General features: G+C 44.3%; 4 protein-coding genes and 1 long non-coding RNA gene across 15 annotated transcripts in view; 4 read left to right on the plus strand and 1 right to left on the minus strand.

Moving 5' to 3' along the window:
* Nucleotides 1-52863, plus strand: part of MAP2K5 (mitogen-activated protein kinase kinase 5) — a 195167-nt gene extending 142304 nt beyond the window's left edge. For 3 of the 7 annotated variants that reach the window (XM_037910003.2, XM_037910004.2, XM_043523450.1), the window contains 3 exons: nt 14043-14104; nt 16754-16799; nt 51307-52863. In XM_037910003.2, the coding sequence (XP_037765931.1) occupies nt 14043-14104; nt 16754-16799; nt 51307-51411 (213 nt within the window). In that variant the 3' untranslated portion in view covers nt 51412-52863. Of the gene's footprint in view, nt 1-791; nt 850-14042; nt 14105-16753; nt 16801-51306 lie in introns of those variants that run through there. The other 4 variants (XM_037910005.2, XM_043523449.1, XR_005226960.2 and 1 more) reach the window with 3 other exon arrangements.
* Nucleotides 52864-67657: 14794 nt separating this feature from the next.
* Nucleotides 67658-78655, plus strand: SKOR1 (SKI family transcriptional corepressor 1). Its single transcript, XM_037911227.2, has 10 exons — nt 67658-67943; nt 68624-68910; nt 70884-72804; nt 73588-73684; nt 74355-74462; nt 75183-75254; nt 76560-76634; nt 76888-76962; nt 77474-77539; nt 77906-78655. The coding sequence occupies exons 3-10, from the start codon at nt 70900-70902 to the stop codon at nt 78001-78003; spliced, it is 2496 nt and encodes an 831-aa protein (XP_037767155.1). The 5' UTR covers nt 67658-67943; nt 68624-68910; nt 70884-70899; the 3' UTR covers nt 78004-78655.
* Nucleotides 78656-88916: 10261 nt separating this feature from the next.
* On the plus strand, nt 88917-94713 carry LOC122462151. Its single transcript, XR_006284530.1, has 3 exons — nt 88917-88958; nt 89596-89641; nt 94617-94713. It is a non-coding gene; the product is annotated as an uncharacterized LOC122462151 (long non-coding RNA).
* A 7494-nt stretch (nt 94714-102207) lies between these two features.
* PIAS1 (protein inhibitor of activated STAT 1) lies at nt 102208-215803 on the plus strand. 5 transcript variants are annotated; one of them, XM_043523207.1, is made up of 15 exons: nt 125091-125191; nt 164132-164576; nt 190157-190241; nt 190956-191003; nt 192408-192498; nt 193443-193577; nt 195723-195803; nt 198700-198805; nt 200801-200874; nt 206182-206342; nt 207762-207892; nt 208287-208464; nt 209931-210073; nt 210400-210437; nt 211665-215803. In XM_043523207.1, exons 1-15 carry the CDS (start codon nt 125168-125170, stop codon nt 211956-211958), a joined length of 2034 nt encoding a protein of 677 aa, XP_043379142.1. In that variant the 5' UTR covers nt 125091-125167; the 3' UTR covers nt 211959-215803. The 5 variants fall into 5 exon arrangements, with proteins under 5 accessions (XP_043379143.1, XP_043379142.1, XP_037767469.1 ...); XM_037911540.2 differs by lacking the exon at nt 125091-125191 and adding an exon at nt 154647-154685; XM_043523208.1 differs by lacking the exons at nt 125091-125191; nt 195723-195803 and adding an exon at nt 102208-102364.
* On the minus strand, nt 213203-232414 carry CALML4 (calmodulin like 4). The gene is made up of 5 exons (XM_007059500.4): nt 232130-232414; nt 231999-232029; nt 226618-226758; nt 225022-225210; nt 213203-219570 (listed from the first exon to the last, which is right to left on the minus strand). Exons 1-5 carry the CDS (start codon nt 232130-232132, stop codon nt 219473-219475), a joined length of 462 nt encoding a protein of 153 aa, XP_007059562.1. The 5' UTR covers nt 232133-232414; the 3' UTR covers nt 213203-219472.
* Nucleotides 232415-234651: the final 2237 nt, after the last annotated feature.

Raw genomic sequence — 234651 nt, forward strand, 5'->3', positions numbered from 1 at the left:
TTACATGATATGTTGACAGCTTCTTGCAGCTGTCACATTTTTTTCTCTAAGATCAGAGTTGTTGCTATCTCACCTTACGATCACTTTGGCCAGGAGTCTTGGTGTGGTCCGTAAACATCACTGGGCATTGAGAAATAGTCACTGAGGTGGTCTAGTATTTCTTGTTTTAACTTATTTTATGTTCCATAATATGCAACTGAACCATCATTCTCCTACGCCAGTGGTTAAGCATGTACTGTCCTTGTGGGAATATTAGGATTTTAGATTTCCATATGCAACTCGATTTTAAGTTTTATAAGTGCAACTGACTTTGTTTGCATCACGCTCAGTTGCTAAATGGAGGTTGCATGTCAAGAACACTTCCAGCCTGTGGGAAATAGTTCAGTGAATTGGATCTGTAGTGTTTGCTTGACAGGTTTGTATTGTTAGAGGGTCATTTAATAAGATATATAGGGTTTAGATTAGTGGTTGCATCACCTGGAGGTGCTGACTCTTACCAGGAGAGTATCTTGGTGGGCATTTATTGTAAGGGTTATTGTGTTCTAGGTCATGTATAGTATTGTCCTTAACAGATGATGTATTTCTCTTCTCTTTGTGCTTTGTTAGACATTCTAGACTCCTCCACCCCATATACTCTTGTTAATATACCCATTTTTAATCTTGTTTGTTTTATTCTTAACTTGCTTTATTTCCCCTCCTCCTATTCCCTCTCCCTCAGCTCTTTGCCCGTGTTGGGGAACAATAATGGGACCCACTTACTGTGCTAATGTGTATGACTCTTTCCACATCAGGACCTCGTGAGAGATCGTCTGTTTATTATCTGGCATTGTACAGCTGCTGCTGTTTTCAGTAAGTTCTTGCTAACATGGGTATTAGCGATTAGAAATGTTTAGTGTTGTAAGACTGATTATCTTGGGCCAAATGCTCCCCTCTGTGGTAGAGTATATAGAGGGGAAATAGGGGCTGAGAGGTCCTAAAACGCACAGGAGGGGGGAGCAGAGCTCTGCCCCTCCCCTCCAGCCTGCAGTTGCTCTGCACATGTTTCCTCAGGAACCCGTAGATATTGAGGCAGAATTCCCCACCTAGCTTAATGAGGATCATAACAGCTAGAAGTGATGATCTGTAGCTTCTCTCTCCCCCGGAACCGGTCGTGCACAGCAGTGGACCACTCGCAGCACACGGCTCCTGAATGAGTCACACTACCATGGGTATGGCGGGGAAACAGCAGAGAGCAACTGGCTTTCCATATGGGTGCCTTAGGACCTGTGAGGATAGGACCCGATTTCCACAGGAATTCTCAGACTCCAAGGAGCTGGTAGGCCGTATTTCCTCCCCACTGAGGAGAGAATGATAATGAGTCACGAGTTTAAACTCCTGGAATCTTTTTCTTGACTCTCTAACTGTGACTCTTCTAGGTGGAACAGGGTAATCTGGGTCTTTTTTCCCTATAAATATGACTATCACAGAGTTGTTTAAAGAAACTTTCCTTAATGTGGGTGTCCAGTGGCAGTGCAATGCCCAACCATCTTGCCTAGGGTGGTCAAAGCGCATGACCTTGGAGCTTCTGTTCAGTGACCTTGAACCTAACGTGGGATGAAACTGCAGTCTGACATCTCTATGTGACTCAGTCACGTAGATGGGCTCCTGAGGGAGTCATAAACCTCATGTCCCGAGTTGGCTCCAGGCTTGTCTACTGGGGAGAAGAGCTGGCTGGCATTGCTGCTGGCTGGTGGGGCTGATGTCATTCAGGGATCAGGATATTTTTTCAAAAGCCTTTGAGTAGACCAATAGTTCTTCCTGGCAGAGATGTTTTTGTTTGTAATTCCCTCCACTATATAAGGCCCATATACAGCAAAGCAATTTCAGCAAGTGCTTGAGTCCATCTTTATTTATCAAAGCACTTAAGCAATGGAACTTAAGCATGTGTTTTCACTTTAAGCACATGCTTAAGTGCTTTGCAGAATAGAGGCCTACATGCTTTTGATAGTGCCGTGTTTTACTATGACTGTAACATATTTTATAAACTTCAGGTGGATAGAGTTGAGGCTTGATGGGATTATACAGATAGGTTAGAAACAGTCATGGTGATGTCTCATGTTGTGGTCGATGAGAAGAGTATTACAGTTTTTGAAACGTATCCAGGGAAAACAGAAAACTTATCATGGTCTATTTTTAATGGAAGGTACAATGCTAAGAGATCTGGTTATCTCCTTTCAAAGTGCAATATGTTGAAATAAATGCAGTTTGATCATTTTTAACTATGGTAACGCAGAATTAGCATTAAGATCTTGACTCTTTCTAAAAGTCATTTGTTCTGTTGGCAATCATTATTCCTCTAGAACTATTACTATCCATTCCACCAAAACAGAAAGTAATCCAAAAGTTAATGTTCTGTTCATTTATAATTATGTTTAATTCATATGATGTATTGATGAGCAAACTTGTTAAGAGGTCGTTCTTGTGTTACATAGGTATTCTGGATTGTTAACAAACACTATATGTATGGTGACACCTGACATAAGAAAAACCCTTTTTTAAAAATATTTGTGGTTGTCATGAAAATGTAATCTTTGATACTGTTCGTTTTTTAACCCATGGTGAAAAATTCAGGATCATGGCTAATTCTGGAAAAGTTGTTGTAAAGTTGACTTTTTAACTGAAAATTTTTTTAATCTAGCAAGAATGAGTTATAAGACTCCTTAACTGTAGCAGATCAAGAGAAGTGGTTTCTGTTTCTTTCCATGAATTAGGATTGACATTTTCCTGCAGAAATTCCACATGTTTAGTAAGTGATTTGAGAGGTAGTTGTAAACTGTTCTGTCAGTTCTTTGTAATGTCTTTATTATTAATAGACATGTTCAGGAATTTTTCACCTTTTTTTTTTTCTGGTCAGAAAATGTCAATTCAAAACTGAAACTTTTTGTGCAAATATATCAGTTTCAACAAAACACTCTTCAGGAAGGTTTCTAAGGACCCAGGAGTGTGGGGAAGAAAGAGACACGTGTGCACACATGCACAGACCCACCCACCCCAGAATAACCAGTATCTGAGTGGTTAGCATACTCACTTGAGATGTGCGAGAGCCAGGTTCAGTTCCTACTCTGAATCAGATCGATGTAGGAGATGCAGGTTCAAATCCCTACTCTACCTGATTTGGAGCAGGGACTTGAACCTGGATCTCCCATATCTCAAGTGGATCCCATATCCCATATCCAGTTGGCTAGAGAGGTAGTCTCTCTCTGGCCCAGTCAATATTTAACTATTTATACAAAGTGGAACAGCTCCAATAAACGAAATTGAGAGAGACAAACTCTCAGAAAGAAAACAAATTTGGAAACCTTGAGATTTTTGTATGAAACAGAGTTCTTGTTTTCTAGCTAGCCCAAATTATTAATGAATTATCATTATTAGTTGGTGCAGCTTATTGAGGAGTATTGTATGAATGGGACACTTATCTGATAGGGCCATGAAATGGGACACTTGTATGATATGGCCTTGTTGTTGCAGTTATCAGTAGGACATGCTAATTTAAGCAACAGTCCTTGTCATAGCATCTTCTCCCTTCCATGATGGAACTTATGCTTGATGGTCCAAAAGTGAGGATACAATAGCGTTAACATCAGTTCATCCAACGGCACAGCCACTAATATAGGCAGACTGGTGCCATTTGAGTGCTGTGTATCATTTGATATTCTAGCAATCAACTTTGTTCATCTGCAACTCTCAGAAATGTTGAATGGGAACGCTGAGCAGTGTGGGTTAATCCCTCCTGGGAAGGATACGCCTCAGTTGCTGTGAATGCAGCCTTTCCAGCAGCATACCAACATGAATGAGCCTGGAGTTCTACTGAAAACAGACGCTCAGTGCCTGGCCTGAGAGGTGTCCTGGTTGTGGCCCTCTGTTCCACAATTGCGCAGCCACAGAATTTAACGTACAGTCCACCCCGGCCACAAAATCACGCTTCTGAATCTCTGGTTACGTTTTTTCAAAAAATCATTCCTACTCATCATGGTGGTGAATATAACTTGGAGACACACATAGCATGAGTGTAAATCAGTGCGGCGTTGCCTGCGGATGTCTGAAGCAGTAGTTCTTGGAGGTGTATTCTGCCCCAATTTATCTCAATAGGTTGACTCTTAAACCTAAAGATTACAATTTAAAAGCTACAGTTTTAACTATTTCACTGCTTTCAATACCAGACCGCCTCCCAAATTCCACAGATGTCAAAATTCCAGCTGTTCTCTGCCCAGCTGCCAAAACCTCCAGCATCCCTCCTAACAACTTTTGTGATGTGGCTGTGCATTGGCTGTATAGGAGTGTGTAGCACATTGAAAACTGTGGACAGCGTAAAATAAATTGAATGAGAATGAGTATGAAAATAAATAACACAAGGGTCACTGCACTGATTGTAATTATGCATTTTCATATTTAATTTATTAAAAACCTTCAGTTTAATATTTAAATGAGACTGCCTTGAAGTTCCAGTCTACTACCCAGTGTGCTGTGGGGTACAGAATTTAGGTTCAGTTGGTCATAGAGTACATGGGGCCGAAGTCATAGTGCATTCTTGTGTCCTCCTTGTTTGATCAAAACAAGAAATGGCATTGTTCTTAAGCTTCAAACCTATAGCTACACTCTTCTGTGTTGTGCAGCACACCTTGAATTTTACATGAGACTTCATTGTCTAGTTATTTCCTCAAACATATTCAAAATGAAATAATTTAAAAACGTTAACGCTTACGATGCTCCAGCCAGCCAGCCAGCCAAATGAATTTTAGGAAAACATACAGATGTTTTTGGATCCATATGGCAAATCCCAGGAGGCTAAACCTGACAGCTCTTGGCTTTTCAGCATGTCTGCTTTAGGGGTGTCTGTTATATGTCCAGAGGTGAATAGACGGATGAAACTTGTGCTATGGACCACATCCAGTAGGCAATCCCCTGTCTTAAACAACTGCTTTGAATTATCCCCAAGCTCTCCAGGGCTATTTGGTTTGGCTTTTATTTAGTTAAAGTATCTCTACTAGGAAACCAATTGTTGTTGGTCCCATGGGTTGTTGCTTAAACCAGATTTCATTGTACTGTACCATTTGTGGTAGCAAGTGCTGTAGTTAAGCTTGAGTTCCAGCTTCTAACCCCTTCTTTTTCAATAGCCTTCTCCAAGCGATTCTTTTTTGGCTGAAAGTTTCCATAGCTGGTCTCAACACAAAGGTGATTTTGTTTGTTTTTAAAAAATTCAGCTGTTCTGAGTTACGGTCAGGGCAGGGGGGAAGCAAATTATTTTTTCTTTCTTCTAATCAGTTTTTTTGTGTTTGCATAATGTAGAACCAGTGACATTCGAAACTTCGGACTTGCGATATTGTTTTGAAAGAGGCTATTCACAGGAGCACGGACTGCTTTTGTGAGTAAGGGATTGCAGTATTGTGATTACTGCACATTTTGCAGCTATTAGGACTTTTAAAACAGTCCGGTTTGACGAAAATAGTTTTATTAGTTTTAGTCATGAAAGCTTAAATTTGGAAGTTTACATGTGAGAGCTTTTCTATTATTTTTGGATATATGTTCGCTTCTGTTTTTTAAATCTCTTTGTTAACTCACCCCACCTCCGCAGAGAAGCTAAGCTTCACAGGACTGCAGTTTGGATCAGCTTCAAGGAGTTTACAAGCTCCACAAACTGAAGAGCTCTGGGTATCTTCTTTTTTTTCATTCATAATGCTGAGAAATTTAAAAGCAAAAATGAGCATTAATGCAATGTTAGTGTTCAGACATCGCGCATTCAAATGTCGTCAAATTCCAAAATGTAAGGCTTCCTCTGCAAAATTAACTTGCCCATAAAGCACATACTCCATGTTGTAGTTGCTTTTCCTGGTTTCCTGGTCAAATGCAACCTTTCATTTATTGCTGTGGCATATCTGTAAAAATATACAGTATGTGCAACATGATCAAATTAATGTTACAAGAGAAACGTTAACCTTTCGAGAGCTTAATTTCTCAAACTTAATGTTGCACCAATGCTCATTTTTGGATTCTTCAATCTACATTATATAGTATAGAATAACAGCTTGCATAGGATCAATATTCAGCACAGCTTGACTTTTCCTTTATGAATCTTTTTATAGACTGTTTCTATCTATGTTGTCATCAGAATATAATTACAGATTTTGCATAGATTTCTATATTTTAATCCTGAAAACTTTTATGTTATGTTTCTGAAGAGAGAAGAAAGTCAAGTATCAGAATATATGTATATAAATTATGACATATGTATGCATGATATATACATATACAAAATCCATAAATAATACGGTTCATCGTAATTTATGTCCTAGACCAATTGTACTTTTATTGAGACAGAAACTGTGACCTTACCAGTGTATGAGATTCAAAGACTTCTATAGGAACAAGGTAAAACCACAGGTAGGAATTGCTGAATAATTACCTTTAGACCAACCTGAGCAAGAACCTTCCCAAGAGGGTGAGCTCATTTAATGGTTCCTAAAACTCAATCTTGTGGATGTCAATGGTCATGCTTGATTATTTACAGCAGTGTTTTATGAAAAAGCAATAAAAATGCATTGGGAGTATACAGAGGAAAAAGGCAACAATAAATGGTTTTAGTTTTTCAAGTGAAGTCCCTTTGGTGTGAACAGGAAGAGGCTGTGTTTCATGCTGCTGTGCCTTAGCTATTTGAAAGGGGCGTGCGTATCCGTGTATCTACCTAAAACATTGCTCTGCTCTGGTAGCTTATGATCGACAAGAGACCAGCAATGAGAAGAAAAAATTCTTAAGTTTGTTTTTAGAGAGAAAGCAATTACAGTTACGGTTAAAAGATTAACCTGTTTTCCAGCTACCTATACACTTAACTGCAAGGGATTAAAAAACCTTCAGAGAGCCATATTAACAAATACAAAGCTTGGCAAAAGGTAAAAATGACATAATATACATTGTAGGTAATTCCTAAGGTTAGTTACTCTGTTCATCTTTTTTGCCTGTGCCAAATTCTGGAAAACATTTTACAGTAGCAAATGCCTCAGGAGAAAAATGACTGAGTACTTGAAATATCCAGAGTGTGATTATATGTGAGATTATATATATTTATGCACACAAGTATATATATATATGTATATAATTCCCCCACCCTACTCCTGCAAGAACTTGGGTAGTAGACAAAGCTGTCCTGGTGAACAGCTAGTTCTTGCTTGATTTGCAGTGTTGAGGGTAGTCTCAGTGTTTTGGTGGATAAAACAATGGCCTTTCAACCTTGTTTCTAGTCCAGCTGGAGAGCCTGAAATAAATGAGTTTACTGCTGACACTCCAGTCCCAGCAGACAGAATTTCACACCAAAACGCCCCCACATATAATTTGTCACAATTGGCACCTACCACTAAGAAAAGAGCAAGGACTGACCCAGTGTACAAATGTAGTCATCTTTCACCTTCCAGCTCAGGTTGGCAGTAAAATCCGGGCAGTCTAGAAATGCTATAAGTCTGGCTATCTGAATCTCCTCCAGCCTCTGTTGTATTCTGCAAACCTTGTTATTCTTAAGGATTCACGTGTAGTCAGATTTCTGGAGGAATCTTAAAACAAGTTTAGTAAGAAGTCTGTAGCATATTTTTAGGAATACAGCTGAACGTGGTCAATATTTCAGTCCATTGGTCACATTTAAGTAGCTTTCAAACTACAGTGCATTTATTACACATAATTGCACAGGGTTTGTTTTTCTGGTTAGTGTAAAATGTACACTTCTGAAAATCAGACTAAGTACTTACCCACAGCTGTCTTTCTCATAATTAAATGTTGGCTACTGTGTAAAAATAAATATGTTCTTTGAAAGCTCACTTTAAAGTTACTAAATAGTAAAAGAGAAGCAGGACACAGTAGCAGTGCCTAAAAATTCTATAACCCTGTTCAGGTTGGTCTGGTATCCCAAAACTCTGCTCACAGGAGTGATTTATTAAGCACTGTAGATGTGCCCCATTAACATACAAGAGTCTCTGTCCAGAGGAGACTGCAATCTCAGAGCCAGGGTATATTGAGAAAACTCCAAGAAGGGATCAAGTATCAGAAGGGTCGCCGTGTTAGTCTGGATCTGTAAAAGCAGCAGAGTCCTGTGGCACCTTATAGACTAACAGACATATTGGAGCATAAGCTTTCGTGGGTGAATGCCCACTTCGTCGGATGCATCCAAGAAGGCAGTAACTTGGATTTGGTTTGTTCTCTTACGTTAGCTCTCCTCTCGTGGCCATAGAGCCAGAGGGCCATGTCATCTCCTTGCGCACAAACACATGCACAGAGGAAAAACTTACATAAAATAGCAGTAGCTCTGGAGCTGTGGAAAATGTCACAGAGAGGAAGGGTTAGCAGCTGAGCAAAGCCTCCAAATAGTAGAGAGCCAGTGGACTTGCTACAAATCTGGCATCTGCCTTTCAGGTAGCAGGACACTTGGGCTTGTCTCTGCACTGCTCTACAGTTGGCCTCCTTCCTGGAGCCATCTTGGTAGCCATGCTGCCATAGCTGGTCTGTGGCACATCCCTGAAGGTGAGTAGAGGTTGTAGGTTGGAAGTTGGTCTTGAGTGTCATTAACTTGAGAATGTTTCCAAGAAGAGCATGCCACCTAGAGCAGCAGCTCCCTGAATTTGTTCCTTTCCAGGTGACCATGCCCTCCCCAAAACACACACACACACACAAAATCATGGATCCAATGTAGTGGCCTCAGCAGAGGAAGGAGGTAAGCATGCCAAATACATTTTTGCTCCCCTCTTCCTTTAACTTTTGGGGCTGGTTTGTATGACTAAGGCCTGATCCTCAGTGGTGGTTCTGTACCTGCTGAAGGTAAGGGAGTTCTGGTTGCTCAGTGCTTCTCAGACCAGAAGAAATGGGAGAGGCTCTAGGTTTGTGTAGTGAATGAGGATAAAACCCAGACCTGGTAACCTATATGCACAGATTGGAAAGGAGCATTTGAATTCTGAAGACTATGTTCATTCCTCCAAAGCCAGTCCCTCTCTCTTTAAAGAAGAGGGATTCAAAAGAGATTCTCTAAGTGTAAATATTCCCAGGTCTTCATTTAGATAATGCAACTTACCTAAATGCCATGAAAGTCGATAAGCTCTATAGCAGAGAGTTGTCACTTTATAAATTAAATATCAGGAGCAGTGTTTGAAGTTTAAAGCCCTCCCACCTCAGCTCAGATTTTCTGCTGCTGTGCTTTTTTCTTTATGCCTGAGCACCTTGCTGACAAGTGCTAATAACGATGCCAAGAGAGGGTCCAGTTGGAGTTACCACACATTAAACATTCTGAACTTGTCCTTTTGCTCATAGATTGTGCATAATTAATAATTAAACGGTTTCAGTTGTAATGGGTTGACCTTCCTGAACTGTTCATTATTCACAAGGCAAAGGCATCACTCAAACTTTTTTTTTTTCCCTCCCGCTGCCCTTCTCTGTACTCACTGTACATGCACATTTCAGTTGTTTTTGAGAATCAGGCTGACCAAGCACTTCAAAAGCTGCCGAGACTTAAACATTGTCCTTTTCTGTGTTAGGTCTCGCTTACATAAATGTTGTTTTGATACTTGGGCTAGTAGGGTGTTTTTGGAAACAAGATGCAGAGGAGAAAATGGCTTGTAAAGTTCTAAAGCTGATTGGCATCGGTCTCCCAGCAGTGTATTTATGGCTCTAGTGTTAAGGTTGTATCAACCTTCCCATTAATAAGCCATTCTATTTAGAAGCTGGTAATTTAGAAATAGAAGAACCCCTGGACTGAAGCCCTGACATATTGACCAAAGAGTGCCAAATTTTACTGGAAAAAAAAAAGAGTCCATTTTGTTATTTCTTGGAGTTTAAAAAGTATGTACCTCTTCCCCATCCTCTGCAAAATTTTACACTGCATTCTTTTGGCCTTGTATAGAATAAGACTCTGTTCTTTGGTAGAATGAAATAAAGTTGGCCATTAGATCTCATGTGGGCAATTCACTAATATTACTCCACATGCGTGACAATATTTTCTTATGCAGAATGTGCAAAAAAAAGTTAGCATGAAGACTTGGCGGGGATTTCTGAGGCTTTGTTTTATTTTATCTTATTTTCATCCCAGTGCTCCAGTCTAGTGAACTTCAGGACACAACGTAAAATATATTTATTTTGCTTAGATTTTGTTTGGCTTTTTGTTTCATATGTAACAACATATGGTTGCTCAAATTTCAGCAGGTAACAACAGCAACATTTTACATATTGGGAGTAGTTTCATGTACAGAGTATTTTTAAATTTGTAACTAAGCACATACAACAAACTCATTCTCTAAATAAAAATATTAATGTTGATATTAGTGCATGGGATGGAAATGATAATCTAATGTATGTGTTCCATCTCCGGCTACTATGATTTCAAAAATTCTGTGTATGTGAGCAAGCTCAGTGGCCAGTTTTTAACGTTTTACTATGGAAGAAGGTAGGTTGATTGTCTGCTCTTTCAGCTCTTTCCAGTGGAGGCTAAGATGTGCTTCCTCCTGGCCTATCTCTTGCATGCTTGTAGATTTCAGCAGGTATTTTCAGAAGTGAAATGAAAGTATTAATTTGATGCAATTAGCTGTCTTTGGTGCAATTATGTGCAGGTTAACAGAATAGAATATCATGTCTTAAATTCAATTCATTCTCCATGCATAGGTACCACTTTGGCTTGTTTGGTTTCCCAGGGAAGATAAAATGACAGCTTTAATCAAGTTGGCTGGTTGGCAATTCATTAAACTATTGTATATCATAGTTTGTAATGAGGCCTTAGCTCATAATAAGTTTTATGTGGGAATCTGTATTGAATCATATAGCAGAATTTTAATATTCTTAATAAACCTTGTCTCAAAAAAGTGATCTCTGACTTGCCTAAAGTAATAATTTGCAAATGTCCCTTCCTGTTTGGCCCCATTGCAAACTGGACGACTCACCATCTTTCTTCCCTGGACTCCAGGTTGTTGAGTTTTCAATACCTATGGCATACATTTTCAGAATGGTTCACAGAACATCACTACTACTTCACTTTACCAGAATGGTTTAAATTACAGTAGGTACTTGGAATATTATTCTTTCATAGTGAAATTTGCTGGCCGTCTGCCTAGGGGTGGGCATCGCTTAGTGACTTCAGTTAGGGCCTGCTCTCGCATGTTGTGGGGGCGGAGTGTTGCTCATATAATAGCAAGATAAAAAGTGATGAGCTGGACAGAAGTCAGTGTTGATAGGTGTGCTGCCATGTGGTTGCCAGGGTGTCTGCGCCCGTTAGCAGAAATGAGCCTTAAGGACTGCATCTGAAGCCCGTGGAACTCAATGGAAAGACTAGAGCTAAGCACCCAGTTTACATGCTGAGAATCATGTAGGTTATCCTCCACCTACTGCCCCCACTTCTTTTTATTCTAAACTTCTGAGAGTAGAGTATCACCTGGAAACTGCTGTGATTGATGTCCTCGCAGCCTCGCTTATAAGTGCCTAAGATAGAAGGGAGCCGGCGTGCAGTGAGTTAGAAATTTCCACTCATGGTGGATGGCTGTGCTTTGCCTTTGACCTTGCTCGCACCCAGGTGAAGCCTCCTTTCTCGCTTGGCTGGAGCACAGCAGCCTTGGGCTACTTGCTGTGCTCTGTACAGGGAGTTTCAGGACAAAGGTATTAATGATGTCGTGTTACTGAGTACCTTGCAGTTTTTTAGTGTGGTGTTTCTTATAGTTCTGTTGATTCCTGTACCAGGGAGCCCAGGAATTCTAGTTCCAGTGAAGTAGAGGGAGAGTCTCCAATTGCTTCATACAATTCAGTGGATGTTCACTCCACTTTCCATAATGTAGTTTCACTCTGGTATAGGCAGGGCTTGGGAGCTGTGTTCCGGCTCCGCTCCAGCTCCAGGCAAAAACCTGCAGCTCCACTGCTCCGGGGCTGCTCCGCGGGCTCCGCTCCAGAGCCCTGGGTATAGGCAGATCCTGTGGTGCTGCCCCCTTTGTGACTGCAGAAATTATCACCTACCAAATAGGTGTTAAGTGCTGCCTGCCCTCCTCCTCCACTCTGGCATAAATTGATCCACATTTGCAGTTCTCAGAAGATGAGCATTTTAGACTCCTCCTCACTTGTGCCCCTGGTGGGATTGGCAGTGCTCTCTTCTGATGAAGGGGTGGTCCCTGCGCAGAGCTAGCTCCCCAGAGTGGTCTGCGGAGGTAGCTCCAGCTTCCAGTTTTCAAAGAGTTGTGTGAAATATATCCAGTGAGCATTTTGTGTGTTATGTGGATTTGTTCTGTTTTAATCCCCGCATCCCACTCGGGAGCGGGGGCAGTTACCATTTCTAAACTCAGACCTGAGTATAGGTAGGACAGCAGAAAACCATGGAAATATGTACACCAGCCTGTCTCCATTCAGCACAGCCCTGAATTTTTCATCTTACATATGGGTAACTTCTGCATGTGATTCTCTGAACTAAGGGAAGTTTAAAGGCTCTGTGTTTCCTTATGTTTCTTCTACTCTCCAGTGAAAACCTTCCTATACTGATGTCTTTTTTTAAGTTTAAAAATATTAACCTTTCCCTCCTCTTGAACAAATTCAACGAGAACGAAGGTGCATGTCAAACATTCTATACATTTAATAGAACTCTTTGAAAATTGTAGAGCGATGCTGGCTTCTCCTTTTACTCTGCGTTTACTTTTGATTTAATTGTATTTTCCAGCAGTTTCCAATTGTTCGAATTGGAAATGAAACCTTAATAAGAGTTCTGGTTAATTTTCTGTCTTGTAATTACCTATCTCATTTTTCTGATAATTGGTCACAGCAATTATATGTATATTTACTAATCACATAGGAGGCTCTGCAGTTGTATCTATCTGCCACCATTGATAATGACACACACATTGCAGAGGTGCTTTTATCATCTTCTTTTTTCCACTACATCAAAGCTATTTCCTCGCATTCTCAATAATGAATACATGCATGCATTTGACACAGTTGTGTGCTAGAGAAATTGTTTGGCTCCCACCAAATGCTGCACGCTCTGAGTTTCTTGCCTGCAGCGCTGGAAGGTTGTATGTAATGATATATTGCTCATCCAAATGGCCAAAGCACTCCAAAGCACAGTGAGATTAAAATAAGTCATTCCTTTGTTAATTTAAATAGGTGCATGTATCATACTTTGCAGGGTACTTTGTGTAGGGATGTCAGGAAGGAAAAAAGCTGCCGAAAGGTATTTTTAATAGCAAATGAGAATAGATGAGAATGGAGTCATTTGCAGCTGCCTGTTTTATGTGGCTCTCTTGTTCCAACTGTAGGTCTAATGAGATGACACTGTTCAAGTACTCTGCAGTGTAATTTCATTACATCCTGAGCTGTTACACTATAAACACAGTGGAGCTCTCTGTCATTCTTGGAAAAACTCCTAAATTCGTAAAGCCCTCCTTTGCAAATGGTAATGTTGTTTGCTCTCTGTGTAATTTTTTGCTTGTGCTCTTAATTTATTTGCTTTCATAAATACTTCGTAGTTAATTTAGCTAGGCTGGCAAATCTTCCATTATAATTTCTTTTATTTCTTGTAACAATTTTTCTTTTAAATCTAGCAAGAGCTATGCGTAGTAGGACAGCTCTGAAATGAATAAGTGTAAATAAACATGAGTGTAAATAAAAAGTGAATTCAGTGAAAGAAACAAAGGTCAACACAAGAATAATTTCACAGCTCTTTGTTAATTACAAGACCATTTGTGTGTTACTTAAATAATCATTAATTTCTCATTTACACTTTCCCTACCTTCCTTTCTACCCTGTGGCTATCATTGTCCTTTTTTCACCTCTCCTCGGTGTCTTTCCACATGTTTCTACCCGTTGTGTAGTACTCATTACTTTAAATTCAGTGTTTTATAACACATGTTCAGAAGAATTTGTACCTTTTTCTCTATTTCTCTGTGTGAGATGGGGCATTGTTTCATACTGCGTTTTTAATGTTACATTGCTTCCCTTTTTAAAAATTGTCCTCACTTCTGACTCTTTCTTCCTTCCCTTCTCCCTCCCTCCCCCAAATATCAAACCAATCCCAGGAATCGCCAGTCCTTCCGGTTGGGGAGTTCTCTGAGCCATTTGTACACTTCATCACTCAATGGTAAGCTCAGTTTGCAAACATGCCATGCCCTCAATGTAAATGATACATGCCATTAACTCTGCAGCTCCATGAGACCTTATGGCTTCCCCTGCATCCTTTCTGAGGCGAGAGGGACTCGGGGGCCTTGGGCAGATGGGGCAGCAAAGCTGAGCAAACTGTTTAAATTATGTAAACGTTATTTACACGAAGGGTCGTCAAAGTACTTAAGAGGGTTTTTCCTGTTTTAATAAACGGCGATGAATCTGGGTGCATTCTTGTGCACAGAGACTAGTTTAAGAATTCAGTTGGGAGGGTTAGGGGGAAAGAGAGAATCATATTTATAACTTCATTATTCAGAGCTGCTGGTATTATTACTCATAAAACTGCCTCAATGTTTAGAAAGGTAAACAATGTCCTTGATTAATTCATTGGCTTTCCAGTAAGTAATTTTTATTCTGAGTCATATTTTAAAGTGCACCATAGGGCGTATGTTCTTTCTTCCAAACTGAATAGTTCGGTGGAAGGCACTTAAATTTCAGAGAGAGGGGAGAAAATATTGTTGAAAGAATAAATTTCCTATGCAACAAAAGGTTAAAGCTCTAAGTACAATTCATTGTAACAAAGATGAGAGAGGAAATGCTTATTGGGTTTTTTTAATGTCTCATTTAAAAAGGAAGCAGCCATTTAAGTAATAAAATGAAGGCAGAATAACTGACATTGAACTTTGTATAAATGTGATGTTTTTGACTAAGATGTTTCCGTTTATTGCAATGCACTGCCTGGGCCAGCTGGTGTAAATTGGCAGGCCAATGGAGTCAGTGTAATCAGTGGAGCTGTGCCAGTTTATGCCAGCTGAGAATCTGGCCCTGCAGCAGTGTTTAGGAGAGGAGTGATTTAGGGAAGCTTTCCCAGTGAAGCCAATGAGGTTAAAGGCACTGAGCCCCACAGAGGATCAGGCCCATAGCTGTCTGCGATGCGGTAGATTGTGCTTTAAGACATTTCAAGTTCTCTAGCACATATTAGGGCCAATGAGCCAAAAACTATGCAAATAAAATGAATATTCAGATATTTTAATATATTATGTATGAAACAATTCCAAGAAACTCTCTCTCTCAAGATTCCCATTGTGTGTGGCAAATGGTATTGAAAATGAAGAATATACAGTATGATTTATCAGTTAATTAAAATAATAAATACACAGTTTGTGTTTATATACTACAGGCCTCCTTTTCGATGGCTAAAACTTACAGCAGGCCCCAATGTTCAGTGATTTTACAGCATAACTAACTGATGTGCAGGAGACTGCACCTTCTTATCCCTTCCAAAAAAATTAATTAGATGTTGCATAAAAAATGTTATTGAGAAAGAAGGGGGGTTAACCTGTGTTAAAATTTCCACAGATGTCAAGAAACGTGAATGATGGTGGATAATAGCCTGGTTTTCCCAAGAGATACAGCTACTTTGGAATATCAGATTAGAACTGTTACCCACCCACTATTCATACAGCTTGGATTACTTGCTAATGTGTGCATTATTTGAGGTACATGTGGTTATAAGAAAGGCAAATTGTCCTTTGAATCATTAGTAGTACTATGGCCCCTATTTACTACAAGAATATTTACCTTTTTTTAGATATAGTTTAATATTAACCTGCACAGTATGCAGCTTATTTTAGTACGAGGCATTATTGTCCAAAAAAATTACTTTGTATACCATGTTAGCAGTTGACTCCGATAAGTATTAGGCCCATCAAGTGAAGAGCACATCAGACTTTGACTTTATGCCAGCTGCACCATAAACTCTGGCTGTTTGGACGTAATCCAGTTAGTCAGTAGGCAGCTCCTGATGGTCACCTCAGTGCCATGTTATAGTGCTCCTTCACGCAGCTAAACTCCGTCTACAAAAGCTAATTTCACCTGTTGCACACAAAACTAGGACTATTTGGATGAGAAACATGATCTTATAAACCGCTTAATGCTCCGTAATGAACTGTCAGCCTGCCGAGCAGTGGAAATAAGTGTGAAAAAATTAAGGGAGACACTCCAGGGCTCTGCGTGCTACCCTATAGCTGTTTAGTGTTAAAAATTAAACTTTCCACCTGTGTGTATTCTACGTCTGTCCAGCTATATCATAATGTCAAAATGAGAAAAAATTTACCATGATTTCTCAGTTGATTTGTTTATACTGATCACTATCTTTAAAGGAATCCCCAGTAACAAGGATCCCCAAATTAGTTTAGAAAATAAGTGGTTCTAGACATGGTAAGAGAACATTCTTTGGAAGTTTGTGGTAGATCTGACCACCTTCTAAAAGTGATAAAAGTGACCCATCGCATTTCAGGCTTGAAATGCTCAGACACACACAACGAGACAAGTAGAAAATCCGTCATATTCTACAGAATCTTCTCATCAGCAGTTGAATACATAGCAGTTTTATTAAGGATGCAGCAACACTGTATGGAATCAAAAGCTGAAAAAAGAAGAGAGAAATTGATTAACATTTTGGGCACTTTTAGGAGCCATGTCTTCAGTTTGTAATTGATAAAGTTAAGAAGTACATTGAAATTCTAGGCGATCTGCCTGTGTTAAAGGAAGACGTCTTCAGTATTTAAGCATGTGAAATAAATGAATAGTTGTTTATATATAACCATTTCACTTTTATGATACATAGCATGAGAAAGCAACCAAAGGAAAGGCCAGCACCTGAAGACTTAATGGTAAGTGGAACTCCGTAATGTATCTTGAAGTATATATGTTTTTCTCACCAATACTTGCAAAGTTAAATATAAACTTTGTTTCTACGTTGTGCAGCAAAAATACGTTTGCAAGGCGCACACAGAAACCAAGAGTGAAATCCTGGCTCCACTGAAGTCAATGGGAGTTTTGCCACTCTCTTGCGTGGGGCCAGGATTTCACCCCAAGGTTACCAAATTTACTGCATTTGGGGGGTGGAATCTTGGCTCCATTGACATCACTGGCAAAACTCCCATGGAATCAGGAATTCACCTGATCTTTTCTTGGGACTTTCATGCAGGTATCAATTTCAGTCAAACCGTTTTGAAACTAAATGCAAAGGTCTTTCAGTTTGCCTGTTCAGGGATTACAATTTAATGTCAGTCATTCTTTGTCATCATTTACCACTCAGAACCTTTCAAAACCTGAAGATTGAAAACAGAGGATATGTTCAATGTATTACAGTGTTAATGAAATCCTTCAGGAAATTCCTGTTGTCACTGTTTTCGTTTATATTCTAGAATGAAATTAGATTGGCTGTAGAGGATCAAGTGCATACGTATCTTTCCTCAGAAAGGCTTCCAGTGCCTTGTTTTCAGCTCAGAGGCAGTTTTCTTTGCTTGTAAATGGCATTTTTTAGTCAAGCAGTAATAGAAGGAGAGCTGTTCCCAAACAATTCCCAAGTGGTCATTTGTTTAATGCAGAATGTTGATTTGACAATGCACAAGCTGTTAGAATAATGGTAGTATCTAGCATTAGTAAACAATAATTATAGTCCACTCCTACTAATGTTTCACACACCATTCCCTGTCTTTAAAGTGATATTATGTTGCTTATCACTGCCAGATGTACTTTGTAGTTTTATATAAATGATGATGTTTTTTCATTCTTTGCATTGCATACTTAAGGATAACTTTAAGCGACAGTAACAAGATAACGAAATATACGTGTAACTTACCTCCTTTCTTTCTTACATGCTGTGAACTGGGGGCATTGCAGCTGTTCTCCAGTTAGAGACTTACCTCTAAAATTACCCTTTGAGGCAGATATCTCAGAATTCAGACTTGTCTCAGTGTAGGCCCTGCTCAACAAAGCATTTAACTGTGTACCTAATTTTTAACCATATTAACGGCAATGGATCTACTCACATGCTTAGGTTGCCAGCGGGGGAGTGAGGTGGGAGGAAGTTTTGTTTCATGGTCTCTGTGTGTATATAATGTCTTCTGCAGTTTCCACGATATGCTATGCATCCGATGAAGTGAGCTGTAGCTCACGAAAGCTCATGCTCAAATAAACTGGTTAGTCTCTAAGGTGCCACAAGTACTCCTTTTCTTTTTACGAATACAGACTAACACGGCTGTTACTCTGAAACATGCTTAAGTTAGGCGCACCCTTGCTCAATTAGGGCCTTAAAGTTCACCAAAAACCCCTCCACTTTGCATCAGTGTGTGTTTGTTACCAAGGATTTAGACAGCCTTATTTTGTCTTTTTTTTTATTAACTTTTGATGGTTGGAAAATTCTTGCAGTTAGTCACATCTGAGAAAACTTGGAACAGGTTCTAGAAATGGAGACACATTTACCTTGTGCATTATTATGCTATGGCTGGATAGCTTAGCTATTAAAACAACGGAATAGGGGTTCATAAAACCTATATCTGTTTGTAAATGCATGTTTCAATGATGCAGTAAGGCCTGCCACTTATAAATAAAACATCTGCAGATCTCACGTACACCCATAAGTATATATGTATGTATTTGTAAGCAATAACACCACTCCAGGGTGTAGAGTCATAAAAATGAGGCCAAAGGGTGAGTGCCTATCGTACTGGGGAAGTGCATATATATATCTCTACAACTACATGCCCTGGAGTACGTTGTTCCTCTTTTAAAATGGTATTTTTAAAATAATTTTAGAAGAGTAGCTACTGGGGAAAATAACTTACTATTTTAAAGAAAAAATATTTTAGTACTCAACATTTCCCCCTCGTAGTGCTTTCTGTTTAATTAGAAATGGACATACAGCTGTTAAATACACTACACACAGAGCTGGCCTGATGGTTAAATGAAAGAGCAGCACACACTCTTTCCCCCCCCCCCCCCCCCACACACACACACATGGAAAATGGTATTTGTGACTCAGCTTGATTCCCCACTCCTAGCCTGACAGGGCTGAGAGCCGCCCCACGCTGTTCTGCAGCAAACTCTGACTCCAGCTCAGGGACCGCTCTCCAGAACAAGTCACAGCCAGCCTTTGGGCTGAAAGACAGTCTAGCGCAGTGCAAAGTTTTGGAGGGCTGTTGACGGGAAAAGAGAAGTAGGAAAGATGTGGGGGGGGTACAGAGGAGAGAGAGTGAGATGGGGGAAAATAACATAAGATTTAGAGATTAAGGACCACATCCTTCTTGCCCTACACAAGAGAATAATCCCATTAAGATTAAGGAAGTGAAGTCGTTAGGACTGTTTGATTGAATAAAGTGAGTAGCATTTGACCCCAAATCTTCAGATTGCCTTCAGCATAATGGCTCTTTCCACTGGTCCTGAAGTATACAAACTGCCCACATAACTGTGAAGTATCTTGTGTTGGGTTGGTGAGAAGGTAGCTTTGTGAGAAAGGCATCAGTTTTCAGGGGGGTTTTTAAGGTTTCACCAAAAAAAAATCACATCTCTCTGGGGCAGAGTAACATGCTGCAGCCTATGGGTGTAGACAAAAAGGGTATGTCTATACTGCAGATGAAGGTGTGATTGCTGCGTGGGTAGGCTACCTACCTTTAATCTAGCTACGTGCGTAGCACTGGCAGACCCTAGCACAGGTCTGCAATCAAAATATGTTCCCAGGATCCCCACTGGGATTGTACCGGGGTGGCTAGCCCACACTGCCATGTCCTCACTGCCGCACCAGCTAAATTAAAGCCAGCATGGGTATAACTACCCAGGCTATAATCCCACCTTCATTTATGGTGTAGATGTATCCAAAGAGTGTTGGGTTCAAATGGTAGGTCAGCTGATTGTGAATCCTGTAGTACAGTGTTTCCCAAACTTGGGACGCCCCTTGTTCAGGGAAAGCCCCTGGCGGGCTGGGCCAGTTTGTTTACCTGCCGCGTCCGCAGGTTCGGCCAATCGCGGCTCCCACTGGCTGCGGTTCGCTGTGCCCGGCCAATGGGGGCTGCGGGAAGCGGCGGCCAGTACGTCCCTCGGCCCACGCCGCTTCCCGCAGCCCCCATTGGCCGAATGCATCCCTGAAGGCATCCGATGAAGTGAGCTGTAGCTCACGAAAGCTTATGCTCAAATAAATTTGTTCGTCTCTAAGGTGCCACTAGTTCTCCTTTTCTTTTAACTACCAACTGATTGCATCAACAAAGCCCAGCTGGTGCCTGTAATGATTTATGGGGGCAAACCAAAAACTGCTTCTGAAAATCAAGCTCATGGTGATAAGTAATTCTGGATGTTGTGATCATAACGTTTTATACATGTGGCTGGGAACTGCTGGCCCTGAGTCAGATTGCTTCTTTAAACCATAATCCATGTGCAAAGAAATTCTCAAAGGCAGAGCCTCTGCCAGTCCAAAGTGGTGCACTAGAGGGTTCCCTCTATGCACAACTGAATATATAGCAGTGACTCTCGAAAGTTCTCAAGTAATGCACGGACCACGGGCACCAAAACAGAGGGGGCCATGGCCCCATTGCTTTTCACCAGCCGTATGGATGAGTGATGAGGGGAGAGGGCGGAGAGGAGTGGGAGGGGGCGGGGTCTCAGGGAAGGGGACAGTGCGAGGGCCACAGTTCAGGCACCAGGCCACCCCCTTTTAGGGACCTTCCATCGCCCTGGCATGGATATCCCAAAAGAAGCCATATAATTCCATTTAATGGCATCTACCAAACACAACTGGAAGAAATTTTGCATGATCTCTCTGCTTTTTCCTCAATTTTTCTCCTATTAGGGGCACTGAGACTTTTTTTTTTTTTTTTTGGTAATTGTCTCTTCTGCCTTGTTTTGCATGGTCCATCCTCAAAATCAGTTTGAGTAGTTATTATTGCATGTGGGAACCCATGTCACCATAGCAACCAGAGAGCCTGCCAGTTGGGGGTGCTGTATGGCTGCCGCATCATGTTTCTTATCAACCAGAGGAATCAAGAGTGTCCTATAATATACTATCTATCTATCTAAGTACATAAATAGACATCGTCACTGTAGTATCAAACACTGTAAACTAGGGCTCCCCAGCTCCAGCATGCTTTTAACTCCTTGATGCTGACAGAAGAAGACTGAGGAAAGAACCACCATCACAAAGATATCATGCCAAGCAATAATGCCTGACTGGATAAATCTACACTGCAGTTAAACACCACTGCTCTCCCATGTCAGCTGACTCAGACCCGCAGACATTTGGCTGGCCCCTGGGACCCTCCCACCTTTATATACCATGTATGCAATCTTTTACCAATGCAACCTTCAAATTTTGGATCTTTTCTTGAACACAATGTTCTGTTTTCTTTCTCTTTATACTACCGTTGTTCTCCTCTTACGACTGCAGATTGTTGGATGTTCTCCATTGGAGAATGGCACTTTTTTTCCTACCTGTAAATTGGCCATCTCCTAAGAATGTACCAACAGGCTGAAGACTCCATTCCCTTTCCTGCTTTCTTGTTCTGTGTGCATTGTGATTTACAGAGCGGATGCACTTAAGCTTTGGGAGTTTGGAAAGCTATGTGGTTAACATAGCTCCTCTTGAGATGTCTTGGTGTCAATCAAGAACTTACCAGAGCAGCTGCTTCACCTTCTGTTGTGGGCCAACCCAGTCCAATAGCCTAGAACTCCAGATAGGTGGCTTAATTCTGGCAGTTCAGTGGGTGCTTTCCTAGGAGAAGATGAGTTTAGCACTAGAACAAAATAGTTCTGTCATAACTGTACTTAATAATCATGGTTCATAAAGCTACGGTTAATTCAGTTATGACTTTAAAGTGAACCCTTTTTATATGAAACCTCAATCCTAAAGTTCTGACAATATATGCTCATTAAATATCCCGTGTCAGTTTTCACTAGAGTTGAAGAGGTGTTGGTTCCTGATAGCCTCTCCAAATTCCCATTATTCTGCCTCCCTGAATTCCCATTGTAGGGTCTGTTGGTAATCTTCACTTACTTACCTAAATTGTAGTGGTGGTTTGCACTGTTCATACAGTTTTTGTGTTACACCACAGTGGTGGGGTAAGTGATATACAGAGTATGGGTGAAATTTTGACCCAGTTAACATCAGTGGGGCCAGGATTTCAACCTACAAAATGTTTTGAGGTGAAATGTACTCACCAGGATGAAAGAAGTAACATGTAATCGTCCATAGCACCAAGCAAAATATGAGCTGATATTTTGTACTATATACACATTAGTTGTGCTGGATGTCAGCATTTTGCAACCAATTTCATATAGTTAAAGGCTGAATGCAAAATGAGATCCTCTTCTGATCCCTCAATTGTTAAATGCATTTCAAAAGCCAACTAACAACATCTGGTATACCAGATCCAACCCAGTGTAACTCCGTTGAAGTCAGTGGAGTTACACCGAGGATGGATTTGACCTATCTTGTCAGGTTGCTGGAGCACTTTATTTTTCAGATTTCTTGGAAAACGTCAAGCCAAAGTAGAGGCTGCATGAAATTCCTATACAAAGTCAAACTCTTCAGTACCACGTATGCTCTTGTATAAGCGAACACTGAATTTCCCTCACAAACAACTAACGTAAATTAATGCCCTTTGGTTAGGGCCCTACCAAATTCACAGCTACAAAAAATGCGTCCCAGGCTGTGAAATCTGGTCTTCTGTGTGCTTTTACCCTATACTATACAGATTTCACAGGGGAGACCAGTGTTTCTCAAATTGGGGTCCTGACCCAAAAGGGAGTTGCAGGGGGGGGGTCACAAGGTTATTTTTGTGGGGTTGCAGTATTGCCACCCTTGATTCTGCGCTGCCTTCAGAGCTGGTGGCCAGAGAGCAGTGGCTGTTGGCCGGGTGCCCAGCTCTGAGGGCAGCGCCCCGCCGTAGCAGCACAGAAGTAAGGATGGCAATACCATACCAATGCCACCCTTACTTTTGCACTACTGCCTTCAGAGCTGGGTGGCCGGAGCGCGGTGGCTGCTGACTGAAGGCCCAGCTTTGCAGGCAGCAGCGCAGAAGTAAGGGTGGCAACACCGTACCAGGCCATCCTTCCTTCCTTCTGCACTGCTGCTGCTGCTGGCATCAGCTCTGCCTTCAGAGCTGGGCTCCCGGCCAGCAGCCGCCGCTCTCCAGCTGCCCAGCTCGGAAGGCAGCGCCACCGCCACCACCAGCAGCGCGGCAGTAAGGGTAGCAGCACCGCAACCCCCCCCCCCCCCATTAACCTTGCTCGCTCCCCCTCCCCCCCCCCCCGCAACAACTCCTTTTTGGGTCAGGACCCCGACAATTACAACACCCTGAAATTTCAGATTTAAGTAGCTGAAATCATGAAATCTACGATTTTTAAAGTCCTATGACTGTGAAATTGACCAAAATGGACTGTGAATTTGGTAGGGCCCTACCTATGGTTAAGCTCAGTCAGTGTGCCTTTTCTTTGGCCCACCCACCAAAAAAAAAACCCAGTTTTTTGCCTTGAAGTTATGGCATCAGTTTCTCAGTTTATACAGGAACATATGCAGCGATTTAATTATTTTAAAGTATTTCAAATTAACCAACTTCGCATGGAGGAAAAAAAAAGTCATTTTAGTGAGCTATGAGAAAAGTCTTCCTTCCTAGGAGAAGAATGATCTTCATAATTCACCAGTGGAGACTCTCAGCGGTATTCTTACTGTGGCTGTTCTTTTATCTCTAACATGCTCTTTCTTTGAGTGTTGTGTGAGTCCATATACAGATACAGACATGGAGTCAGATTAAATAAAACACAATATGCTGCTTGACCATAGCAGAAATCTGCACAAGATATTGGAATACCCCTAACAAACAATTATTCTGTGCAAGGGAGAAAAAGAGCCTAGTTTTAATAAAATGGTGGATTTGCTTGCTTTTTTTCATTTAAAAAATAAATCTATCCAGGGTTTCAAGGCTGACTCTGCCTGGAATGGGTACATGTTTATCTAATAAGATAGTCGGATGAGCTTATGCAGGTACAGTTTGAACCGCACACATGTACTGTACATGTGGGTATGTATTCACTCACTGATTTAGCTCAGGATGCTGTCTGTGCATTTATGGTATTTTTCAGACTCTTTCCATTTCTAAGCTCTATTTAATGGAATCTATGCATAGTAAGTAATCAGGTCAGAGAGAAGCAGCATCCCCTGTTTGAGATCAATCGCTGGCTAATACTTTATCTAGGCCACTTTATTATCTCATGCTGATTCCATTCCCATTCTCCTCCTCCTTTGTAGCATGCACTTCAGCTGTGGTAAAAGTACGTATCGCATACATATTAAAAACATATACCCATTCTATCTGTATGTAAATGTGTGAGACACAGCTGGATATTGCAGGAGTTTGATTTACTAATAGTTATTATCTGTTCTAGCTGCTCAGTGGCAAAGAGAGTTTCAAAAAACAAGCTAGCGCAGAAATTGTCTTTATGATATCCCCTATTCTGCCTTAGTGATTGTTTAAAACCCTTCTCTTCTTTGGGTGTAAGGGTGGCCTTGTGTTTTGCAGATTCCATGCACTTTTCAGAGCGTGCAAGCAGAACTGTAGAATTTCCGTGTCGGGTTTACGACTAACGCACGATGGAATTATGCTATGTCTCCTGTGATTATTTTTTAATGTAAGTGATTTACTAAATAGAATGGGATTTGAGACACCAAAAGCCATGTAGGTAGCAGTTATTTCTTTGCATTTTACTTTGGGTGCATAAAAGGGCACATCCATGGTGATGGAGTTCAGATTTCTCAAAGAAGGGTCTGGTAGATAGGTGCAGAGCTTTTGGCCAGGAACCGATCAGCCGTTGCAGCAAAATCAATGTAAACTTTTACATTGAATTAACTTTACATAAATATGTTAATTTTTGTTTTGGTCTTTTAGTTAAAATTCTCACTTGTAGCTTTTTTAAAAAAAACAGTCCAAGCAATATATATTTTAGGATCATTTCTGTTTGTTTGTTTGTTTATTTATTTATTTATTTTTGCTGATACTTTATTGCTTAGTAGAGATTAATGGTAAATTATATAGTTTGTATAAAGAAAAATATTAACTACTGAAAATCATGTTTTTCCTATCACAGTCTTAAGTTTAACAAACAGTCCCTGTATCACAATTTCAGGGTAATAACCAGAACCGGCTCTCTGGTCTCCTTAGGTGCAGTTAATAATTTTCAGGTTGATAATTTGTTTCTATATTTTATTAAGTTTTCTTAAGGTCATCGAAATGTGAACTCTCTGGAACAGATGCTGTTTTGCTTATATTTCCCCAAATACAGCAGATTGAAAATATAAGTATATAAACCATGGACCATATAAAATAGTAATAATAATAAACATATTATTCTGAACTTGGTTTCTGCTCACTGAATTTGCCTATTGCATGTGACATACAGTGAGGATTTTAACTGCACCTTAAAAATTGAGGGAGGAAATAATATAATCGTGTATGGCTTTCCTGTTAAAACATCTCCGAGTAAAAGCCAAAACAGGAACCAATTGTGTGTATTTATATACAGGAATCCACCAGCAAGTAATTTTACTTGAGCTCTTTAATTGCACAGAAATACAACAATGGAAGCATTGACTGAATGCTTGAGACAGTTGTAATTTTTTTTTATGACATTAACACTTGTGAAAGAACAGAGGGCTGTCTAACCTTGGGAAACAAGCTTTTTTTTCCACAAACATGTCTAGTAAATCTTTTTAAGAGAATATTATAGATAGATAAAATTTACCTGCCATTCCCTGATCACAGTGAGTCAAGAGTTTTCAATTCTTAACCACTTACATACAACTTATTTTACTGGGAAATCAGTCAGTACAGGAATCTCCTATCATAGAAGATTTGTCCTGTGTCAAATTGTCTATGCTTGAACTCCTGATGAATGGCTTTGTTTGCAAGCATTTAGTCTGTCCTCTGTCACAATGATCCTAGTTCAGACCATGACAAGGAGAAACTCTGGTAGACACTAAGCATATTTAAGATGTGATAGGTCTGTCTTTGGGTTTCCTAAGGAAATGAGACAGACCCAGGCATTGTAGCTGACACAAATATGAGAAACTTTCAAGCTATCAGGCTTCATCTTTTGTGGACAAGAGGTTCTGGATGAAAACCTGGCTCTTAAGTCAATGGCAAAACTTCAGGATTTCATCCTCTGTCTTTAGTGTCTTTTTTTTAACCATTCATTGTACATTAGTCATCACTTTCATTGATCAGTGTAGCTCATAGTAGTGGGGGAACTGTGTATTATTTCAGGTAGTTGTATAGGCCAACCAATTCCCTAGTCCACTTCAATAAATAAATAAATAAATCTGTCGCTATTCATGGGATATAGTTTATTTCTAATCACTTGAGAAATCACCTGTTAAAATCCAGAAATGTATTCCATGAGTGTCAGTGAATCCAGCAATTTTAGAAGAGCTAAGCTTGTGGGAAGGTTAACTTGCCAGCATTATTAGCATGACTGCATTAGATTTGTTTGGTAGCTTCCACAGTCCCATTGTTCGTATAACCAGTCACTTTTTGCAGAAAATATGAGAATCTAACTTGCTCTTTCTAACATGCCCTAGAGCTTCAGAATATCCTAGTACTTTTCAATGGAATGTGGAAAGAAATAGCTTGTATGAGACTTTAAGGTGTATAAAAATCTAAGAAACCAAGAGAAATGAATTGGCAATAAGCAAGAATGACACCGTGAATGTTTCTGGTAAAATGAATCTGACAACTCCCAACCAAGAATCTATTGGACTTGAGAGTTTATTTAATTTGAGGGGCAAGTGTCTTGTACAGGAACTTAAGAATAAGGCTATGTCTACACTACAGCAGCACAGCTGCTGCACCGTGCTATAGATGCTTCCTACATTGACGGAAGAGTTTTTCCCATCCATGTGGGTAATCCACCTCCCTGAGTGGCGATAGCTCGGTCTGCGGAAGAATTCTTCCATTGACATAGCTGTGTCTGTAGCCAGGATTATGTCATCTTAACGATGGTGTTCAGGGGTGTGAATTTTTTCAGACCTCTAAGCAACGTGGCTAGGTTCATCTAAATTTTCAAAGTAGACCAGACCTAATTGGAATTCTTACTAAGTTTTTCTGCGGTTTTTCCAGTCCCATCAAAATTATTTGAAGCCTCATATTTTGGTACTGAAATTGCAAATCTATCAATTCGGCTTCATTAAAGGTTTGTTTGTTTGTAGTGGGGTCTGTTTTTTTTTTTTTTTTATGTCAACTACTTTTTGTTTTTCCCTATGTTTAGAAGAATTTCAATTTACAGTTTACAACAACAGTCATATCTGTTGTTTTCCATGCTTTGTCTTTCCTGTATGTCAGTTCAAAATCATGTGTGCCGTGTTCTTGGAGCTGTGTTGGTCCCAGGATATTAGAGAGAGACAGTGATGAGGTAATATCTCTTATTGGCCCAATTTCTGTGGATGAGAGAGACAAGCTCTCAGGCTACGCAGGTCTCTTCTTCGGGTCTCTTTGTAAGCTCGAAAGCTTATCTCACTCACCAGTAGAAGTTGGTCCACTAAAAGATATTACCTCCCCCATCTTGTCTGTTCAAAATCATGTCATTTCTGCCAGTCCTACAGCAGGGCTGGCACACAACACTGATTTGTTAATCTGATAATTTATTTAATCCAAATAAAAATGGAATTGCAAATGGACTAAGTCACTGCATAGATTTTAAGCTTTTTAGGTTAAAAGAGTGGATCTTCGTATCTCTGTGCAGTGCTTGCCACAGTGAGGCCTGAATCGTGATTGGAGCACGTAGGTACAGCTTCAGTGTAAATATTAAATAATAACAACAGCTGCCTATCAGTGCAGTATACACAAAGCAAAAGAGAGGGCTGTGCCTCTGAAGACTTTCTGAAGACTTTTGGTGACTTGTATGCTTTGACTCCAATTTTGCAATGGGATGCATGCCAGCAGATTCTTGTGCACAAATCCAGTTGCAGGATCAGGGCCTGAAGTTGTTTAGAAAAAAAAAGAAAAAAAATCAGTTAATACTACTTTTTTAATTTGTGCAAAAATGCATATAAATAGGGGATATTTTTCTACTTAAGAGGGCTGCTCTGAAACATTTTTAATTGGATTTTCATTGTGATTGACAGCATTTGATTATGACAGTAACTTTATTTGGCTGGACTGTTATAGCCCTCTTGTTCAGATTTTTTCCATCAAAGCTCTTTTTTATCCACTGAATTCCCTGTAGAGTAGCAGTGATTGTGAAAGAGCCTTTTAGCACCTTTGTTGTAGCTATCCCTGGTGATGATTGGACCCAGCTGGTAGTAGATAAGAAAATGTTCCTTTCACAAAGAGGCTGTGTCTCCTGTCTCCACGGTTTCAATAATTTTAAGAGCCCCAGAAACCTGTTGAGGATTAGAAGTAGCTTTAGATGTGAAATGAGTGTTAAGTATTAGTAATCGGGAGATTAGGGCCCCGGGGACAATGGGAGATAAACAACTGCAATTAAGGCAAATCTGCCAGAGTAAACAAAATTTAGAAGAAACAGATGCCCTAACCATTTTGGGGGATTGATTTGAGGGCACCGAGGAATCGATTTTTGTCTTGTTTACACTTTCAAACCCCTGTGATAAACTGAGAGGCTAAATATTTCATACAGTCTGATTTTAGTTAATTTTTTTCCCAGTCCTCACAGTAGGCCTACTCTCTTCTAACAGTGACCAGGCCTGAGTTTATTCAGCATTCACAGGGAGCAGCTAATTGTCTATGAAGGGCCCCTGTGTTTAAATGGGCTTGACAGGAATTTAAATTTTGTTTCAATCAACCTCTGTGCTCACAGCCTGCTCCAGTTTCTAATTTTTAAATTAAACATGATTTTTTAAGCTGTGTGCCTCTCCTCTGGAACTCTCTGCTTTAACTCCCAATGAAGGCAGATGCTTCAGCACTGGAATGTGCAGGTTTATCCAGACAGTAATAGCAAAGTACTTCTATGGAAAAGTTCATTGTCTCATAAATGTGCATCTGCCTATTTACAATTTAATTGGCGCTGTGCAGATAAATCCTCGGCTCCTGTAAATTAGCAGAGCTCCACTGACGTCTGTTTACACCAACTGACGATCTGGCCTGCTAACTTTAAAGAGTGAGTTTCTTCTTGTGTAAGCAGCCTCATTTGAAAAGCGTGCTGCGAAAGTGCAGGGCTGAAAAGGGAAGTCGTTTTGATGACCTTGATCATTTGTTATCGCAGGAGTATCTGAATGGCCATTTCAATGGCCTTGCGTGGTTTTAAAGGAAAATTTACATTTTGTGTAGCTAGTGGTGATATTTTGTTTGTAGCATTGCTGTCTGTGTCTTCTAAAACTACACTCATTTATATGCAGTTTTACCTCAATTCATTTGAATTACACATTGTGCATATATTGTACAAGATGGATATGATTTGTCATTGTTTTCACTTTGGGTCATTTAATACTTGTTTGTATTATTTTATACCTCTCACAAATATGTATATACATTACAGAGATGGTGTCACGTTAAAGAGTGTGTCTGTTTTTATGCTCAAATAAATTGGTTAGTCTCTAAGGTGTCACAAGTCCTCCTTTTCTTTTTGCGAATACAGACTAACAAGGCTGCTACTCTGAAATCTGTTTTTAAAAACGTTCTTTCTTCTTATTAATTTTACTCTATATTATTAGAATGGAAGGACTTTGGCCTGGTCTAAAGTACACAATTAAGTTGACCTATGTTAGGTCGACTTACAGCCACTGCAGTAATGACTGTGGTGTTTCATGTCCTCACTACCGTCTTTCTGCCGGTAGTGCGCGTCCTCACCAGAAGCGCTTGTGCCGACTTAAGTGGGGCAGTGTCGGGGGCTGAGAGCCTGGGCTGTCAGCTCCGCATGGAACTCCATGCTGGGAGCCCGGCTGCATGGCGCTGAGAACTTGGGCTCTCAATGGCGGGCTCCGAACTGCTAGCTGTACACGGTGCTGACAGGTGACATAAGTAACCCAGGGTCTAAACTGCGTCACCCTAAGTACATCGACCTAAACGCTATGCCTCTCATGGAGGTGGAGATATTAGGTCAACACTTACCTCGGCGGGAGCAATGCTGTAGCATAGACGTTTACATACATGGGTGGCCAGTGATCTTGCCGTTGGGGGAGGCTAGCCCCTGGCCCCTCCCCTTGTGCTCCAGGCCCCGCCCCTCCCGTTCTGCCCCTCTCTCCCTCTCTTCTTCTGCCCTCCTCTCCTGCAGGAACCCAGAGCAGCGCCAGGCAGTGCAGCCCCAGCGTTAGCCGCTCTGAGTCCCTGCGGGAAGCAGACCAGCCAGGGCAGAGTGCTGGGAACCGCAGGAAGGGGCCTGGCCTGGGGACAGAGCATGGGCTGGGCCAGGCTAGGCTGTTTGGGGAGGCACAGCCTACTCCTGCCTGTGATACCCACCACCCATGCTTACAGAGTTAGGCCGACATAAGCTGACTTCATTGACCTGACTTATTTACTATTTGCATTACACTCACTGTGGAAGATGAAAATAGACTAATTTAACTTTTGTTTCCAGTCAGTTTTCTGATTCTCATGTTGCATTTGCTATTGCAGGGTTTGGATGGCAAAGACTGCAGAAGGAATTTTTAAATCCAGTCAAACTGTCTAATTATAAAGGGGAGGTGGGTGTTTTTCTCTTTTTCATGAAAATATATCTATTAACAGTAGACTTTGACTTTCTTTCTAAGACCTGATCCAAAGTTCACTGAAATCAGTAGAATAATATAGGCCCTCTTCAAGCCCGTACTAAAGCACATGCCTAACTTTACTTACCTAAGTAGTTCCCTTGGGGTTAGACAGATGCTTGAAGTACGATGCATGCTTCCTGAATCAGGGCCTTATATGGAATTACATGCCACTCTCCTTTTTCCTATATACTATTCTTTATAGCCTCAGCACTGGCTGCAAAGGCTCAGATCAACAGTAGGCATATTAATCTCCTTGTAGTTCTGTTGCATTAGTCTTTTAAGAAGCAATAAACCCTGGAAAAATGTCATTACCTGCAATTAACACCTGGCTTGTTAGTTAAGCACCAAAGGGGATGCTGAAGGCAGTTGATGTTTCAACAAATTATCAAAGTGCAATTGCTGTGGAAAGCCTGGTCTGCAGGTTGCCAAATAAACGTTGGGTCTCTCTAATTTATACTGTTGCTGTATCAAAAATGGCTGCCTAAATCCATTCTTAAATAAGGTGTCAACCAGGTGTAAATAATGTATATTAAGAAGCATAACAGAAGATCGACATTACTATAAAAGTTTTTCTCCTTTGTGAAAGTAACCAGATTTTCACCCATCAAAATGGATGAGGAACTCATTCTTCAAAGATACCATCAATACACAGATTTTGCTGCTGGATTTTCTGTCTTGAGAAAGTCATGCAAGAAACTCCTTTAACTCACTGTAGTTGACCCTCTGAGGCACGTATAGGTCAGCTGGAGAGCAATGTGCTTTTAGCCCTGCCTCAATCTCAGAGGCCTCTGCAGTGGCCTAATCCTGTCTCGGGTCCATATAGACTGCCAAAAAGAAGCATGCGGCAGCCAGTCTCAGAGGTTGGGTCAATTGACTTGGGCTTATGGGGTTCACGCTACGGGGCTAAAAATAGCAGTGTGAACATTCCCACTGGGGCAGGAGCCAGACTCTGAGGGCTTCTCCCCCCTGCCCCAACCCCCTCGCTGGGTTTCAGAGCTCAGGCTTCGGCCCCTGTGAGAACATCTGTGCTGCTATTTTTAGCCCCGCAGGGTGAATCTAGTCAGCTGACCCAGGCTCTGAGACTTGCTGCCGCGTGGGGTAGGTTTTGCAGTGTAGATGAGGGTCAAAAATGCTGGGAGCCAGGGGAGGTTTTCATACGATTTTCACTGGAGACATGAGACTGAGGAGCGTCCTGCATGATGAGGATCTTGTGAAAAGCAGAATTACCAAGTAAGAAGTTTTCCCTCTTAGGACCATCCATTGTGCTGATGCAGTTCCATTGTCTAAAGACGAACTCTCTAAACTGGAGCAATCTCTCTAGTTTGGAGCCCGGACAAGAGTAGGGCAGCGGAAAATTAGTGACATCTTAATCATACCATATGAAAAGTGAAACTGCCTTGCAAGAAGTTGATTCATAGATAAAGATACAAATACCAAAAAATGACCAGGGCACTTCTGAAATCCCATGTGATACCTAAACACAGATAATGGAAAACCGCTCCAAGGGCTTAAGTACTTTGCAGCATTTTTCATTTGCCAGTATTTTTTGTACCTCTTTTCAACATCTTATCTGTCACCATTGAGATAAAATCATTAGTATGGTAATCTAGATGACCATAGTTCTGACACTGACCTAGGCTAATCTGCCTTTGCAATTTCAAGGATTATGTTTGACTTCTCTGAAAGTAACCTTAAATTGTAGTCTTGTAAGAATTTCAGAGCTGTATCCTTCACTCCTTCTCCTAATGAGGTTATGACCAAATGCTCATTATAATTGCTTTAGACTCTTTTTAATTTTCAAGCTTATTAATCATAAGAAGAGTTATTTAAAATTGCATAAATTAATCTTAGATTAAAAGCCCATCAAAGCCTCGAAACAATTAAGAATAAGTAGGATTTCCCTGGGGCAGCAAGTTTTATTTGAATAGTGTAGTCAGGTGGATATCAGAACATTGAAGTATGGTAGTGATTAATGTATGCAAAATTTAAATGAGGGTTTATAAATGGCAAATCTAAATCACATATTGACCTAACTGTAGGCTTTAACTGCATTGTCTGTCATATATTTAAACCGTTTAGTAATCAACATTTTAATTACAGTGTATGTTAGGGAGGCCATGCGACAAACAAATTCAGCATTTTAACAGACACCTGGAAGTGTATCCTCACAGTGGGGCTGTTCTTTTAACTGTTCAAAATAAGCTAATGCAGAAGCAGAATGGAAACTTTAACATTTGATTTTGCTTATAGGTATGCTCACGTACCTGCTTTACCATGTGTCCAGGAAATACCACTGATCTGTGCCGTTTTATAACTCTCCCTGTACATACAAGTCTCTGAATAAAATTTAAGTCCTTATTTACTCTCCAAGCCAGCACAGGCTACAGGTACTATGGGGCAAGAAGTCTTAGGTTTTGTTTGTTTCTTTGTTTTGCAAAAGATTATTATTTTTGGTTGGTGGTAGGTGGGGGGGTGTTGTGTTTTTCTCCTGATTTTTGAACTCTCCCATTCCCCTTAATTAGTGCGTGACAATTATAGTGTTGGCAACTCTCGCACATTTATCATAACCTAACGTTGCCTTTTGCTATAGCACCCAATTGAGATTGGAGCACCATTGTGTTAATACTGTGTGAACACACAGTCCCTGCTCCAAGTCTAGCGCACAGCATGGTGCTGAGATTCTGCGGTAGGACCTGAGAAGTGGGGCACACCAAACTGATCTCGTATAGGAATCACCAAACAGCCATTACAGAGGAACCCTTTTAATCTGTACTAAACTTGGCTGGATCCAAACCGGTGACCTATAGATGAAAGGCACCGGAGCTCATTAGCGAGGCTCTAACATTGTGTCATCAGTGCTCATGTTGTTCTTTAAAGAATGAGGTTTCCTTTCTGGAAAGGGATGTCTGTTAAATCAAGTGCTGATCTTTTTGAAGCTTACACAAACTGGGGTTCATCTAGAGCAGTGGTTTTCAAACTTTTTTTTCTGACAACCCAGTTGAAGAAAGTTGTTGATGCCCGCAACCCACCGGAGCTGGGGATGAGGGGTTTGGGGTACAGGAAGGGGCTCCGGGTTTGGAGGGGGGCTCAGGGCTGGGGCAGGGGATTGGGGCGTGGGCTTACCTCAGGCAGCTCCTGGTCAGCAGCGCAGCGGGGCTGTTAAGGCAGGCTTCCTGCCTGTCCCGGCATCGCGCGGGACCAAGAAGCAGCCAGCAGCAGGTCCAGCTCCTAGGCGGAGGCACGCAAGCTGTTCCGCGTGGCTTTTGCCTGCAGGCACCACCCCTCCCTCCTGCAGCTCCCATTGGCCAGTTCCTGGCCAATGGGAGTACAGAGCCCGTGCTTGGGGCGGGAGCAGCGTGTGGAGCCCTGTGGCTCCCCCACCTAGGAGCTGGATCTGCTGCTGGCTGCTTCTGGGGCGCAGCGCGGTGTCGGAACAGGAAGAGACTATCCTGCCTTAGCCTACCAGCACCGCCGACGGGACTTTTAGCAGCCCGGTCAGCGGTGCTGACCAGAGCCACCGTGACCCAGTACTGGATCGCGACCTGCAGTTTGAAAACTACTGATCTAGATCTATAGGATATGTCTACACTGCAAGTGAATGTGTGATTGTAATATGGGTAGGCATACACGTTCGATATTAACACAACATCTAAATTCACTTCGAAGTACAAATTTTTGCAACATAAAATAATTCCAACAATTACTCCAAAGTCTTTGCACTAATTTATATACTCCATGCAGCGTTCGAACCCATGACTTTTACAGCTTTATACCACTTCAGCCACAGAAGTCATTGGTGGAGGGAAACATGCTGTTAACATCTGTGTGGACCAGCCTATCGAGGAAGACAAAATACACACTTTGCCAGTGAATTACACAGCTGTTGCGATACAACAATAGAATGTTAGACATCAGGATTCCTGGTGGCTCCTCCTGGCTGAGAGAGCAGAACACGGTCACAACCAAGTTGAACAATTTCCCTGTTTGGGTTATCCATAGGAACTGAATCTGGGGTCTCAGGATCTAACAGCCTTTACCAGTGGAGGTGGTAGCAAACTCAAAACTTCTGTATGTGGCCTTGCCACTAGAGGGTGACACAGAGCCAGGCTGTGTTAATGTGTGTTACACAGGCACCTGATTTTGCAGGTACCTTCTGAAAAGCCATGTGACCGGATAGTTGACTTGCATCTCTTATGTTAGAGATCTGAGTTCTGTTCCCAGCTGTGTCTGAAGTGCCTTGTGCAATCTCTGGTGCTCTGTCTGCAAAAGGTCTGAATGGTAGTTACCTCCCCTACGGTCCGAGGCGTTGATTAATAATGAGCGTTACAAAGGGAACAGAAATACTAACAGCAGTCAGAGGAAGAGCTGGGGCCTGGAACCCGTGGTCTTTTCGCTCAGTGCATGTTTCCTTAAGCTATAGGATGTTGCTGGAGGAGTGTCTGTCTCACTCTTCAAGCCAATTAAGGAAGGATTGTCCAGGCTTTCTTGGGATCCAGCCAAAGGGTTGTGGGGTGGCTGATCTCGTCGGCCTTTGCCTGAGGGTGGTTGTCATTGGGGTAGGATGGGCTTCATAGGTTGGAGAAAGGACTGAAAAATCCCGAGTGTCAAAGACCATTTGAAGAATATAACAGATGTCATAGTGGCTTTGTGATGTTTAAATCAAAGTGCACTTACTGATATGTGGAGAAAAAGGTGGTACTGACTGAATCCCCAGACATACCAGGTGGCAGTTTGTAAAGTGAATAAAGGATGAGCTGAAGAGGAGAGGGTTTCAGGATTTTGTTTGTGTGTTTGTTTTTAAAGATGCTATGGCTTTTTGTGTGTTCTGTTCATGGAAATCTCCCTGTTGAAGCCTCATGGGGACTTTCACTCATTGGTTTAAAGGGTTTAAATGCCATTTCTAATCCTTCTCAGGAAACGGCTGCACCGTAGTCTTTTCTTTTCCTTTTTAAAAAAAGAATGGGCTATCAAAATTGCATGCTAGGTGGGGAGTGAACTTCCTTTAAAGCAGCCTGTAGCTATCAGTAATATTTATTCTCTCTGTTTGTTTTAAGCCCTGTGAAGACAGTGTAGTTTTCTCTATACTGTCCTGATGGAGCCCTGACCAGCAAGCGTGCAATGCCCCTAGCCCTAATGTGCCATTAATGATAGGTTAATGTACAGTATAATGTTTTTTGGACTAGGGGTTCATTACACTTCTGAGCGCAAGGTCTTTCTGCAGAGCGCCCACGGTCCCATTGCATTATATCATGCAATAAAAATACCCTTTTCGATTCACACACTAATAAACTGTATTTGAAATGCTGTCTAAAGGCACTGCTGTCATCTTCGTAGTCTGTGTCCCAGTGCAACAGTTGGGATCTTTTTATGATATTTTTTTGTTATGTTGAATTCAGACTTTTAAATGAAAATACATAATTTGACAGTGTGTGTTGATAAGAAATTGAGCCCAGCCCAGTCTTGCAAGAGGGTTTTAGAGAAGTGACACTGTTGTAAACAACAGCAGCAGTGGTTATTTGCAGGGCCGTCTCTAGGTTTTTTGCCGCCCCAAGCAGAAAAATTTTTGGCCACCATCTCCCCCCTCCCCCCCCTTTTTTTGGCTTTTACACATAAATTTGCAGGTTGGTTTGTTTGGGGTTTTTTTTGACTGTTTAAAATTTTTTAAAAATGAAAACAGAGAATTTGTAGTTAGTGAAATAAAACAATTTCCTACTAGTGTACTCCTTTAATTTTAACAAAATCACAATTACAAACAATTTGGATTCAACTACACACTGTAATGAAAAACATTAGTGTCTTCCGGTGCTCCCAGTTTTTCATAAATTAAAAGAATTTATATGAACTGAATTTTTCTGGTTTTTATACTTGCATTGTCTTTTAATAATGTAGTGAAATCTAAAATTTTTGCAATGGTACTTTCAATTGAAATGAATGCGAGTCCTGACAAACGATTTTGAGACCTGGTGGACCTCAAATAATTTTTTAATAATTTCAGTTTTGAGAAACTGCGCTCACCAGAGGCCACTGATACTGGTAATGTTAAAAGAATGTGGTAATGCTATAGCAGTGTTTGGAGTGAGGTGCTCGGGGCTGTACATCCTGCCCGTGGGCCCCCAGCCCGATCTCAGACCCGGCCCCACCCCTACAGAGGGGACAGTAACTGACAGAGCGTCTGGGGGGCGGGTCAGCAGCAGGGAGGGGGGCAGACCCGGGGCGTCCTCCCAGCGCCGAGCCACCCGGGGCAGCGGGTCCTGCCCCAATCCCGGGCTCTGCTCGGGTCCGGCTCCTCTGCTGCTTGTGAGACTTGTGGCAGGGGCGGAGGAGCCGCATTGCCCCGCTCCCCCGGCAGCGGGAGGCCAGGGCAGGGACCGCCCTGGGCTGGGACCCCTGCTCTGAGCCCACTGCCCCGCCCCACGCAGGGGCTCATTGGTTCACTGAGCGGGGCCGGGGGGGAAAAAAAGGGTGGCCGGAATGCCACCCCTGGAAATGTGCCGCCCCCAAGCATGCACTTGCTGTGCTGGTGCCTAGAGCCGGTCCTGGTTATTTGCCAACAAATGCCTGGCAGAAGTGCACAGCTCCTTTGATGGCCATTTCTAATTTGTCAGGCTGTTCCTGTTCTGCTTCTTATCAGCCAGTCATGAACATAAAAGCATAATCCCCCGAATAACAGGTATTCTTTTTTTATGTATTAGGATTAGATTAATGTCTTACTTCCCATTTGTCTGTGCCTGGTACCGCTCTGAATGGAAGACTGTTTTAAAGATGTTAGCACAAGATGTCAGGATGTGCAAGGAAATGTAACTCGCATTTGTTGATAATTGGCCATCTTTTAGTTTCTCCACCCAAAGCAGTAAACTCAAATGTCTTGATCCATGCAATACTTCCCTGTCATAATTTGACCGTTCAAGGTAATACAGTAAATACTCTCTGTTATATGGTTTAAGTTCTCTGGAGTTAAAGACGTTTCACCAAACTGTTCATATCCGTGTTATGTGTTATATATCTGGACCAAGCCATGGCCCAGGACCCCTTTGTGCTAAGCGTGTGCGAACAACGAACAAAAAGGCGGTCTCTGCCCCAATGCGTGGCAGTTAAAGGAACAGTGTCTGGCTGGGCAAGACAGATTATTTACACAATAGCCATCCTTGCGTTGTATGCGTGTACTCTAGCACGTAGCAAAGTGGAGCCCTCATCCTTGACTGGGGCCTCTAGGAGCTACTTCAATACATATAACAGCAGCGATGTCTTAGCTTACGTGTTTGGAGGGGGTCCAGGGGGTGAAATTCACCCTTGTGCAGAGGGCCAGTACAAAGCCTACGCACCATTTGAGACCTGCTTGAGCCCTGTTTTGAGGGTGCAAAGGCTTCAGGCTAGACCTCTCCAAAGGGTTAATTTTATCCCCATGGAGTAGTGGTCTTGCCAGTGTCCATCCTGTGTGCTGCGAGCCTTTAACAGTGAAGCATGTAAACACCTTATGGGAAAACGCTGCATGTTTGGAAAGAACCAGTCTGTTTGTAAACCTGCTGAGGAATATAATTTAAAATCTGTTGCAATGGGCAGAGGAAGGGAGTTCGTGTTAGGAAGGATATTTTCAGACATGAGGACAACCGTGTGAAAGCAAATCTGTAATTTTCAAGATGAATACAGTTATGGAACTGTTCCCCTTGCATAATAGCTGTTTAATTGGTCAGGCTAAATTATTGACGTTTCAAGGACAATTCTCTCTAATTGTCAAGGTTCTGCATTTGGACTCTCCATGCCCTTTTGTTTTCATTTTAGATGTGTAAACCATTTACGGCACCGTCTAATAGGTAGTTACCTCTTAAAGAGTTAACCTATCTATTGGGACAGAGAAAAATGAACCCTTTATCAAGAAAATAAGATGTGACAAGTTCATTTAAAAATCCTGGTTTGTCATTGCTTATCTCATTTTCAGAGTTGACACAGAAAATTAGACTGGCTGACACTCACTCTCCGGCCAGCCCTGGCCTGCCTTGCCTGACCTTTTCCAGTGCAGAATGCTCTGTGCTCAAAAACATCCAACTTCCCATTGAATGTTTAAGTTGCTTTGCCACAGATTATATCCTATTGGGCCAGAGTCTGATCCCAATTTAAATCAGAGGCAAAAACTCCCTGGCAAATGCAAGGTCTAATTATTTTCCTTAGCTGGGGGCAAATGGGAAGGTGCTGATGGGACATGTTCTTAAGTATATATTTTGCTGCTTGTCTGTTGTGGATGTATTGATCCCGGGTTGAAAGGGGCTTACAGGAGTGGTCTATTTTATGGTTGCATATTTAAGAATTGGTGAGGAGATCGTTCTCATTTTTAACGGATGTGTATAGAAACCTAAAAATAATGAAGTGAGAACAGGATCAGACCCATTATGAAACTGTATCATGATACCTTAGGGCCACATCCTCCAAGCACCTCCTACTGGACATATCTCTTGATTAGTTCCTTCAGTGTTGCAGTAAGGTCTCGTGGTACGAGACTCCCTGCCCCATCCCCATTTTTCCTTTAGGAAAGGATTACTCTGGACAATGCCTAGTGTCACAAATGTTAGCTAATCTACCATTGACCATACATAAACAAAGTATGCTTATAAAGCATTCTCCTTGCAGGGGTGTGCAGGTGTTATATTGGTCCCTTATTTGCTGATTCCCAATGGGTGGGTAGTCTCAGACATTAGTGCAAATGAACCAGGTTCTGTTCTATGCCCATATTATCATGTTGCTGGAGAATTATAGCCTAGACCATTCTGACACAGGTTTAGACCATGACCTTGCAGGCACAACTGTTTCTCTATGTGAATCCAATTGCAGAATGGAGGCCTTGTAACTAGTGTACCAAGGCTGACTTCTTGGTGTCATAAACAGAACGGTTGTGGCAAAAGAGTTACCAAACACCCCTGTGGAGGGTTTTGTACCTCGTCAACCCCTTTGATTCCGGGGGGACAAGGTTAACCCTGCCTCCCAGCTTCTACGCCGGTTCTACCACCTCCCTGGTAGTCAGGGCTGTATGGCCCAATGGCCAGAGTCCCCCTAAATCTTCTTCCCCTGGTGGAATAGCGCGGTCTAGCGGCTGGAGTCCCTACCATGCACTCCTAAAGCAGCATGGTCCAGTGGCCTAAGTCTCCCAAAACTCTCTTCCCCGGTGGGATAGCGTGGTCTAGCGGCTGGAGTCTCTATAGTGCGCTCCTAAAGCAGTGTGGCCCGAGGGCCAGAGTCCCTCTAAGTCCTCTTCCCCTCATAGGATAGATGAACTCCGGCCACTAGGCCAAACTATCTCCTTTGAGGTAAGAGAGGGGTCGGTGAACTATGTCGTCATAAAAAAGGGGGGGTTTAGTGACCCCAGTAGAGGAGGCCGGGCCCACCGGGCTCCAACCCAGGGCCCTGTCATTGACGGCATGATCCACCCCGGGTCAGCAGGGAATCGTACCGCAACACGCTGCCCTCAGAGTGGTGGGAGATACCACTCCCTTCCCTTTCCTGGATCACTTTCTACCAGTTCTCCAAACGTAGCAGTCCCTGTGGCATCAAGGTCTTCAGCTCCCGGCGCTCCCACAGCTGCCAGTTTCTGGTCCCACTTCCTGGCCCCTCGGCTCCCTCCCTTCCGAGTCACCACTGCTCCTGGGCTGGAGCCTCCGCTGAGCGTCCTCCTTCCTCAGCCACCAGCCCTGACTGAGCAGCTCTGCAGGCTTTTATACTTGACTCCCTGTTGGAGCATGCCCAGGAGAGCCTCAGGGGCGTGGCTTCCTCTGCCAGCAGGGAATGGTTAACTCTCTCAGTCCCAGTGCGGGGCCAGTCCGCCCCATCACAGCCCCCAAGCAGATAACTCCAGGTCGCCCTGTGACTGTAAAACTGTTCACTGCAACTGAAAATACATTTCAAGCTTCTGTACATTTAATTTTCTTCAGTGTTACCTTGTAAAACAAAGTAAACCAATAACAGAATATTTAAGTACAGCAGGTTGTGTTTGTTTTTTTGGAACATATTGCTCAGTGCTAAAGTGGTTTCTGTTGATGCGGGTGGTTTTTATTTGTTGCTGAAATGCACAGTGACCAGAATTCTTTAATAGTTGGCGTCCTTTCTGTGATTGTTTTTAGTTTTTCTTGAAATGATCGTGAACAGGAACAAAGGAAACTCCTCTCTTTCTAACAGCCTGGAGCGCTCTCAGAACTACGTAGACCGCCAGCACCATAGCTACAGTTCTGAGCTAGTAGCTTTGAGTTTAACTTTATTCAACCCATTCCTAGTTTCTACCCCCAATTTAAAAAAACACGGTCTCCTGTTGAAGGCCCCAGTTCAGGACAGGGCACATGCTTAAATGCTTTCCTGAATCAGAGCCTAATTGACTCACTCGATAATCCCTGGGCCACCCATTTTGGATTATGAGAATTAGTCATCTTCGGACCCTGGATACCTAAAGACAAGGAAACAGGAGGTTAGATAGCTGAGTAGCAGCAAAATGCTGAAGATGTGTCAGGGTGGTTTTATAAAAAGGTTATTGTTAATAGTATATTAGAATGCTACCTCTGTAACCTCTGGGTTTTTTAGGAACTTTCAAATGTTTGCCCTGATGTGTCTTTGGCTGATTAGTTACATTCAGGTACCTTTACATATTTTGTATTTCACCTGCACTCCATGCATGATCCTGAGTAGGCTCTGCAGGAGGCTGTCTTTGATGGATTATTGCACTGTGTGTTGCTGTTTATATATAGTTGAATCTCTCTCAATGTCTCAGATCCATCCCTCCCTTTCTCCCCAGCCCAGCCGAGACAAAGTGGGTCTGATCAAGTTGGCAGGGCTTGCTGGCACTTCAAGTTTTGTCTCACTGGAAGGTGGCACAGCTGGGACTGACCAGCATAGAGTTTCCAGGCTGTGGACCCACTGGTGCAGAGTTTCCAAGGCTATGCTGTAAATAAAAGTGTCAGTGAGTGACATTAAAAAACGTATAAAAGCCCAAAATAGAAGAAATTCCCACACCCAATAAAATTAAGAGGGAGTTAATGGCAGAAACATCCCTACAGTTTACAGAAAATCCCTGATAGAATGTTGTAGTTTAAAAAAACCCTAAACATTGAAAGCTCGGTCATTTCAAATTAAGGTTACTCTTGGGGTGGAAAGGAGCATGAAAATATAAGGTTTGAGGGCTGATCTATATGGTGAGTTAGTGCACGGCAAGATGGGTGTCAGTCTACTGTGTTCTAGCTAGCCAACCACACGCTAAGTGTCTGTATGGACCCTACTGCGGTGCACTAAAAGTTCCGTAGAGTGCTTTGATCTACTGCAGTCGAAATACGCTGCGATCCCGCAACGTGGAACAACCTCCATGTCTCTGAAACACATCACAGCTGATATTTTAAACCCTGCCTACCATGCTGGCTTCCACTGCACAGTGAAAGTCGCTTAACTGCAAGGGTATCCCGGATTTGAGATGTCTTCCTCTGCAGGGAGCCTGTCTCTCATAAAAGAGATTCATGGGAGAAGCTGACTCTTTGCTTAATAGCTTCTTTTTTATTGCACCAATGTGTGTGCTCTTCCTTGGCTATGGGTTCTTGGTTTTTCCCCCGCTAGGTCTCACTTGTGTCCTTGACCTGTGTTTTGTTACTTTGTTTGTGGTTGGCTTGTTTAAAAGGCAGGTTAGGTGGATTTAGGTTAAATTGTGTATAATGAGACTTCACCCTTTTCTCGCACCTTCCATCCAAGGATCTCAAAGTGTTTTACAAACGTTAATGAATTCTATATCGCAGCACGCCTGTGAGATAGGGCCGAATAACTATCCCCATTTTACACATAAGGCACAGAAAGGTTAAGTGACTTTGCAAAGGTCACACAGGAGTGGACACAGCAGAGTTGGGAATGGAAGCCAGAAGCCAAGTCTCTTGCCCTTCCCTGATTAGCCTCACAATTAAAAACCAAGAAGGAAAAATTAGTTATTTTTAAATAGTTCTGAAAATGTTCAGGTCAAAGCCCAAGTATACAAGACATGTTCACTGTTTAGAAGCAGCATGTAACACAGGAAGAGGGATGCACACTCCCTTTACCTCCGTTCCGATCTTATATTGTCAAGACCAGAGCAAATGTATTTCTAACAGCTTGGGGGGTTGAAAGAAAAGATATCATCCATACGAACGGTGCCTTACGCATCTGTGTGCTTACATGTTGTCCTCTCTTTCTGTAGGCTTTCCGTAGCTTTGAACTGTGAGTACATGACCAAAAGATGTAACTGAAAGATCTAGAATCAAATCACCAAAAAAATCTAGTCACATTCTCTTCTCTCAGTGGGCCATTTTCTGACCAATTACTGTACAGAAGAACACATGCATCTGCACAGATGAAAGGTTGAGAGCTCCTTGACCAGTGTAGGTTGCTGGGTACAGTCTAGAATGGCTAGAGGTAAGCAGTTTAGGGATAATAATGGAATATTTGGGGAGAACATCTATTTGTGCAGCAATTGTGAAGAATAAACTCAGGAAGAGTGATTGAAAGGGCAGATAGCAGCTGCACACCATTTCCAAGGCCTTAAATTAAGGGCTTGCAATATGAACCCTTGTGCAAAGCACTGAAAATCTGAGGCGTGGAAAGCAAGTTATTTGAACTGATTAATTTAAATTTGAAACCTGAAATCACACAGGAGTCATGTTTAAGTCTCTGGTTTGAAGCCACTGTGGTCATTAAGGAGCAGATCCTCAACTGAGGTGTGGAATTACACCAGCTGGAGATCCGGCCTTCAGTTCCAGACAGTTACAGCAGTTCCAGTTTTAGCTGAAGGCACTCTCAATCTAAAGTCTCTGTGTAAAGGAGAACATTGACTAATAAGTAGAGAAGGCGATGGACCAGGATACCTGGGTTCTGTTTCACCTCTGCTTCACTGCAGGGGAAATGGGATTTAAGTGCTGCCTAGGCATTGTGCTTGCCCTTTGCACACGGATGAATTTCACTCTGTTTACTTTGGGCCAGTCACTGTGCTGCGGTGTCACCGCCTATGCAGAATGAGTCCCTGGTTCACAGGAAAACATTCAGTTACTTAATGTTTGTAAAGTACTTTGAGATTCTCAGAAAATGCCATAGACGTGTGAAGTATTCCCACTGTTTTATTTTCCCCAAAGTACCTTTGTAGGCTGAAATGGTGGAAGTTTAATCGCAGCTTCAGAAGTTTGAAGAAAATTCCTTCCGCCATTTTAGCCATTATCCACCCATGAGGAGCGGGCAGGAAGATGAGATTTTCGCACCTTGAGAAAGCTCTGCTCTGCTCACTTAAAAGCAATGTGGATTTAAAAGTTCTGACTTGGCCTGGATGTAGTGAACTATGCGTTCAGCAAGGAGGACTCAAACTTTGAAAAACTGGTTAAGAGAAAAAGTCCTTTACAGATGGCAGCGGTTTGGCATACAGCAGCTGCTCTTTTCCTCAGCACTTGAAACTACACACAGGTTATGGCCATCCAGCAGTAGTCACACACTTGGCTCCTACATCAACCCTCCTTAAAAATGGCATCTGCAAGAGCCCGGCGCACTTGGCTGCCTTTCTGCCAGCCCTCCAAGAACCTGCCATTTCAAATATTCCTTCCCGTCCATCTCTGAGCACCACCTCAGAGCAAGTCCAGTTTGTGTGATTTAATGATTCTTCTTCGAGTGCTTGCTCACGTCCATTCCATTGGAGGTGTGTGTGCTCGCCACGTGCCAGAAGTTTTTCCCTCAGTGGTATCCACAGGGGACCAGCTCTGGCACCATCTGGAATGGCGCATGTATGTGCCGGCACAGGGGGCGCCAGCGGCTCCCCCCTCCCTCTGTTCCTTCCTACTGCCAGTGATGGTGCTGGAACGTCTCCTTGCCTCGGCAAGCTTTCCTTCTCAGCTGTGCCTAGTTGTGAATTCTCTTGTAGATAGTTCTAGAACGTTTGAATAGTGTATTAGTTCCCTTAGCGTATGAGTTAGAAATAGTTAGTTAGTCCCCTGCGGGACAGCCTAGGGACGGGGCATGCCCCAGTCCCCAGGCTTTAAGCCTTGTGACTTCTGCAAAAAATCTATGCCAGTCAGTGATCCCCACCAAAGCTGTCTTAAGTGTTTGGGGGAGACCCACATGAGCAACAAGTGTCACATTTGTAAGAGTTTCAAGTCGCAAACCAAAGAGGAGCGGGACATTCGACTAAGAGCGCTCCTTATGGGGTCGGCCCTCGCACCTGCCTCGGAGCCGGCCAGATCGGACTCTGCTCCAAGCACCGCAGCTTCGGTGCAGAGCACACCGCCAGCGCTGGCCTCCAACCAGCGCCGGCCTCCGACCCGCGCCGATCCCCATCCCCAGTACCGGCAGAGAGAGGCCAGGAAAGGCCGTTCTCCGGGAAGGAGAGAGCCAGAGGAGAGCAAAGACCTGCATGGGGCAGCTCTTCCCCTCTGAACGGTGGCCAGGCTTCCACTCCGGTTGAGCTGTTGAGCACCCTTTGTGACCTGCCCACCACCCCAGGTGCAGAAAATGAGAAGGAAGATCTACCAGCAGGCAGGGCCACCCACTGGGAGCATCGACATTCCCATCAGGACCACAAGTGCCCACATGTCCCCAAAGTCAATGGCCAGCTTCCTGGCAGCTATGGAACCGCTGGGGTTTTCCCCAACCATCACAAGGGCACCGATCAGTGTCAGGGACATCTGCGAAACAGTCGGCAATAGTCTCCCGCCAGCCCTCAGACTAGGAAGTAGAGTCTGATCAAGGTCCTTAGGGTCAGCCAGCCCCGGCTGGGGCTCCCCTGGCAGAGGCCACGGAGGTGGCAGACCCACCATCACACAGCTCCTTATCCTCTTCACCCGATAAGGTGATAGCGGGGCCTTCCCACACGGTCCCCCAGGATGATATAAAAGCCCACCAGGAGCTTCTTAAGAGGGTGGCTTAGAACCTGGGGTTAGAGGCCGAGGAGTTGGCAGAACCTGCCGACTCCCTGTTTGATGTTTTGAGCACAGCAGCTCCCTCCATAGTGGCATTACCTGTCCATGAGGGAGTGGTAAAGCTGAGCAAAGCCTTGTGGCAAACTCCCTCTTCCCTGCCCCCCATTTCCAAGCAGGTGGAGAGAAGGGAATACGTGCCTGCTAAGGGATTTGAATACCTATATACACACCCCACTCCTAGCTCACTGGTGGTATCGGCAGCCAATGAGCGTGATAGGAAGGGCCAACCGGGATCAACCCTTAAGAATAAGAAGGTGAAGAGGCTCAATCTCTTTGGCAGAAAATTTTATTCAATGGCCAGCCTACAGTTAAGAGTGGCCAATTATCAGGCCCTCTTAGGCGGCTATGACTTTGACATCTGGCAGTCCATGGCCAAGTTTGCACACTTGCTGCCAGATGAGCCCAGGCAGGAGTTCCTGGCTATTCTGAATGAGGGCAGAGCTGTGGCCAGGGCAGCCCTCTTAGTAGCCTCAGATGTGATGGACTCCGTGGCTTGGACCATGGCTTCGACCATTTCCATGAGGCATGAGTCCTGGCTGCAGTCATCGGGCCTGTCAGTGGAGGTCCAGCAGTCCATCCAGGACCTCCCTTTTGATAGCCTGGCGCTGTTCACAGAACAGACAGACAGCAAGTTACATGGCCGGAAAGACTCTAGGGCTACCTTGCGCTCGCTGGGCCTCTACAGGCCAGTTCCCGCGAGAGAGCGGTTCAAACTGCAGCACTCCCACAGGTTCGGGGGCCAATCCTGAGCAGAGCCCTTCCACAGAAAGGGTAGGAGCTACAAGCGCCAGCAAGGCCAATAGCCAGCCGCCTCAGCTCCCTCGAGCTCTACCAGCAACCATCGGGGTAATAAGCAGGCGTTTTGAGGGTATGCTTGAGGGCGACGTTCCAGACTGCGTCCTGGATCCAGTACCCCTGTTTTTTTCCAACCGTCTGTCTCCCTTGCTCCCTGCCTGGGCCTCTATAACACCAGACCAGTGGGTCCTCAGCACGGTAGCAGGGGGGTACACCCTCCAGTTTATTTCTACCCCTTCCTCTCCCACGCGCCCCCCCCCCCGACTCCGTCCCTCTTCAGGGACCTTTCTCACAAGCATCTGCTCACTCAGGGGCTGTAGGGCCTTCTGCGAGTGGGAGCTGTGGAGGAAGTCCCTCTGCACTTGAGGCGGGAAGGATTTTACTCCTGTTATTTTTTTATCCCAAAGGCCAAAGGGGGGCTACCTGCGGAGCCTTAATAAGTATCTCAAGAAATTAAAATTCCGCATGGTCTCCCTGGCCTCCATCATTCCTTCCCTGGATCCGGGAGACTGGTACTCCGCCCTCGACCTTAAAGACACTTACCTTCAAATATCAATCTGTCATGGACACAGAAGGTTCCTACGTTTCATAGGTGGGACCACCCACTACCAATTCGCAGTGCTCCCCTTTGGCCTAGCAACGGTGCCACGGCTTGAAAGCGTAATGAAAGGTTTGAACTGATCTCCACAACCTGCAGACCTGCCATCAAGCGATAGCCAGTCTCCAAGACAAATCTGGAGGCTTTTTAACAGGCAGTATATTGTAGGCACCTGATAAATAAAGAAATACAAAAACAAGGGTGTGGACACTCCTTTCATGAACAGTTAGGTTTACAATGGTGATTCGCATTAGGAGTGCAACTTCTAGTTTATTCAAACTAAAGGACAAAATTCTTCCCTGGGATAGTTGCTGTGGAATGCAGTTAAATCATGGGGGGAAATGCCTTAGAAGGATGCACCTGGGCTGTATAATCTAGAAGAGGCATTCATTGCCTCGTAAACAGCACTGTGCTCGGCCTATGTGACATAGTCCTTGTGCTAGGAGGCTGTGTCTAAGACCTTCCTAACTACTGGTTTTTGCTAGCAGAGTTAGGCCAGCTGGTGAGTATGGGAGATAACTTAGTTGAAACCATTCATAAAGCTATCTGAGATTCAGTAGCAGCTTGGCCATGAAAAGTGACCTGAGTGGGGTTGTCAATGGTAACTACCTGCTAGGTCTGGTCTCTCTAGGTATAGGGATATAGACAAGAAGGCATAGAGTATCAGTCTGCAGAAACTGATGTTGATTCTGTTAAGTGAACAGGTAAACGTCTCTCTTAACAAAATGTGCTGCATTTTCATGCCTGCGGGGTATTGACTTTACATTTCCCTTTTGTTAATGTTCTCCTACCTCCTCATCTGATCATTGTTAGAGGGTGGGCACACTTGCTCTCTCCTGGCCCCTACTTGCTTGTCCCACTTTTGTATCCACCTGCTCCTGCTAGTCATGTCCTTTACCGATTACACCTCCATCTTCTCTTGAGGAGTTTGTGGGCCATGTTGCCTCAGCCCTCGCCATTTTAATTGTGGAAATTGGCCCTCTGAGAATGAAGGAAATGAGAGCTGGCTCCCACTGACTATTGATGAGGTTAGCTTGATTATGCAGTGTCTTTGTCTGTCTTCTTGCTCTGTTGTTTCACATTTTCCCACAGAAGCATATAGCAAAGCTCAAACTGCGAGCGCACTCTTCAGAAATTCAGGCCCAGCAGGGTGCTGGCTTCCTACCCTTTAGGAGCCTCTGTCTGGCCATGTGCAGAACTCAGGGGGATTGAGCCGTGAACTCTGTCTGTTCCCCACCACCAGCCGTGGCCTCTGTGCTCCTGATAGATTTTCCTCAGCCAGCATGTGGAGCTGGTTCAAAGGTCCCTGAGTTCAGCAGAACCTGACCTGACCCTGACTGCAAAGTGGCAGTATGCCCAAGGTGAGCCATGCTGCCCTCCTCCTGGTATGTCTCCTGCCTCCCTCCGACAGTCCCCAGAGGACTGGTACCAGCTGTGAACGGGAATATCGCACTCCGTGTAGGGAGAGCTGCTCTTCACGGTCAGAGCTTGGGTCATGCCAGCTGTTGTTCTGCCCCCTTTTTCCTAGGACCCGCCTGAGTTTCCAGAAAATATGTGGAGCTGCTGGAACGTGGCCCGTTGGCCGCGGTGTCCAGATGGCTGGTGGGTCTAACTGGAGCTGCTGTGTTTTCTTTCTCTTCTGCATCTGTCCCGAATCTGCGTCTGGCCCATGCTATATAGGATCAAAGAAGCTCCGTCTCCAGGGCTGTCAGTTGGACACCTCTCCCCAGCACTAAAAATTCACTTCAGGGAAACAAACTCTGCGTACTTCTGGGGTTAGTTGTTGACATCACCGTCCGTGTCCCCGTCCCCAAGGCCAGGTTCTGTCGTGCTCCGTGTCGTCACTCACTTTCCTGAAGTGCCCAATTCCTTGAGCAAAGAGGCTGCTTCCGTCCCATCCAAAATGGTTACATTGGGAAGGTGGTTGAGATCGGAGCGGCTGGTACGCGGGAACTGCCAGAAGGGCTCTCGGCACATTTCATTCTTTTATTAAGTTTAGCCTAGCTTCTGATCGGCTCATAGCCTTGAAACTGCTCTGACGAGCAGCAGCATATTGCTTATCCTCCGTATTGTCTGTCGAGACTGGGCATATTTTATTCTTGTAGCTTTTGACGTTGTTGGCCCTGACCTTTGGAGTGTTTTATTGCTTTTACCTGGTGCTGTTAGCATCAGCAGCATTCGGTTTATCCCAGGGCTTCCTCATGATCCATCGTAGCCCAAGTTACTCCCCGGTTTCCCCAAACACCCTATTAGACCCTTTCTTGTTCTCAGTGTGCCTCCTGCCATTAAGCAAAACTGTTCATGTCTGTGCTTGGCACTGTCCTGTGTACACTGATGCCTTCCACAAGTACTTCTCACTCCCTGCAGATTTCGTGATAGCTATCTCTGGATTAGACAGTTGTTGTTTTCAAGGTTTCTTGGATTAATATGGTGTAAAACTGAGCTGCTCTTGATTGATTCAGTGCAGAGGTTTTCATTTTGGTGGTTTTCTCTGGCAGTTATTCTCTCTTTCATTTGTGCATGTGGGATACTGGATTTCTGTGGATTTGTATTCATTTGAGAGGCACAGTAAGATTGTTAGCTGCCACCTCCAGAAATGTCACCGGATTGAGACCTGAGCAGCCTAGGCTGGCAGCTGAACCCTTAGTCCACGTTTGTCTTTCATCCTGAAGTGCTCTTGCAGTTTTTTTGCGGCTCCCCTGGATACAATTCTTCAGTGTCTGCAGCAGCTACCGACTTCACAGGTTAGACTGCACTGTGGATGTAAGTTCTTCCATCACCCCCTTCAGTAGCTTCTCATAAAGCTGGGAGTTGATATTTTAGGGTTTTCTTAGTTATACTTATATGAGCTTTTCATTCCTTTGGCAACAGGTCACTCCCCTTCATTCAACCTCCAAATGACTTGAATCCATTGTGTGTGTGTTCAGACCTCAGCTTATACATTGTGTTCTGCAAACTGTCTTCCTTTGTGTGCCAGTGGCATTTGTTCTCATGTGTGTTAGAACTTGGGACTCAATGACCAAGTCAGAATGAAAACTTACTATTTTATATTTAGATTTTATAGGGAATTTACACAGCACCCAGAGCTAATGCATGTTCCAGGGGCTAGGTCACACAGTGAGTTAAGGCACAAGCCTTCCATGTCTATAGAGCAAGGACATGTGTAAATCATAGAATCATAGGCCTGGAGGGGATCCTGAGAGGTCATCTAGTCCAGTCCCCTCCACTCAAGGCAGGACTAAGTATTCTGTAGACCATCCCTGACAGGTGTTTGTCCAACCTGCTCTTAAAAATCCCCAATGATGGAGATTCCACAACCTCCTTAGGCAATTTACTCCAGTGCTTAACCATCCTGACAGGAAGTTTTTCCTAATGTCCAACCTAAATCTCCCTTGCTGCAATTTAAGCCCATTGCTTCTTGTCCTATCCTCAGAGGTTAAGAACAATTCTTCTCCCTCCTCCTTGTAACAACTTTTATTACCCAAAAACTGTGATCATGTCCCATCTGTCTTCTCTTCTCCAGACTAAACAAACCCAATATTTTCAATCTTCCCTCATAGGTCATGTTTTCCAGACCTTTATTCATTTTTGTTGCTCTTCTCTGGACTCGCTCCAATTTGTCCACATCTTTCCTGAAGTGTGGTGCCCAGAACTGGACACAATACTCTGGTTGAGGCCTAATCAGCACGGAGTAGAGTGGAAGAATGACTTCTCGTTTCTTGCTTATGACACTCCTGCTAATACATCCCAGAATGATGTTCGCTTTTTTTGCAACAGCGTTACACTGTTGACTCATATTTAGCTTATGATCCACTGTGACCCCCAGATCCCTTTCCGCAGTACTCCTTCCTAGGCAGTCTTGTCTTTTAGATTGTAAACTCTTTGGGGCAGAGACTCATTTAACTCATGCCTAGCACAATGGGGCCCAACCTGGCTGAGGCCGCTAGGCACTCCCACAGTATAAATGTTAAAAAAATAATAAACTAAAAATCTCTCTCCCTACTACAAGAATGTATATCCTGTACCGCAGCAAGACGAGAGGCTGTAAGAGCAAAGAAAAATGATCAGGCAGTGCTTACATGCAGACCTACTGAGACACTGGGAGAAAAGATGGGACATTCATTAGCAGTGTCTCGTTATTAGATTTGACTGGAAAAAGCTGTTCCCATGGTGTGTTTATATTGTTCTAGGAACATTTCCAAAACTACGAAACTAACAAGATTCTGATTTATTTTTCGGGAAATTTAAAAGAAAAAAGTTTACTTGGAAAAGCAGAGAGACTCGACTAGTGCGGCTAAATCTGTTTCTCTCCCATTTCCCAGGGTCACCCATTCATCATGCAGTACAATGATGGGAATGCTGAAGTTGTCTCCATGTGGGTGTGCAGGATGCTGGAGGAGAGGCGGTCTCACCAGGGCCCTCAGTGAGCAGCAATGAATCACAACAGGGGTGAGGTGAAAGAGAACCGGGACTAGCAAAAGGAAAACCAGCCCCACGTCGCACTGTCAAGAGAGATGGCATATTCCACAGAAAAAATATTTTTAGAAGCATCAACAAAACCTTTCAGGATATTTGCTGCTGCTTTTTCTGACTTTAGGGCATTTTCTCCACACATTTCCTTTGTTGCTGACTGGTTTAATGTCCTCAAATTGTCTTCAATCAAACTGTACACGGCCTTAAAGCATCTATAGTGTATATATATATTTTTTGTTATTGAGTGTACTGTATATTTCTTGGCTCCAGGCTATTTTTTAACCCTTAATCTTTTGCTATTGTAAAAATGACACTTTGACTGTACAAAGAAGTTTCTACGCAAGTGTAGACTGTCTTTGGCCGCAGACATCAAGGATGTGGGGCGGGGGGGAGGCGTTTAATTGTATTTGTTTAATAAAACACGAAGCTGGCATTCACCATCCTTATGACAGGTGAAGGTGTCTCTTGGAAGAATAAAAATACCACAAGTGTATCAACAGTGGAGCCGTGAAAATGTCATGAATTTTATTTGTGGCTATTGCAGGGTAAAAACCCCGACACGGGATCAAATCCTGCCTTTGAAGGCACTTGGAACCATACTTGTATCCCTGGGCAACTTGAGCCGTTAGGGTTTTTTATACGATTAACACGCTGTATCTCTACGGTGTAGTTTCCAGTAATCGGCCCCCTCTAGTCTTAAATGTCCCAAGTCATAAGGCTTCATTCACCTCCCCTGGGAAATTGTATCCTAACCTAAAGTTTATTTCTCAGTGTAGATCCTGTTGCAAGCCATAATCCAAACACTGTCTTCTCCACATCCCAGGTCAGCTCCTTCCCCGTTTTCTGATACCCCAGCCCGCTTTGCCCCATCCCCACCAGAACAGTGTCCCCAAACCCAGCAACTGCAGTCTCTCTCCAGAAATTGAGAAGGAGTTTGCAAGGGCTAGAAGAAAGGGTCAGTGTTGCGGTCTGGGAAGGTAGGGCAGAGCCTGCTGGAGCGTGTTTTGATTGGGACAGGAAGTTTTGGCGGAGTGGGCGCCTGAAGAAGTCTTGTGCTGAGGGAGGTGGAGTCCCCTTGCAGCATTGACTCCTAGTAATGGACACCCCATCACTTGGGACATTTAACAGGACGCTGATCAAACAACTGGGAAATGTCCTGAACAATCCCGCACGGGGCCCCAGCGGGCTGGAGAAAAACCAAGGGGTTCTAAGAGCCTTGTGTCGCCCTCTTACCGAACATATGAACATGAAGTGTTTTGTTTGTATTAGACTGGTCATGGATATATTGGCATTGATCTAACAGGTTAAAAATTGGGAAACCAAAAAAAAATTGCCTTTAGTCCACTTTAATGTATTATAAGGTTCCTGGGAGACCTTTTGAATAAATAATATAAGCAAATAAACTATTTCATGAGCGTTGGTGGTGTGTAGAAATCCTGTAAGGAGAGGATAAGCTGGGAATCCTGCATAAACTCTTTGGTGTAATTGACAACACACAAGCTGCTTGCTGATAGGTGTAAACTTGAGGCATTCAGCACCATTCAGGTGCCTCCTGTCCTGCCATTTTGCTTTAAAAGCATTTCTTGGCATTCCTGAAAATGTACAGAAATGGTAATTAACTCCTCTTTTCCTTTCTTCATCCCTTTCCTAGACGGCAACATTTGAATATTGTTATTCTAGGATCCTAGTAGCTCCTAGCAGACCCAGGCTGGATCCTGCTGAGTTAGGCGCTATACAAAAAAGTGATGAAAACACAGGCCCTGCCACAGCGAGCTGACAACCTGGGTTTCTGACAAGATCCAACAGCATTGTGGGGGTTGGGTGGACAAGATATTAAAATTAGCACCTCAGAGTTTTGCATAATAATAAGTAGGCTTGGCAGAATTCTATTTTTATTTTTTATAATTTTGACACTGATCTTTTTAAGCATTTTTTTTTCTATTTAAATCTTAACATTGCAGTATATTATGAGTTGTCAGACTATGGTGGGGGTCTGACAATAGTTACTAAATGACAGTAGATGCTGAGATTCAAAACGTTGTTAAAGTTTTATAACCATTAAATCACAAATTGTCAGCATCACATGTCAAAATGTACAAAGGAAATGGCCTGAACTCACACTCCACTGACTTCTCCAGCAGCATTTTTCTTACTTTGCCTAGCGGTAAATTTCTATTATTGGTGGAAATGTATTTTCGTAGGTCTGTGCGTGTACAGTGAATTGGATGTTTGTTAACATTTACCAATGATAATCTAATCCTTCCAACCCCAATAATACGCCGTATCCTCAGATTGCCACGTGACTGTCCGTTGTCAAATGGGAAAGTTCATTGTTACATGAAATGTTCTGTAGACATCACGCAGCAGTCAGTCTTTTTATAGACCTAGTACAAATATGGTATATTATGCCCTACTTTTTCATTACTACTATTTAAAGAACAAAAGCTATCAAGCTGACTGTTACCTCAAAGGAAAGCTGAATAATTACCGTACATATAGTGTGGGCTTCTTATGACTAGGGTTCCAGTTTACATTTTCACAACAGATTGGCTCATCTTTAATCAATCTTTATATTAAAATGCTAGTTATAAAAACACACACACACTCCGTTCACATTAATGCATAGAGAAGGCTCTTAAAAGAAGGACGCGGAGTGTTTTATTATAATAAATTAAGCATGTAAGCTGGCGTTTTCTTGTGTTAAAACTAAAATGTCACTAAAGGAACTGAAGTGGATAATAATAGATGAAGCCCCTTGTAGTGAAAAATTTCTGCTGAACAATTGCAAATCCTAAATGTTACTTTGGAGGTAGTCTGGAAAATACTTTGTTTCCTTCCTTGGAGGTGTCATTTATCTTGTTTTGAAGTATAGCGATTGCAGGCATGAACTTATAGACTAAAGTTTGTCTTAATTGCTCCGGTGTCACAACCTCCCTGGCAGATAACAGCACAATGAATGAGTCAATGTGACCAATACCTTCAGGTCCCTTTTCTAAAGTGAGACAAATTCCTTTCCTTTGAGCCAACCAGCCTGTAGGCAGCTCTTTCGTTTATTTATCTCCCAACAGTTTACATGAGCTTGCTCTGGATAAAAAGTCTCTCTCAGATTTAGTTAAAAAGTCAGTAAAAACAAGGCTTTTTCTCTTGCTTTCGTCTGGGGGTGGGGAGGATTTCAACCTGCACATTCATACTTCTGATATTAACTGATGTAACTTTGAAAAGTCTCATCCTTAACCCTGACAGATAGTGTTAAGTTTCTTTGAGATTTGTCATTAGCCTTGCAGTTTTTCTGATTATACTTAATCAACCTGACAATAATTGTGGAAGTTTTGGATCATGGTCGTCTTTCCCTCTCCAGATCCTTGAATTCATTGTTTCTACAATAACATGGGGGACTGGAATCGATGCAAGGAATTGGTAAGAGTACATGAAACCACTCACTTATGAGACACTACTTCCTGTCTGACCCACTGTGGGCAGTGGCTGAAAGCTGTCCCCATCCAGTGGCTGTGGAGTGGCCTACAGGAAAGGAGTAAAGTCCTCAGAGAGACACGTCCACTTCACAAAGTACCACCACAACTGATCTCTGTAGAGATACCCAGGATTGAATAGGCATAGGGACTTGATTCCCCTCTCACCTTAATGATGGGCCCTCTAGATTACGACAGAGGAAGTATGGCCTAGTGGTTATGGTGTTAGCTAGAACTCCACTGACCTGGGTTCTATTCCCTGCTCTACCTCAGACTTTGTGAGACTGGGCAAGTACGTAAGCCATGTCCACACTACAACCTCTGTAGCTGTAGGGTTCTAATGTAGATGCTTCCTACATCGATAGAGTGGGGGGTTTCTGTTGATGTAGTTAATCGATCTCTGCGAGAGGCAGTAGCTAGATCACCAGAAGAATCCTTCCGTCAACTGAGTAGCATCTATGCCGGGTGTTAGGTCAATCTAACGATGGCGCTCAGAATGCAACATTTTTCACAGCCTTGAGCAATGTAGTTAGGCTGCTCTAAGTCTTAGGTGTAGACCAGGCCTGAGTGTCTCTGTGCCTCGGTTCCCCATCAGCAAAAAGGGGGAGAACAGTGCTTCCCTGTTCCTGTTGTGAAGATATATCCATTAACAACTGTGAGGCACTCAGGTACTGCAGCACCATGTAACTCGCCTAGACAGAAGGAACGAGGCACGTTCTCAGCACTGAGGGAAATTTGGGCTGCTGCTATATTTGTTCTATTAAACTGAGAATGAAATCCAGTCTCTGGCACTTCTCACAATACATAATTAGAAATTACTTTGATATTCCTGCTGCTAAGCAAATTAGCCCAAAGCAGCAACGCCTTCAAAACTTCTATTTAACTTCATCTCTCCCTCCACTCTTATGAAAAGGAGATGACGAACACGCAATTAGCTTTCCCTGCTCTCATCCCTGTCAGGTGGGCTCAAAATGTTGGATGTTCTAAGGCAGTGATTCTCAAACTTTTGTACTGGTGACTCCTTTCACACAGCAAGCCTCTGAGTGTGACCCACCCCCCCTTATAAATTAAAAACACTTTTTAATATATTTAACACCATTATAAATGCTGGAGGTGAAGCAGGGTTTGGGGTGGAGGCTGGCAACTCCTGACCCCCCATGTAAGAACCTCATGACCCCCTGAGGGGTCCTGAGCCCCAGTTTGAGAACCCCCATTCTAAGGGTTAAGGCTTAATGGCATTAAGCATGTAAATCTAGGAGTTCTGAGACTCCAGTTCTGCACCTTTTCATTCCTGCCATAACTTTATGAAACCTGGATTGTGACATGAGTTCCAAATTAAAAGAGATCTGTCATCTGAAAGCAGAAATGCTTGGAACAAGTTTGACACCATCACAGCCTCCAGCAGTTCATCCCTCTCCTCAGAAGATACCAAGAGAGTCCATCAGAAGTAATCTAAAGAATTAAGAGAACTCCTACGGCACGTGTGTGCACTGGTTTCTCACACAACCATAGGAAAAAAGGAAATGGCATCAAGATGCTGATCCCACAAATGACTTAATCAGGATTTCAACAGAAAACCTGCATCAGTTTCATTCAGGTATATATATCTCATATCCCTAGAATATCAACCCAAACATACCATTCCATCCATAGCTTGTCACTGTTAGAACCAGTTGAAAGCGAGAGGAAAAAATTTCACCTATATATCTAATTCCACCTATATAATATATTCCACCTATCTATCTCCAGGAAAAAAGACAGTAGAGAAATTTTTACTCTTTTTTAATCAGATTTTCAAATGTTATGTTTTTTTCATACCAGCTGCAGTCATTACCAGTCAGAGCTAATCCTCTGAGGGGAACCAGCATTAGTTTTATCTTAAATGCATTGATATTTGCAGTACAGAATTAGAAAATACTTTTGTTTCTTGTATTCCTTAACAAACTCTGTCCTGCTGTCAGTTTTCCAAAGGCAAAGTGTCATTCTTTGTTTGCTCACTAATAGCTTGCAAGGCTCTTTGTGCGTGTGTTTATTGGCAAAGAAAACAGAATTGGGGAAATACACCAAGCCATGGTTTCACAAGTGCAGGATCTCCACCTGCCAGAGAAATGCCCCTCTTCTAGTTCCTATGCTCACTTTTTCTTAAGTGACAAGTAACAACCAATAATGTGCTAGCATTAATAACCAAGCAGTCACTAAAAAAAGTCACTGCCGAGCTTTTCAGCCTTAGCATGCAGTCTCTGACATTAAGAGGTTTAAAAAACTGGAAAACTGAGTCTGGTATTAAAGTATCTATTTTCTGAACGCTGTTGCATAGCCTTCCTCCAGGGCGAGGTAACCTGTAAACCCACAAAGGAAGAGAAATTAATCTTGGGACCTTTTACTTCTTTATGATGGGAAAAGGAGACCTGGAATGTTTGAAACAAAATCTGCTTGGCTTTATACATTAGGGATTTGGGCCTTGTCTATACTCAGCAATGGCCTTGTCTCCATTGATCGTAGGCAATGGTGGAAGCACTCATGTAGTCAGGGCTCAGATAGTGTCAGAGCAGGGTTAGAAAACATGGTGACTGGAATGCCTGAGCCCTGTCTTCATGGCAGCTTTCACTATTACTCCCAAGTCTGCGCTGTACAGACCCAGTAGTTGCTAGTGTAGACGCGCCCCCTGGCTGCAGTAGTTTGAAATGACAGCATTGAGAGGCAGAAGAGTGGAAGTGGAGCCTTTGAGTGTGGGAGAGTATTTCATAGTTTGGTTTTTGTTAACACTTATTAATTTCAGTGAGTAATGAACATTTTGGAGGAGGGGTGTTTTTTGTTAATGACTCAGCATCCTTGCCCCTTCCATGGAGATGTGCGAGATCCCCATAGGTGCAATCCAAGACCTCCAGCAAGTTCTCTAGCAGAACCAAGGGAGACCAGACTTGATTTTCCTGATATTCCTATGGTTTAAAATAAACGCGGAGAGGAAATTCTAACCGAAGCCTACCACACCAGGCCTTTCTCCATCACAGCCAGACTTGGACCACCTGAGAGGGAGGGAGGAAGGGAGTCTCTTAGGATTGTACGAGGTTCCCTGCTGAGTGACCTTTCCTTGATAAAAATACCAGCAGAAACACTCAGCTGAAGTTAAGGCCCTGCTCATAGAAAGTTACGTGCCTTGGAAAGCCAACGGTGCATTGAGCCCTACATGCAGATACCTCTGTGCCCCATTCCTCCTGCATACCAACCGTCTCCTTTTCCACCCCCACTAACTTCTACCCCTAATTCCTCAAACCCCATGCATTCTGCTTGTCTCTGGTCCTTCTGCCACCCTAGGATATGCACCATTGGAAAAGGATGAAACAAAGGGATTTTTAAGCCTGCCTTAAGTGCAAATCTCAACACGTCCTTGACTGAGCCACTGCTCCTACACCCGCCTAGTATTTCATCCCTATGAGAGTACATGGCCCACACTGACCTGCCTTGGGGACATTAGTAAATGACAGCTATCCTCTAGCAGTGAGGGGGGCATTAGAGCTCTGTTAGGGAAGTCCAGGGGGAGGACGACGACGTATTTTTGCTAGAAAGTGGCACCAGAACCAACAACAAAAATACAGAGACTATGTTTCCAAGCCGAATTTGTAGGGAAATGGGACCCCTTTCTTGGAATCGCTTCAGCGATTGTAGGGCAATTCTATCTGCGCCCAGAGATGTCTCTGCAGACAGCAGGGTGGGAGCCCAAATCAGGCCTGTAATGGGAACGCAGTTACAACCTTAACTATGGACCAATTACCCCTGCCCCCTAAGAATGTGAAACTATGAGTTCATTCACCCCGGGGCCTCTTCTTCTGAGTTTAATTAGCTCAGTGTGTTGGCCTGCTGCTAAGGAAGTACAAACCAGTGGCAGTTCTTTAGTTATGACAATTATTTTTAAGGAAATCTTTGGATGGGCCAAAATAGGGTGGTGTGCTTTTAAAATGACAAACCACCCAGGTAAGCAATCCCCATCTTTATTCCTAGAAACATTCAGCTGGACTCTTGCCGTACAATTGCTGAAGATTTGTACTGACGGGGGGGGGGGGTTACCTTCAGTAAAGCGGCTAGCCATAAACTACAAGTGTGCAGGGAGGGCAGGATTTATAGATTGAGCCTTACTGGCTAGGACAGGCGCTTCTGTTTCACCTCAGCCGCTTCCTATGGCAGCTGAGCTGGCTGGGGAATCCTGCAGGGAAAGTTCAAGGTTTAGAAGTACCTGGTGAGCCCAAGAGATTTTTAATGGAAAATGGATGTTCGGGGGCTTTTAAAAGCTGTAAGGAGACAAACTTCTCAGCGGTTGAGACAAACACTCCGGGCTGAGCTGAGAGAGACCAGCTGGGCCCGTTCCAGGGGCAGGTGAGTGAAATTTTCTGGAAATTCAGAGTCCTTTTACCCTGGATGGGGGGCGGAGGTGGGGAGAGAAACCCCAGGCGTCTCTTTCAAGCCTGCCTTTCAGGCGCAGCTCAGAAGCTTTTGGAGCCCGGCTGGAGGTTTGTCTCCCTGCTCTCCGCGGCTGCTTTGAGTAGCTCGGTCGGCTTCTTTCCCTTTCAGTCTGGTCGCTTAGCCTCTCCCCTACGCCGGCGCAGAGAGGGGGCGAACCAAGGCTTCATTGCTCCTGTTAGCTTCTTTCGGCTCAGGCTGGCGGGCGAGGTCTGGAAGGCGCTGGTTTACCCTGATCAATAAAGGCTGGTCTATGGAGCGCGTAAATTTCGTTTTGCTACATGGCTTACCGCCCCCCGGCGTCTTCCAGGCTTGGAGCCGGTGGGGGGCCCCGGCGTTTAGCAGAACGCTAAGCGGGCTGCCGCCCCGTCCCGTCCCCTGCGGCCGGGCTGAAGTTTCGGGGGGAAGGAAGTGGCTGGGGCCGGCCAGCAGCTCTGTTGTGCTCCGCGAGGGCGGTAAATACATCTGGGCCCCGGGGAGCGGGTGATTAAACAGCCGCCGCGCCGCGCTGCGGTCAGTTTCTCCAGGCGTCGCCGGCTTTGGGGGAATGCAGGCTGCCGCTGGGTGGCTGCGGGGGGGTGATGGTTTATTACGTGGGGATGACTAATAAGCAGGGGAGTTAATGGACGGGGGCGGGGGGGCTGCGCTTGGCTTCCCTGGCGAGCCGGCTGTAAAATCCAGGAGCCAGCGTGGGGCGCGGCTCCTGCGGCCCGGGGGTCCGGCGGGCCAGGGGAGAGCGGGGCTCCTTCGCCCGGTCCCGGCCGGCCGGCGGGCGCTGTCTCTGAGCAGCCCCTCTGGAAAACGCCTGACCCCGGCTCGCCCGGGCCCGGAGCGTCGCTCCAGTCTATTTGCCTGAGCCGCTGACCTTTGCCAACCCCATCCAAGTTGATTAGCACATCAGGTCAGACAAAGTGTGCCAAGCCTGTAAACAGCCATTACCTGGATTCTTTTATCAATGTCCAGTAATTAAAATGTCACCGTTTAATTTTCAGGCCTCTCCGAGCAATCTTTTCCTAATAAAGAGTCTAATCGAAATGCTATTTTCCCCCGGAAAATGGCTGCAGAAGAGGATCTCAATGTAGCGAGCCGGCGCGGATCGATAGAGAGAAGCCCGGATTGATTTGCCTCTAAAATTAAATTTATGGGGGTCACGGTTTTATATGGTGCTGATACAACTGTTAAATGGGGAACATTCGTTTCCAATAGGAGGCGTTTATTAAACTTCCACTGAATTAGACCGCCTTGATTTATGGGGCAATCTGCCCCCAGCCCCTCCAGGAGAGAGGGGCCTGGGAGGCCTTTTCTTCTCTCCTCCTAGGACACGGCTCTGTAAGTTTTAACCTACAAAATTAGTCGCCAGCCTGCTTCAGAAGTAAAGGTGAGCGACTCCGGGGCAGGCGCTGGGGAATTCACACGCCACTTTGCACCAGCCGGAGAGAAGCCTTTCTCAGCCGGTGTGTGTTTGGGGGGAAGGTTAAAATAGACCCAGCCGGGTAGCGGCCCTCCCTGGTGGAGGCTGACCCCCAAACCGAGCCTTGGTACTGGCCGCCCGGCATAGTCCGTCTCCCTAAGTTCCTGCCTTGGCTTGTCCTAAGCCAGCGATCCTGGGTCCCCAACCTCTCGGGGCTTGAACCTGCGGCGGCGGGGAGAGAGAAGCCAGCCCCGGGAGCCTGGCACCAGCCCTGGCTCTGGGAGGCCAGTTTCACCCGGGTGGAAAAGCCAGCACGCAAAGGTCGGTTTGAATGGCCGCAGAGCTGTGTCTGGGTGGGACCGTGCGGCCTGCGATCTGGGGGGCGCTGGAAGCTAGGAGGATATTTCAAAACCACTCCCCCCCCTCAAAAAAAGCCCTGTTTTAAGCCCCCACCTTCCTGCTTCCCAAGCGGCATCTTTCTTTCATCCGCCCCGCTTGCACAGGCAGGGTCAGGAGCCCCTCCCCGCTGCCTGGCACCCTTGCCCCCATGCAGGAACCGAGACATTTGCCCCGCGGCGGCTGGGGACAGCCCCAGGGAGGGGCGGCTGGGCCGGGAGCTGCGCACCGTGAAGGCCAAAGGAAGCCCGCACGCCAAAATCCGACGCGTTTGTCTCCACGTCCCCTGGGCCGGCGCGTTCCCGGTCCCCCCTGCAGCCGGGCTGCCTGCGGGGGCCGCCGGCCTGTGTCAGCGAGCGGCGCGGGGCAGAGGGAAGCTCCCCAGCATCGGGACACGGGCCTCGTCTGATGTGTTTAGCGCCCGGGCTTTGCTCTCCCTTGTGCGCGCAGCTGCTGCGCTTCTTCCCCGGCCCCTCTGGGCGCGCAGAAGGGGGGGGGGATTCAGAGTCGCCGCCTTCGCACCCGGTGGAGCCCTGGGAGTTGGGACCCACTCCTGAGCTGCTTCTCCTGCCAGGGCTCTGGGCGGCCCCGCGGGGGTGGCCAGGAGGCCTGAGATGGGGGCGCAGGGTAGCGACCCCCGGAGAGTCTGGCCGGGATTGACCAGGCTGAGGGGATTCCTGCTCCTCAGGGCCAATAACCCAGTGTCCAGCTGCCTTCCTGTCGCTGCCAGGGGAAAGGCGCAGCCGGGGCCGGGCGCTCTCTGTGCGGGGGGGTCTCTGCTGCCCCCCGGAAGGGCAGTTACAGCCAGGCGCTGCCTGGTGGCAGGCACCCAGGTGTTGCAGCACACGGTGCCTTGTCCCAGTACCCCGAGAACAGTTCGGGCCGGGGGGTGAAAGGACCTGCAGCCGCGCTGGGACGTTGTGTAGCCCTTTCGGGCGGACGCCTCGTCTCCTCTGCCCCTGATGGGCCGTAGACCTGGCTCAGAGGGCCCTATGTCAGGAAACTAATTCATAAGAAGGGCAGTTCTGGGTCAGACCAATGGTCCATAGCCAGTGTCCTGTCTCTGACAGCGGCCAAGGCCAGGTGCCCCAGAGGGAAGGACCAGACCAGGCAGCGATCCAGCCCCTGTTGTCTGCCCCCAGCTTCTGGCAGTCAGAGGTTTAGGGACTCCCAGAGCATGGGGTTGTGTCTCCGACCATATTGGCTAATAGCCATTGATGGACCTATCGCCATGAACTTATCCAGTTCTTTTTTGAACCCCCTTATAGATTTGACCTTCACAACATCCCCTGGCAATGAGTTCCACAGGTTGGCTGTGGGTTGTGTGAAGAAATGCTTCCTTTTGTTTGTTTTAAACCTGCTGCCTGTTAATTTCATTGGGTGACCCCTGGTTTTTCACACTTGTATAGACCTCTAGCACATATTCCCCCCTTAGACCTCTCTTTTCCAAGATGAAAAGTCTCAGTCTTTTAAACTCTCCCCTCATATGGGAGCTGTTCCTTAATCATTTTTTGTTGCCCATCTCTGTACCTTTTCCAGTTCTAGGATAGATAGACAGATGGGGCAACCAGAACTGCAAGCAGTATTCAAGGTGTGGGCAGATCTTGGATTTATATAGAGGTCTTACCATATTTTCTGTCTCATTATCTCGCCCTTTCCTAATGATTCCCAACACTGGGTTAGCTTTTTTGGCTGCCCCTGCACACTGAATGGGTGTTTTCAGAGAACTATCCACAAGGACTCCAAGGTCTCTTTCTTGAGTGGTAACAGCTAATTTAGACCCTCATCATCTTGTATGCATTGCTGGGATTGTTTTCCACCCTGCATTACTTTGTATTTATCAACATTGAATTTCAGCTGCCATTTTGTTGCCCGGTCATCCCGGTTTGTGAAATCCGTTTGTAGCTCTTCCCAGCCTCCTTTGGATGTAACTATCCTGAGTAATTTTGTTTGGGCTGCAACGTTTGCCACCTCACTGATTACCCCCCTTCTCAGCTCATTCATCCTTGCACATACTCCGTGGTTGTCATAAAACAATCCAGCTTAGACTGGCTTGTGCAGTCCCAGGCTGTGATGGACTCGCTAGATGAAAGCCAAGAGACGGTTGTAACGGGCCCACTCCCATTAGCAGGCCCGGTGTGCAGAGGAGCCGGGCGCAGCCGCTGCTGGTGCCCTGCAGGTTACAGTCCGACGGGAGCTCGGTGCTGCAGGCTGCGGGGTTTGCCTGCCGGGCCCAGCACCTCAATCGCCAAATAGTCAGTAAAGTACAAATGGGGTTTTTAAACAGCCCCCTCAAATGTTCCAGCTCTTTGCACTGGGTGATCATTGAGCGTTAATTAGAAATTCGTTACAATTAAAACCGGCGCGCACACGCCTTAATTACATCTGATTTTTAATTCCGAATCCGTGTTTACACAGTAAGCGAGACGTACCTCCTGATTATCCCCAATACTCTTTATACTGTACTAATTATGTAAATTAAACCTAATTAACTGACAAAAACTGCAGTTAATTCAACTGTTAAAAGATGTGGGCTTGCGAGGCGCTCCTGCGAAGGAAGGAAGCGGGGACGGGCTGGGAGGCCGGGCACCTTTCCCCGGCCCCGCGGGACCGGTCCCGGCTTCCTCCGGGGTCAGGGACAAGGCCCGTGGGCCCTGGGCGGCCGCGAACCCTTTCCCCGCTGCCGGGGTGAACCGTTCCCCACCCCCCGGGGACCCCTGCACGCCCCGGGGCCAGGGTGCGGCCAGGGCTGGGGGGAGAGGGGGCCAGGGGGGAATGGACCGGGTCGGGCCCTCTCATCGAACCGGACATGGCAGCTGGACCAGGTCGGGCTCCTCTCCGACGGGTCACAGGTTCGATCCTGGCCCGGCCCCCTTGAGCCCCGACTTCCCCGGCGGCTCCCCCGGCGTTTGGGGAGGGGCTTGCTCCAGGGGAGGGCCCCTTGCCGGAATTCCCCAGCTGGGCAGGGCCTGTGGGGGGAGACCTCTGCGCCTGTAGCTCGACCCCCAGCCCAGCGCTGGGGCACAAGGAAGAGCTGAGGGGCTGGAGGCCCGGTGGCCCTGAGCAGGCGGATTCGGCCTCCTTCTCTCGCCCTGGCAGGGCTGTGTGTCTGGGGGCAGCCTCGGGAGCGATCCACCGCCTTCCCTTCTGTTCACACGGCGCCGGCGCAGGGTTTGCGCAGCAGCCCCGGGCCCGACCAGCCTGAGCCCCCCTGGGGAGCCCCGCGGAGAGTTTCCCCCAGCTGGGGGCACGTACCCAGGGCTGCTCCCCCCGCCCCCAGCACGGCCCGGGGCCGGCAAACGCAGGGGCGCGCCGTAGGGGCCAGGGCCCGTGCATCGGTTTTACCTGGGGCTGGCTGGGAAAAGCCCCCCGAGAGGGCGGGGGGGTATAGATCTATTCACCAGCCTGTGCGTGTGTCTGTGTAGATAGATACACACCACCTAGTGTGTGTACGTATTTGCACCGCTCAGAAAAGGTCTATGTATATGCACCATCCTGTGTGTGTGTGTATACACACAATCCTGTGTGTGTGTGTGTGTGTGTGTGTACACACCGCTGTTTGTGTGGCTCGTCCGGCAGTGCAAACAGCCCCTTCTCACCATCCAACCTGCACGGCGGGGGAAGGAAGGACGGGGGGAGGCTTCCCCAGCAGGGGCCGGGGCCATACGGGGCATTCGCCAGACCTGTCGCCTCTCCCGGGGGAGCCCGAACGCTGCCCCCGTGGACAGGAGCGGGCCCGGGTCCCACGGGCGAGGGGACCATGCTCCCTGGGCATGGCCTTGTCCTGGGGGTTGAGCCCGGCCCCTGGCAGGGAGCAGGGCCTGACCCGCCCAGGGGCCCCGGGCCCCACCGCCTCCCGGGGGCTATAGGGCAGGAGCCGCGGGCGGGTCCCGCCTGCCCCGGGCAGGAGAAGCGGGGCTGGTCTCGTATTCGGGGAGGCCACCTGAGCCTGGCGCGGCCTCCTGTTCCCTGGGCTGGCGGGGGCTGGGAGCCCGGGGCGAAGCCGCGCGTCCCAGACCCGCCCCCCAAACCCGCGGAGTTTGCGCGGGGGGGCGCGGGACGGGACTATTCCGGTGTCCCTAGAAACTCCGCTGAGCCCCGGCCGCTCTGACGCCAAACGCGCTGTTAAACGCGGTGCCCTGCGCTTCCCCCGGAGCAGTTACAGGGATACTTCGCCTCCTCGCCGCGCGTTTACACGGCGACCGGCAAGGGCGCCACTCAGCGCCCCTCCCAAAACCAGCCCGAACCGGGACTGCTTCGGAAGGGAGCAAATCACAAAAATAAACGTCCCGCCTAATTAATATCGAGCCCGTAACTCTTGTCATTTACAAACTCTATGAAAATAACGTCTAAAGGCTGGCGCACGGGGCGGGCGTTATCTGCCTCCAGAAACACACTTCCCTCTGGCTTAGGAAAAGGGTTTATCTTTACAAGGGCCATGCAGATCCGCCGCAGCCAGGCCGGGTGGCACCGCCTGCTTTGCTCGTGCAGTAATAATGCCTAATGAATATTTAACTACGCATTTGTTTAGAGGGCTCCGCGCCCGGGCTGCCGAGTTCACAGGCGGGCTGCGCCGCCGGCCGCCGCGGAAGCGGGCAAAGGGACCCCGCTAAAATGACGCCTGGAAAGTCGAATGAAGGCGGCAGCCAGGGTGCGCTGGGCCCCTTGCAAGGGGCCCGGGGCCCATCCCTTCCGCGGGTCGGCGAGCTCCTCGGACCCGAGAGCGCGGCGCAATCGTTGGGCGCGACGCAGCCTTCAGTGGTTGCTTTAAATAATTAAAAGGCGAGGAATAATTACCGCAGCCGAGTGTAATTATTGCGGGGAAGGCGGGTGGGGCAGGGTTACCTACAGTCTGTATAAATGTTGCATCCAACCCGCCCCCCAGCCGGGCTAGGTAACCCGGGCGGGGCGAATAGGGGGAATTTCAATCTGACGGCAGGGAGCGCTGGGGACAGGGACTTAAAGTGGCCGCCTTAACCGCACTTTTATGCGGGCAGGAGCCTGTGCCCCAAGCTCCAGGGTGGGGCACCCACCGCTTCCCAGCTCCCTGGCTTTTAAAGCCCCCCCGGAGCTGTGATTAATTCTGGTGTTTGAAAAGGACTGGTCCGGCCCCAGCCCTGAAAGGCTGGACTTGAATCGTATTCCGAGGAAGAGATTTATGGCCCTAAATCTGCTTTCAAGGGCAAATACGTTTAACGACACATTAAATCCCAGGCAGGCAATATGATTTTCATAACAATACTTGCTTTAATATGTAACACATATGTCGGCGGAGGGCAAAAGCGATTCTAGCTGAACGGGAGGCTGCTTAACAAAAGTAATAGCTGGGGGCGATTCGAGGGCCGTTATTAACTTCTGTTTGATTAGTGTAATTGCTCAAATTTGGGCCGGACAGTATGATTAATTACAGTTTAATTAACGTGGCCATTAAGAGCACTTAATGCCACAATGCTTTAGAAACAGCCCGAGGAGCGGAGCTGCAGGGAAAGGCCGGGCTGGTTTGGTTGTGGAAATGCCTTTTTAGGGTTGATCATTTTTGTAAAGGATAACGCGCGCTTTTAAAAATCTCCCCCGTCAAACCCAGCGGCCCACGCAGCGGATCAGCCGCCAGTTCCATAGCCCCGGGAGACTCGCTTCCTTTAGTTAAGATGGTTTGATTTTAAGCAGTTCCCATTTCTGCAGGAGCTGCAAAGAGGACTGAGGTTTACGGGGGAGTTTTGGACACGGAGGCTGGGGGTTTTCCTTTGGACAGGTAGCGCAGTAATGGCCTTACCTTCCCCCACCCCCCAAAAAAATCTCCCTGCCTAATTCATCACAATCCCCGAATGACCCCGGAGCCCCGTTGCGGGGAGTTTAACTAACGAATAACACGGTCCAGCTTTCCCCACTCAAGTCACGCCACCAGCCCGACTTCGTGCCTGGCCCGTGGAGCCCCCACGCGCAGGCGAGTGACCGGGTTCGTCCTGGGCGAGCAATAATGGTTCTTTCGGGGACTTTGGGGCTGATGTTCCCGGTGGCTCTCCGGGTTCAGACAGCCGAGCTCCTGGGCGGATTTAGAGACAGAGCTTCCCTGCTCCTCATCCCTGCGGCTCCTGAGCGAGGCCAGGGAGCTGCCAGGGTCCCCAAAGGGCTGAAGGATGGTTATTGATCAGCTTATAAATAGTTAATCTCACCAGGATTTCGTTACCGGCGAGTATTGCACAAATAGATCAGCGGGCTCGCAGGGAGGGGGGTTGGAGCCGAGGCAGGCGGCTCGCCTCGGGGCTCGCAGGCAGCGGGCTGGGGAGGGGACCCAGCCTGCGGCTACCTCTGAATGCAAAGTTTAAAAAACAATCAGCGCCTTCCCTTTTTACTGCGCCTTCTAATTACCCCGCCGAAGAGATCGTTAGCCAGAGGCCGGGATGACTTTCTGTCGCATTTCATGGCGTCTTTACTTTCAAACAAGAATTGATTGGCCTCTCTCGGAGGCCTCTTTGGATGCCCCCTTAACGTGATAAATAATAAATTCCTCAATTTCTCCAGCCATCGATTCCCCCCTCCCCTTTTGCTCCCGTTTGTTACAGCGCTGGGCACCGCCAGGCCCCCCAGCCAGCCAGCCCGGGCGAGGGCTTCTCGGGAGGCTTCTTGGGAGGCTGAGAAAACACCTGGCTCCGGCCCCTCCAGGTTTTCGCCGCTTCTCTCCCTCTCCCAGCGGTTCCTCTGCTGGGTAGCTGAGTGCCACATTGGCCTGCCCTTCTCGCGCCAGCTAATCGAGGTAAGGCTAACCCTGGGGGCGGCGGGGGGAAGCCCCAGCGTGCCCCCGAATGCACCCTGGGCTGCAAACTTTCCGGAACCGGTTTTGTGCTCAGGGTTTGCAGCCCCAGCCGCTCTCCCAGCGCGCCAACTTTGGACCCAGCTTGGCTAAAAAAATAAAACTCCAACCACAGCGGTTTGGTTCCTGTCCTTCTCCACACGGCAGGGGCCCCCCCTGGGACGCGGCTCCCGGAGAAGAGCCGCTCGGTGACCCCCCGGACTGACACCTCGCCCGTCGGCCAGCCTCCATCGCTGTAAGGCTGGCGGGCAGGAGAAAGAAAGACAGGCAGAAAGGTGTGTCAGGACGGGCCTCCCCCGCGGCTCCCCTTTCTCTTAGCCCCTTCCTCCCCCAGCCCGAGTTTCCCTCCGCTTGCAGCGCGGGGAGATGGCCCAGCGGCAGGTGAAAGGTGGACAAATCCAAGCGCTTACCTTTGCCAGATCGCGTGGATTTTTCTAAGCGCTTTTCCTTTCCTCCCCCCCTTTCCCCTCCCCCCAGCAATTTTTGTTCCCCCCCCCCTTAAAGCAGCCCGGGCTGCGTTTTGATTGACTGGAGCGCAACCGTGATTGACGCGCGCCCGGGTCCCGAAGGCAGTTAATGTAAATACGCGGGTGCTAAGTGGGTGTGCCTTCCTATTATTTTAGCTGTCACTGGATCAATGTGCAGCGTCTTCAGCTAAGGATCAGGATCCTCCCTTGGACCTGCCATGTGGTCACTTTTCTTGTTGCATCTCCGCGCGGGAGGACACGGGCGGAGGGCAGGAGCCCGGGCGCTCCCATGAAACTCCGCACCTTCACTGGGTTGTGGATGCCGCTGCAGCCTGGCAAGAACGGAACCTAGCGAGCTGCGGGTGGATTGGTTTTGGGGCGCTGGGCTATTTTGACAACTGCTTCCGACCTTGCCCGTCGCTCCAGGGATTGCTCCGCACAAGGTAAGCCCTTCCCCTCCCTGCAAACCTGCACCCGCACTCCGTGGCTTTCCTTGAATTTATTTTGCAACCCTGCTTCGAACCCGACACCCGAAAATCCAAGCAGACCCTGGGAGTCGTTGAAACAATACGTGGCTCAGCGACATTTCGGGCTTTCCCGTCTGCCGCCTGCCTCTCTGCTCCTTCCCTGGCTGGCGCCTCCTTCGTTTCTGTTGATCTCAAAGTAATTCCTTTTAATTCCATGACACTCGGCCACATTCTGCCTGTTTCACGTCCGATTAGGCGTTGGGATGTGAGTGCTGGTGTGAGGGGTGAATAACTTGCTCTCCTGAATTAGTCACTTAAAAATAAACAAAAAATCCCCCCCCCCCCATAAATCTAAATAAATACGTGTTCCCAATATTGGATCCCAGCTAGGAATATTTTGGCTGCAGCCAAGACAGTGAAGCCCCTTTGTCTGGAACATGGCAGCGTTTAGACAGAGGTGGGGTGAAGTTTGAGTCTGATTTCGAGGAGGACACTACTCCAGCTATTTTGTGTAATTACAATGAAAGCTGCTTAATGCGGCGATCCCTTTTAGATAAGCTAATTTGCTTGGCTCACGATTCCTTCTGCTCTCTGGGCGAGTTGGGAGCCTTATGGGGCAGGTCAGTAATCTTCCTCGCTCCTAATCCCCTGCAATGGCATTCGACAAGGGAGAATTTCCGTGCACGCTCAACTTGTTTCAAGTAGAATTGTTGGTCCAGCGCATTTAAAAATAACACGGGGCCCAAAGTGGCGGAGGAAACCCGACAGCTTTCGGCTGCAGAGCATTTCCTGAATCTTCTCTGGTTTTGTGGTACTCTTTCGGGCTGACAAATGGGAACCCTTTAAAGCATGAGCGCAGTGGTTTTGATTAAATGCATGTGGCCCCGTGTCACCGCAGGATTACTGGGAGGCTAAGAAAGACAGTGAGTTTATTTAAAACCGCGGTTCGTGTAAATCCCCTCACGGTTATCTAAAGTGGAGCAGTCAGGTTAGCTAGTTATTTACTGAGTAGCTCCTCTAATGTGTAAATACAATTGCACGCAGCGCTCATTAAAGTCTGTTTTCCTTTCCTCCAGCACTTACCTAGCCGAGGTTCTATTTAACACAAACAAACAAACAAACAGGGAATAGGTTAGAGTGAGAAACCGAGCGTCTGAAACGTGGGAGATTAAAAATAGAGGGAAAGAGGGGGAAACCCCCCCCCAAAAAATCCCAAACGCTTCACGAAGGGATGTCGGGCTGTTGCGTTTAATGCCCCCCACTTCTGCTCAGAAATGGCCAAGTGACCAGGCAGGCTTGCGATCCAAAGGCGAAATCTGACAACAAACAGGGTCGGTTTGTGTTTTCATTTCTGGCTGTGCTATTTTCATTTGTAACTAAATACCCCGAGCGATTCCTTTGCGACACACAGAGGTGCATTGTGTCGATCGTTAATATTTTATATTGGAGATTCTCTTCCTTTGCGAGTGCCCACGGAATGCAGTAATTGTGGCAGATTTAAAATGACATTTTGGCCCTCCTTCTCAGGTCTGCATGGGTCTGGAACCGCAGACAGATCCTGGAATAATAGGTGACCGGGGGAGGGAGGATAAGGGGAAGAGATCTTACTTAACACACAGCAAAACCTTTCAAGCCACAAAGAATAGCGGCAGCCTCTCCAAACGTCTCCTTGTACCATCCAGCGCCCAGGGGATTTTCTGCCTGTGCAATGCCCCTGCCGCGGTGTAGAGACGGATGCAGTGCGGCTGCTAAGACAGTTTTACCAGGTAGGGGAAGATCGGCTGCGACACAAAAGGCCAAACGGTGCCCAGGCAGGGTTCGCAGCTGGAGTTTGCCTGGCTGGCTGCTTTCCCGCAGGAGCAAGGGTTCGGTTTGCACGCCAGAGCCGCGCAGCCAGGGCCGCGGGTGCGTGGCTAATCTCTGCCTTTTGTTGTGTTTTTGTTTTGCAGGATTGTTCTGGGGGGGATGGAGGCGATTGCCAGTCAGATGGGAACGGGGAGAGACGCAAGCTCCTCCCCGAATTCAAAGCAAGAGCTGCAGCCCTACTCGGGCTCCAATCCCCTCAAGCCCAACCAAGTGGGTGAGACCTCCCTGTACGGCGTGCCCATAGTGTCCCTGGTCATCGACGGGCAGGAGCGCCTGTGCCTGGCGCAGATCTCCAACACCCTGCTCAAGAATTACAGCTACAATGAGATCCACAACCGGCGGGTGGCGCTGGGCATCACCTGCGTGCAGTGCACCCCGGTGCAGCTGGAGATCCTGCGGCGGGCCGGGGCCATGCCCATCTCGTCCCGGCGCTGCGGCATGATCACCAAGCGGGAGGCGGAGCGGCTCTGCAAGTCCTTCCTGGGCGAGCACAAGCCGCCCAAGCTGCCGGAGAACTTCGCCTTCGACGTGGTGCACGAGTGCGCCTGGGGCTCGCGGGGCAGCTTCATCCCGGCCCGCTACAACAGCTCCCGGGCCAAGTGCATCAAGTGCGGCTACTGCAGCATGTACTTCTCGCCCAACAAGTTCATCTTCCACTCCCACCGCACGCCGGACTCCAAGTACACCCAGCCCGACGCCGCCAACTTCAACTCCTGGCGCCGCCACCTCAAGCTGGGCGACAAGACGGCCACGGACGAGCTGAGCCACGCCTGGGAGGATGTCAAGGCCATGTTCAACGGCGGCACCCGCAAGCGGACCTTCTCCCTGCACGGGGCGGCCGCCGCCGGCGCCTCCCAGGCCGCCAAGGCCGCCCTGCACCCGCCGCCGCCCGGCGGAGCCGAGCTGGCCCCGGCGCACAAGAGCCTGCGCTGCAGCGGTGAGGAGGCGCCGGGGGAGCGCGGCGCGCTGAGCCTGGCCGGGGCGCACGGCGGGGCCGGCGCGGTGCGCAGCTACCCGGTCATCCCGGTGCCCAGCAAAGGCTTCGGCATGCTGCAGAAGCTGCCGCCGCCGCTCTTCCCGCACCCCTACGGCTTCCCGGCCGCCGCCTTCGGGCTCTGCCCCAAGAAGCAGGAGGACTCGCTGGGCGGAGCCGGCGGGGGCGAGCCCGGCAAGGGGGGCGCCCTGCCGCCGGGCATGTTCTGGGGCCACCCGCACCCCCACCAACCCCAGCAGCAGCCGCCGCCGCACCAGGCCGGGGCGGGCAAGGACGGCGGCGTCTACCCGCCCTTCCCCATGTTCTGGCCGGCCGCCGGCAGCCTGCCCGTGCCGCCCTACCCGGCCCAGAGCCAGGCCAAAGCGGCCGCCACCGCGGTGGTGGTGGCGGCCGCCGCCGCCGCCGCCGCGGCCGCCGCCGACCCCCCGGGCCTGGGCGGCCGCCACAGCGAGCTGGAGGGCTCGGAGCCGTCGGGCAGCGGGCGCAGCAGCGCCACCCCGCAGGAGGGCTCCGGGGCGGACGGCGAGCGCTGCTCCAGCGCCCTCTCCAGGGCGGCCGCCGAGGAGGAGCGGTCCGGGGACGAGGCGCTGCTGCCCCCGCTGCCCCTGCCCCGCAAGGGCAGCTACCTCTCCGCCTTCCGCCCCGTGGTGAAGGACGCGGAGAGCATCGCCAAGCTGTACGGCACCCGGGAGGCCTACGGCGGGGCGGGCCGGGGCGCGGCCGGCTACCTGTCCCCGGACTTCCTCAGCGAGGGCAGCTCCAGCTACCGCTCCCTCTCGCCCGGCGCCGACACGGCCGACGAGCCCGAGGTGGACGTGGAGTCCAACCGCTTCCCCGAGGACGAGGACGAGGAGGAGGAGGCGGCGGAGGAGCCGCAGCTGCTGCCCAGGGCGGAGGAGCCGCCGCCGCCTCTGGCCGAGGAGAAAGCCGGGGAGCAGGGGCCGGAGGAAGGGAACCGGCCGCCGCCCGAGGGGAGCCCGCAGAGGAGCAGCAGCAGGGGCGGCTACGAGGTGGGAGGCTCCGCCGGGCACCCAGCTCCAAGCCGGGCCCTTCCCGAGCTCGGGCGCTGAGCCCACGGGCCCCTGGAGCCCCGGGCGTGGGTGCAAGGCCCAGCCCCCGGGAGAGGCTAGGCCTGGCCGCGGTGCAGGCAGGAGCATGCCGGGTCAGGGCAGGTGATGGAGACCCGGCCCTGGGGAGGGGGGCAGACGTGGGAGGAAGCGGACACGGCTCCGATCGCCAGGGGCCTGCGTGGCTTTATCCGAGACACAGGAGCCGTGCCTGGCTCGGGGGGAAGCTGGCAGGGGACAGGCACTGTCCGCAGCCGGCAGGACATTCAACCCCGCACGCTATGAATGCCACGGCGCATCGGGGGGGGGATTTGATTCAGGCCCCCCCCCGTTATTATTTTAAAAGGGGTTATTCGGCGCACCTGTAAATTTACATGCAGCCGCATTAAACCACAGCTAATTAACCTGATTAGAAGGATTGCTTTCATGCTTAGGGGGGAAATTGCCTAAAATTAGGTGTCTGCTGGGTCTGTGGGGGCTCCAGGCTTTGAAAAGCTCTTGTACTCTGCGGTTGGATTTTAATGGGGGTAATTTTCTCCGGAGCGCTAATAATTACGCTTAATAAAAACGATCGTCGCCTTCTGCCGCGGGGAAGTCACTCTCTGGCAACCCCCCGCAGCAGTAAGTGTCCCGGACTCCGGGGCGTCAGGGGCTGGCTGGGGATCCTCGCTGGTGTGACCACCCCCCCCCAACTAATTCCGTTTAATTTTTCCCTTTATTTTGAAGGTCTACACCCAGGAAAGAGAAGACCATCTGCAGGCTCTGAAGAACGCTGCTTCACTGGGGCCTGCAGCCACTTACCTTTGCAACCCCGAGGCAAATGGTAAAATTGCCCTCTTTGCTAGCCATTGTCTCCGATGGCTTGAAATTTTAAACGGGGGAGGGGGAGAGAAAAGAGAGACAACACTCACCCCTCCGCATCACCACCTCCTTTGGAATAATTCTTATTCCAAGCCTGCTAATAGACTTTATGAATCTTTACATGTCATTTCCATTTTTGGCAGGACCTTCAAACAAATTTAGCTGTTTTAAGGGAAGGTCTTTCGTGCAAATAATCCAAACCTCGGGTGTCATTTCGGGTGACTGCTTTTTTTTTAGTCGGATTTATTTAGGGGCACATGTTTGCTGGGTGTAAACTGCCCTTAAATGGCAAGTATTTTACTCTCCCTGTATCTGGTGGAGTTACCGCTTGCAAAAGGTTTGGTAGCGAAAACTTCGAAGCAGCTGCTGCATTTGTAACGGAGAAGCCTGTGATTTTTGACTCTATTTTCAACTCGGTTCAGCCTCTCTCTTGTTTAGGAGTGCGTGTGCGCTCTAGGGGAGCTTGAATGCACCTTTCAGTAAACCTCCAGGAGAGCAAGCTCCTGTCCACTTGCAAAGCGATTAGGATTAGAAGGCTTTAATAAGGACTTTGTCCTTAATTATGTAATTAAGGATATATTAGGATAATACTTTCTTTGCTTATGGTTGAAAATCGGTTTATTAACTTTAAGAGCAAGATAAAGACGACAATCACTCGACAGCAGAGGATTTAGAGACCAGCAAATCCTATCAAGACCAAAGGAATGTCTCGCATCCAAGTCCTGTAAATACCGACAGAGGTAAGCGGCAGGCACAGGATTGCCCTTCTGCTCCAAAGGAGGCTTTTGTTTTGTAACCCGGTCTGTGACCTTTCAGACGCAAAACTGCGGTGGAAACCGGAGTGCCTGCAAAGGGCCAATAAATCACAACTCCTGCGCTCCTTATCTTCCGCCGAAATAATAGATATTTTTGACAGGACTTTTTCTCCCCTGAAAGGAGCTCATTTAAATCACCAGTAAAAAGCTGTCCCCTACAGCTTTAGGCAAATAAATATTTAAATAACTCGGTGAATTACAAGTCACTTTTCCTAGGTTGCTATGGCCTTGATTTTTTTCCCTTTCAGGGTTTTGTCACTTACACACATGAGAAGTAGGATCCGGTTTTAGCTTTAACCCCCACCCCGCTTTCTTTATTTAATACTCCACTGGTCTGAGGTGTGCCGCAGTTAGCAAGATAAGGTCGCTGCTCCAAGGAGCTTACAGTCAAGCTGTGTTTAATGCGAACAGGACTCGCTGATCTCCAGCCCAACGATTAGCGGTTGTGTCTTTCACAGCTTGAGAGTAAACTTCCTGGCCCGGGCCGGGGCACTGTTTATGGACGGTCTGGCTCTTGCACGAGTGACACAGTCCCTCGGGCCAGTACCAGAGATGAACTCAGACCGGTGCTTGCTTCTCACTGTCTCTCTGACCCTCAGGTCTCCTCTAGAAGCAATCTAACGCTATGCATGTTCTGCACTGCAGGTGAGGAAGGTCTCAGCATTGACTTTATGGGGACCCAACTAGTTGAAAAAGACATTGAAAATCTGGCAAGAGGTGAGGTTCCGGGGCTCTGGTGACCCTCGGGCAGGGGGATTTTTCCATTAGCTTCTCAGCTGCGTCCTCCCACAGTCTGTTTTGTCAGCTCAGTAACCGCAGGTCCCGACCGGTTGCGTGTGTGGTGGGGGAGGAATCTCTGGGGCTTTACTTCGAGTTTCAGTTCTTGGTATGTAATGGGCCCTGCAATCCAGTGAACTGGATTGGGACAAGTAGCCGATTTTAAGTTCTTACACAAAGACCGTGGAAGGCGGGATCAACCCAGGAGGGCTTGGAAAGCGCAGGCTCTTGCCTTCTCGCCAGGAGAAACGATGCCATCTCTGCAGCAGATGACGCGGCCCCAAGAAGTGTGTGTGAAACTCCTGACGCGGGGAAATACTCCCAGAGCAACCCAAGCACACAGTGGGCTTTGTTCGCCATTTCCTCTCCCTGTTGGGCTTTGAACAAGTGAGATAGATGGGTGGTGAGCTAGAGAGATTTGGGTAAATGGGATCTACTCCTCCGTCCTGTCCAAAGGACCGAATCCTAATCTGGAACGGAGTGGAAGCGGATCGAATCGCGCACCTATCAGAGATGCGGGGCGCGTTGAGACAGGCCGGGTAGAGACAAGCGCGCAGCGATGGTGGCCTGTCTGCCAATAAAGGGGCATAAACTCTCCGAGAAGGGCTCGTTTCTCTTCTGGCTGGCTGCAGAGCTGTCGAGGCCTGGCCAGGGGTCCCAAACTGTAACTACCCCCGTCAGCATTTAGAGAAACCGTGAAAGGGGGCCAGGCTGCTGCGAGAGAGAGTTACTTCACCTCCACCTTCCGTTGTCACTTTCCATAAATCAGTGAGGAAGCTGAAGGCTGGGGGGTGATTTGCATTGTCCTTAATGGGCAGGGGTTTGACGCGTCCCCTTGATTCAGCGCGAAGAGCTGAAATGTTCCAGACACGGGCGATCGGAAATCCCGAGGAATGATTCATGACTCGATGATGAATTCAGATTGGCCTTAAACCCACCGACCCGCCGTTCTTGCAACCTCTCTCCTATCACAGAAAGCGTCACAGGGTTTTATCCTCCTGTCTTCGAGGGTGCTTGTGGGCTCCTTAAAACGGACGCAGCTCCCAGCCCCGTCCCTTAGGATGGACCCCACCGATTTCAGGTGCCTTTCGTTCCCAGGCAGAGCGCCCCGTTTATAATTTTCTGTTGGCTGTAGGTATTTTTTTCCCCGGGAGTGATTAACTCCTGTGATTAATGTAATGCGATTAAAGCAAACGCCGATCCTTCTCCATGTGGAAAGTGTGTGTTCTCTTTCTCTTTCCACAGACGAGTTGCAAAAACTGCTCCTGGAGCAAGTGGAGCTCAGGAAGAAATTAGAACGGGAATTCCAAAGTCTAAAAGGTACCCGCGCCCCCCCCCCCCCGACGTTTCACGCATCAACGACTCCAGTTTTTATAATGACTTAAAATCCACTTTAACCTGTCCCACTGGGGCCTTGTAGCTTCCCACTATTTTGAGCAAGCCCCATCCGAAAAGGTAGGACCTGTCTCCCACCCGCAGGCCTGCTTTACACCTCCCCACTAGATGCATGCTCGGGCCGAGGGGGGAGAGCTGCGTTACCGTTCTCACTGACGGCTGCCTGCCATCCGCACAGATAATTTTCAGGATCAGATGAAGAGGGAGCTGGCGTACAGGGAAGAAATGGTTCAGCAGCTACAAATTGTCAGAGGTAAGGCCCGACTCCGGTGAGAGCCTGCGCGTAGACGCCCTGGTAGGGCGCTTGCCGTGTGAGCTCAGTCATTTACATGTAAATGGGAGGTAATTTAACAATTATTTTTTTTATTGAATATCCTTCTGTATACTCTGATTAGCCCCCGAATTGCCAGCCAGCCCAGCATACGGCTCGGAGGCATCATTACACAGGAGTGATTGAACTTCTTATCGCAGCAATTTCCAGGGCTTCTAAATTAAAAACCGAGGCGTAAAATTACCTGGGAAGTAATGCCTAAGTTTGCTTGAATTTTGACTGTATCCATCTGCCTTAAAGCGCAATTCTCAGCCGTTGCTTTCCAATACCAGACTGCGATCCTAAGCCAGCGCGCTCCTTGGTTGGTTTGGTTTTAAACCCCGAACTCCAGAGCCTGGTTTCATTCAACCTCGAAGTGGCTGTGTTGTGTGATGATTTATGCCCTTCACTCTGAAGGCATCACATCTCTGATCCGTTTCCCCCCTCTTCCCAGATACCTTGTGTAACGAACTGGACCAGGAGAGGAAAGCTCGCTACGCCATCCAGCAGAAGTTAAAAGGTATCTCTCCAAAGCAGGGGAGGAGATGGGGAAAAGCCCACCTGGAAAATCATTTTCCGCGGGGGGGGCGGGGAAGGGGTACACGGATGCGAAATAAAACGCGGGTCACTTGGGGTTGAAACCAAACGGGGAAACCAACGCGTGTCGATAAAAGGGGGAAATGTTGAACCAGGTGTGCAGGGGGGCGGCAGATCTGGAAATCGCCTCAATCCATTGTCCTTGAAGAAGGATGCACGTTAGATTGTACGGCTGTCAGGGGAAGCCTAGCTGCTTCCCCCCGGGCGATGGGGATCCGAACCGAGCCCGGTGTGAACGCATGCGGGGCACCAGGAGTAACGAGTTTGCTTTGTGTCTGTCCCTTTGCAGAGGCCCACGACGCGCTCCACCACTTCTCCTGCAAAATGCTCACGCCGCGCCACTGCACGGGGAACTGCTCCTTCAAGCCGCCCCTGCTGCCCCAATGAGCCCCCCCGCCCTCCCCGCCAAAGCCATGCGATTTCGGAGTGTAAATAGCCGGCAGCCCCTTGCGCCGCGAAAGGGAAAACGCAGCCACAAGCCATTTCTAAGGAGACACGTGTAAATACAGGACTGTGTGGAGCTCTCGGGCTCAGGGTTTCTAGGAGTGTAAATACAGCTCATAAAGTCTGGGAATCCGGGCAGCTGACCTTCAAGGTGTAAACGGACCAAAAGCGAATTAGCAAAACAAAACGCCCACAGACGAGGTCCGCTGTGAATCGAATCGATCCCAGGAATTCTGCCAGAGACTTTCTCCTTGCTCACTGTCTGCCCCGCTCCATGCCTACCTGTCTGTCCACTTCTTGAAACCCTCGTCTAGACTGGGAACAGTGGCTATGTGCAATGGATATAAATGTACTGTGATTTCTCTTGGTCCAGTATTTGTTGAATTTTTATTGATTTATGATGTATATTTATTTCCCCTCGACGATCCCTTGTAAATGATGGATGTCACAGCACTTTATCGGGCGGTTTGCGACTCACGGTACACCCAAGGAAAGGAGAAGAAATAATAATAATAATAAAAACCCTCCCCCCTGTTGGGGGGGGGGAAACCTCTGTAAGCGATTTTTGTTCTTTAATAAAAGCACCCTTTAAGCACAGCGGGGTGGCGGCTGAGTTATTGGCCAGCCTGGAGACGAGGAAGTCGGGTACCGAACTGTGTTCGAAGCGATTCGGCTCAATCGAAGTGTGAAAGGGACCGGCTCGAGCTGACTCCGAATGAGCTCAGGCCGGCGTCCAAGCAGGGGCAGCGGCCCTTACTGGCGAAAACGGGGGAAAGGGCCAAACAGCGAAGTCCGGGGGAGGCCCAGGGCAATGCCTGGAGCAGGGTGTCCACAATCCAGTTCCGAGCAGAATCCTAGAGAGCCGGGCCTGCCTCCCCGTCTGCCGGGCTAGCCAGGGCTGGGAGGGGGGCCGTCCTGCTTCCCAGCGAGAGAGCACCAGGGAAATACCCAGCCCCTCCCTCTGCCGCCTCCCCCATCTCTGGTTCTCTCCCCCGGCCTGGGCAGGGGGCAAAGGCTCTTCCCCCATGGGACCAGGAGGCTCTTACTCAATTAGCCCCCAGGGCCTGAGCGCCCCAGCTGCAGCCGGAGGAGCCGAGGCGCGGTATCGGCCCCAGCCGGCTGGGGACGGCGAAGGGACACGCAGGAGTCCCGGCAGCAGCTTAGGAGCCCGGGGCCATCTCCCCGGCAGTCAGCCGGGCGGCCTCTGGCGCGCCCTGGTTTTGGTTCATTGCCGCCGCCGCTCCCCCATCCCCAGAGCCAGCCGCGCAAAGCGGAGGCTGGAGGCGAGATCAGCTGTTCAGGCCCCATTTCCTCTGGCCGGGACCCACTGCTGCTGCCAGGGGGCCAGGAGCCGGCCCTCTTGCTCCGCAGCGCCGAGGGGTGAAGACAGCGGGCTTCCTAGAGCCCCCCCGGCCCCTGCCCCGAGACTGGCTGGCTCCTTGGCCCGCTCCCAGCCCGGAGCTGGGGCATCTCCCGCCCTTGGTGCCAAGGCCCAAACAACGCCCCGCGTTAGCCACCTGCTCGCACCTTCCCAGCCCCCCTCCCCGAATCGGAGTGAGACCCGGAGGACAGGCAGAGCGGCCCTGAGCCTGTTTCTCTCCGCATGGGCCAGCTGGGGGTGTCGCGGGCCTCACCTGGCCCCATCGCTCCGCTGCAAGGGGCATGGGGGGCGGGAGAGGTAAATGGGGGTGGGGGGGTGAAGCTTTTCTTTGCAAAGTTTCATCCTCTGTGGAGCCGCCCGGGAACTCACTAAGGCGCATTTCTAGGCTGGTGTCACCCAGGGGACTCCGGTGCTGAGTGGCTGGCGCACCCCTTCGCCCTGAATACCGGCGTTCAGCCCGGGATGCACCTAGCCAGAAACAGCTGCAGACGAAGGAGGGACGGCGGACTCCACGTGGGGGGGCGCCCCTGGCCGCCCCAGGCAGGATGGGGGAGGCTCTCCTGGCCTAGCCAGTGGGGCAGCATTGCCACATTAAATAGAAGCAACGGGGGGCTAACATGACAGGCAGGGGGTCCTCTGGTCAGCTGATCTCCAGGCCAAGCTGCCAATCTTTTGGCGAGGCCCCGGACACCCCTGCACGTGGCCGGGCTCCCAGGGAGGGAGCGGGATCTGTTCAGTGAGACACCCCAGCATCCTTTCATCAGCTGGTCAGATCTTGGGGGGTACAGCTGCGCCTCCCCGTCCCTGAACAAGAGGGCTGTAGGTTACTTACTAACTGGGTTTGTATATATGGTGTATCCATCGGTAAATAGATGCCGAATTCGCCCAGAAATTGCTCCATGAAAAGGTCCAGGCTGTTACCCTGGGAGCCATACGCAGCATTTGTTTGGTCAGTTTCTTGTTCCAAATAAGATCTCTCTGTCCCCCCGTTTATCTTCTGAAACCCCTGCTCCCAGGTCTGCCTGGCTCAGATCGCTTTAAAGTGGCCCTGCCCCGGGGGGGGGGGGGGGCAGGAGCTGACCTGGGCCGCTGCCCCCCAGAGTCGCTGCTCCATCGGGGCGCGACTGAGGGTTCGTTGATTCAGCCAAAGAGCCGAGCGGCGGAAAGCCCCTGGCCCCAGCTTTGGGATTTCTTGCCTGTTACTTGAAGCAAGAGCCGCGCACCTGACGGCGACGCGAGGCGTTTGAGCGGACCCGTCGGCGAGGCCTGGCCGCGAACCGGCGGCCACACGCCTTCTGGAGCTCGCCCGGCTTGGCGCAGTGGCATGCGTGTTAAAAACCAGCGTGAATAGCTGAATTATTGCTCTGTGCACAATTATTGATAATGATACAATTTATTGCTGATTGTGGGGAACTGGTATCTATTTTAATTAGTTTCTCAGATGCTAATTAAATTAAATGAAACATTAATAGGGGAAATATGGTGTTATTAACAACCACCCCCCCCTCCCACCACCCGAGCCTACTGGAGTTCATAAATATATTTCTTATCCTAAGGCTGCCACCGTGCGACGCTAAATAGGAACTGCAGGTAATTCTAGTCCTGTCACCCCCAGGCTCCAAATTTCAAGGCATTGAAAGTTGCTGGGAAAACCAGTTGCATACGACTTCTTTAGTCCATTTTTATTATACACAAGCGCACTTACCCTTACCTCTTCTTTGTGAGAAAGGCTTGACTGCAAAAGAAGCTCAGACTCATTTCAACGCTGCACCTTACAGCTATTGCAGTCTTCTTAGTATTGTGGAAGAAAACAACATTGGCATGTCAAAATGCAGGTGCCAGAATATTTCTTCTGGAGAAGGGGAGACTAGGCAGGGTTTTGAATGAGCTGTTACCAGCCCTACAACGTTTCCGAAGAGCACAGTTTTGGTTGAAAGCAACAAAGTGCCAGATTTGCCGCCAATGACTATTTGCATTTCAAATTAAATTTCACTGTGAGCCAAAAACACTTTAATTCCAACCCCAGAGTTTTCAGGTTTGTCCCACTACTGGTGTGATGACATCAGTGGACATAACAGAGGCACATTGCAACCCAAATGACATGTGATACCAGCCATTTAAAATCATATCGCATTTTTATATACTAAACAGTCTCTTCTTTATATTAAATGTGTTATTTTATATGCTAAAGAGTGATGTGTTATGTGATAAACACGTCTTCATTTTGACTTTTGGGGCCATCAATATCTCCACAGCCCTACAATTAAATGACAGTTTTAACAGCAATTGTGTGGCTCATAGGCTTCATTTCTGCCAACCTCTACTCCTCCAGCTCATTGTCTCTCTTTTCATAGGCCCCAGGTGATCACCGTGCCCCCCCATCGTGGCACCTTGCTCCTTGGCAGACACACCTGGCAGTTAACGTTTGGCAACTTTGGAGTTGCCGCTGAATTACCATGAGGTTGAACAGCAGATGGCCGAATGGACTTCTATTCCAGCCTCCATACGCCTATTTCCCTTTACTTCACCTTCAAGTAGAGGTACAAATTAACTGGAAGCACCACAACAATGCTGCAGGGATGCAATCCCAAATTAAGTGCCCATCTATGGAAATACACAGTTGTGACCTCTAGGCTGTGCTTTCTCATTGGCTCCTGAATAGCCAGGTAAAATCCAGAGTCTCCATTATATATGGGAGATTATGAAGGTTAAAGGAGATGCAGTTGCTGTTTCAAAATTTCTTGGGTCAGCAAAAGAAGGAGCAGTATATCAAAGGGAACTGCTTTGTCCAGGTAAACTGCAGTGTCAGGACCAGACTCTCCATTGCCTTGTACCGTGTGTATTCATTTACCTCTCTGCAAACACTTGATCTTACCTGGTCGCCTTTTACACTCATTTGTCACAGGGGTAGGTGACGCCAGGCTCAAGGTCAGGGCAACAGAGAATCAGGCCTGAAGTATTTGAAGGGATTCTCTGCCCTTGTAAGAAGGGGGACAGGTAGACATTGCTCTGGGAATAAAATGCACCAAAGCTTTCATAGCACTGCTCCTCTGAGGAGCTTGAAAGGGTGACTAGGTAGTAGTTTATATACACTGCGCACAGGTGGAGATGAGCACACAGGGTAAAAGACACTGGAGAATCAGCCCCATAATGTAGATGTGTGAGTGTGTGTGTGTGTAATACACAGAAAGGTGGCACTCTTTCTTCTTAGCGTTGAACCGTTGCCTCAGCCTGGTATTGGGAACAATGCGCTGTTAAAGGTATCAGCTTTCAGATGTGCTGTAAACCAGAGACCTTGATCACTTCTGATGGTCAAAGAGCCCATGACGGTTTTCACAGGAGTAGAGGTGTTAGCTCAAGACTCCTTATGCAAGTTCAGCTTGGAAATTATGTCCTGCCTACCTAGATTGCCCCTGAAATTTTAGCTTAATACCATCTGGCATGCATGCTTCATCTCCCTGGTTTAATGGTTTGCAATGTTTCCGTGTGCTTGCTCTGAACAAGCTATTGCACGCCACCTGAGAGGTGGCAACATTTCAGTGGCTTTTAAAGAACCTCCTGATTTGCGAAGCACTTTGGAAGCCTTCAAAATGGGTTTCGCATTTGTAAGGTGTTGTAATAGCTGGCAAAATATAATTTAAATAAAAATGCAAAATAGTGATGTTTTACTTCAAGCTCCAGTTCTAGGAGTCCAGTGACTGGATAAGAATCTCAGCTTTCATTAAAAAAAAAAAAGTTTCTCGCCCTTGTGGTTGTGGAGGGAAACTTGCAAATGTAACCGGAGTGAGGCTGAAAAGCGCAAAAACCAGAAGGGAAAGAAAAAGAACCCCAAACTTATTATTTTTTTAAAGTTCTGAGGTTCTGGGGGGTGGTGGGGGCTGAGTCATGATTTCTGAATGCTGGGGCTGGTAATATTGTGCTTTAGTGACCTGCAGGGAAACTAACGACTCCAGCTAACGACTCCATCACCAGCTCCTCTCTGAGTGGGTTTCCCATCCAAGTACTCACCAGACCCGATGCTGCTGGTGTACTACGGAGAGTTTTGTTCGGCATTCGGACAATACCATTATCTAAGCCATTTGCGCAGAAGCTGTTGGTGAACCCACCTTTCCCCACCAAGGAGGCCTTTTCTGCTTCCATGGCTTGGGGGGTGGGTGTGGAGAACCCAGCAGTGTGAACAGCTGCGTTTTTGGGGGGCAGGGGAGCGGGCAGGGCAGCAGCAGGAATTGATGGTCAGGTATCTTGCATCCGTGAAGCCACCATGTCTGTGTGAAATGCAGTGAGGCTGGCTCATTCCTGGCTGGCGCACTGTGGTGGAAGCCCCGCTCTGGCCCGTAATCCGGGCACTTCGGGCAGTGGCCCCATGAATGCTGCTGTGAGCGTGAGATGAAACTGCAGGTAGTTGTTGGTGCCTCTTACAGGGTATGCTAACCCCACACTCGGCCAATGGGGCCTGACCAATCACTGTGGGCCCAGGAGACCACGCCCTCTCACCCCTGCTGCTCATGCTCCAGGTGGAAGGGACAGATAAAAGGAGGCAGCCCAGGTCAGTCTGGGCTGGCTGAGGAGGAGGAAGGATGTGTTGCAAAGGTGCCGGCAAAGATAGACCACGCTGTGGATGACCAGGTGATCATGGAGACACTGAGTAGGATGCTGAGCTGCTACCAGCCGAGGAGATGCCCGAGATGAGCCGTGTGGTAGGAAGTGACCCAGGGAATGTATCAGAAGCTGATGCTTGAACACTTAACTGGGAATTTCCTGGCTTCATAGGGTCCTGGGTCAGAACCTGGTGGAATAGGGTGGGCCAGGGTTCCCTTAACACCCCCCCCTGGAACTTGCCACTAGATATGGCTATGGGGGGGCTACAGCCATAGACTGATTGTTTGCCCTGCCCTACCTAAAGTGTCCGAATCCCCAACTGCTATTGTCTGCCCTAGCCAGGAGGCTCAGGGGCCATGTCTGTTTGTCTGCTTTGCCCTGCCCAGGGATTGCAGACTACTTGTTGGCTTTACCCTGCCCAGAGGCTCAAAGTCCAGCTGCAATTGTTTGCCCCAGCCAGGAGGCTCCAGCCTAGACAGATGTTTATTGGGCCCTGCCAGGAGGCCTGTTCCCCTAACTGCAATTGCTTGATCCAAAAGGGAGTCCTGCTGATTGTGTGATTGGGTGTACCAACGCCGCACTGGGCCAGTGAAGGTGGCCCACTTGACATGCAGCCCCCTCATGCCCCTGTGACAGTGGCCCTCCCCACTTCCCCTACCTTCTAGAAGCAGTGGGTGGGCCTGTGTGAAGTTTCTCTGACCCCCACATGCTGGAAGGAGCCTCCCTCCAGGGCCTAAGTGCTGAAGGGAGAAGTTGCAGCATGTGATTCTCAGGGACTCCCTCCCTCACTTCCCTGCCAGCATTTCTCTTCCTGTGAGCAGGAACGGTGTGGGGAGGGGGCATGAGCATCATACCTTCAAGGTGTGGCCCTATGCACTGGGGCGCTTTGCACTGGGGGCTGTGCAGGTGTGACGCTGCCAGACCCGGTCATCAGTGGGTGGGATCGAACCTGGAACCTCTGGAGCTTAGTGCAGGAGCCTCTACTGCATGAGCTAAAAGCCAACTGGCTCTTAGCTCTGCTTTAGAGCAGACTCACTTATCCCTCTCGAAGTGGTCTTGGTGCCACTAGATGGGACAGAGCACCACACCCAGGAGGTGTGTGGGTTACCCAGGGTCGTCACTCCAACCTTGGGCCTGTAGAAATTCCTGTGGGCTTTGCCTCTCCAGTGAAGCAGTGAGCAACTGGGCTGAGTCTGGTACTGGGAAAGGCCGGGCATGGGGACAGGGAGCTCAGTCAGGTGAACTCTCATCCTGAGGGGAGAGAGGAGCAACTGGAGTTTCATCTCCTCCTTCTTCTCGTCTCTTCTCCCCCCTCTCCCCCCCCGCCTTGTAGCATCTGGATAGATCGGCTTGCTGGGCAGCCAGCATCTCAGACCTTCTGGGGCTTGCTTTGCCTGGAAGCCATTGGCTATTGTCCTCCGGACTGGCCCTTCACTAGGCAGAATGTAATTAACTGAATTGGAGCTGGGCCAGAAGGCTGGGGCTGACACCTGTACTCGGGCATGAAAAGTGCTTTGGGATGGTGAATGCCGAAAGCCTTGGCTTTTGATGCGTCTGGCGGCAGAGCACCTGCATCGGCACACTGCCCCCTCGCACCATGCCGGGGCTTTGGCTCAGCAGCACTGTACTGCGAAAATCTGCCACTGAGTCACCAGCACCGCTTCCTGTAGCACTGAGGTGTCCTTGGATGCGGTCTTCCACCCAGATACCAGCCTGCCCTGATCCTGGGGAGATGTGAGCTCTAATGCTATAGGGAGGCAGCTTAGACATGAGCTGAGGCCTAACTGATTTGAGTCTGGAGCTGGGAGAAACTGGGTCTGTTCCTACCACTGGCCTAAGGCAAGTCAGCAGATCTCTCTGAGCCTCACTTATCTCCTCTGCAAAATCAAACGTGGATGAGAATCCTTCACCACCTTTGCACAGTGTGAGATCAGTGGATGGAGAGTTCTAAATACTAATGTTTTATTAAGATCTCGCTGCCTGAAGGTTTTTTGGTCTAAGTAGGCCACGAGTGAAAGAAATGAAAAGGCAGAAACACCACGACTGTCTTGGCTGGAACTAAGCTTTCTCAAGCAACTCTACCTTCCAGCCATCAGCAATGAATCCTTCATGAACCTCTTCCACAGGACTGTGTTCTACATTCACCACAACAGGCCCTCTTGAAAGTGATATGACAGGAGAATAAACATAGTCACCTGTTTAAACTGTAGTTGTATATAGTGGTAAGACTTAACAAATATATGAGCTCAAAAATGAACTATTATGTGGTATTAATACTTTCACACCACTTAACTCTCATTAAAATGTACTTTGCTGAATTTAATATGCGACTTCAAATGACACAACATATTAAGTGCTTAATATACTAGAAATTATGAAACTATTCTAGTCTATGTAATACGAAATAATTAGAGTGAATTAAACTTTAGCAGCAGAATGAAGGAAAGGCTTCAATTTTTTTGACTCTTAAAATAGTTGAATGCAGACAATAGTCCCTGAAAATAAACAGCCAGTTAAGGTTTTGAAATAATTAAAACAGAAACAGCCTGGAGTGTCTGTATTGGACTCTGTGGCGAAGTCTAGATTGTGGAAAGCAGAAGGCCTGTTAGCTTTAGCGATGGAGTTGTTCTTTTAAGCCAATGGTGGACCGTTTCAGTGAGCTGAACACTGCACCTCCGGTCTTGCCCAGACTTCTCAAGTGCCATTTCTCTATAGCATGCATGGCTGTTGGTTTGTGGGAAGTATACGTGATTGTTCCCAGGGACAGGGCTGAGACTGCTTTGGACTTTAAAACGACTTTTTAGATTACTTCTTACTGCTGACAACATCAAATAGACACCCTCCTCTGAACGGCTTGTTGTGGGTGCAGTCAGGTCGATGGATATTTAAATGCTTTGAATTATGCCTGCAATTATTCACAGGCACCAAGGTACTGGCAAGATCAGAGGCCAGGCATATGCCCTTTAAATACCAGGACCCACCCCTCTTTCTAAGGTGCCTGTCCCCACAGCAATTCAGCACTAACACATGTGAAGATCACACTGAGCTTTGACAAGATTAGGGCTTAAACACCTCCCCTTCTCTTGTTCTGGTTTCTGTGCCAGGTGGGCTGAGTGGATGCATAGTCTTAATGCCAGAAGGGACTATTAGATCATCTAGTCTAAATTCCTGAAACTTGTATTTGGCTAAAGCATCTCTTCCATGAAGGCATCCAAGAGCTGGAGAATCCATCACCTCCCTGGGTAGCTGGCAGTGGAGCAAGTGGATTTTAACTCTTACCAGTATGGTACCAACCCTCCCCACCCCCACCCCAAAAAAGTTCTCTGACTAGAGCCCTGCATGGATACAACCGTGTATCTGAGGATGAGGATATCAGCAGATAAGAAAGATCTGCTGAGCTGAGGGCTCTCCCGGGAACTGCAGCGGTGAAAGGAGCAGAATGTGGGGCCACCAGTCCCAGGAGCCAGCATCAGCAGCTCCTCCGCCACAGCTGTACCGGCCACCCCCCGCCCTTCCACGCATCTGCATCTCCTGGCTGCGGTCTGTACAGCCCCACTGGGGGACAGGGCTGGGGGCGGCAGCCCCATGTTCTGCTCTTTACACCGCTGCAGTTCCCGGGAGAGCCCTGGGGTTCAGTGGATACAGATTTCTATTTGTGGCTGTCCGCATCCGTGGGTATAAATTTGTATTCGCGCAGGGCTCTACAATTCATTCTTGAAAATGTGCCTTTCATGTACGGCGTACCGTCAATAAATGTCGTAATGGTATGGCGTACCTCACTTGCACCGCTGGTAGCTGGTTCCAAGAACGAATCACCCTGGCTGTGAACAATTTCTGCCCTAATTTCTCATTTGAATTGGTCTGGCTTCAGCTTTGAGTAGGTGGTGGTTATGCTTTTCTCTGCTAGACTGGAGAGCCCTTTAGTACCATGTCTCCCCATGATGGTCAGTGGACACACTGAAATCAGGTCCTCTCTGTTTGCTTTTGGATGTGCTAAATGGATTGAGCTCGCTTAAGTCTCTCACTATAAGGCATTTCCTCCAGCCCTTGAATCATTTTTGTGGCTCCTTCTGCACCCCCAGATCACTCTGGTGATTTCAGGCCATTGTGTGTCTGCACAGCTGGGCCCTGGCCTGATTTCCAGTGGCAGGGAGTTCCACACCCTAGGACCTTTGGTGAGAAATTTTTGGGAGTTTAACTCAGGGGGCTCAACCACAACACTTCAGCAGCTGGTGAAAGGGAGGAAATAGTTTGGTTAGGGTCGGGGTGGCCTAATCTGGGCTGAATGTGGGGGCACCCAGTGGGCCTGCTTGTGTTTCACATGGGGTGCAGGTGGCCTGTGGAGGGGGCAGCGCACAACGCTTCGCCCAGTGTTTTCTACCTGGAATGAATGAAATGAAGAGACGAGATGGGACTAGGGCCCAGACCCACAAAACTATTTAGGCTCCAGACTTCCAATGCTCTCAGTGGAAGTTAGGGAACTAAATTCCTTTGCAGAGCTGGACCGATCTCCCTCTGCTCAGATCAAGACTTAGCTTTGCATGCCGGAGGGGTCTGTGGGCAGCAGCTCCGGATGAAGGATAAAGACCAGTGGCGATCTACTCCATTAGATGTAACCCTCAGATTCCTGGCAAATTGCCGGGTAACTTGGGTGTCCTTGTGCTAAGGCTGTGTTCTCTTCTCTTACCACAGTCTCACTAGTCCCAAGGCCTGCCTTCCCCAGAACACATCACAGGTTGGCTAGCCCTCTACGGTGAGCAGCAGCTAGGCCCGGCTGATCCTGATCTGGTGGCTCAATTACTATTAGTGACCTCAGCTGTGGGAGGCTCAGAGAGGCCTACATAGGGAGAGAAGAGAATGCCCTCAGGGAGGGGACAGGGAGTTCTCTCTCTCTCCGTCTGGGAGGAGCCTGGTGAAGGTAGGCTGAAGAGGACCTTCAGGGAGTAGGTGCTGAGATAGGGCCTGTAAGAAGCAGGGAGACCCCTGGGAGAAGCTGTTGGGGCCCTTGGGATGGGGAGGCAGTTGGGGTCCTGCTGGGAAGAAGGAATGTTGGTGTAGCCGAAGAGGGGCAGAAGACCAATTGGTTTAGATGTTTGGATTCAGTTGGACTCTGGTCACCCTGGAAAAGGATTGAATTTAGATTGTGACTTGGCCAGAGGGCAGGGCTATGGAAGACAGACAGGCCATCCCAGGCAGTGCTTAATTTGTAATGGAAGAGGGGCTGGGGCTTAAGCAAATTTTTTACTTTCATAACTGATGCGCCAAGCCTAGAGGTGTCAGGGCTATGAACTGCCAAACCTAGAGAAGCTGGGGCTAAGCCCTGGCACAAATTAAACACTGATTAGAGGGCCAAAGGAGTGAGCTACCTGGGGCACTAGAGATGTCCTGATGCCAGTGGATACTATGGCAGTGAGTAGAATGATTTACAATACTGTGACAGAGACCCCTTGGCAAGGGGTCCTTGGTTCTTTTCAAGCCACTCTGGTCTCAGGCCTGACAAACTCGCTACACCAAATGTGCCTTGCAGGGTACTTACCTCATGTTACCCATTATAGATATCTACAGAAAGCTCATGGCTTATCGAGATTCAATCATTGCAAGGTGTGTATATGGGTGATATTTAAGGAATAATGAAATTCTACTGAAAGTATGTTTTATGGTCTTGGAGTAAAAGTTAGTAACTGGGGGATAATGTCTGTGATGGCCCATTCCAGGAGGAGGGAGTTGTCACCCATCCCTAGTTAGTCGCTGTTGTGATGCAGGGCTCAATTGTCCAGCTTTGCTAGATCCCAAGACTAGCCATGGAAAATCACCAGAGACAACTGCAAACAATCAAACCCCCTTGATACATTACAGTAGACAGGGAGTCACCTTGCCTATGAATAAGGCAAAAAGACCATTTCAGTATAACACAGAGCGATGCAATGCACTCTGGATCCATTTGCTGAGGAAACATCTTGTGGTGTTTTCATGGAAGTTTAGATTCTGTTTCCTGTGAATCCAGCCAACTTTGCAACAGACTGAATTTTGGGGGGGAAACTTACTTGATCAGTTAGGAAAGTGTAGGCCCTAGTTTACATTTTTATTTTGTTGGGAAACTTTGTTTCCACCACTCTTATTTTTAGGTGAATTTCTGCTCTGTTTTAAATAACCGTTCTCCTGTTTTATTACAAGTTCTGTATGTTACACAGGGGTGGCGATTTAAGGTGAAACTGGGGTGCACTGCTCCTTTGGGGCAGGGGATCTGGGATTTCTGTGAGTAGCCAGTGTCAGGGGCAGATTATCATAGGGGACTGTTTCAAGGGGACTGGGGTGCATTGCTTCTGAATCAGCAAGGCAAAGACAAGGCTGGCATAGCCTGGAGGAGACTGCTTGAGTGCCTGAAAGGCTGCTGGTGTTGGGGACCTACCACCAGTTATCATGAGCAAAACTCCCTCCCACTGGAGGAAGGGGGGAACAAGATCACGCACAGTCCTGGGTAGCCAGAGAAGCATCACCAGTACCCCTCCTGGACACTCCTTTTGGAGGGCTCCTAGATTGCTTTTCAACTTTCTATGGTGTGTTTGTTTTGGAGGAGCTTTTGACTTGGGAACTTATGTATCAGTTTAATGCCCGGAGGTCAGGAGTTCCCAAACTCTTTCACAGCTTAATAGCAAATGTCTCAAGACTTCACCTTGCTGCTAATTTGTGATCACATGAGCCATGTCCTCAGCTGCTGGTGCTCAGACAACATCCCTGGAACTAGAGATTATTATTATTTTGGTTTGCTGGTTAGTCTGAAAAATGGGGGTGAGAGGAGAATCCATTTCAGGTCAAACCAAAACTTTTTGGAATTCCTTTGGAGAACTAAAGGCTTAAAAAAAGGGAGATAAATGGAACGTTTTTGTTTTTGATAAAATAGAAACATTTTTGTTTTGATTAGTCCATTTAAAAATGTTTATATTTTTAAAATACAATTAAAGGAAACTTGGAATGAAGAAAATCACCATGTTTTGTTTTTACAAATGGCAAACCAGCTCTTTATTGCGTGCTCGTGTGAGTTCTGCAAGCTCCAGGCTGCCTGTGGGCTGTCCAGATGTGTCTGGGCTCTGCATGGCCCCCAGCTGTGCACTCGCTGTCAGGCAGCCACTCCCAGCTGCTTTGCAGCCTGGCTGCTTGCAGTTTAGGGTCACAGCCAAGAGCAGAAGCTTTTTTGCTTCGAGAAAGTGTCCTGCATGCAGAACGCTAGGTCATGTCACAGCAAGACAGTGGGACGTCACTGGGGTCCACTCCCAAAACCCACAGACCCCGATTGTCACCCCATTTCAGATGGGCTTGAGCCAGCGGGACTTAGAAAGGGGGTCCCATTATTCTCTGACTGGGTCAATCTGTCAGGGATGATCCTCAAGGAGTCCACTTACCTTGGGCACACCAGCATTACTTGGGCCTCAGTGTCCCTCCATCTGTGGGCCTTTTCCCTATCCACCTCTGTTGGGAAAGAGTGTTTAACTGATTCCCTTTTGGGATCTGACACAGTCAGGGTTATTGACTGGACCACCAGGGCTGGTTCTGGTGTTGGGAGTGCAGGTCCCTGCCACCTGGACCTGACCTTCTAGCACGGGGCAGTGTGTTGCCTTGTGGCAATAAAAACACTGGCTATATTGGCTCCCCAGCTTCCTTGTTTGGGCCCCCTTCAGAGCCTGAGCTTCAGCCACCACTTCAACAGGCTGCCTGCACAGCTCTTTTTAGGGTGCTAGCGTGCACCCCAGCATGTCAACACGCTCTGGGTGGCTTGCTCCCGTGGACTGTATAGAGAGGTCCCCGCTGATAGCAGCTGGGGGAAGTGGGCCCTAGTGACCAGGCTCAGCTGAGACCTCCCACCCCCAGCTCTTTTTTTGGAATTCAGACTTGAGCAACTGGATGATCCCACTCTGGAAAAACCTAGGGCTGCAGCAGACCCCCTGGCAGCCCCCTGATAGGAGGGGCTTGGAGAGGTTTCTCTGGGAAAGTTGAGCCATTGGGCACATGGAGACAAGTGGTAGTACCACAAAAGTACTGTCTTAGGCTACTAAACCTGACCCCTGCTCTACCCTTCTCAGGACCCATGGGAATGTAGCGCTTACTCCAGAATTTCTACAGGCCTCAGGATTTTGAGGCCGTGAGAAAATCCTCTGATCCCTGTCAGAGGATGGGAAAGGGCTGGGACAGGGCAAGGCTGCCCCTATCCCTTTCCCATCATAGAGGAAGCCTTTCAACTTGATTATCATATACATTGTAAGGAGAGTGATCACTTTCGATAAGCTATTATGAGCAGGAGAGTGGGGTTGGGGGAGAGAAAACCTTTTGTAGTGGTAAACACCCATTTTTCATGCTTTGTGTGTATAAAAAGATCTTCTATACTTTCCACAGTATGCATCCGATGAAGTGAGCTGTAGCTCACGAAAGCTTATGCTCAAATAAATTGGTTAGTCTCTCTAAGGTGCCACAAGTACTCCTTTTCCTTTCAGAGGGTCACTGTGGACACTGGGTAACTTTGCTAAAGGACCCCACAAACAGGGACAAGTGTATTCTAGTGGTGGTAGACTACAACACACGATGCCCACAAGCAGTGGCTCCCTCTTTTATAGAGGCAGACAAGGTGGCCAGCACCTTACTAGCCTGGTCAGCTGGGTGGGGTTTTCCTGTGAGGTTTTGATTGATCAGGGGGTCAGACTCTGTCTGCTCTTCATGAGGGACTATAGGAGAAACATGGGGGTTCAACACTTCCTATTGTCTTTCTACCTCCCACCCCCCACAAATGGGCCAGTTGAGCAATTTAATAGAACCCTTAAAACAATGTTGAAAGCTTTTGGGGGCCAACACCCTAGTGACTGGGATAAACGTTTACCAGATCTGCTGTTTGCCAACTGGAAGGTTCCTTAGGAATCCACAAAGTCTCCCTTTTTGAACTGCTCTGGGGGTGGAGCACACAGGGTCACCCTGGACCTAATGCAGGAAGGGATGACCTCTCCTGAAGAAGAGTCCATAGGGGAGTGTTTGGGTAAACTCACTGAGCTCCTGGGTTTGCCTGAGAGAATTTAGCTAGAGCTCAGGGGAAACAGGAAGTCTGGTCTGATCACCCCGACATATGGTATGGGGACCGAGTGCTGGCGCTCATTCCAGTGCGAAGGAGTAAACTCCCAGCTGCCTGGGAAGGGCCCTTTCAAATCCTCAGCTTGATGAGGGGAACGATGTGGTGGAGCTGTTTAATTGCTGGACAGGCACTGAGCGTATCCTGTGAATGACTCCAGCTGGTGCAGGCACTGGGAGGATGAAGGACAGGATCCCTAGATTGATCTGACAGCAGAAACAGGGACCAGCCCTCCCGCCCTGGCCTCTGATCACTGAATCCCCACACAGCAAGCCGAGGGGCCTCAACAGGTGTTTTCCAGTAGGGCTGGATGCACCTCACTTGCTGTCCACCGGGTGGAGATGGGACCTAAAACTCCGATTAAAAGCTCACCCATCAGGGTTCCCAGGAAAACAACCAGGAGTAAGAAATTGCTGACATGCTGGAATTAGGGGTGATCCAGCAGCCAAATGGTCCATGAGCATTCCCTGTAGTACTGGTACCTAAGGAGGATGGGTCAGTTAGAGTCCGTGTGGATTACAGAAAGCTCAGTACTATTACCGGGTCAGAGCCATACCCCACGTTTAGAATGCCTGAGATACTGGCCATGTTCGGGGCGGGGCGGGGGGGCAATTACTAACCACAGCTGACCTCACTAAGGATTATTGGTAGGTAACTTTGGACTCAGGGCTGGTACACCTAAAAATTAGCTCGATCTAGCTATATCACTCAGGGCTGTGAAAATTGCATGCCCTGTGTAAGACTAGTAAGCCAATCCTAACCCATACTGACAGGTTTCAGAGTAGCAGCCGTGTTAGTCTGTATTCGCAAAAAGAAAAGGAGGACTTGTGGCACCTTAGAGACAAACCAATTTATCTGAGCATGAGCTTTTGTGAGCTACAGCTCACGGAGTTAGGTTGATGGAAGGAGTCTTCCATCAACCTAGCTACCTCCTTCGAGAGGTAGATTAACTATGTTGACAGGAAAAACCCTTTCCATCAATGTTGGATGCGTCTACACTGTGGCACTGCAATGTCACAGCAGCAACGCCGTAGCAGTGCTGTCATGTGGACATAGCCTCGGATGCCTGGCCCACATCAGTATTTACCTTCCCAGTAAGCTGCTTAGAGTTCTTGGTTCTACCTTTTGGCCCCAAGGCGGCCCTGGCTACCTCCCAAGGCTGGTAGACCAGTTGCTCAATGGGCTGGGGGAGGTTTCCCTGGCATATGTAGCTTAGTTTTGGGGCTTGCACTAACGAGAGAGAGATCTCAAATGTTTTTGGGCTTGTTAAACAATTAATTTATACTTTTGCCAATAACATCTCAGTAACTGAAGAAGCCTGATAAGTTTGCTAAGGAAACCAAACAGAACCTACCATAGTTACCCAAAGTCCCTAGAGCACTATTTATTTGACACATTTGTATATGAGGTGCATGCTAGGGAGGTATGAATAAAATATCATTTTAATAGCCTCCTTTTCTGTTACAGGAATTCTTCAGATCCCACCTGCTGTGTCGTCAAGAAACAAATTCTTTGGAAAGTCCAAGGGATTAAAGACAAAAGTGTCCCAAGAAAACTCTTCTTTTAAAAAAAAAACAAACAAAAAAAACCAAACATTTTTGTTTGGTATCTTTGCTTTTGTTGAGTCATTGAATGGATCTGTCCAGTTTGGATGCAGGTTACTGAGTCAACACTTGTCAATCACTTTAGGAATTAGATATTGGAGCAATTTTTACACTAGCTCAAGAGTCCCAAAGTCACTTAGGCTCCTAAGTTGGTTTTGAAAATGGGATTTAGGCACATAGGCGCCTCAGTGAAAGTCAATGGAAGTTAGGCACCTAAGTCACTTTGAAAGTAGATCTTGGGTTCCTAAGTCACACAGGAACTTTTGAAAATTTAACTGTTAGAATGGGATTCTGGTGACACTCCGGAAGGCAGAGGAAAGAGCAAAATTCAGTCAGCCAAAATTACACCGTGGTGTTAGCCAGAAAGAAGACTCTCCTTTGTTTGCAAAGGGCATGGAGCTGCAATGAGGATTGGTTAGGACGTGGAGCCTGGACAGTCACAAATACAGTAAATGCTAGATTAGATATTCGGGGTTTCTGTTTTAAAATAGACTTCAACACTGCTCTGATTCTTGAGCTATATGTAAGTGTCCAGGCAGGGGAATGTGATCTTGGCACCAAGCCACTGGCAGCTAAAGGCCTCAGCCTGAACATGAACTAGGATACTGGGGCTGAAGGGCTGCATTTTCCATGAGAGAATAATCCAGTTTCACTCTCCCTGAGTCTACAGGACAAAGGGACCCTGTTTCCTGGAGTGGCACTGACCGCTGAAGGCAATTGGTCACCATTCTTTGTATACGGTGCTTTACAAACACAGAGCCATGTTCCCTCCACTGACTATCTTGCACTCTGTGTAAACCAAGACTAATACTAGAAACAAAGGAAACCAGCTCAGGAAAAGGAAGTGCTGTGGGTTTTGTGACAGTTTATTCAGTTTGCAGTAGAACAGGGATGTAGTGCAGGGATTGCCCCCCCTTATCCAGCATGGCAGCAATCCTGGGCCATGTCCCATATTCTGTGCAGCAAGAGCAATCTCCTAGGCTTACATGCAGGACAAACTGCAGGACACTTAGACCCTCTTCACAGAAGACCAGAAGATAAGAGACCATGTTCCTAAGTAGGGCAGCCACATTGTGGTGGTGGGTTTGTTATTTATTTGTATGAGAGTAGCAGCTAGAAGCCCCAGCCGTCACCAGGATCCCATTGTGCTAGGTGTTGTACAAACAGAACAAAAGGATGGTCCCAACCCCAAGGAGCTTACAGCCTAAGTAGACGTTAGAAACCAGTTTAGCTGGAACCATGTCTATTTGGATTTGCATGTCTTGAATTGTGGGCCCAGTCTGTGGTGTACAGAACCACACACACGGGGTGAGTTAATGTATTTTATTGGACTAACTTCTGTTGATGAAAGAGAAAAGTTTTTTGAGCCCCACAGAGCTCTTCTTGGCTCAAAAATTTGTCTGTCTGTCTCTCTCTCTCTCCAACAGAAGTTGGTCTAATAAAAAGATTACCTCACCCATCTTCTCTCTCTAATATCCTGGGACCAACATGGCTACCACTACACTCCCCCCCCTCCTCTTTAAAGTTTCCAACTAGCTGTGCCAACTTTTGCAAATGAAAATATTTTATGCAACTCAGCCAGCTTTGGGTTTCAATGTAGAAATGAGATCAGCAGAGCATTTCTGCAGAACTTTCTGTGCAGTGTAACTACTTGCTGTCTCTCACCGGATGGAGTTGTGTGGCTTGGTTTAGTTTCCTAATGAAACTTGTAACAGCTGGTCCCATACAAGATCTTCCGGTCCCACACACTCAGGTAAAACTACTGTGATCCAGAAAGCTTGAGACTGGCTAGCTTTATTCTGAGACTCACCTTTACTTCAGTGGGTTCAAGTAAACCTGACATGGAAGAGAATAAATCCAAGGGGTGTAGAGAACAGCAATTGGCAATTTGACCAGAGCTTCCAGCTCTGACAGAGAGGTACAAGAATCTTTTGAGTTAACTGATCATTGTGTCAAGTTTTGAGGTCCTTACTCAGGCAGAAATGCCAGTGACTAGTCCCTCAGCATTTGGACCTTCCTAAGATATAACCCACCTAGGGGTCGTAGAAGACTTAGTATATGTAGGGCTAATCTATATGCAGAGTTATACTGGCTTAATTTAAGTTGTCGCTTTAAACCAGTTGAGTTAAATTTGTGTAGAAGGCCACATGGCCACCCTTGCTTCAGTTTAGCTTAAACTGATTTGGAGTAGGTTTCAACTCAACCTGCACTTAAACTGAAACAAGAGCATCCATACAGATCTTTGCATTGGGTTAGTAAAATTGGTGCAAGTCTGTGTGTGGATAGGCTCATGGCAGGTGAGGACTTGATTGCACAACTGTTCTATGTAAATGCATGTAACTGCACAGCATAGGGAATTGGGTACATTTCTGTACCCAAGCAAATCACTCGCTTTAAAAATAGCTTTTGTTTTTTGTTTTTAAAGGCTAGGGCAAGGGGTTGACTTGCTCTAACTGCTAGGCCTCCCTCCCCCTGAACAGCCACCTTGATCCTGCATTGCAAATGGATGGACACACATTAATTACCAATATTGGAAAAAAGCCATAGCCAGATAGGGTGTGAAATCAGAGCATCTCAGGGCTTTACAGTATAGCTATAAAGAGAAGCCTGATGGTTCCTGTGCTAGTGAAGACACTGGGCATAAAGAAAAGCACCAAGTTCAGACTCCCCTCAGCAAGTTTATGACAGTGGAAAGTAAATTTGTGGCATTTAAAGAAGGAGCAGCTGCTGGCCCCACGGTGGCAGGCTGTGTGTATCTTTCAGGTCAGCCACTAGATGCCTTTCCTCCCAAACCGAATGGAGGAACGCATCTTCTTTCTGCTTGTCAAACCAGACCAGGCTTGTGCTCACGCAGTCGATAAAGGATGAGTGCCATGTGGAATGTATTTCTGTTTACAGCCTATTCTGCAATCATGCATCTAACAGGCTTTGCTCATTGTCTGCAGACCTATTTCTCGCCAATCACGGGGGCCTGCAGGGGTCCCCCCAGATACGTATGGATTGAATGATGAGCGGATTGTCACTCCCCTCCTATGGGCCTGTACATTCCCACTTAGCAGTGTCTGCTGTGTGCATGAAACCAAATGGCAACGTCTGGTTCCCTGATATTTCCAAGCAGACGTGGCTCAGTGTCGGGGAGGGAGAGCAGGGTCAACAAGTTTTGAGAGGGAGGGTGAAAAGGGATTAGGTAGGTGTGAGAGTGGCAGACTTCAGGGAGGCTGAGAGGGGAATTGGGGACAGCCAGCAATAGACTGCATGACAGGGCAGAGAAGAGCAGGTGGGGAATAGCATGACTTTGCTGGGGGAGGGTGCTGCTGGGACAGGAGAGGACGGGAGGGATCACAGATTACAGGGAGGAGTAGGTTCCAGCTGGGAGCCAACCCCAAAGCAGCCTGTCAGAGTGGGGAGCCTGGAGAAGGTCCCGCACTGTCAGTTCTCACTCCAAACCCTGATTCAGCCTTGGACCAAACCGCAGCATCAAACCCTAACCTGGATCTAACCCCCCAGCTTTGGTCTATCACTGCTAAAATACAAGCAGACTCCCAGCTCCCCTGCCACAAGAAACCCGTGGAGCAATTTTTTTTTTTTTTTTTAATCGCTAGGACCTGCCCCCAGTCATACCATGTTCTAGGGGCTGCCGCTTCAAACAGGTGCTTGCCCAGATCTCGGGTGGTGAAGACAGAAGATTGCTTGAAGAGGTTAATTGGTGCGTTGTTACTTGCAGTCCAGCTCTCGGCTGTGCCTTTCTTCCAGGGGAGGTTGTCTCTGTGAGCTGAAGGTGCTTAACGTTTGTTCACCTGGTGGCACCAAGAAGGATGCTTGTGCAGCCAGCACCTTGCACCGTCTGAGGGCAGGAATGGTCTCGTTAATCCCCATCCCCCGGGTCTCTCTCTGGTGGGTGTCTCTTTAGGCTGAGGCGGTAGATGGGAAACTGGGTTTTTGTTGGCACTAGCTGGTCCCTGCAGGCTGTCAGCAGGATCCTGACCCTCAGGGTGGTCTCTCTAGGACAGGGCTGAGGTACAATGATGGGGGAGCGTGGGGAAGCTTGCACCATTTCTGCCTATGCTCTGGGATAAATGGAAGCCTTCAGTCCCTAGGACCATCAGTCCATCCCCTTTACTGAGCACTCCATTTACTGACAAGCCTGCCAAGCATTGCACATTTCCCCCATACATTCCTGGCTTATTTTAGTCTGTGACTACTCGCTACGTAGACATAAAGCCCCTGTCACTGGGTTTGCTCCCCAGTGTGGTGCCTCCTTGTAGCCACATCTTGGGATTAGCACCAGTCAGATCTGACACCCCCTTCTGACAGTCACTCAAACCACATCCCCCCTTGCTCCCTGGGACTCTCAGTGCTCTGTGACTCAGCCCTCCAGCCAGGGCACTGTACAGTCCTCCACCTCTGGGGGTATTAAAATTCCATGAGATCAGCTGCCCACACACCATTCCAGATAGCATTCTATCCAAGGCCAGGTCCTGGGCTACTTTTCCAGTGGCTGGTAGGGGAACCTAGGCCTTCCCATTACTCTGGGTTTCAGCCCAAGGACCTTATGTGCAGCAGCTATGATCTGCTTGCTTCCAGATCCCATGCTATTTCCCTAGACTCCTTCCCACTTCCTTCCCTATTTTCTGCACCCCATACTCCCTCCTCCTAGGGAGTAACTGTAGACTGGCATCCCCTCTCTCACTTCTTGGCAAATTCCCTAACCCCCACACAAACCACCTATCACCCAGCACAGGAAATAACCACACACTCTTTCCACTGTGGCTCCCTTCTGGTCTCAGCTTCATCCCTTTATGCAGACCTAATATACTCCTTCCCAGCTGAATGTCATCTTCCATCAGGCTTTATTGAGCCCTGGTTCTCCTCCAGGTGCAGCCTATAAGGTTAATTGACCTAACTTAACTTGCTCTGCCTTGGGTGGGAATGGACACCCCATCACACCCTCTTGGGAGGGTCACTAAATAGCATAAACTCCTAGACTCCCCTGAGAGGGCTGACTACCAGTTCTATGAAAAAGCATCCATTGAGAAGTTTTATTTTGATTTTTTAAGAGTGGGTGAGTACATAGCTGGTGAATTATATGGGCCCATAGTGCCTATGCTCCACCAATATTTAGGAATATGGGCCCAGCTCCACCAATGTTTGGGCTTACCATGCTTTGGGGGGGGCAGTGCTTCAGGGGGACGTGGGATCCAGGGCAGCCCAGTGCTAGTAGCAGTGATTGAGTTGGCTTGGCCCCACCCCACTCTGCCCTGCCCTGCCCTGCCCTGCTAGCTCCTGGTGTTGCTCAGGGGGCAGAAGCTGGAAAGAGGTGGGGTTGGGGTAGGGGTGGAATGAGGGCAGGAAGGGGGCAGAGCAGGGGCTGGGTTGCTCGCTGCTGCCGGTGCCAGGCCCCTGCTAACTCCTTAGGCTGTCCTGGACCCTGCATTTCTCCCTCCCCCGCAAAGTGCAGGGCTTGATGTGGTTGCCCTAGTCCGTCCTATGAATGGGACGGCTCTGCTTGGACCCATTCTGGGCACCACCAAAAATTATACAAACCTGGCACCCATGGGTGAGTACTCTGTGTCTGCGAGCAGATCCAATGTGCTCCTATTTGGTTAGTGGTTGTCTCTGTGTGTTTTAGTACTGAGACTCTTTTTGGAATAGAGCTCGGGAACTGCAATAAATGAATGTGTAAAACTATGCAAAAATATTAAAGAAAATCCAGGCGGAATGATATATGCACCACGTTAGCAAGCCCTTTGTTTGTAATCCCATGGCAACTCATCCAAAGCAAACATTATGAGTCATGCCAGACTTTGGTTGCATATTTGCCATAAACCATTGCCAGGGCATCCAGAATAGCACAGTGCTGGGAGTAGGTCTACTCCCTTGAAAAATAACCCTTGGCAATAACTCTGTCCTCCTTAATAAAAACTCATTTTCACAGCCCTAATCAAGTTTTCCAGAGCAGGGGTCCAAATTAGAAACTGCATGCAGGATATTTGACCTAAGAGAGCAAGCCTGACTTTTTCATTAGAGAAGTGCCCGGCTGGAAATTTCCAGGGATCGCAGTGGTTCACGTATAGGGGAAAGTCAGATTAAGCTTTACAGTAGAAGACTCTCATTTACTAAGATGTAATCAAATTCAAACTGTCTCCTGTTGCAAAGCAACATGGTCTCCTTTGGGAATTCTTTTCCAGCAATGGGGAGGCGGTGGGGGGAGTCACTTAAAAAACCCCAACCCCACAGACTTGTAAAGAAAAGTCCTTTGATAGGTCACTAGTTTAACTGGGGCTGGCAGGGGAAAAAAGAGCAAATGAGGGGGGAAAGAAGAGACATGTTCTATGAAACGAAACTACCTTCTCAGCTAACAAGAGCTACTTCTTATTTATAAGACAGGCCTGGGCACAATAAAGCTTGTGCCCATGTTAGTACTTCTCAAACAAGGGATTGCCAGACTTCACCAGACCAGCAGTCCATCTAGTCAGTTATCCTGTCTCTGACAGTGTCCAGTACCTGCTTTGGAGGCACAATAATATATGTGGAAGGCAGCTGTGGCATAGCCTGCCTACAAGGAAGGTTTCTTCCTGACCTCTATTAGTTAGTGGCTGGCTGATGCCTGAAGCATGAGGGTTTCTACTCCCAAAACTCTTGGTTACTTTTAATCCTTACTATTATAATTCTGGATATTTTTATTATCCATAGAAATCTCCAATCCTTTCCTCAAGTCTGTTAAGCTTTTGGCCTCAATTACATCATGTGGCAATGAGTTCCACAGGTTAATTGTTCTCTGTGGAAAAAGTTTCCTCTTATCAGTTTTCAGTTTGCCACCTCTCAATTTCATTTAATGTCCCTTTGTTTTTGCATTATAAAGGAGTGAAAATCTAACTTCATTATTTAGTGTATCTTTATCTTATTTATCTTAGAGAGGATACAAATAAGAATGGATGACTCATTTTGCAGATAATTAAAAATATATTAATCAACACTGGTTCTGGAATGGAACCTTGTGGCACTTTGCTGTTAAGTTTTTGCCATGGAAAAACAGATTGCTTATTCCTACTTTTGTTCTCTGCCTCTTAGCCAGTTTCTGATCTGTGACAGTACTTTCTCTCACCCCATGACTACTTAGTTTCCTGATTAACCTCTCGTTAAGGACTTTATCAGAGGCTTTTTGACAATCCAAATCAACCAGTTTTTACCCACTATTTTGATGACCTGTTCAAAGAATGTGACTAGATTAGTGAGGCATGATTTCTTTTTTCACAGAAGCCATGATGTCGGTTAGATCATATCTCATTATGGTTATCTAGGTATTTTATAATTCTGTTTTGTGTGCTCTTTTCAATGAGTTTACTGGGTACAGAAGCAAAGCGCAATAGTCTTACATTCCCCAGATCACTCAAGTGCCCTTTTCAAAAATATAGGTATGACCTTTGCTAACCTTCTCCCCTCTGGTAGCACAGCTGATTTTTAAAGAGCGATTGAAGTTAGCAGCTCAGCTGCTTCTTCCTGTGATGCAGGCAGACCAGGTGCCAGCTCATGCCAAGGCCCAGGCCCTCACTGAACACTGAAAATTGCATAGCTGGAAACCAGTCTGGCCTTAACAACACTAACCCACAGGTAAGATAAATATTAGAGTTGTAAGAATGTGTTTGGTGTCTAGATCTTATGAATAGTGCAGGATGCTGCATATACTGATCTCACTTAAAACTTCTGTAGCCATGGTATAAAGTTATATTCAGTGTTTGCATTGTAAACCTCTGTAATTGTGTAAGTCACCAAACAGGAGAAGAAGCATTAATTCAGACAAAGTGCCTGTCCTTTACACAAGATTCTTCATTGAAGGCAAATAAGACATTGTGTAGCATCAAAGGACAGAGACCTTGTTGGCTGCATTCCCCACTCCCTCCAGGAAGGGGCAACCTGCACATGATCTCATCCCATCATCTTGAATTCTGGGGTGGGGGGTGGGTTAAAATCCATGGCACGGAGAAACTAGGATCTTCTTGCTGTCTGGACTCTAAGGGGCAAAGATTCCTAAACATAATAAAGAGATCCTCATGTTGCTTGGCCTGGGTCAGCCCTAAATGAGGTATAGAGCTGCTTATCATAGAAGCTTATATTATCTTTTTAAATCTAAGACTGTAACTCATTTGTGTGTGTTTCCTGTTTTTAACCTTGAAAACAACTTTCATTTCTTTTCTTTAGTTAGCTGATTACAAGGTTGGCTACAACTGTTTTTTCCTTGGTTTTGAGATCTGAGTTCAGTTGACCTGGTGTAAGTGACTAACCTTTGGGACTGGGAGTAACCTGAATATTGTTGTGATTTTTGGTGTAATGTGACCGTCTATCACATAGTCCACCTTGCCTGGGTGGCAAGATAGACCAGAATGCCCCAATCTGTTTAATAGATTCCATCTAACCTAAAAGGTGAACTTTCATTGCCAAAGGCAAGGTACAGTGCATCCCAAACCCTCCATTCTACAGCATGGGTGTACCCGTCAACTGGTCTCCTGTATCATTCTTTGCTTTTCTACACTCATGCTTTGCACTGGAAGCTTCACTGAGGAGATCTCTCCATTGCTTCTGTTCTGAGCTCTCCATTCAGGTCCATGTTTTCTACAGACTCTTCCTTCATTCATGTCATTTGTTCTACATTAGTACAATGGGTGAGAATGCCCAACTTACCCTTTCACCTGGGGCATTGGAGGCAGTGTGCCATCCTGTCTCCTTGATTTGGGCTTTCGATCTCTCAGTCCGTATTACCTAATGTAGTCACAGATTAGGCCCATTTATTGTCTTTTGTTTTTGGCTTCCTTTCCGAGTTTGTCCCCTTGATCAGTGGTTGGGTTATTGATCACCACCTTTGAGCTCCAAGTCTGGCCCTCTACTCTCTTGCAAAAGGCAGAATGCTATTTTGGTCATGAAGACTAAACGGACCACATGCAAATGTAGCTCTCTTTGTCTTCATCGCAAACTAGAGCATGCGGAACTCTCCACAATCCTCCTACATGGGATTCTTTATAGACGCTGCCACTGATTCTTGGTCCAGGGGCTCCACTACTCGGAGATCTAGCCTATTTACCATAGCCCCTTCACTGCTAGGCTTTTAGAAGGATCCATATTTATCAACTTCTTCTGCCAGTCGCTATGTCAGTTCATCAGATTTGGCACCAAACTCCCACTCAGATCAGGCAGTCGTGCTCTCTGGACTGCCTCCGACTCATCAAAGCTTGTTTCCCAGATTGTAAATGTATTATTGCATTTATAAGCAAAACTTTACATATCTGCAGCTACCTCACAGGCGGGTTGTGTGGATTGACTAGTTACTGTTTGCGCAGCGTTCTGAAGATGAAAAACACTTATTATGAGAATGACCATACAACATGCTGCTACTAGTGAATGCCAACAGGAATGTTCCATTTCATTTCTGTAAAACAGGACTTGTTCATTATTTATACCAACCCTTAAATAGATTTTGAGCGCAAATATATTTTTTTCTCATAAGAGTAATATTTATAATGTTAAAATATTTCTGTAACATGAGCTCATTAGTGTACATAAAAGAGATGGTTCAATCCCATGGATAAATGTCTACTTGTGCTTGCATAGCAAAATGTTTCTTGTTCAACAGTGTGCATGATTCAAGCAATATATGGGTGTTTGTTTTTTTTAATGCAAATGCAAAAGTGATCCATGAGGCACATATCACAGTTGCACTTGGCCATTAGTAAATGACAGTCTAGTTCCTGGGGAAAAACAAGAAAACCACAGTCACAGCTCATCTTTGTATCCCAGGCTGGCTGGGCTAAAAGATGTACAAACCTGGGGCAGGCTCATGCTTGAATGTACATGTGGGCTTCTAATTGTGGAAATATGTTGAATGATGTGACACAATGCGAAGTTACGTAACACCTCTTATAAATCTGTGTGGACTAAAACAATACATAAAAATAACAGATGTGGCAAATCAGAACCACATTCTAAGATGTTTCTGGAGCTCAGTTTTAGAAAAACCAGTGGAGCTGGCTAAAATAACGTCCATAGGCAAAGGCCGCTCTGAGCAACAAGAATGGCTAAAAGCCCAGAGCCTCATAAAGAACTCTGTGAGCAGCTATTAACTCAAGAGCAGCAGAACAAAGTTCATGAAAAGGAATGTTGGGCCAGACATGTCTCATGTTACTCATACTGATAGTCCCAAGGAAGTTAATGGGACTATTGGACAAGTAGAATGTGGCCCCAAAAATGTAATAAAATCTGAAGGGCCTGGTACAGAAAGAGCATGAAGGATTGTGATTGTGAATGCTGTGTGAAATCTTGTCCCCCCTCCCCCCCCCCCCCCAAAGTCCATGAGACTTCACCCCGAATCTCCGAATGCGTCTGCAATGGTGTTGTGAGCCCAAGTAATGGCCTTTGTCATTTTCTTGTGGGACCAAGTGGCCTGCCTGAGCTCAATGGATGCCTTTTGAATCAGTTACACCCAGTTATCATTGCTGCTGGAAGACCTCCTATAAGATTTAGATAAGCAAAGAGTTACAGCTTCAATGGGATGAAATCACACGTCATCAACTCGGCAAGATGGAAGAGGTTGCAGCAGAAGGTAAATGGACTATAAAAAGATCAAATTTCAGTTTGGTGGCTGTATTTACATGATCCTGCAGTGGGACTGCTTGCTTGCATGAGTAAAACCTACTCAGTCTGAGGAAGGGTTGTGGAATCTGGTCCATAATTATTGAAAATGTAGGTGGGGATATGGACTGGATAACTGCATTGGCCTTTTCTCTTTCTAATTTTATGGATGGTTCTACCTCACTGACAGGGGAACCTCCATCTTACTAAAACACTAGAAGGAACGGACTCCTCCAAATGATGTGTGGCACAGTGGTGGCAAAAACTGAGAACTGAGCGTTGAAGAGAAGCATGGTCATGTGGCCATAATCTCCATCATTTCATCCTCCACAGATTCTTCCAGGGTACATGATATGGAGGGAGATTTGTTAATATGCCCTGTACCGTGCATGAGTCTCAGGCTTCGGGGATTATGGCTTTTACTGTGCCATAGTACAGCTCCAGTGCTGGTAACAGACTTTCACTGTTGACTGGTTCTAATAAAAGCAGAATCTGTACATAAATGTAAGTTCTGTAACTTCACAGAACTGATAAAGAACAGACTCTAATTAACCGATAACAACTCACTTCCATTTGTTGTGGAACATAGTGTGCTGAACACTGTGAGGTTAGGCATAGGGTACTTAAATCAAGACCTAAGCATTATATCATGAGACACTATTACATTAGTGTTGAACGTGGCAGGAGTAACAAAGATTTCTTCTTCTTTTTGTTTCTGTTTCCTGGTCCTTAGCTTTTCATGGTGTCAATTTTACCTAATTGTCTTCTTCCCACAGAGGGGTTCAGTAGGCAAAGGCCCAAATTCTGTCCTCAAATTCACATACCAGGCTCCCATTTATATTAACAGATATGTAATATCTATACTGGTGAGGGCAAAATTTGGTCGATAGTGTTCTCCATAGTGTCACCATTGCCACAAGAATATTTGTGTGTGTTGTTAGAGGGAGCTCAGATGGGAACACGGGACGGGATGTTCAGGAATTCCAGGAGTGCAACCGGCCAAAAAGTGCCAATTGTTTGTTGCAGGAATTTTTAATGGTGGCTTTTTTTCCCTTTCTAAACATGCTGCAAATAGTTTCCTCTGAATAACGGAGACATTTGGGGTTTTTGAAATCCATTTTTGATTGAAAAAATGTTCAGTTTTCTTTTTAAAATGTTTCTGACTTTTTTTTTTCAAACCAGAACATTTCAAACAAAATAAACCATTTTTCTTTTGATTGAAGAGATTTTTCTGGGAGGAGGGAGGAATTCACCCAACTCTTGGGGGGGTGGGGGGGGCGCTAATCCTAATTCTTCCACTGGCTCCCTTGCTTTGCCACAGGGACATCACTTCAAGGATCAGGATCTATAAGATCCACTGTAATCACATATCTTTTTGAAAACTGTGTATCTACCACAGTTAGAAGCAACACACCAGGGTTATGGTAACAGCTGAAAGAAGGTGGCGCATATATAATACTGGCTTCAAAACTGATTCTACAAAAATTGGATTCAAGCTGCCATTAGCCTGATCTACACTAGCTCCAACCAGCCTCTGGGATAGAATTTTGGGGGGAAATTTGCCCACTGCAAACAGGCTTGTTGATTCTGCAGCATTCATGAAGCCTAAAAGACCCCTCTTCCAAAGCAGTGTGTTAGAACATGGACTAGGGGGATTTTAATCAACTTGCCATCCTATAGCCATTTCCAGAACTCAAACCCTGTGGAGCTGGTTTGGCATTCGTTGAAGAACTGCCTTCCTCAGGAGCTGAAGCTGCGCATTAAGGACTAAGTTGGTGGAATCGATAAGCTGGCGGACAGGATGCTTTCTGATGGACGCTGGTGACTCGGCAGGGGCAGAAGGGTCTTCCCCATACAATGGTGGATATACCTGTAGAGTGTGAGGGGCATGCCTATTTCTACCTTTTCAAAGAAACCTGAACGTGGTCCTTCCCGTGTTGGTAGTCAAGAACACCAATGCTTGAGTGTGTTCCAGAGCTCTTTACACGGGTCTGGTCTCACATTGCCTTCGCCGCTGAGGACAGGACAAGAAGCAATGGGCTTAAATTGCAGCAAGGGTGGTTTAGGTTGGACAGGAGGAAAAACTTCCTGTCAGGGTGGTTAAGTGCTGGAATAAAGTGCCCAGGGAGGCTGTGGACAGTGTTCCCTCTCATGTTTTATGCCCATGTGTGGAATGAATTTTGTTATGTCCACCAATATGGAGGTGATGTGTGACGCATCACCTTAATTTTGGTGCACATAACAAAATTCATATAGTGGGGGTGGGGCCAAAGGGTTTGGAGTGTGGGAGGGGCTGAGGGCTGGGGCAGAGGGTTGGGGTGGACTCTGGAGCAGGGGCCAGGGATGTGGGGTTTAGGGTGCAGGCTGCCCCGAGGCTGCAGTCAGGAGAGAGGACTCTCTCACCACAGCAGCTCGGGGCCTGGGGAGAGGCACCTCACCACGGCAGCTCCGGTGGGGCTGGGCTGGGCCAAGGCAGAGGCTTCTCTCCCCTGGCTGCAGCAAATCGGGCAGGTCCGTGCCGTGCTGGCGGGGAGGGGCTCCTCTCCCCACCGCAGCCCTGAGCCCCTGCGCAGGGCTTAATAGGCAGCTGCGCGGCCGTGCAGCTTAGAGGGAACTTAGGTTGTGGAATCCCCGTCACTGGAGATTTTTAAGAGCAGGTTAGACAAACACCTGTCAGGAATGGTCTAGAACTTAGTCCTGCCTTGAGTGTAGGGGACTGGACTAGATGATCGCTCGAGGTCCCTTTCAGTCCTACGATTCTATGAGCAATCCCATTTAGTTTAATTGGAAGGCTTATGTGAGACTGCAGGAGTGGGCTTGCTTTGACTGTGTCATTTAAAAATAAGGTGATGGATTGTTGGAGTGTCAGGAGTTGCTGGTGACTTTGGATGGAGTGACAATGCTCAGCTTAACTCTCTTCCCCTCATGCCCATGATCAGTGCAGCTTGTAGACACAGATAACAGCAACATACTGTTTGGAAAGTTCCTTTTCTGCCCATTCTCCTCCTGGAATGCCGTGTCTTCACTTACACTTACATTGTCCATCCCCCAGCCCTCTCTCTGCCAGCACAGCTGGCTGACTTAGATAACATGCTGCCTGGCAGATAAGAAACTCTTTTCCCTTGCATCCCCCCATCTGGAGCACCAGTAAATGCTCAGGCTCAACTTGCGAACTCCCACAACAACTCCGGGTTCAACAGTTTGGGCAGTGATGGTGAAATGAAATCATTCACAAACGTCTGCAGTGTTTTAAAACAAGCACACAAATATTTATGAAAAGAGAGCCTCCAATATCAAAGTGAAAATTTAGCGAAGGCTACTAACTATTTGTATTTTTCTCCCTTCCTTCCACTTTGGTAGGTTGGAAGACACCAGCAGGAGATCTATACTGGTTAAACCAATCCCATGCTTTACTTTGAGCCAAGCTGCATTGTGCAGTATGGTGTGGAAAAATGGGGAAAGAAATAATCAAAGATAAGGAAGAATTTGGGCCTGGAGCCATTCCAGAATCCAACGTCCATTTCTGCTGGAAAACGAAGGGCACTCTGACAAGAGTGAGGAACAAGCTTGACTTCAGTGGAGCACAAATTTTAAGAATTTAAGCTCTGTCCCCCATGCTAGTAAGATGCTGGGTTCAAACACTTCAACTGCTAGTTTGATTCAAACAGGGCTTCCCTGACCATTGTGGATATCCCACTATAATCTACCCAGCTAGGTAGTTTGAGACATGATAGGCAATATTGTCTGGTGGCTGGAGCACTTGATTCAGGAAGCCAGGGCTCAATTAACTGGCTCTGCCCCTGGCCTGCTGGGTGACCTTGGGCAAACGACCTCCCCTCTGCCTCAGTTTCCCTCTGTGAAATGGGGACAATGACACTGTGATCACCATTGTTCAAGTGCTTTGATCTCTAACAATGGAAAGTGCAATATACAAGAGTATTCTTATTTTTACTGTAACTATGTTGATCAAGGAAACCATGCTGGGGTTGTGAGTTAGCCACTCTGAGTTTCCTGGGATGCTGCTTGCATGGTTTTAACTGTAGTGTGCATTAGCACTATTGAGTCAGTTTGAGGAACGACTGTTTTTTAAGATGGGTCAGTCTGGGATAAAATAGGTGTCGTCAAACCAGTTATCAGAGTAGCAGCCGTGTTAGTCTGTATCTGCAAAAAGAAAAGGAGGACTTGTGGCACCTTAGACTAACCAATTTATCTGAGCATAAGCTTTTGTGAGCTACAGCTCACTTCATCAGATGCATGAAGTGGAAAATACAGTGGGGAGATTTTATATACGTAGAGAACATAAAACAATGGGTGTTACCATACATACTAATGAGAGTGATCAGGTAAGGTGAGCTATTACCAGCAGGAGAGAGAGAAAACCCCCAACCTTTTGTAGTGATAATCAAGGTGGGCCATTTCCAGCAGTTGTCAAGAACGTGTGAGGAACAGTGAGGGGGGGAATAAACATGGGGAAATAATTTTACTTTGTGTAATGACCCATTATAGCTCCTCTCTTCTATTAGCTCCTCTAGGCTTTGTCTACTCTAGTAAGCTTTAGAGCTAGAGTTCACCACTGACACAGCACCAGCAGTGGTGGCAGCAGTGCCAGCGTTAGTGTAGACAAGGCTCAGGCACTCTTTGCTGCACAGCTTCCAGCATTCCTTCTGCCAATGGAATAGTGCCAGTGGTAAATCTTGGCAGCTACAGCATCTGCCAGTGATCCTAGTCATGTAACATTGGCCCGGACTGTCCTGTTTATAGCTTTCAGAGTAACAGCCGTGTTAGTCTGTATCTGCAAAAAAAAAAGGAGGACTTGTGGCACCTTAGAGACTAACCAATTTATTTGAGCATAAGCTTTCGTGAACTACAGCTCACTTCATCGGATGCATACTGTGGAAATATAGCTTGGAATCCCATCAGTCCATCTGAAAGCATATGGCCAAGAACAGACACTACTTATGTGTTTGGGGCACAGTTACAGACAAAGAGTCCTTTGTGTTAGGAGCTGAGGATTGCAAACAGAGGAACTGTGTGGAGCTAGAAGAGAGGCAGAAGATTATTCTAAGAGCACATGATGAGAGAGAGATCTCTTGGCTGTTTGTCCTGAGATCCAAGTCTGGTTTGTGCTGTTAAAATGCATTCCGATCTGAAACATTCTGTAGCAATGGCATATTTATTAACAGAAGTTTTGTCTTCAGTCCACACAATGTCTGTCCTACAAGGAATTACCCAAGTTTAAATGTGCCAGCCTTTTGGGGCTATGACAATAATGATATACAATTAATTGGGTCCTTGCCTTCCATCTAGGGATGTTGAGGATTAATTAAAGTTTGTAAAATACTTTCAGTAATAATATGTAGCATTATATATAATAACTGCAAGGTTAGTGCAACAGTGACACATGAGTATGTGATGTAAAAAACAAAAACAACCAAAAAACCTCATTCCTGCCTCCCAGTTCAACAAAAGGAGACCAAAAACTATGGTTAACAGAAGTAATAGGAGTATTTCCCAAAGGTAATATGTGATTTCTATCCGAAAACCAAACAAACACACTTGAAGCTTTGCCTGCTTGCCATTGTGCAATTGATTAACTGGGACATTTTAATCCCTGAGTCTTTGTAGAGCCTTCAGCCCATTTTGGAGAAACAACCATATGAAATTAACAAGACTAGACTACAAAATGCGTTTTCAGATGACTTTTCTTCACAGAAAGGCAGAAAAGGTTAGAGAGCAGCTTAGGTTTTGTGGGGGACACCTCTGGCAAGTTCATATTGCCAATCATTGAGAATACGCTAAAAGGAAGTATTTCTATTGAACACTGATGTGCTGCCTAAAATGACTTGCACAGTATATGGAGTAAGAAACAGATTTTATAAAAATCTGTGATAGTCCATTACATTCTGGAATGTATGTTAGGGTGCACGGTCATAGGGAATGTCATTGACATATTGTAATCTCTGTAGTAAAGATCTATAGAAATGTGTTAAACTCTCTGTGGTCATTATTTTCTTTGCTCAGAATTTTTCTGTTTTTATTTAAAGGTGGCAATTGAAATCTATGAGTAAGGAGGCTCAGACAGAGATGAAGGGCACAGCAGGGAAAATATAAGGAAACACCTTCTTTAAGTATTGGTTTAAAATTGCTGAACATACATTTTGATGGTCTAGTTTCCTATGAACTCTTCAGTAAATTTGACAGATTTTTGTTCTCCTGCAATGACAGCATATTTCATTTAGTGCCAGCTGGAATATGGAATTTCAGAAGAAAACCCCCCGCAATGTGCAGCTCTTTACAAGAATGGTTTTAATGTTAGTCTTGTGCGTTATGATTTCTTACCTCTTTTGTTCGACACTCAGACTGGGGAATTTTTAAGAATACAGTGTCTGAATGTTGGCTCTAGAATGTCTCTCATGCAGTGTTTCCTCAGCTTTCTGATTCATTATTCCATAGACACAACAAGCATATGTTTATTTACAATTTTGCTCACTGTGTCAGGCTCCTGAGAATAGCTATCTCCTCTTTGGTAGGGTCCCTGATGGAGAGAGCCAGCAGGCAAGCAGCCTTATTCCGGCACACTTCAATACAATGAAACTCTATAGTGCAGGGCACCAAGATACCAGACCACTGGGCCAGCCTGATGTTCTTTGTTTTCCTCACTGACAGCCTAATCTTGCTCTCCCTGAAGTCAATTATAAAAACTCACACTGATCTAGGTGGTTGTAGGATTGGGCCCAGTGTCCAATTATCTTAATTAAAAGTATAAACTAATAATCCTTAGTTCAAAGTAGATTTTCCATGGATGATGCCACTGGGGATTTACACTTTGATACTGGAGTTGGCATTTAGGTTTTCTTTAAATTATTTTTGCCTTGGAGGCAGATGTACTTATTTATGCTTTGGGAGAATAATTTTAATGGGTAAATATGATCTTTATTGATATTTTTCTCTTTGTTAATTCATTAACATTTGTAAAGAACTTTGAAGATGAAGGCACTAGATGCAATACATGTTGTTATTGCTATTTATTTGAATGTTGCAGGCATTCCAACTCGACCACTTTTCATCCAAGAACCTCAAAGCATTTTTCAGATGTTAATTATTGATCTCAACATGAGATAAACATGATTATCCCCATTTTACAAAAGAGTAATGTGAGGCATGTCTTGTTCAAAGTTGGATAGCGAGTCAGTGGGACAATTAGGAAAGATTCAAAGATTTGACTCCCACTTCCCTGTTCTTGCCACTGGACAACATTCCCCTCTTGGGAGCGTTGTGATGACCGTGTTTGCAGTGCTTGCTTTCATTGGTTGGTTGCTTTTACTGGCTGCTACTGAAAAATCACAGACATCAATAACACATACCTAAAATGAGAGAGAGAGAAAACAACTCTTATAAATCACAATTATTCCTGCTCTTCATGGAGGCAATAATTTTGTTGGAGGTAGGATCAGGGTCATACCAAGCAAGCTTGATCAAGATTCTTATTACTAGATATTCTGCATTGTCTAATCTTGTTTAAAATTCTTTTCTCATTGAAATTACAAGAGGGTGGTGAGACCTCTATTATCCAGAAAAATGCTGGCAAGAAAGGGGCAATTAACAGAAGAACATAATTGAAGGGTATACAAATGTATCTTCTGACAGACAGGAGTAAATCCCCATTGGGTGCTATTTCTAGAATCTAGTAGCAAAGTTACCATCTTATATAGTCTGGACTAAAATGTTTGTTAGAAATATTTTATTTGCACAAACATTTTCCAAAAGTGAGGTGCTGAGGATATGCTGAAGAGGGAAGTGAAATTAAGCACGAAAGATTTTGAATAAACCAGCACAATCTGCAACTGAACTTCGTCAGGAAATGGCTGTATTTGGGATGCTGCATGTTAATGGTGAGATTGGAAGGACATTTGGCGATAGCATGACTCCAACAATCCAGGAGAACAAAGCAAAGTTCAAAAATAGTAGTACTGACTGGTGGAAAAACAACATACATGTCCTTTTCAGGTAATTACTACAGTATAATTAGCTCTGTTTTTTATATAAACTGTTTGAAATCAACCCTTCTTGCTACTGTAACTCAGCTTCATTTGCAGTGCTCTTTAGGGTAAAGCAATTCTTTTAAAACAGGAATGTCCTAACAATTGAGAATGTCAGTGCTTTTCAAAGGTAATTCTGTAGCTGCATCATATATCTTCCACTGGCTGGCTGCTGGCACTTAAACCAGAGTGTCATCTAACTCTGCTATGAGCAGGTCTAGACAGCATGGTGGTTAAAATACTGGTGGCTGACAGCGCTGTATCTACCCTCATGCTCCTAACATTGTTTTCAGTGGATCGGTATGGATAATAGCAACAGTGGGGAATTGTAGGGGAAAAGGCTAATATAGACTCTTAAAAGAAGAAAAGACTTGTTACAGGACCTGACTCTCCGCCATCTTGTACAGTTGTTTTTCCCTGTGCAAAGTGGATATAAAATGCTGTCCTGGCAGAATAGTACTGAGTTTGCATTGGTTTAAATGACAGCACAAGGTGCTGAGCAATGATGAATCAGGACCACAGTATGACCCAGGGATCTCTTGGTGCCAGAAGGCACAGAGGTTGTATAGGGATTTTACAGGGATCCCCTTGGTCAGATAGAGTAGTTCATAGTACCTAATACATATGTGTGTATATAGTAGTTCACAAAAGGGTGGCATGTGAGGTCTCTAGGGAGAGCCAGTAGCCTGCTGGTCATCTTAAATATTATCCTTTTTGCAGTGATTATGAAGTTCTCTATCTATAATGAAAACTGTGTTCTTAAGGTCTTGGAGTTAAGGTAGGTCACCAGGAAGTGACATGTCTGGGGCAGGTTTCTTTGAGGCAGGAGCCAACAGACACTTACACATTTAACCAGACACAGAAGTATTGTCTGCCTCATCCTGGAGGGCTATTTGCAGACTGAGTCAAGTGCCAGTCAAAATGCTGATATAGCTACAAGAAATAAAATCTACAGAAAGAAACAAAACAGAATGGGGGAGTGTCCTATTTATGAATAAAGACAATGGATGAGACTTGTATATCTTGGGAGGTAAAGGAATGCACTGTGTCCTTCACCTAGGAGATAAGCTGTCAGCATGTCTGTCTCAAGTCTAGCTGCAAAACGCTGCAAGGACTTTGGGTAAGCAATACCCTACAAGCCATGAGAATATCGAGGTAATCAAGTCTAGGCTATAGAATGTTATGATTTTGTTTCATGTGTAACCATTTGTTTCCAATGCTTCTACTTGCTGTTACTTGAATCTCTGCACTTTGATAAATAGCCTTATACTTGATTTCACTATAAACCTATCTAAGTGCTGTGTGTTTTGAAGTGGAACTGATAAGTTGGACTGTGCTGTTTCTTTGGAAGCAGTGAATCTGGGAATACTGTGGTCCACTGGATACTCAGAGGTTGGATGCTACAGGGAGACTATTGGAATGGGCCTGTTGCTAACCTGTAGAGAAGAAACAGGGCCTGTGTAGACCTAATGGGGAGCGCTTACGTTTCCCTTGGCCGGTAGCAGATGTCTAGCAGGTACAGACAAGCTTCCTCACACTAAGGGCAGGTGCTAGCAAGGTGCTTCACAGACCTGGATACCCCTGGGAAGCATTACATCATACTTCCCAAACTAAGACAATTCCCTCAATGTTTCAGCTAAAATCGGAGGAAACGTCCTGCAGTTTTCCACGCTTTTCCTTGCAACTTCTTGCTTGTTCCAGGACAATTCCAGTCCTCTGAGCCATCCAGTCCCCTAGTTTGTATTGAGCTTTGAGACTCATACTCCATCTTAAACTTCATTGTAAATTGGTTATGGCCCATTGCAATTGTTTCACGTTTATCTTCCCCCTTTTTTTCTTGCATTACATCTATGGTATGAGACTCGATAATAAAGTAATGATAAAAATAACATTGAGACATTTGCAGCCCAGTGAAGCTGTATTTTGTTGACAAAAGCTGGATTCCATCCAGGCGGAGCAGAAAATGCTCTTACATGTATAGCCAAATATCTCAAGAATCAGTGCTTGTCCTTCCTGAAGAAAGCATTCCTAAAATTCTTCCTAAAAAATGACTCTTTCCTTGTCAGGGCTAATAAAAGCTTGTAGAGTTATGAACCCTGTAGAGGGCTAAATCCTTATTATATCCACCCACCAACGGGAGTTTTCTGGAATAAAATCTGAGTAAAACCTATCAAGCCTGCAGGATACAGCCCATTATTTTCTCAGCTAATGCTGGCAGGAAGTGATTTATTCATCTTCCTTGTCAATGGAGAAGGTAGTTTCCCTGTAGCCTGATGTCCATCTAGTACAAATAGTCTTTGAATTGCATGGATTATGGACCTTATACATTAAATAATTAGTCAAGACTTTCGTTTTCCTTTCCATGGAACCCCAGTTACTTGTCTACGAATAATCCTCCAATCTCTTTCCTCTTGTACCTGGGAACCTTCCTTTTAGGTGGGCAGAAGTGTGTGTGAACTTTAAAGGAATCAATCATTCAGAAGCCAAACATGAAGATAATCGCTGGGGAAGTAGGTGGTGTAGTTGACAATTATATTGGCTTTTTTTTGGGAAGACCTGTCTTCTCAACCTGCTTTTGGTCCTTACTGACCATGAATCTGGGGGCCTTATCCTGGTCTATTTTGTTCAAGACAGGCATAAAATAAAGCTATTATGGCAGGTCAGGCTGGAGGGACACTGGCAGAGCAATATGAGCGAGCTTGCAGGGCACAGACCAAGTCAAATCGGTGCTAATAGTCACTTTCATAAGCACTAAATTCATCCATGTGATATTAAGGGGAAAAAGAGGCTAAACGAATAATAGAAAATGGGCTAATTGTGCTTCATGTAACTGTTGTCCTGAAGGTGTAATAACTTGTACTTGAAGAGCTGGTTGGTTGGAATTGGAATGCCTGTAATTCAGGCAGAGAAAATACAAACACACGCACAGCATTCAAGTAACATCAAATGTGCAAAAGTTTAAATACAAAAATTGAGCTGAAAGCTTTCTCTTTTCCCATCGCACCTTGATGGAGCTCGGTTTGGAGTCTCCTCGATGTAGGTAGGTTTGGAGTCTCTGGCATTACAAAATATAGCTACTCAAAAAAACTATGTGAAAAGAACATTAAGTTGCAGGAGGAAGGCCCAAAATGAAGGTTGCCCATACGACCTTGTAATACATTCTCACAAGAGGCCAGAGTTACAATCGTCTTTAATTACATGATCAGACACTACACCCTTCTCAAGTAATGCAATATAAAACTTTTTCTACAACCTTAGATACATATATGCAGTGCCTTGTAATATTTTTCACTCTTGTATATTTACATAATTTTCATTGGCAACATGGTCCAATATATCTTAGGTTTTCTATATAACAAATTCTCTCTGTCAGGCTTTAATAATTTAGCCAGCAGCCATGGATTGAATGTTCTTTTTTTTGTGGTGGTTTTTTTTTTTTTCTTTTTTCAACTAGGAACATACCCTTCCTTAGCCCCAGTGCAAGGGATGAGACAATTAACTCATTTAGTAGTGAATTTAGGTGGTTTGTATATGCCAGCAAAACTTCACTATTAGTCCTGTGTGGTTAAACCTAAGCTGTAGCATATTGTGGAATTCCACATCTACTTTCTATAGAAAGAGTTGAATGGACTTGGTTTATCTGACACGGTGACTGGTTCACAGATCTGCTTGTGTATCAAAGCAATTTTCACCAGAATGCTCTTCTACATACTACTTCTCAATAACCCCTATTTCAATGCCAAATTTTAATGTTCTATATGCCCACACATTCCAACTGTACCACTGTTAGAAAAATAAGTTGCAATTGTTTGTTTCGAATGGGAATCAGAGTGAGTAAAACAAAAAATTCTCAAAAGTGGACTAACTGGTTTTTACTTCATCTTTGGGCAAAAATCAAGCCTGGAAAGTGAGAAAGGGGACAGTGTCAGGAACTCCTAAATTGATCCAAACAGAGTGTTAAAACAGACTGTGAGGCAACCTTACCTATAATGGTCATTCCCACTACAATATGCTGCAATTCCAAGGCTTAATATAGGGTGAGTAAAAGAGAGCAGGAGCTTTGCCTGTGACTTTGCTGCTGTTAACGGGGCTAGACGAGGATGAAACCTGGTATGTTAACTGTCTGCATAATACTCCCATCTCTCACTAGTGTGGGGGAGCAAGACTAGGGAGCTTGATTTTCCCCTCTCATAGGTTTTACCACAGTGGAAGTCTGTTAACTTCAGTGGAGTCACTACTGATTTACACTGGCATGAGTGGGAGGAGAATCAGGCCTCCAGCATAGAACAAACCTGGTGCTCACTGGGGAGAGCCCATTGGTCACCTATGCTAGCCACTGGATCTATTATATATATATACCTCTGCAGTGCTCCCACCTCCCTGAGCAGAGCACAGGGGTAAGTTACCTATGTCACTCAGCTAGCCCTATTGACCTACTGTATATACCCACAGAGCTTATCTATATTACAAAATGTTGTCTGTATATGATTTTCAACAAATGAGTCCGATGATCCCATGCAGACTACACCTTAGCGGTCAGTGTAGACCAGCACACATTTTCAGCAGCGTGTCAGCTGATTAAACCCAGGATATATTTATGATGAGTCTGTTTATGATGGCACGTGCTGAAGTTGTATTGATACTAAAAAACAGCATAACTGGTTTTCAAGAATCAACTTTTTTACTCACAAAAATGCTTACAATTAGAGCTGCTGGGAGTTTTTGTTGTTGGAAACATTCTGATGAAAGTCCTTTTTTTAAATTAAAAAGAAAAAAACCCCAACAACCTTAATTTTCATGAGAAGCTGTTTGGATTTTTTTTAAAATTTCCCAGTTCATTGAAACTAAACCTAACTTTTCAAAACTTCCTCAATGTTGGGGGGGGGAAGAGTAGAAAAGGAAAAATGAAACTAACTCTGCTACTCAACTTTTACAAAGTTGAGGAAGTTTGGAAAAGTTTCAGAGTAGCAAAATGAAAATGTTTGGGGTGGTGGTGGTAAGGGTGGACTCTGGATATTTTATTGCACTATGGCAATAAAAAAAGGAGGGGAATGAACATTCAAGATTTTTAGTATATGAAATTTCTAAAACCTGATTTTTTTTTGGAAAATTCATTTTTTAAGAAAAACAAGAGATTTGTTTCATTTCTGAACCCTGAAAAATGGAAACCATTTAAAAGTTTTTTTACTAGCTTGGTTTATGAGCCACTTGCAATATCAAATGCAGGTCTAAGTGACATGGAGGCACAAACACCGATGGCTAGTCTACACTAGTGCTCCACCATTAATACTACCAGTGGAGCTGCAGCCATGTTAGAGTACCCATGCAGGACTCTCTGAAAATCCTCAGTGTGTCGACAAAGCCTTTTCTCGCCCACTAATCCCAACCCCTACATCTGAGGGGGAAAGAGGAGCCCAAATTAGTTGCGTATAAACAGCCCTTACCCATATGTTTAAAAATGTTTTTCATTTATACTCAAGGATATATGGTATTTGTAAAACTAAAATGTAGTTCTATTAAGGCCAAACTGAGAAATAATGGATCTGTATCAGCTTTGTCTGCAGGAGGACGCAGAAGGTGTCAAAAAAGCTAAATACTTTGGTGTAAGTAGCAATGTGTTATGTTAATGGTTCAGCTGCTTGTCATTTCAGAAAGGGTTGTGCTTTTATTTAACACTGGGTACAACACAATCTCCTTCCACCAACCCCCATCGGTCAGGATGAAGTGATTGTTGCAAATTCTTTTACTGGGTATTACAAGAAGCTCTGGTTTATAAGGAGTGTGTGTGTGTGTGTGTGTGTGTGTTTTTTTTTTTTTGTTTTTTTTAAGGTCAATTGCCTTTTCATTGACAAGAGATCAACACCTAGATCTAAAAAGGTACAAAGTACACATGAATACACTGTATTCAGAGATAATCCAGTGTCTGGCATTTGAACTTTCTTTACTCTTCCATTTATACTTGCTTCCTTTCTTTCCTACAATTGAGGAAGCTCCTCATACAGGCTATAGTCAATATTAATAATAACTAATATTAAAAGCAAGGTTGCATGTCTTGAGAGGACTATAGGCAGGTTTTGGCTCCATCTCAAGCTTGATGGCATTATGCCCTAATTCAGCAAAGCACTTAAAGCACCTGCTTAAAATCCAGGGAGTTCAGTGGGAAGCTAAGTGTGTGTGTGGGAAAGGGAGAGACAAGCCTCTAAGACACAAGCCTTGAAAGAGGGATTTGCATGTTGATGTTGGACTCGGCAAATGTCTTTTGAAAGAAATAAGTGACTGGATTATATATAATTCCTACGTTAATGATTTAATTATATAATATCCCTTAAAATATGGTACTGCAAATGGGGCTGGTTTAGTCCACCGAAATAGCTAACTATGGAGAGGGGACAATGGTACATCTGGATGGACAGGACATCTCTTGAATTTGTTTTAGGGCCTTGTCTTCCGATTTTCTTCAGGGAACCACTGTTGAGTGATTTCTAATTGAGCAGGGCAGGCTGTATTTGGCTAGATAAGCTGCCTTAGGGTCTGGCTACACAGCAACTGACCCATGTGTGTGGGGCTCACGCTGCTGAGCTAAAAATAGCAGGTTAGTTGCACAGGCTCGGGCGGGCTCTGAAACCTGGCAAGGGGGGGATGGGCTTAGGGCCTGGGCTCCAGCATCTACATGCTATTTTTAGTCCTGCTGCACCAGCCCCACCAGCCTGAGTCAGTTGACCTGAGCTCTGTGACTCACTGCTGCAGGGTGTGGGTTATTTTTTTCTTCTTCTTTTCTGTGTAGATATACCCATGGAGACTAAAGTATAAGGCCAGAAGGGCCCTCCAGATCATGTAGTCTGACCTCCTGTATACCACAGGCCACCGGTTAGCACCCGCCCACTAAACCCAACAACTGAAATAAGACTAAAATATCATAGCCTACAGGAGACTCAACTGTTGTGTGCCTCATTTGCTCTAGAAGTCAGAAGGTGTGCAGAGAACAAGGCAGGAGCTGCAGCAGGAAGAGAACAGATGCTTTTGTGGCTGGCACACAGGATTCAGTTCTATCTCAGCCTCTACCACAGTCTTCCAATGTGACGCTGAGCAAGTAATTTATCCCAAAACGTTGTCAAATGACCACTAATTGTTCCTTATTTTTCTGGGAGCCTGACTCAAGACACCTGGGGGCTTGATGTGGCGAAAAGCCAAACAATCAGAACTGCAATTGAAGACAATGAGAGCTGTGGATGCTCAGAACCTCTGCAATAAGACAGTGAGGTCAGGAGAAATGCACATTTATGTTGAGAAAAACCTCTTTGAAGCGGTGAGTGTATAACTGCCTTCCATTCAGTCTAAATGAGGGAAAAATTAAAGGTCCCTTTGTTAAGATGTCTGGAACAATAGGAGTCACCACCCCAAACACAGGCCATGTGTAAGGCCACTGTGGAATCTGAACTATTTGGGCAGAGGGACTTCACTGTGGGCTGAACTTAAACACAAGGGCTGGGAACTGATTTTGATTGCACGCAGTTGTGTGTCAGAGAGGGGGAAAAATGAAATAAGAGGAACACACAGAGAAGGAGTAAAGAAGCATGAGACACAGTCAGGTAGTGTGACCCTAAGAAAAACCTGAGAGCACGCTTTTGGGTAAAGTGCTGGCTGGAAAGAAGCTTGGGACTGCGAGCAAAGAAACCTGTCTTCTGCCATTTGATTTCTACCGCATTCAGGAAAACAAGGCTTTTTATGTACATTATTGGTAAATTAACAGGATTGCATTAAAGATATACCTGACTCAGTCATCCAATTTCTCCTCCTAATGTAAACAAACTGCTAGACTTCAAATTTTGGCTAATGGCACAGATGAAAAGGGTTAATACAGGAGTGGGATCCAAGAGGTACTGAATAATAAACCTGGCTCTGCCCCTGATTCCTTGTATGGCTTCAGACAAGTTTTCTCATGGTTTCCACATATACAGAACAGGGATATTAATGGTCTTTTATCTTGCAGTGGAGATAGTCATGAATGTTTGTGAGGTACTCATACTATGGTGACAAGTGTCCTGGAAAAGACCATGAAGAAATTAGTAAGTCTGTATTAATTGCAGGCTTTGAAGTAGGCAGGGGGCACTACCTGAATTTAAAAAATAAAATCTCAAACAGCTGCTTTATTCCCTTCCATGAGCATGTCCATCTTGTGCACTGAATGAGGCAGAGGTCATATGGAAAAAATAGCATGTGATCATGTAACCAAAGTTTATTATAATACATAGGCATAAGGGAGCCAAGCTGAGGTTGCACGTGCAACCTACATTCAGCACTTAAGTTGCTTGATTTTGCAACCACCTATGTAACTTCTTTAAGTTTTCATAAGTAGTAATTTATTTGCCCTCTAAAAGGCATTACGTTATCATGCCTCGTGTTAAAGAAACCCAGCTTATCCATAAGTGCTATGGAAAATTCTGGATCCTCCTGAGTCCAAGAGCCATCCTTTTGTCTCTGGAAGGGATCATCAGACGAAATAATGCAATGGTCCCTTCTGGCCTGAACATCTATGAAAAGGCATCTCCCATTGTTCTCCTTGCTATTTGTAGAGAGGAAATAAACAGCAGTCATTGATCTTGTATATGCTAGGAAAATGCAGGGCTTTCCCTGCTCCCACTTTTCTTGCACTGGTGCAAAAAGAAGTTACAAAATTTTCCCTTGTGCAAGTGCACATTGTATGTCTCTCTCTCTCCTATAGGCATTGTTGTAAATGCAGTGAACACTGTGGTGGCAGCCTGCTAGCTGATGCTGCAGTTGTAGTAATAGCCTGGCACGGGTGGCACTCAGAAGCAGTCTAGCCCACACAGACTCCAAGAGGCAAAAAGGAGGTGATGCTTTTCCCAAGAGCAGTATATTACGCTCTGACTGGGGAGGGAGCCATTCTCTAACATCAAGCTATAAACTGTACAATCAGTAGTATAGTATTGTACAGTACTAGTCTAAAATGCTACAGCTTCCAATAATTTCTGAAGTATCAGGGATTATGGGTGCAGGATGTTTGTTTTCATAAAACAAGATTTTCAGATCGAAGGGGGGAGGGGGGTATGGGTAATTTATACCCATATTTTCCATTTACAATTAAAATGCTTCTCTGGCAGTCCCTGCAGTGAAAGAGCACCTCCCGTTACCATGAGCTCTTCACTGTGACCTCCATGCATGAGAGGGGCCTCCACTTCCCAGGGACTCCTATGATATATACATGACCTGGCAGGTAGATTACATCCATGTCTGATCATTTTCTCAATATCGCATAGAAGGGGGCCATATATTGTCTCTACTGAGAGCTAAGAACTAGCTCATTGTCATGGTTATTGCTAGGTGTTTGTAAAGGAACCAATTTTAGGATGTTGTGTTCCAGATCTGTTTTGGAGTGAAACGTCACCTGAAGAGGGGGAGTTTGGAAGCCCAATCAACATGAGAACAATGGGCAGGGGCCAGTTTGTATTTAATGTCTGGGGAAGAGGCAGCCTTACTCTTAAGCATATTCAAAGACACAGGAACCCCAGGAGAGTTCTTGGAAGAGATGGTCCATAGGGCAATGAGCCAATAGCCTGTTACTACCTAGAGAAAATAAATCACTGATTATCCATTATAGAGGAGTGGCATGGGATTGGCTCATGAAAATTGAATCCCAGCTTTTGGGACTGGACAAGTGCTGCAAGGAATGACCTTTGGATGAGAGAGACACTCCTGTCTAATAAGGTAACTTAATAAGTAGATGCTATAGATTACATGTTTTGTTTTACTAGTAACTTTACGGTTCCAAATCATTTTACTTGGCTTAATTTTGAATCTTTATCTCAAGCTGTTAAAGAAACTTCTGTTTAATTTTAGCATAAGCCTATCACAGCACATTGTGCTGGGAAGGGTGTTGAACTGAGGTGAAACCAGTGAACTGGGGTGCACTGTTTTATTGGAAGTCATGGATTGATGTGCATTGTGGAATGTAAATTGCTAGCCTGCATTGGAAAAGAGTGAGGCTTGCGGAGCCCGAGCGGAGTGCTTGTGTTGCCCAATAGCCGATAATTGTAAGGTGGTTTCCCCGGTGGGGGCACACAGGGCTGGCTCCAGGCACCAGCCTTCCAAGCAGGTGCGTGAGGTGGCATTCCAAATGGGGCGGCAGTCCGTGTCCTGTGGTGGCAATTCGGTGGCAGCTCCACTACTCTTCCCGTGGCAGCGGCTTTTTGGTGGCAGCTCTGCCACTCTTCTGGGCACTGTGGCAATTCGGCGACTGCTTGGGGTGGCAAAATTGGTAGAGCCCCCCCGGCCACACACAAGATTCCCTCTTATTGTAAGCAGGCTGTAGTGATTTACCACAGACACCTTAGGTAACCCTAAAAATCATCACAACTCAATAGTAGCAGAACTTAAAATGGGGTTAGCTTTCACTTTCACATAGAAACTCTGCGTACCCCATTTGGATGTATGCAAGAGTCTCCTAGGGGTGTCAGGGCTTCTGATTCAGCAGTCACAGGCAAAGTTTGTAGTATCTGTGACACCTTCCATGAGCCAGATGCCAGCTCATGCTAAAGGCCCAGGACAATTCACTTGTGTATTAGTATAGAGCAGGGTTGGGCAAACTTTTTGGCCCGAGGGCCACATCTGGGAATGGAAATTGTATGGCAGGCCATGAATGCTCATAAAATGGGGGCTGGGGTGCAGGCTCTCGTTGAGGGTGCAGGCTCCAGGGTGGGGCCAGAAATGAGGAGTTCAGGGTGTGGGAGGGTGCTCCGGTGTGGGGCAGGGAAGTGGGGTGTGGGTAGGGGGGGTGAGGGCTCCGGCTGGGGGTGCGGGCGCTGGGCTGGGACTGAGGGTTTTGGAGGGCAGGAGGGGGATCAGGACTGGGGCAGCAGGTTGGGGTTCAGGCTCTGGGCAGCACTTACCTCAAGTGGCTTCCGGAAGCAGTGGCATGTCCCTTCTCCGGCTCATACACGGTGGCGCAGCCAGGTGGCTCTGCGCACCGCCCTGTCTGCAGGCACCACCTCTGCAGCTCCCACTGGCTGCGGTTCCCGGCCCATGGGAGCTGCAGGGGCGGCCCTGGGGGTGGGGGCAGCGTGCGGAGTGGAGACCCCTGGCTGCCCCAGGTGTAGGAACCAGAGCGGCAGGCTATGCTGCGACAATTACAACACCCTGGAATTTCAGATTTAAATAGCTGAAATCATTAATTTTTTTAAATCCTCTGGCCATGAAATTGACCAAAATGGAGTGTGAACGTGGTAGGGCCCCAGTCCTAGGATAGACTGAGGGGAGAGGCAACCTGCGGCAGGCGGCCCACCAGGGTAATGCGCTGGTGGGCCCCAGGACCTTGACCGCCCCGGAGGCACGGCCCCCCGCCGCTCCCAGTGGGGCTTCCCTCCTGAGGACTGTTCGGGATTTAGCCCTGTCCTCCTCCCCCCACCCCCAATATCCCTCCCCCATCACCCAGACCCTCCCCCATCAACTCCCCCCCCCCCCCCAGTGTCCTCTGCCCCCCAGGTCTGACATGCGTTGCCCCCCCCCGGGCTGCGGGCCTGTTGCACTGCGGTGTAAGGGGCTGGGCCCTGAGTCCCCGCCAGCGGTGTTGGGGGCCGGGCCGGCCGCACGGGTCCACTACAGGGCAGACAGGCGGCGCCCCCCCCGCCCGGGGGAGGCGGGGCGGGGACAAAATGGCGCCGTGCGATTCAAACGCAGCGCGCTGCGTGCGGGGCGGGGTCCCGGCGGGGTTCATTGCGCCTGCGCCCGGAGTTACAAGATGGCGGACAGTGCGGAACTAAAGGTAAAGCGCAGCTTCAATTCCCTGCGCGATCCCCCCTCCCCGCCCCGCTCGGGTCGCCCGCGCCGCCGGGGTCGGGCCCCTCTGCAGCGCCGGGCTCGGCGCGGGGCGAGCGGCTCCCGGGCCCTGCCTGCTACTGGGGAGGCTGCTGCCACCGCACCCCCCCCCCCACACACTCAGCAGCAGGGGCTTGAGGGGCCAAGTCTGCGGGGGGGACCGGTCCTTCGACCCCGCCTGGCTAGAGCTGCTCCCCGCCCCCCTCAGCAGCTGGGGAGGGCTGCCCTTCCCCTCCCCCATCTGCACCCTGTCCCCCGCCTGTCCCCACAGCCTGCTCCTCTCAGGGGATGGGGGGCTGCCCCTCCTCAGCAGGGGCTGAGCCAGATTCGGGGGGGGGGGGTGTTTGTCCTTCGCCCCTGGCCAGCTCAGAGCTTCTCCCCATGCCCCTCTCTCCTCATCGCCCGGGAGGGGTGGCGGGAACCTGCCCTGCTCCTCCCCTCAGCGCAGTAGCAGGGGCTGAGGGGGCCAGGACAGAGGGGGGGACGGGACGGACACGGGACCTGTCTTTGACCCCCCCCCCCCACCCCCAGGCCTCTCAGCAGCTGCCCTCCCCCGCAGCGGCCGGGGGTGGGGGGAGACCCGAGCCCCAGAGACCGTGCCCCCTGCTGTGCTGCACAGCCAGTTCTGCCCCCAAGCCTTCCCGGGCTGGGGGTCTCGAAGGACTGGGATGAGCAGGAAGCTGAGGCTCCCCTCACCTAGGATTAGTATGGCCGTCCCCTCGGCCCCCAGGGTTCACACTCACAGCTTGGGGGGCCGGGGGCGGATTGTGTTGTCGTAGGTTCGATGCTCCTGCTGGGACTTTCCCCCTCCCCCAGATACATGGAGTGTTTGAAGGAGGTAGCTTATCCCTGCACCCCAAATATCCAGCTCCCAATGGGAAGGAGAGGGAGACCATTTAGTGTTGTACGAAGGGCTATTGACATGGGGCTCTGCCTCAGGAAGTAAACACAAGTGGTGGTGGCGTGTAGTACCGTTGGTTGTATTTTCTTGGAGGGTTTGCTCAGCTAGACTGCAAATAAAAAGGCTAAAGAGAAGAAGTGAGTGATTTAGTGGTGATTACAGGAGGAGGATGCCTCTCTCTTTTTCAAGTATCAGAGGGGTAGCTGTGTTAGTCTGTATCCACAAAAGCAATGAGGAGTCCGGTGGCACCTTAAAGATTAACAGATTTATTTTGGGCATAAGCTTTTGTGGGTAAAAAAACCATTTCTTCAGATGTATGGAGTGAAAATTACAGATACAGGCATAAATACTCTCTTTCCGTGCCTCACTGGGGAGGGAGGAGGATCGCTAGTTCCACAGATCCTCCTCTCCGTGCTCACCCTTCCCCCATCTCTGAGCACTCAGCAAAGTTTTTAAATGGACCCCTATGGAGAGATGCTTTAGTTAGTACAAGAGGGGGAGGGAATCTGCTGGATTGGGTTGCTATGTATGTTATGAGGCTGGAAGAGGAACTGTCCTTTAATTTCCCTGAATTGACAGCCTCCCTTGCTTTATAATTAAAGCCCCCAATTACTCTCAGAAAAGGGGGGATAGAAGGAAATCAAGGTGGTGGGTGTTTCCTCTTTTTGAGAGGAAAGAACTTGGAGAAAGTAAATGAGGTGGTGTTTACTCCTCATAACCCAAGAACTAGGGGTCACCAAATGAAATGAATAGGCAGCAGGTTTAAAATGCAGAAAAGGAAGTATTTCTTCATACAACGTACAGTCAACCTGTGGAATTCTTTGCCAGAGAATGTTGTGAAGGCTAATACTCTAACAGAGTTTAAAAAAAAACACCCTAGATAAATTCAAGGAGGGATAGGTCAATCAATGGCTATTAGCCAGGATGGACAGGGATCCAAAACCATGCTCTGAAATATCCCTAGCCTCTGTTTGCCAGAAGCTGGGAATGGGCAACAGGGGATGAATCACTTGATGATTACCTGTTCTGTTCATTCCTTCGGGGGCACCTGGCATTGGCCGCTGTCGGAACGCTCAGCTAGATGGACCATTGGTCTGATCCAGTGTGGCCGTTCTTATGAGAGAACCTTTCCTCTGTCCCCTCACTTAATGTGTCTGTCTCTGGGTTTGATAACTTGAATAAAGGAGATTATTTAAATGAGAGTGTTAAAGTGTCATTAGAATGCATATTTGCAACTAATCCTTCAAGAGAGATTTCTGAAAAATCTGCTTCAAAACGAATCCTAAAATGAGATACTTGATGTCTGAATGAACAAGCTTGGTATGGGTGGATCCTCTCAAAACCCCAGTGCTGGGGTCAGACAGAGATCATCATAGATTTGAGGAGACAGTATAACTTTATTTGTACAACACATCCAACCTGATATTTGTAGTAGTAATAAAAGAGAGAAACCAAACACGTTGCTCACAACTTGATATAATACAAAAAATGAACTAAGTTTATCTCAAAAGCTGCTGTTCACGCTGACTCTTTAAAATAAAAGTAAAGTGCAAATAACTTTGAGGATCAAAATGGAAATCTTATATGTTATGGAATGTCTATGTATGTGTTTTCCCCTTTTCTTTCCTCCAACCCCTATATATTTCTGATCAGCGTGAAGCATCATGAGGTCCACAGTAAGAGGTTTCAGAGTATATAATTTGTAATGTTTATTATGTGTCTGAGGGAATTCCCTTTCCTTAAAATGTCTGTCTGTCTTTTCCCTCTTAGTGTCCATCTAAGGTTTATGTCACTTGTTTTTGGGTGCATGACCCAAATACATATATTATATGTATAAAGTTATCGTGAAAAAAGAAAAGGAGTACTTGTGGCACCTTAGAGACTAACAAATTTATTTGAGCATAAGCTTTCATGAGCTACAGCTCACTTCATCGGATGCATTCAGTGGGGAGGGAAGTTATTGTGGGTATTGTATGCATAGTCAGGTTGTGAAGAGGTGTTTGTTTTTTTTAAAACATTCCATGCCTGTTCAGGAAGGTGATTAGCTCCTTTGGGGTCTGTGTATGCGATGATGGTGATTTTCTGTGCCAGCTGAAGATGAATGAATCCTGTTAATATCCTCCACTGCTTCTTGTTTTCAGAGGGATCTTGCTGGTGATATTGCATGAGACCTTAGGAAGCCCTTCCTCCTCCCCCAGCCTTCTAAAAATTTTGCCGTCTATATAATATTAAAGATAAAATGTTGAAGTTTGTTTTCCCTGCTTAACTACTTAATTCATCTTAGTATAGAAAATACAGGAGAGCATGTTGCTGACTGACTCTAACCTAACAGCAACGGGCTTAGTTGATATGTTTAATAGTGAATGTTTTTTAGGTTGGTTGGTTTGGATGGATTGTAAAATTTGCCAGCCAGCCAGCTACCAGGCAGAAACTGATACCCAAGGTTTTTTTTGGATGGGTGAGAGGTGGCATTAGTTTGGTGGAAGGAAGTGGGGGAGAGGACTGGGATTCCTACTAGAATAGTCACTTGTATCAGTACCTCAAAGATCTGATAAATTTGATGCTACCATCCTTTGCCATCTCAGAGCCTCCTGAGACTGTGTTTGTGGAGAGACGGGAGGGGTGTTTTAGCTGCTGAAAGAAAGGATAGGAGGACTTTCTTGCTCTTTCTTCCCTAGCCTCCCCGTTGCTCTCAGCATAGATCTGTATTTGTATCCATTATTCTTCTCCATCTCTTGTCTTCTGTGTCTATGTTTGCCTTTTTCTCTCTCCTGTTTGTTGGCCTTTTCCTATGCCAGCCTGTGCTGCTGCAGTTCATTGCTTTCCCAACCAGCAGCAGAAAGAAATTGAGATGATTCTTTTCAGTTTCACTGCTGCCTTCAGGGTTCTGAATGATAGCTCTGAAACTGAGTAGTGGCTTGTTAATTTCACTCTGATGCTGCTTAGGAAGGCCAGACCTGAGAGGGCAACACTGCATATATGTACATTTGGAAGATTATATTTGTAGCCATAAGGGTTAATGTTGTAATTTTATAACCAACACAATCTTATAGTCTTTACAAATTGATGGAGTAGGGGCTCCCTACTTTGCCATGGAAAGCTTTCCACCTGACAAGGTCAAATACATTTTTTTCAGACTCTCTATTCTTCCCTGTTCATCTTTTTCTTTGCATGTTGTGAAACAAGAAACATCAGGTGATATCAGATCTGTTTACTGAATTATGGGTGGCATTAGTTTGGTGGAAGGAAGTGGGGAGACACCTTGTGTTGTAAGCCTCCTGAGAAATCCTATTATTTAAAATGCTAGATGGAGCAAATCTTTATAGGAAGTGTGTTAACAGTAAGGTGTCATATGTTATGTTGGAAGTTGGGTGAAATAAATATATTAAGTAAGAATATACCCCAATAAATCAGTTTTCCTCATCCTAGGTTTGAAGTTAAAAGGGGATTTACTTGAATGAAAACTCTCCATCAGAATTTAAGACACATTAAAATTTCTGTTTTACAAAGTGAACAATTGAGTTCCTTTAGCATTTTATTTTTCTCAGGCAAAATTGTTGTCCTCTTCTCTTATCCACAGACCAATTAAAGGACTATCATCAACTTGAAATCTAGTAAACTTAAACAAAACAAAACTCCAACCAAGTAGTTGCAAGGTATATGCCTCTGGGCGTCTCGTGCCAATTTTTGTCTTTAGATAACATTTTCCTGTCTTGTTTGTGTGAAGGATCTACAGAATTATACAGAGAAAACAGTGACCTCGATTATACATATAGTGCTGCGAAATATTTAAAGTAAAATTGGAAAAAAAAATTAGAACTGTTTTTCTCAGTCACCGTTACTTGTAATAGGTACAATTTTTAGACAAAAGTGTAAAGCCTACATTGATGTCCTGTTTCCTAAGATGAAAAGGACTGAAATATTCTAGATGCCTTGATCATTTTTGTGCTGTTAGAAAAACATTCATATAACATCAAATGTCTTTTGCAGATCTTGGTCGTAAGATTACCATATTTCTTGGTGTATTAAAAGTTCTGAATAAATCGAACCAATATTTTGTTTTCATCCCTTTTCTATGAAACGTGGCGGCTTTTGAAAGTCTATTTTAGTCTGTTTTACTTCCCTAACTCTAAGACGAGATGTGTGTTAATTTTCTTATTCTTAAACACCCCTCCCCCCCCAACCCCAATATCCCATACAACTGCATGCAGATTCTAATTTATCTCAAGGTATGCTATTTAAAGCTCTTTCTAATTGGAGTTTGTATACTTGGGTGATTAAACCTTTCCTTCAGTATTAACCAATTTCAAGAATGGAAGAATTAGATTATTCTGATCTTTGCCTGGTACTCGAGTCTTTTGGTAACCATTACACAGTTTTGGATAATCAATTGTTATACAGGGATCAAAGAATAAAAAAGAAAAGCTTGTGCTTTAGTATTGTCTGTCTTGATGTGGTCCTAAGAAGCTGGTTTGGAAAGCGCATGCTGGGAGGTTTCCTCCTTTGTTCCCTCTCATTTTAAGAAAGTGGCTTTGGGTATTGAACAGATCCCTGGTGTATTTCTTGTTGGATACAATTTCTGTTTTTTAAAAAAGTGAACCAAGAGTTGGAATGAAATACGTAATAGCATTAACACAAAAAATTGGGTACAAACTGATTTAAAAAAATTCAAATATGAAATACTCTTTTGCTACATGTAGGGAAGCTGTTATAATGGGGACACGTTAGTAGCATAGCTTTCAGGTAGTAATAATAATGATATACGGGTTTCCTAGTAGGGGACGTGCTGTATGGAAGTTAAGTTAAATTGCATTGCCAGTGCTCAAAAACAAAAGCTACCTATTTCAATGTTCGATGAGCATTTTATGTACAGAATTTTTTTAATGACAGGCATCTTTACTTAATCCTTTTATATTTTGGCTTGCACACTTCTGTGCTTTTAAGTTTGTCCTTCTCACTTGTGAGTCAATAGAGCACGTTATTTTCATACTTACTTTTGCCAGCATTGGTCATGGTTTCCAATGTATTTTGAACTGGGTGTCTTTCTTTAAGCTTTTGCTCACTCTGGAACTGCAAAGATCAAATGAATAAAATGGGCTGCTGTGCATCGTCATTCTGCTGTAAAAGTCCACCCACCGCATTTCATTCTGTTGCACGCACACATAGGGTGAACACGCTTGTGAAGGGCTCATGCTTCAGTAGAGGCCATTCTAAAGTATTTGCAGAGAGGTGTATTATTAGATTCCAAGGGCAGAAGGGACTGTTGTGATCATATAGCCTCACTTCCTGTATAACAGAGACCAAAGAAGCTGCCCAAAATAGTTCCTAACACATACCTTTCAAAAAAAATTCCCTGTGATGGAGAATCCACCACAACCCTTGATAAATTGTTCAAGGGGTTAGGAGTGGAATTTTTATTCATGGACCTCTGAGAGAAAGAGGAGGAAAGGTGTAGGAGCCAATAATTATTTATAGTAGTTTAATAAATGCTGATGAGTTATTTTTTCCATGAAACTTCTCGTTAATTTCCCTTTTGATTGTACAGTCAAGATATCAGGTGCTATGGTAATACAAATCATATGATTATCAAAAGATTGGAAGTTTTGTTTTTGTTTGCTTTGAAAAGTATAGGTAAAGGATATCTGTTAGCCTTACCCTATAGGTCGGGGTAATCAATTATTTTTTGTCAAGGTCCAAATTTCTTGGTCAAGATATTGTCAAGGTCCAGACTCTGGAGAAAATAATACAAAACCAATAACAAATAAAAAGATGTCGCAGTCTGTTCAAAAGCGTCTGGCAGTCCGGGTTTGGCCCATGGTCTGCCTATTGACGACCCATGCTCTAGGTTGATTTCCCCCTTCCCTGGCATTTTTAGAGACCAGAGAGAGGTTTCAGCTTATTTGGCCATTTGTGGGAAAAGGTTGTGGGCAGACACGTAAGGGAATCTTTTTAAAGGGTATCCTATACAGCAGGATGTATACACAACAAATAGATACTGTGCCTCTTCATTCTTAGCAAAAACGGGTATTTGTGAGTCTCTTAATTTGATTTGTGTGACATGAACTCTGACCTATCCTTATGTGAAGCATAAATATAGGTGCAAACTTGTCGCAACTGTGTTTAGCATCGTTGTTTTAGTCCCTGTAACCTGTTCCCATAGAGCCTGACATTTTGATTACTATTTTTCCTTAGCACCAAACCCCCAAACTTTTCAACAATTGAGGTTTAATTTATTTTGAAATACCCTCATCCCTTCCATTCCCTCTGAGTTGTTGGTCTCTCCATTTCCTTAAGTATCTCTTGTAATCTCTGTTGATTGCAATAATGCTTATGAGGCCATAGCAGAAAGTACTTTTCATGCTGCGAACCAAGGACTTTAAAAGGGTTATTTTGTGGGGGAGGAGAAAGCACTCTGGACGTTGAGATCACCTAAGATCCCAGAGCGTTTGTGACTGAAGCGAGTTCAGCGCTCTTCTTTCCTTTCACGTCATAATACTGGTGGTCAGCCCTTTTGGTTCTGTTTGTAGGCAGAATTTTTTTCTGCACTTACGCTTGTATCAGAAATGCCTTTCTCTCTCTTTTGGCTGTTACTGCTGTGCTTCGGGTGCTGTGGCTCCAGTGCAAGACATTAAGGTGCCTTTCTGATTCAAGGCTCCTTTATATCTTGGTGTGTAGAAGGGAATCAAGACCTTAGGAGAACTACAAGGCTGATGCAGAGTGTAAATGTGGTTTTGTCTCATAAGGGTGCTACTGCGTACCTGCTACACCTTTCATACCTCAAATGCCTGAACTACTGCTGTTCGTTGTGAGTAGGAACCTTGATTCTGATTTTTGTAGACACATCTGAATTTTAACCAAAGAGAAACTTTGCTTTTGGGGAAGTGCGTTGTTTGGCTGGCTACTTTGACATGTGCTTGCACAGCTGAACCCTTAAGAATCCTCTTGATAAAACTCAGGATTTGCCTCTGATGGTTGATTCTCTCATGGATTGTACTGTTTTTGCTCTGTCACTATTGCAACACTATATCATCTAAATAATACTGAGAACATTTTCAGAGGGGAAATGTTTACTTATGTACAAATTTCACATGGTAAAACTAATTCTTCTCAGTGTAAATGGTTCCTGAAAAGGAAAAATTTAAAAATCGTATCTTTAAAAAGTAGATTCTCTTTGTTAACTTCTTTGGTCGTTAAAGGTGAAAGAATTTTTTAAAAATACAACTCTCAACAATTGTCTACTTTTGGAATTTGTCGTCTTCATCAGGCAACAAAAATTAGTCTTTTTTGGCTCTCGTGCTTAAATATAATGACTGCCAAAAAACTTGATTAATGCAGAGTTAAGGTTGTCTAGTGCTTTCTCAGAACACACAGGATGCTAAACTTAAATCTTTGAAAATAAAAAAAATACAGTTTAAGGCAATATCTCCCATGGCATGTCTCCACAGAACTTTCACTCTGTCCCCCTTGACCTGGCAATAAGAACTTGGAGTAAATCAAATCTGCCCTATTCCTAGCAAAATCAGCCATGTTCTATGTTGTGACTGACTCATTTCTAGGTCTGTGTTCCTCTTCATATGCTCTTGCTAATCCTCGTTGTGTTAGCTGTAGCTCTGTTGATTCAAGAATTGTTGTGGCAGGGCAAGATGCAGCAGCTTGCTAAGTGAGAAGAGCGGATAGAGGAAGCCGGGATACCTGTTTTCTGGGCTGCTATGCAAGAGGTCTGATTAGATGATTGGCTCTAAAACCTAAGCCTCTTAGCATTAAAATCTAAGAATGCATGAAAGAGTCCTGTAAATGTCTGAAGAGTTTCAAGGCTGCTAAAATGGTTCCACTGTCTCCTCCAGAAGCTGACGTTCCTCTAGGTGTGGGACTGTAAGAGTTTCATTCTGTTCTAATACTTGCATATTCTGTGCCCACCCCAGCTCAACATTTGCGCTAACATTCATGGACTGCTGTGCATCTTCTGTTCTGCATTGTTTACTCCTGGGGGAATTTTGCGCCACTACACATATGCAGAATTCATATCGCCCACGGATTTCTTTGCTTCCCCGCAGAAAAATGGCTTTCTTACAGGGAATCAAAGGGAAGCTGCAAGAGCAGTCATGCATCATTCCCTAGCGGTGCAGGTACATCATTTCAGGCACCTGGAGCAGCCAGTGGAGAGGTAAATCACCTCAGGGCTTGGGACACCCCAGCCACTGGCTCCTGCCCTGCGCCAGGATCAGCTGCTAGTGCTGGATGGGCTTGTAGCAGGAGAGGATGGGACTGTGCGCAGAATTTAAGTTTTTGGTGTAGAATTTTTAATGCTTTGGCATAGAATGCCCTCAGGAGTAATTGTTTATCTGGGGGGAGGTTCTACCAGTCTGCTTGAATACATCAGAGGGTACCACAAGGCTCAGTTAGGGAACCAAAGGTGATGTCTCAGGGAACCCTTAGGCCAAGGATGAACAGGTATTAACTTCTGGCAAGTCTTTGGGGGTTTGTTTGGAGTAAGTGAAGTGATTGAGTGGAGGTTGGGCTTAGCTAGCTTGTGTTCACTTGGCCCATCCTAAATGTGACTTTCATCCTAGGCCTTTACATGCTCTGAAAGGACACAGTTCTGTTATCTCTGACAGATGATTTGGGGCAGAGTAAAGATTGCGTCGGGGTGTGGTGTGGGAGACATTACCTTAATTCTCCTTCCTTGTTTTCAGAGGTTTAAGTTTAGCCACCTTCCATGTTCTTAACACATATGAGACAAGGCTAAACAACCTTAACTCTGCATTAATGAAGCTTTTTTTTTTGGCAGTAAATTTCCCTTGTTTTCTGAGGCAGTGGTGGTAGTGAAGGGAGCATGACTGAGGTACACAAGGGGAATTTCTGGACACATCACTTCTCTGTCAGGTGTGCCTTCCTCCTGGTCCCATCATGCTCCTACTAAGGTTGCAGGGGCCACTAATAGGAAGGAATGTGATACACGATGGGATGTGAGGAGTTTATCTGCCAGGTGGAGACAGCGAGGGAGAGGGGAAATGACTCATAGCTAGGCTTGGCAGAACTTGATTTTTATATTTTTAAAAATAATTTTGATAGTATCTGTTTATTTTTAAGCATTTTTCTATTTATTTAAATTTTCACAGTTGCAGAAACTTGGGGGGGCAGACAATTATTTGATGACAGTAGATGTTCAGATTCAAAAGGTTACTTTGTGTTTTAAGTTTTAAAGTTATCAACATAATGTTAAAATATACAAAGTAAATAACTAATAAGTTTGATTTAAGGATATCAAGTGATATCTTTCTTTCCCTAGCTGTGAATTTCAGTTATCAATGGAAATATCCGTTTGGGGTGGGTGGGTGGGTGGGTGTGTGTGTGTGTGTGGTGACCTACTCCTATTCCTTACTCCATTTTTGGCTAGTGTGTGGGAAGGGCTGCAGTACACTTTTCTGCAGAATGGGAGGCTCACAGAGGTATGAAGTATTTCATTCATCTCAGTAGGTGTTCTCCCTCTTCCCCTGATCTCATCACTGCATGCCTGTTCCCAGCTCCCAGCACAGACCTGATCCCTCATGCCTAGCCGGAGAACTGATCCATGCATAGCCGGAGTTCAGTGAGCCTCTCCTGTCACAGAACTGATTTGTCCTTTCTGGGTCCTCTGTGTTGGCTTCTCTGGTGTCATTTTCAATGTGATAGATAGTCATACTCAAGACACTGCCCCCACACCACCATGTCACATGCCATACTAGCCACCAAACACCAAGGGTGAGACTTGGGCAGATGCATTGGGCATACAGTTGTGGGTTGCTGAACTGCCTCAGAGTTTCACATGTTACTGAGGCTTGCAAAAGGAGTCCAGTTGTGGCCCCAGACACCAAAAAAAGGTGGGTGGAGAGCACTAATGTGCAAAACATGGAAATCTCCTGATGAGGATTTGAACTCAAAGGACCTTCAGTTCAAGGGCCAGTACCTGTTTTCACCTAAAACACTGTGAGTTATGCATAAAGAGTTTTTGCAGAAACAATAGCTTGTAGAGGGGCAAACATGGTAAGCAGGGATAGTAAGAGTTTTGTAATGTAATATAGAAATATTTCAAAACTGATACCATTGAATAGCTGAACTCAGGGTCAGTGTACTGATATAAGAAGGTCAGCCATGCAAAAAAGTTGATAAATCTGAATTTTAGAAGCAGTTTGCTTTTTCTGGGTGGGGAGGGAGCCTGTATCTCAGGAACAACGAGGAGTCCGGTGGCACCTTAAAGACTAACAGATTTATTTGGGCATAAGATTTCGTGGGTAAAAAACCACTCCTTTAGATGCATGGAGTGAAAATTACAGATACAGACATAGATATACTGGCAAATGAAGAGGAGGGAGTTACTTTACAAGTGGAGAACCAGTGATGATAAGGCCAATTCAGTCAGGGTGGATCTGCTCCACTCCCAATAATTGATGGAGAAGGTGTCAATACCAAGAGAGGGAAAATTGCTTTTGTAGTGAGCCAGCCTCTCCCAGTCCCTATTCAGGCCCAAATTAATGGTGTTACGTTTTTACCCACGAAAGCTTATGCCCAAATAAATCTTAGTCTTTAAGGTGCCACTGGACTCCTGGTTGTTTTTGTGGATACAGACTTACACAGCTACCCCTCTGATACTTGTATCTCTTGAATTTCTTGGCCACGTGACTCCGAATTTTATATTACAGAGTCTATCCTAGTTGTGGCATACCAGTTTTCAAAACAGTCATCTTACTTGTGTAGATTATAGAGCATTTTGAGCAAACCTTTCTGTTTAAGAGAATTTTTCAGTCTTAATTTGGGGAGTTACAACTGCTGCTCCATAACATAGCCTGCACTTCGGGCAATATTTCCTGAAGAAGCTCTTTTACCGTCCCAGCAGAAATGAGACTGAGTTGTACTCTGCATACCAGACATTCTCAGAAATCAGCTGAGGGCAGATTTGTATTCAGTCTTTGGATAGGGCTCAGGTTCAAGGGCTAGTGTTTGCTTCATGGGGCGCCGGGGGCGGGGGGGGGAGAAGGGGGTGTCTTTTTTTTTTTTTTTTAACCGTGAGTTAGCCAACACATTAAAATTCTAGTGTAGGTAGGGCAAGTTGTAGTTTTACCTCACTGTAGCTAATGGAGGTGATACCTCAACTCAACCAATATTACCGCGGTAAAACTACAGCCTGTCCTGTCGTGGCTAGGGCTTTAACGTGTTAGCTATCCCGTTGAAGAATGTGTGTATTCACCTAATATAGACCTGGCCCACATACGTGTGTTATGAATTGAGCTCCTTTACGTGGTTGATACAGTGCACTGCACCTGGTTGAAGATGCTCCAGTCTCATAGTGCATTTGTGATGGGCCATGGGTGAGTTGTCAGCACTGGGGAGCAAAGCTAGAACCTCTGGATCTAAAACCATGCGATTCTGCTGCTGGAGTTAAAGACCCACGTTTGTTAGGCCTGCAGCAGGCCCGGCCACCATTAGAGTGGGGCAGAGCGCTGTAGTCATGAGACGTGTCTCTTTCTTCACCCCAACCCCTTAATCTGATCTCTCCCCCTGAGAGTCTAAGGTCTGGTCAGCATTGCAGGTCCCTTCCTGCTCTCTTTTCCTCTGGCTCCATCTTCTGAGCTGGTGAATGGGCCCTCTTCTCAAAAAGCATACCCTTCCTTAAAAAAAAAAAAGTCTCTGACCCCCTTTAGTCACGTACGTACAGTGGATAATTCCAGTCCCAGCCAAGAGAGTCCCATGTCAAGAAATCCATTGTCCCCTGAGATGGGCCAATGTAGAATCAGTTGCTGGCTCTTGAGGATACTCTCATTGGTGATCGTCATTGGGGTGTCCCACATTCTTCTGTGGTAGGGCAGTGTCTGGAATAGACTGACCTTGACTTTTCAACACTGAATGCAAAATGGCAGTTAGCACACAAAATGGGAGATCGTACAAAAGTGGAAATCACAAAACAAAATGGAGTTCCCAGTTTGATGGAGACCTATCCCATTCTGTCACACAAGGTACTGAGATCAAATTCAGTTGGGTAATCTCAATTTTGTCCAGATCAGTACCATAGTCTGTGCCACAGAAATGTGCAAAAATGTTATGGATGGGAAAAATTTACTGACTGGTCCTCCCTATGCACTGTATTTCAGGAATCCCTTGGTGAAATGACCCCAAATTTGTACCAGCAGCTCTATCCCAGCCTCTAATGAGAAATAGCGGTTTTCAGGACTGCTTGAGTATGCGTGTAGATTCTTGAGCACTTTGAAAAATGGGCTGAACCTGAATCTGTTTGCCCTCTAACTTGCTTTTGTAGCACTCCATGATTCTGTTATTTTTTTGCAAGTGCTGCAGAGGAAGGTTTAATTCTAGAACTTTGAATTGGAATAAAAACAAAACACTCTTTATCCTAGATTTTGTAAAACCTTGGAACCTAGGTTGGCCTGGCAGCATCTCTTCAATTAATCTGCTGGAGCATCTTGCTGATAGCTTTTTGTGAGCTATCAGAAGAGGCTACAATTTCAGTTTTTGTTGCAGGCATTTCGGATAGGGACCCCTATAGTTGACATTGCATAAGTGTTTTCATTCTAAGGGGTTATTTTCAATTGCTTGTAACTTCATTCCTTTTTTAAAAGCATTTTCTGGCTGAAATTTGAGAGACTTTTCTCAGTTTAGAGTAAAATTTTTCTGAACACTTGAGTCAATTGTTCAGCAGTTTTGGAGAAATGGGTGAAAGAAAAAAATACTTTTTGTTTTAAACAGCTCAAGCACACTGGTAATGGTAGAAACTTTGAAATTTGGCAGAGTTAGGCACATCTGATTTGGGGACTTCTGGTGCTCTAGTTAAAACTAGTGATTTATCAAAACTATAAGAGTATGTACTTTATGCATGCACACTGGCTTTTGTAATCTTTTAGTGGCATGCTTTCTATTTTTGTACATGCATGTGTATCTTAGGAAAGTATAATAGGCAGTGCTGTGTCTTACAGGTTAGTGAAGGTGTTTGGGAAGGAGGCAGGACTCAAAAGGAACTAATTGAATATAAAAAAGTTCATGGTATTTATTTAATACAGAAATGCATTATAAAAATGGTCAAGTCACAAAGTGAGGGACTCGAGCAGGAAATGACAATGTGAAGATTTCTTGTTCTATCTTTATTTGTCCCCGTGTGCCTATGATGATATGCTTTTTATCTTCTTCATGACTGTCACTTTCTGATTGCACCTGAGTAGTGTTGTGTGGTGAATTGGTTTAAGTCCAGAGCATTGTTGTCTTAATCACAGTGTAAGGTGAATGTGGCAGGAGCTTACTGTAAGAGGATGAATGGACTTGTGGCAACAGAAACCCAGGAGGTCTGAGTTCTGTTCCTCTCTCTGCCACAGTCTCCCTGTGTGATCTTGCGCTAGTCACTTCATTTCTCTGTGCCTCAGTTCTGTATATGTGTAATAGGGATGTTGTGAGGATAAATTCATTAATGTGAGAGAGTCAATCAGCTAATAAGTTGATGATCACTCTGGAAAGATTTATTAAATGAGAAATCCTTATTCAGTGCAGGATTTGGATGTGTACGATAAATGAAGTAGGGGCCATATGCTTAACAATAAATATGAGAAGAAATACCAACCAGCTGTTTCATTCACTGAGCACCATCCATCTTGTGCTCTGAATGAGGCAGGGATCTGGGATGTTAAAAATAGCATGTGATGATAGAAAAAGGCTTACTTACAAGGGGCTGAGTTAAAGTTGCACAAGCCATCATAACTTTCTAATTTCCCGAGTGCCTTACTTTGCACCCTTCACGTTTTTGTAATGTACTTTCTCTTTTCTGTGGAAAGCTTGACCAAATAGCTTTGATGTTGAACTATGATCTTCTTAGACTGCTCTTTTATTAGCAGTCATTAGTGTGGCTAAAGCTGAGCTAAATGCAATATCTATTCCAGGGGTAGGAAAACTATGGCTTACAGGCAGGATCCGTCCCACCAACCGTTTTAATCTAGCCATCGAGCTCACACTGGGGAGCGGGGTCTGGGGCTTTCCCCGCTCCGGTGCTCCAGCCGGGGAGCAGGGTCGGGAGCCACTCCATGCGGCTCCTAGAAGCAGCCGCATAGCCCCGCTCCAGTTGGGGAGCAGGGTTGGGGCCACTCCATGTGGCTCCTGGAAGCAGGGTTGGGGGCCACGCCACGGCCCACTGTGACGTTCCCCTCTGGTGTTATCTGGACTGGTGATCTGCTAGGTCACTCCAATCCTCGACTCTGGGAGCTAGCCTTACCCTGATCTGCTGTGAGAACCCCCACTCCTGGGCTGTTCACGCACAGCCTCTGGCATGTAAGCTGCTCCTTGGATTGTGCAACTGAATGACACTAGCCAATATCTCCGGTTCCAGACACAACCCTGGGAACCTCCATCTTGCAGTGTCCAGTTATGCCCGCTGGACGCTGCAAGCTTATATGAGTTTGCCAATTTAACAAAGCGAGTCTCTGCCACGCTTCAAACCAAATGCACTGCTTCAGGTAGAATAAACAAATACATTTATTAATGACAAAGATCGATTTTAAGTGATTATAAGTCAAAGCACAATAAGTCGGATTTGGTTAAATGAAATAAAAGCAAAACACATTCTAATCTGAGCTTAACGCTTTCAGTGCCCTTACAAACTTAGATGCTTCTCACCATAAGCTGGCTGGTTGCCCTTCAGCCAGGCTCTCCCCTTTGATCAGCGCTTCAGTCGCTTGGTGGTAATGTCTGTAGATGAAGGTGGAAGAGAGAGGAAGAGCAAGGCAAACGTTTCTCCCTTTATCATGTTCTTTCTTCCCTCTTGGCTTCCCCCCCTTCAGTGTCAGGTGAGCATTACCTCATCACAGTTCCAAACTGACCAAAGGAAGAGGGGGTCACTCACTTGAGAGTCCAACAGATCCTTTGTTACTTAGGCCAGTGTCCTTTATTCCTGTGAGGCTGGGCTGGGTTTGTCCCATACATGCCCTCATGAGGTGTGAACTGCCCCTCTGTTCTTGGTGAGTTTTTGCCTGGGCTTGCTTTAAGCCATGAGGACACATTTTCAGCCTTATAACTATATACATGAAATTACAACCTAAACATTACTATAATGATGATTACTATAACATTACCATAACAACAATGCTCAGTACATCCTGAGCCTTCCAAAGACACCCGGCATGACAAACTTTGCATTAGATACCACAGAATCATATTATAAGGATGAACATGGGAGTGTAGGGTGTTCCCATGAGGTACAGAACATCCCCCCCCCCAACCCCCAGCTCCTATGTGTAGGGCAGCCAAGGGCCTCCACTCTGTATGCTGCCCCTGTTCCAAGCGCTACCCATGCAGCTCCCATTGGCTGGGAACCCTGCAGCCAATGGGAGCTGCAGGGGTGGTGCCTGTGGACGGGGCAGTGTGCAGAGCCACCTGGGTGTGCCTCTGCGTAGGAGCTAGAGAAGGGACATGCTGCTGCTTCCAGGAACCACTTGAGGTAAGTGCCGCTCGGAGCCTGCACCCCAAACCCCACATCTCCAGCCACACCCCAGAGCCCACACCCCTGCCCCAGACCAGAGCCCCCTCCCACACCCATAACTCCTCATTTCTGGCCCCACTCCGGAGCCCTCACCCCCTCCCACACCCCAACCCCAATTTTGTGAGCATTCATGGCCTGCCATACAGTTTCTATTCCCAGATGTGGCCCTTGGGGTAAAAAGTTTGCCCATCCCTGATCTGTTCTGTAGTCTGTTTAGCGATTTTTTTAACTTGTGTATTTTTAATCTGGCATATACATTTTTAGCTAGAATGTAGGGTTTATTTCCATTGGGTGGAAAATAAGTTAAATTAAGGCAATCTTTTATTAAGAAATAAATGTAGTGTTCGAAGGAGGGAATGGGGGAGTGCCAGATTAATGGTGCTGAGAAGTGAAATACTCCCTCTTCCTGCAGAACAGCTTCCAATCTGCCTCATTCATGTGCTTCAACCCTAACTTAGAACAACCATCTCTATGGGCATTGTCTATAGTGGGGGTGGGGTGGGGAATGCAGGAACATGTACACAACATTAAATGTGATTTTTGCCTTGGGATTAACCATGACCAGTTAATGTTTGTTTTTGTGTTTTTAAATATAACACAACTGTCTTTGTTCACTCTAAGGCAAAATAATATTTAAAGCTGTTACATCCGTTAACATTTTTCTAATTATGGGTTAATACACTGCACTTTCCTCGTATAGACAAGGCCTAAGGATGAGAGGATGATTCAGTCCTTGCCTCTACTGAGGCAGCCAGTGAATGAGACAAGAGACAACGTAAAGATATGAATTAAATGTCTGGTATATTTTCAAGTCCTTGTAGGCACCAAGTACTTGAAAAATATTCTAGACACTTGCTACTCAGAGAGGCTGGTATATAAGATGTCAAAGGCATCCACAAGGCCCAGGGGGGAAAAATGCTCTTTGGTCAGAAGCCCGTCACCCACAGCTGAAATTCTTACCAGGCTGCTATCTAGGGACCTTGCTCAGGGAAGGGAATACATCTTCTGTTCCATTCAATGGCTGATTGGAAGGGTGAAACCAAAACTTATGACTAGTGATTTTTGAGTGCCTGAATTTTAGAGGATTGGTGGTTTGTGAAAATCAAGGCCTTTTAAGTTATATCAAGTTAGTCATTCAAAATCACCAGTCACTTTTTAAAATCTTGGCTTAAAATTGTTATTGAAGAAAGAGCATAAACTCTGCATCAATTGATGGCTCAGTCCTTTTTCTCTCTTTCACCAAGAACATTTTTTCCTCCCAACAGTTGTGGTAGTGTAACCGTGCCTCAGTGGGCCACAACTGAGGATGCCAAATTCAGGACAAACTGCTGAGAAATAGGGCAGATACGCCCCAAGACTCGTGGCTAATTCCCCATAGGATATACCAAACCAGCAACAAAAGTAAACTTCTGCTTCACCACACTGGCTAAAAAGAAGTCATAAAAGCAGTTTCTTTAGGCATTCCAGTCCTTGTATTACCACTGAAAACACTAGACTTAGAGATGAGTGGTTCTTTAAAGCCAATCTCTTCAAATAAAAGGTTCTTCTGATCCCAAAGGACCAGCCACAGGCCCAAATCAGTATATAACTGAGATCTTACCCAAAAATCACGCTGATGCCAATCCTTTAGTATCTAAAATATAAAGGTTTATTCATAAAAAGAAAGTAAGTTGAGAGTTAAATTGGTTAAAGGAATCAAATACATACAATAATTGCAAAGTTCTTGGTTCAGGCTTGTAGCAGTAATGGAATAAACTGCTGGTTTAAGTCAAGTCTCTGGCTGCTTCCAAATCATTGCAAGATCCTCAATTCCTTGGTTAGAATGCTTCCATTAATATAAGTCCATAGTCCAGAGGCTGGAGCAGAAAAGAGGCAAAATGAAGGGTTTTCCAGGGCCTTTTATCTCTTCTGCCATGTGGAGGGAACCCATTGTTTCAAACAAAGCCCTCAGCTCAGCTAGTGGAAAATTACAGGTGACAAGATAGTGTTCGGAGTCACATGGGCAAGTCACATGTCCATGCATGAAGATTTGGACACAATAGAAGCCATTACCTGTACTTCAAACAGCATGTTTGCAGGACAGTCCATTCAGTGTAGGTGAGCATCTCCCATTGTCCGTTAAGTGTTTCTTAATGAGCCACTTAATTTGAATAGTCCCTCGAAGATGTGCTGGCTGACTACCTTGTGGGCAAAAAGAAAAGGAGTACTTGTGGCACCGATGAAGTGAGCTGTAGCTCACGAAAGCTTATGCTCAAATAAATTGGTTAGTCTCTAAGGTGCCACAAGTACTCCTTTTCTTTTTGCGAATACAGACTAACACGGCTGTTACTCTGATACCTTGTGGGCGTTACCCCAGGAGCAAACATTTGAAATCCAGGCATAGAGCCAATATTCGTAACTTCGAATACCAAAAATGATATATGCATACAGATAGTATAATCATAACCAGCCAATCATAACCTTTTCATAGACATCTTACATGCCACATTTTGTACCAGATTTGTTGCAAATGTATAACAGTGGTTGCAATGATGATCTATATGGTCATATTTTAAACCGATAACATCATAGATAGGTGGCACCCTCACCCCAAACCCACTGGGAACTGTACTGATTACCAACAGATCTTATAAACATTGAAATGGCTGATAGTGCCCAGAAGGCTATCACTTTTTTAACTAGGTTTGAACAAGTGATCTAGAAGCGAAAGGGGCTTGCATCCACTTACCAAATCTATTTTATGCTAATGTTTAATACTGGAATATTTAAATACATTTCCTTATTTGGCTCAAAATCAGACATGAGGAGTTGTGATTTTTTTTTTTGAGAATTGTGTTACATGTTGACATAGTAAAAACAGGAGCATTTGGAAAACTGGATGGTTTGGCTATGGTATTTGGGACCTTAATATTATGGATATTGGGTAAAATGCAGTGTATTATGCTAACAACATGGAAATGTGTACATATGAATAATGTTAAACATTGAAAGGGCTGGGTGATGATGGCAGCGAGGTTGGAGGACATGGAATGACAGGGAGGTGTGAGTGGCTGTTACTTTCACTCTGAAAGTGTAATAGATGACTGGGAAACAACTTGATCTCAGTGCCTGGACGCTGTTTTTAGCAGTTAGTGAGGGAGTGGTGTTGAGAGAGGGTAGAGACCACAACAGTATGTTACTGAATGAGGACCATGCTGGTGTCCTGTACTCCCACTGTCCCCAATGATCTCTGGGCTAAAACCTGAAATCAGCTTTGAGACAAACAGTGGAAATTGACATTTCTCAACAACCTTGGGGTTAGTCTGATTATATTCTTATATTCTGGCACTTTTTTGCTCTCTTTAGAACCGTGATCTTTCCAAATAATAATACATCTGACTGAGACTCCTGCCTATGAGGGTCTGGATCCATGTACATAGAATCATAGGGTTGGGAGGGACCTCAGGAGGTCATCTAGTCCAACCCCCTGCTCAAAGCAAGACCAATCCCCAATTTCTGCCCCAGGTCCCTAAATGGCCCCGTCAAAGATTGAACTCACAACCCTGGGTTTAGCAGGCCAGTGCTCAAACCACTGAGCTATCCCTCCTCCTTGGTAACAGTCATTACAAAGTCAGTAAGAGGGTTTTTGTTTTAGGTTTGTTTCCTGATAGTTACATTTTCAAAGGACCAATTCTAATATCCCATATTTTTTTTAAAACTTTGGTAAGGGTACATAGTTCATTAGGGTTTCCCGCCCCTCCCCCCGGTTCTCTTTCCAATAGTAAGTCTAATTTAAATTTACACTGTGCAAACTTTAATATGTACTTAGGAACAAGAGAATAGCTAGACTGGATCAGACCCATAATCCATCTGTCCCAGTATCCTCTCTCTGATGGCAGTGGGCAGATATGGGATAATCTGCCAATCTAATAGTTCTTGTCTCCCTTCTCTGAACCCCTCTGTAAAGTGGGGGTAATAATACTTCTGCATCTCTCAGGGTTGCTCTGAAAACTATGAAGCATTGATACTGTACTGAAAATCGTATGAGAAAATTAATTCGGTCTTCATAGAAGTAAATAAGACATGGGTCCACATGTCGAAAAACAAAATATTGATTACCTGCTCACTAAGTAAGCACTGTCCAGCATGGGTTCTGTTTAAAAAAAAAAAAGGGGGGGGGGCGAGGGCGAGGTATGTGATCCTGTAATTAAAGACTGTATCATAGGGCGAATAGATAACAAATAGATATTTAAGACTTCCAATAGGTCTTGCATTTATCTTTTTTGAAATGACTCTTTGTCTGGATAACCTTTGATTTAAAAGGATACTGACAACTTAAAATATAGTCAATTTTAATAAAGAAGTTTAAAAGTGGTTACTGGTACTACACCTGTTCTGCCCCTGAGTCTCCTTGCCAATTTTTATACATTTTAAAGAAAATCTTAAACAGTTTTTTTCCCCTCTCTCTGTTGTGTGAAAAACCCAAGGGAAATTGACTGTACAGATGAAACAGAAACTAACCCGACCGAGACAGTGCTGGCAAGTGACTAATTATAGTAAAGTTAGGGGTTCCTTGTGACAAAAGTAGTCAAACTTACTTATTTTTAAGCTTAGGGTGAAGTTGTCCCTAGGGAGTATTTTGCCTACTGGAGGCTCCACAATCATGCAGTGGAAACACAGAATGGTATAAGCAGTAATGTACTAAAGGGCTGTAATATTAAAGTAAAATGCTTCTCTGTCTCATACCAAGATATACATGCATGGGCAATGCACTCTCTCCCCTCCTCCCAAAAAGCTTAATTTACCCAAAGCTGTGTGGATACTGTAGTAATGTTCCTTTCTAAGTTGGCTTTGTCACTGCTGTGAACACACTGTCAAACTGTCTCCTACATCAGGCAGGGTGGGTGAAAAGTCTTGTAATATCAAATGTGTATTTCTATCCTATGGTACTTGGTTCTGCCTTAACAAAGCACTTGGGCATGTCTATACTTGGCGCAATCCCAATTAACTCCATGTGTGGGCACTCTTATTCTGGAATAGTTAATCAGAAAGAACTCCATGTGTAGACAAGCCTTTGACAATTTAGAATCACTCCCTTTTGTATGCCTATTGGTGTAATTCACAGGGGGAGGGAATTCATATTTCAGAGGGAGATCTTGTGAACAGGGATGCCACAAAGCCAGAAAACAATTTTGCCACTTATTTTCTTCTTGGGCTGATAGCAAGGAAGGAAATGGAACATCTGAGCTGTAGCTCACGAAAGCTTATGCTCAAATAATTTTGTTAGTCTCTAAGGTGCCACAAGTACTCCTTTTCTTTTTGCGAATACAGACTAACACGGCTGCTACTCTGAAAGCTTACTCTTGTCTGTCGCCCACCAGGGTATAGGCATGGTTACTTTGTTGGGGGGTGTACACTGGCTTCAGAATGCAGTTCAGTATCTAGCATTGACATGAACTTTAGATACTGAGCTGTAAACTGAAACTTGTATAGATATCTCAAGTAATGAATGACGGTGCAGTCTGCTGCTATCTCCTATGGTGCTGCCTGGGAATTTGTGACCATGGAGTGCAAAGTCTACTGTTGCAAATTTTAGGTGCCTTTTGGTGTGTCTTATCCTCTTTCTAGCTGTTTGCACAATTTACACTTTTAATAAAATTAATATACTCTGTTTCGTTTCATTTCATGTTAAGTAAACAGTAAAAAATTCAATGAGTACTTGTGGCACCTTAGAGTACTCCTTTTCTTTTTGCGAATACAGACTAACACGGCTGTTACTCTGAAACCTAAAAAATTCAGTATCATTCTCTGATTTGTAAAGGATAGAAAAGTGTATACTCTTTAGGGAATGAAGAACTGATCACTTTGCAGCTCTCTAAAGTAAAAGAAAATATTAAAAAAAAGGAAGATGAATTTTTCTTTAACTTGAAGGGGCATAAACATCCGTGTTTTGAGTAAACAAGTTTGTTCCCATATCAAACACTTAATTTAGCTGACAAGACTGAAGAGAGGGACAAGTCTATTGGAGTTTGAAGAGGTTTAAATGACTGCTACCAAAACCAAGTAGCAACAAAACTGAGTGCAAAAATAGTCTTTACCGTGAGTTGCTTTAATTCTTGCACTTAAGATATTCCACAAACAACTTCCGGCTATCATCTCTTTCCCTCCCCCAATACTGTATGAGTACATTTGTTAAATTCCACTTGCATTCTATTTCAGTATAAGAAATCTTAGTCCATCTTTTCTTTTAAAAATTGACTTCTAAAAGCTACTTGGGTATATATCTTCTGCGCTGGATGATATTTACGAAATAAAAACACAGCTTCCATCTCTACTCAGTGCTGTAGTCAAGAGTTCTGGCTAAAGTGGCACCTCTGTTTCATATATGGGATTTCTTGTTCTGCAAATCACAATTTAATACTTACAGCTGTATATTTGGGCATTGATTTTTCAAGTGTGCAGAAGCTTAAATCTGGACATCAAAAGGTAGAAGAATGGCTGCTTGTCGTTTTTGGTGCATTGTGATTTGTAAAAGCAAACACTTTCATAATTTTTGCTGGTTATACTAGAAGGGAAAATGGGATAGACAAAAGTATGAATTTTGAATGCTCCATAGATGACTGGACTACTAGTTGGCTTGATTTCACAGATACCATGGAATAGTTTCCCCATGTTATCCTTAGACATGCTGTAACTGGGCCAGGTCCAACCATTTTGTTTCTGGGGCCCTTAACACAGTTGTGTTTGTAGCTCTAGGCGGGCTCTAGTGAGGCTTGTTACACAGGAACTAAAACCGTTCCGTCAACCAGCTGGATGGCTTAGTCAAGGGTAAGAGCATTTTTAATAAAAAGCAAATTTGTCTGACAATAACCCTATCCCAAATCCTTGAAAGCATGTCTTATTTATGACCTTCCTCATTTGTCTTTACCCATAAAAGCTATATTATTCTTTACACAGACACACCATTGCATATAAAAAACCTGTTAAATTAGTTTTTGTAATTACTTGTCTTTAACATTATATTAATGAATAGCACTGTAAAACAAGTCCCATCTGCAAGGCTAAATATACTGGGGAAAATGAAGCTTGAACGTCCTGGGAAGAAAATTTGAGTTTCCTAGAAATAAAATAAAGGTTACTACCATATTGTACAACCTCTTAATGCCAGTAGTAATAACTTAGTATACTAGTGAATAAAATCTCTTGAAGATAAAGCTTCTGGAGTGGATTAAAATCAAATGTGACTTTTATTAAATAAAGGGCAGCTTAAATATGGCTAAGTGGCGATTTAATGGTTGTATGGCATAGCAAATTCCACAGCTATCTCTGAAAATCATGGAACACCTTTAAAGATGTTGGGAGAGTGGCATTCAGAGTCCTAAACTTTTGGCAGATAGTAATGGCAGATAGTCATTCACTGGAAAGAAAATGTATTTTATCATATCACCATCGTGTCTGTCTTGCTATTGTGAATGTTGATATTTGTTCTCAGAGTGGGCTTTCCTGGACAGGGCTTTCCACTAGTTTTGTCTCCAGCAGGTGGTAGGTGTCCCTAAAGATCTCTAAGTCAAGTTATTGATGTAGGATTAGATATGGTCTCCTGGGCCTGGGAAAACAGCCCTGTGTGATCTCAAGTGCTGCTCTTCTCTTCAAAATTCTCCCTTTTGTGAACTTGGGAAAAACTGGAATTGCTTTAGGCTGAGACTTACAGTACTACGTGTGATTACTCGTTACTGTAAGCTTGATCTTAATTATTTTTCTCTGTCTCCAATGCAATATATAGACTTGTGCCTGCTTCCAAGCACAACATGTTTATTCCTTGTATGCTGTTGGCTCTAGTTGTTCCACAGATGTCAGTTGAGAGCTGATGGAACTTGCTACTTCCTGATTATGGTGTATTCTGTGAAGCCATGAAATGAATTGGATACCGAAGCATGATAGTATTAATGGCAAAGTTTAGGGCCTCCTGTGCATACTCACTTTTGGAGTAAAATGCTGCTGCTCAGAGGTTCTGTTTCAGTGTCCAAGGCCTTCTGTTAGGTATGGTTAGAAACCATTCATCAACTTATTTCCTGACTTTTGGATAGGTTGATTCAAGGATCATAACATCTTAGAAATAGTTTTCTTCAGTAAAGGAAGCTTTTAAAAAGGTTCTGGCTTCAAACAACTGATCACAACAGAGATGATCTTTGAATAGCATTGAGCATATCTATCAGTGAGAAGAAATTCCAGACAGGATGTCAGAGCACCTTTTGCTTACAGCACAGTTTAGATGGACATAGAAACAGTCATTCCCACATATATCCATATAGGTACCTATTTGCCCCTATACTGAAGATCGTTTAGGTACAGGTGAGTGTGTCCCACCTTAGTCCAAACAGATTTGAGGCCAAGATTTTCAAAAGTGACTAGTGATTTTTGTGTGACCTACTTGAGGCACTGTAAAGGGGCCTGGTTTTCAAAATATGGATGCTTGGTGCTTTCTGAAAACCAAGCCCTTTTGTGGTGTTGTGACTGGGTGTACCAGGCCTTTGGGGCCACCTTCTGGAGGCCCTGTGGTGCTACTAAACCCTGCCCCAGTGGAGGAAAGAGGCCTTGAGGAAGCAGTCAACTAGAGCCCAGCAGGCTTAGCTAAAGGAGCTTGACTGATTACATTTGCTAAACCTGGGAGTGAGAGGACCTGAGAGCCCTAACCCAAAGGTAAAGGGACCAAGTGGGAAGAGGCCAAGGGACTGCAGCAGCAACTAATTAAAGGGAGCAGCATGTAGCTGCTGTTTATAGGGTTCCTGGCTTAGAATCTAGAGTAGTGGGTGTGTCTAGGTTCCCCCACTGGCGAAGTGGCCTAAGCCCTGAGAAGGGGACAAAGCTGCTTTAGAAGCCCGAGCACAGAGCTGGATGTAAAGGACCAGAGGTGAGGCTAAAGACCCTCGTGAGGGCTGATACACGGTTGAACTATTTGCTACCCCAGAAGTGGTCCATTGTTCACTGTGTGATTTGACCGGAGGGCTGAGCCACTGAAGATCCACCTAACAAGGCTGGCAACTTGCAGAGAGTGCCAGGAGCAGGAAAACGATTGCAGTACCACACCCAGCCACTAGCGGGCACTCAGGAGGTGAGTGCCTCTGTTTCAGGTTTCTTAAGCTGGGCATTTGGATAACTAGAAATTGTTAGTGACACTTGAACAATCTTGGCCTTAAACCACCTACACAGATAAATTGGGTATTTTCATTTGTTTATTTTGGTTTATTTTGTTGTTTTTAAGTTTGTGGGCCAAACTGCCAAAAAAAAAAAAAAGAGAGAGAGAGAGGTTTAGAGGCTATTCTGTTGTTATCCACACTCCAGTAATATATTGACACTGATGTACTCCCATGACATCTTGGAATTTTCATTAGCTGCTGGGTCCGTTATAAACCAGACCACAGGTTCTAGACATCAAATACAGCTCATTTCTGAGACCTTAAAACAAAATGATGGGAGTTAATCTATAATAAATCAGTAAGCCTCTGTGCAAGAAAGATGTTTTTTCTATTCTTAGATGTCCAAACAGAATTTTTAATAACTCTGAAGTGCTAAAACTGTTTTTTGAACTGATATATTAAAAGGCTTTCAGTGGTTTTATTAGTAAGAAAACTGACAGGTGTTGTGTGAGATCATTATGCAGTAAATGGTATCTGACTTTTGAAGCTGTATATCATACTTTTGCCACTGGAGTGAGAAGCATAGTGTTAGCAAATCAGAACCATGAACTAGGTGGTGTTACATGTGAGCTGCTTAAGGTGACTGACTTAGAAGAGAGGGAACTAGCACATTGGATCAATTCTAGTTTATTTTTTTCCTTGCAGTTGCAGTATGTTGAAATCACTTGGATAGCAAATTATTCTTAACAATAAAATAAGGTTGCCTGAAACTTTTTATTTGCAAATTGGACCAGTGAATGAAAGCATTTGTTCAAAACGAACAATTATGAACTATTCTTCTCAGGGAATAAATACATAAAATAAGGTTTTCCTCAGGTAAGGACACTACATCATCACCTGTGTATTACAGGGACACCTAATTGGCACCTACTTATTATTTTTAGGGCTGTCAATCGATTTAAAAAAATTAATTACGATTAATTGCGTGATTAAAAAAAGTAATCGTACGATTAATCGTGCTGTTAAACAATAATAGAATATTTATGTGCCAGATGTGCTAAAGGTTCATATGTCCCATAATGCTTCAACCACCACTCCAGAGGACAAGCGTCCATGCCAATGATGGGTTCTGCTCAATAACGATCCAAAGCAGTGCGGACCAATGCATGTTCATTTTCATCATCTGAGTCAGATGCCAACAGCAGAAGGTTGATTTTCTTTTTTGGTGGTTTGGGTTCTGTAGTTTCCACATCAGAGTGTTGCTCTTTTAAGACTTCTGAAAGCATGCTCCACACCTCGTCCCTCTCAGATTTTGGAAGGCACTTCAGATTCTTAAATCTTGAATCGAGTGCTGTAGCTCTCTTTAGAAATTTCACATTGGTATCTTTGCATTTTGTCAAATTTGCAGCGAAAGTGTTCTTAAAATGAACAACGTGCTGGGTCATCAAGACTGGTATAACATGAAATATATGGCAGAATCCTGGTAAAACAGAGCAGGAGCCATACAATTCTCCCCCGAGGAGTTCAGTCACAAATTTAATTAACGCATTATTTTTTTAACAAGCGTTATCAGCATGGACACATGTCCTCTGGAGCGATGGCCGAAGCATGTAGAGGCATATGGATCTTTAGCACATCTGGCATGTAAATATCTTGCGACACCAGCTACAAGAGTGCCATGTGAACGCCTCTTCTCACTTTCAGGTGACATTGTAATTAAGAAGTGGGCAGCATCTCCTGTAAATATAAACAAACTTGTTTCTCTTAGCAGTTGGCTGGACAAGAAGTGGGACTGAGTGGACTTGTAGGCTCTAAAGTTTTACATTACTTTGTTTTTGAGTGCAGTTATGTAACAAACTACATTTGTAAGTTGCACTTTGATGCTAAAGAGATTGCATTACAGTACTTGTATGAGGTGAAGATTTTTACAGTGCAGATATTTGTAATCAAAAATAATCATATAAAGTGAGCACTGTACACTTTGTATTCTATGTTGCAATTGAAATTGATATATTTGAAAATGTAGAAGAACATCCAAAAATATTTAATAACTTTCAATTGGTATTCTATGTTTAATGGTGCGATTAATCGTGATTAATTTTTTTGAGTTAATTGTGTGAGTTAACTGTGATTGATCGACAGCCCTAATTATTTTGTACATTTTTTTTTTTTTTTTTACACCACCTTGGGAAAACATTGCTTGGGTAACACCAGAAAGGAGCTGACTTTTTCATTATGAAAAGCAATATCCTCCATAAAGGTCATAGTGTGTTGTATATTTATTACTGTACTTTTCTGCTTTTGCCTCCCTTCCATATTGAATTCGTGTAACTTCATCCTTTTAGTGTTCTGTATGCATTAGATAGATGCAGAAAGTTACAACCTGTCATGGAGGGGCTTGAGGTTTCCATGAATTTTTTTTGGTCTTACTCTCTTGCAATTTTTCAATTGGCTGATTACAATTTTTATAGTTCTGTTTTAACAGCATGCTAGTCTTACAAATGGGATTTAAGATTAGGGAACGTGACTTCATACAGAGAAGGAATATGTTATTCTTCCTGACATCCTTGCTAATATTTTCATAAATCTTACTGTGATCCTGGAATTCCAGTTGTTTAGTTTGTAAAATCCCTGAAGGGATGAACAAATCTTAGCCATACATGATGTAAAGCCTCATCACCAGCAATTGTAAGATTTTACCACAACATCCAGAGAGACTCTTGTTCCTAGTGTCAAAGAGCTATCTGGCAGGAAAACAATGTATTAATACTGCTGGATGCTGTAGGTATAGTGCAGGGGTTGCCAACCTGAGCCTGAAAAGGAGCCAGAATTTATCAATGTACATTGCCAAAGAGCCACAGTAATATGTCAGCAGCTCCCCACCCTGCTCCCAGCTCCTCCCACCTACCGATAGCCCTGCCAGTCAGTGCTTCTCCCTCCCTCCCAGCACCTCCCAATCAGCTGTTTTGTGGCATGCAGGAGGCTCTGGGGAGGAGGAGCGAGGGCATGGCAGGCTCGGGGAGGGCATGGGAAGGGGTGGAGTGAGGGCAGGGCCTGTGGCAGAGCCAGGGGTTGAGCAGTGAGCATCCCCCGGCACAATGGAAAGTGGTGCCTGTAGCTCCAGCCCCAGAGTCAGTCAGTGCCTCTACAAGGAGCCGCATATTAACTTCTGAAGAACTGCATGTGGCTCTGGAGCCACCGGTTGGCCACCCCTGGTATATTGAGAGTAATGGAGACCCTTTCTGTAGCATCATTTAATCCTTTAGTATGGTTTTCATTGTGAGCAAGAATTAATTTTTGAGGACCTCATTTAGAACCATATTTTAGAACCATGCTATAAACTTCTTAGAGTAGTTCTATACCTTGGCGGAGCGTGCCTCCTTCCTCATTTTCATATAATTGTGATCTTACATATAAAGCATGCCTTGTAAGGTATCAGGGGAAAGGTTATGATCTGCTGAAAGTCATTTCTCTATCCATATATGTATATCATTAATGCATATGAAGTTCTGAGAATTGTGTTGTATGGTGGTCACTAAAATATGCTGTAAATTGGGGGAATCAGCCAGATATTGGCTCCCCAGAGGCAACAGCAAGGAAAGTAACCAATGCCTGGGCGGGATGTCAAACAATCCATCAACAGCCATTGTCTAGCAAGGGAGCTACAATGCAATGACTCACCTGCATGAGGCCACACCAGGGGAATTGCTCAATCTTGTTTGGAGAGACTCAGTAATGCTAACCTGATTATGAAGGGGCGGGGACAAAGCCAAGAGGGAGGAAAGGCTATGATAAAAGGAAGAGACATTTGCCATACTCTTCCTCTCTCTTCCACCTCCATCTACAGACATCACCACCGAATGACTGAAGCCCTGATCAAAGGGGAGAGCCTGGCTGAAGGGCAACCAGCCAGCCTATGGTGAGAAGCATCTAAGTTTGTAAGGGCATTGAAAGTGTTAAGATCAGCTTAGAATGCGTTTTGCTTTTATTTCATTTGACCAAATCTGACCTGTTGTGCTTAGATTTTAAGAGATTATAAGTCAATCTTTATAGTTAATAAATTTGTTTGTTTATTCCTCCTGAAGCAGTGTGTTTGGTTTGAAGTGTGTTAGAGGCTCCCCGTGGGATAACAAGCTTGATACATATCAATTTCTTTGTTAAACTGACAAATTCATATAAACCTGCAGCGTCCAGCGGGCATAACTGGACACGGCAAGACGGAGGTTCCCAGGATTGTGTTTGGGACGGGAGATATTGGTTAGTGTCATTCGGTTGCAAGTAGCTGGGAGCAGCTTACGTGCCAGAGGCTGTGCATGAACAGCCCAGGAGTGGGGGCTCTCACAGAAGAGCAGAGTAAGGCTGGCTCCCAGAGTCAAGGATTGGAGTGGCCTAGCAGATCACTGGTCCAGATAACACCAGAGAGGAACGTCACAAAGCCGCCTCATCAGCAATCGTAAGATTTTACCAGAACATCCAGAGAGACTCTTGTTTCTAGTGTCAAAGAGCTTTCTGGCAGTGAAACAATGTGTTAATGCTGCTGGGTGCTGTAGGTACAGTGAGATTAATGGAGACCCTTTCTGTACTATGATTTAATCCTTTAGTATGGTTTTCATTGTGAACAAGGATTAATTTTTTGAGGACCTCATTTAGAACCATATTTTGGAACCATGCTGTAAACTTCTTAGAGTAGTAGTTTATAGCTTGAATCACAGAAGAAGAAAAAATGTCTGTCTGTATTTGTCTGGGAAACAATTGTAGAACTCTGCTAACACTAAATGTGTCTGAATCCTTAAGGCTCACCTAAACAATAACCGCTGCCAGTTCTCCTTATCTATTCAGGCCTCGTCTATATCTAAAACTTAAAGATTGATCTAGCTACAGGAGTGTGAAAAATGTACACCGCTATGAGACATAGTTAAGCCGACCTGAGCCCTGGTGTAGATGTCGGTAGGGCGATGGAAGAATTCTTCCTATATCTATCTACTGCCTCTCAAGGAGGTCAATGTACTATAGACAGAAAAACCCCTTCCATTGCTGAAGCAAGTGCTTAGACTACAGCAACAGTAAGGATTGTAGTGTAGACATACCCTCAATACCTCTGTGATAGAAGCCCTTACAAAATCTTAGTGTAGACTGGCCCGTGCCTTACACTGTGCGCAGAGTAGAGCAAAGTGTGGTCATTAGTCAGCTTTCCTTTTTTATTTTTGTTTTTGTAACTCCTTAATTATTTAAATAAATATACTGATAACGTCCGAGGTTCCTGCTTACAGCTAGCATAACTTGGACTTTTATGAATCAGGTTCAGGTTCTCCAAACATTTAAGCACGTGAGTAGTCCCAGGTATGTCAGTGGAGCTACCCAAGTGAGTAAAATTATATATGTGCATAACTGTTTGCAGGATCAGGTAGTAATACAATGAAAGTCTTTAACTTTGTGTCTATACAGATATCCCACATTTCTGATGTCTTGTTTCTCAGCTTCTAGTTCTTATTAGTGGCATATTCTGAGACTTGTAAAACCCATTTATGTGCCGTTGGGACTTTGTCTGACTTCCATCAGTTATATATTTTAAAAGAAAAACTTTGCATTTCCTTGGAATCAGCACCAGGGCTGTTAGCTCCGATAATTTTCTGTTATTAACTGTGTATTTCCTGTTGGAAACTCAATAGAAATTCTGCAGCGACTATGATTTATAGTTTTTTGGAGAGGCTTTTGTTGGCGGCGGGGAGGGGGTGAGACAGAATAAGTTAACATTTAAAAAAAAATAACTCTGGGAAAGAAGATCCCCAGGACACAAATGTGTATTCTCACTCACTCTTCTTCTCTCCCCCGCCCCCCCCCCGGTCCTTGGTTTGGAGACATTTTATAACTATTGCCACTTGTTACTGGCAATTTAAAAAATTCTTTGGTATTTTAATCTTTGATTTTTAGATGAGAAAGTTCTTCTAGTGATGGTAACTTTTCCCTCTTCCATTTTTTTTTCATTCTGTTGTTTTTTCCGCTACTTCCCTGTCACTTCTAGCTCATCTTTAAGGTTATAGTCCCCCCCGTCCCCACTTCCACTCTACCCTTAGTCTTTACCTACCTTCCCCCTCCTTTCTGTTTTTTAAAAAAATATTTACTTCCTTTAAAAGATGAATAAGGTTTTCAGCTTCCTTGGTACTGAGTAAGACCTTTTAGAATAATGGGTGGAATGTCATAAAGGTTGTTGTGCGGCTTTAGGCAAAATGTGCGGTTTGGTGCCCATCCAAATACATATTTAAAAGTGTCTGCCAATGCAATAACATTCCAGAGAAGGGTCACAACTTTTTAGTCAGCATCCTAGACTAATGTGTCCTTCCTGACTTCTCTAAGCATGCCACTTGACCAACTACTGTGGATGTAGAAATACTCGTTTCCTGGGTTGTCTTTCCCATACTGAAATGAGAAAGTGTGGGCCAACGTGGGAGCTTTAGGCAAAAATCTCCTTCCTTTGGTCCTGCCCTTAAATGCACCTAGGTGTTATCTTTTTGCCTTTGGTGCTTGTACAACCTTTACTTCCAGTGTTTGCTAAAACTCTGGCTTAATTTAAAAGGAGTTACTTGTTTGGAAAGGATTGGGGAAGACAGAGAGCTGGAGGCAGCACAAATGGAAGTACATCCTTTCCTGTTAGGAGGGAAATAAATGTGTGCAGCCATATCAGAGATGGGGTGGAACAAGTCCATGAGCGTCATAAAACCAAGAGGGCAATTTTGAATAATACTTGTAGAGTGTTCTTTTCGAAGTGTTTTAGTCTGCACATTGCTCACATTGAGATACAGAAATTAAATGACTTGCCCAAGGCCATCAGTGCATCTGTATCTTAAAGTGAAAAAATGAACCATGAGATACAGCACCAGAAGACCAGGGTGAGATTTTTATATGTAAGATAATTCTCCTTCATGACTAATGCTCCACGCTATTACACAGGAGCATAATTTGTTTGTTATGTAGCCAAACAAGAAATGCCAGATTTATATTTTCAGGTTAGCTCTAGCCTCTAGTGTTACAAGGTCATGACTAATGAGTCAAAATAAACAGACACTTTCCTTACAATGCTTGTTTATCATCTTACCCTGATATTCACTTTGAACAGCCCTTAAGCTGTCCCAGACCCTTTGTGTTTCTGCTTTATGACATGTACTATATTAATATTTGTCTATGCTAAAGGAGTTTTGCCTGTATAGCCATATTAGCAAAACATTTAAGTGTAGATGAGGCTGGAAAAATCAGAGAATTATTTTTTCTGATTTGTTTACTTGGTGTATAATCAGTGTATCCTCACTATAGTTTAACTTTATCGACACTAGGAATGCTTTTCTGGCAAAGGGATCCTAGTGTGGATGCAGCTTATATTGGCAAAGTTGGGGTTTTCTGGCATAGCTTATTCCACCTCCTCACCTCCCAAGTGAAACAACCTATACCAGTAAAAGCACAGTTTTGGAGGTGTAACTCCATCTATTCTAGGAGATTCTGCCAGCACAGTTGTCGGTCAGGGCTCAAACCTCTCCACACCCCTAACTGAGAGCTATGTTGATGAAATGCTAGTGTAGATGTGGCCTTAGTGAGTTCCCATATTTTTCCTGTAGCTCTTATGCTACAACAGGGAAGGAGGACACTTTTTTTTTTATTTAAAAAAATAAAAATAAAAAATCAATAAAATAGGAAAACAACATAAAACCACAAAAATCAGCAAGAAAATACCTAAAATCTAGTCTGTTTCAAAAATCAACTTTAAAATAGTTCCAGGTTGATGGGGTTCCCTTAAACAGGTGTACTCAATGTCGCTTTTAGCTTCTTAATGTTGCCAGTGTAATCCAGTTACTGTACCTTTTTAAAAATAAGGTTCAGGTACAGGGGTTTCAGGATAGGAAATCAGTGAAGAATGTTATTTATTTTGGCTAATGAAGTTGGTTTATGCTATGGATCATGCTTTCATCATATCAGTACTTACTACACATTTTGTGTGTTTAACCTTTAAGGGGAAAACTCCTATTCATGGGGTGTCTCTCTAGTTGGAAAACTTCCTTATCCAGTCTGGGTTTCCCCAGTGTTTCCAAGAACTGAATCTGGAGATTCTTACCAAAGCAAGAAAACTGCAGAATTATGAGAGATTCTAGCCACTGAAGAAATGGTTATAATAGTTGTTTAAACCCTTCAGCTTAACAAATGAGTCTCTATAAACGCAAGGAAGATTTAAATGTTGTATTTCAGTGTCTCAGATGTACTTAAATGTCACTTTCCCTCTCAGTTGTCAACAGTATGTTGTGAGTGACTGAAATGTTCAAAGACATTCTCTCTTTTTATGAAAGCTCATCTGCTCTACTTGAGTAAATCAATATAAAGAAATACCCTAATACCCTTTAGCTAGGAGTATGGAGTAGCTGCATATGTAAAAGATACTAATAGATCTCTCAACTGTGCCCAAAGCATGTGTACTCTGCACCAAACTGGCCCAAATTTCTGCAGCATGGTCCTTGGATCATATTTGTCTGTTGCAACCCCATGGTCTGGGCGTCCCTAAACCTCTGACTGCCAGAAGCTGGGACTGGATGACAGGAGATGGATCACTTGATAATTGCCCGGTTCTGTTCATTCTGTCTGAAGCATCTGGCTCCGGCCACTGTCGGAAGACAGGATACTCGGCTAGATGGACGTTTGGTCTGACCCACTATGGCTGTTCTTATGTTAACAGAAATACAGAAATTCTGTGACAACTTTATTTAAATTATATAATTCATTTTCATATTTAAATACCTTCATTTTAATCAGTACAGTAGCTATTTTTAAAAATACTACGTTCCTTCAGTTTTTAGTACACCACAGACTAGTATATTGACAATACCTACCCACACTGTAGAAGATTTCATGCAGGAAGCTGGAGGTTTTAGCAACTGGGTAGGGAACATTTCAGACTCTTGACATCTAGGGAGATGGGGAAGATTGGTTGGGTTTGTGGGATAAGCATGTGTCTGCTAAAACAACAAGTAGTGAGAGCTCTCTATAATCTTGCCATATTTTAGGTTTCAGAGTTAATTCATTAAGTCAGTGAGGCAGTATACATATCAGAACTATTGTTTTGGTGGTTTGAAGAGTTCCGGAATACATCAGAGCATCATTTTATACTCCTTTTGCATCTCAGGTTACCTTCCTAGCCACAGTGACAACATCTCTTTTTAAATGGAACCTTAGATTTCTCATTACACTAAGGCAGCAAATGGTGGTAAGGAGTGGACTCCACAGCAGTTTCCATGGTTGTGGAAACTCAGAAGCCTGATACTACCTGACTACAAAATATTGCCGTTATTTTAGGCCCCAACTTATCCTAATTACTCCTCAAACCCAATGAATATTATCTTGAAATTTATCGTTGTAAATTGACATTAGAAATACCGAATAATAAAGGTAGGGTTTTAGAAAATTCCATACAAGAAAAAACTGGTGGTCATTTTGGAACTGTGGGCTTTTAATTTCCCATGACCCCTTGCATTTCCAAAATTCCCCTGCAGGAAAATCCTTCAGAATGGTGTCTCATTGGTCTGTTGCTATTCTGAATAGAACTCTTCCCCAGTCATTGGCAGAGCTTCCAAAGAGAAACTGACCAGAGCCTTGTTTAGGACTTTGTTTCTGTTGGGGTTTTAGGGAAGTACTGTATGCACAGAGGATTCTCAGTTTCATTACACAAAAGTCCTCTCAGTTCCCTAAGAGAAGTGAAGCAATCTACACTTGTCATTGGTTTCATTCAACCGGCCATCTTGGGAAACAGGAGAGACTATGCAAGACTGAAGGGACCAGAGGATACAATCATATATGGAAAGGATAAAGCCTATATATAATGTTTTGAGTGTATGAAAAGGAAAATAGAAGTGAATTGCTAATTTTAGACTGGAAATGACATCTGAAAATTTCATAGTAATTCAGCTAACAGTGATGGTCAATGCCTAGGGCCCTACCAAATTCAAGGTTCATTTTGGTCTATTTCATGGTCATAGGGTTTTAAAAATAGTCAATTTCACAGCTTCAAATGTTTACATATGAAATTTCATGGTGTTGTAACCATTGTTCCCTCTAATTTTTTACATCCATGTGTGGAATGAATTTTGTAACAAAATTCATATAGTGGTGGGTGGGGCGAGGGGTTCGGAGTATGGGAGGGAGCTCCAGGCTGGGGCAGAGGGTTAGGGTGCGGGACATGGGGTGGGCCCTGGGGTGGGAATGAGGGGTTTGGGGTGCAGGCTGCCCCATGGCTGCGGTCAGGAGAGAGGATTCCCCCCAGCCCTCTCTTGCCGTAGCAGCTTGGGGCCTGGGGAGAGGTGCCTCTCCCCAGCCAGGGCAGCTCTGGTGGGGCTGGGCTGGGCCAAGGGAGGAGCTCCTCTCTCTGGCAGCTCCGGCTGGGCTGGGGGACGGGCTCCTCTCCACCCGCCACGGCAAGTCCGGGGCAGGTCTGCGCTGGGGCCAGTGGATAGGGGCGCCTCTCCCCCGGCCACAGCCCTGGACCCGGGCCTGGGGTTTAATAGGCAACCACGCAGTTTAGAGGGAACTTAGATTGTAACCTCACCCAAAAGGGAGTTGTGGGGGTGGGGGGTTGTAAGGCTATTGTAGAGGAGTTGTGGGATTGCCACCCTTACTTCTGCCTGCTGCTGGCAAGGGTGCTGCCTTCAGAGGTGGGCAGCCAGAGAGCAGTGGCTGCTGGCCAGATGCCAAGCTCTAAAGTCAATGCCAGTGCCAGCAGCAGAGCAAAAATGAGGGTTGCAGGGTATGGGGGGATGGGTTTTCCCCTCAGCCTCTCTGCCCAGGTCAGGGGCTGACAGTTTTGGCCTTGGAGCTTCCTGCAGATGCGGGAGGTTCCCGGAGGTGGGTCTGACACAGAATTGAGAGCGGCCCCTGCAGGGGAAAAGGAAGTCCTGTCCCTCCTCACCCTGGGTTCGGACTAGCAGCTGGAGCCCGGCCCATGGTAGGAGCTCCCAGCTGGGGCCCCCTGAGCCCTGCCCCTCCCCTACAATAGCCAGATTTCACAGGGGAGGTCAGATTTCACGGTCCATGACTTGTTTTTCACAGCTGTGAATTTGGTAGGGTCCTATCGATGCCAAATGAAATAAAACCCCCTCTAAGTATTTTTGAAACCTGTGGCTATTTCCCTCCCCCCTCCCTTTGCCTCAAATGCACACTCTAGTTCCTCTTTGCCACTTGATCTAAGTTCTGTCGTGCCTTTTTAAAATGACAGTATCATCAAACTTAAACATTGTCAAATGATTTGGCTCTCGTGGCTGTCTTTTTATCCACCTCACGGGAGGTTTCCTTTGCATGTAAAAACTCCCACCTCAAAAACTAAGTCAGCACTAGGTAATGCTTTTGATATAAATGGGTAAGAGAAAATGGATCTTGAGGCAAACCCAGGTGATATGTCCTTCAGAACACTTAAATGGTCTAGACCATAAACACATGTACTTGTATATTATTTTTTAAAGTTAACATTTTATTATTCATTCCTGTTTAGAGGACCCACTTAAGGTAAACAGCTTAAACAGAATGCATTTTAAAAAATGTAGTATTTAAAGTTACCTTGATGAAATGTTGTAAGATTTTTCAAGTTTGGAGTATACTAGTCCTTGATTGCAGCTACCTTAGCCACCGTAGCTAGCAGCTTCTTATTTTGCCTTCACTCAAGTTCTCTGTCTTTTTAGTAGGGATGTGGGGGAGAGGTAGGACTGATATGCGGGGCTGAAAATTGACTAGCAGAAGTGGAGAAAGGGGGTGAAAAACAGTGATGACAAAAGAAACTCATGGTTAAAAGAAATACACTGACTACTTTACAAAAAGAAAAGGAGTACTTGTGGCACCTTAGAGACTAACAAATTTATTTGAGCATAAGCTGTAGCTCACAAAAGCTTATGCTCAAATAAACTTGTTAGTCTCTAAGGTGCCACAAGTCCTCCTTTTCTTTTTGTGAATACAGACTAACACGGCTGCTACTCTGAAAACTGACTACTTTAGTAATTTCTTCTTCTGACTAACATATTTTGACTGTGCTCAGGTATTATGGTGATAGGCAGCAGTGTACAGCCCTAAAACTAGGAGTCAAGTAAGATGGTGGATAACAAAATATCCTTCCAAATACCTGTATTGAATACACTGCAAACTTTATGCTGAAGTTATTTTATTTGTATAGAACAGGGGTCTCAAACACGCGGCCTGTGGGGCTATTTCCTGTGGCCCACCAGCTCCCCGCGGGGGGGGGGCCCCCCCAGCATTTAACTAGAGTGGCTCCGGCCTGGCGTGCACTGGGAGCGTGCCTTGCCCCCGGTGTGTGCCAGGCCAGCCCCCGCCCCTGAACCCCTCCTGCAGCCGAACCCCCTGCCCTGAGCCCCCTCCTGCACCCCACACCCCTCCTGCACCCCGACCCCTACCCTGAGCCGCTTGCTGCACCCTGACCCCCTGACTCACCCTGCACCCTGACCCCCTGCCTTGAGCCCCCTGCCTCACCCTGCACCCCTCCTGCACCCCCTGGGGGCAGGAAAGGGGCAGAGTTGGGGTGGGGATTTCAGGGAAGGGGTGGGAAGAGGCAGGGCAGGGGCGGAGTGGTGGAAGGGGTGGAGTGGGGGTGGGGCAGCGTAGGGGGGCAGAGTCAGTGGTGCTGCCCTCGGGCCAATGTACTAGTGGCCCTCATGGTCATTTGAGTTTGAGACCCCTTGTATAGACCGCTGTGATAGTTGGTACTTGTCAGTTAATGGGCTCTGAATTTTAGAGATGGTTTCTCTCTTTTTTTTATGAATGGATTTATGCTCTGTCGTTTCTTTTTGTTGGAAACACTACTCTAAATTTCCATGTAGCATAAGCTAATTCAAAATGGTGTTTTAAAACTTGTGTCCTGCCCTTCAAGTACTCCCTAATATTTTGGTCATATTAGTGGAACCAAACTTATTAGATCATAACTGTATTTACTGAAATGTACAATTGAAAGAAAACATATTAAACTTACGAATAATGTACTGGTATCTCCCATTACAAATCTTCCCCGCCCCCGCCCCCACCCCGGGTCTTTCTTTGAAGCTGGTCCGCTTTCTCCTAAAATTTTCACTCCTGCCATGATGGTCTTGGATCACACTTAACAAATCAAAGTTCAGTACCTTTTAAAGTAAAAAGGCTGTTCCAGACTGTCTACATCTACATTGATACTAGTACTCAATAAACACAATCCCATTTTAAGTTGTGTTCTAGATAGTCAAGGATGGGATAGAAATGTCAGGTTCTAAATAAGCTGTGATAAAAAAGATTAACAGAAAAGTATTAACACTGCAGAGGTGGTAACTGTAATACTAATATTTATGAATTTTGTTTGTCTTCAAGCAAATGGTTATGAGCCTTAGAGTTTCTGAGCTGCAAGTACTTCTGGGATACGCGGGGAGGAACAAGCACGGACGCAAACACGAACTTCTCACAAAAGCACTGCATTTGTTAAAAGCCGGCTGCAGCCCTGCTGTCCAAATGAAAATTAAAGAACTCTATAGGCGGAGGTTCCCTCAGAAAATCATGACACCTGCAGACTTGTCTCTCCCCAGCGTACACTCAACTTCCATGCCAGCAACTTTGTCTCCATCTACCATTCCACAGCTCACTTATGATGGCCACCCTGCAACGTCACCATTGCTTCCTGTTTCTCTTCTGGGACCTAAACATGAACTGGAACTTCCCCACCTAACAGCTGCGCTCCACCCTGTCCATCCAGACATAAAGCTTCAGAAATTACCTTTTTATGACTTGCTGGATGAACTGATAAAACCAACTAGTCTAGGTAAGGCTATAATGCTGTTAATTCTGTATTTAGAATATCTCTTCAGTAATAAAAGGGGTGGCGGGAGGGTGGGGGCTTCAGCTTCTAGCATATAAACTTGCTTAAATGTTAAATAAAAACATGATTTAGAGAACCAATATTTCTAGATACAAGAAATAGTTGCCTCTTGGAACAACGTGTTCTATAGTGCATGAGAGGAGACACGTCATCTTCAGTAATACCCATAGATGGGTTCAAATAGTAACTACAGTTACGACACTAAGTACTGTAGCCTCCAGTATAAACAAGTGCAACGTCCTCATTGGAAGTAATGGGCAAAAAACAAGCTCACTGTGGCTCGAAGCTTTAGAAAAGGGAACTTAAAAAATAAGGAAGTCTGAACAACTAAAAGCAGGTGGTTAAACCAGAAAGTTCAACAAAAACTTGGGCCCAGCAAATACATAAAAAATTCTATGGTCTGTGTTATGTAGGAAATCAGATTAAATAATCATAATGGTGCATTCTGGACTTAAATTTACTAACTATGAAAGATCTGCAAACTTTTGTATTTAAAATGTCTTGTGGTTATGATCTATAACATATTTGTGTAGCTGACTAGGATAATTTGGAGTCTTACAGAGCAGCACATAGCAATTTGTGTTCCTGTTCTGGTCCCTGGTTCAGCAAAGCACTTTTTTAACTTTAAGTGCTTACGTGGTCCCATTGATTTCAGTAGGACTCCTGGCATGCATGTCAGAACCAGTCCTTTTGGTTTCTTCTTATAGTGCAGGGTAAATAGTAATTGTCTAGTCTTTAGCAGAACTGACTACAGGCGGTATGGGGGCATTTTGAAAAAAAGCCACAAATATAAGAAGAACGCACACTAATGCTTTTTTATGTCAGTGAGGAAAAACCCACTGGTTTAGCAATTGGCAGATGTAAACACTTGATTCAGCTTAAAAAAAACCAACGCTTTAAAACTTTGAAAAGACTTTAAGTAATTGGTTTACAAATAGGTATTTCTAAATGTAAATACAATTGAGGACCTGCCTTCCTTGACAATCACTGTGCCACTAACTACAGCATAGAAAAAGGCTGTGTATTAATTTCTCTACTTTAATAAAAGAAAATGTTTGTTTTATGTTATTGGGTACATGGTAGTTTTAGTTTGTCTTCAGTTATTTTGATGGATGTTTGCACCAAATATTCAGGTATCCCCTTCATTGTGGCAAGGAAGTCCTTCCTCCCCCCTCAAAGTGTGTTAGTCTTCCAGACCACTTGCTTTGTCTTCAAATGGCTGATGCACCTTCCAGGCCCTTGTGATTTCTCCTGTTTGAAATACAGCCTGCACTGTTATCTTTTGGTTTCTTTTATTCCTTGGACCTTTTATAGGTGAATAGGAATTTTTTGATTTCATCCCCGCACTTCCCATGATGAGACCAGCCTGGAGACTTTAATTGAGATTCAGAATGACTAGCTCCCCGCTTCTCACAAATGGAACCTGTTGTCAGTCTCTGGTACTGGTCAAAGACTTTCCTTGAGTTCTGTGCACCCTAATTTATTTAGGTTTCACTTAATCCTTTTCAGAGTAGTTACTCGGTTACATAAATTCTCGAAAGGGCACAGATCTTTTGTTTGTCATACCCAAAATAGAGTTACACCCTTTGTACTCAAATATTGTAGGTAGCCAGTTCACTAATTAATGTGATTACCAGGTAGGCAAATGGAATTTACCAGCCATTTTTTCTGTTGTCAAGAACAAAAGAAGGCAATAGATGTAAGTCTCTTGTCATTTGTTTCCTCAGAGTGCAGCTCCAGACTGTTAAAATACCTTCTAATATAGAGTAAACAAGACTGCCGGTCACAGAAATAACCCACTTCCTTCCCTGAAGCATCAAGGGACGCACCCCACCCATGTACCTATTCGCGACACCAATACTGACTTGGACTCTAAATACGTTCTGTGGGTGGCATACCTGAGATCACTTATTCACTGATGCTTTAAAAACTCCCGCACCCCAATTTGGGTCTATGCTGGTTATGTGCTATGAATGTATCTTGTGAACCTTGTAACCGATACTTGGAATCTCTCATAACTCAAGCCTAACCCCAGATGTACAGTACCTTCCTTCTTAACTTGTATTTAACTTGTAAACTTGATTTTAAACATTAGTGTTGTTAAAAGTTTTTATGCCTGTAAGATGGGCATCATTGATTGGAAACTGGAATGCTGATTACTTCACCCACAATTGAAGACATTCCATTTAGACAGGTTTCAGAGTAACAACCATGTTAGTCTGTATTTGCAAAAGGAAAAGGAGTACTTGTGGCACCTTAGAGACTAACCAATTTATTTGAGCATAAGCTTTCATGACACAGTATGCATCCGATGAAGTGAGCTGTAGCTCACGAAAGCTTATGCTCAAATAAATTGGTTAGTCTCTAAGGTGCCACAAGTACTCCTTTTCTTTTTGCGGATACAGACTAACACGGCTGCTACTCTGAATCCTGGTGCTATGTTCTCTGTGACAGACAGCCAATGTTAGAGGGCTATACAGTAGCTATTCAATCAACTGTTTATCTTCTCTGGACTTGTAATATACCACGTAGTTTGCAGTAGTGAGCTGTACCAGTGCAGGGACAGTATATTCACAAAGCGACATTGGACTTGTAAACCTCAAATCTACAGGGCTAGTGTGTGTTTTACACTAACTGTGCTCTTTCTGAGAACTCAGAATAGCAGACTCCACAGTACAGAGTAGTGGAATTATCATTCCCTGCCATTGCTCTATTCAATTGCAGATTCTCTCATTTTTCCTTCAGAGCATTTCCAGTGCACAACTCTTGTTTAGCTTTTCCACAGCCCTGCAGTTAATAAAAAAGATTATGCTTATATTGTCTGTAGCATTGAGACTTGAAGGGATTTACAGCATCCCTTCTGGCCCCAAGAGGGCTGCCTCTAGGCTTGTGGTTTTTTTGTTTTTTGTTTTTTTTATGAGAACAGGAGATGTCTGGTCCCAGCTCAGCAGTATATGGGACACGGTTGATTTTTAGCAATGTTAGATGTTGCAAAGTCAAGAAAGCATCTGCATTGGACGATGCACCTGATTTAAGATGATTAGTATAATCTCTAATTAAATGTGTTCTAGCAATGAATATTGATCATGAGTAGGCTTGGAAGGACTAGATTTCTATTGGTGAATGTCAGTAAACATCAATTTCACTGCACATACACAAAGCAACCAAACATATGTTTCTATCAATGATCATCAAAGTCACAGATAGGCAAAGAAAGAAAAATGCTGCTTGATAACTTGAGTCAAAATCCAGTCATTTAAAAATTTTTGAATTAGGCTTGTTACAAATGGACTAGTGAATGAATAGCAAAAAGGGGATGATTTGATGATTTAAGGATATTTACTTTCTATATTTTGACATGTGATGAGGGCAATTTGTATGTAAAGCTTTGACTTTGAATCTCAATGTCTCCTGACATTAAATAATTGTCTGACCTCCCATTAATAATTTTTCATAACTGAAAATTTAAATCAATAAAAAAAATTAAAAGCTTAAAAATATTACCTGTTGAAACTATTTAAAAAAATTCAAACTTAATTCTGCCAAGCCTAATGATGAGGCTTTACACCAAACCCTCAAAAGCATTGTTCTGTAATAAATCCCAATTCTTATACAGTAGAGTCGCATCTTACGCGGGGGTTAGGTTCTAAAGTGAGCGCGTAAGGTGAAAATCGCATATAGTAAAAATTACCCTAGAAAATCCCTTAAATTGCCCATAAAGTACAGTATACTGTACATGGTTTTGTGTATACGACCCTGTACAGTAATATGTATACAGTAATGTACAGTATATAATAAAGAGTATATATGCAAAATATAATTTTACAGTACTGTCTTTTTAATTACAGGGGGGGTAATTACAGGGGGTCATCAGGGCTTGATGTCGATCCAGGAGACGGAGGTGATGGAGAGCTTGGGTGACGGAGAGCGAGTCGTAGACAAAGTGGTTAGCTCTGGTTCAGCTCGAGGAGTTGATTGCATAGGCTCATCTGCTGCTGGTTGTTTTTCCTTGCAAAACATGGTGATTGGCAACTGTCGCTGTTGTCTCTTGAACTACTCAAACATTTCTTGATATGGTCTCAAATCGTCCGTAATACTCCGTGTGATTTTGAGGCTTCGTTCCATAGAGGGATCGTATTCAGAAATTAAATCATTCAAGTGTTTTGCTGCTTGGAACACTTCAGCAAATTTATGAAGATTCCAACTTGCTGCCTCTTCCTGTTCGTCGTCGTCATCTTCGTCTTCTGTAGACGATTTTATCAGTTCCTCTGATTCTTCATTAGTCCGTTTCTCTATGGCTCTCAATTAATTCTTCAATTTCTTCCTCAAGGGTGTCGACGAAGCCATCATAACCCACTTGCGTGGCCACCTGAACAATGTGTTTCACTTCTTTGTGAATGGTCTGGAAACCCTTAAAATCATTCACACATTCTTTCCATAGGTTTTGCCAGCGTGCATTGACTGTTTCAGGCTTGATTGCATCCATTGCTTGTTTAATATAAGTGATGCAGTTGGCAGTGTTGGAGGACTACCAACACTCCATCACATTAAGATTGGGATCAGCATCCATAGCGCTACGTATCCGTGAGAATGTAAGCCTTGTGTACGTGGCCTTGAAACAGCAAATCATGCCTGGTCAAGAGGTTGGAGGATGAAGGTGGTATTGTGGGGAGAGAGAGAGAATACTTCAACGTCGTTATGTGCAAACCGGAGTGCCGCAGGGTGGCCAGGAGCATTGTCTACGATTAGCAACAGTTTAAAGTCAAGTCCTTTCTCTTCAAGGTACCGCTTGACCTCCGGAATGAAACACTTGTGGAACCAATCCAGAAACAATGCTGCCGTCACCCAAGCCTTTTTATTTGATTGCCAGAACCCAGGCAGGAGATTTTTGTTTGCCCCTTTTAGGGCACGGGGATTTGCAGCCCTGTGGAGCAAGCCCGGCTTCATTAAATGCCTAGATGCATTGCCACAAAACAACACAGTCACACGGTCTTTAGCTGTTTTGAAGTCAGGGGCTTGTCTTTCTGATTTCGTAGTGTAAGTGCGGTTGGGCATTTTTTCCCAGAAGAGCCCGGTCTCGTCAGCATTAAAAACTTGTTCGGGAAGATAGCCCTTTTCTTCTATGATTTTCTTTAATTGTTCGGGGTAGGCTTTTGCTGCCTCTTCGTTGTCAGATGCAGCTTCACAAGTAGTCTGCACGTTTTTGAGGTCGAAGCGGTCCCTATAACTGTTAAGCGAGCCTTGGCTGGCTTTGAATTCCTTCTCGTCAGAAGGCTGTCTCTCTTTGGCGGGAAGTTTGAACAGCGCGTAGAGGCTAAGAGCCTTTTCTCGCAATGCATTGCCATCGATCGGCACACGTTTACGGTTCATGTCTTCCAGTCATAAGTTTAATGCCTTTTCAGTCTTCACTAAAGTTTTATCACGCACCTGGCTCGTCACCTTAGCAGTTATTGGAGCACTTGATGCCACGGCTTGACAAATTTCTCTCTCGCGAATCTTGATGGCACGGATGCTAGATTCGTTGCGGCCATATTTACGCTCCGCTTTGGAGACCGACATACCGTCTCTCAATAAGTCCAACACAGCCAGTTTTTCTTCCAGCGTTGGAACAGATCGCTGTTTCTTCGGTTGAGCACCTGATGAAGTAGTTGGCTTGCGTTTAGGGGCCATGTTGTAGAAAAAATACGTACAGTATCTTTAAACACTAGAATCACACTCAGCACAGCAAGATGCTCACGCTATGAGAGGCACGCCGGAACTGAGACCAACTGAGGGAACAGCAGATTCACATCTCCCATCTCACCCGCACTCCGGGCCATACGCTCATTGAGTGGAATGGTGGGCGGAATCACCCGCGTTATTTACAGGTATCTTGTTTTTTTTGCCGAGCGCGTATAGTTGAATTTGCGTAAGTTAAATGCGTGTATGATGCGACTCACCTGTATGTCCTTGTGACATACCGTGGCATAATCTAGACTAGTGGGGGCTATGTCACACCTGTCCTGTAACATGGGGTGACCTTTACAATGCCTTGGTGCTGTAGCCACCAACCTGGACTGCTGACAGCCTCCAGCATGTAAGTCTCTCCCTGCTATGTCTGTTCTGCATGTGCTGCAGCCAGCCAGCCACATCTCTGCTCTTACCAGCCAGAAAGATTAGCACAGGGTGACTCCAACGCTCCCAATCCCAGGTTTTCCCCTAGAAATGTATGTCCTGTACTGCCAGCCCTCTTCTGGACAGTACAAATATATTAAATCTGTTATTCTTTAGGGGAATAATCTACACACTGCTTATTACCCCAAGTGGAGTTACCTGAACACTTACGGTTGTGCACTGGATTAGTGAAAACAATTAAGTTTATTAACTGTAACAAAGAGAGATTTTAAGTAATGAGGCATACAAGAAAAATATAAATTCCTTACTAGTGTCCAACTTAAATTTTATATTAGATTCAAGGAATTCTCACCACATACTTCCAGTAAGATTACTGACAAAACTCTTCATGTCAGAACCACTACCCCAAAGCCCAGTGGCTGTTTCCTTTTGTCCTCTCTGGTGCAGAGAATGTGATGAGTGGGGAGTGTTTTGGGGTGTCTGCCCCTTCTTTTTATAGTCCTGTCCCTCTTTGAGAAGCATTTACAGCTGGGAGCAAGGTCACAGGCAGCCTGGTGAAGAAAGGAAACTTCATGCTGTTTCTTTGCTCAGATGCAGATTTTTGTCCCTGCCCCCTTCCTTGCCAAAGAATGGCCACTTAGCAGGTAATGGTCCATCAGCTTAGTTGCTTTCCCTTTGTCTCTGAGGAACTGGTTAACCACTCCCTAGACTTATCTTGGAAGCATACTTGAGTCATCCTTTCAGCTTATATTCATAACTTTGCATACAATATTGCTATGTGTATTTTGTTATGGTAGTATTAATCAGCAAGTTGAGTTTTTAAATGGTACCTTGCAAGGCATAACTTGTACAAACATTATTCGAAGTGTGTGTAGGGTGTGAACACGAGTATATTCTGTCACAGTCCCTTCGTGAAGAATCTTCTTTGAGTTGTTTTGGGTATCTCTAGGGTATCTCACTAAAACATTCTGGACTGAACCTACAGTTGATGCAAACAATCGTGACTTGACTTGACTTCTGGGTATAACATCTTTACCTTGCTGAAAATTATCTTGTCTAAGCGAATTGGCAATGATTCACCCAGCAGAATTAAACGCGTACATTATGTTCTGATTTAGTGAAAATATAGTCTGAACCACCTATAGAACTTTTCTAAAATTGTTCCAGGCTTGTGGGGGGTGGGTATTTTTTCCCTCTCAGAAAATACTGAAGGGGTATTGCTTTAGCTACAGAACGCTTTCACACTAGGAAAACATATCCCTTTCTAGATTTTCTGTAAAAATATTAACGTTTAAAGAGTGAACGCTTTTTGCGCTATATTGGCACACCTAACTATGTGGGAATTGTTAGGCTCGTAGCCTGGTTTTGGTCTGTCAGAATAACTCTAAAATACTTGAATATATTTGAAAACTGTAACACCGGCTTTCTGGCTTCAAAAGGAATCCTATCCGGTCATGTGAAAGAAGCATACAAAGCCAGTACAGATTCTGTCACTAAATTGAGAACACAGTTAGGAAAGGTTAGTAACACGGAAAAGTGAATGTCTGTCAGACTAGTCGTGTGTGTGTGTGTGTGCGCACGCGCGCACAAATCTTGCAAAATTTTAGTTTGTTACTATAATGAACACCGTAGAAAGGCCTCGGAATAAAACACTTTTTATGCAGATAGGCAGGTAATTGGTGGTCATCCCACTTTCACAATTGGTTTGGTAGATCTAAAAATCAGAAAATATGTGCATGTGACCAACTAATTTTTGCTTAGCAGCTTAAAACTGACATGCATGAAACTGAGAAAATGGAGAAGTTGATGTGATGTCAATTGCAAATGTCAAACCCTTATCAAACACATTAGGCAAATAGTGCATCAGCTGTATGCTGTTAGTGTGCAAAATAGCTGTAGTTTGTGCTGTAAAAGCTAAACTTTAAGCGAATTTACTTAATTTAAAAAAAAAACCTAGGTTTTTGTGGGAGTGATTTTAGTATATAATGAGCTGTCAAAATCAAACTGTAACAAACATGAAGGGACGAATGCTGAAGCAGTATATTAGTAGTAGTGGTTCAAATTTGCCTGCTGGAGATCTCCCTGCATATAGCACGGCTATGTGGTTGACTGAACTTTATTTAATTAGTTCTGAATTAAAGAAATTAATTCAAATTTGAACTGATGATCACAGGTCTTACTGTAGAATGTGATGGTTGCATTAAACGTGATTTTTCAGGGTTTTTATAATTAGACCTTAAATTTAAATGTAAGCTGATTTCTGGTACACTAGGATTGACCTAATCCTCACCAATCTTTAAAATATATTCACTTTTCAAGTTTAGTAGTTTGGAGACTTCTTAAGGGCTCAAAACCTCAAAATGAGCTTGTTTAATAAAATCCACACCATTCAAGATCAGGATTAGAAGTGGAGAATAAAAATGCAAGAACAACTGAAGACTAAAAAAAAAAAATTATATCTCACAAGAATGTTGTTCTTGATAACTCAACAAATGCAGCCATGTTTGTGCTGTGTTTTAGTTCATGCAGTAGAGGCTCATGCACTAAGCTCCAGAGGTCCCAGGTTCGATCCCACCTGCTGACAACTGGGATCTGTCGGTGTTGCAATAGTTCTGGTGCTCAGGGGTGTAGGCCTGTATTCTGAAAGGTTTAAAGTAAGTGTGTGTGTGTGTGTGAGAGAGAGAGAGAGAGAGAGAGAGAGAGAGAGATAAGCCATTGATAAAACTATGGGGGTAAAATCTTGACCCTATTGAAGTTCGTAGGAATTATTGATTTGAGTAGAAGCACGATTTTCCCCAGTATAACTCCCCAAAAAGCTATCAAATGAGTAAATATACACCTTTTGTTTTACCCCAAGGTTAAAGAGTGTACATTTCAGTGTACATACTTTGGGCCTGATCATTCAAGTACTGAGTGCCCTCAAATCAGGATAACCAAATTTGAATTCACTCAGCAACAAGTTATAAGGGAAACAATAGTTACCCTTTTTGCAATTATGTTAGAGTATTTAAAGTATTTGAACTATGAGCGATCTAGATATTTTTTTTGTCTGGCAACTTCCACGTTCTCTGTGTGTGTGTGTGTGTGTGTATATCTTCTTACTAATGTTCCATTCTATGCATCCAATGAAGTGGGCCGTAGCCCACAAAAGCTTATGCTCCAATAAATTTGTTAGTCTCTAAGGTGCCACAAGTACTCCTGTTCTTTTTGCTAGATATTTCTCTCTAGAGTGATTGTGTGTGTCTATACTATTTGAAAGGCGGTTTCTGGGATTCTAATTGCCTATTTTTACGTTACATTTAGAATATACTCCATATTCCCTATGGTAAGACTTATAAACTAGCCCCTTCTGGTGTTTAGCAGTGAGATAATTGATTTTCCATAACTTTGTTGGTGCTCAGATACCATGGTGAAGACGGCATTAGAAATACCTACATGAAGTTTTTGCAACAAGAAGATGGTATTTTTGTGTGTTTGTAACTGCGAGTTTTTGAACTTGCTTTTTACATTAAAAGATAACAAGTACTGTGGGAGGTTTTACTCTTCTAGAACCTTGCTAAATAAAATGGGTTACCTATCAAATAGCTAATAATTACGGTCCGCTATGAACTGGCATTTATTGTATCCTGATCTAAAAGATATATAGATATAAGCCATGTAAATTTTGATTTTGAATGTCTTCCCCTGCTGGAAGGCTATGATTTTGTCTACCTGTCATAGCCTAACAGCAGGGGAAGACAGAAGAACACAGCTTTTAGTGATGTCCCTGTACCTGTGTAAATAGGGTTGCCAATCCTCCAGGTTTGGCCTGGAGTCTCCCGGAATCGGCATCAATCTCCCGGTGACTATGGAAAGCAATCCAGGAGATTTTAATAGGATATTTTAAGAAAATGACATTCACATCGGGGGAGAAATCTCCTGGAATAACTTCTGTCAGAGTTGGCAGTCCTACACATGGTGTTTCTTGGCTGCCAGGCTCCAATGATTCCTGTCTCCAGCAAGTGGAAACAACTTCTGCTGGATGCCCTGGGTCTCAGTCAGACCCAGTTCTTTTCTTGAAATCCTGCACCTCTCATGTCTGCTTTCTGGAAGCAGTTAGGAGAGTGGCACATCTTTTATTTACATTTACCTAAAAAGTAGCCATTAAAGGGAGTGGTTAATCATGTGTTAAGAATTCAGCTGACCCTTGGGCATTCAATGAGAGTAGATCATACCACTGAACTACAGTCATAATGAACAGGTTTCAGAGTGGTAACCGTGTTAGTCTGTATCAGCAAAAAAAGGGAGGAGTATTTGTGGCACCTTAGAGACTGACACATGTATTTGGGCATAAGCTTTCGTGGGCTAAAACCCACTTCATTGAAGTTCTTTTGGTAAGACTGACTGCAGTCAAGACTATTCACTAGACAATCTAATTTGTACACTTAGAAATCTAATTTTGAAGCTGCAAATACTTGACTTAGTAACGATTTTTGCCTTTCATATATTGGTAGGCAGACCCATTGCTATGCATAACCAGGGTGAGGCTTATTACGGAAGTAAAGCTTTTACTATCTCTTTTAACAAGTGAGAAAGAAAAGGCACATATGTTGATGTGCTTTGTGGGAGGAAGTTCAACAAAACACCAAGTTCTTTCAGCTCCACTGTGAGCTTTCTGATTTCCGGTTTTGCAACTCTTTTAGTAATGCAAGAGTGAACTGCTAATTTTTCTTTCTTGTGGTTTGACTAAACTAGAAACACAATACATTAATTTATTCTGATTTTTTGTTTCAGCTTCTTATTTGCACTTGGTATCCCTTAAATACAAGAAATCAATCATTCTGTAGTCTAGGGTCTCCATATTTTCAAGTCTAGTGTAGTTTCTAACCAACCTGTTAGCTTTTCAGCTGCAGGAGATGGAATTTAGTTTTTCAATTTACAGTGTAGCAGATAGCAAGGCAGAGAGATTGAGCAATCTTCAGAACTGAAGTCTTGCGTCTTACAAGATACTTCAGTATGGAGTATACATGTCTTCAAAGGCATATCTGCTGCTCCCTCTGAACGGGTCCTGCAATGGTTGATTGTTAGATGTTGCCTGTCCAAGATCAGAGTGGAATTTTTATATTTAAGAGTGAAAGCTTGTGCCAGAAGGAACTATGGCCCCAGTTTAACAAGCACTTAAGCACATGGTTAACTCAAAGCATATGAGTAGTCCCATTGTCAAAGTACAGCATGCGCAGAAGTGCTTTGCCAAATTGTGTGTGTGTGTGTATTCCGTTTAGGTTGTACACACATCTGTCTGTAAGAGAGGATGCTGAGCTGGCAAATGCTCTGGGACCTCGTTGACCTCCAAACCCAACAGAAAAACCGTAATTTTCTTTAGTAGGTATCAGAAGGTCTATTGGCATTAGAAGGAACCTTAATCTGGAATTTCTCAGTCAGTGCTTCTCTTGCCTCACCATAGCTTAAAAAAAACCAAATCAAAATGCTCGAGAAAACAAACGTGACACAAAGATTTGGTGGTTGTCATTATAGGGTTTGGTATTACCCTGAATTACCTAATCTTAGGGCTTTGTTTGCATGTCTTAAGAGGCAGATTTCCAAGCAAAATGGAGCCTTTTGACTGCCCCAAACTCTCTTGCTTGTTATAGAATTTCAGCCACTTTCATCTCAGTATAGGCTGAAAATATACTTCACTTCATGAGGCTCCTTTAACCAGCATTGTGATATTCCTGTAAAGGGTCCTTGATAAAGGTAGTTATTTAATACCCCTAAGGATTACTCAGCTGCTATCAGTGCTGTAGGGGATAGAGACCAAAAATTTCAAGCCTAAATGGCTAAAGTTGGGCCCCCAAATCCAGATTTAAGTGCCTAAATAAATCAAGTGGCTTGATTTTTTCCCCCTCAAAGATGCTGAACATCTGCAGATCCCACTAATTTCAGTGGGATTTGTGAATGCTCATCACTTCTGGAAAAACCAAGGTGCTCATGTTTAGATGCCTAAATATAAGTTTGGGAATCTAACTTTAGGCATCCAGGTTTGAAAACTTTGGATAAAGTTTAAGGGATCCCTGCCTTAGTTGGCCTCTTAGAAAGGGTGTTCAGTGAAGAGCCTAGGTTGTTTCATAGTTATTTAGTGGTAGTGCCAAGGGACATCAGTCAAGTTGAGGCCCCTTTGCACTAGCATAGTACAAAAGTATAGTAACTTACAGCACCTGCTGCAAACAAGCGTACCGTGTAAAAGACCAGATCTAGCCGGTGGAAGAAACAAACAAATGGAGTGTTGGGGAGTGAGGAGAGGAGGATGGGGTAACAAGTATCAATGGTGACGTTCTTTCTTGACTGTGGGGAAGTCTGCAGAGGTTGTATTCATTACTCAGAAGTACTGTAATGCATGCTTTAAAAAGATAGTGTAAATAACTGTTTATCCAGTTGCATGGAATTTCCATTGCTTTCTTCTGTATATAAAATATGTTATGGACAGTTCTAAAATGTATAATGTTTACACAAGTTAATTGTAGCTCTTAGTCTTTCCCGTCTGTCAGTATCGTATGCATTTAGGGATTTGTTCTAAAAGTTGTTTTCTTTGTTGTTAAATTTAGGGTTTTTTACTTTAAACTTTTAAAAATTGATTGCTAAAAGCTCTGGGTATAGAAATGAATTTGAGATTTCAACAAACTGACCAAAACTTGAAATATTGCATTCAGTGACAATGCATGTCTTGCAATTACAGTTAGTTAAGTGCTTTGTCACTGCACAATGACAGATTATCTAGTTTCAGAGGGGTATCCATGTTAGTCTGTATCAGCAAAAACAGCAAGGAGTCCTTGTGACATCTTAGAGACTAACAAATTTATTTGGGCATAATCTTTTGTGGGCTATAACCCACTTCATCAGATGCACGGGAGTGGAAAATACAGTAGGCAGCTAGAACCCACTTCATCAGATGCATGGGAGTGGAAAATACGGTAGGCAGGTATACTGCCTACCGTATTTTCCTCTCCATCCATCTGATGAAATGGGTTCTAGCCCACGAAAGATTATCTAGTGCCGTTCCATAGCAACCCAGACAAATGGGATTACCTTTCTCCTCCAGAGAATCTAGGCAGGAACCAGAGGTCAGTTTACAGGAGAGAGAAGACTGATTTGCATGTTTCTTTAGCAGCTTTCATCCAAAGATCTCAAAGGACTTCACAAACATAAGCTTCACAATATCCACGAGAGAAGTATTACAAGACTCTCTTTACAGATGGGTAAAATGAGGCACTCAGATTAAATTATTTGGCCATGGTGTTACAGCAAGTCAGTGGCAGAACAGAGAAAGGAATATAGGAGTTTTGATTGTCAGTTGCTTATTAAGTGCTAGACTGTTCTGTTCCAATTCTTAGCGCCAAGCTGGCATGTGTTCTTGCCATTCTTCTGTCTGTGCAATGTATATGGCTGCATAGAATGGAATGCCCCATTGTTTCTATTCCTAGAAGCCAAATCTTAATCTGTTCAGGTGTCCAATGTGCTCTCTGGACTCTTGTGACAGACACCATAGTGATTAGTGGCATTCTTTCCCGATAAGTGGTAGCACTCTTCTATGGCAGTGGTCAGATTCCAGGTGACTCTATCCTATGTTCTGTATTAGATGTATGCATTTAAATGGCTGTGGAGCAAAGGACAGAACATTCAAAAGGTGCCACCTCTAATACTTGTTTCTCTGATTAGAGAGGAAGGGAGCAGTTTAGTGCTAAGAGACAGGTCTGGTGATAGTGGTGGGTTACCGGGGGTGGGAGGGGAGTGTCTATTGTATGCAGGATGTTGAGGATTGCGGTAGTGAAGCTGATTAGGGATATCTGGTTAGGCAGAGAAGCAATGCATATTAGCCTTCACTGTGAATTTCTGTTGAGTTATGTTGCAACTTTAATCCTGTACCAAATACTTTCTAAATAACATTAATTTCTTATAAGCGAGCTTTTTCTGTGCTTGCTTCTGGATCCAATGATGCATGAGTTAATTTGAAGCCAATGTGTCATTTTTTTCAATAGTACTCTTTGCATCTGCCTATCAAAAGGCTTTATAGTGTGAATGTATTCTCTCCCCCCCTCCCCCCAACAAAAACCCTACAAAATTACTTGGTAGCAAACTAGATATTTTCTAGTTTTTTGGGAGGAACTGGCTAAGCAGAAACGACCCACCGCTTGCCCTGTGAACTTCCACCTTTTGGATTGTCTAGAATTATTTTGAATAATCAGAATTGCTCATCACTATGGCTCAATGAGTGAACAATCAAAGGTCATTCATTGACCTTGGCAAAAGTTTCCTAAAATGTTGTACTGTCTTGATATGGTTGCTTTATGTAATACTTTGTTTCTGTCTTCAGCAATAAACAGTTATTAGAAGTCACTGGTCATGAGCCAGTTCAGTAATGACTTTTCTTACGTTCTAAATTTCTGTGGTGGTTCTAGTATAACACTTGTAAGACTAATAATTTAGTCAAAATACAGTAGTGTATAAATGTTAGCTCTTAATTATTTAGTAAGATGGAAAGCATTTTTGACTAAATAAATTGACAATCTGATGTCCAACTGGTTACGTTAGGAAGCATCACACAATCTTAATGAATGTACCCTTTTTATGGATGTGATAGTATAGAGTTGATTAAAGATTTTATGGGATACGTTCCTGAATCCCAAAGAAGACTACAGTATAGACCCATTGACGCGCGGATGTCGGAGTCAAGCCATCACGACTGTGTGTTAACGGACCGCGGGTTAAGAGGGCCGTGCTGAAAAAAGTGTCTGATTCACTTTAAAAAACAAAACAAAAAAAACACTGTTGTTTTCTGCTCTTTCTGGCTTGCATTTTTTTTCTTTCTTATGAAGTTTGTCATTCGCTGCAGATGAAACGCGTTTGCAGCTGATTCATCGGCTGATGGGCTTTCTCCAGTAATTGATACCTGTGCTATGCCATGACCCTTTTTAAAATGTCTTATAAACCCCTTGCTGGCTTAGAATGATTCATCCCCCGTTAAATTTCCACATTTTGTCGCTTGGGCTTGACGAATTGGCCCACTTAGTAGCATTCCTTTCAGCCTTTCCTGAGCAAACCACATGCACGTGGCTTTGTCCGTTGTGGGTTTTACTGAATAGCGCGCACGTTTTCGCTTAAGCCCTGCGGCAGAATCGATGTTTTGTGCAAAGCCGTTCAGTTTAGATTCGTTTTTTAGCCCTCCTCGGAGAGTAGATGCAGCAACCCCAATAGCTTTGGAAACGTCAGGCTGGGTTTCTCCGCTATTTACTCGGTCTGTTGCAGCTAGCTTTTCTCCTACAGGGTAGGGACACTGCCGCTTGCCCTCTGCCAGTATAGTAGGCCTACGGTTAAAATTTTCTAATGGGGTGTGTGTGTGTGTGTGTGTGTGTGTGTGTGTGTGTGTGTATATATATATATCTCTCTCTCTCTCTATATATATATCTCTTTCTAGCTTGACCATGACTAAAGGTGTGTGATACGTCTTTACCAATATCAGTAAAGACGTACGACACGTTTCTGCTCTGCACTTCCTGTCGATTTCTGTGTCAGTGAGTTAGTGAGCAAATCTGTAGCGCTACATAGCAAGTTCCCGTACCCCGTGTTAACGAGTCTTGCGTGTTAAATAGGTAGCACTGGGAGGCATGGCGCTACTGCGCGTTAAGCGGATTCGCATGTAAACAGGTCTGTACTGTACTAATAATACTTAGCATTTTTCAGAGTACGTACAAAAATTAAAGCAACCTGCAGAGGGATAACATTTTCTGCCAATTTTTCTTGATCTATATACTTAACGATATGTCGTGTGTGTGTGTATGTATGTATGTATCATACACAGAATAGAAATTTGTCTTGCATACTTAACCCGGACCAGACGCAGTGGATGACCAAACTAGCAGGTTTATGACAATAGAGCAGTGGTTCTCAAACTGTGGGTCAGGACTCCAAAGTGGGTCACGACTCACTTTGAATGGGGTGGCCAGGGCCAGCATTCAACTTGCTGGGACCCAGGGCTGAAGCCCTAGCTCCAGCCCCTCCTGGGATGGCAGGGCTCAGGCTATGGTCCCCTTTCCACCCCACCCGGGGCAGCGTGGCTCAGGCTGCAGCCTGCTCTTCCCCACACCCAGGATGATGGGGCTCAGGCTCTGCCCCCTCCTGGGGTCATGCAGTAACTTTATCAGAAGGGGGTCACGGGGCAATGAAGTTTGAAAATCCCTGCAATAGAGAAACCCTGCAAGAGAAACCGATTTGCAATGAGAAATGTATTTTTATGCACACTGTCTACAATTTTTGTTGTTGACACCTATTTATTTAAGACCATAGGGGGGGGAAAAGCGCTCTGTTAAAGATTCAAACCTCTGGCCTTTCTGATAAGGGCCAGGAGAGTTTCTAATGCATATCTAAATCATCCAATAAGTCGTTCAGCAACACAGGGAAGATGAGACTTGAGGTTCCTGATATTTCGAAGGACTAGCTGGCACTACAAAGGCATTGCTGATATAGTTGCAACAGCAAAGCTCCCTTGCAGAGACAAAGCTTACTCTTTTTTTGCTGGTGTGAGCTGGTGTACGTGGGGGTGGTTGCTGGCATAGCTATGTCAGTTAAGAGCGTGAACTCCTCTCAGCCCCCTTCCCTCCTTCCAGCATAGCTGTGCTTCAGAGCTGGCTGTGTGTATGTATACACATTATACTTACACACATGCTTTATATAAAATTTTTTTACCTTCTGACATTTTAAACCATTTTTCCCCCTCTACAGGCCACTTTTAAAATAATCAAGTTGTACACCATTGAGCCAGCGCCCCAGCATAGGACACTATGCTAATGGTGAGATGTAACCACAAAGGTCTTAATCACTCATAGTTAAGTGAAAGTTGTCGTGTGGTCTTTGTGTCCTGACTTAAATTCTCCCTTTTAGTATTGATTTAAAAAATATATATATATTTTTTTGTTTTCCCTTTGTTAAATAATAGCGCTGCTTGCATGGAATTGCTGCCACACGTCACTTCAAATGTGAAATATATTTTATGTCATAGTGAATGGTCTTTGTGATGGGGGGCTTGGAGGGCCAGGTAGCCTGGTGGTTAGTGCACCTGTTCTCCAGCCGCTTGTCTTACTGTCGGGGGGGCAGTAGCAGTGCCTGGTCCGTGCCTCTAGGCTGGCATTATTTGGGCCTCCCCACTGTGTCTGGGGTCTTTGTCCTTAAGCATGGTGTGGTAGGAGAACCTGGGCCCTCCCACTCCACCAGGTCCCAGGCCAGGGCCCTGTGGAAAGTAACAATGGCAGGATCCTCCCCTTAGAGAGCCTAAATCTGCCACCCTGGGCTACTTTCGCCTATGTGCCCCTTCATTTTGGGGCATGATACGTATAGTCTGAACAGTCAATAACTTCACAAAGTCCCAAGTGAACAGGGCTTCTTTGTAAGACCTGCTGCTTCTTGAAGTGGTGGCGGTTGCTGGTGGCATTACCTGCTATGTGTAGTCCCCTCCCAAGCCCAACCTTCTGTCTGGCTTCCTGAAAGAAGGATTCAGCTCTCCTGCAGCCTGTCCATCATCCCTTGCCTGGGCTTCTAAGCTCCTTTTAATCTGCTCTTCCTGCTGGAGTATGCTCAGCTGGCCTGTAGGGATGGGGTTACCTGGGCCCATTATTGCCTTTTAACCCCTTTGGGCCCGGTGCGGGGTTTGTATACCCCAGCACAGTAGTCTTGGACTGTAAAGGCGGATTATGATTTCAGTTGTATCAAGACCTGTTCATATCCTATAAATCCAGTAGAAGTATAGGAATTGTGTAAAAGGTTCAGTTCAGAAAGGTGGTAGGCTTTTTATCCATTTCTAATTTCCTTAAATCCAATAATTTCTCACTAAGGAATGAATGTTTTCTGTAATACTGATACTCTTATAGTGTAAATGACTTTGAAAGCTCAGTCCCTGAGCTAGAACTAGCAGTGTTAGGTCGGGTCTTTATATTATTCTCAGTTAATATCTAGAAGTATTTGGAGTGCTTATATTTTTCCTTTAGACTTATATAAACATTAATACTTCAAATTTTCCATTTCTGATGTTAATGATTGTCTGTGTGACATTATCTGATTAAAATATGACCATGCAGATCATTGTTGCTACCACCGTTATATAATTGCAACAAATCTCATACAAAGTATGTCAAGTAAGGTGTCAATATAAAAATTATGATTTGCTGAATATGATTATGCTATTTGTATACATGTTTCATTTTTGTATCTGACGTTATGAATATTAACTTTTTGTACCTGTATTTCAAATGTTTGCTCATGTGGTAACACCCACAAGGTATTTAGCCTGCACATCTTAAAGGGATTATTCAAGTTAAGTGGCTCATCAAGGAACGCTTAACTCACAGTGGACCATGGGAGCCACCTATCTACACTTAATGGACTTCCTTTGAACGTGCTAACTAAGGTATGGATGATGGCTTCTACTATGACTAAGCGAAGCATGCATGGGCATGACATGTTACTTGCCCATGTGACTCCAAACACCATCCTGTTCCCTGTAATTTTCCCCAGTGAGAACCATGGGTTTCCCTTCACTTGGCAGAAGCAATAAAAGGCCCTGCAAACATCTGCATTTTGTCTCTTTCCTGCTCAAACCTCTGGACTATGAACTTATACTAATGGGAGCATTCTAACCAAGGGACTGAGGACCTTCCAAGGATTTGGAAGCAACCAGAGACTTGACTTAAGACACACAGCTACAGGGCTAGCTCTCCTCTGTACCATCTTCTGGTCTTATTGAGTGCTCCCTCTCAGTTGTTTTGGCCACTTGCTTTTACCTCTCCGTGGAATCCTGCCATTCTTAGACTTGGCCCTAGCTTAGAGTACCTTGTGCACTAACAGTGATTACTCATAAGAACAGCCATAGTGGGTAAGACCAAAGGTCCGTCTAGCCCAGTATCCTGTCTTCCGATAGTGGCCAATGCCAGGTGCCCCAGAGGGAGTGAACAGGTAATCATCAAGTGATCCATTCCCTGTTGCTCATTCCCAGCTTCTGGCAAACAGAGGCTGGGGACACCCATCCCTGTCCATCCTGGCTGATAGCCATTGATGGACCTATCCTCCATGAATTTATCTAGTCCTTTTTTGAACCCTGTTATAGTCTTGGTCTTCACAACATCCTCTGGCAAAGAGTTCCACAGATTGACTGTGCGTTGTGTGAAGAAATACTTCCTTTTGTTTGTTTAAAACCTTCTGCCTATTTAATTTCATTTGGTGACCCCGAGATCTTGTGTTATGAGAAAGGGTAAATGACACTTCATTATTCACTTTCTCCACACCAGTCATGATTTTATAGAGCTCGATCATATCCCCACTCAGCAGGCCCAACTCAGTTTGGAACCTTTATTAATAAAAATACTTTGTTGCCGTAGCACCTAGGAGCCCCAGTCAAGGACCAGGACCCCATTGTTCTAGGCACTGTACAAACGCAAGACAAAAAGACTGTCCCCAAAGGGTTTATAATCTAAGTATAAGAGGTACCACACATACAGACAGATGGGAGAGTATAAGGAAACAGTGAGACCTTATTGGTCAGCCGTTTTTTGTAGGCATCACGGCAAAGGAGAGTTTTAAGGAGGGATTTAAAGGAGGATATGGAGGTAATTTTGCAGATGTGTATAGTGAGCACCTCTCAGATGTGAGGTGGGAGAAAGCAGGAAGGTTCTTGTTTGAAAACTTAACAAGTGGGTGTTGAAGGCTGGCCTCCTGGGCCAATTGGAGCCAGGAATAGACCTCACTACTAAATGCGAGGGATGATCGGTATGATGGGGAAAAGTCATAATGGGCCTCAAAGTGCAGCCAGGCCACTTATGTTGGATGCAGTAGAGAAATGGGAACCATTAGAGCAGTGGTTCTCAACCTGCAGGCCGCTTGCAGCCCATTCAGCACACAGCTGTGGCCCATGACACATCATACAGGGTGTGTGTGTGTGTGGCCCACATAACACAAAGAGAGCTGCACGTGCAGCCCACAATGATAAATAGGTTGAGAACCATTGCATTAGGATTCAGAGAGGGGTAACATGGTCGAAGCGATGGGCGAGGAAAATGATCTTTGCTGCACGATTCTGAATCTTTATGAGCGGCACAAGAATGCATTTCTCAATGCCTGGGAAAAAGATGTGGAAGTAATCAAGACCCACAGTGATGAGAATCCTGCGATCAGACTGTCAGGAACTGTGGCCAGAGGTTAATACAGTAACCAGGCAGCTTTCTTAAACCAAACTATTGTTGAATCTTAACAGTAGGAACACAACAAAGCATAAAAGAAAAAGAACTTTAAAACATTATAAGGTCTGTTTGCATGTCTGTTTACCTAGAAGCTTGCTATGCCTCGGCAGAGTGCCCAGGCAGGTCCCTAGTGACTCCAGAGCCCTAGCTGCTCATGAATCACACTGAGAAAGGCATCAACCGAATCCGCGCATCTCTCAGCTTCGTACCTCAGGAATATACCGTCTTGCACTGCTCAAGATGAGCTCAAGATGAGCAGTGCAAGTCTCAGTGGAAAGTGGATATACGCCAACCTTTGTAAACCTGAACAGATTTACCAAACATTTCAGGCAAACCCACTGGTAAGGATAAACAGTAAAACAAGTTATTGACTACAAAAGATAGATTTTTAACTGATTAAAAGTGATAGGCAGAAAGTCAGAGTAGTTAACAAAATAAAATATAAGCACACAGTCTAAACTCTCAACCCTATTAGACTGGGCAACATCTAGATTAAGTAGTTTTTCTCACCCCCCTGAATATTGCAATTCTTAGTACACGGGTTTCACCCTTGAAACATTGGCCAGTCTCCTCTGTTGGAGTCTTCAGTCTTCTCAGTGTCCTTGTTGCTTGCAGCACAGGTGGGAGAGAAAAGGCCAAACATGGGGCCATTGTGTTCTGTTTTATACCCTTAGTCCATGTGCTCGGAGAACACAAGTCCAGGCATGTCTGATGGGCATTGCTGAGTCCCCAGGCAAGGCTGAGCAATTCCCTTGGTTTTGCCTTATGCCAGGTGAGTCATTGAATTGTAACTTCCTTGCTGGACAATGGGTGTTGATGGTTGTTTGACGCCTGCCCGGGCGTTGGTTACTTTCCTTGCTGTTGTCTCTGCGGAGCTAATACCTGGTCGATTCCCCAACTTACAACATGTTTTACTGACAGCCGTACAACACAATCTCATAACTTCATATGTACTAATGATATACATGTTTAGATAGAACAGTGACTTCCAGCAGATCATTACATTTCCCCTGATACCTTACATGGCATGCTTTATATGCAAGATCACAATCATATTTAAATGATGAATAGGGGGGTTACAGGGTGCTCCCCCCAAGGTACAGAGTTTAAAGCTTTCTCTCATGCATGCATACACAAAACACCCAGTTGGACATTCTAAGTGTACATGTATTTGAACTTAAACACTTCCTAGGTTGTTAAGAGTTCAAGACAATCGCATGTCATTTAAAAAGTGACTATGACCTTGATATTACAACGTAATATAAATGCAAATATACAATTGTGGTCTTTGTTACCTATTGGAATATATTAATTTTAGAAGGTTAAATTCAATTAATAGAGTGCACACTGAATTCCACACTTTGACATATTCACACTTAAAATTTTTTTTTTCAGATGGACAATCTCTTTACTAATAGTATCAGACACAGTTTTGGTAGGTCACATCCAAACTAATACTGGCTTTAACCAACATACTGAGCTACACAGTTTCCTGCAGGTGGTGATGTCAGTGATGATCATTTGCTTACTGCTTTGTCTGACTAGGATTCTGAAATCTTTTCTTAAGGTGGATATACTTATTTGAAATGGCTTCTGGACCAACTTTCCTTCAATTCATAAGGACTCTTCCTTTCTATTTGCAGTTGGGTAACATTCCTGTGATGACTACAGTAATTGCTTACATGGAAAAGCAATACATCGGACCCTCGCTAGAACGTGCGTCTATATAGTGCGAATTTGTATATAACGCGGTCATGGCCATTGATCCCAAATTTAATTACTTTAATTAGAATTAATTTTAAAGCAGTCCCCGCATGGATCCCAAATCACGCGTTCTAGCGAGGGTCCAGTGTATTTGGACAATGTTGTTTTGCACCTGGGAATGGGGAGAAAAGCCTGCACCTTGTGATCAAGCACGTCTTTGTAGAATAGATCACTAATAGTCTGAAGCCCACATTTTGGGTACCACTGGTTTATCAAATGCTGATTTCTGCTCAGATATTGGGATGGAGTGGGTATTCAATTGATAACCAAGAATAGAAAAACTCACTACATGTTTTCATTGCTGTTATCTTGGAATATAAACTAACAATGATGGTTTAAAAAAGCAAAAACAAGCCTAATTTTTTTCTTATCCCTTTCAGGGTATGTTTAAATCTAGGTAATGGTCTTTGATTAAATAAACTAATCCTAAATTTAAAAAGGATCATTTAAGATTTTTATGATTTCATCAGATATTTTAAAGGTTATATGAATTTGAGGGATGATGGTTTCCATAAAATAACATATTTTTGGAACTAAATCAATTCAAGCAAAAGGCATCTATTCTTTTATAAGTGTGCCAAGGCTATAGCATATGAGATGTTTGACTTATGGAATCTCCCATGTCAGCACAGAAGAATGTACTTCTACATTATAAGATGGTAACAATTTGGCAGAACTGGGAAGCACCATGAAATTTTATACAGAGGATTTGAAGTTACTTTTCAAGGTCATGGGCCTGTGTATTTTTCCTTAGTAAAAATCAAAACAAGCTGATGGATTAAAAGAGACTTGCAAAGAAGGGGGTGGAAAATTGAGTTTATGGCCTTTTTTGTTGTCTTATTATGTAGAACTAAGTGGGAGGGCAAAAAGAGGAGAGTATGTGTGTGAGAGAGAGTTTTTAAAAATGCTTTTTTCTGTTAGTTTATTTCACCCATATTCTACACCTAAGTTTCACATAGACTGGTGGTGTTGCCAGAGCCAATAAAGTTGAAAGCTGAGCAACTGAGAGGAAGAGATTTCTAGCCAGACTGTTCTAGAACGTTGTTTTTGAACACCTATTTAACTTCACTGAATAATTAAATGTTGGCTAAAGGAAGCCTTTGTTAAACATTCAACACCTTTGTCCTTCAATTAAGGTGTTGCAGCTTACAACAAACATCCCTGAGACCTTCCAGAGCTTCTCTAGCAAAACCAGACTTGAAATTTCTAAGGTAAAAAACAAGGAAGAAATTTAAAAATCAAAACAAGAATTGTTCAGGCCACCTTTCGTATCTTCAAAAACAAAGAAGAGAACAAATTCTTCACCACCCTGCGTCCCGCCCCCCTTTTTTAAAGCATCTTTTGCAGGGCAGCGTACTAGAATGATTGGGTAGTTTATCTTGGGTTGAACACAATAGATCACTTATTAATCTGTTCTTTTATATCTGGCTATGGGGTGTTTGTGTAATATATATGGAGTATTAAAATGTTTTGTTTATATTGTACATCGTGTGCATTGTATTCATACTTTTCCAAAATTCATAAATTACCATAGTTGTGATTGATTTGGACCTTGGTCTTTGCACCAGAGTGTGCTATCTCTAGTTTGGCAGAGGAAGAAATGGTGTTCTGTACTTTTAAAAAGAATAAATAGCGTGAGTTTGGGGTTGGTAGGAATGGTTAGCAGGGACAGTTAGCTGTTAGATTGATGTTATGTGCTAGAACCCTAATCCTGATTGGTCTGTGGGTGCTATCATAATATAAATGTTTATTAATAAACATTCTCCTACTTTACATATGTTCCATCTCTTTAACCAGCCAGGATATATCCTGGGTGATATCTGTTAATGAAATTGATTTTAGTATAAATGACAGGAGGCTAGATAAACACACACTTTTTTTTCTATTTAAATAGGTTCTCCTCCCCCCGCCCCCCCCCCCCCAAAAAAAAAAGCAAAAAAAAAAAAAAAAGCGGTTACTGGCATGTTGTCTGCTTATATCCATATGGCTTTATTGATTGCCTGCACACATCTGAATAGCGCAACAGTTATTATCCCTTAGAAGTACTGTTCATGGTATGTATTGACCAAAGTGATGGCTCAAAAAAATATCTTATAAATGAGCTGTTCTGCGTGTTGTCTGTGCACACTTATGACAATACCCAACACCTGTGTTATTGACACAAAATAAAGATCTGAATGTAATTTAAAGGTGTCACTGTGGTGGTTAGAATCCATCAAATACCTGCACAGTATCCATTTTATAATTGGGTCCAAGCTGCAGATATATTGTTGCCTTACTGTGGGTTGATCCTTCTGGTATCCTGTTAAACATCCATGGTTCCTCAGGAATGAGTTGGAAGTGGATGGTAGCAAAGTAGAAAATCATCAGACTGGTAGGTGTTTAAAACACAAAGCAGGAGTTAGTCATCATAACATGATACAAATGGTTAGAAGTAATTAAGCGTAATGTTCTTCTTTGTTACAAATTGTCCTCTGATACCATGGTGATAAGCATGTTAAAATTTCCTAGATGGATTTTTTTTTTTTTTTTTAAAAGCAAGCAACTTTTAGTGCTCAGGAAAGGTACCATTTCTAATAGCTTTGCAGTTGAAAGTACTTTATCCACAGATTGTATGGTATGTGACAATACAGTGATCTTTGCAGTATCCGCATGCAAGGGAGAAGTTGCAGGCACAAGCCTGCGTAGCTTAGAATTTCATTTACTCCTTCTTCCCCAACAGGTGTGTAATGCATAATGTTTATTTTATTATGGCTCCGATGTTGAAAGATTTGTATTTTAATAAATTAAGCACAACTGTTATGTCTGAGTTGTACATCTCACGAAGCGTGAGTGTATAACATATATTGTTAAATATATATAGTGGTTTTGATGGGAACTGCTCGTCTCATTCAGCTGTAAATTCTGTATTTTTCTCATGTATATAATTACTGTACTTTTAGAGACTAATTCAGGAACATATAATGAAAATGAATCCAGAGAAAAAAATGTAATTTTAAAGGCTTCTTTGAAAAGCATTTTCACTCATTTTGTACTTTAAAGCCAAATAATAGTCTTGACGATGTTAACCTTTTTTTATTTCTCTTTGACTGCTAGATGGAAAATGCTATTTCTTCAGTTGATTTGTCACTGCCTTAATATGGTTCTCATTAAAATGTTCAGTAATTTTTTTTTTTAAGCTTTTATAAAAGCTATAATAAAGGTGTATATCTAGGTGCCTTTGAAATAAGTTACTAAAACAAACAACAGCAGATACTTTTAACACTATATCATGTGTGATATAAATATATATTAAGCTATTTTAGTTTTATTCTAAAGCAACGTACCATGCTACATATATTTTCTGTATTGCTGTATTTTATAGTGACTCTGTCTTTTTCTTTTTCCTAGCATCAGATAATAGCCAGCGATTTCGAGAAACCTGTTTTGCATTTGCATTGACACCGCAACAAGTGCAGCAAATCAGCAGTTCAATGTAAGTGCATTTCTATAAATCCTTCAGGGTAGTATTTCTGAACTCTGAAACTGAACCAGTGTACAGTATCTTCAAAAAAGACCAAAACAAACCCTAATCTGTCTTAATATCCAGTAGCGTACTAGGCAGTTCACAGAATACATACAGAAGACACAGGCCCAGCCCGAAAGAGCTCATAATCTGAATTTTAGTAATGTGACGAGAGTGACGAAGGGTGGCGAGAGGAGGCGATGAGCATGGTGATGTGATTCCTCCTTTTAAGCATGTGAACATACTCGTGGGAATTTTTCTTCCAATATATAAAACCAAGGAAGATATGGAGATTGAGAATATTGATTCAGTTATTATGGTCAACATGATGGAGATCAATAGTTCAGAAGTGGTTTAAAAGAACAGAGCCTGACAGTTTGATGGACCAGAGAAGGAAGGCGCTCCAGGAATAGTGGCGAATATGCAAAGTGTAGAGATAGTAGTGAAAGAATGGGCCATAACTGCTGACAAGAGGCTTAATCCAGTCTCCTTTATAGTCCAGTGAGCATTTGATGAGTCCTCAAGTGAGCAATCTGCTAAATCTCAGTTTTGGAGGAGCATGCCTACACAAGAGATTAAGTATCACAGATTGTGGTAGTGTACTCACTCATCAGAGCTTTGCTTTTCAGGTTTTGTTTTTATATGTGCCACATTTTTAATTTGTATTTGTCCTATCTTTGCTAGGGACATTTCTGGGACCAAATGTGACTTCACAGTACAGGTCCAGCTAAGGTACAGTATTCATACAGTATAATCTTGGGGCCAGTGGATTTTTAAATAGTTTGGGAATATAAATCTTATTATGACATCTCCTTCTAATGTGTATGCACCCCAGTAAATCATTATTGCTCTTTCAGGGGCTATGAGGGAAGAAATAAGTCTAATCCTGCTGTATTCTAACAGTGGGGGAAGGAGGCATAGGAAGGAGCTGACTCCTGCTAGAAATCCCAGTCTGGGGGTACTGCAAAAAGAGCAGACTACAGCTATTTGCCCTTGCTCTGTGCAGCTTTTCAGAAGCTCCACACAAATGTCCATCCAGTCTGTCAGCAGCCCTAGATGCACTCAGCTGTGACCATAACTTCCCTCTGTTTGCAGTTGTAGGTTGTGCTTGTGCTTCCTGCCCCCACTTCAGATCTGTTGTTGGATATGGGTGCCTGGGCCTCCCTCAGCTAGATCTAGAGAGGAAGCAGAAGACAGGATGTTCCAGCATGATTTCTGTTGGGTGCTGGCCACTTTGTTCAACTAGTGCAACTGTCAAGCATAGCAGCCCCATTCCATGTCTTTAACCAGGGAGACAGGAGGTGGGGAAATCACAGTCAGTCTGTTTTGGGTTTGCTGACAGACCTACTGTAATTTGGTTTGGTCCTATAATCTCTCTTTAATTTAGTGGTATTTCTGAATGGGTAGTGTGAGTCCCCTAGCAGACATCTAGAGGAGCTAAAAGGTTACTTTTGAATCTGGCGCATCAGTAAGGCTGGTACATAGGAGGTCGGGGGATCTACAGTCACCTCAGAGGACAAAAGAGGGTCTGTCTAATACTGCTTCCAGCAGCAAACATGCCTTCATAATACTGAGGTTAGCATTATCAGAAACTGTTTGAACTGAGGTAGAAGGTCTGACCTTGAGCATCAGACTAACACTGGAAGCCTTAGCTGCTGCAGCATGGCCTGCTTATCTTAGATAAAGGAGGAATAGTTGGAGAGGTAGCATGTATTCTCTCCTTTGCAAAAACCTTGGCTTTTAGTAAGGTGAGGTCAGGCAGCAAAGATTGAGGGAAGAGAAACTGGACAGACACTGAAAGATTCTGGTAGCAGGAACATGCTTTGTCTCATAATGAGTGAGTCATAGAAACAAGCCACGCATGGAGGAACCTAGAGCCCTCTTTATCCAAACAAGTACTTGTGCTTGGGGCTTTTCTGCCTGTTGGTCACATGGCAATACAGAACAACTCAATAATTCCAGACTTCTCTATCAAAGTTGAAGATTTAATTCTACCTGCTGCTCAGACCGTCATCTGAATCTTCTTAAACACACATAATTCAGTAGCAAAAATCCATATCTAGTAACATGAAGTCCTTTAAGAACTTGTTTAACACATTTTAAATATGAAAGGTGATCGAAACTCTTTGCATTTAGGTTTTGTTTATCAGAAACCAGTTGTCCACAAGAAGATCACTTCCCACCCAATCTCTGTGTGAAAGTAAATGGGAAACCATGTAGCCTTCCAGTAAGTAATAGAGGTTCTTTTGATTTGTATCATGTCAGTAGTACAGCTAAGGATGTATGTTTGCCTGAAATATCATAAGAATAGCGTCTTCCATGTTTTTTAATGTTTGTTTTGACATTGGGTGGCGGGGTCTGATTGTTGGATGAATGAACTGGATAAAAAGTTAGGCAAGCTGTTATTGAAAAGTGTAACCCTACTGTGTAAGGGAAAGGGCTCAGACCTAGGTACCCCAGCTGTCGATGGGTATGTCTACACAGCAATTAAACTGGCGGGCCCATGTCAGCTGACTCGGGTTTGTGAGGTTTGTAAAATTGTGGTGTAGATATTTAGGCTCAGGCTGGAGCCTGGACTCTGGAACTCTCCCACTCGTTGGGTCCTAGAGCTTGGGCTCCAGCCTGAGCCCAAATGTCTACACCACAATTTTACAGCCCTGCAGCCCATCCACTGTGAGCCTGAGTCAGCTGACCCAGGCCTGCCATTGGTTTTTAATTGCTGTGTTGACATACCCTTAGTGTCCCCATAAAGATAAATATTTTAAACTATATTTATAAGCGTGGTTCTGCAGTGTTGAGTTGGTTCCTAAATACCTGTCTGTGACTGTAACTTTTATCATGATTTCTAGGAGTTGTCATATTGTTACTATGACTGTTGCACAGTTTTCCAAGATTTACCATGGCAGACCTTCAACAGTAACTGATGTAGAATGGCTAGCATAAACTTCCCTAAATCTAAAAATCTGCATTGGGAAGATGAGTTTTCAAATTGGAAGGGTGTCAGCAGTTACAAGATTTAGATCTTGGCTGCTGGTTGTGTTTTTAAATACTTAGGGGGGAAAAAAGCAGGTTAATATCCCTCCATAAACAGTGCGTGGAGTTTGTTAGGAAAAATGAGATTAAAATATCTCTTGTAAAGGGAAAAATGAAAAAATAATTGTTTCATTTTAGGGCTATCTTCCACCAACCAAAAATGGTGTTGAACCAAAGCGACCTAGCCGACCAATCAATATTACCTCACTTGTCAGATTGTCTACAACGGTACCAAACACCATCGTCGTTTCATGGACTGCAGAAATTGGAAGAGTGAGTTACTATTTAGTCAGATCTATGTATTAGAGAAAAGTTTTAATCAGCTCTACAGTGGAGTCGCATCTTACGCGGGGGTTAGGTTCTAAAGTCAGCGTAAGGTGAAAATCGCGTATAGTCAAAATTACCCTTGAAAATCCCTTAAATCGCCCATAAAGTACAGCTCACGAAAGCTTATGTCAAATAAATTTGTTAGTCTCTAAGGTGCTACAAGTCCTCCTTTTCTTTTTGAGTATACACTCTATCACATTAAGATTGGGATCAACATCCATAGCGCTACGTATCCGTGAGAACGTAAGCCTCGTGTACGTGGCCTTGAAACAGCGAATCACGCCTTGGTCGAGAGGATGGAGGTGGTATTGGGGGCGGGGGCGAGAAAGACGAAGTCAACGTCGTTACGTGCAAACCAGAGTGCCGTAGGGTGGCCAGGAGCATTGTCTACAATCAGCAACACTTAAAAGTCAAGTCCTTTCTCTTCGAGGTACCGCTTGATCTCCGGAATGAAACATTTGTGGAACCAATCCAGAAACAATGCTGCCATCACCCAGGCCTTTTTATTTGATTGCTAGAACACAGGCAGGAGATTTTTGTTCTTGCCTTTTAGGGCACAGGGATTTGCAGCCCTGTAGAGCAGTGGTTCCCAAACTGGGGTTCACAATGTTACGGGGGTTTGCCAGAAAAAATTCACTAATGGTGGCCAGAGGACCCCAGGCATTGGAGGCAGCAGGTGGGACCCGGTTGCAGGGCATACAGCCCGAGCCCCAGGGAGAACAGGGCAGGGCAGTTGGGGCTGGCAGCCCGAGCTCAGTTGACCGGGACGGTCAAAGGGGTCCAGCAGCAGGAGCCTCACAGAGTGCGGAGGAAATTTAAACTTAAATCCCTGGAAATATTCATTTTTAGGAGGGGGTTCATGAGATTTCACAATTTAGTGAAAGGGGTTCCCCGGGCTGCTAAAGTTTGGGAACCACTGCTGAAGAGCAAGCCCGGCTTTATTAAATGCCCAGCCGCATTGCCACAAAACAACACAGTCTTTAGCTGCTTTGAAGCCAGGGGCTTGTCTTTCTGATTTCGAAGTATAAGTGCGGTTGGGCATTTTTTCCCAGAAGAGCCCAGTCTCGTCAGCATTAAAAACTTGTTCGGGAAGATAGCCCTTTTCTTCTATGATTTTCTTTAATTGTTCGGGGTAGGCTTTTGCTGCCTCTTCGTTGTCAGATGCAGCTTCACCAGTAGTCTGCACGTTTTTGAGGTCGAAGCGGTTTCTAAAACTGTTAAGCCAACCTTGGCTGGCTTTGAATTCCTTCTCGTCAGAAGACTGTCTCCTTTTGGCGGGAAGTTTGAACAGCGCGTAGAGGCTAAGAGCCTTTTCTCGCAATGCGTTGCCATCGATCGGCACACGTTTACGGTTCATGTCTTCCAGTCATAAGTTTAATGCCTTTTCAGTCTTCACTAAAGTTTTATCACGCACCTGGCTCGTCACCTTAGCAGTTATTGGAGCACTTGATGCCACGGCTTGACGAATTTTCTCTCTCGCGAATCTTGATGGCACGGATGTTAGATTTGTTGTGGCCATATTTATGCTCCGTGTTGGAGACTGACATACCGTCTCTCAATAAGTCCAACACAGCCAGTTTTTCTCCAGCGTTGGAACAGATCGCTGTTTCTTCGGTTGAGCACCAGATGAAGTAGTTGGCTTGCGTTTAGGGGCCATGTTGTAGAAAAAATACGTACAGTATCTTTAAACACTAGAATCACACTCAGCACAGCGAGATGCTCACACTATGAGAGGCACGCCGGAACTGAGACTGACTGAGGGAACAGCAGATTCACGTCTCCCATCTCACGCTCACTCCGGGCCATAGGCTCATTGAGTGGAATGGTGGGCGGAATTGCCCGCGCTATTTACAGGTATCCTTTTTTTTTTTTTTTTTTTGCCGAGCAAGTATAGTTGAATTTGCGTAATTTAAATGCGCGTATGATGCGACTCACCTGTCCTTCAGCATACGTTAGAAAGCTAACAAGCAAGCTTAATTGGTGAGAAAAACACTTATGGAGTATAGTAATGGGTAACTAAGGATTTTTTGTTTCCTCTTTTCCCCTGCCCTCTACCGCTTTATGCCTGTGTGCTATCGCATGTTACCTGAGATCAAAGAGATTTGTAATGCTGGCCTACCCGTGTGTAACACGTTGCATGGGGGAGTGTTTCTTAACTCTGAAAATGCAGAGGTAAATCTTCGAAAGTATGAAAGCTCAGTAGTGCATGTGGGGATTTAAACTTGCCATTTAACGCTTCAGTTCTCACAGCTGTATTTTATCCACATACTTTATTAACTGCACTGTTTTGTTTTATAGCATGTTTTGGGGGAAGGGAGGATGTAATTAGTGTTTTTAAATGATTGATGTTCCACTGAAATTCTATCCATCTGGAATAGCCTGTGGAAAGTATTTTTTATTTAGTTGGTTAGTCAGTCAGTCCATGAGACCCAATCCTCTATCAGTGATCAATGCATTGAGAATCTGTATGTATATGTTCATGATGAAAGCCAGATATGCTTAACAAAATCAATGAGGACTTGAGAAATGCTGATCAGATGTGGCTTTGCTACCAGCAGCCATCCTATTTCTCTAGAGTCTGAGAATTAGCCTGAGATGTAGTATCATCTATTCCAAGTGTGGACTAAAACCCATGATTCATTGAAACAGTATAGAAAAATAGTTATTGCCCATCTGTGCACAACAGTCAGGTATACAATATCACTCTTGTATTTTCCCCCTATCAAAATGGATTGAAGTTGAAGCATGACCAGATCTCCAGTTAGATTATGGAACAGATGCCTGCTGAATGCTGTTTTTAAAACTACTGGCCTTTTAGGCAAAAGAAAAAAAACAAATGAGCCTCAAAATGTCAAACAAGTTTCCAAAAAAATTCACCTGCTTTAGTTTACTGCAGATTATTTCTTGTCTATTGGAAATGCATTGAAAAAACGAACACCGTGCTGCTTTTTATAGTGAAGTAGCTGTTTTCACAAAGCTTTCTGGGTGTAAATGGACATTTGCTATAACTGAAATTGCATAGCTGTATCTTGGAAAAGCTTTTGAATTTATAGTCATCAAAACTAGAAGAATAATGGCAAATAAACTCAGTATATCTAACAAAAATGATTAGTCAGATCTTTTCCCCACAAGAAATAATGCTTCCTAATTCTATTATTTGGATCCTGCCAATAAATCAGTAGAAATTAGTTTTATTTTATGGATGTGCATGATAGATAAAAATTGGGCATTTGTTCTTTTTAAATATTGGGTTACATGTCTCAGCTGGTAGAGTATACCTTTAGTGAAGTCCTAATTGTGGTGTCTGCACAATCTGCTTTCCAAAGACTTCTGTGAAAGTTGCCTTGGGCAAGTACCTAGCTTTGTAGATTCAAGCTGTCAGTAAATAATTTCACAATGTTAATTAGCATTTCCCTAACTTCTATCCTAATTGAGGCATTAAACAAATACGTTAAAGCAGTAGAGGTTTTTAATGATGGAAGCATCTCTAGCAAGAGCAAAATATTTAAAATAATGTGTTTCTGGTATTTAAATTGTGAAATTTTATGGTATATATTATTATTGAAGACATAAGTGGCTGGTAAAAATATCCTTTTAGGGGGGCGCTTAGGTCACCCCATGCTTACCATACAGGCGGCTGTGGGGCTGGGTCCACTCATCTCAGGATGGTCCCCCAGGGACTCTCACCCCATCCCAGTGAAACTTCCTGGGAAGTGCCATTTGGGAGCCAGTGCTCTCAGCTGGGGCTGAGGAATCTAGCTCCGCCTGCCAGGAATCCAGCACTGAGGCAGGGCCATCGCTACACCATTCCCCAGCCTGTTTCTGGCCCTGGCTCAGTCAGATGTGGTTTTTTTCCTGCTGAGCTGGGTGTGCGCGTGGACTTGGGGTGGCTCAGAAAATACATTTTTGGGGGAGCCCTCTAGCCCTCTCCACCTACCAACTATTGTTGAAGTTCTTTCTCATATTTATCATTATCCTAAACAAATAATGTGAATGGCTTATGAATCCAGAAGTGGGGGATTGCCCACAAAGAACATTCTTAGCATGTGTTTTCTGTGACAGACTATTTAAAAGAACCTGACTATTCTATATTTTAAAAAAATAATTGTGAATCGTGCTCAAGTTTAGAGAGAGAGAGTAAATTTTGTACCAGATGGTTTTGAATGTGCTCCTGCCATGCAACATGAGGACACAATTTTTTTTGTCCTTGGGGTTTCTGCTTTTACTGTGTGGTTTCATATCCTATTTTTAAAAAAGACAGTGTACTTACTTATGATATGATATTGTTCATATGAAAACCCCCAGATAACTTTAAAAATCTAAAATCTTCACAACTGTACAGTTTTAGTTTGTTCTCTTGGCTCCAACAATAAAACTAGGTGTGGGGTTCAGTAATCAACTTCCCTTTCAGATTCTCATGTGTCAGGGCACTGCTTGTAGAGATTGGGTTGTAAACACTGCACAGAATGCAAAGTTTGGATTGTTTTGGTTTTTTTGGTTTTTAAAAGACCACTTGTTTCAAATGCAGTTAAATGAAATATGTTCATGGAAGCATGTCTACTGGTCTGAAGTTTTATAAAAGCTTATTTTTCAAAACTTGAACTTTAGACCAAATTTGACATGACTTTTTCCCTTAAATGTGTGTGCAGTACTGCACTTTGGCTTAATGCTATTGATATGAAATTATCCTTTATAAATTGCTTGTTGACGAAATGCCCCAAGTTGCAGATTTGAAATTTTGAGAAAAGTGATAAGTGTGGTGGTGGAATAGCTGAATATATAACTTCCCTTGCACCTGGCTCTAATCTCAATGGAGCTTGTGATTCGCCGTGCTGCTTCTATACTAAAGAATAAAATCCTGGTCCTGAGAACTTCCTAGTACCTACTAAGAACATAGACACAATGGATTTTCTTTAGTCTGAAAAAGTTATGCCACCATTTTGTAGCTATGGTTGAAGTCTAGGTCCACATAATCACAGAGATTATAAATTTTACATGGTGTTTATGCAGATTCTTTGTTGTTTTGATTATATCAGCTGAGTTGTTTCATTATATGTTTGTTTTCCAGAATTATTCTATGGCAGTTTATCTTGTAAAACAGCTGTCTTCTACAGTGTTACTACAGAGGTTGCGAGCAAAAGGAATAAGGAATCCTGATCATTCTAAAGCACTAAGTATGTCTGATGCATTCAAATTCTTGATCTAAATATAAAGAAACAGCTTTTGTAAGAAGATTTTTAGCCCTGGCCTCTGGTACGATACTCGAGGCTACTTTTTGTAAATCTAAATTTTTGAGCCACAGGAATAAGGAAAAACCTCCTGATCCCTTCAGAAACTAAATCTTCACTATCAGACTTGTTGGTTGTTCTGTATCACTGTACTACTGTGATAGTTACTGCTCTTTCAGGCTTCCACGCAACCCATGGTGTAACTTTGCAACTCTAGCCTTTTCTTTTCCCCCCAAATACTTATCATTGCTTAATTCACCCTTCGCAGGAAAAAAATATAGTGAACTCTCCAACCTTTCTTTTAAAAAGAGAGAATCCTAGAATCCATTCATTCCATTGATGGCTATCACTGAAGTCCAGTCTAAATCTGAGTAATCAAAGGCCTTTGCCTGAATTATGAGCCAGCCCGGTAAGACCATTGCCACAGTAGAGTAAAAATGCAAGAGAATTTTTGGCCACTCAACTAATCCGGTTTTAATTTGTTAAAAAACAGTAAACTAATTTCACCTGGCATTTTGCTCAGAGTTCCTAATGTGAACTCAGTGGCTGATGATGTTCCCTGATATCAACATACTGATACGTTGACCGTGGTCGACAACTTAGCTCCCCTGGCACAATGGAAGTTTCCATAATAAGGGTAAAGCTCATCTGTGCAGGAAACAGTGATTGACTGGGGGATGGTCCAAGACTGTGGAATGACCTTCCCCCACTGGACCATCCCAAACCTCATCACCTTCTGGGCTAAGTGCAAGGTGTGTTTCCTTGATCTTGCCTTCTCTAATGCAAAGATACAGCTCTGTGTGTGTGTGTGTGTGTGTAATTAACTTAAAAAAAAACAACAGAATACGCTGCTGTGCAGATTTCTTCCCAAGGAGAGGATGAGGGAGCAAACATGTGACAGAACTTAGTCATGTTGCTTCATTTACTTCTGGAAGGTACACAGGTACTACAGTGATGAACACCGTAGCAGAACCTACATAGACTAGGACACCACTAAATGCCAAGTACGAAAATAATATTGAACAGTTATGTGTATGAAACTCTGTTAATGTAACATTATGATTTGAGATTTAAGGGCACAAAAATCAGGCAACCCAACAAAGTTTCGTGAGCCATTTGTCTCCTCCTCTCAAGGACTTTGTGTTAAGCTTGGCCGCACTGCACTTACAAGGTATACACATTAATGAAACACCCACTAAGAAGGAGCGGCTAAGGCTCATGTAGCAACTGTGACTTGGAATTGCCTGATTTCTCTGCATTTAAATCTCAGCTATGTTACTTTTTATAACTCTTTTTATAGACAAAAATAGAGGGTGCAAGGGAGGAGCTAGGGCCTATATTTGACTGCAGTCCTTACAATACTAATTCTATACGAGTGCCTGCCTGGTCATGCTCCTCCTTTTGCCTATCAATTCTGCAACCCGTGGTGCATTTCCCTTGAATCATTGGAGCCCCTAATACCTATTTCAAAGAGGCAGGACGTTGCAAGCCTACATGCAGGATTTAACAAATTATTTTTTTTAATGTGCCTAAATCCGGCAGTTGACCAAAGAACTTGATATTGCTTTATTAGAGAGCTTATCACTTTAAAATTGCCTACCCATAAAAATCTAGTATTTTTATGCAGAAACTCTTTTTTAGAAATGAAATATTGTGTTTAAGAAGTTTCTCCTTTCATGGTGTTCCACTGAAGTTTTAGGAGAGTAGAAACTGCATGGGAACTACACTCTACACATGCACACATGAATATTTTTCTTCAGGTTTACAGACTGCAGGAGTTTGGGACAATATAATCAACGTTGCTTATTCCAAATAGACATGGCAAACTGCAGGTTTAAAGCAGATTGTTTTAGGCATGTGTATTACTGTCATCATCCTGGTGAAGTGTGCATAACAAACCTTTCTCTGTTTTTTCTTTTTTCTTCTTCCTTCAAATGGCAGTAAAAGAGAAACTGACTGCAGACCCAGACAGTGAAATAGCTACAACCAGTTTAAGAGTTTCTCTTCTGTGTCCAGTAAGTATAAAAGTAACTCCTGCAAAGTTGGTTCTGATGAGACTGAACTGGCTGTTATGGGACAATTTTTAATGCAAGTTAAAAGCTGTGTTCACTTATATATTAACTCTGTGAGTTTGGGATCCAGCAAAGCACATAAGCACGTGATTAACTTTGAGTGTGTGAATAGTTCCATTCACTTCACTGGGGCTATGCAAATGCTTTAAGTTAATCACCTTTAAGTGTTGATGGGTTGGGTCCTAAAAGGGGATAGTTTATCTAGATATTGAACGTAGCTTAACTTCTTGGTGCTTGGCCATGGTACAACCACTGTTAGCAATAGGATGAATGTACCCGCATATACCTGTACACCAACAACTGGCTCCTGGAGCCAAAGAGATAAATTCCTGGAGCTGAAGTTGATAGGTATGTATGTACGCTTCAATTACAGGGTTTTATTGTTTTCAATTTAAAAAAAGAATCAATAGTCCGAAGGACATTTTAAGCAAATAAAGGTTGCTGCAAAATTTGAAATAGACAGGGTTGCTTGCTTCCCATACCAACCTGTGTAACTCACAAATGACTTCAGTTATTAGTCCCTTGGAATTTGGAAATGAGATCAGACACATTAATCAAAACAGATTTATTAAACTGTTACCAGAGGTGAAAGGAGCTGGAAAAGAAGAGGAATTAAACAATAGTTTGTAAATATTACAGTTCTTATCACCAGCTGAATTACACAGTATGAATGATAATTGTTATGGACTTTATTTTGCATCCTGCATACCCTTAGTTTTCCCATGAAATGTAACATACTTCTTCATTACTGTGTGCTCTGTCTTTGGTCAACAGTGTCTTAATTGCAGCTAAAACTTAAACTGTGTCAAGAATAAGGATGCATCTGTTTCCTGATTTGTCTAGATCCACTCAAGCGTGATGCTGAAAGTTTTCAGTTTTGAAATGTGACTCTCAAGAATAAAGCTGACTTTGCTACTTACTCTGTTGCCTGGCAAAATTGGGGCTTATTTGTAAGGTTATTAAATGGCCTCTTGGATTCTGACAATGGAAAGATATTTTTGGATAAAAAAGCTCCACCTTGCAAAGAACACAATTCACTTTGCTGACTCTTTTTTATAAAAGTATTTGTTAGGCAGATTATTATATGTTTATAGCTGTGCTGGATATTTTGATATTTAATCTTCATTCTTAAGGCTTTTTGGTATGGCACATATTAGCTATAATAGTATTTAACACTTATGTCACCAGATAAAAGTACTCTTTTTATTAAGCAAGAGAGAGTGCAGGAGTATTGCTTTTATAAAAAGTGAAATCCTGTTCTTAAGAGTTTGGGAGTTGTAATACAAATAATGTATTAATGTAACGGTCAAGAACACTCTTGTATACATAATATTATTAACTTTAGAGTAACTTGATTTTGTTGAATCTTTGCATAGTTAAATTTTTGTTACGTACTGTTGGAACCTCATTACCTTAGGAAGTACTAGTACTGTGCTGTCATGGTTTAATTCTGTAAGTACAATGCTCTTATTTCCTAAAGCTAAAGACTACTTAGGCTCCAATGAAAAGCAGTAATAGGGATTCGTTTACTAAATCTAGGAACTGTCTAATTTTTAGGCGTTAACAGTGCTAATATAGTAGCTCAGTCACTTAAATCCTGGTGCATCTTTTGGAGTCACAGATGTTTACTTCAGTAGTAGCTGATTGCCTTTCATTGGCACTTTTGGCAATTTAATAGTTTTTGCAACCTTTTGGTTTTGGTTTCCTGCTGACCAGTTTTCTAAAACAATACATCGGTTTGTTGTCCTATTTACCCCTATTTATAGAGGGAAAGAACAGTCCATCAGTTTTATTCTTAAACATACCTAGAAATTGATCTAGGAAAAACAAGCTTACAGGTATTTTCTTTTATGTATAGGAATAGTAAGAGGGTTTTTTTGCAACTTGGGGTCTCGTAATCTGTCCTTTTAGCTAGAGCTTTTAAATGTTTGCTCTTTGTCTGAGTTTTGGTTCAGATGAATTAATATTAGAGCAGGAAGGACTTAGAGCAAGGCAGTCTCCATGGCTGCAAGCTTAAAGATAGCTGAATTAAAATTAATGCAGAAATGAAAAATTAAGTTTTTAATGATGTGAAATATAAATGAAATACCCAACCGAGCTTTGAGAAGTGGCTCTTGTGGAATGGTTTTTATCGCAGTCTATGCTACCTCTTTCTCTTTAAGCCTAGTCTCTTCTAATAAATGTAAGGTTTAGAACAGAATATGTTAGGCATATTTTTCTGTATCATCCTGGTGATGTGTATGTAACATGCACACGCTTTGGGAGTCATCCTTCAGTGTGCTTCACTGTTCCTCTTTCATTGTTCTGTCATTGCAGAAGTTCTTAAGGACAGATACCATATCTTCCTTTGTGTCCTGTAAAGTGGCTTTTGCAATATAAATGAACTGGGATGGTGACTAATAACATAGTATTCATGGTCCTGAACACAATTCTATGACAAAACCCTTGTTCTCATTTGCTAATACATAACTTTCAGTTCCCTGAAGAAATTTTTCCCAGAAACTGTCAATGCTTGGTCTCAGACCCAAGGTAAATTTTCCTTTGGAAAGTTTGAAGAAAAGCTCTTCGCTTTTTGAGAGTAAAGTCTCATCTTTTTTTTTTTTTTTTTTAAGTGTTCTTAATCTCCAGTAATTCAAGTACCAGAACCAAAGAATGTAAAGCATGGTATGGTGAAAAATGGCTGCTAAAAGACCCATGCTGCAGCCCTCACTTGCAGGAGTGATTCATAGAATAGAATATCAGGGTTGGAAGGGACCTCAGAAGCTCATCTAGTCCAACCCCCTGCTCAAAGCAGGGCCAAGCCCCAATTTTTGCCCCAGATCCCTAAATGGCCCCTCAAGGATTGAACTCACAACCCTGGGTTTAGCAGGCCAATGCTCAAACCACTGAGCTATCCCAATTCTTGCTTATGAAAGTAGTTGTAAGGGAATAAATGGGACTACATGCATGAATAAAGGTTGCAGGGCTGGGCCCTAAATTTGAGAGGAGAAAAATATAAAGGTTCTAAGAGGCTGAAAAATCACCTCTGAATATGTTCTGAATTTCCTTGTAAGCTGCTTTTGCAAATAAGCCCTATCCCAACTTTGTGAAATTCAAGCAAGGACCTGGAAGGAGCTGACCCAGGATTCAACAACAAAGAGGCTGCTGATAGGACAGTTTGCATGAGGAAGTTTGAAAGACCATGTGTGTGTTTCCAGAAATAACCCCAGCCTTGAGGAAAGGAGTAAATAATTGATATGAATTTCACACACCCCTCCCCCCCAATCTGGCAACTATTGTGGTTCTACAATTTTCTGCAAATTCTAAACTTCCTTTTTTTTTTTTTTAGTTTTTCTCTTTTTATTGTGAAGATAACTCTATTATATGCATTTACAATGTATTAGGCTAAATGATGTGAGACTGTAGCCAAAAATATTGGACTTGAACCCTGTATTGTTCCTTTATGTGGTGTGTAAAGATGATCTAAGTTTCCCTCCCCTCTGCATCTTTTACCTTAGTAACATGAACACAGCTTGGCCAAACTGAAGGATCTAACCCAATAAGTTTTCATGTAAAGCTGGGAAATGAGACCATCATTTCTTGTCCACATTGCACACACTGTATTTAGGTATCCTATTAAGTCTTAACTAGTGTTCAGAAATTGTGTGTAATGTGGTAATGGTATTATGAGAAGAAAACTTGATGTGTGTGGCATTGCATTATTTGGTGTCATGTATTTAAGAATGAGTTCAATGTCCTACACCGCAAAGCTTCTTACAATACTTGTTAACCTGTTTTTTCCTGGGGAGTTTTGTGTCACTGCTCTGCTGCTGCTATTGTTTTTATTTTGCATCATATTTAAGCATCCAGGTTCTGGGAAACAAAAGGTCTTTGTTTCCAACATGCTTAATCATGATCCTGATTGTAGTTGGTGAATTGTACTGTGCCCAAAAGACAAATGAGCCATTGACCTACCATCTGGGAGATATGAATTTAGAACAGACATGGATCAGGGGGACTAGTACTGTGTGAAAGAAATAATATGCTTGGTCATGGGTATTGGGGGAAGGGTTGCCAAACACATGGCATGCATAGCACCTCCTGCTGACTGATCTCTATGCTACCATTACTGCATATTCCTCTGGGAGATGTATGACTCCCCTCCCATCTGTAGGTGACTTGTGTTAGTGATTGAAAGCCAGAGGGAAGAAAAATAAACAAGATAAAGATATGGGTTAGAAACTACTGTATGGATGAATGTTGCTGAGAATGGAAGCAGGTATTTCACGCTGCTTAAAGGTTGCTGTGGAGAAGCTTTGGGAAGGAAGTAGTTCACTGCAAGCAGAGCCTTTGTTCTCTTTTGTTGGTGTTTTTAGCTTCGCTGATGTTTTGAGAGCGAGTGCCACCCTGTGGCGCTAGTCCTGTATTGCCTCTTAGGAGTGTACATGACCATGTAGTTTCTGAAACATCCTGCAAACAGTTCCATTAGGTATTTTACTTAAATGGGAGAGCCTGGAATATTTTTAGGCTCTGGATTGGTTTTGGACTGTATTTTCTTTGTCAAGATTTTTCTTGTCTAAATCTTAGGCTGAGCGCGCTCTCTTCCTGTAGTATGCTGTGTGAGCGTGATCATCTACATTGCTTAGGCACTGTTCTTTTGGAGTAGATTTTTCCATTTTGGACATACTTCAGGTTGGCAGTTGTCGATTTGGAGGATGGTGTTGGCTGGGATCCCCAGTGATGGAGCAGAGCCACATGGTGCTGAACAAACACAGAATAAAAAGACACTTCCTGTCTCAAAGGCTGGGAGTGAACCTCGTCATCTCTTATATAGTCTTCCACGCTATGTAGATACTCTGTAGTGCTGAAAGAGACTAGGTGTGGTGGTAGTGGATGGCAAATTAGCTGTAGCTTCCAGTACACCAGTGAGGGAGAATAATTATTTTTCATATTTATTAGTCTAAAACACTAAAGGTAAATTGACTTTGCATTTTGGGCCAGGAGTATAAAAATGAAATGGTCTTCCATTTCCCATGACTGAACTTTGTTTACAAAAAATCTGTCTGCAGTAGCACTATGCTATCGGTACACAGAAAAGACAGAGCAAAGGTGTGTGACTTGAATATAATAATCAGAACTTGTATTTCCTGAAATACTTAATGTTTAGAAACTGAACTCTAGCACAGTTGCATCTTCGTGGTTAAAACAGATGAACGTTTGTTTTTCAAAAGAGGCAACCATTTTTTGTTTTTTTTTTTCCTCCTCCTAAAGCTTGGGAAAATGCGGCTAATTATCCCATGTAGGGCCCTGACTTGTTCACATCTGCAGTGTTTTGATGCCACTCTGTACATTCAGATGAATGAGAAGAAACCTACTTGGGTTTGTCCAGTTTGTGACAAGAAGGCTCCCTATGAACACCTCATTATTGATGGGTAAGTAACATTTGGAGCAAAATACAGTGCATAATTTGTAATTGCGATATACCGTGTCTGGGAATAGTTTATAAGCAGACATTCCTATCTAAAGTTTTTGCACATTCTACATTTGGAGTTGTTACATGTGTTTATTTCCCTGATGCTACTTACTAAAAAACCCCCCAAAGAACCTAAAAACCTCACTGAAAGCAAGCACCAGCTTCTGTGCACACCTGCCACATATGGATTCAGTGCTCAGCATTAGTTCTTCAGATCCCAATCCACCTGGGCAGGAATTTGCTTCTCCAAAAGCAGTGTGTGTGTCCTGGGGGGAGTGAGGAAATTATCATGTGGTTCTGTTCGGGAGAAAAAGCTTAATTTTAATTACTGGGAAGGATCACTCTTTCCCAGGTTGAAACGTATTTCCCAAAGTGAATCTCTATGGATTGATACACTTGAGTCACCAAAAAGCTAATATCCATAGCTCTGTTGGTAAAGAAGATATATCAAGGTGATTATGCTATTTTAACTATCCTCTCTCCTAATCCTTCCTCTAGATTTTATCCCTCAGCAGTAGGGATCAACATAGAATATTATTTTACAGAAATAAGAGCTAATTGCACAGTCAGTAGGAAATTCATTCCTTAGAGTAGTATTGTCTGCCCTCTGGCCTCCTCTTTTGAGGGATTTTGTTCATTTTACGCAGTGGCCCTGTCCACTTTACAGATGGAATAATTTCTGAGAGCCTGCTTCAGAAATGGCTGCCCCTCAGACATCTTCGTACATGGTTAGGCCAGCTGTGTTCACAGTCAGTTTAAAGAAGCTTTGTGTTTAATTTTTTTGTTAACATTACTCCATCCATAGTGGAAGGAATCTTAAGGGAAACAAGCAACTGATGGTTACGGTGGCAAATTGGGGTGTGTAGTTATGAGCAGCGATTGTTCCTCACTGTTTTGCCTTGAGATAAATGTACTTACTTGTCAATTTGTGCATCATTTCTTGATGCAATGTACTAGAGTCCATTTGAGTTACCCAAATGTTTGGATTCCTAGAAAATACATTATATCCTTGATTATCTAAATGTCAGGGAAGTCGTTGACTAAATTTGGATAAATAGGGGAATTTTCATCTTAATATACATAGTGGGGCACGAACCTGTTTTGGACAACAAGGAGCTCAACACATTGAGGTTTGGACAGTCGAGATTCTACTGTATCATTAAGTGAATGTGCAGGTTGTTATTTTAAGTAATATTTTAACATTTCAGTTTCCTTGTTGAGAACTTGTACCGAGGAGAGAGAAATGCCTGAAATTCTCAAATAGGACTAATCCTTTCAAAAGAATGGTTCTAATTTACCTTAATTTAATCTAATATAAAGTTTTTCTCCATTTCCTTTTTATTTTTTGAAGATGGATATTAAGGTTTTTGCTTCACAGGTTGTTTATGGAAATCTTGAAGTACTGCACAGACTGTGATGAAATTCAGTTTAAGGAGGACGGGTCATGGGCTCCCATGAGATCAAAAAAGGAGGTTCAAGAAGTAACTGCGTCTTATAATGGAGTTGATGGTAAGTCTTAAATTTTTGAAGGTACAAACTAAATCTCGTATTGTTTACCCACATTGTTTAAAATATTAAAATGTGAGTTTGTTTCTAAAAGAGTACTACAATTCTATGAACAACGGAACATGCCCGTTCCCTTTGTGTAGCTGTAGCTTTTTATTGATGAAACTGAAGTAAGATGTTTGAGTAACATTAACATCCATGTGAGCCTGTCTGTATTTCTGAAGCTTTGTTAATGCTTTTTAATCTGGTTTTCTTTTCACTTTTGTTGGCTTCTAAGCTTTATTTATGGCAAGCATGTATAATTTTAATTTAACCAAGTGACGTTTGTCTTCGTTGTAATGCATGTACAATATAAATTATGGCTTGAATAATTAGTGTGTTTCTTAAATCTTTGTAGGATGCATAAGTTCTTCTTTGGATCATCAAGTGTCTTCTCACCAGCAATCAAATAAAAATAAGAAAGTAGAAGTGATTGATCTAACCATAGACAGCTCCTCAGATGAGGAGGAGGAGGAACCGTCTGCCAAGAGGAGCTGTCCTTCCATTTCTCCTGCATCACCACTAAATAATAAGGGGTAAGAATAAAGTGGGCACTATTTTTAGTTAAGATGAAAATATGTTCACGACAAGCAATGGTGAAAACAAATTTCAAATGAAATTTAATTGCACCTCGGAAGTTCACTATTCAAAGTTTATTACAAACTGAGTTTATTACAAAAGAACTTGATACCACAAACTATGGCTTGATCTCAGTAGCTTATAACTCACAGAAAGACTGGGAGTTAAAAAGATGGTGGTCTGCTAGCAGAAGTGAAGATTTGTCTTGCTGCAACTTCACAGGCTGAATGAACTTTGTGGGTTTTACTACAAAACACAGTACAATGATGAAGCCATTTTTGTAACTGACCTATGACAAAAAAGGAAACCATTGAAAAAGGTCTTGAGCTAGTGTAGTTGAAGAAACAAATATTTTGAGAGGTTTGGAAATTAATCTGTGCTAGTAGAGAATAGTGGAAACAAAGTACACAACTGAGAACAACAGCAGTATGAGAAACTTACATAGTGTGGTGTGGGTGTATTGTCTGTTTTTGCCAAAGACTACCACCAGCAAAGTAGCAGTATAGAATACCAGAATAACCAGCTATAAATAAATAGCGATGCTGTTAATAGAGCAGAACTGGCAAAACATGCATGGATGAAAACACTGGGTCTATACAAAGGGATTGTGCCATTGTTCTGATTAGTATCCCAGTACTGAAGCCACTCAGTGATCATGTGAGTCTTGTTAAGATCTCCTTGGCTGTTGCTCCATAGGAAATGCCTTGTGTAGCATATAGAAATAATTGTTGGGATGTTATGCAGGCTTTTAACTCTGTGTGTGTGTGTGTGTGTGTGTGTGTGTGTGTGTGTGTATATACACACACACACACACACAAACAACTCTTAAATCCTCAGGTCCTTTTGTCCTGACTCGTGATGGCTATTCATTCTTTTATTAATATAGGCAGTGCTACCTCTGACTAAAGTTAAAGTTGCCTAACACTTTCCGTTATAAGACCTGTTTTCATATCTTTATAACTTTGACAAAATGTAACCATGTGGGCTGAAATTTTCCATGCAGATATCTGTTGTTTTATGTTTCTGTGCAAATGATTGAGCCGTTTCTGAGAGCAAGACTAGAGGAAAAATGTGTTGTCTCCCCCCCGCCCCCAGTTGTAAAAAAACTTCTTAAAACTGTTATTTTTTAACGTTCTAGACCGTTATGCTTTGGAACAAGGCTTTGAAATTTGGCGGGGGCTGTCCCCTCTGGTGTCAGGGATATGTCTTTTGCCTGAGCGACATGTGCTTTTACTGTAATGCACGCCACATTTTGAATGATTTCTTCAGGACTAACTTTTTGTTTTTTAAAGCTCTGTATGATGCATGTGTTGGTATTTTGGGTTTTGTTTTTTCCACAAGCAGGAATTTGCACTCTTCAAACTGTTTTAATATTTAAACCAAACACGTTTACAAAGTGTGAAAAACATTCTTTCCTTTGCAGCATTTTAAACCTACCCCATCAAGCATCTCCCGTTTCAAGAACCCCAAGCCTTCCTGCTGTTGACACAAGTTACATGAATACATCACTTATTCAGGACTACAGGCATCCATTCCACATGACACCTATGCCTTATGATTTACAAGGTTAGGCTTCTTATTGCTTTGAATTGAACGTAAAAAGTTCACGCTATTGTGAAGCAGTGTAAATGTACAATTGATTAGTGGTCCAGTCATACAAAATATTATTTTGGGGCTCATAGAAGATAATTCTATGCGTAACTCAGGTTAACTCTTATCTGAAGGGATAAAAACACTTAATCTCTCCTACACACTGTACTTCACTGTCTTGGTATAACTAAAAGTTAAATTTCATGATCATCCACACTTTGGTTAAATTATTTGATTTTGGGGGCGGGAAGGGCAACGTTCTCTTGAGAAACTGAAAACCTTTTTATTTTGACTTTCCACAGGATTAGATTTCTTCCCTTTCCTATCAGGAGACAATCAGGTAAGTTGTAGAAAAATTAGTAATGCAGCATAAGTTAGTTTTAAGTAAATCCCTTCTAAAGGGATTCAGGAGAGTCAGAAATTGAGCCAGTGTATAGGTTTTTGTAAAAAAGGCTTTACAAAACTTGAATGCTAAGAGAAATTTTTCTGAAATAATAAAATAAACAGGAATGGAAATTCTTCTGAAATAATCATTGCCCTTTAGTTTGCATGGCAAATATTGCATCATTGCACTAGTATATGTATAGCAGGAATTGAACCTGAGCAGTCTGCTTTCATTATGAGGAGAAATGCAAACTAGAAACCACTGGCAGAAAGAGCAAAATGCAAATTACTTTTAAATTATTTTAAATTTAAAAAGGATCATCGGCAACTAGTATTTCTCGTTAATGTCATTTTAAAGCTGAAAGCTCACTTCTTTTGGGGCTCGCCTGTATGCTAAAAAAAAATAACGGTACTACTGGAATCCGTGATCGCTACCTACTGATTTTAAGCAGACTATTCCTGTATCTGTTTCTTGAGTGCAGTAAGAGAGGTCTTCCGACTGTAAAAATAAGTATCTGGCTCTAATGTCACAGTAGTGGGTGGCTTGTGTGTCTCAATTTTGGCCAAAAGATTCCATTCAAGTATGAGTAGTTTCTTGCCAATAGGTGGGGTTTTTTGTGGGGGAGGGGTAAGAAAGGGAAAGTACACTGCTTCTCACCATCCCAATAGTATCTCATTGTGGTTTGGAATTGAGAGAGATTGCTTAGTATCCAGTAGGAGCAAACTAATTTTAAAAAAAGGAGGACTTGTGGCACTTAAGAGACTAACACATTTATTTGAGCATAAGCTTTCGTGAGCTACAGCTCACTTCATCGGATGCGTCCGATGAAGTGAGCTGTAGCTCACGAAAGCTTATGCTCAAATGAATTTGTTAGTCTCTAAGATGCCACAAGTCCTCCTTTTCTTTTTGCGGATACAGACTAACACGGCTGCTACTTTGAAACCAGTACTAATTTTGTTTCCAGTTTTCTTCTGGCTTTAGAAACCAAGGCCTTCAGTTCACTTGCTTGTACAAATTGTCTTACAAAGTAACACTTGGACAACACAGAGTAGACAAATGGTTGTCAGTTTCTAGAATTCTGGAAGCTTAGAATACACAGATACTTTCTACCTCCTTTGTGCCGCTGTGAAGAAAACCTGTGGAATCAGAAGTGTAACTTTACAGCGTTGTCTTTTTTCACAGCATTACAACACTTCCCTTCTCGCTGCTGCAGCGGCGGCAGTTTCTGCGTCAGATGATCCAGAACTCTTGCACCCTCGTTTTTTCCCATACGCTTCATCCCAGATGTTTCTCGATCAGTTGAATGCAGGAGGAAGCAGTACTCTCCCAGCCACTAATGGTAGCAATAGTGGTAGTAACAGCAGTCTTGTGTCCTCCAACAGCTTGCGAGAGAATCATGGCCATCCAGTTGCAAATAGAAGCAGCACAGACACGGCATCTATCTTTGGCATACCGGACATTATTTCATTGGACTAATTCTTGGACTAAATGGACTTGTCAGAAAAAGAGATCTTTGTGCTTGGGTTTTATCTTACTCTATTTAGAAACGTAGACAAGGTGTTTTTTTTCCTTTTTTAGGAAAGAAAAACTTAAGACGTGTACAGAGAACAAAACTATATTTTCAGTTTTACTTTTGTATATAAACCTAAGATGGCCTGACTGGTAAAACAAAACAAAAAGAAAAGTACAAAAAAAAAAAAGAAAAAAGAAAAAAAAGAAAGAAACTTCAGTTCATTTTTCTGGATGCTGAAGATTTTACACGTATGCATTTGTCCAGTGATTTACTTATTTTAGTTTGGACACACATGGCATTATTTTCTTCACAGTAATGTTAATGAAAAAGGAAAGGAATTTCTACGTTGCAAGAGGTTTTTTCTTTTGGAAACACCATTTACAATTGATGGTAGAACTGAATTCCTCTTAACCCCTTTTCAGCACAGATTTATTACGCTTAAAGTGATATATACCCTACTTGTACTATTCCACCGCATACCCTCTGTAGTGCAGGATATGGGAGTGTGTTTTAAATGTCATTTCTGATTCTATATGACTGTATATTCAGTTGGCATGTGGAGTTCCAGCTCTTTCATCAAACATGTTGCAAGCTCATTAGTGTGTCAGTTACTCTTATGGGCCAGACTCGATACAATCTGAAGCTGAGGTATTGTTTTGAGACAGGACAGTTTCATAGAATCTAGCCCCATATAAAAGCACTGACACATTGTCACTCTAGATTTTTATTTCTAACCTCCAGTATTAATCCTTTAAATAATTGCGGTCCCAATCAACAAGGTACTTAAACGTGTGTTAAATTTTAAGGTGTGGAATGACTCATGTGCTTTAAAGTGAGCAGTGTGCTTAAGTAGCTTACTGAATTGGGGCCAAAATGGCTCTGTCAGTGAATACCTACTTTTGGCCACAATAGATTAAATTTCTGCTAAAAAGAAACCTGTCAAACAAAGAGAAGGAAGTATGGTTTAGAATGCACTATTGCATGGTTTGTGCTGCTGTCAGTGGTAGTGATACATCGTCTTTTGACTTCAGATGCATCAAAATTAAGTTAACATTGAATGTTAGACATTAAGCTTAAAAAACCATCTAAACAAAAACAGTACCCAAACCATAGCCCACTCACTTAACTGTATCGAAATGTCTGTCTGTAGAAATCTGTTAGTGGTTCCAAATTGGATTTTTCTCTTTTTGGCCTCCTAGTTATTTTGAGTGATTCCCTGTTTTTAAGTATGCTTTTATTGAACTGTGTGAGCCATACGTGTTCTCCCATTCCTATTACATTTTTTTTTTTTTTTTTTTTTTTTTAAAGAATGCATGACATAGGAAAGTCTTTTTTAGAACTGATGGATCGTTTGGACTGATCCATTCTTATTAAATAGAGAAACATGTAAATAGATGGAAAGCAGTTTTTCAGGAGATTCTTTAAAATAAGAGTTGGGGGATGGAGGAGGGAGGTGATTCTATTGTGTCCCAAAGTCCTCACCAGAGAGAGTGAATATGTCCTCTGGTGTGAAAAATATTTTTTTAGCTAGTTGAAAGTGCAGGTAACAAGCTTATCAGGAAGGATAGGAAGGAATACCACAATTAGCAGATTCTTGTCTGAATTTTTATGTCCCAAACAGTTGATATCAGCTAGTTCAAGCATTGACAAGGGCCACCTTTTGCATATAAAGTTGTCTCTTTAAACTTTGCATTGATTTAAAAAAAAAAATTACTTACTTTAATCCAAGTAGAATTAGGCATTGCTGTAAGATCAGTTGAATGGTAAATTGACAGGTTCACATGAATATGTGGCATCAAAATTGTTTTTAGAGTTTTTACAGCATCCCTCTGCCACTGAATAGTTGACTTGAATTTTGAAAACAAACTGTTTGTGTTTATATGTAAATGTGTGTGTATATATGTATTTATAGATCAGTGTGTGTGAGTTAAAAGTGAGTTAAATAGTTTTTCCCATGCATGTGTATTCCATACATATCTGGCTGATCTAGATATATTTCACCTTACACCTCTTTTATAATTTATTAAATGTCCGTTTCAAATAAATAAATAGAAGGAGAAAACAGGAAATACTTCATTTTTAAATTCAGTCTGAGATGGAGGTTTTTAAACCTTCATTAGGAATATAACTAGTTTATAAATTTTAGTCTAGCAAATCCATTGGGTTATTAAATTGGTAATTAAAGAGCAGATGCTTCACTGTAATACCTAGTATAAATCTGAAGTGACTGATTCCTCCAGACTCGCACCGGTGTAACTGAGAGCAGATGTGGTCCCGCCTTATAAAACCTAATAAAATGAAAATTAAAGAATGAAATTCTGGGGAGTTCATGACTATTTTACATCTGAGTGGTGGCAGTGTTCATACTGATTCTGCTGTGTTAAAGGTGAGCTGAAAACCTGTTTTTAAAAACAAAATTAAAAATTTGATTAAAACCTTGGCAACCCTAGAGAACTGAATGTGGCGAATATATTGTAAAAGAGTTGGGAATCTTTCATCCTTAGCTTACCTTCCAAAAGCCAAGGTCAGCCGATGATCCCCCAAACCAGTAAATAAGAGCAGAAAGGCTTTTCAGTTCAGCTTCATGTTTTAATCTCATTGTTTCACATAGGACAGCAAATGCTCTTTGATTCTCTTATGTGGTATTCATTCTGTATGTTTTGTGGCTATTTGTTTCATTCTCTGAGGTTTTGTAAGATTGATAACTTGCCGGAACTTTGTATCTGACTACAGTTAACATTACTGAGCAGAAGTCTGTCTGAATTCTCCAGGAATTCCTTATGATTTAGTTTAAAAAAAAAAAAATCACTCGTTGCATATTTATTAAAGATGCCGTAAAGTAACTCCTGCTTTTGGCTGGTTTGCAGTACTGCTAACCTGACTGTACATTACTGAATCTGTGTAACCCGTAGCTGTGGGGTACCAATTGTTTCCTTTGTCCTCAAATTCTTCCACTAAAAGGGGGCGGGGGCGTGCGTGTCTGTCTGTTATGTATATTACTGCATGTGTGTATGTGTCTATACACACAGATCTGAGTAAATAGCTGTTTTTTCAGTAGCAGGGCTGAAGTGGTTTTGAATCACTTGTGGGCATTATTGGATGCATTCTTTTAAAAAACAAAACCACACAAAACAAAATCTGAACTGTGCTAAAATTTAACATACTGAGCGTTTAAAATATTTCCTAGTGCTTTCATTCATATAGGCATTGTAGCAATTCTACACCTGTTCGTTACCCTTCAGGGCAAGGATTCAAGAACCCTCTCAGGGGTGGGATGGCTTGTAGATTTTTATTGAACTGGCTTGGAGCTGCCTTCTCATTTAAAGCGAAGAACTGCGGGGAGAGCATATCACAGAAAATCCTTCACTGCATTGACATTTCAGGGTTGTAAAGCACATTTTAACATGTATTCAGAAAGGATTTTGTTTGATCAATGTGTTTGTTTTTCTTTTCGTTTTAAACAGAGCTTAGATTTCTAACAAGGGAGAATAGCTGGTGGTCCCAGAAAGCGCTGCTGTTAGTTGTTTTAATTAACAAAGGGGAAATGTATATAAGCAGGATATTAACAAGTTACCATTAATTCCATGAATTTAAATCTGTGATTCATTGCCTTAAAATTTCTCTTCGTTTCCATACAGCATGCCAAACCAGTAAAATGGCTTTTAAAAATGTATAGTAGACCAATGTCAGTTTGTATAAAAGTACCAAGTGAAAATATTTATTACATGCATTGGAAAAAATTGTTTACCTATTGAATGTTACCTGTTTATGTAGAAATCTTTAGATGTAATAAAAAAAAAATCAGTTATATTGTCTTCTCTAAATTAAGTAATGCTGGATTCTCCCTGTGGAGTGGGAAACTCACAGGAATGTAATTCGCACAGGCATGCTTCATTGCTAAATGATGTTTCATAGCATGGGATATGTCATTTTGTATCTGAATTTAAGTAGAGCATTCAGCGCACCAGTCTCCTCCAGTTCTATCGGTGTCTTGTTTGTGTGAGAGTATATAAAACGCACTGTCCCCATTCTTGTCTAGTTTTCACTTCGGAAGTGTTTATACCTGGCTGGTAGAAACAGGCTGTTACAACACACTCTAGATTAATACACTGTGTTTGCTCTGAGCAATGTCCATGCCTCATCAACACCTTTTATATCCATTCTGCCCGAAAGCATTTGTTTCAGTTGTCAAATGTGCTGAACAATGGGAGAGATTGTCAAATGGCTATCTTGAGCCATTGGTAGTTGACAGCTAATACAAATGAGAAAACCTATTTCACTGCTCTGAACAAGCTACTGGCACACTCCTCAAAAGGGACCAGTGAATGTAATAAGTAGACTGTCCTCACTTGTAATGTCAAGATATTTGTAGAACTTAATGGTAGGGGAGAAAAGGCATAATTTGGACATTTTAAAAGCAAGAACTATTTCCTTACTGGAGTTCTCCCCCTCTATCTTCAGGACCTCCCTCTTTGTTATTGGAGGGGTGCTTAAGTGTTAAGCTGCTGGTAAGATTTTGTCTAATTTTTACAAGTCCATGGAGTATTCTTCGTGGACGGTGGAAAGCTCAAAGATGATAAATTGAGTGGACATTGTAGACAGATATGTGACAGGGTAGGTTGATCAGATTTATGCCTGGCAAGGGATAGTGTCCCCTCAACACACAGCCCTTTGCTGTTTAAAAGACTTAAAAAATAAAACCACCTCTCAAGTATTTTGTAAGCAAGGATTTGAGTTCATTATGGTGTTACCTCATGATGGCTGATTATGGCATGGGAACTGCAAAATCTGCAACTCAAGTCTTCGTGAGTAAATGAAAGCGGGAAATGCACAAGGGATGGCACTGGGGTGAATGACAGATTTTTTGGATCCACTCCCATCTCTTGCAAGACTTTGGGCAAGTCACTTCACCCTTTTGTGTCTCAGTTTTCCATATTTAAAATAGGGAAAAAATGCCTACCTCCAAGAGCGTTGGGGCCCACCTTACTGTTTGAAAGACCCAACAGGCCTGTCCACAGGACAACTTTTAACCAAGTTTTTGTGGTCAGTTACTGACGCGGTTGGCACTAAACACTGTGGCCACACATGAAATATGAGTAAAACTAGAGTCCTGAGCCCACAGCTGACTCTGTGAATGGATCCCTACTGCCTTTAATGAGGCTATGTGCAGACTTAGGGATGTGCCTGCTTGTCATCAGTTGTCATCTTGCGGTCATAATTAGTAACCATGGTTGGCTGGCTCTGTGTCTTGCCCCTGCTTGAGGCCTAGACTCTCACAGAGTTGTCACCCAGTAACCTCTTCAACATATTGTTTTGCAACATGAGCAGGACCCAATAACCATGTTCACATAATTGGTTTGGCCTTCATCCCAGCTCTGTAGTAATATAACCCAGCGTGCCTGGCCCCTGATGCCACTGTCCATGTCCTCTGGACGTTCTGTGTCATGGAGAATCTTTAAGAGAGAGCTTCTAGAACATATTGATACAGATGTGGTTAGCACGGCAGGTGGGGATGCACAAACAAGGTTTCTGTTAATAAAACCCGGGGTAAAAGTTGTATGTAGAGGGCCTAAACATTGTGGGCACTCTTTAATTTTTCATGAACTGAAATGTTCTAGCTAAGTCAAACATGGATCCAGCCCATTTGACATGTTTAGATGGCCTGCATGGAATATTCATGTTCTGCAGAATCTGTGTTTACTTTTTGAAAATGAAAGTTTCTGGCATTAATAGCTGAAGAAAGAACTTCTCAAATGTGAACAGCAGAAATCAATATACTGAGTTTTCCTGAGTTTGCATGCAGTCTGAAACAATGACATCTCCCCCACCCCATCTTAGGCTTTAGAGTTAATTCCCTAATGTATCTACATTAACTACTTTGTTGCTGATTATCTGATAAAGGGAATGAGAGGAGGATGGGAATTGCAGAGTTGCTGCAGGGAAGAAAGGAGGAGTGGGGAGGAAGAACACCAATGGACAGATACAGCAGTGATCCTAGCAGGGAGTATAGTATCTTACTAATGTACTGAAGAGATAGCATTACAAGTTCAGTTACTAGATAAAGACCATAGTCTGTGCCAACCTCCCATTGACATCTGCTGGGGACCAAGGCGTTTATGTAGTTCTAAATTTATACCCAGGTCAAGGGACCATACTTAAAGCTGAAATTCAGCACATTCCACTGAATGGGTTTGATCACCCTAGTTTACAGCCCTGACCAGGCTACATGGTTCTGCCATCACAACTGTATTGTTGTGTCCACACTGCTGAAGTGTCTTTAGGAGTATGTTCTGGGCAGCTCTCCCACAGTGTCTCGGTCAAGGACTACGGCTCTCTTTTCTGCATAGGATTGAGATTTCTTATGCAAAGCCCTCAGGAGTCGCTGTGAGTGTCTAACTTCACAGAGAGACAATGTGGGTGACGTAATATTGTTTATTGGACCAACTTCATGGAGATTTCCTATGGTGTTGCAAGTTGATGTAGCTTCCTGATTAATAAAAGGTCATAAGCATGATAGTATGGAGATCTTGCTCCTCTTTGTCCTCCACTCCCCAAGAGTCTGGATGAGTAAAGTTATGCTGCACAGGGAACCTCTTATCACGCTTGCAGAGTAATAGGAAGGCTCCTGTTTCTCGCAGTTCACTGTAAGCCCGGTAACCACTGTTGTTGTGATTCTGTTTGGAAGAACTCACATCTGCCTGACCACTGTCCTCATTGGTATGCATCCGATGAAGTGAGCTGTAGCTCACGAAAGCTTATGCTCAAATAAATTGGTTAGTCTCTAAGGTGCCACAAGTACTCCTTTTCTTTTTGTCCTCATCCAGATAGCCAACAGGGTCCTGAGCTCCCCTTCCCACTGGCGTGTTGGCTCGGCTTCTCCATAACGGCAAGACGATTGATCAGTGGGTTGTGTGTATCCAGGCAGTGGTGCGAGCGATATGCACGGTCGTTCCAAACTTGCCAAGTTTTATGGGTAGCATAGTCAAGCACCCTAGGATACCTTATACACAGGGAATAGTTGGCTACCACAGGCTCACAGAGTCAGGCCAAATAGCTGTTCTTTCTTCCTTTTACACTCAAGAACAACCATCTCCCTGTGACATTAAGGTAGGTAGCTGATTTTACTCTGAAAAACTGTACCCATTAAAGTATAACGTGTTTTTAAAATGCTAATTACTAATGAGTGGGTTTGTAAGCATGATAAGCTTTATGCAATATAACATGGCATTCAATTCATTTAAAATAATACATCCAGTGTTTGACATGAACACTCCATTCCAACTGACAAGGAAGGTGTGGCCGGGCCTTGCAATGGGAAAAACCTGTTCAAACATAAATACTTCCATCTAATAAGGCAAAACATTGTTCCTTAAAGGCAAGCAGTGCTGATTCCAGTGAGCCCAAAAGTGATCCAGGAAAATGTAAGCTGGAAAAGCTTGCCTATTTCCCTACCGATGCAGTCTCGTCATTCTGAAATTCAGTAGTCTGCAAGAGGAAGGGTGATGGTGTGGATGAATTCTTCATATTTCACGATCCCATTTGGTGCAATGTTAGCTTCTCTTAGAAGGTCATCCACTGTAAATAACAAAATGTAACCATCTCAGTTCAACTTATTTTAGGTACTGTGTCATCCTCGTTCAATTTCTTTTATTTAAATGACTGTTAAAAATCTGGCTTTTGTTGTTAAATCAAAATTTGATTTAGTTACTTGAAATATTAGTGGCTGATCTACACTGAGTTCAGAGTTTGGCATGGAGAGGCGGACACTCACTGGGAAACACAAGCACAGAGGGTCATTCCTCAGCTGACATAAATTGTAGTTCTGTTAAAGCCCATGGAGTTCAGCTGACTTGCACCACGTGAGGATCTGACCCGCAGGCCTTACCTACGTCGGAAACTTTCACCGGTTTAACTTTAACCAATTTTTAAATGGGGGCAATCCCTGTGCGGACACACTCTTATTTCAGCGTGAGTGGCTTATTTGGGTTTAATTTAAACGTATTCCCTATTGACTTAAACTAAACCACACTTAAACCAAAATAAGTGTCCATGCTGAGGATTGCACTGCAATCGCAGCCATCAAAATTGGCTTAAATTCACACCTTAGAAATGCCAGTGCCATTTTGTCCTATGGACAGGCCCTCAGTGTTTGAACCCAAGAGAAATTTCATGATGGCTTTAGAGTTCTGGTTAAAATATAGCTCTAGCAATGCAAGAATGAACGGAGTGCAAGGGATAAATTGCTGAGCCAATGGCTTCGGGGGACAGTGATGCAATGCTGATGCTTTTCACCATGGCTGTGCAAAAGTCTTGGCAACGCATCTAATGTTCTGACCTTCAGTATTGGGCGCTGCCCCCTCCTCCCCACCAAACTAAGCAATTCAAATGGGCAGTAGATATATCTGTTATAGATTATCTATTTTCAAGTATCCTCTTCAAATAATAAAGTGCCAGTCAAACATGTTCACAGAAGAGACAGTATGTGAAAGTGCAACTGCAACGTCATATTGTACCAAGAAAGACAAGGTGGGGGAGGGAATATCTTTTGTTGGACTAACTGCCGTTGGTGAGAGAGACGAGCTTCTGAGCTTAGAGAGAGCTCTCCTTGTGACCTAAAGAAGAGCTCTGTGTAAGCTTGGAAGCGTGTCCAATAAAAGATATTACCTCACACACGTTGCATCTCTAATATCCTGGGACCAACACGGCATATTGCACCAAATCACTACGGGAGACTGACATCTTTCTCTTCTCAAAGGGCAGGAGGGAAGAGGAATCTAGTTGCTTGCCTATTTCTTCTGTAGGTGTTAAAACTAATATTTAAAAAATCTAGTGACTTTGTATGCAGTCTAGTTGTAGCTCTGTGTGGCCCAAAAGCTTCTCTCACCACAAACAGTTGGTCCAATAACAGATATTACCCTACCCACCTTGTCTATCTAGAGATTTTGTGGCAGATATTGTTTTGGGTGACAGTTTCATAGATTTTTTTTTTTTTTTTAAGGTCAGAAAGGACCATTAAATCGTCTAGTCTCCCCTGGATAACACAGGCCATACTATTTCAGTTCGTGCAGGGGGTGAACAGGTGAACCTGCACTCTGATCACTCTGATGTTCATTAGTTCCCCTTGGGAAAGTTGAGGGGGGTAATTTAGACAATCTGGCTGGCTGGCTGGGAGCCAATTAGCCCATCAGCCCAAGGCTGAAAAAGAGGCAGGAAGGAAGTGCCAAGGAGAGGGAGGTGAGCCCAGTTACATAGAGGCCTCAAGGCAGGGAGACCTCTGTTCCCCTCAGGCCCTGAGGAGAGGGCCAGAAAGCACGGTTGGTGCTATAAATAGACTGCTGCACAGGGACGGTTGTGGAAACGGTGAGGGCACCACCCCTGGAGTCCATGTAATTTCTGTGGGAAGAAGGCAGGCAAGGAGCCGTGCCGTGTGATGGAGGGATTGCCCACCTGGATTCCACTCTTGGGGGATGTCTACACAGCAAAGAAAAACTCTCTGGCTTTGGGGCTATTTTATTGCAGTGTAGACATCCAGACTCAGACTGGAGCCTGAGCTCTGGGACCCTCCACCCCACAGGGTCCTAAAGCCTGGGCTCTGGCAGTGAAACAGCCCTACGAGCCCGAGTCAGGGGGCACGGGCCGGCCGCGGGTGTCTAGTTCCTGTGCAGACATACTGTCGGTGTGCGTGTGCCCCGTACGCCTAGGATCCGATCCTTTTGGCCAGCCGTGTGTGTTGGGGCCACACCTGCCCCCCCCCAACCCAAGAGCAGAGTGGGTCCAATTGTGGCTCTGTTCCCTCTTACCTCCCAGGACTACAAGAGTGGAATCCACCTGGACAACGCATCTTGCAGAACCATAGTTACTGTAAGGTAAGTAACTGTTCTTTGTGTGATCAAGAGATCTAATACTTCTACTTTCAGACAAGAGACTATCCACATGGTAACCATGCACCTTGAAAAACAGATAAACTTCAACCCCATCCCAGCCAAAGCAGAGCAGCATTTTAAATACTGCACCAGGGTGACTTTTGTTCGTTCCTGTCTGGAAGATGGAAAATGATATTTTGCTGGAGAGATGAAGGCTTTTAAAAGCCCACTTTAAGCAACACCACAAATGAAGCCACAAGCCAGTAGTTACTGAACATAGCGGAGGCTTTTGAAATTGAGTCCGTTGCAGCATGAAATATTTATTGCAGCTTAACAAGCTAGAGTTCATTGTGTCAAGCCAAGGTCTTGAGTGGATTCCTTATTCCGCTGCCTGCTTCATTAAAATCTATAGTGCATTGTAATTTGGCTGGCAAACTCTGTGTCTGCTCTCAAATGAATGTGAAGTGCCTTGGATGTACAGAACAACCGAGGATGTTTTTAATTCTGGCTAATGCCTCCAGAATTTGTTTCACTATTTATTTTTGTTCAGCTTTAACAATAACTTGAGTTATAACTAACCTGTTTTAGATGCAAAAACGTGTATAAGCTGCTATTCCAGAATACTCTAACTGGGCTATGTAAAGAGGCACTGCCTTGTTGAGACACCTCCCTGAAAACTGGTTTAGTTAATGCTGGTAAATGGAGGGAGTGTACCCATTAAATTTAAATTCCACGTTAGCATTAAGAAGGGCAGTTCTTGTGCCAGTGAAGAGCCTGGGGATGTGCACACAAAGTCTGTGGACTTGGGTTTTAAGTAAATCTTACCAAATCTGCCAGACTCTAGATGGGTCTTTCTAAAGTTCCTAATGTGAGACAGTAGTGAGGTAAAGTGGCCTCCCTCCGGACTGGAGAGGAGGGAGCACTACGCTCCCTTTGGTGCGTGGAGCCAAATCCAACCCACCCCCTCACCGGACATACAAGGGCGGGGCAGGAAGTATAAAGGGAGGGCTCTGCAGCTCAGTTGGGCTGGAGCCAGCGGAGGAGACAGATTTGTTGCCTTGTTGAGGCACCCGGGACGGACCCAGACTAGAAGTTGTTGGGACTACCGTCAGCTGTGTAGCCCGAGGACCGGTGGAGACCAGAGATACCAAACCCCGGGGAGTTAGGAAGTAGCCCGGGGCAGCTGACAACTGGCCAGCTACAGGGGTGACTGCGTCTGGGTCGGCATGTTGCGGCTGGATCCCCACTGACCCAGTGCCAGACCCCTCTGCCACTGTTAGGGCCCTGGGCTGGAACGCGGTGGAGTAGGGCGGGCCTGTGTCCCCCTGGCACCCCAGCCCCGGGGTGGCCGACTCCCCATCTTAGGCCAGGAGGCCTGTGCTTCGTGAACACCCCTGCCAGCACCCTAGACTGCCTGCTGGGTGCTCAATCCTTGTTGGAGCCCCCTAGACTGTGTGGGTGCTCACCCCTACCTGAACCCTGAGACGATGTGCGTTTGCTGGCTGCCTGAGCCCCAAGCTTAGGCTAAAGCCTGCTCCCTGCTCTGCCCCACCCCAAAGGGCTTGGGCTATTGAGTGTGTTTGGCTGCCGGAGGCCCGGAGACGTAGGCTACAGCTGGTTATCAGCCCGGCCCCGTTAGTTGGTATCGGCCCCAGCTGCGAGGCTGCGGGCTAGAGACTACATCGGGCACTGTGCCGCCCATGGGTAGGGCAGGAGCCCCAGACTACTGTGGCGTACTTGCCTCTGCTAGATGGCCCCAGAGCCCCAGACCGCGCAGGACTCGCCCCACCCCCCTCGGTGCAGCCCGAGCCTGAAGACAACTGCCCCTGACGACGAGGCAGAGTGGAGAGCAAGGAACCGCGACAGAGAGGGATTGAGTAACTTCAAAGCTAGAGAGCCTCTTTCCTGGAAAATGGCAAAATGCACTGGAGTTTTGAGAGAACTGCGGCCAAATGTGAAGTGTTCAGCGGATCCATTTTTGAGTAATAAAGTACCATGAACATTTGAACTACCTGGTGTGATGGCATTTGGCACATTTCTCTGCCTATCTCCAAAAAATGGCTGGTCTGATTTCTCTCACATTTAGACCCCCTCCCCCCAAAAGCTTCTGTCCACAGACAACGCATATGACATTTGAAGCAGAAAAAGCTTTTCAGAGGATTGTAAAAGGCTGAGGTAAAATCAGTCCCATAAAAACTTCTTCAGATCATTTTTGATGCCCCCTGAGAGCTCTTGTAATTGCTGGGGGCAGATTTTTGACTAGGATTGTGGCAAGGTACCTCCTTTGTCTGGCCAGATTTACTGCTTCCCCGTCTGGCGATGGCGGGCCTGGGTAATCAGCCCCCCTCACGGCAGGGTTTGCCTTCCCCCTTCTGTGCTCCCTTGGTTGTACTTTAAGGGTAGGCCTAAGGCTTGATCCTCCACCAAACAAAAAGGAAGCAGTCTCATAAAAAAAGAAAACCCAGGGGGGTACCTTTCACTGCCTCCGCCCTGGTGCAGGATGTCACCTAATTAACGGGTTTATCTTTTCTGCAGGTGTATCCCAAGAGTGTGGCTCTGTTCTGACTATCTGCTGCCAGGTGAGTAACTCCTCTCTACTTCTTCCTAGCCTCCAGCCAACTTTAACCTGAGATGAACAAAATATTTATGGAGAATAAGGCAGCGGCTTGTTTATGATTTAGATCAAAGCCTTAGCCTGGGGCTATGGAGCGGTATGTGGCCCTTGTGATTTGGGTTGGCTCTCCTCTTCTGCCTCATGTAGGAAAGGTACCGATGACTAGTTGGACCAGAAGAGAGTAAAAAAGAAAAGCAAAAGAATACTGTGTGAAGCTGCAAAGAGCAACTGAGTGATACCCTAATGTTGCAACAACGTGTGGCATTAGTGTGATGACCTAGAGTTGTGATAACACAATGTCATAATGCAAGCCTCATGACGCAACGTCAGCACGCTGTGCCGTGATTGGATTGTGACCCCCTGTGACTTGGCTCTACCATGAAGCGTGTGCCCCAGCCCTTCGAGGTTGAAGATCGCTGGCGGAGGCAGGTCACATGCTACCCACCCACAGGTGTTTGTGATCTCATCTCTGACTCCAGTGGGGGTTGGGTGGAGGGAGAGGAGGGGGTTAGAAAGGTGTTGAACTTATGCTGCCCTTTGATGCTGTACCTTCGTCCTCTGAGAGCTTTTCTCCGAGCCTGGTGAGTTTAGCTCTCAGCTCAGAAGCGGTGATGAAACCCTTCTTCTGCTTGTCTGTCATTGCCAGGGCTGCCAGGATTTCCTTCTCAGGCTCTTCCTGCTGCCTTTGCCTGTACATGATGGTCAGGAAAGTGGAAAAATCCAGTTCTGCCTTTCTGTCTGGAAACATGACACAAAGCAACAAACGTTCTTGTTTAGCTAGTGGCATATACGCGCCCCATCAGCCCAGCCTCCTCCGGCCTTCGCTCTTCCCCTTCCCTCTGAGAGCTCGGCCTACTTCCCTGAGCTAGATTCGTTGTCTCTTCTTGTTTGTACGCACCGGATCCAGGCGGTTAGTCTCTCACTGAGGCCCTGCCTTGCAGGGCTGTTCCACAGACTGACGCGCTCTGACTCCTTGGCAATCCTCATCTTACGAACTAGGAATTGCCTTGCTTCCCTTCTGAGACCCTCACGCGGCGCTAGGCCTGTGCCATGCCGGTGAGGTGGGAGGTCCACCTTCAGGCCGTTAGCCAGGGCTTGCCTGCATTCCACCGAGCTCGGAGGCGTCTCAGCGTGCTAGCTAATGGCAACGCCTTTGGGTCCCAGCACGTGGTGATAAGGATCAGGGCTGTGTAGGATTAATTGAGAGTCTGGCTCTTCACGGGTCTGAGGGGTGTTTAAAACAAGGGTTAAGGGCGCCCAGCGTTCGGGGCGGGCGCCCTCCTTGGGCCCAGTACGAATTGAAAGAATCATTAAGACTGGTGGTGGTGCTGCCTCGGCCTGAGTACACTGCCACGTGCCCCGTCATGGGGGCACGCCTGGGGAGTAACCTTTGTCCCAGGGCAAGGGCCTGGACCACATTTCAGCTCATCCGGGTATAGGTGCTTCCCCCCCGGTGGTTGGAGGAGCCCGGTCTTCAGATATAACAATTCTGTAGCCTTGTCAGACACTCGGAAAGCCCCTGCCCCACAATGGGTTGGTGCAGACCACCTCAGTTCATGACTCTTCTTTGAGCCCCCCGCCCCAGTCTGTGCTTTTTAGAGACAATTGACTAAAACATCTGGAGCTGAAAATGACCTTTTTTGTTCCCTTCCTAGCCTGGTTTGAGGGGACTCTCTGATCTCAGGAGGGCTGCAGCTCCACACAACTGTGACAGCACAGGGTTCTTAAGCATGTCTCCTTTCCCCACTCCTCTTGATGTCGTTAGGGCACCATTTTGATACCTGTGGTTGACTTGTCTGTGAAGTCTTCTAAATGTGCCCTTCCTATCCATCATCCAGCACATCTGACCCCTCTTGTGCCCAAGTTCTGGTTACCCTGCATTGCCTAGGCTGTCTCATCTTAGACCCCAATCTACCTAGATTCCTGTCTTGCTCATTTTTATTACTATAGCGTCTTGACAGCAGAAAAGGTGAGTCTTAGCAAATACCATCATGTCCAACTTCTTCCTCTTCTGCTAGTTTGGGTGGGGTCCTCCTTGTTGAACATTTTAGACTTATTTTTCACTTGGTTATTGTCCGATTGAGAGCTCTACATGTCACCTGCCTTGTTTTAATAATCCTCACGGTCCAGATTTATTTTACTTACCAATTTTATGTCCTTGAAGATGTCTCTCTACCTCTCCCAGAGTTGGGCTGGTTCCCAAGCACCGCATCACTGTGATCAGGTCACTGGCATTTATCTTGCCTTTTTGTTTCTTATCGTATAGAGAAAAGCATTCCTTGAATTCTAGTTTAAAAACAAAAACCGATGTGTGTTGCCATCCAATATTGCCTTAGTTTGAAAGTGAAATTTCCCTACAGTCTACTAGTCAGGAGGAAAAAGCAGCTAGACTATTTAAACCTGCAAAATGACCAATTGACTTGGTCAGAGTTTTAGCTCTTCCAGCATTTCATCAACCCTTGTAGCTAAAGCATCAGATGACTACCTGAACACTCTGTCTGTGTGTGTGTGTGTGTGTGTGTGTACACATACATACTAGACCTTTCCAAAGAGGAGAAGGGAGTAGAGAAAAGGAGCTGTTGAGGCTTGTCCTTAAATTCAGCTCCTGAACTTGTGGTCAAAGTGGTGGATGGCCTTTTCCTTCTAGCTTCTCTAGTGGCTCATAGTGCAGCTAGCTCCCATCACAGAAATGTAGGGTTGGAAGGGACCTCAAGAAGTTATCAGTGGTTCTCAGTCATGCTGGAAGGGCACAACGAGTGGGGTCCCACAGGGATCAGTTCTGGGTCCGGTTCTGCTCAATATCTTCACCAATGATTTAGATAATGGCATAGAGAGTACACTTATAAAGTTTGTGGACAATACCAAGCTGGGAGGGGTTGCAAGTACTTTGGAGGATAGGATTAAAATTCAAAATGATCTGGAGAAATGGTCTGAAGTAAATAGGATGAAACTCAATCAGGACAAATGCAAAGTACTTCGTTTGAGGAAGGAACAATCAGTTGCACACATACAAAATGGGAAATGACTGCTTAAGAAGGAGTACTGTGAAAAGGGATCTGGGGGTCAGAGTGGACCATAAGCCAAGTATGGGTCAACAGCGCAACACTGTTGCAAAAAAAAAAAAAAAAAAGCGAATATCATTCTGGGATATATTAGCAGGAGTGTTGTAAGCAAGACATGAGAAGTAATTCTTCTACTGTACTCCATGCTGATTAGGCCACAACTGGAGTATTGTGCCCAATTCTGGGTGCAACATTTCAGGAAGGATGTGAACAAACTGGAGAAAGTCCAAAGAAGAGCAACAAAAATGATTAAAGGTCTAGAAAACATGACCTATGAGGGAAGATTGAAAAAACTGGGTTTTTTTAGTCTGGAAAAGAGAAGACTGAGAGGGGACATAACAGTTTTCAAGTACACAAAAGACTGTTACAAGGAGGAGGGAGAAGAACAAAGCCCTGGCTGGGATGATTTAACTGGGACTTGGTCCTGCTTTGAGCAGGGGGTTGGACTAGATGACCTTCTGGGGTCCCTTCCAACCCTGATATTCTATGATTCTATGATTCTAATTGTTCTTCTTAACCTCTGAGGATAGGACAAGAAGCAATGGGCTTAAATTGCAGCAAAGGAGGTTTAGGTTGGACATTAGGAAAAACTTCCTCACCATCAGGGTAGTTAAGCACTGGAGTAAGTTGCCTAGGGAGGTTGTGGAATCTCCATCATTGGAGATTTTTAAGAGCAGGTTAGACACACACTCGTCAGGGATGGTCTAGATAATACTTAGTCCTGCCGTGAGTGCAGCAGACTGGACTAGACGACCTCTCGAGGTCCCTTCTAGTGCTATGATTCTAGGATCCTGTAACAGTGGTGAGACGTTAGGGAGTCTCTAGATGGCCCTGGGAACAAACCCCTGTTTGGAGCAGGAGTACAGAACAGTGAATTCCATGAGCCCTAGCAACTCAAGCCTCCTTTAATATATTCAGACTAATGAGCTATGGAGTTCTTGAGCTCCTAAACATTCATCAGAGCGGCAAAGGATCTCTGCTTGGGAAATAGCTTTTTAAACACTTAACTGTCTAAATCTACTGGGTGGAATACTAATGAGAAGAGGACGGTGGTGTTGAAACAATTGACCGACATTCTCTGAACAACTAAGAGAAACCTACAGAGACAAACGGCTCACTTCCCTGACTCCTTTTCCCTCCGATTCCCAAAGGACCCATGGCTGGATGACAAGCCTAAGGAAATGAACAAAGGGAAAATAGGGAACTAGACACACCGTGCTGTGATGTCATTTTAAATTGTACTGAAAGAAATCAGTCGTGACGCTGCGACCTACTACCAAGCCAAAATACAATTCTGTGGGGTAGGGGTGATCTCTGTGGTAAGGTCCATGTTTTTTGTTTGTAGAGCACTTACCACAATGAGATCCTGGCCCATGACCAAGGCTACAGCAAAACAAATATATACACTAGTCTTGCTAACCTTTTCCCCACCCTCTTCCCAATATCCTCATGATGGAAACAGAACTCAAGATTAATGCTGCCCTGAGATGAATGGGAGCAGTTCTCCTCAGCTTTGTTGTGTATGGAGACTCTGGCAGACTTTCACTGCGTCGGTTGCATTCAAAGGTTCCCCTGACAGCTTTAAGGGCTAGAAATAAGAATTTAGATTCCATGGCAGGGGCTGGAGTAAAGGTGAAAACTTCACAGCCATGGAGTCATAGAAAACAGATGGCTGGTTTGAGAAGATGGTTAAAACCTTGCCCCAGCTCTGTGAGGATCTGGCTAGTAGCCGATTTCATTAAGACGACTGAGACCGTAAGGACCTGTCTCCATAGATTAGGCTAAAGAACAGTCAATTTGTTGGTGAAGATGGATCCTGAATTTCGAAAGGTCAACTCCTTTATCTAATAAAGTGAGTCTGGATTTTAACTAGTTGGGTTGATGGAGCAGGCCAGTGCTTTAGCAATAAGCGAGCTTCCCTATTGCTTTCCAGCAGCCTGATCTCGGTGCTTTCTGTTGTGCAATTAGATAAGCCCGTATGTTGGTTTTCGCAGGCTGGTTACTCTTTGCTGTTAATTAGGGCTGTAGAGTGCAGCTGGACAGATTTTGATCCGAATGCAAAGACTGAGCAAAAGCAAGCCCGTTGCAGAGATTGGGGGTAGAAGCCAGCTTTCAACTCCCAGACCTCCGTCCAACCACTGACCCATTGCCTTTGCCTACTACATATAGACCACTTCAGCACCCATTGAATTGTTTGTTTAGGGTCAAGTGCTTTTTTAGTTTGTGCAATCAGGCTTTTAAATATGGGCTGACAGGGTGCGTGGGTGCGACTCCCTGTCAAAAATCTCCCCTGCTGAATTTTCCAGCAGCAATAATTAGTGTCTGCAGGGCTCGTTTGGTAGCACTCTTGCTTCTGGGCTGGAGCATCCTTCGTTCAAGCCTCTCACCAGGATCAGAGCTCGTGCCCATGTGGCCGGGGTGTCCTGTGGGGAGGGGGAGGATATGCACCATGTTCAACGCCCCTCCTTTGGATGAGATGAAGACTCTCGTGCCTTGTGGGGACTATAAAGCTTGCTCGCTGTGTGTGCGCTTTGGGGTGGCCGATGGGCCATGCTGGTTTTACAGCTGGGGCTATGCTAGTCAGGCCCCCAGCAATGGTCTAGCCCATCCCAGGGGGGTGGTTAGCCCACGCAATCCCAGGCCAAAGGCGAGCCCAGACCCTGCTTGGGCTCTAGAGGTGAAATCCTGGCCCTCTTAGAGTGAATGGCTAACCTCCCCTTGACTTTGTGGGGCTAGGATTTCACTCCGAGAGACAATGCCAGCAATGTGCTTGGTGCTGGGTCATTGTTTTGAGAAACGTAAGGTGCGTCACACAATGGGGGACTGGTGGAAACGCGTCCTCTTTAGTTCTTTTTACTGCACTCACAAGCATTTGGAGGCCTTGCCCTGAGACTGCGCTCTACTGACCTCGGCCAGTCTGCAGACAGAACGGGTGGCTGCTGCCGGCCCTAGAGGAGACACCACTGACCGACCTGCTGTCGTGTGCGCGCATTATTTCTGCTGTGCTTTGTGAATTGCATTCTGAACTCCAGATAGTTTTCTAAAAATAACCTTAGCAGCAGATCCCACTGTCCGGGCAATGGGAGCTCGTAGGCTGCCCTGTTGGCTACTCGGCCCTGACACACGCCAGCGTTACTTAGTAATTTGTACAGTGCCTTGAGCTACCTTGAGGGTGCCAGGGGCTATGCAGAGCCCAACCTCTTTCTATCCCGTAAGTGCTCGTGATGGGGATTGGATTGTGACGAGCTCTTTCCTGGAGTTAAAGTGCAGAGTTTTGTGACTGGCTGAGTGGACAATACCGCGGAGGTACCTTCCCTGAGACCAGCTCCAGCTAAGAGACGGGCTCCAAAGGGCAGGAGTCTGTACCCGGGGTGTAAGGAAGCCTGTCCTAGTTGTATGTGATTCTCCTTTTAAAAGATGCTTCCGGGAAACAGCTTGGGATCAACTGCTGCTGCTCAAAGGCCAAAGTTTTGTGTGCCCCGCCCCCAGTGCTTTCCTGGTGGGTCAGGGTGAAGAACTAAGTGGCTTGGGGGGACTGGCTCAGAGATGAAAGATTTCCAGCACGTCTCAGAGCTGGCTCTGCAGCTCCTCCCTACCCTGACTTTCTCCCACTCTTTCCGATCCCCCTCGCCAGCCGGTATTGTGCAGGGCCAGTGGCAGCTGCTTGCCGCATGCCATTTGCCCCCCCCTCCCCCCAGGTATCCCGTCTTAGCTGTCTGCCTACTACCTCTCCAAATCAGCACCCTCCAATCCCTGGGCCTGCTCTCCCACCCCGGGTTCATATAATCAAACCAAGTTTTCTATTTTGCCTCCCATTCAAGGATCCCGCTGCTCTTTCCAAGTGGTTAATAAGGCAGATCGCTGCTGTGGCCATTTTGAGAGAGGGAAACACAGAGAGGTGGTAAGTGACTTGCCAAGGGTCACGCAGGAAGAAGTGGGAATTAGAACTTGGCTCTCCTGACTCGGTCCCGTGCTTTGCTCAACAAACCAGCCTTCCCCTGCCTTTCTAGGGGTTTGCTTAAGGTCCAAAGCTTTACAGTACTGCGTCAGTATCTCCAATTATTGCTTCAAATATTCTCTCTCCCTTATTTGTCCAGAGATGTAATGTTAAAGGGTTGGGGGCGGGGAGTTAAACCTCTTTCCCCCTGAAATCCAGCGTTCTTAGTTTTTAAGAACGATACATACAAATGGTTTGTAAGATACTCCAGTTTCTTGCTCCCTTTCCTTTGCTAGCCCAAACCACAACCCACCCCCAGCAGCCAACTGCAGAGAGGACGTCTCCGGCTGACTGCATCTAATGTTCCCTTTTAAAAAACATTAGCTAGCAGAGACAGTTCACCTCAAGAATTATGAGAATGTTAAACAACGAAGTAAATTCCCCAGAATGAGACCCTTTAATGAGAAACGCTGTTAGCGGTAAACTTGTTAAACTGATCCTGCTCATTAAAAAGCAACGGTACGTACCATTAATTTGATCCTGGGACAGAAATTTTGCCTGTAGCGGAAAAAGGAAGGAGGGGAGGAAAAAATGTTCAATTTCTGAATGTAGCACAATGAGGCACGTTTCAAATAGATCAAAAACGTTTGTCACTCACCATTTGTTAAGGAATCTCCCCCCCCTTTGTTTTATTTCAGCTGGTCAGAGAGTCAGTCCCTGTGTTCTCCTACTTTTCGATATGATTAAGGGCTAAAGTCCGCCAATCCTGGGTGGAGAGTGGTAGGAACTGTAATAAATACCCTGCTGCCATGGATACAAGACCTGATCCATGCTGGGGGTTGGATTCCAACTACCAGCAACAGCTGTTAATCAGATAGGCACACACACTCTGTTCTAATCAAAAGATTGCTCCTGCCACAAGCTTACAATTTCAGAATTCTTGAAGGAGCGTTTATAAAGGAGCAGGAAACCGGGGGCAGACTCTTCCTCTGTCTAATTTGCTGTCACCTTCAGCCTTAGGTCAGACTCAATAATGAAACAACTCCAGGTTGAGTATAAAAGGCTTGGTAATCCCCAATAGAGTGCAATGCACCTCATGCTGTGCTTAAATACCAACACTTAGAGACAAGCCCACAGAATCACTAATATCTAATGAGGTTGTTTAGAAGGGCAGAAGGGGGTATTTATTTATATATAATTCACTCTTGATAGGGTTTTGCTGCTGGGCAAGAGAGGAAGTTAGTTTTTGAATTGAGCGCTCTATGAGCAAATTGCAACAGGTTTTGCTCTGTAAATGATGTTGATGATTATATCCCGACTGGCCAGTTGTTCAAAAGGTGACTCGAATTAGTCTTGTCTGCTTTTAGGGTGTATAAAGGAGGATTGAAAGATGTGCTTGGTTTTGGGTTTTTTTAAACATTGCAAAGGTGGCAGGTCTTATCTGCCCCTAAATGCTCTGTGGAAGTCTAGAGAGTTAATAGATTTGACATCAGAGAAAAGGGAGGTGATTTTGAGACTGTTCAAAACAGACCAGAGAGTTTTAATATTTATTTAATGAAACCACTTGGAGCAAACATTCTTCAGGATTGAAAGTCCCCTTCCCAGCTCTCTGCTTAGGAAAACCCATAGATATATATTCCTAAGAAGGAAGGAAGATAGATAGATAGATATAAATATAAAAATATAATATGGGGGGAGGGGTCAGAAAAAATATTGAAAGTGGAGGGAAGGGGTGGATCTATGTCCAGGCCTTTACTATACATTGTAAAGAAACACACAAAGCTACAGTCTCAGGGTTGGTTGAAAAACAGGAATTACTTTGAACAAAAAATGTTCAATTTTTTGTTTTTTCCCAACTTTTTGATGAAAACTTGAAACCAAACATGTATTTTTGGTCAAACTGGATGGAATCAAAATGCAAGTTTTCCCATGTTTTGTCCCCTTCCAAGCCCAGAGAAGGGCAAAAATCCAATATTTAAAATGATTAGTTTTGAATTGATCTGTGGAAAAACGGGAGTTTGAAGGATACAGAAATCGTCTGAGATGCCGTTTCATATTGTTCAAAAAGCTGTTTTTTGTGGAAAAAATGTAAGCAACATTTTCAACTGCCTCTCTGCTACACCACCCCCCCCCGCCCCCCCTTACACTGAAGTGATAAGGAATTTAAGACCTCGAATGTGGCTGGTCTTTATCCATCCAGCTAAGGTTTTCAAACCAGTCTAAAGGAACCCTCAGAAGCCTGATGCTTCGAGCATGTCAGGCTACATACAGCATTGTGTGCAGGGTCTGAATATACTAAATGGTTTGGTGTTTCACCTGCAAAAGAGTGAATCTGAGCATCTGCCTCTCCCCTTGCCTATATGTTACCCACTTACATTGTAAGACTCTCAGTGCAGGAATGGTGTCATCTCGCCTGTTTGTACAGGCCCTCGGATGCTGTCAATGCTTTATAAAGAAAAATCTGGCAATCGCACAATGAACGAGTGGGGATGAGCCACCCAGGACCTTGTCTATGCTACAATTACAATTGAGCCTGTGACCTAGTAACAAAATATTTGCTTGATTGCAGCACATTTCCAATCTTTAGGCCAGTTCCAGCTGTGCTGCAAATTAGTCCTCTGGCTTGGTTATACTTACAATGTACAGTAGATGGGCCCTTACGTTCTTTTAGGCCAAAGATCTTAAAATCATAGAAAGGTAAGAGAGGAAGGGACTTTAATAGATCATCTAGCCCAATCCCTGGAACTGAGGCAGGACTAAGTATTCTCTAGACCATCCCTGACAGGTGTTTGTCCAACCTGCTCTTAAAAATCTCCAGTGATGGAGATTCCACAACCCCCCTAGGTAGTTTGTTCCATTGCTTACCTACCCTGACAGTTAGGAACTGTTTCCTAATGACTAACCTAAACCACCCTGGCTGCAATTTAAGCCCATTGTTACTTGTCCTATCCTGAGGTTAACTAGAACAATTTTTCTCCCTGGTCCGTGTAACCACCTTTTATGTACTTGAAAACCATTATGTCCCCTCTGTCTTCTCTTCTCCAGACTAAACAAACTCAATTTTTTCAATCTTTCGTCCTGCATCATGTTTTCTAGACCTTTAATAATTTTTGTTGCCTTCCTCTGGACTTTCTCCAGTCTGTTCACATCTTTCCCAAAGTGTGGTGCCTAGAACTGGAC

This window comes from Chelonia mydas, chromosome 10, assembly GCF_015237465.2.
Source record: "Chelonia mydas isolate rCheMyd1 chromosome 10, rCheMyd1.pri.v2, whole genome shotgun sequence".
Classification (NCBI taxonomy): Eukaryota; Metazoa; Chordata; order Testudines; family Cheloniidae; genus Chelonia; species Chelonia mydas.

Coding starts and splice junctions, on each gene's coding strand:
- CALML4 (XM_007059500.4), bottom strand. Junction 226,759..231,998: donor GTCCCAGGATCAAATTAATG/GTACGTACCGTT, acceptor TTTTTAAACTAG/AATTCAAGGAATGCTTTTCT. Junction 225,211..226,617: donor TCTTCAAGGACATAAAATTG/GTAAGTAAAATA, acceptor TCATGTTTCCAG/ACAGAAAGGCAGAACTGGAT.
- SKOR1 (XM_037911227.2), top strand. CDS start 70,900: ATGGAGGCGATTGCCAGTCAGATGGGAACGGGGAGAGACGCAAGCTCC. Junction 73,685..74,354: donor TTGCAACCCCGAGGCAAATG/GTAAAATTGCCC, acceptor ATTAACTTTAAG/AGCAAGATAAAGACGACAAT. Junction 77,540..77,905: donor CATCCAGCAGAAGTTAAAAG/GTATCTCTCCAA, acceptor GTCCCTTTGCAG/AGGCCCACGACGCGCTCCAC.
- PIAS1 (XM_043523207.1), top strand. CDS start 125,168: ATGGCGGACAGTGCGGAACTAAAG. Junction 200,875..206,181: donor GAGTTTCTCTTCTGTGTCCA/GTAAGTATAAAA, acceptor CTCCTCCTAAAG/CTTGGGAAAATGCGGCTAAT. Junction 210,074..210,399: donor TATGCCTTATGATTTACAAG/GTTAGGCTTCTT, acceptor GACTTTCCACAG/GATTAGATTTCTTCCCTTTC.